The following is a 288,358-nucleotide window of genomic DNA, read 5'->3' on the forward strand; positions in this document are numbered from 1 at the left end:
TTCTACAGTGGACTCAGGAAGTAACTCAAGTAAATCATCATGCACATTTCTATCCAGGTAGTTTATTGCTCCTCTAAATCCCTTCTTAGGAGGCATCTTGAGCTATCCTCTTTAAAACTTAAAAGCTCACAAAGATGATGGCAGTTTTACTTACTTGAATTCTGTCTCAATTTTCCTTTGAATTCCTGCAAAATTTCAGCGAACAGATAACTTGACAATTTCTTATCAACCTTGGCACGCTTTTCTCTCAGTAATAGCTTCTGCACAGGAATGGCTTCAAATCTTTTCTCGCGTGAAATGAAACTGATGCAATCTCTCTGTATTATACTCTATTTTTTCTCACAGACGAAGCTTTCTTGTCTAATTAATACAGAGAGTGGCACTACATTTTTAATTTAAAACTGCGCCATTGATCTTCAAAGATCCTACGATCATGCGGTACAAAGAGAACAACTAGGAGTTACACTTGCCATGTCAGTCATATTACCCAATGAGAGCTTGCCATGTACATAATTCTTTCTTTTGATGGTGCTTACCTTTAAACCCACTGACGACGGAGAACACATGTCAGCATGTCGCTACTTCGTTATGCATAAAGAACAAGCACCTTTCCATAACGAGGCGGCGACAACCGTTGATCGGATCAAGAAATGATCGAAAGATACGCTACAGGGCTTCTTAAGAAAGAAGGCGGTGGGCCCATCTCGCTATGTCGCTATAATTATCTTCCTTGCAACTCTTCATAACGAGATAGCAAGCTCCGTTGATTCACTTCAAACTGACGTTCCAGATTTCTTGTACATTTAGTCAGGTAAGCATTAATGAGAATCGGATCTCTGCACAGCTAGCACATGTCAAATTTTATCAGTCACCTGTCATTACACGTCATCATAGATCTTGCCGATCTTTTACCACTTTACGGGCCCTCGCTAACTCGCTAACGGTGAAGAACCTCAATTTTCCGATAGCGAGGTAGCGAGCTTCGGCACTTTAAAGGATTCCGTGCCGGAAAAAGCAAGGGGGTACCCGGTAATGACTTTTGTTTAATTAAAACTGATTCTGACAACAGTATTTACGACAGGTCATGCCACCTGGTGTAATTATGACACAAGCAAGATGCAATGTCATCATTTTAAGATTTTCACGTGGCCTCGCTACTTCGCTAATGGTGAAGTGCCTGAATTTTCCGATAGCGAGGTGGCGGTACTTTCGAAAAAATATCAACATTCCGGCTCTGATGTCAGATATTCTAGTGGGTCCTTTTCCCCCTTTTTACGGTGAATTGCTAAGTGTACCTGCACAATAAAGCAATTAAATAGCAAATCTTCGATCGCCGCACGTTCACTTCATGGTCCCACCGCTTTAAAAAACTTGGCACTCGCTATCTCGCTATACTTAATGAGCATCCAACTTTCAATAGCAAGATAACGCCAGCGGTAGATCTAATCAGATCTGACGGTTGGGACAAACAGTAAGAAAGGTAACCCAGGAGAGAGGAAAAGGAATACGGAAGCATATTCGCTTCTTTTGAATTTTGAAAATTTTCGCGCTCGACCTTTCATAAATAGAGATGAATGTAAGGCTTACAAGGCGGATATTTCTCACAGATGGTTTATCCAAAACCTTATACTTCATTTAGACATAGATCACCTGACCTTTCTATGGTTTAACTAAAAAAATTTTACTGCAGAAAAAGTCAGACCAACAAGTAGTATGGTCATCTTGCCTTCCACTATCTTCAGCAACTTTTCTCAAAAAACATGGTCAAAGGTCTACCTATAGTCAACTTTTCTAAGGGTGAATATTCAACATGTTTAGTGGATATGCATCTAGAGGAGAAGTTTGATAAAGGGAAGTCTTCAAGAGCAACAATTTTTCTCCAGTTGGTTCACATGGTTTTAGCAGGTCCTTTTGTAGTGACATCAGTTAGCCAAGACTGCTACATCCTTACTTTTATTGATGACTTTTCATGCTACACATGGGTTTCTTCATCACAAGAATGAAGTGGTTGATAAGCTCGAAGCCTTCAAGAGTCATGTTGAATAGAAATCAATGAAAACCATCAAGGTTATTTGGATGGATAATGAAAGAAGATATGTGGATACAAGACTTAAAATTTTTTGCAAACTTGAGGGTATTGATCTTTAGAATCCACCAACATTTAGTTTGCACAAGATAGATGTTGTAGCATTGAGGATACAAACTCTTAAGTTCATGGTAAGTTGCATGATACAAGCCAAGTCTCTTGATCCTACACTTAAAGTCAAAGAAATAAGTAGTGTCACTCACATACTTAACATTCTTCTCATTATGTCTTAGATGGGAAGACTCATTTTGAGGCATGGTGCAGCAAAAAACTAGTTGTGAAACACTTCAGAGTCATTGGTTGTCCAACATGGGCAAACATATCGTCTAGGGAATGTAAAGTATCACCACCATGGCCTTGTACTTTTATTGAATATGAAGAGAGTGTTAAGGGATATATACTTATGGATCCTAAGACTCATGAAATTTTTGTAGAGAGGAATGTTCACTTTGAGGAAAGTTCAACCAGCTTATCCTCTATTCCTCTCTGCACTTCATATATTGTAGAAACTAATAGTGACACTAGTGATAGTGATTCAATAGACTCAGATTTGTGGGATCCTATCAAAAATTTTGGTGAGAGGTCACAACATTAGCACATTCCACATGCATACATTGCCATAGTGATAGGTCCAACATAATAGGGTACACCTTGTCTTCTAGCTCCAGCAAGAGAGGAAGACTACATAGAAAATATTTTAGGTTTTTTTGTGGAGTCATACATGCCAAATTTGGGAGACATCATTGATGATATACATCTTCTCTTGGATGATGATGATCCTTCTTCAGTTGTTATGAGGGCTCACTCTAACCCTCTTATCCATTCTCTACATGATTAGACCTCACAGGTTGATATGACCATGGATCCTTATGAACAGTAGTTGTAGGAGGTCTCCTTATCATTTGAGGAGATAGTTTGTTCTTTGGGGCAAGTTCTACATCCATCCTTGCTAGATCTGTACTCATTCTTTTCAACATTCTTGGAAGGGGAAACTATTAGCATTGACATAGGGATAATTGAGTAGGTTTTAGAGGCACCATTCATCATCTAGATTCTTTCTACACACATGGGAAGCATCTCACTTGTACCTTTTCCATTGTTTCTTCCAAAGAAGAGGAACATTATTCAGTACTCATGGACCAACTTCTACCTTGGACTAGTTATTGCTGATAAACACTCTTCATTTATGGGGGGGGACTATCTTGTCCCTCTCCTTCTTCTCTCTTATGGGGGGGACATTTTCCTCTTATGGGTTTTTGTTCTTCTCATACTTCTCTTTTGTATATACTTAATGTATTTTGTAATAGGGGGGTCTTGATTATTCCATCCATCCATGCATCTTGTCTCTTCATCTCTCTTTTTGAGGGAGGGTTTTTCCTATGAGGTTTTCCCTCTTTCTTCATTTTATGAGAGATTGCATTGCATTATGTACATGGGTACCTAACATGGCCCAGTAGCCAAGACCCATCTTACATTTCATCCTAGCTTTCATAAGCTTAAGTGCATTCCCCTAAGTTGCACTTAAGTGGGGGTATTGGTGTAAATAATTGCTCACTATTTACACTTACTTAAGTTTACTTGGGTCAATGCATTTTATTATTATTATGCATTATTTTATTATTTCTTAGGTGAGACACTTAGGATTTTGCACACTCTTATGAGTTGTCATGTTGACAACACTAGAGTAAGCAACTCTAATTCAACACATGGTGTCGACAACACTAGAGTTTACATAATTAACTGAGTTTTCATGTAGAGAACATAGTTATTCACACTCCTATTATAGCACATGGTGTCTACAACATAATTTTGCATGCTACACCTTTGTAGTCTTATCCTCTCATCATTGCACTTACTCTTGTGCTTAATGTAGGATAACCCACACTTGGTGGACATATGTTTAGTTGTATGACATATCATGTTGCTGACTCATAGGAATTCTAGAAGCATTGTAGAGGCCTTTATATATAGGTACTCCTAGTGTACTTTCACATTGAACTAAATACATATCAATATTATGATCATACTCTTTTGGCCTATTGTTGTGCTTGTGTTTGAGTTCCTTGATTTTGGGTGAATTTTTCCCTAATGCAAATTCTTACAATATTATCACTATTATGTGACATAGAGAACTACTAAGCATACTATCATTGTGCCCTTATAGAAGAGCCTACCCATTGGCATGTCATGTGTACTTACCAAAATTGATGTTAATGAAGATGAATGTACCCTTGACTTGTGCACTTTCATTAAATGTATACACTTTTGATCTTTTTGTTTAGAAAAAGGTGTATGCAACCATTCTAAAAATCAATTCATGCACTTTTGTTTAGATTTAATTTTTTTGAAAATGCTTTCAAAAAATAGAACGCTTTTAATTTTATTTTATTTTTGAAAAAATAAGAATTTATCACCTTGATTTTCATGTTTGGGTTGTATGACTTGGGTGGAAATTTGTTTTTATCTCTCTAGTCAACTGCATCCAAATTTGACATATTTTGTATGGAAATAAGGGTTTTTGGGCACTATGAATCCAACAGTGATGTATGTTTGTGTTCAAAGTGCACTAGAAAATAGGTAACCCACTATAGCATAAAAATTCAAATAAACTTAAGATCCATTCGAGAAAACCCCCATTACTCCAAAATCTTCAAAAAGAATAGAACAAGCTATGACAAGTCAATGCTTTGACACCATGTAGTAGTTTTCAATCCAACTTCATGAAGCCAAGATCACCTACATGCAAAATAACTTGTCATCGAGAAGAATGGAATAATAAAGAAAGGGTTTGGGCTCTAAAAGTGTCCAATATTATATTATTAGATCAAACAAATGAATAAAGTACACATTGATCAATCCTAATATAGGATATCTAGTAACCTAAAATAAGAAACCCTAAAAAGAAATTATTTACTAATTAATATAATTATTAATTTTTACTAATGCACAAAGTGATAGCTAAAGAGAGAACTAAATGTAACTTAATGATCAAGTCAAGATGACTTAATAATTAAGTTATTACTTTATTCTAACAAAATTAACCTCCAAAAATTCCTACCTAATTTGGCTTAGTTTTTGGGAACACTTAGGTCTAGCATATGCCAAAACCTTCTTCATACTACATTTGAAAAATGAGTTCACTACTAGTGTTTACCTAACCAACTAGAGTAGATGGAGTATATAGTTTTATCCTATGATAAATGGTTTGAAAGATTCACCTTTAAGAAACTTTTAAGTAAGCAATATTAAAAAAATTGTATCAATCTAGATCAGATCACCAAATAGAATCTATGTGGAATATCCTAGAATTGATATGCATGATTGTAGGCCTTCCCAAAATGATCATCTTTTTACTTCAAAATTCTCTAATACCCTTTATGAGGTCCAAGAATTACCCTTCAAAAATTGGTGCTCAATTTGGCCTAATGCACCTTTGGAATGCCTAGGTCTGACATATGCTAGAACATTCTTGATGCTACATAGGTGAAATAAGGTTTCTAATAGGATTTACCTATCCAACTAGAGTCTTTAGAGTAGACATTTTGGCTGCATAATGGATGGTTTAAAAGATGCACAATCCAAATTGAGTGGTGCATCTTACAGTTAAGAAACAATGTAATGCTTGGGCATTTTACATTAGTGATACTAATAACTTTTCAAACATGACCAATGTGACTTAGATGAAATATAAAGATTATTCTTATACTAGGTTTAGCTTATTTGACCATTTTTAAAAAAATATAATGAAATCTATATTGGAATTGAGATCTATATTGCAATTTAGATCTGTTAAACTTGAAATATAATGTATGAAAATGATATGGCCATATCACAATTTTTTAAAACTAAGTCAAATATGTGCATTCTTACATGTTTTTCATCATTATAGAAGCTTGATTATACACACAAAATTGCATAAAAATACATCATACATGATTGGTAAAACTATTTTTTCCAAATAAATACATCAATGTTATCAAATGTCTTAGATACATCATTACAGAAAATATTAGATGCACAACTATATATCAAAAATCCTATATTTCCACTTCTTAATGTATATTCTTAATGAATTGTACTTGAATGTTGGAAATATAATAGGGAAATTAATATGTTGAGACAGGGTGGAGGGGGGGTGGGGGTGAATCAAAATCTTCAACACTTTTACCAATTCAAACATAAACCATTTTCATACATAATTCACCATGCACGTGTATGCCTTAGCATTGAACTTTTGCATGCAACATCATATATCAATATGTAATATAAAATCTAACAGTTGATAACATGAATAAAACATGTAAGCAATAAATCAACACATGACACAAATATTTGGTAACACATAAACCCTCCAAGATGATGGTAAAATTGCGGTGGGGATGGCATGCACAAAATCTTCACTACTACAACAATAAAGTGTGCCTGTTAGGGATACATAGTTCAATCACTTCTAATGATCTACCCTATGAGGGGTCTACCATATTAAGGGCTTACAAGACTTTTTCAACCTACCTTTATTAGAGAATTTTAACTACACAATTAAGTGAGCACTTTGTTTGGAGATTTACATAAGCCTGTTAGGACCACTCTATCAAGAGATTTACCATGAGACACTTGTTAAAATGAATTAGTTCCTTGATCCTTTAGTATGCACTCTAAACATTGATGAAATATCACCTCTATACAATCTGATATCACCTCTCTATGATAGATATACTTTATGTCCTCTCTACACTACTCGGTCGCCTTACTACTCCTTAATACTTAACTACACTGAATTCACCTTCAACTTTGCATCCAAACTTCTAAAGTTCACAACCACAAGAATTAGGTCTTAAAACCTCCTTAAATAGATATCTAATGAAGCTTCTAGATCATGATCAATGATTTAAATTTGTCCTTTTTTCCGCATATTCCTTCTTATTTTATAATTAGTTGATCTCCTTTAATAGGGGATGATCCTCAATTACATGTGTAATTGACTCCTTGATTAACTCATCAATATTAAGAGCACCCCTCCATCTTGAAAATAATGGTTTACATCAATATTTCTATCATTCCAAACATTTATACAAAAATATATTACTTGACACATATACGATTGTAATGCTCAGGGCATACTAGTTCTTCATGTTGCCCCTTGGCTTATGCTATTCTCAAATTCTACTATTTTTCTTAGCCTATGTATCACACATCTTATGTGTAAGCTCCTAAAAAAAGTGGAAACAACTAATTATATACATCTTCTCCTTTACATAACTCAGCCTATATATAGTGACGTGGTCCTAGTAGTAACTGACCAACTCTATCTTGTACATGATTAAGTTTTTTTCAATAACAAACAATACTAGATTTCCTTTAGGATAAATAATCTCCCCTTTTGGTATCAGTGGTAAAAATACATTGTCATGATCAAAACTTGACATTCTAAAACTTCAAACTATGTACTCCCCCTTAGGATGTACACCATACCTATAGCTTGGTCTACACATATATGTACTACTATATTTGTATTTTTGAAATCTTTTTCAAAACTATTTATTTAACACATCTAAGCATCAAACTAACTGATACATTATTACTCCAAATATATATACCAAAGTTTAAAATAAAAATTTGATAGCATACATACATGATCATAAAAAATTTATATACACATACACTTTCTTACTTGATCATGCATCATTCTCGTCCCCTTGCTTTTATCACTTGTGACTCAAATGGATTTTTAATTGGGGTTCTAGTAAGATCCTAAATGCCTTTAGAAATGGATGGTACAATCTAATAATGATTAACATTGTGTTGTCCCAATTAGCCTTTAAAGTGTGAAGTACTTATTTTTCTATTTCAACCTTGGCCACTAGATTCACCATATTATCTGTGATTGAGAGGTGTTAGTTCTTCACAAGATCCTTAGTAGTTTGTATGTGCATTTTCATTACTTCATGAGGTAGAAACCTTACTTGAATTTCATTCACTTCATTTCTTATATAGTACTCTTCCTATAATTTTTTTTGACTACCTCTCTTGTAATAATTTGAATTGTGAGTAATAAACTGAGCTAGAGTTGGGATCCATGTTCAACTCTTTGCTATCTTTATGTAAGTTTGCATCTATCTTATCCATTATGTCCCTTATAGACTTGCAACAAGATGGAATATCATCACAAAACTTTTCAAATAATCTACTTGCATTTGTGGCTAACTATTCTAGCTTAATGACAAGAGTGGAAAGCTCAACTTGCTTGATCACTATGTAATACCCATCCCTTTTTGCTATCATTGTGTATTCTTTCTCAAGCTCTATTTGAATATCCTATGAACATGATAACCCTTAGTTGATATTTGAATACAAATAATTCAATATATAAATGTAATTATTTTCTTAATGATACCATATGATGTGTCTAAGTTAAATGATGATTATTATATCTTCATGATGGTGAGTTGTTATAGTGAAATTTGATGTTATTTGTATTCATGATATATTTATGATACTTACCACATAAATTTTTGTGTATGGTGTGTATATTTGTTTTATATTTCTGTATGACACATCTAATATGGATAGGGGAGGGAGTCATAGTCACCTACTATTCAAGATCTACATGATGTACCACTCCCCACCATTTTCTATTTAGCTTAAATATATACACTTGTACATGTTCATCTTTTATGTAGGTTGTAGGTATCAGGCATCAACTTCCCTAAATTTCCAGGATGAGCACACCCGATCTTAATAACTCAATAGTAAAAATCGTAAGTTAATGATCAAATCCAATCCCAACCATACCCTAAATACTTTTCTTGTACAGAGGACTCCTAACTAACTGTCTACCCTTTTTAAATCCATGAGTCTTTCTATGCATATGTTGTTTGACTTTCACTTGAGTTAGTTTTTCTTATGCATTTCATGTGGTTTGACTCTATGATTTACTTGGTGGGATTTTTATTTATGTTTTTTAGATTAATCAATGGCATTTGAAATATTACACATTATTTGATTTAAAAAGAAAAATATTAGAGATAAAACCCTAAAGGAGTTAGGGCTCTATATTAGAGGTTTTCAGGTCATTATTTTACATGAGTTTTTTTGAGAGCAAATTTTTGGTATTTTGAGAAAAACAAATTTTGGAAGCTTTGAAGGGTTTGGTTTAGTAAGGATTTCAATAGGTTTTCATATTGTTAGCATTATTGTGAGGTAGGGTTACTCATAAAACTATATTGCATTTGAAAAGATTTGTATACTTTGTGTCTTCCTAGGTGCTTGCATAATGCTTATTTATTTATTGTGTTACTTTTTGGATAAAGAATTATGTTGTAGATTTTGAAAATAAAAATTTGTTGATGAAGAAAACTTGACTAAGGAAAAACTGTAAAAAAAATCTAGAAAATTTATTATGAGTGTATTCTTTTAAAACCCTTTTTAATATAGGAAAAAATCAATTATAAAAAATTGGAAGAAAACAACAAATCGAATAGGTATGGTTTCAACTTTAAATTTTACGTTAGAACCATGTGATTATCATGGTGTTCCTAAATAAAGATAAATATTCTTCTTATATCTAAAATAATTTAGTTACAAAATTTATTGGAAAAAAAAAATTGAGAGGAAATCATGTTGTAACTAAACTTACACATGCATGTGAAATCGAATATACTAAAGATACAAAACTATGTATATTATGCTTCCATTATTTCAAAGATCAAAGGCATGTGAAAATATTAATTGTGTTTGTTTTTATTCTATAAAAATAAAATAAAAATTTTAGATTTTTGAAAAATGTATTATTTATTAAATCCAAAAATAAAATAAATATTACACATTTATTTGTAAAGTGGATGTTAGTATTAATGATATCCTAAGCCTAGTTAAACTCTTAGTTGCATATACATGATTATTGATTTTATGAGATAAGTTATAATTAATTGAATTATATATATTTTTCATCTTTTTTTAAATATTATTTATTTCAAATGTTTTGTTATTACTATATGTTGAGATTAATTATTATTATCTGTTAAGGTCAAGTGTATTTGAACCCAAGACCTCCCATACGAGAGGCTCACAAGTTATCATTGTGTTATAAGCTCTTGCCTCTTTTTAAAAAAAAAAAATTATTATTAAGTGTTTAGCTCAAGTAGACTCGAACCCAACATCTACATAAGAGGCTCACAAGTTATCATTGTCATATAGGCTATATTTATATTTTCAAGTTTGAGTTATATCTAATTGTTTATGAATTAAAGGAAAAGTAAATACTAATATTAGAGTGAAATTACAATTAAATCAATATTTTAAAAATAAAATTAATATTAATATTTAATCTAACAATGTGAGTCATTAATGATTTAAGATTATTGAAATTATTAATAGGATAATGTTGCATGATATTTTATATGTACAAAGAGACTTGACATTTAAATACTTACTAATTCAATTCAGTATATAAATAAAATAATTTATATAAATATGTATGTTCTTACTTTATTGCTAAATGCATCTTTCTGGCCCAAACTAAACAATAGAAAATGATAGAATTAAATCATATAGTTAAAACTATGTGTCTCTTTGTATTTTGTTTAAAGGCTTGTGAAATTTATTTTATTATGGTTTTATGTGAATTGTGTAGTGTTTAGCTGGCCAACTAGGATGTGCATCAGAGGCTTCTTTTCTTGAGAATTCTTTTATAAAAATTATTTGATTGAATGTCATGGTGTATTCTATGATTCAAATTGATATTTGTTTGATGAGTATTTATGATGACTTGTGTTTTGAGAAAAAACTATTATTTAAGGTTTCTTGTTATAGTTTATCGAATTTTATCACTATGGTTTTTGTGGTATGGGACACAATTATGGTTTTTGAGCTTTGGTAAGGTTGTCTAGGTGCATTTCTGTGGGAGTGGCTTGCAATGGGGGCTAGGGCACTATTAGTATTAACCTCAGATAGAAATAATAGTTACATGAAAATATAACCAATATTAGAAAAATAAAAGATCGCATAGAAGAGAACACAAGACACCAATATTTAATGTGGTTCACCCAATCCCTAGGCTATGTCCACTAACAATAAGTCCAATATTATTATTATCCAATGATTAAAAATATAAGGCTAGACCCTTCTTCTACTACATGCTCTACAAAACCTAGGTAGGTGGACCTATAGATTCTTTATATGGTACTAGTATTCAAAGCATACACTGAATCTAAAAAAAAGTAGATAACACCCTTATATCTTCTATATTTATGCAAAAATAATAGACAAAAAATAGCAAATAACATGACCTAAGAAATTGATAAGCTAAATGAGGGCATCCTTTCAGCTCTTAAAAGGAAATGGAAATCGATGATTATGATTTTGATTTTAGCAAATTGCCAAAATATTCCATAGTAAGAACAAGTTGATCCTATAGCTGATCAATGCCTTATCTATTGGGAAATTCCACAAATCACATAAATACATCCCTCAAAGTCATTGACATGTCCCATACAATAGGACTTCCTGATCTATCTATTCACCATGTGAATCAGACATCTACATCTTTCTAAATCTCATACTCGACATATTGCTTCATGAGATCTACAATCCTATGATGATAAATCAAGCATTTGCATGACTCCTCAAGTCATAAAAAAAATAAATTGGCATATACAACCAACAAATTTCAACTAAGTTTCATAATCTTTGTTTACAAAACACAAAAGATCACAAACAACATGAATGGGAGACAAGATATTAGAATGAAGATTAATTTGTTGCATTTTCATTCACTTCTTTGAAAAAAGTACAATAAGATGCATGAAATTGAAATGTAAAACTACCTAATAGATCAGAAATATCTATATTCTTATTTCTTTTTGTTGATTACAAGGGAAATTGTTGAAGAATGTGGTGGAATCATAGCTCTGGATCTGACAATGTGGTCTCATAGACAAATTGGAACCAACACGTACAATGAATAAGAAAGAAAAAGATCTAGGAAAGGAATGAAATTTTGGATCTAATCTAGAAGTGACATGTGTCCACTTGAATCTTCATTCCCTATTGTTGTAAAACATCTTTCCTCTTTCTATAACTAAAATATGATATGGTTTTCATCATTATTCTCTAAAAACCTTGGAATAATCTCTCCTAAATGATGAAAACCCATGTGTTACCAAAATATTTGAAATTCATCTAAAATGCTAATAATACCTTGATTCAACTAACTTGGAGGTAACAAAATTTGCCCTTAACTACATTCATACTGCCTCTTATGTTCATTCAGTTCACCATTTCTCTAGAAATCAAATTTGAACTATGCCAACTGAATGAAATTGACAAATCAATTCTTGAGACTAATCCTTGAATTACTCAAACTAGTGGCTTCCTATGCAAAAAAAAAAAAAAAAAACACTAAAAATGTCCTTCTCTCCTAGTTCTGGCGATATATAATATTGCTATATTATCACATTGGAAATGTCCAAAATCTCAATTTTAAAATCAAGCTCCCATCATGGCTTTCTGGTCTACACTTGATATTTAAAAAATTAAAATCTTTCAAAAAATTAAACTTTAGAATAAAAAGCGTTTTGATTTAAAAATCAACTATACACCCAGAAAGTTGAAATTTTATAATAAAATATTATTTTTAATGCCCGTATATTTACCTCCAAAATCTAATTTGAGTCAAACTAGTTTGACCATTTGTGCCACATGGTAGCATGCCATTGGTCAATTTCTGCCATGTAACCTACCTTCTAGGTGCCACATGGCACACTTTGATTGGTTCATTAGTCACCTGACATGCTACCATATGTCATCATTTCATTGGCCCTCTTGACTACCCCATCATCACCACATCATCCTCTATATGGCACCTATAACATCACTACCACATGGTATCTTACTATTGGTTGGATCATTATACCTACCACATCATCGCCAAGCGAGGTCCACTACCACGTATTGGCTAGGAACTTGTCTACATGCATAGCTAGTAATAGCCACATTGCATGCAAGAATGTGCCTTTGTGATGTTGGTGTTTTAGAACTACTAAGAACCAAAATGCTTAATACCAAGATGACAATACTCACACAATCTAAAGACTAGCCAATTCTTATTAGCAATTGTATGTGCAAAACCATTTGGGCCCAACTTCAACAAAACCATAGGTGGTTTTCTACTCTTCTGGCTCTACAAAACTAGGGTGGGTATACCCAGGGATGATAGAAGACTAGGAAAATTGTATGAGAATTATTTTAGTTTCATTTTTATTCTCATCTCAAATCCTCAAATACATACACAATTCTTGATAACTTGATAAACACATCCCATATAACAGATATGGCCAAAAGTTCTTCTATAGATCTGTAGGTGTTCTCAGCAATAGTGGCTAATTGAAGCTAAAACATTCAATACAAACAAGTATTGGCCAAGTTTTAAGATCTACAGGAAATAAAAGTAAAATTGATTTAATTCTGCATTTTTGACAAACATTTGTGACATATTTCTCTTTCAGGTGGATCAAATTTGATCAGTGCCTAATCCATTGGGGTTCAGAGTCTATAGAAAATTCTTAGATCTAATTTGTTGCCATAAAATTTTTTTATCAGCAGTTCTTATCAGAAATCATCATTAAAAATCCTTTCCACTACTATAGTAGCCTTATCAAATTCATCAAAGCTTTTACTTAATCCATTGAACTAATAGCAGTGATGAACAGATATACAACCTAATTGAATTGCATTCAATTGCACAAGTTGTTACTCATTCAACATCAAGATAACCAAGTAATCAAAAGGAGACAAAGTTCAGTAAGAACTAATATGGGGACAACTCAAAATTTGTATTCATTTTCCTTGAAAATTGTATACAATTTACAGTAAACTCATCATGACCTTCAAAAAGAAACACACATCATTCTATATTCATGTATTCTCAAGATCTGACAGAGAAAATATACCATGAATTTTCTCAAAATAATGGACCAAAAATAGACTAAGTATCACTTAGAAAAATAGAATTCAGACCCTTTCTCTAGCCCTAGGATCTCACTTATATAGTATGAGATGCGACAAGCTTTAGGCTAAGAGAAAATGATAGGTGTCCTTTAAAAGGAATATTTACATAAACCTATCATAAAATGACAAAAATGTGGGTAACAGAAGATATCCAAATCAAAACATTCTTTTAGGTGGGTCAGCTTCTATCACATGTTCTAGTGTTGCTGAGTTGGCTATTGATCTGATCCTTCTTTGTATGCAATTGCCAAATTAGCCAACAATGAAGTTTTTTTTGACAATGGAACATTAATCTCCACCTATGGGTCTTCACCACCTTTATCCTATATGGTAGGAACAACATCCCTTTCTTTAGTTGTATCAGCATCTTGTGGTCTCGGGTCTACAGCTAAAAGTGACAGATTATTCTTGTCTTCTTTTTCCAGTTGGGCCTGAGTAGTGATGTTGTCAATAATTTGGATTTCCTCACCTTGCACTTCATCACTATCATTTTCACCTTCATCAAACTATTCACCAAGAGCCACTTCTACCATCTACTTCTCAAATAATGTGTGATCAGGCCAATTGAATTGCAAAATATCCCTCTATCTTTCCAGCACATATTCTACTTCATTATTAATAGCAATGAATTCTAGTTTTAAAGAATCAAAGAATATTTGGGCCTTCACCATTTCTTCTATTGTGGCAGCCCACCATGCATGCCCTATTTCATTAATGACCTAATTCATTCTTAAACAGAATAAATCATCAAGTTCCTTTGCCCATTCATCTTTTCTTTTCAAATTATTCTTTTTATCTAGGGCATGAGGAAACAAACTAAATTTTTGGCCCTTGTACTTGTTCAAGTAGCCTACTATTATTTTTTGCAAATGAATCCTTTTATTATCAAAATCAGCAAGATCAGAAACAATATCAAATGGTTTTTCAATTTTATCAAAAGAATCATCTATAACAGAGAAACAAAAAAATGTTATTTCTTTCTCCCTTCTTATCCATTTATTCACAATAGGCATTAGAGCCTCATCATTGGCTTTCAAATCCTCCTAGATACTGATAAACCTAGCTAGCTGATCATAAATTAGCAGCCATTCAACTTTGTCCCCCAAATATGTGAGAGATTTTCTTAGTTTATCTTCATATTGGATTCCAATTCTATATGTAAGGCCCACAGTTTACCTTTTTCTTCTTCAAAATCCTTAGTAGTGTAGTACTATGGCTTTTGGGGTGTATCTGGTATTTCTATGAGGGGGGTGGATTTGAAGGGTTCAACTGGGGGGTTAGGGTATGTTATTCTTGGTCTAGTGGATTTTCCCAATAGCTTGTTTTCAAGCTCAATTCTCTTTTTCACCTCTTTTTTGTAGGCATCCACCACTATTTCATACTTGCTTTGCAACTCAGTAATTTCCTATTCTTCCCTTTTTGTAGTAGCCAAGGAAAATTGAGAATAATCCACATTCATGTGGGCTACCTATACATGTGAAGTATCAACAACTCTCCTCACAATGATACTTCCTGTTAGTCTTGAATCATTAGGCTATGCTGGAGTAGCCCTAGATCCTCTTCTTAATGACCACATAACAAGAGCAGCTTGGTCATTATTGAATGCAGTTCCCAAGAACACCTTTTTATCTGGATCTTGCAATCCCAAATTATTTGACACAGAAATAAAAATCAAGGCATCAACAATGTCCCAATTGGGCAATAATAAAATATTTTCAGCCTTTACCATTTGTCTCCCCTCTTTAGGGGTTATATTCTAGAACTCTTGTATCATTTGTTCCTTTATTTGATCCTAAATGGAGGCTTCATCCATTTTTGGATGTTCTACTTTCATATTTTTACATCTTTCCTCAAAAATGTGCATGTTTTCTCTCTAGGAAAATTGTTGAAAAACCCTAGACCTTACAAAGATGTCATCGAACAAAAATTGATGACTGGCTTGTTCTAAAATAGGGTATAATTCCCTTCCACTAAAATCTGATATAGTTAACTCAAAACTTAGCACGGGAGGCTCCTGGGGGTTCCCTTCATCAATCTCTACTTGGGTAACAAAGACTCCCCCTTGTGATCCAATTTCTTCAATTTTCTCATCAGTGAGCTACTCCTCAAATCTCATAGGGGTTTGGGAAGGTGAGTAAATTTCATGATGTGGTTGCTCTTCCCTTATTATCTTTCTTCTCTTAGGAGATAGTTCAGGTGGCCTTTCTTCAAAAACAACACTAGTAGATTCAACTATCTATTTTTCTTTATTCACAATGGGCCTTTGATCCTGAATGATAGTATATCCTGACCTCTTTTGCACAATTAATGGTCTTGCCCCTATATTGGGAGTGAAACCCAATCTTCTCATCATTTCCCTAGCTTTATCTGGAAAAGAATCAATGAAATGTTGCTTCTTCTCATTCATTACCTCCATTATTTTGGGGAATGTACTCATAAGCTTATTTATTCTATCTATAGTAGTCATAGCATTACTAAGAGGGTTGTAATCTTTATCAAAACAATTAATAAAATTCAAAACTTTTGAATATACTCTCCATTTTTCTTTCTTGGTCCTATAGATAGTACTCATTCCTTATTACATCTTCAAGGAAATAAAAATCATGCTGAACTAGATGAAGCTTGATTCTATGCCTAAGAGAAGAATTAAAGAAATCTTCTACATCACAAAAATGAGAGTGAGATACTGCCATTTTATACTAATCCAAAAATTTGTAGAGGAAGACCCACCCTTCCTTGGTTATTACAAACTAGTGGGCTACTGTGTAAGTGGGAAAAATTGATCTTGTTCCCATTTTGTGTAAAAAGGCTTCTTCCACTCCTCCCAACTGCCACAAAAATTTAGCCACTCTTACTTTTAAGGGCACTTGGTAAGGTAGTACATGGGGTGTCCCTCTGAATTCGTAAACTTTGATGACAGTTGAAACTGAATATGGGATGACATCTCCCCAATTATGTGAAACTTTCAGACTATGGGGTTTTTCCATAGGCCTAACAAGGTGCATTAGTGCCTTAGGAATTTTGGGATTGTCACTCAATATGAGGCATCTTAGTTTGGAGGCAAAGTGCCTATCAAATCTAACAAAACTAGCATTTTCTACCTCTCCATTCATATCTGCACTCCATAATTCAACTGGAAATGCTTCCCCCTCTTGTTCTTTGTTCAAAACCATTTCTTTACCAAAGTATGTAGCCCCCTTAAATAGAAACATGTGCATTAATAGGGAATATTGGCCCAAAACCTTTTCAACCTTACCCTTTGCAATCCCCACCAATCCACTATGAATCTCATCAGCCTAATAAGAAGCAAAATCAAAAATTATTTCCACACCGAATGAGGAGATTTGAATGATCATATACATAAAACTCACAGGGATAAAATCTTCTTCATCCTCTCCAAAAACTCTACGCAGGGTCCTATATATCTCTACTGCCTTGGCATTGAAGCATGATTTCTTAAAAGGTTCTTTAGAGGATGATGTTATTGCTAGTACGGTTCCAATTCTACCAATGTGGGCCTTCATTGCACCTTGTCTAACTACATCCTTCTTTGACATATATTCCTTTTCTAATTTTGTGAAATCAATGGGCACATGATACCTAGTGAGAGTTCCCAAACAAAAAACTCTCTAATCTCTTTTGGACTAATGGTGATTAGAATTTCACCATCTACTCTTCTCACTACCCTAGTGGCTTGATCATAACTCTTCACCATGGCCTCAAGGAGGTCATAATCAATAAACACACTGGGAACAACTAGCTTTCCTAGGTCAAAATTCCATATATTGGCATGTGGGGCATACAGTTTCCTTTCTGTAAACCATTTCTTGAACAAATTCAAATCAATTTGCAAAGCTTGAGCATCTTGGACCCAATTACCCTTGTCATACAATCCATCAGCTATCCTCAACCTAGGGTTTAATGAGGTCAACCTTTTAACTTGCACTGTCTTTATAGTAGACTTAGGCAGCAACTCAAGCAAGTCATCATGTACATTTCTATCCAAATAATTTACTTGACCTAAAAATCCCTTCTTTGGAGGCATTTTTTATTATGCTTTATAGAACTAAAACACCTACAGAGATTAAAGTAGATTTACTTACTTGAATTTCATCCCCGTTTCCCTCTTTATTCCTATAGATTTTTTCCACAAACAAATTGCTTCACAAACCTGCCAAACTCTAGCATGATTTTCTTCAATAATTGCTCCTGTTCAAGAATAGCTCAAAATCTTTTCTCGCGTAAGGTGAAACTGGTGAAATATTCTGTATTATACTCTATTTTTCCTAATATATAAAGCTTTCATGTCTAATTAATACACAAAGTGGCACCATATTTTTCATTTAAATCTACACCATCAATCTTTTAAAAATCCTACAATCATGGGATATGGAGAAAGACAACTAGGCGTTGCACTTGACAAGTTGGTCAATCGATCCAATGAAAATTACCCATGTATATAGCTCTTTCTTTGATAGCACTTCTGTCTAGACCCACTGGTGACTGAGGACATGTGTCAATAGGTTGCTACTTCGCTATACATAAAGAACAGGCACCTTGCCATAGTGAAGCAGTGATAGCCATCGATCTGATCTTGATCTTGTAGATGATATGTTACTGTATTGCTTAGAAAGATATTGATGGGCCCTCATTCACTACCTCACTATATGTATCCCTCTAGCAACTTTTCATGGCAAGATAGTGATGGCCATTGATCTTATATTAAATCAAAGGTGGAGAAACTACACAAAGTTTCCTAAAAGGTGGTGGGCCCCATACTCGCTATGTTGCATAGCTTAAACAACTTGCAACTTTTCAAAGTGAGATACCACTTTATTCTAACGATCAGGATCTCTTGTACACTAAATCAATGGGGCATGGGTCTAGAGTATTGATGAGGTATGAAATTCTACACCACTGGCACCCCACAAGACTTTACTTCAGTCCTAGTCATCATCCCATGTTACTAGAGGTCCCACCAGCTATTGATTTCATGGTGCCTTGCTACTTCACTAATGGCAAGATGCTATAATTTTCTAATAGCAAGGTAGCAAGCTCAGACAACTTTAATAAATCTTGGCGCCATAAAATAGAAGTACCCATCAGATCGTTATTGCTCCTACCAACTGCTTTTGACAACAGTCATTATTATTGGTCATGCCACCTAGACAACTCATGGGTACCAATAAATTTTGAGGCCATAGGCTCTTTAATTTTATGGTGCCTCACTACTTCACTAATGGCAAGATGACCAAGATTTTTGATAGTGAGGTAGTGAAGCATCGAAAAGATACTCATTCCAATGCTGACTTCTGACTGTTTCTAACTGGGTCCCTCTTCTAGCTTTGACAGTACTTGCAAGGTGTAAGTGACTGAGAAATTGGCCAAAAAACAATTCTTTGACTGTCATATCTTCATTTTGCGGTCCCATCTTATAACTTTCTAGCACTCGCTACCTTGCTATACATAAAGAGTGCCCATGTTTTCATAGCGAGGAAATGACAATAGTGGATCTATTTAGATCGGACGACTGGGGAATTTGAGAGGAAAAGTAGCTCGGAGGCGCGGAGGATAAAAGACAACAGAATATTTTCCCTATTTGAAAATTCAAATATTTTGTGCCTAACCACTTAAGAATGGAGTGAAACATATGGTTTTTACAAAAAAATTTAAAGGCTTAATAGAAGGATGACTTACCTAGGAACCCTACTCACAATTAAAGGAGAGAATCTAAATTTTGTATTCTTGGGAAAAGGATTTCTATTACATGAAAATTTAGACCAACATTGGCTCTGTCTGGGGACATTGAATTCTCTGAATTCAAATGAGGGCTCAAAATTTCTAGGAGAAGTAGACCACACACAGACTCCCAACAGATCAACCACTTACTAAGAGAACAACACTCACAGGGAAAACTATGCACATGAAACTACACACAGACAAAAGGATTTACAAATATGTACAAGAAAACCCTAAACTACTATTCGTGGAAAAAATAAGTATTTTTAAAGAAAAATACCTCTTCAAGAATTGTCCATGAATTGACAGTTCAAGAATATTGTTTGAGAGATCTTTTAGTACATAGGAATCCTCACCCCAAGTAGTTTCAATCAAATAAGAGCCTAACTAGATAGGATCAAATTTGCCATGTTTTCCTTTATCCTCAATTCTAGCATTCCACATTAAGATTAGATCTCCATCTTCAAACTTTCTACTTACCGTTCTTCTATCATAGAGTGTCTTAACTTGTAATTACAACTTTTGGTTCTTAAGAGATGCTTCTCTTCTAGTTTCTGTCAGTCCTACCAGTTCATCCATCATTTCTTGCATTTCATTTGTAGTATCTTCATCATAGAATTGAATGTAATTGTAGAGTCCTATCAATTTTTTATGAGTCATTCATGCTTGAATTTCATACACCATATCAAATGGAGCTACATGAATGGCTTTCTTCACAGTTACCCTTTCAGCCCATATTGCTAATTATAACTTGGAATCCCATGCCTTTTAGTTATCATCCAAGGTTCTCCTAATAACCTTCAATAGGCTCTTATTTATGGATTCAGCTTGTCCATTCCCTTGTGGATGATAAGGAGAAGATGATGACCTTGTTATTCCATATTTATCACAAAATTTAATGAATACCTCAAACCTAAAGCACATTGCATTGTCTGTTACAATTTTTTGAGTGCAACCAAATTTGGAGATAATATTATTTAGTAGGAAGTTATTGACAACTTTACTTGTTGCATTTCTTGTTTGGATAGCCTCTACCCATTTAGTAAAGTAGTCAGTAGCCACTAGTATCCAAGAATAGCTAGTGCTAGACTTGGGGGAAATCTCTCTTATGAAATCCATACCCCACTATTGAAAAGGTGCTTGAACCTCCACTGGCTTCAATGGAGTATTTCCTGAGAACTTTAGTTTTCTAGCAAACCTCTGACAAGGGTCACATTTTCTAATCATAATTTGAGTATCCTTGAAAAGGGAAGGCCACCAAAATCTAGCCCTCATCACCTTATGTGCAATGGTCTTGGCCATATAGTGTCCTCCACACACTCCAGCATGCATTTCCTCCAAGACTTCTTTTGCATTTTCTTGATCAACACACTTCAACAACACTCCCTTGAAATTTCTCCACCATAAACTACCTTGGACAATTATGTATCTGATGGCTTGCAATTTAGTACTCCTCTTTTCATTTTCAGGCAAATGGGGAGGAGCTTCCATGTGTTGCAAGTAATATATAACATTGGTGTACCAATCACAATGATCCATGTCACATAAGTTTGGTTTGAGGTCATTGACCACCACATTTATTTGATTGGAATCCAAATTAGATTCAGCCATGAGTTTAGCCAAATCTTTACCTCTTACCAACTTAGTTATCTATATTTCAATATTGAATTCCTAGATCCTATTGATCCATCTACACCTTCTACCTGATACTTCCTGTTGAGAGAATATATCCTTCATAGCTGCACTGGGTACAAAGGCAATGAAAATAGTACCTACTAGGTAGAATCTAAAAGCCTTTATAGCCTTTACCAAATCATATGCCTATTTTTCATTTATCTCATATTTTAATTCAGCAAGCTGCAGTGACTTACTGAAAAAGACAATGGGCTGTTCATATCCTTCTTCATTTTTCTGCAACAAGACTGCAACTACAGTGTGAAAGGATGCAAAAGAAAAAATATGCATAGGCTTTGAATAATTTGGAGTTCTCAATACTGGAGCATTTTTTATTTTATTTTTAATAACCTTGAATGCTTGTGAAGGCTTACCATTCCAATCTATAGTGGCTCCCTTCTTGAGCATCTTTGAGATAGGTCTACCGATTTCAGCAAAATTGGTAACAAACCTTCTAAGAAAATTGACTTAGCCAAAGAAGGATTGAATTCCTTTTACATTTTTTGGCTTGGGGACTTTATCAATAGCTACTACTCTCTTAGGGTCTATTTTCACCCCATCCTTGGACACTATATGTCCTAGTAATTTGCCTTCTGTGACCTCGAATGTGCATTTCTTTGGATTCAAGGATACTCCATATTCCAGAGCTTTGATAAAGATTTTTTCCAAATGTTTGCAGTGATCCTTAGCCTTCTTAGAATATGCTATAAGATCATCCTAGTATACAACCATAAATTTGTCAATATAATCATGAAATGCCATATCCACAACTCTTTGGAAAGAAGCTCCTGCATTAATTAGGCCAACTGGAATCCTTACATATATATATGTTCCCCATGGGGTTGTGAAGGTTGTCTTGAATTGTTCACTTTCCTTTACCAAAACTTGATTTATCTAGAGAAACCATCCATCATTGACATTAGCTTAGAACCAGTCACTTGGTACAACATGGCTTCCATATTGGGTAATCCATAATTGTCCTTCAAAGATGCAATGTTCAGATTCTTGAAATCCACGCATAATCTTATATCTCCATTTTTCTTTCTGATAGATACCAAATTTGAAACCCAAGTGGGATGCCTAATTGGTTTAATTATCCCCCAATCTCTTAGTTTCATCAACTCTTCTTGCATTTTGGGAGCTAGGGTAGGGTTTACTAGTCTTTGTTTCTATCTGAAAGGTTTTACATTGTCTTTTAATGGTATGACATGCTAGAAAAAATCTTCCCTATAAGCCTTAAGGTTATCATATGACCATGCAGAAACATGTCTATACTTCCTAAGCAAGTCAATCAATGTTCTTCTAATTTTAGCATGTATCTTTTGACCAATATAAACCTTTTTGGGAGCTTCATTAGTACCCAAGTTTATCTCTTCTAATTCCTAAGGCTTAGGGTCCTTAACTCCTAGTTTTACTCTATCTTGGTTATCAAAAATATTTTCCAAGACAACTAACCCCTTAGGCACCTTATTAGTTTTCAATTGCATAATCTCCTAGCCAAAAATAGTTTCCTTGCCATCTATGGTTTCAATTAGTTCACTGCAATCCATTTCCTGACCATGGTACTTGTCTTCATTTAACAAAAAAATTGTAATATCTTTTTCATCTTCAAAGACTTGCCAATTTTCAATGTTATCAAGTATGGAAGGTCTATTTTGTACCTCAATTTGAGATATTCCTACAAATAATATCTCCTTAGGCTTGATTGCTACATTTTCTAACAAATTAGCCATCTTATTTTGAGTCCTATCTCTCCATGAGATACCAAATGCATCAAAAGATTCTATCTAATCCCAAACTACATTTCTATACTTCTTTAATCTCTTATTCTTGGATGCATAAGTTTCTTTTATCTAGGAGATGACTAATTCAGAATCCCCTATGACATGTAACTTCTTAATCCCATGATGTGTGGCAACTTTCAATCCTAGCAACAATGCCTCATATTTTGCAATATTATTTGTGCAAGAAAACTTCAAAGTGAATGAATATCTGAAAGTATTTTTCTTAGGGGAAACAAAAACTACACTTTCCCCTACACCCTCTTTTGAACTTGCCCCATCAAAAAATATTGTCCATAACACTAGTGAGTTAGTGCAACACTCAACTTCATGTTCAATGATAGCAGGTAAATTTTGAACTTCTTGAATAATCAATTTAGCTCTGAAAGCATTGACACCAATGTCCAAGAAACAGGTGGAGTCTCTATCAATTTCTTTCCCTAAAATGTGACTAACCCTAGGCTCTCTATTTACCTTGACCACTTTATCCCCTATGTGGAAAGTAGCATAAGTCAAATCACATTCCAGGCTTCCCCCTATGGTAGCACTCCATTTTCTGGAGAGTAACATTCCACAGTGTGGAGGTATATCCACTACAAGGATAGATATGGTTAACTCTACTTTAGGATATGCAACTAATTCGAATGGTAAAGCATTTATGGTGCCTATGATTGGGACTTCCCTAGCATCCATTCCTCTACATCTACCCTCCTTGGTATCCACTTTTAACCCTAAGGCTTCCATTACTTTAAAAGGCATTATCATGTTAGAAGCCCCTGAGTCTATCATATAATTTTTTAGGGTCTTCCCCTTTATGATTAAACTGAGGAAAAAAGGGTCAATATCTTCTATAAATGCCACTAAGGAATCATCTTAAAACATTTGGGGAATCTGAGATATGATACCACTCTCCTCTATTACTAATGGGCTTTGTTGGGAAATAGTTTGTCCTACAACAATATTATTGTTTCCTATCCCTCCCAACCATGATAAAGCCTTACTCTTATGTTCTTCAATTCTAAGAAGTTCAGACAAAGGTACTTTTATAGTTATTTGGGATAACATAGATATCATATCAATAGGTTCAACAATAGTGGGTTTTACAAGAGTACCTGGAGTTGAAGTCTTTTGAATAGTAGGCATGACTATTTTCTTGATAGTATCAGGTTCTAATTTCTTGGGTTGCACAACTGCTTTTGCTTCATTTATTTGAAATTGAACCTTCTTTTTTGGTTCCCACTTATTTCCCTTGTTTTCATTGATCTAAGACACATCAATATTGACTTTCTTATTTTGATCATTCATCTTATGGGTGATATCTTTGATGAATACACTGGATGGCTTTCCTGCATCATTATTTACTATTCTATTTCTCAAATTATAGTTACCATGGACCTAAGAAATCATTTCTACTATGATTTTGTCAATCTCTTCTTTGGAGGGCATTCTTAAGCTTGTGTGACCTACATCAAAAGATGTAACACATACTTTATCTATATCATAGCCTTCATCATCTGAAAGAACTTGCTGATGATGTAAATGATAAGCAATTCTCTGACTGGTAATATCATTTTCAGATTCCTCAGAATCCCTTCTTTGACTTGAAAATTGCTTCTTTGGAGGCATCTTTGATCATGCTTTATAGAACTGAAACACATATAGAGATTACAACAGATTTACTTACTTGAATTCCATCCCCATTTCCCTCTATATTCCTATAGATTTTTTCCATGAACAAATTGCTTCACAAACCCACCAAACTCTAGCACAATTTTCTTCAATAATTTCTCTTGCTCAGGAATAGCTCAAAATATTTGCTTGCATAAGGTGAAACTAGTGAAATCTTCTGTATTATACTCTATTTCTCCTAATATATGAAGCTTTCATGTCTAATTAATACACAAAGTGGCACCATATTCTACATTTAAATCTGTGTCGTTGATCTTTTAAAAATCCTATGATAATGGGATATGGAGAAAGACAACTAGGCATTGCACTTGACAAGTTGGTCAATTGATCCAATGAAAATTACACACGTATATAGCTCTTTCCTTGATGGCACTTCTGTCTAGACCCACTGGGGACTGAGGAGACATGTTAGCAGGTGGCTACTTCACTATACATAAAGAATGGGCACCTTGCCATAGTGAAGAAGCGACAACCATCGATCTGATCTTGATCTTGCAGATGATATGTTACTGTACTACTTAGAAAGATAGTGATGAGCCCTCATTCGCCACCTCACTATACATATCCCTCTACCAAATTTTCATGGCGAGACAACAATGGCCATTGATATGAGATTAAATCAAAGGTGGAGAAACTGCACAAAGTTTAATTTTCCAAAGCAAGAGAGTGATGACTGTTGATTTTTCTTTTTTCTGACGATCAGGATCTCTCATACACTTGATCAATGGGGCATGGGTCCAAAGTATTGATGACGTATGAAATTTTGCACTGTTGGCACTCCATAAGACTTTACTTCAGTCCTAATCCTCATCCCAAGTTACTAGAGGTCCCACCAACTATTGATTTTACGGTGCTTCGCTACTTTGCTAATGACAAGATGCTAGAATTTTTTGATAGTGAGGTAGTGAGCTCTGGAAACTTTAATAAATCTTAGCACCATAAAATACAAGGACCCATCATATCATTATTGCTCCTACCAACTGCTTCTGACAAAAATAGTTATTACTGGTCATGCCACCTGGACAACTCATGGATACCGATAAATTTTGAGGCCATCGGCTCTTTAATTTTATGGTGCCTCGCTACTTCGCTAATAGTGAGATGACCAAGATTTCTAATAGCAAGGTAGCAAAGTATCAAAAAGATACTCATTCTAGCATCGACTTCTGACTGTTTCTAACTAGGTCCCTCTTTCGGCTCTGACAGTACTTGTAAGGTGTACATGACTAAGAAATTGGCCAGAAAATAATTCTCCCACTACCATGTCTTCATTTTGCAGTCCCATCTTATAACTTTTTGGCACTCGCTACATCGCTATACATAAAGAGTGCCCATGTTTTCATAGTGAGGAAATGACAAAAGTGGATCTATTTAGATCAAACGACTGGGGAATTTGAGAGGAAAAGTAGCTTGGGGGCACGAAGGATAAAAGACACTAGAATATTCATCCTATTTGAAAATTAAAATATTTCGCACTTGACCACTTAAGAATGGAGTGAAACATAGGGTTTTCACAAAAACTTTCAAAGGCTTAATAGAAGGATGACTTAGCTAGGAACCCTACTCAGAATTAAAGGAGAAAATCTAAATTTTCTATTCTTGGACAAAGGATTTCTATCATGCAAAAATTTAGACCACCATGTGACACATGTCCTACTATGCCATGTTGGCACCTTGATTTATGTGCTAAGCTAGAGTCTTTTGCCACATGTCATTCCATGACTCATCCTTGTAGCTACCACTTGTCTCTCACTAGTTTCTTCATACAAGTCTAGTCATCATTCCATGTCAGCATTTTCTATAGAAATTTTTTCTTGATCATAATCAAACTGGTTGGGGTCCACCATGAGCTTTCTTTTTATGGCTTTCAAAAGCTAGTTTCTTTTAAGACACTATACTATATGAGGTTTGGAGAAAGAAGTCTTTTCAGGTTGATGGAGGCATTTTTAGTGGTATACATTTCTCTTAAAACATTGATCAACAACTCAATCAACACCCTTGTTAGATAAAATAGTTCTATTCAATTGGGATCATTTGAAAGTTTCGTCAGCCTACTATGTGCTCATTAAAATGACTTCATGGAATCTTTGTGTTTAACTATGCTCTCTGTGCATTGAGAATAGGAGGTTTCTAAACACTTGAATGGAGGGTGTTCATTCCATTCCCCTACAAATACTTGGTGTCTCTTTGGTATGGTACCTACAACTAGCACAAGACAATAAAGACACCCATGCTACTCACACATTTGTCATTAGCTGCTAATTTCTAACTCATGGATCAGTAGCATCCACTTCATCCCATACCTTCTCCTTTTGACTGGCCATGAGCTCCCTCAATGGCTCTCACTCATCCTATATATCACCTTTAAAGAAACAAAGAAAGACCTCTACTTTCAATTCAAACTTCTACATAAGGATGGGCACAACAACAATCATGTTAAGGAAAGAATAGACTAGGTAAGCTCATGGTAATGCATTTTCCTTCACAAAATATGGTGCATCAATGGAGAAGAAGGAGAAGAGGATGAGTTAGTCAGAAGCCTTGACAAAGAATTCTACTAGCTATGAAATAAATATGAGGAAACCAATGGAGGATGGGAGGCCAGATCTTGAAATTGGAACTTTAAAGACAAGGGGTATTGTTAGCAAGAAGATCTCCAAAAGCTATACCTATTTACTATTTTCAAAACACAATCTTTTGCCCCTTTTGAATGCATTTAAAAACATTGTGGCATATTATCTCTGTTGGGAAATATTTTCTAACAACTTCTCTAACTTTTGTGTTGGATGAAAACTTCCTATCTTCATCGTGGGATTCTACCTAAGGCAATAGAGGGTTACATTTCATTGTTTTGCAGCCCCCATGCTATGAATAATTCTTAAATTTTATAAGCACATTCTTTGGTTTTCTTTTTTCCTTAACTAACAATTATTGTGTGACTCATCTACTACATGAGATGCCTCTACTTTGTTCATATTTCCTTTCTATTTGTCAATTTCACATGGCCCAAAATCAATGGTAGAGCCTTGACTTAGGATGACTTCAACATCTTGATCATTACTGAGTCTATAAACTAAAGTGTCACCATGTATGACTTCTTATTGCTTCCTTCATGAAAACACCACCAAAATTTAGCAGGGAATCTAGCATCCTCTCTAAACTTTTGTCATCAACTATCTTCTTAATATATTTTTATTTCTTAGGAGAATGTGCAAGTAAGGGAGTGGGTTCAATCTCTCTCTCTCTCTCTCTCTCTCTCTCTCTCTCTCTCTCTCTCTCTCTCATTTTCCTCTATAGATGAACAAACCATTGTGCTTTATCTTTCACCTTTAAATTGAAAAGCATTCATGTTATTTCTCATCATCTATGAAAAAAAACCCTCTGTGTCATGTTGGACATCATCTTCTATATGATCAAACCCCTTTTTTGTCACTACTTTAAATCCCTTGTATAAATGTTCAATCCTCTCAATAACCATACTAAAGTTGTTACCAAGAGGATGAAGGTCACTATTTTATAATTTTAAATCCCCACATTTCTTATTAGACTAATTTAAATGGTCGGGCCCTAGAATGGGTCCAACTTAAAAATATTTTTTTTCAATCAAGTGACCTTCAAACTGATCCATTGACCATCCAATAATGATTTAAAATTAAAATTGACCATTGAATAAAAATTTGAAACTCATTTCCACCTCTTTCTATAAATTGTCAACTTTGTGCCAAGTGGTCTTCTAATTGGCTTTAAAAATTGACAAAAAACATCTAACTTGGCTTTGAAAATAGACACACTGATTCTCTGTTCCACATTCTTGCACCATATCAAATCTCTTTTCATGAAGAAATCTTAGTCAAAATATATTGACCATCAAAGTTGCCTTCTCATAACTACCTACAACAAACAAGTCAGAAAACCATAAAATACATTTGGTTTTGGCTTCAAAAATAAGTCAAACGGACACTTGGGGGTATGAAAACTGGGGGATTGGTTCACTATCACAAGGACCATATAAATTTTGGATTTGTGCTCATGATGAAAAACTAGGTGCATTTGGAAAGTGGTCAAAGTGAGCTACTTAGATTCATAGAACTAGGAACAATGGGAGAAAAGTGATTTTTGCAAATGGAATGAACTTGGGAAAGTGTGTAGATGGATTTGTCAAGACTTGCAAATTGGAACACTTAAGTATTTTTAGAGTAGAACACAATAGTACAATCCATTTGACCTTACCTCTCATGGATTTTGAGTTATGGCATCCTGAACTAAGGTACCGACAAATTTGCACTTCTTGACACCAATAAAACTTTATAAATTGCAAATATAATCGCACTCAAAAACTGATCAAATAGATTGTTCATAAGCTCAAATTTAAAACATAATAAGTATCTAAAATCTATAATGTAATGAAAAAGGAATTATCTCATTTTGGTCAACTAGGTCAAAGTTATAACAAGTCAAACAGGGCCTCCTAGAATTTTGAACAATTTGCATCGGCATGACAATAGTAAGAAACAAACTTTGAGGGATTCAAAACCTAGACAAAACATGTTAAAATGACTCAAAATCTGAAACATGATTTCTTTGGCATGCATAATAAAAATTCCCAAAGCACTAAGTCATGAAACATTACAAGGTGTGAGATATTAAAATGCAAACTAGGCCTCTTGTCACTATTTGACACTTAGGCAAAAATGTAGATTCAAACATTGCTCAAAATGAAACTTCACAGAATGACTCAGAATGATAGTTTATCTTCATGAGATGAATGGTTATGCTAAATCCAAGGTGTTAGAAACATTAGACACCTCTTAGGCCTCAAACAGATAGTCAGGTACACATGCATTAAATGTTTTTTAAGGGGCTCAAAAGCTTGGAATGGTACTCAAATCAAGAAGGCAATTTTGAGTCCCAATAGCGGCTCTATCTAGGATGCATGTCCCTTATAGGCATGAAAAGGATCTAGATCTTTGGAAGAATCAAACTGCACACTTGATAGAAAAACTTCTCTCGAATAACTTTATTGAAAGCAAAAACAACTGCTCCTAAACTACACAAACAATGGCCCCAGGCCACTGAACTTCAACAAAACTTCTTACCTCGATCATATATCTAATTTTCATTTGCACTTTCATGAGGTGAGCTAGAAAAATATCTTCTATTAGTTTCACCAATCAAATTAGCATCTTGAATCAAATCACTTGGCAAAATGAAAAAACTTCCTTCATTCCCATAGTGCATATATAAATCAGCATTAACTTCTACATCATGCTCACTATGAAAATACAAATCAGCATGCTCATGTAAACTAGAATCAATCTAATAATTGTCATCTACATATGACTATTGCATGCTATAAATTGGAAAAATGAATTATTCATATTCTACTTTGTTCAAAAAGTTGCATGTGTCAAAATTTTGCAACTTACCTTGTGTATCAGGGTTTGAGGAGCATGTGAAATCTGATTGTTGCCTACTTGCAGTCATGTTACTCATCAAATCAGACTTATCTTTTGCTAAAACCTATTCACATTCAAACAACTAATTAGTCACCAAGCATGAAAACTTATCCTAAAAATGCTCATATAAACTATGTTGATCACAATTATTTTATTCATGTAACAAACTATCAGAATGAACCTTGAACTTATCACTAAAAGGCTTATTAGAACATTAAAAAAATCCATATTTGGATTGAGAACTTTCATTTTTATTCCTCTTCATCACATGAAACATCAAAATGGATTGCAACACTATCATCAACATGAGAAAAATCTAAAATTGTGTGAAATTTTCCTTCACTGACATCCTCTACATCTAACAATTTGGCATGTGCAAAGACATTTGAGGTACTATCATATACACTTCAAAAATCTAACAAAGTTTTTCTAGATTCTATATTTCTTTCCACATCAAATTTTGGGGAAGTAACTTTACTAAATGAAAAAATATTATGAGGGAGAATATGAGCATCCATACAAACACTTACATGTTTTTCAGAATCACGAGCCAACAAAGCTAAATTTTAATTAGTGCTCAAGAAGACTACCTCACAAATTTTCCACTAGCCGTGATTATCATCCAAATGATATGAAGAACTTACGACAGAAAAATAATTAGTATAACAATCTAGAACATCAAAATTGTTACAATATTCATTCTCATCATAGCAAGAACTACCTCTTCTACTATTATATAATTCCTGAACTTCATATTCACTATAACAAGGTTCATTTTCACTTTCATATCCATCTTCCTCATGTTGACTACAATCATCTAATTGATTGGCACTTGAATCCTTATGTTCACACTTGAAAGATAGATTACTAATATATGCAGATTCATTATATTGATTACTACCTTGACTTTCAACACACCCATTATTATCATTAGAAGATATAACATGAACTCTATAATTATCACTTTCCATCTCCTTAATGAATCTTTCAACTTGCATAAACTCTTGTAACCTCAAATGTGTTGGCCAGTCAACTAAATTAGGAATAAAGACATCTAGGAAAACAATATGCCAAGAAGATTCCTTAGGTTTTAAATAAAAATGCAACTCCATGAGTGTTGATTTGAATTTTACATAAATCTAATAATATCTTAGACCTTGAACACTTCCTGCCATGTTTCTTATGAAAGTAACAATCTGATAATGAAGTTCTTTTCTTATTTCCACAATATCTTCAAGCACATCTTCATGACTTGGTAAAATAGCTTCAGATCTAAGATTTGATTCCATCTTAAAATAAAATTTCTACCTCTTTCTTCTAGTGTTGAAAATCATTGAAATGAGGCAACCAATACTAACACTTGAGATTCCATGAAAATGAAGCTCATGAAAAGCTAAATACCTTAGGTGCTAATGCAAGACTTTGATCTGCTAATTTGACATGGGTGCATACTAAAAATCCTTCACACCATTAATAAAACTTTGTAGATCCACCACCTCCTTTCAAGAGGAAAAAGAAATCATTATTGTGATTTACTTTTTAACACTTCACTTTCTTATAACAACATATGCAAACAATGCTCTAAAACTTATCAAGAACTTAAACTTCCTTTTCAAGAGACTATCAGAAGCTTTAGATCTATCCATACAACTTGAAAGTCCTTCAAAATATTACAATGAGATCAACTAGGAACAAACTGGTACAAATATTTAGAGTCACCACTCATGATTGTGAGGAATAAAACATAATTCATCACTTGACAAATTTGAACCAAATTTTGAGATGTAGGAGAAATGAAAATCATCAAACCCCTCCTATAGATTTACAAACTTCAAAAGAGAACACACAATTTGTGTTCATTCTTGACTCTAATTTTACAACAACACTTTGAAAAAATAAAATTGGCTGAATTAATTGATGATGAACACTAGTAACAATACAATTTGCACTCAATCCTCAAAGATGCTACTACAAATTGATGAAACTTCACTAGAGTGCATAACTTGGAGTAATAAAATGGAAAGAACATCAGAAAACTTATTGTTGTTACTTTTTCCATGCACTTTTTTTGTTGTATTGAATTTTCTTTTTTAAAATTTTTAAAGTTTGTCTATCATTTAGATTCAATACATTCCCCATCAAAGTCACCATTTTGTTGATGTTTTAAAACATCCCAGTTTCAAATTACCTTGATGAGAAATAATACATCTAGGGGTAGCTACTTCCCATCCTAACATATCCTTTTAGGAAATAGGCCAACTATAAGGCTAGACCCTTCTTCTACTTCAAGCTCTATAAAACCTAGGCAACTAGACCTATAGATTCTTTATATGGTACTAGTATTCAAAGCATACACCGAATCTAAAATAGAGAAGATAAACCTTTATATCCTTTATACTTATGAAAATATCATAGACATGAAATAGCTAATAACATGACCTAAGAAATTGATAAGCTAAGTGAGGGTATCCTTTTAGCTCTCAAATGGAAAGGGAAAGGGATTATTATGATTTTAGTTTTAGAAAATCCCCAAAATATTCCATAGTAAGAACAAGTTGATCCTGTAGCTAATCAATGTCTTATCTATTGGGAAGTTCCATGAATCACACACATACATCCCTGAAATTCATTGACATATCCCATAAATCAAGACTTCTTAATCTATCCATTAACCTTGTGAATCAAACATTTGCATCTTTTTGAATCTCATACTTGACCTATCCCTTCATGAAATTTGCAATCCTATGATGATAAATCAAGCATTTACATTAATTCCTGAGTCATTAAAAAAATCAACATATACAACCAAGAGATTGTTAGCATGAATGTTGATGCTATGGGGGAGCATTGTAGAATATTGATATGATGTATTCATGATTGTGTTTTTCATTGATAAAAACATAGTAATAAGTTTGCAAAAGACTAATAGAGCATTAGACTATGATTTTCTTATTGAGAATGTTATATTACCTATCTGATGATGTGCAATTACTAGCACATACTACAGTATGTATTTGTGACAAGGGTAAGTGTGTAGAACCTAAATCGATAGTGTACAAAAGATATGATTGATTCACAAAGAACCATATGAAAATAGAGCATTAAGAAAGCAATTCCTATTGTATGATTGCTAGATTTCATTACCATTATAGTGAATGGTTGCATAGTGAGCTAGAGATAGTATATTGATTATTTATGATGTCAGAGAGTACGCATGTATGGAAGTCACATGTGTGAAAGTTTGTGTATGACTCTAAGCTGAAAAAATTAATTAAATGTGTATTTCATTTAACTAACATGTGGAAAACTAAATTAAGGATTTATTATTGAGCATGGTATAAAAAAAATATGTTTTCCATGTTTTATATATAGTGAGAAGAGAAGACTTGCAAGTTATTGAGCAACAAAGTGATACAAAAGTAGAGTGACCTACCTATATGTGTAACTGGCCTTAAGGGTTATTTTTACTAAGTTTAGAGTTCCAGATATAATTACATGATCTGAAGGTGAAGGATGATGTAGAGCCTCACCTTGGAAAACTGAGGACATTGATCACTCAACTAAGTTACATCAAGGGGCACATACACCCTTTAGGATCAAACTAAAACCAAACTCGACACTTGACTAATTGGTTCTCTACATGCATATTTAAAATGAGAACTTGTGACATGAACTTCATGGATGATTAAAAACTCCTGCAGACTATTAACAAACTGATTTTTTCAATACCTAGTGAAAACTAGAATGCAATAGGAACTTTCTTAACCTCTTGTCGCAACAATTTTCTACACCAAACTTAATGAAATCTGACCCAAATCTTCTGCAATGTATTTGAAATACATGGACAAAAATCACCACTGTCCAATGAAAAAATTGAATACCAAAACAAATACAGGTTGTTTCCCCATCAACTCTAAACTATATTTAAATTCACACCACCTTTTCTTCATGCGTGGATTTTAGAACTTGGGCTTAATAAAGACTAATCAAATTTCTCTACATTGGAATCAAAATACAAGGGCAACTCGGTTCCTTTCAAAATAAAATTGGATGGTTTCAAATTAATTTTTGATCAACCATAAATTATCTCATAACAATCATGCAATTAAACATGCTGATGAATGCATGAACACATTCACCCGATCTAAAATTTGGATTTCATGTAGTTGCATGTCTCACTAAAAAAGGTAATAGAAAATAACAAAAAGAATACATGTATTATATACATACTCTTCTGCAATCTCATAACCAATCGCAAAGAGTTTAATAAATCTCCATCAGCAAAAATGACTCTCAAAACCACATTTACAATATCAAAAGTTGATTCCTTTATAATGGAATTCAAAAATCCTACAGTTTTGAATGAATTCAAGATAAACAAATTACATATGATTTGCAAACATTGGAACACTCGTGAGTATATAGAATATCAACTTTCAAAACTGGAAAGAAAAAGTAAAAATCACACTTCACACTAAAAATCTAGAAACACAAAAACATGAAACTTTCTATTCCCTTCCGTATTCCCTCCTTTTTACAAAAAACTAGCTTTTCTCTTAAAAATTGACTTTTTCTCCCTATCGAGCAAGAAGATGAAACATCTTCTTTCCCAAAACAAGAATGGGAATCTAAAACGTCATTTTACAAATCAATACTAGGCAATCATTTCATCACTCATGAATATTCCTAAAATTGCTGCCAACATCCTATCACTTTCCAGAACTTGGTTTGCTTAATTATTTAAACACTAAAAAAATCTGACTAAAACTGTAAACTAACATAACTGAAAACAAACATACATTGTCCCAAGTGGCTATAATTGTAGAGCTTATGTAATTACTTTTCCACTTATGCCACCACATCATAGGATTTTATTGAAAACATTAAAATTTAAAACACACACAAAATATGATATTAACTTCTTGTCACATTTTCCACCATGTTATTTCCTGTACCATTTTTATGATTTGCCACTGCAACATACTCCCCTATAGAATGAATCTCAAGTCCTCTTGAGATGAGATGTTGTAGTAATGAATCATGCTTGCTGATTTGTTTCTCATCCATCCAAATATCTTCTATTGTAGGTTTGTTCTTACATTTAACTAAATACTAAATATCATGCCTCCTTTGAGTCTTCTTAGAAACACCTGCAAAAGGAAATATTAGAAAAGAAAAACATTTCTTCATCTTTACTTTAGGCTTATATTCATCTTCTAGTTGTAATCCTACATTTTCTTGTCCTTGAATCCCTTGTATTTGTCTTTCCTTCTTCATTTTAATCTTTGGTTTGTCTCTATTTTGTAACATACAAACTATTTTTTGTTGATCATTCCTTTCCAATAACAACTTTATCTCATGTAACACTTCCACTACTGCATACATTTGTGACTCCAGAAAATACACTTTTCAATGAAATTCCCCTATCTTATCCTCATAAACATACCATGTCTCCATACATAGAGAATACCCAAATACTTGATCCTTTTCATAACCCATAACCAACTTTTCTATAGTCTCTTCTCTTGGAACCAAATCATATTTCTCAATCAAAATTTCTTTAGCCTTGTCATAAACATAATTAGAATTTATTACCTTGTCATAAACATATTTAGAATTTGTTACCTTGTTATAGACATATTCAGCCTCATCTTCTTTTTCCATAACATCATTAGATATCTCTTCCTTGGAAACTTCTTCATTCCAAGTCTCCATACTACCACCATTCCTTTGCCATTCTCCCATGAGTACCTTTCATAGGAGTACCTTCTAGTATTGTACTCTTCTCTATTTTCAAAGGACATATTACTATTTCAACCACAAATTGTTTGCACTCAAATCCAATAGGACTTGTCTCATTACTACTCTCATCAATAGTTACTTGCTGCACTTCTTCTTTCTACACTTCATGTTCTTTCACTTCCAAAGGAAAACTTACGTCTATCATTGTTGAGAATTCTATCCCAACTTCACATACATCTACACAATTTATGGCTACCTTCTCTACAATTTCATTAGCCTCCACCAAAACTTCTTTTACTTCCTCTTTCCGCATTTTATTTTCTTCCAACTTAGCTTCATTCTCTTCAAGTTTCCTTGTCAAACTTTCTATCTCCTCTTGTATCTTGCTCATCTCTTCTCTTTATTTTATCATTTCTTCTTCTCTTTTATTCTTTTTCTCCTTCCTTAGCTGTGGGTCCTTTCTCTATTGATACGTTCTAAATAGGTACAACCTTTCTATTAAAGTTGCATTCCCTTGCTCCATTATGTCTCACCTAGGATTTTCTTTTTTCTAGTCTCTTGGACTTCTTCTCAAATTCTTCTCTCAACTTGTTATAACTACACAAACACACACAACCACTTTTTTCCAAACTTTTTGCTAAGCTCTAATACCAAAAATGATGTAGAGCCTCACCTTGGGAAACTTAAGAGGACATTAATCACTCAACTAAGTTACATTAAGGGGCACATACACACTCCAGGATCAAACTAAAACCAAACTTGACACTTGACTAAATGGATCTCTGCATACATATTTAAAATGAGAACTTCTGACATGAACTTCATGGATGATTAAAAACTCTTGTAGACTATTAACAAACTAATTTTTTCAAGAATGTGATAGGAACTTTCTCAACCTCTTGTCGCAACATTTTTCTACACCAAACTTAATGAAATCTAACCCAAATCTTCTACAATGTATTTGAAATACATGGACAAAAATCACCACCATCCAATGAAAAAACTGAATACCAAAACAAATACAAGTTCTTTCCCCATCAACTCTAAACTATATTTAAATTCACACCACCTTTTCTTCATGCGTGGATTTTAGAACTTGGGCTTAATAAAGACTGATAAGATTTCTCTACATTGGAATCAAAATACAAGGGCAACTTGGTTCCTTTCAAAAATAAAATTGGATGGTTCCAAACTAATTTTTCATCAACCATAAATTATCTCATAACAATCACATGATTAAACATGCTAGTGAATAGATGAACACATTCACCCGATCTAAAATTTGGATTTCATGCAACTACATGTCTCGCTAAAAAAGGTAATAGAAAATAACAAAAAGAAAACATGTATTATGTACATACTCTTCTGCGATCTCATAACCAATAGCAGAGAGTTTAATAAATCTCCATCAGCAAAAATGACTCTCAAAACCACATTTACAATATCACAAGTCGATTCCTCTATAATGGAATTCAAAAATCCTATAGTTTTGAATGAATTCAAGATAAATGAATTACATACGATTTGCAAACATTAGAAAACTCGTGAGTATACAGAATATCAACTTTCAAAATTGGAAAGAAAAAGTAAAAATCACACTTCACACTAAAAATGTAGAAACACAAAAACATGAAACCTTCTATTCCCTTTTGTATTCCCTCCTTTTTACAAAAAACTAGCTTTTCTCTTAAAAAATGACTTTTTCTCCCTATCAAGTAGGAAGATGAAATGTCTTCTTCCCCAAAACAAGAATGGGAATCTAAAACATCATTTTACAAATCAATACTAGGCAGTCATTTCAGCACTCATGAATATTCCTAAAATTACCACTAACTTCCTATCACTTTCTAGAACTTGGTTTGCTTAATTATTTAAACACTCAAAAACTCTAACTAAAACTGCAAACTAACATAACTGAAAAGAAACATACATTGTCCTAGGTGGATATAATTATAGAGCTTATGTAATTGCTATTCCATTTATGACACCACATCATAGGATTTTATTGAAAACATTAAAATTTAAAACACACACAAAATATGACATTAACTTCTTGTCACATTTTCCACCATGTTACTTCCTGTAGCATTTTTCTAATCTGCCACTATAGCAAGGGAGTCTTACCTACTAGATAGAGGAAGAATTGAAAGCTTGTTACACATCTATTATTCTGAAAGAAATAGTATTGAGGTCAATTGGATAGTGGGTTCATTGATCTGATCCTAAAGCTAGTTAGACAATGGGTTCATCTGCCTTCCACAACTCCTAATAGTGTTGGAATCTCCAAATAGGGACTCTTAGTACTAACTGTTATAATAGACTCCTAATAGGGTCCATCCTCTAATAAGGAATATTCATATTAGTACATCATTTTGCTAGCATCATTCCTAGTGGGGTTTTCCCTGTAATCAAGGGTTTCCTTAGCCCAGATATCCAGTGTAATTGTTTAAGTGCATCTCTTTATGGTTGTTGTTTAATTTGGTTAAATGGTCAAGATTATTTAAGAGGATAAATGTTTTAAACTATCATATAATTGATTCAACCCCCACCCTCCCACCCCCCCCAGTTATATTGGTGGACTAATTTTTCTAACAATTAGTATAAGAGTATTAGGTCCTTGAAGAAAACTTTGACATCTTTGGGAGATCCATGGTGAACATGTTCAGAAAGGAAAGTCCAAAATTTGATGGCACAAATCATGATAGCTGGAATGATAAAATTAAGACTCATATTTTGTGCATGGTTCGAGGATATTGGCTTGTAACCAAGGCATCCAAAAACATTGCAGAAGAAGACAATCTTGAAAGCTATACCGAGGAACAAAGGGAAGTATTTATGTGCAACATAAGGGCAAGAGAAGCAATATTGTCAGATCTACTTGAAAGTGAGTATATCCATGTAAGAAAACTCGAAACATCTCATGAAATTTGGAAAACCTTAGAAGCTAGTTATGAGGGTGATATACATAGAATTAGATTACAAAATTTTTATTTCACATTCCAAGATGCTAGAATGATGGAAGATGAATCTATAAGAAGCTATATTGGAAAAATATTTGAGATTGCTACAAAAATCACATCTCTTGGTGGAAAGAAATCTCATAATGAAGTAATATGGAAGATCTTGAAAAGTCTAACACCACCTTTCAAGACAATAACATAGATGATTCAGGTGATGATACCCTGCACTACTAATTTCACCAAAGAAACATTGCTTGGTAGATTGGAACCTAAAGAATTTGATCTCAAACAATTTGGAGAATTAGAAAAGTGCATTTAGTGCATTAAATATTAAACTTGGTCTACCAAGGAACACAAAAGTGCAAAGAGACATTGCTAGCAGCAGCAAGTCTATTAAGGAAAAGATCCAGGAAGGAGTGGCTCTTCTTGTGGAAAGAGAAAATGATGGTAAGAATATCTTTAAATATTGGACATGTAATGATTATGGTCATTATGCATCTAAGTGTCCTAAAAGAGAAAGAAAGTATAAGAGAAGATTCAAATCTAAAAGAATTAAAACAATTTTATATGCTAATGAAGAAGAAGGAGAAGAATCCAATCAAAAAAAAAGTGAAGATGAATTAGGATTCATAGCTATAAAGGATGATGATCTTGATAGAGAGATCAGAAAAGAAAGTATGCTGATTTCACAAGTTGAAAGGAAAGATTAGATCATTGGTAGTGGTTGTTCACATCACATGACTAGTGATATCAGCAAATTTGTCAAATTTAGAAGCCATGATGGAGGAATTATTAGAGTAGGGAACAACACAACCTATCACATTATAGGAATTAGATCTATCACACTTGATGGTAAAATATTTAGTGATGATGTTTATTTCATAGATGGACTAAAAGATAACTTGTTAAGTGTTGGAAAACTTATTGACAAAGGCTACCAATTATAGTTTGGTAATGACACATGCATCATCAAGGACAAGAAAGGAAAATTTCTTGGTACTGACACAAAAACCAAAGGTAATGTGTTTTAGTTAAACACCAGTAAAATAACTTTTTTAGTAGATAAAGTTGATAAAAGTTGGTTATGGCATAGATGATTTTGTCACATAAACTTTGATAACATTGTGAGAGCTAGTGATACACTTGTTGTGAGGGATTTACTTAAGATCACTAAGCTCATTGATATTATTTGTAAGGAATATATCTTGGCTAAGTAGAAGAAAGTTTCATTTCTTAGCAAGTAGTTTGGTACTACGCATAAGCTAGAATTGGTTCATACAGATTTGAGTGGTCCTAGAAGAACAAGAGGATTCTATGGAGAGAGGTATTTTATGATTTTTGTTGATAATTTTACCAGAATGATGTGGGTAGCTTTTCTTAAAGAAAAATTGGAGGCATTTGAGAAATTCAGGATATTCAATAACAAAGTAGAGAATGAATCTAGAGTTAAATTCAAGAGCTTAAGATCTGATATAGGAGGAGAATTCACTTCTAAAGAATTCATTATCTACACTAAAGAACATTGAATCAGGAGATAGCTATCTTCACCTCATTCACTTGACTAGAATGAGATTTCTAAAAGAAGAAAAAAATCAATTACTAAAGCAGTAAGAGCTATGCTATTCAAGAATAATGTGCCAAAGACTTTTTGGAGAGAAGTAGTCAGTACAACAATATAGACACTAAACAAACTGGAAATTAGAAAAGGTATGGAGAAAACACCTTATGAGTAATGGTTTGGTTACTCACCATCAATTAAATATTTTAGAATATTTGGAAGAAAATGCTACATCAAAAGAGATGATGATATCGATGAGTTTGATCCAAGGAGCGATGAAGGTATATTTCTTGGCTATTCATTAAAAAGTAAAGCTACAAATGTTTCAACTATAGAACAAAAACTATAGTAGAGTGTGCAAATGTGAGAATAAATTAAAAATTTGGAACTAAAGTGAAGATGATGGATTACAACTCTAGTGAAGATAATTATTCTAGGATGACCAACAGATGCAATGAATTATTTCTCAAGACTAACAATGACTTGTAGAATAATGTGCAAACTGAAGAAGTAAGAGAAAAAAAACAATACTTGAAATATGAATTGAATCAAAAAATCCTACCCTAAATAAGAATAAGGTAAGAAATCATCCTCATTATCAGATAATAGGAAGTAAAGAAAAAGGAGTAATGACAAGAAGTAGAATCAATGAAGAACTATGCCTAATATATCAAGTAGAACCAAAGAGTACAGATGAAGCAATTAAGGATGATCATTGGACTAAAGAAATGGAGGAAGAATATAAGAAAATAAAAAATAAAATGACACATGGGAATCAATTCCTAGACCCAAGGACAAAAATGTGATTAGCACAAAATGGCTATTCAAAAATAAAATGAATGAAATAAAGCCTTCAAGGTTTTCCTACTAGAAGGTTTTCCTTTGATAGAAGAGAAGGATATGGTTTTTAGATTAAATAAAGCCTTTTATGGATTAAAGAAAAAACCTAGAACTTGGTATCCAAGGTTAGATAAATACCTAGCAAAACTTGGATTTACTAAAGGAACAGTAGATAGCAACTTATATTTGAAACAAATAGAAAATGGTTTGTTGACAATCGTTGCATTTGTTGATGATATCACTTTGGGAGGAAATGATGAAGCCAATAACAAATTCTTAGAAGATATGAAGAATGAATTTGAGATGAGAATGATAGAAGAAATGAAATTTTTCTTAGGATTGTAAATTGTTCAAAGCAAAGAAGGTATATTTATTTCTCAGACCAAGTATTTGAAAGATTTACTGAAAAGATTTGGACAAAAAAATTGTAAACTTGTTACAACTCCTATGTTAACTGGTCACAAGTTATCTAGCAAGGATGAGATACCTAATATTGAACAAAAGAAGTACAAATCTATGATTGGAGGATTGTAGTATCTGACTCACAATAGAGAAGATATAGCTAATGTGATTGGAATTGTGGCAAGATTTCAGGTTGATCCTAAAGAATATCACTATGTAGCTGTAAAAAGTGTTATATTGTGGTGACTGATTAGGAATGCACTATACATACTTTATAAATTTTTTGGGTCATGGCTAACGTTGTAGCTGACACATGATCGACATATGGCCAACATGTTGTAACCCTAAAATGACATAAAATACTTGTATTAAAGTGCTTAGGGTTAGGTAATTTCATTAAGTTGTGATGTGAAATTGGTTCTTGCAATGGTATTGAGCTATAAGGGAATACATATTTTAATCAGGTTTTAATCATTGGATCATAATAATATCAGACCTGTTTTGTGGTGGACGTAGCCTAGGGATTGGGTGAACCATGTTAAATCTTGGTGCCTTGTGTTCTTTTCTATGTGATCAATTATTTTCTATTATTGGTTATATTTGCATGTAATTGTTATTTTTTCTTGTGGTTTAATCCTAAGAAGTGGTATCATAGTAAGGTTTTCTTTTAGTTATCCTTTGCAAGAAAGTCTCATGGTTAAGTGGGAGTCTCATAGTTGAGTGGGAGTTATGGCAGACGAGAGTATGCTAAGGGTTGACAGGTTTAATGAGTAGAACTTCTAGTTATGGAAGATGCAAATGGAAGACTATCTTTATTAGAAAGATTTATTGAAGCCGTTGGAAGGCAAAGCTAAGAATTAGGGGTCTATGTCAAATGATGAATGAGATCTTTTAGATAGAAAGGCACTTGGAAGCATTTAGTTATGCCTGGCACCATCAGTGGCATTTAATATTACAAAAGTGAAGATGACAAAAGAGTTGATGAAAACCCTAGTGATACTGTATGAAAAGCCCTCTGCTTTAAATAAGGTATTTCTCATGAAGCATTTATCTAATATGAAAATGGCAAAAGGTGGATCTATTGCAAATCATTTAAATGATTTTAATACTAATACTAGTCAGTTATCTTCTATGGGTATCAATTTTGATGAAGAAATTAGGGCTTTATTGATTTTTTGTTCTTTCCCTAAAAATTGGAATGACTTAGTAATGGTTGAGTAATTAGGTTCCTAGATCTAGTACCCTAAAATGTGAAGATGTGATTGGTGTTGTTTTAAGTGAGGAAACTTGTAGGAAAACCTCAAGTGGGTCTACATCAGGAAGTGCTTTGAATGCACAAAGTAGGGGTAGAATGACTGAGAGAGGAAGCAACTCTAGAAATCATGGGAAATCAAGAGGAAAGTCAAAGGAGATAAGGTCTCAATTGAGAGGACCAAATGACTGCTGGTACTATGGGAAACTAGGTCATAAAAAGAAAGATTTTTGGAATTGAAAGAAAAATGAAGGAGATAAACTAAATGGAGACAAGGAGTAACATGTGGCAAGTAACAAATTTTAAGAGGATGATTTTCTTTTGTCTTTAGAAAGTGTTGATGATTCCTGGGTTGTAGATTCTAGTGCTTCATTTCATGCTACACCTCATAGAGGTTATTTCATTGATTATGTCCAAGGGGATTTTGGGCATGTTTATTTGGGGGATAATGAACCCTGTCAGATTGTTGGAAAGGAAAAAATTAAGATTAAGTTATAGAATGGGAATCATTGGCTACTACATGAGGTAAGACATGTTCCAAGGTTGAGTAGGAATTTAATTTCAGCATGAAAACTTGGTGATGAGGGTTGTGTAGTTACTTTTAATGATAAAAATTGGAAGGTTTTAAAAGGTTCCCTTGTAATAGAAAAAAGTGTGAAAGTAGACACCTTGTATCTTTGTACAAGTCATATTGTTCCTTCTACTTTAATTGTTTCAGAGAAAAATGAATGTTTAGGAACCACTGCTATAGTTAAGTAGGGAGAACAAATAGCTATTGTAGATTTTGATACATCACTGTGGCACAATAGATGCACATGAGTGAGAAAGGTATGAAAGTGCTTCATTCCAAGAGAGTTTTACTAGGTCTAAAATGTGTTGAAATGGATTTCTATGAAAGTTGTGTGTATGGAAAACAAAACAGAGTGAGTTTTGTGAAGATTGGGAAGGAAAACAAAAAGAAAAACTTAGATCTTGTGCATACAGATGTATGGGGATTAGCTCAAGTATCTTCCATTGGAGGCTCTCATTATTATGTTGCATTTATTAATGACACAACTAGAATAGAATGGGTTTATTTCCTTAGATAGAAATCTAATGTATTTCAAACTTTTAAGAAATGGAAATGCTTGTTTGAAAATGAGACTGGTAAGAAATTAAAATGTCTCAGATCTAATAATGGTGGTGAGTATTGTAGTCATGAATTTGAAGATTATTGTTCCACTAATCGTATTCATAGACAAAAAATTGTTCCAAGGACTCCATAGGAAAATGGAGTGGCTGAACACATGAATAGGACTATAATGGAGTATGCAAGGAGCATGAGGTTGCATGTTGGGTTGCCCTTATACATGTGAGTGGAGGCTTTCAATAATATTGTATATTTGATTAATAGAGTTCCCTCTACTCTTTTGGTTTGTGCTATTCTAGAGGAAGCATGGATTGGTAAGAAGGTGAGTTATTCTTTTCTCAAAACCTTTGGTTGTGAAGCTTTTGTTCACATAGATTCTAAAAATAGAACCAAGCTAGAAGCTAAGTCAAAGAAATGTGTATTTTTTGGATATGGAATTAATGAATTTGGTTACAGGCTTTGGGATTTTTAAAATCATAAATTTTTAAGAAGTAGGGATATCATATTCCATGAGAAAGTGTTGTACAAAGATCTATTGTAGCAACATGAGAAGAAAGAAGATGATTATGTAGTGTTGGATGATACTCCAAAAGCTGATATTCCAGCCATTCCTCATGATGTACAACAACTGCAACAACAAATACCACACACACTAGTGAATATTAGATGGTGAACAAGACAAATTAGACCTCTAGAGAGATTTTATCCCTCTTTGTATTATATTTTACTTACTGATGATGGTGAATCTAAAAGTTATGATGAAGCTATGTAGGTGGATACTAAGATTCAATGGGAGTCTACAATGAAAGATGAAATGGACTCTTTGTTGAAGAATAAGACATGAGATTTGTGCAAGTTTCTTGCAGGTAAAAAGGCTTTACAGAATAAGTGGGTTTACAAGTTAAAAGAAGAGGAAGGAGGTAAGAAAAGATTTAAAGCTAGGTTAGTTGTGAAAGGATTTGCATAGAAAAAAAGGCATTTATTTTGATGAGATATTTTCTCTTGTTGTTAAGATGACTTCTATCCATACTATTTTAAGTCTTGTGGCTACTGAAGATTTTTATTTAGAGTAGCTTGATGTTAAAATAGCCTTCCTTCATGGTGATTTGGATGAGGAAATATATATGGCTCAGCCATAGGGATTTGAGGTCAAAGGTAAGGAGAACTTAGTGTACAAATTGAAGAAAAGCTTATATGGCTTGAAGCAAGCACCTCGGCAATGGTATCTGAAATTTGATAGTTTTATGTATAAGCATGGTTATAGTAGGTGTCATTTAGATCATTGTGTCTATTTTAAGAGGTTGGATGATGATAGCTACATTATTTTATGTTTATATGTTGATAATATGCTTATTGCTGGGTCTAACATGGATCACATTAAGGGGCTGAAAAGCCAATTAGCACATGCATTTTCTATGAAAGATTTGAGGGCAGCAAAACAAATCCTTGGTATGAAGATTTGTAGAGATAGGAAGAATAGAACATTGACATCATCTCAGGCTGATTATGTGGAGAAGGTGTTGCAACATTTCTCTATGGAGACTGCTAAAGTTGTTAGCACACCTTTACCTAGTCATTTGAAGTTGACTAAGGAGATGTGTCCTAAGACATAGGAAGAGGAGGATAAGATGTCCAAGGTAACCTATGCTTCAGCTATAGGAAGCTTGATGTATGCTATGGTATGTACTAGGCTAGATATTACACATGCACTGGGAGTCATTAGTAGGTATATGAGTCATCCACGAATTGAGCATTGGAATGCAGTCAAATGGATTCTCAGATATTTGAGAGGAACATCTAATAAGTGTTTACACTTTGGGGGCTCTACTACTAATTTACAAGGCTATGTTGACTCAGATTTGGCAAAAAATATTGATACCAGGTGGAGTACTACAAGTTATGTCTTTACTATTGGTGGGGTAGCTGTGAGTTGGGTTTCTTGGTTACAAAAGGTTCATGCTTTATCCACTACATAGGCAAAGTATGTTGCTACTATAGAGGTAGACAAGGAGATGATATGGCTTCAGTTCTTCTTAGAATAATTGGGACACCCTCAGAGGGATAATTATTTTTTTATAGATAGTCAAAGTGCCATTCATATTGTAAAGAATTTAGCTCTACATTCTAAGACTAAACACATACAGTTGTGGTACCATTTCATTTAATCAGTTTTGGAGGATAGACAGTTAAAGTTGGAGAAGATACATACAAATGACAATGTAGAAGATATGTTGACAAAGGTAGTAATAAGGGAGAAGTTGAACTCCTCTTTAGCTTCAGTTGGTCTTCTAGACTGACCATGAATCAAAGAATAGCAGAGTCTAGGGTGGTTTGATCCAGTGGAAGCCCCATGTGGTAGCAGTATAGCTATAGGATCAATCTCCAAGTGGGAGATTGTTGTTTAGTGTGGAGCCTGATTAGTTCCCAAGTAGAGGATTGTTATATTGTGTTGACTGATTAAGAAAGTATTGTACATCATAAATTCTTTGAGGTTTGGGGCAGAACCCTGAAATTTTTTTTGGGTCATGCCTGACTTTGTAGTTCACATATGGCCAACATATGGATGACATGTTGTAACCCTAAAATGGCATAAAATAATTGTATAAAAGGGCTTAGGGTTAGGTATTTACATTAAGTTATCATGCAAAATTGGTTCTTGTGGCAGTATTGAGCTATAAGGGATTACAAATTGTAATTAGGTTGTAATCATTGGATTATAATAATATCAAACTTGTTGTTTGGTGGACATAGCCCAGGGATTGGGTAAACCATGTTAAATCTTGGTGCCTTGTGTTCTTTTCTATGTGATCTATTATTTTTTGTTATTGGTTATATTTGCATGTAATTATTATTTATCCATGTGGTTTAATCCTAACAAAAAGGATATTTAGATATCTAAAAGGGACATCTAATTATGGCATTTGGTATGACAGAAATAATGATTTTACCCTTTTCCCTTATAATAATGTTGATTGGGTTGGAGATATGGATGATAGAAAAAGCACTAGTGGAGGAGAATTCTTTCTTGGTGGAAGACTAGTTTCTTAGCTCAGTAAGAAACAAGATTGCACTTCACAAAGTATTGTATGGGTAGAATATGTTTGTAATGCCCCGCCAAGGGATCCAAAGAATTAACCTAAAACTTTACTAAGTTTGCCAAACATTTTTTTTTTTTAAACATGAAAGTAAAATCATTCATAACATTTGTGGAAGTAATAATTCAAATAAACATAACATACATAACAAGCTACATTCTTTAAAGATCCCTTAACATTGTATAACATATAAATTAACTATTCATCTAACATCACATCCTTAGCAATGATACATTCAATGTTTTTAAACAATATACAAGTGTCCTTTTAGTAATTACATTTTAGATTGGTCAATCATCCACTATACATGTCACAGGGTATGAAAAGCTTAAAAGAATAAACATTTGTGTAAATAAAGTACATCATCACCCAATATTAATCCATGGTGCAATTAAAGTAAATGAAATCATAAACAATAAATGATACATCAACATAGAAGATATAAACATCCATAATAAAAGATAACCATTTATTACAAACATAAATAACTAAGTGCACGGTTGCTCCCAACCAGTAATAGCATCATTAGATCATCATGGATCCTAACCATCCCTCTGTGCATAACATTCCAAATCATCAAAGAGATCATCGGTATTAATATAGTAGGAATGTCACTCTGAAATCATACTTCATCGTATATAGAAAGTAATCTAACATGCAAAATAAAGAATCATCTAACATATGCAACTCATCAATGTAAGAAAAATATCAGTAAATACATCCATCATACGATGTCTCAAACAGATCTCAAATGATAAGAGTGGATAAACACTACCACCCGACTGTGTGGAACCTAAGTGGTCCACTCCCACCGTGCTGAGGAGATAATCTCAAGTCCCAAACAAATTATCAAAATCACATAACATAAATCTCTATAAGTTTAGGAATCCTAAAAGTATACTAACTCAAAGATTCCAATCACAAAATCGACATCTAATTCCCAAAGGAACACAAAGACATGTAGGAACCTACTCTGCAAGTGGGAAAGTGTCATCACATATATCATGTACAAGTTCCATTGGTAGTTAGCTAAACTCCATGGGTCCATACTGATCCTGATGCGGCCACTAGTATCCTCTCATATTGATGAGGCATACTATGGAATAAAAGGTCGCAACCAAGCGTTCTCTCTACTCCCATCCTAGTCCGTACAAGAACTCGAGGCATGGGCGAGAACCAAAAAAATTATCTTTTTAGGCTCATTTAATCCCCATTTAGTGTGTAAATGTTATCACTTATTAAACAAACTTACAATGAGTTACCCTGGCAGCCACTTAGGGCCCCAGTCCCCATTGCAAGCCACTTCTCGATAATACAAGTAGATAACCTACCCTAAGCTCATGGAATCATAAAATCACCCCAGTCCTATACAAGCGACTGGAAAGAAAATCAAAAAGATAATACATACAAAGAATCACCAAATATCCATGATAAAAGCATCAAATATCCACAATAAGAATCATCAAATCTCCATGAGCATCTGAAAAGCATCCATAGATAATCATGACCACAATAGTTCTCTATTGGCAACTGAAGGCATCACTGATAATGAAAAGTATCCGTTGGTTCTCAATAACCAAAATATATCTCAAAATCATACTGATCAAAGACTCTAAAATGGTTGAGTCAAAACATGTCACAACATGACATCATCAAGAAATAAATCAACATTTCAGTCCCATCATGGTGATCGAAAAATATTCCAAGGATAACTGATCGATGACTCAAAAATGGTTAAGTGTCTTAGATACATAAGAATCTCAACTATAAGAATACAAACATCTCATAGAGCATTCCATCACATAACCATGGTTGGGTTTATAAAGATCGAGACCAAATAAGATCAACATGCCATCACATCTCATAACCCCCAAGCATCTGGTAACAACCTAAGATTGGTCAACACTAGTCAACCCAAAAACCCAAAACAAGAAGCATAGAGAATACACGATGCAAACACATGTTTTGGTTTTGCTATATTACATAGTTGAATTAAGTGTAGGGGTTTTAGTTTTCTATTTGCAAGTATACCTCAAGTGTCTAAGTTTAATCATTTGATCTACAAGTCAACCCATTTGTTTCCCCGATAGTATAATCCTTCCATTATTTAAAATAATATTCTAAGAATAACTTAAGGGTAACTACTTAACTCATTAAACTGATCATCATTAACCTTTAATTAACTTGTTCTCTTTATTTAACTATGATCCATATCCTAATTGATTAATTCTTCTTTAATGTTACTTCAACTTTTCAACATAATCAAAGGATCATTATTTATTAAATTTATAAGAAGGATAGTTACCAGTCCTTGAATAAGAAGATTATAACTTTATCAAAATGATCAATTAAATCAGTCAATTAACATAGGTACACAATCCATGATCTTTTATCATTCTAATAGTTCTCAATTAAATATTACTAAGTCTGACCATTAAAAAATCTAAAGTCATAATTCAAGTTGTTAGAGTAAGACTTATCAACTTCGATATCAATATTTTTTACAATCTCGTTAAAAGAATTATATCAATTAAATCTCTATTACATAACATAATTATTAATTAAATCCAATTAACTCTAGTTAATTGATTTAATTAATAATTACACAACTATACCATCAACCCAATGAATATCAGTTGGCTAATAACTAAAAGTCGGCCATAATCCAATACACAAATATTCATATTCATAATTCAATAATAATATCTTATTAATATTTAATAACAAGCTATATTAAAAATTTTATTAATAATCTTATAATAACCAAACTCATCACTCTTCAACAATGTTCCCATTAATACTTTAATAATAACAAGTTATAATAAAAACCCCAATATTAATATCCTCAAATAGTTTTCCCCTATGTATGTTGATTTAAAAATTCAATTAATTAATACTCCTCTGAATTATTAACCAATTCAAATTGATTAATATCATTTACAGAACTTCAATAATTAATTTTAATCCGGTTAATTAATAACTATTTAAACCATTTATACCATTATTTATTAATAGTTTGTTAGACACAACAAACATTAATAAATAATAAACTCATCAAGACTATAAATAATCAATCTAAAGAATACCTCCATGAACTTCATTAGTTAATATTTAACTAACCTTTAAGGTATATCAATAATTTATTTAATAATACATAACGTATTAATAATACCATAGTAATTCAAATTCCCATTACCAATAATCAATTTCTCTTCATAATTCATACCACTTAAATAATTAAATTAATCCTATATTATTAAACTATATTATCATAAAATAATTGATTATTATAAAGAATGACCTATTAATTCAAATCATTCATTTAACAATTATTGATTATTAATTATATATATATACATATATATATATATATATATACATACTTTTATATATATATATATATATATATATATATATATATATATATATATATATATATATAAAACAATTGTAAATAATGTTTTATTAACATCGAAATGCCAAAACTCGATTCATAACCCGCAATTTTAAAACAATTATAAATGTTGCAATACATATATAAGTAATTGCTGTCATTGTGCTACGTAGGTACCCTGCTACCGCAGGGCCTGTGGCAGCAGCAGGTACTATGTACCTACTGACGTTGCAATACCTGCGACGGCTGGCACTTTGCATAAGCAAAGCGCATGGGCATGGGATTTCGTGCCTTCAATGCGCATTATAAAAAAAATTCAAAAAAATGTTTTAAAATAATCGTATTTCGAATACAATTCTGCATTAATATTTATAACGTTTTCTATAAAACGCTTAACATGCACGATTCAAAATTTAAAGTGTTTTTTCTACTGCGGTTTATATATGCATATATATATATGTATGTATGTATATATGTATGTGTATATATATATATGTATATATATATATGTATATATATATATATGTATATATATATATATATATATATACAAACAGTTTATTATCGAATATTACTGTAATTTAATAATTATATATATTTATATATGCAGATTTTACATATTTAAAAAGGGGAACCTAAATATAAATTTTAAACCAAACCAAAAGGTTTTCTAATTCTTTAAATTAAGAATTTTCCCTTAAAATAATCATTCTCTAAATTTACCCATTAATTTTTAAAATAGGTTTGTCCAAATGCATCTAAAAATATATAATTTGATAGAAAGATTACATCTAACCATTCGAATTTTCAACCTAAAAATTCTATTTTAATTTCAAATCTTGTCTATCTAATTCACAATATAAATTCGAACCCAAACCCAATTCAGATCTAATTTTCTTTTCATGAATGGAAGCTAGGGTTTTCTATTTTTTTTACTCAACCAATTTAAATATCTAGATTCCAATTTATAGATTCAATCATAGAGAAGATTCAGAAACATATAACAGACACGATGAAGATAGGAAGAGAAAGAGTGCAAATAAATTATGTGATTATCACGAGTGCACCTGGACACTGATGCTAATTTTCCATCCCTTAGAAGTCCATAGAAAATTTCTTCCTTCTCCTCATTCACAATTCCTCCAAGATCCAAGCCAACTGGAATTCCCACGTGACTAGAAGTGCTTGAAGAAGCATAGGAGCATGTAGAAACATATGAGCATGTAGAATCATATGAGCTTCTCAAATGCATGTAAGCTTTGAAGCTTGTCCAAACACACTAGGATGGCCTCTATTTAAAGGCCTCTAGGATGCATCTAGAATGTCTCTAGAAACAACTAGAAGATAAGCATGAGTCTTCTCCAACCTTCTAGATAACTCATAAGGTTGTAGACACCATGTGCTCAAATAAAATGCTAACTCCTAAGTGTAGACAACATGTGCATACTTAGAGTGCAAACATCTGTGTTGTCTACATGACAACTCTCGAGAATTTGCAAACTCCTATGTGAGCAAACATTAAAATAATGCACATTAATTAATATAATATTTACTTTACTCTTTCCAATTTAATTAATTTATTATTTTTAAATCTCATGCACCAACTTTAATAACTCCACTTGTTTTATCTTAATATATTTATATTTTAATCACATGTACACATCATGCAATTTAGAATCTTTTAATAATTTTAATATCTTTTCCACTTTTACATTTATTTTTGAAACTTAATTGATAAATATTTATTTATTTAAATAAATATTATCACATTCCAACTTTGAAATTATAACTTTTATCTTCAAATTTAATTATTTTATTTAATTAATTTCCCAATTAATTAAATAAAATAAATATTAAAATATCATATTAATTTTTCATTAAATTAAACCATTAATTAAATCTTTTAATTAGGCTTAAGTAATAGAAAATACATCAAAGACTCATAAAATAAAATACGAAAATCCATCATAGCCAAAATACATACAAAATCAAACCAAGGGTTAATATCGCGAATTACGTTATCCAATGTATTCAGAGGGTACTCAACATAGATACTTTTCCTAATTTCCAATTAGGACAAATGGCTTAAAGGGTTGGGATTTGGACTTGAGAATTTATCTCCCCTCTCTTATCATTGAGATGATGTGATAGGGTACACTCATCTTGGCAATTCAGGAAAGTCGATACCCGGTACCTGCATCCTACATAACAATCATGCATGTACAAGCACAATATATACTAGACTATATAAGCAATGGCAGGAAGTGGTGCATCGTGTAGATCTTGACTAGCAGGTGACTACGACTCCCTTCCTTAACCACATCAGACACACCGTACAAAAGAAGAAACACACACACCATACACATGCAAGTATGGGGTAAGTATCCATAAGAAAAGACATGTGATAATAAACCATCAATCAATATAATCATCATCAATAACTGAAAGAAATGTAATAATCATCATGCATAAATGAAATGTAGAGTCTAAGTAATCTCATCACATATCAACTGAATCCATAGCACAATATCTGATAGTCTCAAAACAATGCTGCTAACCATCAACATAAAACTAGCCCTAAAATAGTTTGACAATGATAACAAAAATACCAACTAGGGTCAGGCACTACATCTGCCCCCCATTGAATTAAGCTTACTCCTAGAAGCCTACAAGAATGAAAAACTAAGATACTCATTGTGCGGGTCCCATTGAACCCTTTTTCCTGGTAGGGAAGTATGATTCCATTGAGAACACTACAATACACTTAGAACAATATGATTCTGGTTTAATGATAAACCAAAAACCATATCAATCCAACATTCATTCTTTTAACAACTACTAAAATAGATCCCCTAACATATTCCAAACAAGAGCAACTTAATGCTTGCAAAGATAATCAAGGGCATAATACCTTAAATCATAGATGAAAGATACATGTTTTGCAACAAAAATGAGTTTTCAATTTTTAGTTTTTCCCTCATTTAAGTTTTTAGTAGAATTTTCAGTTTTGAAAGCTAAGTGTTGAAGTATGAAAAATATGCAAGTAATAGTTTAAGTTGTGTTTTAGTTCACCTAGTTTCAATTTTTCAGTTTGAAAGAGATACACATGATAGTTCAAATTTTTTTGTTTTTGTTCAACTAGTTAAAAACTAGTGGCATTCCAATATACCTAGAGCTCTCAATGTTGAAACTCGAGCTCTGATACCAAATGTAATGCCCCGCTCGGATCCAAAGAATTAACTTAAAATTTCACTAAGTTTGCCAAACATTTTTTTTTTTTAAACATGAAAGTAAAATCATTCATAACATTCATAGAAGCAATAATTCAAATAAACATAACATACATAACAAGCTACATTCTTTAAAGATCCCTTAACGTTGTATCACATCTAAATTAACTATTCATCTAACATCACATCCTTAGCAATGATACATTCAATGTTCTTAAACAATATACAAGTGTCCTTTTAGTAATTACATTTTAGATTGGTCAATCATCCACTATACATATCATAGGGTATAAAAAGCATAAAAAAATAAACATCCGTGTAAATAAAGTACATCATCACCCAATATTAATCCATGGTGCAATTAAAGTAAATGAAACCATAAACAATACATGATACATCAACATAGAAGATATAAACATCCATTATAAAAGATAACCATATATTACAAACATAAATAACTAAGTGCACGGTTCCTCCCAACCATTAATAGCATCATTAGACCATCGTGGATCCTAGTCATTCCTCTGTGTGTAACATTCCAAATCATTAAAGAGATCATCGGTATTAATATAGTAGGAATGTCACTCCTAAATCATACTTCATCATATACAGAAAATAATCTAACATGCAAAGTAAAGAATCATCTAACATATGCAAATCATCAATGTAAGAAACATACCAGTAAATACATCCATCATAAGGTATACCATCTATCATAATGATCCAAGAACATAATGAAGATAAATACCAACCAAGAATGCTCTAGCAATGGTGTCTTGGATGGATCTCAAATGATAAGAGTGGATAAACACTACCACCTGACCGCGTGGAACCTAAGTGGTCCACTCCCACCCTGCTGAGGAGATAATCTCAAGTCCCAAATAGATTATCAAATTCACATAGCATAAATCTCTATAATTTTAGGAATCCTAAAAGTATACTAACTTAAAGGTTCCAATCACAAAACTGACATCTAATTCCCAGAGGCACACAAAGACATATAGAAACCTACTCTGCAAGCAGAAAAGTGTCATCGCATATATCATGTAAAAGTTACCCTAGCAGTTAGCTAAACTCCATGGGTCCATACTGATCCTCATATGGCCACTAGTATCCTCTCATATTGATGAGGCATAATATGGAATGCAAGGTTGCAACCAAGCATTCTCTCTACTCCCATCCTAGTCTATACAAGCACTCGAGGCATGGGCGAGAACCAAAACAATTATCTTTTTAGGTTCATTTAATCCCCATTTAGTGTGTAAATGTTATCACTTATTAACCAAACTTACAATGAGTTACCCTAGTAGCCACTTAGGGCCCCGTCCCCCATTGCAAGCCACTTCCCAACACTACAAGTTGATAACCTACCCTAAGCTCATGGAATCATAAAATCACCCCAATCCTATACAAGCGACTAGAAAGAAAATCCAAAAGATAATCCATACAAAGAATCATCAAATATCCATGATAAAAGCATCAAATATCCACAATAAGAATCATCAAATTTCCATGAGCATCTGAAAAGCATCCATAGATAATCATGACCACAATAGTTCTCTATTGGCAACTGAAGTCATCACTAATAATCAAAAGTATCCATTAGTTCTCAAAAATCAAAATATATCTCAAAATCATACTGATCGAAGACTCCAAAATGGTTGAGTCAAAACATGTCACAACATGATATCATCAAGAAATAAATCAACATTTCAGTCCCATCATGGTGACCGAAAAATATCCCAAGGAGAACTGATCGATGACTCAAAAATGGTTAAGTCAAGTGTCTCAGATACATAAGAATCTCAACTATAACAATACAAACATCTCATAGAGAATTCCATCACATAACCATGGTTGGGTTTATAAAGATTGAGACCAAATAAGATCAACATGCCATCACATCTCATATCCCCCAAGCCTCTAGTAACAACCTAAAACTAGTCAACACTAGTCAACCCAAAAACCCAAAAAAAGAAGCAGTAGAGAATACACGATGCAAACACATGTTTTGGTTTTGCTATATTACATAGTTGAATTAAGTGTAGGGGTTTTAATTTTCTATTTGTAAGTATACCTCAAGTGTCTAAGTTTAATCATTTGACCTACAAGTCAACCCATTTTTTTTTTCGATAGTATAATCCTTCCATTATTTAAAATAATATTCTAAAAATAACTTAAGGGTAAATACTTAACTCATTAAACTGATCATCATTGACCTTTAATTAACTTTTTCTCTTTATTTAACTATGATCCATATTCTAATTGATTAACTCTTCTTTAATGTTACTTCAACTTTTCAACATTATCAAAGGATCATTATTTATTAAATTTATAAGAGGGCCAGTTACCAGTCCTTGAATAAGAAGATTATAACTTTATCAAAATGATCAATTAAATCAATCAATTAACATAGGTACATAGTCCATGATCTTTTATCATTCTAATAGTTCTCAATTAAATATTACTAAGTCTCACCATTAAAATATCTAAAGTCATAATTCAAGTCGTTAGAGTAAGACTTATCAACTTCAATATCAAGATTTTTTACAATCTCGTTAAAAGAATTATATCAATTAAATCTCTATTACATAACATAATTATTAATTAAATCCAATTAACTCTAGTTAATTGATTTAATTAATAATTACACAACCATACCATCAACCCAATGAATATCAGTTGGCTAATAACTAAAAGTCAACCATAATCCAATACACAAATATTCATATTCATAATTCAATAATAATATCTTGTTAATATTTAATAACAAGCTATATTGGAAATCTTATTAATAATCCTATAATAACCAAATTCATCACTCTTCAACAATGTTCCCATTAATACTTTAATAATAACAAGTTATAATAAAAACCCCAATATTAATATCCTCAAATAGTTTTCCCCTATATATGTTGATTTAAAAATTCAATTAATTAATACTCCTCTAAATTATTAACCAATTCAAATTGATTAATATCATTTACAGAACTTCAATCATTAACTTTAATCTGGTTAATTAATAACTATTTAAACTATTTATACCATTATTTATTAATAGTTTGTTAGACCCAAGAAACATTAATAAATAATAAACTCATCAAGACTATAAATAATCGATCTAGAGAATCCCTCCATGAACTTCATTAGTTAATATTTAACTAACCTTTAAGGTATGTCAGTAATTTATTTAATAATACATAACGTATTAATAATACCATAGTAATTCAAATTCCCATTACCAATAATCAATTTCTTTTCATAATTCATACTACTTAAATAATTAAATTAATCCTATATTATTAAAATATATTATTATAAAATAATTTATTATTATAAAGAATGACCTATTAATTCAAATCATTCATTTAACAATGATTGATTATTAATAATATATATATATATATATAACAATTGTAAATAATGTTTTATTAACATCGAAATGCCAAAACTCGATTCATAACCCATAATTTTAAAACAATTATAAATGTTGTAATACATATAAAATTAACCGTTGTCATTGCAGTACGTAGGTACCCTGCTGTCAGAGGGCCTGCGGTAGCAGTAGGTACTATGTACCTACTGACGTCGCAGTACCTGCGACGGCAGGCACTTTGCATAAGGAAAGCACGTGGGCATGGGATTCCATCCCTCCACTACGCATTATAAAAAAAAATTTCAAAAAAATGTTTTAAAATAATTGTATTTTGAATACGATTCTACATTAATATTTATAACGTTTTCTATAAAACGTTTAACATGCACGATTCAAAATTTAAAGTGTTTTTTCTACTGCGATTTATATATGCATATATATATACATATATATATATATATGTGTGTATGTATATATATATATATATATATATATATATATATATACGCATATATATATATATATATATGTATATATATGCATATATGTATATATATATATGTATATATGTATATATGTATATATGTATGTATATATATGTATATATATGTATGTATATATATTTACATATATACATATATACATATATAAACAGTTTGTTATCAAATATTACTGCAATTTCATAATTATATATATATATATATATATGCAAATTTTACATATTTAAAAAGGAGAACCTAAATATAACTTTTAAACCAAACCAAAATTTTTTCTAATTCTTTAAATTAAGATTTTTTCCTTAAAATAATCATTCTCTAAATTTACCTATTAATTCTTAAAATAGGTTTGTCCAAATGCATCTAAAAATATATAATTTGATAGAAAGATTACATCTAACCATTCGAAATTTCAACCTAAAATTTCTATTTTAATTTCAAATCTTGTCTATATAATTCACAATATAAATTCGAACCCAAACCCGATTCAGATCTAATTTTCTTTTCATGAATGGAAGCTAGGGTTTTCTATTGTTTTCTTCTCAACCAATTTAAATATCTAGATTCCAATTTATAGATTTAATTATAGAGAAGATTCAAACACATATAATAGACACGATGAAGACAGAAAGAGAAAGAGTGAAAATAAATTATGTGATTATCATGAGTGCACCTGGACACTGATGCTAATTTTCCATCCCTCAGAAGTCCATAGAAAATCTCTTCATTCTCCTCATTCGCAATTCTTCCAAGATCCAAGCCAACTGGAATTCCCACATGACTAGAAGTGCTTGAAGAAGAATAGGAGCATGTAAAAACATATGAGGATGTAGAAGCATATGAGCTTCTCAAATGCATGTAAGCTTTGAAGCTTGTCCAAACACACTAGGATAGCCTCTATTTAAAGGCCTCTAGGATGCATCTAGAATGTCTCTAGAAACAACTAGAAGATAAGCATGAGTCTTCTCCAACCTTCTAGATAACTCATAAGGTTGTAGACACCATGTGCTCAAATAAAATGCTAACTCCTAAGTGTAGACAACATGTGCATACTTAGAGTGCAAACTTCTGTGTTGTCTACATGACAACTCTCGAGAATTTGCAAACTCCTATGTGAGAAAACATTAAAATAATGCACATTAATTAATATAATATTTACTTTACTCTTTCCAATTTAATTTATTTATTATTTTTAAATATCATCCACCAACTTTAATAGCTCCACTTGTTTTATCTTAATATATTTATATTTTAATCACAGGTACACATAATGCAATTTAGAATCTTTTAATAATTTTAATATCTTTTCCACTTTTACATTTATTTTCGAAACTTAAATGATAAATATTTATTTATTTAAATAAATATTATCACATTCCAACTTTGAAATTATAACTTTTATCTTCAAATTTAATTATTTTATTTAATTAATTTTTCAATTAATTAAATAAAATAAATATTAAAATATCATATTAATTTTCTATTAAATTAAACTATTAATTAAATCTTTTAATTAGGCTTAACTAATAGAAAATACATCAAAGACTCATAAAATAAAATACAAAAATCCATCATAGCCAAAATACATACAAAATCAAACCAAGGGTTAATATCGCGAATTACGTTATCCAACATATTCGGAGGGTACTCAACACAGATACTTGTCCTAATTGCCAATTAGGACAAATGGCTTAAAGGGTTGGGATTTGGACTTGAGAATTTATCTCCCCTCTCTTATCATTGAGATTATGTGATAGGGTACGCCCATCTTGGAAATTCAGGGAAGTCAATACCTGGTACCTACATCCTGCATAAAAACCATGCATGTACAAGCACAATATATACTAGACTAAATAGGCAATGGCAGGAAGTGGTGCATCGTGTAGATTCTGACTAGCAGGTGACTATGACTCCCTTCCTTAACCACATCAGACATGCCATACAAAAGAACAAACATGCACACCATACACATGGAAGTATGGGGTAAGTATCCATAAGAAAACACATGTGATAATAAACCATCAATCAATCTAATCATCATCAATAACTAAAAGCAATGTAATAATCATCATGCATATATGAAATGTAGAGTCTAAGTAATCTCATCACATATCAATTGAGTCCATAGCACAATATTTGATAATCTCAAAACACTGCTACTAACCATCAACATAAAACTAGCCCTAAAAGAGTTTGACAATGATAACAAAAATGCGAACTAGGGGTAGGCACTATAATGTTGCAGTAGAAAACAACTATAATAAAGTTATATGGATTCAGCAAATGATGAAGAACATTGGCGTTACATTCAAAGAACCTATTATCATTTACTATGATAGCACAAGTATAGTAAGCATGTCTAAGAATCTTGTTTTGCTTTCTAAAACTAAGCACATCTCTATAAAGTATCATGTGCTAAGAGAGAAAGTTTTAGAGAAAGAAATTAAACTAGAATATATTAATACTAAGGAATAAATTTTAGACATTTTCACAAAGGCCTTACCAAAGGACACATTTGAGTATCTAAGAGTTATGCTTGGGATCATGCCCCTACCTACTTTTGAATAGAAGATGCAAAAGTGCATCAGTCCATAGGTATGTAGCACTATTGTTAGACTATACTGAATGTTGATGCTTCCTCAATGTGGGAGTATTTATGATGAATAGAGTCAATAAGGGACTCTTGGTAATTGATAATTGGTAATTGGTAATTTGTATGCAATAGTTTCTTTAGAAACTTGAGTTGCTTATGGATTTATTTACAAAAGTTGTAAAGAAATAGACTAGCTTGTGATCATGCTAATAAAACATTGTATGTTTAAGAAACTGAACCATTTGTGTATAATCTTTGACATTGATGTTAATGGGGGAGAAAGCAACATGAAAAACATTCTATGTATATAAATTGAGATGAAAGTAGAACATGATGTTATTTTTGGAACTTAGATGTTTTTCATCTATATTTCCATCAATGCAAAAAGGGAAGATTATTAGCATGAATGTTGATGCTATGGGGGAGCATTATAGAACATTGATATGATATGTTCATGGTTGTGTTTGTCATTGATGACAACATAATAATAAGTTTGCAAAAGACTAATAGAGCATCAGACTATGATTTTTGTATTGATAACATTATATTACCTATCTAATGATGTACAATTACCAGTGCATACTATAGTATGTATTTGTGATAAGGGTAAGTGCACAGAACCAAAATCAATAGTGTATGAAAGATATGATTCATTCATAGAGAACCATATGAAAATAGAGTATTAAGAAATCAATTCCTATTGTATGATTGCTATAGTTCATTACCATTATAGTGAAGGGTTGTGCAGTGAACTAGAGATAGTATACTAACTATTAATGATATTAGAGAGTGCACATGCACAAAAGTCACACGTGTGAAAGTTTGTGTATAACTATGAGCCAACAACATTAATTAAATGTGTATTTCATATAATTAACATGTGAAAAGCTGGCTCAAGGGTTTATTATTGAGAATGGTATAAAGGAAAGATGTTTTTCATGTTTTACATATAGTGAGGAGAGAAGACTTGTGAATTATTAAGCACTAAAGTGATACAAAAGTAGAGTGACCTACCTATGCATGTAAGTGACCCTAAGGGTTATTGTTACTAAGTTTGGAGTTCTAGATCTAATGTAATGCCCCACCAAGGGATCCAAAGAATTAACCTAGAATTTCACTAAGATTGGTAGCATTTTTTTTTTAAAACATGAAATTAAATACCACATATAACTTATGCATAATAATGGAAGCAATAGCAATGTCCATCTGAAATTAAACATAACATACATAATAGATTACATTCTTTAAGATCCCTTAACGTTGAATTACATCTAAACAACTAACATTAATGAATCCATCTAGTACAACATCCACATGAAATAATAATGATAAGTCTAATGTTCACACATTACATTTCAAATGCTCAATCATCCACTGTACATGTCACAGGGTATGAAAAAGCTCAAAATAATATACATATGTGAAATAAGATACATCATCCTATTCTAATCCATGATACATCAAAGTAAAGATAATCAAATGATACATCATCATAGAAGATATACATCCATCATAAAGATCAAACATAATAAACTAAGTGCACGGTTCCTCCCAACCATAAATAGCATCATTAGACCATCGTGGATCCTAGCCATCCCTCTGTGTGTAACATTCTAAATCATCGAAGAGATCATCGGTATTAACATAGTAGGAATGTCACTCCTAACATATACTATATCATATGCAGAAAGTAATCTAACATGCAAATAAAAGAATAAGATAACATCATCTAACATATGCTAATCATTAATGAAAGGTTACATATCCACCATCATGAAGGATGCATCAGCCATGATGTCTCAATGAATCTCAAATGATAAGAGTGGAAAAACACTACCACCCAACCGCATGGTACCTAAGTGGTCCACTCCCACCATGCTGAGGAGATAATCTCAAGTCCCAAACTGGCTATCAAAAACCACATAGCATAAATCTCTACAAGTCTGAGAATCCTAAAAGTATACTAACTCAGTGGTTCTAGACACAAAATCTGACATCTAATCCTAGAGGCACACAATGACATGTAGGAACCTACTATGCAAGCGGGAAAGTGTCATCACATTTATCGCGTACAAGTTACCCTGGCAATTAGCTAAACTCCATGGGTCCATACTAATCTCATGCGGCCACTAGTATCCTCTCATACTGACAAGGCATACTATGGAATGCAAGGTTGCAACCATGCATTCTCACTACTCCCATCCTAGTCTATACAAGCACTCAAGGCATGGGTGAGAACCAAAACACTTATCTTTTTAGGTTCATTTAGTTAGTATTAGGTGTGAATGTTATCACTTATTAATCCAACTTACAATGAGTTACCCTGGTAGCCTCTTAGGGCCCCAACCCTCATTGCAAGCCACTTCCCGACACTACATGCAAATATCCTACCCTAAGCTCATGAAATCATAAATCTCAAAATCATGAAAGATAATCCATAAAATCATCAAATATGCATAAAAGTATCAAATCTCCATGAGCAAGCATCCATAGAAAGTCATGATCACAGCAACTCTCTATTGGCAACTGAAGTATCACTGATAATCAAAAGTATCCATTGGTTCTCAATAACCAAAATATATCTCAATCATACTGATCGAAGACTTCAAAATGGTTGAGTCAAGCATGTCACAACATGACATCATCAAGAATAAATCCACATTTCAGTCCCATCATGGTGACTAGAAAATAACCAAGGATAACTGATTGATGACCAAAAATGGTTAAGTCAAGTGTCTCATACATAAGAATCTCAACTATAACAATCAGTAATTACAACCAATACATAGAGCATTCCATCACATAATCATAGTTGGGTTTATAAAGATCAAGATCAAACATCATCATGACATCAGAATCATATAACCCCCCAAGCCTCTGGTAGACGTCCTATAATTGGTCAACATTAGTCAACCCAAAAACCCAAAACAATAGCATAAAGAATACACAATGCAAACACATGTTTTGGTTTTGCTAAATTTACAAACTTGAATTTAAATGTAAAGGTCTCAGTTTATGTTTTCCAATTTAAATATCAAGTGGAGAAATTTCACATTTTACTTAACCCATGTATTGTATTGACAGATAAAAGTTTCTCCCCAAAAACCGTTAGACTCAATTTTCTAAATGTTCTAAATGTCTTTTGTATACACATTTTACTGATAATGACCCCCATCATTTTCAAAATAATAATTGAAATTCTTTTCATATTCCTCTTTCCAAATTAAAAGATTAAATTGATCTTATATTGCTCAACATTTTAAAATAATTTGTTATTAAAGAATTACTATTTAAATTCCAATCATCTATCAATATATTAATTATTTATTATTAATAATGTTATATATATATATATATATATATATACATATACATATATAATTATTAATTTACAAAATAAACTATATAAAAAAAATTGAATTAATAAATCATATGATAACCGCACATTACACACGGCGAGTTTAATAACCACCGGTCACAACATATATATATATATATATATATATATATATATATATGTATGTATGTATGTATATGACTTGCGGTCGCAGGTACTCTGCAGTACCGCAGTCCACATAGGCATTGTTGTCGGTGGGGGTGGGGAAATAAGTCCCTCCCGCCCATTCCAAAATTTACTTATTATTATTTTTATATTGTGTTTCTTTAAAAACACTTCCCTCCAATGTAAATCACGATGCGTTTAACATTTGCTCACTGCGAAATATATGTCATTCGACTTTTAATTAAATATATATGTATATATACATATGTATGTATATATATATATAGAGTTTAATCAAATATCACAGCATATAGACACACACACACACACACACATATAAAATTGCATATATATATATATATATATATATATATATTCAGATTTAAAAATATAAACATATATATACACAATATACAAATTCCAATTCTCAAAATTTTCCTATAAACTTTTGATCTCAAAATTTACTCAATAGTTTATCTAATGGCTTGGCTACAATTTAATCCCTAGCCCCGTGTTCTTTTCTATGCATATAAGATTTTCAAATAAATTTAACTACCCATATTGAGAATGCATACAATAAAAATAAGAAAATCTTCAGAAAACATATGGAAGACACGAAGAAGACAGGGAATGCAAAAGTGGAAATAGCATAAGTAAAATCACAAGAATCTACCTGAATTTTGATGCTAATTCACTCTTCCTCAGAAAACCCGCAGAGCAAGCTCCTCCCTCCTTTAGAGTTCTCGAGTCCTCCAATGCTCCAATTGCTCTCCAACGCTATGTCTAAGCTTCTAGGAATGTCTGAATATAAAGAGCTCTCAGGAAACCTCTAGAATGCTTCTAGAAACAACTAGAAGGTGTCATCAACTAAGCATGGGTCTTTTCCAACCTTCTAGATGAGTCATAGGGTTGTAGACACCATGTGCTTAATTGATGCACTAACCCCTATGTTGTTGACATATGAGAAATGAAAAGGTGTGTTAATTCCCATGGAAACTTATAACTCCAATTTACTTTTTTATATAATTTCTATTTAAATATTTATAACTTTCATTTTAATTTTTTATAACTTTTATTATTATTATTTATTTATTACTTTATTATTATTTTATAATTATTATTAATTTTAATTTCTAATTTTCTTTTATTTAATTCCTTTTTCCTTAATTAATTCTCATTTAATTAATTATAAACAAAATATCAAATATCATGATATTTTATATTAATTTTCTCAAATAATTAATTAATTAAATCTATTTATTAAGACTTAATTAATAGAAAATTCATCATAGACCTCTAAGATAAAATATGAAAACCCATCATAGAGCAATTCACACAAAATTAGTCTAAAGGGCTAAAAATCATGAATTATGTCATTTGACACATTTGGTAGGTAAAATATCCAGATACTTGTCCTACCTCACTAGGACAATTGGCTTAAGGGTTTGGAATTTGGACTCGAGAATTTATCTCCCTTCTCTTATCATTGAGATAGTATAATAGGGTATGCTCATCCTGGCAATTCAGGGAAGTCGATACCCAGTACCTGCAACCTACAAAAAAAACATGCATGTACATACAATATATATAATGCTAAGCTAAACAGACAATGCCAGGAAGTGGTGCATTGTGTAGATCCCGACTAAGCAGGTGACAACATATATTGTCGAAGCACTGAAACATGGAAAACATCATGAGTGCGAGCTAGGCTGGGTGGTAGAGCAAGGCAGTAAGCAACTGGGCCAATCCTCTCTAGAATATCGAATGGTCCCACAAAGCGAGGTGCTAGCTTAGAACCCTTTCCATATCGAATTAGACTCTTTTGCGAATGCACTCTCAAGAAAACCTTATCACCCACAGCAAACTGCTTATCAGTCCTATCAGCATCGGCATACTTCTTTTGTCTATCTTGTGTCATAGTCAAGTGCTCACGGATACACACTACCTATTGCTCCATATCACGAAGCATCTCAGGACCCAATAGGATGTGATCCTCAAGGCTGTCCCAACTCAATGGTGTACGACAAGGACATCCATATAATGCCTAAAATGGTGCCATGCCAATAGAACTATGATACCCGTTGTTGTAAGCAAACTCCACTAGGTAGAGATAGTCCTCCCAATGTGTCTTCCTATCCATCACATACATCCATAACATATCCTCCAAAACCTGATTCACCCTCTCTGTCTGACCATCAGTCTCTAGATGATATGCCGAACTGAAGTTTAACTGCACTCCAAGCTCATGCTGCAGTGATGTCCAGAATGCGATGTGAATACAGGATCCCTGTCAGAAGTAATCTTTATAGGAATACCATGTAATCTCACAATGTCATGTATGAAGACATTAGCCATAGAAGCTACTGTGTAGGAAGACCTGATCGGTGAGAAATGTGCCACCTTAGTCAATCGATCAATGGTGACCATGATAGCATCATGACGATGAATAGTCATAGGTAATCCTACAATGAAATCCATGGAGATGATATCCCACTTCCAAGAAGGAATGAGATTTGGCTACAAAAGTCCAGCCAGGTGCTGATGTTTTGCCTTAACTCTCTGACACTCAAGGCACCTAGCCACAAAATCAGCAATGTCTCGCTTCATCCCTGACCAAAAAAACAAACATCTCAAATCAGCATGCATCTTCTTGACACCTGGATGTGCTGAGTAAGGTGTATGATGGGCTTCTGCTAGAATCAAGGTGCGAAGCTCATCCAGTAATAGCACATAAATCCTCCCCAAATGTCTTAAAAGACCATCTGATTCTTGAACATAACCTGCAAACCTACCCTCCAAAGGTCTTCCTGAATCAATCTCTCTGCACACTTCCTGATACCAAGAATCCATAGGAAGTGCCTGAAGAATCTGACTCCTCAAGTCCACACTAAGAGTCATCGATGATACCACATGTCTCCTGTGACTCATGGCATCCACCACCACATTCTCCTTACCCTAAATGTACTAAACCTCAAAATCATACTCGCATAGAAATTCCATCCATCATCTCTGGCGAGCATTCAAATTAGGCTGGGTGAAAATGTACTGAAGACTATGATGGTTGCTATGTAGCTCAAATCTGTGCCCCAACAAGAAATGTCTACACCTTGTCAAAGCATGAACTACTATTGCTAACTCAAGATCATGCATAGGATAGTTTAACTCATGATCCTTGATCTTGTGTGATTCATACGCAATCACTCTTCCATTTTGCATCAACATTGCCCCAATCCCTTCAAGAGAAGCATCTGTACACACCATGAGATCACCTTCTGGATCCGATACTGCTAAAATCGGTGCACTGGTCAAAAGCTCCTTGAGCTTTTGGAAAGCTTCCTCACATTTCTCTATCCATATGCACTTCTTTCCTTTCCTCTAAAAAGAAGTGATAGGATGTGCTATCCTAGAGAAATTTTGGACAAATCTGCGATAATAACTAGCTAAACCCATGAAACTACAAATCTCTGACACATTAGTCAGTGTCGACCAATCTATTATCGCTTGAATCTTTGTAAGATCCACTGAAATACCATCACCTAAAATGACATGCCCTAAATACTAAATCTCTGATTTGAAGAATTCACACTTAGCTGCATTGGCATAAAGTTGATTGTCTCTCAAACACTGCAATACCAACCACAAGTGTTCCTCATGCTCTTTCTGAGTCTTAGAATATATCAATATGCCATCAAGAAACACAAGTACAAACCTGTCTAGATAAGATCAGAATACACCATTCATCAAACTCATGAAAATCGATGGGGCATTAGTCAACCCAAAAGGTACCACTGTGAACTCATAATGCCCATACCACATTCGAAAAGCGGTCTTGTGAATATCAGCCTCCTTAATGCGAAGCTGATGGTATCTTGACTTAAGGTCAATCGTGGAGAATACTGTAGCTCCCTTGATCTAATCAAATAAGTCATCAATCCTAGGAAAAGGATACCTTTTCTTAATAGTCACCTTATTCAACTATCTATAATCAATACAAAGGCACAAAGAACCGTCTTTCTTCTTCACAAAGAGCACTAGAGCTCCCCATGGTGATACGCTAGGTTGAATGCTCCCTTTGGCCAGAAGTTCCTCTAGTTGAAGATGTAACTCACCTAATTCATGTGTAGTCATGCGATAAGGAGCTTTAGAGATAGGCTCTACTCTAGGAATCAGATCAATGCTAAAGTCAATGTCCCTCTTCGGAGGCATGCCCAGAATCTCACTTGGAAAAACATCAACGTACTCTTGTAAAATTGGGTGATCTAAAATCTTCCTTACAGCATCTTCCTCATCAAGATCATTTACCATAACAACAAATATCTGACATCCCTTATGAAAACTTCACTTCAATTGCATAGCAAAAATCATCCGCAGAGATATAGGCCTTGGTATCCCAACTATCTTCACATCATTCCCTTGGTCATCTTGGTACTTAATAATCTTCTTCCTGCAATCTATACTGGCTCTATGAGATCCAAGCCAGTCCATGCCTAAAACCACATCATAGGAACCAAGGGGTATGATTCAAAGATCCACTACAGTATCAAAGCTTCCTAAGCTAAGCCCACACTTATGAACTACAAAATCTATGGAGACCTTAATGCCTGAGGCTAGTTCCACTTGCCAACCATGATCTTGCTTCATCACATCCAGCTTACACTTAGAAACTATAGATGGTGAAATAAATGAATTTGTAGCTCCTGAATCAAACAATATTGAAAGAGATATACCTCGAATAGCACCTGTGGTCTCAACCACTGTTCCCTGATGATCTACCTAATGGTGATCAACTGCTGCAAAAAATCTATGGGCTCTACCTGCATCACCCACTGTAGGCTTTGAAACTGTAGGCCTAGGTCCTAAAAACTGAGGTGCTTGCTATGGACACTGAGCTGCATAATATCCAATCTGACCACATGAAAAACATTTTGTATTCCTACCAGATCCTCCACCCATAGGTGGTACATTTGATTGCTGATGACTATTCTTGCTAGCAAAAGACTGGCTACACTGAGTTGGCTGATTGGGCTGATTTTGTTTATTGTGTTGAGCATTGTGGTTGTTCTTGGAATTAGAACCTTTGCCACCACCTTGAGTCTGAGAATTTGATCCCTTCTAATGTTGTGTCTGCTAAGACTGTTGCTGATACTATTTCCCCTTAGAAAAAGAAGGCTTCCTATTACTGCCTGAATTGTAATTGCCTTTAGATCATGAAGCTTCTGACACTCCTACAAAACCTCCTTGACCAAGGTTCACACTTTTCTCAACAAGGATAGCTTGGCGTACCGCATCCTTGAGGGTTTTTTGGCTCAAATACCTTAACACCTCCAATTATATGGTTGTTCAAACCCCTAATAAAGTGTTGTGTCAACTGAGCTAAATTTTCACTGAATCTTGAAAAAGACATGAGCTCATAAAACTTACGCTCATACTCGGTCACTGACATAGTGTACTATCTAAGATTATGAAATTCATCTGCCCTTTGTTATTTCCATTCCTTTGGTAGGAATCGTTCATGAAAACTCTCTAAGAATAGTTCTCACATGACACTACTCATATCAATTCCTAGCTTCTTCTCCTCAATTGTCTACCAAGTGGCCCCAAAATTCTCTAAATTTGTGATCGCAAATCTTGCCTTAACATTGCTGTCAAAATCTTGCATGGCAAAAATCCTGTCGAGGGAAATAAGCCACTGCTTGGCCACATAACCATAACCTTGCCCATTGAAAGGCTTGACCTTGGATCTTGAAAGATCCTTCATCTGAGTGGACATAATGGATCTCTGACAATCCTTCCAAGGACTCTTAGATCTCAGACTATGCTCTTGTTCAGTCTGATGCACTTTGGGCTATTCTTGAAGAGCAGGTAAACATTCTAGAATAGTTTGCATCATCTATCTCAAACCAACCTCTTCAGACTCAGCTTGGTCCTCTCTACGGCTCTCTTCGTGCTGCCTACTAGTGTGCTCTTCCCTGCTCTCTACATGAGCTGATCCCTCGTGGGCAGACTCATGGACACTGATAGCTCTGCCACGACCACAACCTCTTCCACGACCTCTACCATGGCCTCTAATAGAAGACCTAGTCTCAGATACCATCCTACAATAGTACAAAGTACTATTACAATCACACGTTGCAATAGACTAAGTTAAATTCTATGTTTAGGTTTAAGTAAGATTTTCCTATTTTGAAACTAAGTGTTGAAGTATGAAAAATATACAAGTAACAGTTAAAGTTCTATTTTGGTTCACCTAGTTTCAAGTTTGAAAAAATACACTTAATAGTTTAAAGTTTTAGTTGTTCCAAAATATACCCAGAGCTCCCAATGTAGAAACTTGGGCTCTGATACCAAATGTAATGCCCCGCCAAGAGATCCAAATAATTAACCTATAATTTCACTAAGACTAGTAGCATTTTTTTTTTTTAACATGAAAGTAAATACCACATATAACTTATGCATAATAACGAAAGCAATAGCAATGTCCATCTGAAATTAAACATAACATACATAACAGATTACATTCTTTAAGATCCCTTAACATTGAATTACATCTAAAAAACTAACATTAATGAATCCATCTAGTACAACATCCACATGAAATAATAATGATAAGTCCAATGTTCACACATTACATTTCAAATGCTCAATCATCCACTGTACATGTCACAGGGTATGAAAAAGCTCAAAAGAATATACATATGTGAAATAAGATACATCATCCTATTCTAATCCATGATACATCAAAGTAAAGATAATCACATGATACACATGATATATCATCATAGAAGATATAAATCCATCATAAAGATCAAACATAATAAACTAAGTGCATAGTTTCTCCCAACCATAAATAGCATCATTAGACCATTGTGGATCCTAGCCATCCCTCCGTGCATAACATTCCAAATCATCGAAGAGATCATCGGTATTAACATAATAGGAATGTCACTCCTAACATATACTATATCATATGCAGAAAGTAATCTAACATGCAAATAAAAGCATAAGATAACATCATCTAACATATGCTAATCATCAATGAAAGGTTACATATCCACCATCATGAAGGATGCATTAGCCACGATGTCTCAATGAATCTCAAATGATAAGAGTGGAAAAACACTACCACCCGACTGCATGGTACCTAAGTGGTCTATATAATTTCTATTTAAATATTTATAACTTTCATTTTAATTTTTTATAACTTTTATTATTATTATTTATTTATTACTTTATTATTATTTTATAATTATTATTAATTTTAATTTCTAATTTTCTTTTATTTAATTCCTTTTTCCTCAATTAATTCTCATTTAATTAATTATAAACAAAATATCAAATATCATGATATTTTATATTAATTTTCTCAAATAATTAATTAATTAAATCTATTTATTAAGACTTAACTAATAGAAAATTCACCATAGACCTCCAAAATAAAATATGAAAAACCATCATAGAGAAATTCACACAAAATCATTCTAAAGGGTTAAAAATCACAAATTATGTCATCCGACACATTCGGTAGGTAAAATATCCAGATACTTGTCCTACCTCACTAGGAAAATTGGCTTAAGGGTTTGGGATTTGGACTTGAGAAGTTATCTCCCTTCTCTTATCATTGAGATAGTATAATAGGATACGCTCATCCTGGTAATTCAGGGAAGTTGATACCTGGTACCTGCAACCTGCAGAAAAAATATGCATGTACATACAATATATATAATGCTAAGCTAAATAGACAATGGCAGGAAGTGGTGCATCGTGTAGATCCCGACTAAGCAGGTGACTACGACTCCCTTCCTTAACCATATCAGAAATACCATACAATATGAAAACACACACACACCATACACATGCAAGTATGGGGTAAGTATCCATAATAAAACACATGAGATAATAAACCATCTAACTAATCATCAACAATAACTGAAAGCAATATAATGATCATCATGTATACATGAAATGTAAAGTCTAAATGATATCATCATGTAACCACTGAATCCATAACATAATGTCTGATAGTCTCAAAACAATACTACTAATCCATCAACATAAAACTAGTCCAACATAGTCTGATAATAATAGCAACAATTTCTGGAAAAGATGTGAATGAGGGTAGGTACTACATCTGATTGCATGATGTAAATTTCAAGGAGTCTGGCATACTGGAGACAAGAAGAAGTGAAAGCTTGTTACACATCTATTATTCTAAAAGGAATAGTACCAAGGTCAATTGGATAGTTGGTTCATTGATTTAATCATGAAGCTGGTTGGATGGTGGGTTTAGATACCTTCCACAACTCCTAATATGGTTGGAATCTCCTAAAGGGATTCAAAGTCTCCTAATAGGGACTCTTTGTACTAAATGCTGTAATAGACTCCTAATAGGGTCCATCTTCTAACAAGGAATATTCATATTAGTACATTATTTTGTGGGCATGATTCCTACTAGGGTTTTCCCTATAATCAAGGGTTTCCCTAGTCAACATATTTGGTGTAATTGTTTATGTGCATCTCTTTATGGTTGTTGTTTACTTTGGTTGAATGGTCAAGATTATTTAAGAGGATAAATGTTTTAAATTGTCATATAACTAATTCACCCTCCCCCCTCTTATTTATATTGGTGGACTATTGTTTCTAACATAGATTACAACTAAGTTTTATACTCTCTATTTACAAAGCAAAAAAGATCACAAACAACATGAATGGGAGACAAGATATCAGAATGAAGATTAACTTGATGCTGCATTTTCATTCATTTCTTTGAAATAAATACAATAAGATGCATGAAATTGAAATATAAAACTACCTAAGAGATTAGAACTATGTGTAATCTTATTTCTTGTTCATTACAAGGGAAATTGCTAAATAATGTGGTGGAATCATAGCTTTGGATCCCACAATGTGGTCTCACAAACAAGATGGAACCAACACCTACAATGAATGAGAAAGATAAAGATAGAGGAAATGAATGAAGTCCTAGATCTGATTTGAAAGTGACATGTTTCCACTTGAATCCTCATTCTGTGTTATTGTAAAACATCTCTCCTCTTTCTATAACTAAAATCTGATATGATTTTCATCATTATTCTATAAAAAACTTGGAAATATCTCTTCTAAATGATGAAAATCTTGTCTTACCAAAATATTTGAAATGCTGATAATATGTTCATTTGATTGACTTAGAGGTAACAAATTTTCCTCTAACTGCATTCATACTACCTCTTATGTTCATTCAATTCACCATTTTTCTAAAAATCAAATTTGAACTATCCCAATTGAATGAAACTAACAAATGGATTCTTTAGACTAGTCCTTGAATTACACAAACTAGTGGCTTCCTATGCAAAAAAACTCCAAAAATGGAAAGCTTATTCTCTACCAATTTTGGCAATACATAATATTGCTATATTGGCACATCAAAAATGCCTAGAATCTCATTTTGAAAATCAAGCTCCCATCATGGCTTTCTAGTCTACATTGATATTTCAAAAATTAAAATATTTCTAAAGATTAAACATTTGAATAAAAATCCATTTGATTTAAAAATCAACTGTACACCCAGAAAGTTGGAAAATAATAATAAAATATTACTTTTCATGCCCATATATTTCCCTCCAAAATCCAACTTGAGTCAAACTAGTTTAACCATCTATGCAAGTGGTAGCATGCTATTGGTTAGTTTCTACCACATGACCTACCACCTAGGTGCCCACGTGGCACCCTCTGATTGGTCTACTAGTAACTTGATACATTTCCATGTGTCATCATTTCATTGGCCCTCCTAATTGCCCCATCATTGCCATATCATCCTCTATATGGCACCTACCACATCACTATCATGTGGCATCTTACTAATGACTGAATCACTATACCTACCATGTCATTGCTGATCAAGGCCCACTACTACATGTTAGCTAGGTGCTTTCCTACATGCATAGTCAGCATGTGCCATGTCACATGTGGGAATGTACCTTTGCAACACATGTCCTATTATGAAACATTGCTACCTCAATTTCTATGCTAAGCTAGAGTCTTCTACCACATGTCATTCCATGACTCATCCTTGTGGGTGTCACTTTTCTCTCACCGGTTGGTTGATACAAGTCCAATTGTCATTTCACATCAGTATTTTCTATCAAAATTTGTTCTTGGTTGCAATCTAGTTGGTTGGGGTCCACCATGAGCTTGCTTTGTGTGGCTTACAAAAGCTAGTGTCATTTAAGACACTATAGTATATGAGTGTTGGAATATATAATACTCAAATTTTTGTTAGCACAGTGAAAATGGAACTAAATGTCTTGGCTTGTTTCTCAAAAACAAGGCCTTCTTAGGTTAATGGAGGCATTTTTAGCGGCACACATATCTCTTTAAAACATTGATCAATAACTCAGTCAACACCCTTATGAGCTAAAATAGTTCTATTCAATTGAGATCATTTGAAAATTTTGATTGTTTGTTGTGTGCTCATTAAAATGACTTCATTGTATCTTTTCATTTAACTACCCTATCTACACATTGAGAATAGGAGGCTACTAAACACTTGAAGGGATGTATTTTTCCCTTTACATTGCACATGCTTAGTGTCTCTTTGGTCTAGTACCTATGACTAGCACAAGACAATAAAGACACCCATGCTACTTATGCATTTATCATTTTTTGCTTATTTGTTAGTAGCCTCCACTTCATTCCATGCCTTCTCCTTCTAACTAGCCAAGAGCTCCCTCAATGGCTCTCACCCATCCTATCTAACACCTTCAAAGAAATAAATATGCACCTTTACTTTCAATTTAGACTTCTACGTAAGGATGGGCACAACAAAAATCATGCTCGAAAAAGAATAGACTAGGTGAGATCATGGCATTGCATTTTCCTTCACAAACTATGGTGCATCGCCATAGAGGAAAGAGAAGAGAATGAGCCAGTTAGAAGCCTTGACAAAACACTCTACTAGCTATGAAATGGATATGAGGAAAGCAATGAAAGAAGGGAGGTTGGATCCTAAAATTGGAACTTTAGAGACAAGAGTTATTTTACGCAAGAAGATCTCCAACTACTATACCTATTCACTATTTCCAAAACTCAATCTTTTGCCCCCTTTAAATACATCTAAAAACATTGTGGCATGTTATCTTTTTTGAGAAATATTTTCTAACTCCTCTACCTTTTGCATTGGATGACAACTCCCTATGAAATATCATGTCATTATGAAATCTTATTCAAAAGATATTGACCATGAAAGTCGCCTTTTCAGAGCTACTCATAAGCAAACAAGTCAGAAAACCATAAAATGCATTTGGTTTTGGCTTCAGAAGTAGGTCAAATGGATGCTTGGGGGCACAAAAATTGGGGGATTGGTTCACTATCACAAAGAAAAATATAAATCTAGGATTTGGATTCATGAAAAAAAATTGGGTGCATTTGGCAAGTGGTCAAAGTGGGCTACTCAGATTTGCAGAATTGGAACAATGGGAGAAAATTGATTTTTACAAATGGAATGAACCTGGGAAAGTGTGCAAAAGGATTCATCAAGATTTACAAACTAACACACTTAAAGTAGTTTTTAGAGTAGAACACAAAGGTTTAATCCATTTGATCTCACCTATCACAAACTCTAAGTTATGAAATTGCAAATAGGGGTACCGACAAGTTTGTACTTCTTGATACCAGTAAAACTTTATCAATTGCAAATGTAATACATTTGAAAATTGATCAAATAGATCTTTCATGAGCTCAAATTAGACACATAAGAAGTCTTTGACCTCTAGAATAAAATGAAAAAGGAAATATCTCATTTTGGTCAAGTGGGTCAAAGTTATAACAAGTCAAATAGGGCCTCCCAGAATTCTAAATAATTTGCATCATGACAATAGTAAACAACCAACTTTGAGGGACTCAAAACCTAGTCAAAATATGTCAAAATGACTTGAAATCTAGTAAAAAGGTTCTCTAATATGCATAATAAAAATTCTCAAGGTGGTGATTCATGATACATTATTGGGTGCAAGATATTCAAATGAAAACTAGGCCTCCTATCGTTGTTTGACACTTTGGCAAAAATGCAAATCTAGACATGGTTCAAAATGGAACTTCACAAAATGGCTTAGAATGGTAATTTATCTTCATGGAAAAAGTGGATATGCTGAATATAAGGTTTTAGAAACATTATACACCTCTTAGTCCTCAAATAGATAGCCAAGTACACATGCGTTAAGTGCACTTTAAGGGGCTCAAAAGCTTGGAATGGTACTCAAATTGGGAAGGCAATTTTGTGTCCCAACAACTACAACACCAACTATGTTGATACAAGTCTCTAAATTTTGACAAATAATGGTCAAAAGTGTCATAGATCTTGGTGAGGGTTTTGACCAAGCTATGTTGAAAGTTCAACCAATATGAAATTTCCCAAAAAAATAACACCAGGAGATAAATATCCAAAGTAATCATCAATGGCATCTAGGTGGGTGAGTAGTTTGGATATTTATCCTTAGATGTTACTTTGCTTTAATATGCATGGTTGTATATTTTGTTACTATATATAATTTATGAGCTTAAATTGTTGCAAATAAGGTATTACATGAGGTACTAATGCCTATAGTATATTAAGTGTTGACATCACATGGAAAAGTATTTTGTGATTTTAATGAGTAGAAAAAAGTGACAGATGCATTGTAGAGTTCATTCCTCACATTGTTCAAGCTATGCAACATATTTTTGTCTCTATCACCTTTGGCATTATATTAAAGAATGTTCAAGTGGAGTGTCATGTAGAGTTGGTCCCACCTAAGGTCTTGTAAACATCCAAATATAGTTTATAGCATATCTAGACCTGCCTAATTTGTAAATATGAATTTTGTTAAAGATTGCAAGCAAAATTAAAACTAGTTTCATTAAGGAGACTTCCTTCGAAATAAATTGCAAGTACATAATATAATGTCCCACATTATAACTAAAATTATCATAAGAAATATGAATAGGATACCAAACATCTACATGATTTTTCTTATGAAAAGGAAACTTGAATTTTTCATGTGTTATAATAGTAAGCAATGCCTCATAATATTATGTGCATCATATATTACCTAATAAGGGAGTAAGTCTTGAAGATATATCTAATATAATGAATCTTAATTTTGTGTGGAACTTTTAAGTGAGCAATAAAAGTGCAAACACATAAGATACTAGAACCTTTGCACACACAAAATCTTTTGCACTCATCTTTTCATCATTTTCAACCCATAACTTTCATTTTCATCAAATTTCACCACACATAAGATAGGGGTCAGTGCAAGAAGTTGGGTCTCACTTTTGGCAAAAAAGTGGAAGTGTTTTTCCTATTTTTAAAAAAATTTGTCAATTGATGTCAAAATTTGAGGTATTTAGAGATTGAATATTAAAAAACTCCAGAAATAAAATTTTTAGTGTTCGGAATCTGGTTTTTGAATATGTAATTTATTTGTGCACCCATATGATAGATTATTTTTTTGGTATGGATCTTTAAAAACCACTTTTTCAAAATGCCTATTTCAGGACCATACCATGCTCGTGTATAGACACCATAATTTGACACAAAAAAATGAATTTTTGCAAATCCTTTTAAAGAGAGTTACCTAATACACCTAAGATTGATGACAATATTTTTTCTTAATTTTTTATTGAATAATTTTTTTATTATTAATTATTAATTGGCTATAAAGGTAAATTTTAAAACCTCTCGTTTATGGACCACATAATTTGATCAAAATCTCACTTTTTTCAATTTTTTTTTTTTTTTAACATCAAAAGAATTGTATGTAGATTGATGACATATAAATTAATTTAAGAAAAATTATAAAATAAAAAAGTTATTAAAGTTTTAGTGAATGTCACTTTTTAACATTTAGGAGATAGTTTTGATTAATAAATAAAGGAAAAATAGAAAATAAACTAATAACACTATAAAATTTACATTTTTGAAATCAGAATAGTAAGACCTATAATTGGTTTTTGTCTCGTCAAAAAATTCAATAGGAATGACAATAAAAAAATTATGACAATACCAGAAATTGTCGATTAAATGCCTTAGAAAAAAAAAGGATCACAAAGGCATGGCTTGGTGGGACCAAGCCTATGCCATGCCTTTCCCTGAGGCAAAACACCATGCAAAAGTCGGAAGCCATACCAAATTCCTACTCATGTCTCACGAATCAGGCACCCAAGTTGTAATTCAAAAATTGGGTGCCCAATTGCTTTGAACTATTGTACCCGACTTTTTGAAAATCGGGTACTCAATTTTTTTAAAAATCGGGTACCCAATTTATAAACAGGTACCTAATTTTTAAGAATCGGGTGCCCAATTTTTAAGAAATTGGGTACCCATTTCTAATGTACCTGTTGGGTTCCAAAAGCTGCCCCACTGACCCAATTTCAATGATTGAAATGATTGAACAATAGTTTTTACCTACAACACCAAATTTTGTCATGCTTATTCTATTTTCTTGTCCTCTTATACAATTTGCAGGCTACTGATTTAAATTCAAAATTGGTACAAACATGGGATCAAAACAATGAAGAAAGAAGAAAGCAAGAGTTCTGACAGATGAGGAGATTGTAGCAAATAAAGAGAATGAAGCAAAAAATCAATGAGAGAGAAGATAGAGAATTAGAGACTTGAACAATGTTTCAAAGGAGAAAGACATTGAGGATACCACGATGGATGAAGAGGTCAAAGAAGAGAACCCAATACAAGAAAATTCAGGGCACATTCTAATCATGCATTAAATACAGGTGTGTCTCCAAACCCTCAAATTTTCTCTCATGATGAAATTGGTGATTTTTTAGAAGCAGGTTATGATTTAAACAATTTAGATTTTCTTCATGAGAAGAAATTGTCAAACAATCATGCACAAAACACTCCAATTGAAATGCCTGCCCCAAAACAAACATGTTAGGATGATAGTAAAGTGTTTGAACATAATTTTCATATTCCTAATGATGTGTTAGATAATCTTGAGGGATTGGTTTCATGGAGAAAAATTAGGACACATGCTAATAGATTGTATAGGCATTTTTTTTATAATAAGAAATTTGGGTTTCAATATCAGCTAATGTTGCAACTAATTAAAATGTCTAAAATGAAAAAAGTAATGAGAAGGTTGGGAATGTATGCAAAACCCAAGAATAAAAATGAGTCTTTAAAACAAGTTGTATCCACTGTTGCTAGTGCCTTTGATGTTATCAGAAAGAGAAGTCGATCTAAAGATAAGAATGCAGCACAATGAGCAATAACAATAGCTTTAGTTAACAAATCAACATCTAAAAAAAGATTGATTACCAACATAAGTGGATATCTTAATGTGAATCGTAAGACTTTAGAAAAAGCTTTAAAGAGAACAGTTAACTTTTAATGTGATCCAACAAATATTTTATGGACTTCTAGTGGTAGACTCCTGAGATGTGATATGAAACTTACTAGTGAAATCAAAAGTTTGATTGAAAATTATTGGCATGATAATACAAGAGTATCACCTAATTCAAGAGATGTTCTTAAATTGAGAATTGGGTCAAAAATATGTGATCCACATCCTAAACATCTTTTGGACATGACTCAAACTGAATTTTTTTAAAAATTTGTAGATGGTAAGGTATTAAATATTACCATTAGTCAAAGATCTTTTGAAAAGTGTAAACCATGGTATGTAAGGATTAACAAGAAAAGAATCACATGTTGTTGTAAAACTCATATTCAATTTCATTACCATTATGATGTATTTCAATCTATACATGGTACCATGCATAGTAAAGAAATTTTACAAGAATGTGGTATAAAAATACCACCTCAAACTATAAAAGATTTCATATAAGGTTTGTTTTGTAAGCCACCTAATGATCAATACTTTCTTTTCAATGCATGTCTTTCTAGTACATGTGATATGTGCAACAATATTTCTTTGTTAGATGAATGTTTGCATGAAAATTCTTTGACTACTTTTGGACAACAATTAGTTGAGGTAAAAAGATTCAAAACTATTGAATATCCATTTACGGATGGGAAGATTGGAAGAAGGTGTGATCTAGTTACAGATAAAGTTAGTTGTCATGCATTTATGGATGAGTTTAAGAGTGTGATCATACCAAAATATGTTAAACACTCTCAATATTCTAGATGGCTTGATGGACAATTTTGCATATGTAAGAATACATTTCCAATTGGTACTATACTTTTAGTTGTTGACTTTGTAGAGAACTACACGCTTGCACCACAAGAAGAGGTACAACCACAATATTACAATTCAGTGCAAGTAACAATTTATGTTCATATAGTTTATAAGCATGCACCTAATAGTACAGAGGAGGATCAAAAAATATTGAGAGAGTACCATTTTTATTTAAGTGATAATAAACTCCATTCATTTGAGTTTTTCCAATATTATTTCAAGGTCTTTTATGATAATTTAAAAGAGAGACAAATTTGAATGACACAACATTGGATATGGTAAGATAATTGTATAGGACAATTCAAGAATGCTAGAATGTTTAATTGGTTGAGTAGGACACATAAGCAAACTAACATCCAACATGTGTAGATTTTTTGTAAGGCTGGACATGGTAAAGGAGAACATGATGGTGCTGGTGCATGTGTGAAGAGAGCCTGTAGTAGAGAGAAATTAAAATTTGAGGAAAAAGATAAATTCAAAAATGCACATGAGATTGTCGAATGGTGTAACAAATATTTATACACAGGATCATGCAACACTCTACAATCAAATGTTTCCTATACCTAATTGAAGAAAATAATATCCCTTCAAGATATGATTGTGATACAATTAGTGGTTCAGCTAAATGGCATTCATTTAGGAGTTCAGATTCTAACACTTGGACTATATGGATTAGGGCGCTTGCTTGTTTTTGTCAATTTTGTCTTGCAGGTGAATGGGAAGAATATGAGAATACAGAATGGGTTGAAGATTGGTAACAAATATCATTAGCACCTACTGACACACATTTTGAAGATGATATAGTAAATGAAGGCTAGAATGTTACTTTTGCATCAGAAGACTATGATCGTATTTCAAACCTCATAGAACTTGGTATGCATAATTTAATTAGATTTTTTTGCGATCTCATGCTTCAATTTATATAATTTGCATATGTACACTCATGTGATTAAAGTGTTTCTATACTTTATCTTATCTTGTAGGACATGTTTGTGTTGTTATTGCACCTAGTGATAATGTTGAACAAACTGAGTATTGGCTAGCTAGATGTGTGGAACCTAAGAAAAAATGGACATGTCATCAAGTAGACGATGATGGTTTTGAGTATCCAATTGGGTTTTTTCTTGTAGCTGGCACCTGGCTACATAGATACCTAACAAGAAGAAATGGTTTGCCATCATTTGAAGACTACCAAACCGAAAATAAAATTTTACACTATTCTCATTTGGTTGTGGCAACAAATATCAAATTAGAAAGATACAAAGGGAGACCCGCCAATAAGGTATTATGGACAATTTCAATGGATGAGTATGAGACAATCATAGATGCATTGCAAAAGAGAGAGGATGCAGATGGTACATCGGGATGACTACATTTAAATCAAACACATGTAAGTTTTTTCATTATTGTATTATTTATATATATGTACTTATATAATTTAATTACATGTATTTTTGTGTTGTCAATACCAATTTAGAGAACTTATATACCTCTTATTCAGGTCTCAATTACAATTTATGCAAATTTAAATGTTAAAGTTGATCGAACATCAACATCTTGTGCAATTTTACATAGTAAGTACATACAAATTACACATATATATTTACATAGTACAGATACCTTGAATATTAATTTATGTGTTTATTAACATGCATGTTTTTGTTTTACATTTTTATTTTACAAGACCTCATTTGAAGAGATGTGTTCAATGAATTTTATGTTTCAAATGAGTTCATTGAACTATAAATATATCATTGACATTGTCTAACATATATTGTGAAATATGTTGTACAAACTAATTTAAAAATGAGAGTTTACTTCTATTTGAAAGTTAAAGGTATGTGCACTTGATAAATTATAAATTAATTGACAATTTAAGTAATGACCTATTTTGTTCTATTACTTTTACATTCAAGCATGTTTAAATTAATGTTTGTTTGAAGTTTCAAATTACTATTGATTGTAATATTAAAAATAAGTCACTTGTACATGATAATTTAAAGATCATTACTCATTGTATTGATTATATGTTAGATCATTACTCATTGTGTTCATTGTATTGATTATATCTTACATTACCAAACAACACATTAAGATCACTTATGATGTACATTGTTAGGTAAAATATCCATACATGTGTGTCTTAAGGGGACATGGGAATCCTAATAGGTCATGTTATGTCTGTTATAGGTTATGATAGGTATTCATATGTTTACTACCACATAATAGGTCTTATTAGGTCATAATGAGTCTTACATTACCAAACAACACATTAAGATCACTTATGATAGATTGTTAGGTACGTTATCAATACATTTTTTAATCTAGTAGGTCAATTTTATTTGTATGAATCTCAATGCATAAATTTGATGTGATTTTTATCCAATAATGCTCTATAGATAGTTAAAATTATTGTTCATCTTGCATATATACTTACAAAATGTGTCATATGTTCATGAATAAAATATGTCAGAATAAAGAAAATGGTTTGAATATACTTAAAACATGGTGAAACATAGTAATATATGTACTACATACACAAGAATGATAAAAAGTCATAAAAAAATAGTACATGGTCTAACATACATCATAACATGATCTATGAAGTGAAAAAATACATGGTCTAACATACAATTTTAACTATCCTAACACAAAGTGTATGCATCATAAATAATATATACATCATAAAAACACAATCTATAGGTGCCAACAAGACCTAATCTATATGATCGAATGTCCTCTTTGCTCCATGTGAAGAGGACTCAGATGGATCATCATGTGTAATATGAGTCATCTCATCATGTCAAACTCCCTGTGAGGTAGATGTATCACCCTGTGTAACATGAGGCACGTCTCATCATGTACATGCTTAATTGAAATGGGTCTCAAAATATAGCTTGCAAATAAATTAAATATTCACTATATAATAAAATAAATTATACCATATGAGATGGGTGTCCCTCAGTAACAAGAAGAGGCGCACTGTCAAAACTACCAAATGCAGCAGTGGTGAGGTCTTGTAATTTACAATACATACATTTTTTTAATTTGATTTTAGAGCATAATGAACTATACATTATGTACATAAATCACAATACTGACCTCAAATGACGATGTAGGTACCTCCATCTAGCTAAGTCCTATGCTCTCAGCAACACTCGTGGTGAGGTAGTCCTAAAATTATGGATACATAAACGTTTAGTCAAAATTAAATATACATGAATAATTACAAAGTACATAATTTGTACACTACATTTTTTATACACTATAAATTTAACATGTATATATAATGTATATATCATACCTAAGTGGTAGCCAATGTCACAGATGTGTCTATAGGTATGCTAGCACAATAATCATAAGATGGAGTCAAAAATAGACTATACCGAGGCTTGTATGGATGAGTATGATATCCATGCTCCTGTTAGTAAAATCAAAACACATAAAATATATATACATGTGAGTCAAAATTGTTCAGATTATAAATTAATAATAATGTACATACATAAAAATAATACAAATTATTTGTCTTTAGTCAAAAGTTCATACCACATGTATTTGAGGCTGTGCCTCAATTGTAACTAGAGTAGGACTTGTACTAACATCAATATGTGTAGATGTAGACAATCCCTACAAAATCAAATTAAAAAAACATATGAGCACATGTTAGTAAATTTGAATTTGAATGTACATTTTTATAGTGTAATTCAAAGTGCATACTGTATAAGGGACGCCAACGTCTGTAGGTCTCAAAAAAAGACTATACTGCCTCCTAGGAGGAACAGTATCATCCATTCTCTGTTATTTGAAAAGTACAAATTAATATAGTTAATACAATTACACATTTATGTAGAAAGTAAATAATTATGTGCACTTTATATTTATATTGAAATAAAAATTTTACCTGCTGCTCTTGACTCTCTCTAGGCTCTCCCTGCTGCATGAGGTCAACAAATGATGACATGTCTATCTCCTCACTACCATCACCACGAGCAGCGTATACATCATCATCAAAATCTGCACCCTCAGCATAATGGCCATCGTGTGCTACACTAGGATCGATCTAGGGGCATGTGCATATGTCTCCATAGCTAGTAAAAACATGTCCAAGTGGAGGAACATGTACCGCCTGCATCCACTACTATACTAAATTTCTCAAAAGGGCACTCAGATGGGTAAAAGAAGATGAAACTGCATGATGATGGTGAGGAGCACGCACAACAAGCACAAGAAGAGGTACAAGGGGCTCAGCTCACCTGTAGTTTCTCGTTCTATCACTCAGCTTTGCCCTAGGCCTATCCTAACGCATCCATCTACCAATCCCCTGAAATGTTTTCATATCAAAATAGTTGGGTTTCAAACCCAACTCAAACTCAACCCATAAATTCCTAAGGAAGTACATGGGCACCTCATGGTTAGCGTGTGGTGGATGGTCAAATACCATCCACCACCACTCCCAAAAATGTCCTGCTATGCGCGAATGTGTACACCACCTAATGGAAATGCAAGGCTTCATATCACTAATTGGTTCACCCATCTTAGGGTTTACAAAATAATGTTGAAATTTCCCTTTACCTATATGCAAGTTATAAACCTCTCTGTATGATAAGCCATCAAATTAGAAGGAATGCATGCTTTCCCTCCATGATCTAAATGAATCGATGTCTAAATCAAAATGATGGATGGAGTCAGCCACGCCTTGCATGCTATCTACAAGACGTAGTAGGTGAGGGGGGATGCCTCTCATGTCGGATAGCCTCTATATCACTCATGAGGTCATTGAGGTTACGCCTCATGGTCTTGCAGAGCTCATCTGCAATGGGTGGTGGAGGTGTGGGTGGAGGTGGAGGTGGAGGTGGAGATGGAGGGGGCAGAGGTGGGGGTGGCAGTGGGTCCATTAAATATAATCTGCATATATATTTAAACAACATAGAACATAAAACATGACAAAAATACATCACAACATAATACATGACAAAATTACTTTTTAATAAAATTTAAATCTAAAATTTATCAACTAGATCTATATAAATGTGCATATCTTTATTAAAATTATATCAATTAAATAAATAAAGTGAAACACTTAAGTCAAATTAAACTTTAAATACTAAATTCTTAAGTCTAATCATAAAATAATAGTCCAAAAAAATATATTTATGTTACTTCAAGGTTTCTTTTCTTAAAATAGGAGCCATCAAGCTAATTTTTCTTTCATGTACACTTATTTTGTGACAATGGGGGATTGTATGAACTCATTATGGATTATACATGTTCATGTCTCAGGATGAAACAAAGTTAAGATTATGACAAGGTTATTGTTTACAATTTTTTTATGTTAATAGTTTTCATGATGGTTAAGCTTAAGATCATTATAATGATTGCGATCCTTTAATGTTAGGGAACTTACCTAGGATTATGGTTTTAGTTAAAATTATATTTATCTGTTTTGGATATTTATTATGGTCCTATTGTTTATAGGATATATAATAGATGGCATTAAGATGAGATTTAAGGTTACAATTATCTAATGAAATCTTAGAGATAGAATTATGATTTGATTAAAAAATATTTATGATTGTAGTTTGAATCCTAACTATTATCCACTTTTTAATGCAAACTATAAGTGTAGATCATGTCAGGTAATGAACTAATACATGTGAACCCTATCCCTAACATATAATAATCCTAATTCTAATCATAATCCATAATTCATTACCTTATGAAGCTTTGGCTATCCATTTTATTGCCAGAGTAATCCCTTGGCTATCCACAAAATATTCCTAATAGATTTATATAGAAGACCAAATTGATTTAAATAAAATTAGCAGGAAGAAGAGAAACTTACACCCAATATTCAAGGAGAGAATCTTTTAACATACTTGAATTCTACCAACCAAAGTGAGATAATTAGAGTTCCAGTTGTTGAGTTTTTCGAAGATTTTCTTGTTGATATAGAGACACATTTCATTTATATGTTAGGGTTTACTACAAATGGAATCCCTAGGTACCTAACCCCTTAATTATGAAATCTCCATCCAATACCATATTTACTACACAAGGTAGGGGACTCAATATTTAGCCCCAATAAGATAGATGTAGAGACATAAATCTTACTACTCGATACAAAGAAAAGAGGTCCAATTTGATCATTAAATGACTCATGTTGAAATCTTCTAGCTTAAAAAGAATACAAATATATTATCAACAAACTATGTATGTTAGATACTTATTAATTATTTGGAGAGTAGATCCTCTAACTTTTAGAGAAAATTGGTTATCTCTAAGGAGATAATGTAATGAGTCAATGTTCAACAATAAAAGATAAAGAGGATGCAAGATGACACCCTTTCATAATTGATCTAGAGAGTCCTAAAAATTATGATCTAACCCCATTAATTTCTTTACTAAAACCCTGAAACCAATCATAAGAGAGGACACCATTTGACATTTAATATTAGATGGAGGGCTTGCAACATCATCATATTGAAACTCCATTCCACCCTTTTATAGACATTTTCATAATCAATTACTTGAGCATGCCTACACTCTATCCTAGAAATGTTTCTCAATCCAAAGTCTTCCAATAGGTATCAAGTTCTCCAATATGCATAAATATCCTTAACAAAACACTTTTGTGTAGGGTTAATGATCTTGGGTAGGATATCTTCTAGTCTAGAGGCTAAGACCTTGGCAATAATTTTTTTGTATGATATGTATTTAGGAGTTTCCTGTCTCTAATTTCTAATGAGATTCTTATCTCCCCTTGGGGATCAATTGATTACTTGACCTAGGGATTTTATGAGCCCTCCATTGATCACTTGATCAATTTTATGAGCCCTCCATTGATTACTTGACATAGGGATTTCTCATTACTAATTTTTTGGATGGAGGAGTTGATTTATGATAGAAATGGGTTTATCACTTGGAATAATGCATCTTCATTCTAGGAATGATGGTTCTCATTTTATCCCTATCTCTAAATCATTTTGAACTATCATCATCTTCTAACCAAAAAAATTGATAGTAAAATTAGGAAAAAGATGTTACTATATATATCACTAGGTGGTGGGTATTTCTTTTTATAGAATAAGGCAATATTTTGTTATGTGGCCTTCCATTCTATAAAGGTAATAAATATTTAGGCTACCCATACATGAAAATAGGAAACAAATAGGGGAATCTCCAGTCTCCAAAAAATACTTTTAGGAACTTCCAACCCAAGATAAATAGAAATTACTCCACCCTAACATAATTATCTAGTTAGGGATTGGGGTGTTAGAGTGCTTCAATACCCTCCTAATTGGATATTACATGATGAATACTCACTTAGGATATTAAGGTTTAGGCATCTAGTGGAAAGACAGGTTATTCACTTCTTTAGATATATTCTTAGGCATCCAAGGTTCTAGTCCAAGCTCCTACTCGCACTGATGTGGACACCTCCACCTCTTGATGGTCAAGGAGGGTTACTTAATTAGATGCCTAATTCATTTAAGTCTCTTCTAATTTTTTTATGATGTATCATTTTGAGACCTTGATATCAATGTTTAATTAGTTTTAGGATTAGGGTTCAATTTGGTTTGTACTATTTGATTAGGTTTACATGCTTAGGTTTCAATTAGGACAAGAGTTAATAAATTGAATTAAGTTTTAAAGTGCTAAATTTGGTTTTAGATATAGAATTATAGTTAGAGCTTTTAGATTAAAAACAACCATTAATTCAAAAAAGTTAGGTTTGAATTTTGTTTTAAAGTGTTCAATTTATTATTGAGTTCTAGTTTAGTGTGATTTGGTTTAGTATTAAGGTCAACGTTTAACTTGGTTCAATCTTCTAGGGTAATGGTTCAATTTGGTTAATGGTTGGGGAAAGGATTTTTAAGGTTAGATTCAAGGTTTCTACTCTTAAGTTGGGATATATAATTAGGTTTATGATCATGGTTTAATTCAATTTGGTTTATAAGTATAATATTAATTAGTTAAGGGCTAGTGTTACCTTTCAATCTTAGGGTTTGACATTTATAAAATTAATACTCAAGGTAAGATAGGAAAGTCATTTAATTATTTATATATTACCTGGTGTAGGTTTTAACAAATTAAGATTAAGGTTAAGATGATAGTAAGGGTTATGATTAGAGTTAAATTCAATACAAATTGACATTATAATTAATCCTAAATGATGCCCAGCCAAGGGATCCAAAGAACTAATCAAAATTTTTACTAAGCAAGCAATAACATACATACAATAATTTATATTTATAAAAAACATAAGAGATTGCATTCCTTAATGAGCACGTTTACATTTCATTTTTAAATAATTATAAACTACTAAAAGTAAAATAAATAATACATCCACATGAAAGAATATTGACTACTTCAGTTCAATCCATTTAAATAATTTATATACATTTGTTCCAAATGCCACTTGGCAAATTAATTCAAAATGCACAATCATCCACCGTACATGTCACAGGGTATGAAAGGCTAAAAGAATATACATTTATAAAATAGTTTACATCATCCATTTTCGATCCATGAAACAAAGTACAATACAATTTAAGTAAAATCATTTTAAATACTATAAGTTTTTTGTTTGGATCCCTTGGTGGGCTGTTATGTGATTAAGTACTTTATATTTGTTTAGGGTTTTATTTATATGGTTAGGTCGAGATTATAGTTTAAACAATGAATTTATGTCTAGGTTATAGTTAAAATAAGGTCGAGGTTATATGGTTTTAGGTTGAAGTTATATTTATTTGTAAAATTACATGTTTAAACAATGAATTTACATCTAATCTAATCATTCAACATTGTAATAAATACATAAATTAAATACATTTCAAAACATCTACAATGATAATTTTTTAAATAAACATTTACGAAACTATATTTTAATTAACAAATACAAAAATTTAAACATCTAAGTTCATTAACAATGTAAATTTACAATTTTACATACATATTAAAAGTGAAAAAACAATAAATTAACATACATATTAAATTGAAAATTGAAAAAAATAAAGTAAAATAGTATAAAACATATTAAAATACCTAGTGTATCGAAAACTAGTAGCAAGGGGATAGTCGATAGGGCTGAAAATTGGGCTCCCGTATGCATCTCTAATTGGGCTTCCATTTTTGAGGTCATGAAAATGACTTCAAAAATGCTAAAAACATGGTTATATAAAATTTTACAAATTAGGTACCCAATTTGTAAGCAATCGGGTACCCGATTTTTTAAAACTCAGGTACCTGATTTGTAAAAAGGCGGGCACCTGATATTTGAGCAACTTGGGCACCCGATCCGATTTTCAATATCGGGTACTTGATTTTTAAAATTTGGTTCGGGTGCTCAAAGCTTTATTTTAGAAATGAGTACCCGATTTTTAAAAAATTGGTTACCTATTTCTAAGAAGTACAATTCTGCAGATCTGACTTTCACGAGATTGCGACCCAACTTCTTGCAGTCACCCATAGTGTTATCAAGTGAGAAATGCAACATGATCATCATACATTACCATGCATAAGCAAGCATAACCCCACACAGGATACCTAGATAATTCAATAGTGTTATAGATGGACACATTTTGGCCACGTTATAGAATGTGAACTATCAAGAAGTCCAATTTACAAGGCTGCAGAATGTGGATAGTTTAGAAATGGATCATTACAATTTGTATTTCTTTTTCTATAACCATATTGTATTCTATTTACATCCATGTATATCTCACATTAAGAAAGGTTTTAGTGGACATTATACAGACATAAACAACAAAATTAGATGTGTTTTCATCTTTTGGTTCACAAGATCTTCATTCTTAGCTTCCAAACTCTATGAAAAGACTGTACCATATTCATTTATTGGTGAAAATGTTAAACATTGATTTTTTTTTTCTATTCTCTTTAGGGATTTGTGGTACCAAAATTAGCTCTTATTTAAATAATGGATCATATGATTAGTTTTCAGCACATCATGTGAAATTGGCTCTTAAGTCAACAATTATGATTATAGTAATTATAATTACAGTATTGAAGATTCTAGCTCACTTTATTAAGTGCTTGAAATGTGTTATTGGAATTCTTTAGAATAACTAAGATGGGGGTGAATCAGTTATCCAAGGTACATATGTACAAATAAAACTTTCACAGCTTAGTGAACTCGTATCCATAAAACATATTCATCATGCATGCATCCATTAGATCTTACAATCACTTAAACTTATAGGTTACCATCAAATCAACTTTTCATAAATATAAGCATGAAACATAATAGATTCAATAACACATTTGACACAATGATTTTATTTGGAAATCCAATTTTGGGAAAAACCACTAGTAACATGTTATTCATTCTCACTCTTCTGAAGTGATGCCTTGTAAAAGGCCAACCCTCTTGAAGGTTACAATACATATTGTTAAATGTGACTTGATTAGAGGATTTCAATCACCTTTTTATGAGTGAACCTTGTTAGATTACTTTAGATCATTCATTTAGAATGTCACCCAGTTAAAGGATTTACAGATGAATGTTAGGCCAACCTTAATCCAAAGGATTTACCCTAGACTGATACAATGATTAGAAAGTAACAGTATGGCTTGATATGGTAACAACTTAAAACTCACTTTGCAAATTATAGATATTTGTTTTGAATTCTCCATTCTACTTGGCTTTCACACACTTCAACTCTGATAGCTTGTTCACCCTTCAAGCATCCCTACCCTTAAGCCTTCTTACTTTTCTTGCCAATGGAAATCTCTTCTCTTTGGTCACTAAATGATGTAGTACCCTAGACTCCTAGTCTTCCTTAAGTTCTTGCACTTGACAACCTTTGCTTCTGACCAGCTATCTCTATAAATAGAAAATTAAGATATTTTCTTGTTCATCCTCTATCATCCATTTTATGGTTAGGTTGGATTAGGTAGGATTCAATGAATCTACCCATCTTTTTATTTTATTCCCTTCTAGAAAATTCTTCTTCAATTCTCTTTGAATTTATTGGTTTATCTTGAATTTTGTGCCACTAGTTCATCGAGATTATCTTCCACATGGTTCACACAATCCAAGAAATTAAACTTGTTAGATCAAATTCATCAAATTCATGATCTTTCTCATAATGCTGATGCTCGACATTAACTTCCTTCTAATGGTTGGCATATCCTATGTTTCTCAACATCCACTATCAAATCACTTGGCATGAACTAAAGTTTTCTAGTGCTCAATATCAACTAAAATTTACTTGGCATACACCAAAATTTGACTTTGCCCAGCTCCAACTGATTTTTTGCTTGGCTTACACTCACATTGCTCAGGACCTATTATGTAGATTGTTAATCTTGGCACACACAATTTGTTTAACATGTTCTTCTGAACTTAATTAGTGTATCCATCCTTTGCAACCTTAAGTAGATAATCAATGCACTATAATATCACTTTCTTAACTGATATTTGTACTCTTTTTCCATATCATATCTCAACCTTTCCTCTAGGTGTTATTGTTACCTCATTTGATCAAATACTCTTCATTAATCAAACAAATGATAGTACTCAAATCATCTAAGCAATTATCTTACCAATAAGTAGTAGGTTTGACATCAGTGACAAAACAATGATTGAAACATATTCTCATACTTGTATTAATTTGTTTTCAACAATCTCCATATTTGGCATTGATCTAAAACCAAACTTAATCACTACAACCAACAATAGTACCAAAAAGAAAATAATTCCTTGTATTTAAATCTCTCCCTCTATCAGCAACTTTCATCTTCTAAATAGGTTACAAAATTCTATTCTAATCAATAGACAATCAATCAACTCATCCTTATGACTCCCTTTGGATCACTTCTTATATCTCCCTTAGCACCATTTCCCTCTTACTAGGTAGATCTAATCATTTTTTGCTCTATAGTAATTAGTAGGTACTCTAGCTACCTCTAAGTAGATATTTCATGTTTCTCTCCCTTTCTCTCTTTCTACTTTTCTCCCTTTCTTTTCTCCCTTCATTTCTTCTTTTCTCCCTTTTTGACAAAAATTCCAAAGAGATCTCATCTTAATATGTAGATATGAACATTTTTTAGTTTCTCCCTCTATCACCTAGCTTGTGATTGATTTGTTGCTCCAGCTCTTTGATTACTTTAGGCAGCTCGTAAAGTAAGATTCATTGTATCAATGTGTAACATATGCCAATCATCTTGTTTAATGCAAGGCACTTCTCATGTTTCTTAAATAGCCTTGGATAGGGGTATCACCCCTAGTTCACCTCTTAGAAACTCATGAGAATCCTTAGGTAATTCTTTTTTGAAGATATTAGTTATTTTATCTTTTGTGTTTACATATTCCATCTTCACCTCTTTATCTTGAACTAATTCTCTCAAGTAATCATACATGATTATAATGTGCTTATTCTTTTTATGCATCACAAGATTATTTGATATATTTATAGCACTTGTATTATCACAATAAAGTATGATAGGTTCAGTGATTTCCTACTTCATATCTTTGAGTAGTTGTTTGGTCCATACAATGTGTGTACAATTTACTGCAGTAGCAACATATTTAGCTTTAGTAGTAGATTGAGATATGCAATTTTTTCTTGCTAGTCAATGTAAGCAACCTTTTTCCTAAGAAAAATTCTCCTCCACTAGTGCTCTTTTTGTTGTCAATATTTTCAACCCAATCAACATCACTATAGGCTCTCAATTCAATTTTTTCATTTTTCTTATAGTATAGACCAAAATGTTATGTTCCTTTCAGATGTCTCACTATTCTCTTAATAGAAATCAAATGATCCTCCCTAAGATTAGTAGAGAATCTTGAAACTATCCCAATAAATAATGCAATATCAAGTTTTTTGTGTACTACATATTATAATTTTCCAATCATAGACCTATACAATATTTGATTCACCTAATTTGAATTATCATTCTTTGACAATTTGTGTTCTATCACCATAGGTGTACTTACTAGCTTGGAATCTTATAATTCAAAAAAAAATAGTATCTCATTTACATATTTTTTTTGAGTGATGTATATACCATATTTCATCTGATGTACTTATAAACCCACAAAAAACTTGATCTCTCCAAACATAGACATCTAATATTCTTTCTTCATTTCATTTACAAAAGCTTTACATAAGGTATCTTGACCTCCAAATATGATATCATCAATAAAAATTTCATATAGTAAAATACATTTTCCTTTCTCTATCTTCAAGTACAAATTTCTATTATCATCAATCCTCTCAAATCCAATTTTCACAAGATAATTGTAAAGCCTTTCATACCATGCTCTTGGTGCTTTCTTCAAACCATATAAAGCTTTGTGTAGTCTACATACCATGTTTTTGTTGTTAGCATCAAAAAATCCTTTTGGCTATTCTATAAAAAACTCTTCTTCCAATATACCATTTAGAAATATAGATTTAACATCCATTTGATAAACTTTGAAACCTTTGTATGTAGAGTAAGCGAGCAGATTTCTTACTCCTTCGAATCTTGCAATAGGAGAGAATATTTCTCCATAGTATATCCCTTCTTCTTGTGCATATCATTTACAAAATATTCTTGCCCTTTTCCTTGTGACTTCACCATTTTCATTTAACTTTCTTTTATACACCCACTTGGTGCCAATCACATTATTTATCTTTTGGTCTAGGAACTAGAGTCCATGTCTTATTTTTCTCAATTTATTTAATTTATTCTTTCATGGATTTACTCCAGTCCAAATCTTTGAAGGTATACTTCACTATTTTTGGTTCATGCATGCTAAGAAAACATGTATCATTTCTCAACGTGTTCCTTGTTATCGGTCTTGCATCTTTATCTCCAATGATTTGTGCAATAGGGTGATGTCTTTTGACATACTTTGACAATCTTGGTTCTGCTCTATTTTCCTCATTTGGTCTCTCAACTTTTGAATCACTATGTATATCTCTATTAGGTAGTTCAACATCTCTTTCATTTACACTAATCTCAAAATCAAAATGTGCCTCAACTTCATTCTATAACTTGGCACCTGAATGTTGCTAAGTCTGTGAATGCAACTTAGCATTCATAGTATGTGACTTGGAACTCATTGAAACTTATTATTGATTTGCAACTTGATTTACAACACCTTAATCAATGGTAATACCTTCATAAATATATACAAATTTTTTTTATTCCTCTAATTCCTTCATAGGTTCAGCCTCATGTACTTCTGTATATTCATCAAATTTCACAATTTCACTTTCCACAACTTTTTTAGTGTTAGTATTTAAACACTAATAAGCTTTACTTCTTGTGGAATAACTAAGGAACATTTCCTTCTTCACTTTTTGCATCTAATTTACCATTCCTAAAATCCTTGAGAATATAACACTTGCTTCCAAATACCTTAAAATATTTTACATTGGGTGAGTATCCATACAATAGTTCAAAAGAATTTGAATGAGTACCTTTCTTGACTTGCACATGGTTCAAGATATAGATAGTTGTACTTACAACTTCTCTCCAATATTTCAAAGAAATATTTATCTCCATCATGAGTGTCCTAGCATATTCTATTATTGATTTGTACCTCCTTTTAGCAATTCCATTTTGTGGAGGGGTCCTATGAATAGAGGTCTATCATTACAAAATATCTCAAACTCATTTGATGTAAATTCTTCTCCTTTATTAGATCTCAAACATTTTAAAGTTTTACCTATTTCCTTCTCAACTCTTGCTAAGTGCCACTTAAACATTTGGAAAGCATCTAATTTCTATTTTAGAAACATAACTATTAGCATTCTAGAATAATCATCAATAGCATAATGTACTCATCTCCTTTATAGCTCTGCACATCAATTGGTCCACACAAGTCAGTATGAACAATCTCTAATATTCCTTTAGAGGTATGAGTCTTACTCTTAAAACTCTACTTTTTCATTTTGCCTAACTAAAATTGTTTGTAAATTATATTGTTAGGTTTCTTCAACTTAGGAAAACCTCTGACTCTTCTCATGTTAGCGATACTAACCAAGCTAACAAAATTAACATGACATAACTTTGTATGCAGGAAATGTGGGCCTCTATCTTCACCAACACTTCAACATGATCATTATCTGAGGGATCATCCTAGAATGAACATGGGATTATTCATCTGAAATAATTCTAAGAAGTCAATCTATTGCCTCCTAACTAGAATGATTATGCTATTAATCTAAGACAAGGAAGCTAGCAGCTATCTAGAAGGAAGGATTTTGTATAGCTAAATGAGATGCAATACTAAGCTAGATGGGATGCAAGTTTAATCTAGATGAGTACAATTAAACTAAATGAGATTACTATGCAAGAATAAAAAAGCTATGCATTTAAATGCTTGAGTGGTTAATTTAGCATATTTTTTTTGTAATTCAATTATTCCCCCTTCAAAATGAGGAATTGAGTGCTTCTTAAATATAATCCAAAAATTTGATCAATGGTCAAGATCAGGATAGTTGAGATCTAGAGAAGATTCAGTTAAAATAGAAAGTTTCCTTATGAAAAGGAAGTTAACTAATTTTCTTTTGAGTGGAATAAGGAGTAAATTGATTTCTTTCCTTTTCTAATTTTAGTTAAATAAGAGTTTCCATTTTTTAACTGAAGAGAAGATTTGGAGAATATATTTAATTTAATAAAATAGAATATAACCTCATAAATGGATATTCTTAATCAATTGAATAATTAAACTCAATAATTAAAATGAGGATATATCTTATTATATCAAATACATTTAATTCCTTAATATGTATTTTAGCAAAAGGGGTAATTTATATGTAACCAAAGTGTTAGGACTTATAATTAAATTAAATTGATTAATATGTTTACCTTTGCTAATTCAATCAGACTTATGAATTAAATGGAGTATGTAATTAAAATTAAGGATTTTTTGTATTTGACAATTAGGTCAAATAGCAACTATTAGAATTAAAATTTCCTAGTAAAATAGGACTTAGGATTGATTGAATAGAACAGAATTGGTTTAGCATGGCAATGTGCCAATTCTGGTGTATTACATTTGCCCCTCTTTAAATGAATGTGTGAGCAACATATTTATTCAAAGAAATCAACAGTCTGAGAATATAGACCAAGAAGTAAGATTGGTTTCAAGATTGATGACACAAAGACCAATTGATAAGCTTTTTAAGGTTATCTCTAGAATGAAGTTTAACCTTAGAGAATCCAAATAGAATACCTAGATATCAAAATTGATAAAAAATTTAAGGCTATCTCTAGAATGATGCTTAACCTTAAGGAATAAAGATAGAACACCTAGATGCTAAAATTGATAGAAAATAGATTGTCAAACTTCACATAATTGTTCCTAGAACAGACTCAATTCTTAGGAGTTGGGGTTTGACTATCTGGATACCTATCCATTAGAAGATAAAAATATTAATCATGATTCATAGAATTATCCCTAGAATGAGGTTTAATCCTCAAGATTCAGGCTTAGACTATCCCAATACCTGTCCACTAAATAGTGATTGAAAGTAAGAGCTTAGAATTATCTCCAAAATGAAGCTTAATTCTCAACAAGAGTTAGGATTATCTCCAGAAAAAAGCTTAATCCTAAAAAAGAAATGGAATTATTTTCAGAATAGAGCTTAATCCTCTAGATTCTAGATAGAACACTTGAATACTAGTCCATGAAAAAGATAACAAGGCCTATCATGAGTTGCAGTATCGCCCCCAAAATGAAGCTTGATCCTCAAGACTCAAGGTTAGAATGTCCTGATAGCTATCCATCAAGCTATGATATGGAACTGTTATAAGATTAATCAACTAATCAAAAGATGAGATAAATGACATATGATGTCAGATAAAGGGGAACAAGATGCCCTAAGTTATGAGAACATAAGAGTCATCTTGTGTTGAAGCCAATTTTGAAAGATTCAATTATGTAATCATCGAGCCCTCTTCAAAAGTGAAATTGAAAGATGACACACCAAAATAGTGAGGCAAAGAATTACATCAAAAAATACTAAAGAAATTTGAGATTCAAAAGAATATAGAAGAGATTTGAAGGATTTGAAGAAAAAGGAAGTCAATTTGAAGTGATTTCAAGGTCCAAAAGACAATAATTGACCAAAGTTGACCAAATTTGAATGGAGTTGACTTTTTCCAAAAAAAATTGAAATTTTGAAGAAAATGTGATTTGAAAATATTCCAAGATTCACAAAGTATCAGAAAAAAGGACTACAGAAATATTTAATCATGTTGATCCCAAAATATTAAAGTGTATTTTTGAGCTACTTAAGTGTGTCAGATTTTGAATTTGATCCCGAAAATGGGTTCAGAGCAGCCAAAGTAGCCAAGAATGTGATTAATCAATCATTTGTGTAGTCATGAAGAAACATGATACTTTGAAGAAACTAGCAACCTCTCATGCCGAAAGATGCAAGTAAAGTAGTGATAAACATGTGCTCTCATGTAAGTGGAGTATGCAATACAACCCTATGCTAGATGCAACCCTAGGTCTAGTTACCAAACTTCAAAAATTATCATCACTGAGAATTTAGCTAAATCTAATTCCCACTAACATTTAAATCATAGGGATATGAATATGACACATGTTCTTGTTTTTTTAGGATTAAATGTAAGTGTTTGAGGCACAAGAAGCCAAAATGACCAAAACATGTTTCCCTTTCAATGTAGCAAGCTGACGTAAGCATCAGAGAATAAATGCTAGGATGAAAAGAATTTTTCTTGCACATAGACACACCAAATACATGAGAGATCCTTCTTATGCTAGGTAATCAATATGTATTTTATCCATAACGAACCTTGCATTCATAACCTAAGATAGAAGTGTGCTAGGTATACTCATAGTGACCTATACATTCACTTAGTAGGGCAAGTATCAATAGTTACTATAGCATAGAGAATTCACTTAAACAAGAAAGGAAAAGAACCAACCTTACTGAGTTATCCATATAAAATGAGTTAGGGTACACATAGCCATCCAATAGAAGATGCAAGCTCTTATAGTGGACACCCCTTTTATGAAAATACTTTAGAGAATTGGAACTAGACTAACAAACAAAAAGCAAAGAAAATATCATCTTCCTAGTCCTCACTTCTCTAGCTGAAAGAGACATCATCAAGTTACTCAAAGAGACATACTAAATCAAAAGCAAAAAAAACAAAGAAATACTTAGCATATCCCAAAAAATTTATCATTTTGAGTTCATTTTTTTGTATTATAGGATTTATGTCAAGTGTCAATGTTCAAAACATGTGTAAAATAAATCTCTTCAGTAGAGTGACGATAGTAGAAAGATGTAGTTAGGACAATTGGTGATTGAAGTCAAAGAGGAATCTTTAGTGAGAAGAACCTTAGTAGGAAACTGAGTGACAATAGATGGACATAGTTAGAACAACTAGTGATTGACATGAGAGAGATCTTCCATGAGAGGAATCTCAATAGTGACACAAGCAATAGTTGGTAGTCATAGTTAGAACAACTAGTGATTGAGATGAGAGATCTTTCATGAGAGGAATCTCTAAAGTGACACGAGTGATAGTAGGAAGATGTAGTTAGAACAACTAGTGACTAATATAAGAGATCTTTCATGAGAGGAATCTCAAAAGTGATACAATCAACAATAGGAAGATGTAGTTAGAAAAATTGGTGACTGAAACTTAAGAGATTTTCTTCAAGAGGAGTCTTTGTAGTAACACAAGTGATAGTAGGCAGATGTAGTTAGAACAACTGGTGACTGAAGCTTTAAAAAACTTCTTTGAGAGGAATCTTTGTAGTGACATAAGTGATAGTAGATAGATGTGGTTAGAACAAGGTTGGTGACTAAATCTTAAGAGATTTTTTTCAAGAGGAATCTTTGTAGTGATACAAGAAATGGTAGCAAAAGGAATTAAAACAACTAGTGATAGAGGCTAATAAATTCATATGACACTACAAGGGTTGGCCCTAAGTTATGATAAGATTCAATCCAAGGATGCATGTGTAAAAGTAGAAAACTAAAGTAAGAAAGTAACTATACAAGAGCTAGAAGATGTGTGGCAAGATGTAGCATTGAAAACAAGAGATGCCTATTTATAAGGTTTTCACCTATGGCACCTTTTTTTTGTTTTTCAATTTTGTTTTAGTATTATCAAGGTTCCTATTTCTAGGTTTTCACCAAGGAAATGATTTTTTTAAGGACATTTTGCAATTTTTAGACTTTTTTTAGGACTTTTAAGTATATGCAAAGAGTCTTTGAAATTAGATCAGATATAGAACCACTTCAGATGGAGAGTGTTGATGGGCTCCTTGAGTGCCTCTTCCTTAGTGTAAGAAAGTTGGTAAGCACCAGATCCAAACACTATATTAACTATATATGAACCAAGCCAATTGGGTCCAAACTTCCCTATTTGTACCTATTCTTGCTGATTCTTAGGTTTTTCTCAAAAAAACATCACCCAGTTGGAATTCATGTGGCTTAACTTTCTTATTGTAGCTTATAGACATACACTATTTATAGGCTTGAAGATGATCGCATGCCACTTGTCAACATTAATCTAACAATTCTAGCCCTTGAAGTTGAGATATTATGTAGTCATCATCAGTATTGAGGCCCTTCATGGAGATTCTCAAAGTAGGAATCTCAACTTGAATTGGAAGCATAATATCTACTCCATACACCAAAGAAAAGGGCATTATACTCATTGGATTTCTAATACTCATTCAGTATGCACATAATGTTGAATTAATTTGATTGTACCACTCCCTTCTAGATTTGTTAGCTATGTGATGCAAGATATTAATAATATCTTTATTGGATGCTTCCACTTGACCATTACCCTGGGGGTAATAAATAGAAGACCAATGATGTGTGATTCTAAATTTTTTGCACAATTCTTTAAGATCCTTGTTTTTAAACTATCTTCCATTTTTATTAATGATGCAAGAAGGTACACAATACATACATACGATGTAATTCATAATGAATAGAGATATATTTTTTCCATTTTCTATAGAGAGAGGGACTGCCTCTACCCACTTAGTAAAGTAGTTTGTAGCTGTAATGATGAACTTGTGTCCATTTGAAGCAGATGGGTGACTCTAACCCACAATATCAAAGGCCCATTGTTGGAATGGCCATAGTGTGATAAATGGAATTAGGTCCCTAGCTAGAGCATCAATCAAATTTCCATGGACTTGGGATTGTTTCCAAGACTTGGCATAATTGATTACCTCTTGCTCCATCTTTGGCTAATAGTAACTAGCTCTAATAAATTTATGAGATAGTGTCAAGCCATTAGAGTGAGATCCACAAATGCCCTTGTACACATCAATTAATGCACATTTGGACTCATTAGTTTTTAGAAACCTAAGGAGTGTTCCATTGACACCTCTCCTAAATAAGTCATCAACAATAATAACATACCATGAAGCATTGTGGATAAGGTGACTTTTTCATTTTGGGTTAGATTGTTTGAAATTGTTTAGTTGCACAAGTAAGAATATATATGGTGGTAGCAAGATGAATCTTATCCTACAATACAATAGATTATCTAAGATTTAGGGGAATTATAGCCATGGTAGAGTAATATTTCCACCTAGATCTCATGTCAAAGATCATTCTCTAGCATTTGTAACATGGAAGCAAGAGTAGCCATTACAACAACCACTTTATTGTCTACCCAAGGAATTTGTTGAAAAGTGATATAAGAAAATTATTTCTTTAGGTCATCCACCATGCATTTATAAGGTATCAATTTCTCATCCTTCATCTAATACACATCATTGGCCTATTTGATTATGAGTTGTGAATCACCAAAGATATTTAATTCATCCACTCTCTAATGAACTGCAATATTCATGCCATTAATTAGGGCTTCATATTTTGCAATATTGTTTTTACAAGGAAACAAAATCATGAATAAGAGCCTAACATTAGATCCATGTTGTATGAATGAACCATCAAAGAATATCACCTAAGTTTGGTGTGTTAGCATGAGAATTGATTCATCAAGGAAGTTAATGTTGAGAGGAAGAAGACTTTGCATTTGTGCTTTTGCTAATTGATCAAAGATCACTTGTCCTTTGATAGCCTTTCTCTCAACATACTGAATGTAAAATTCACTTAATATTATGACCCATTTAGCTAACCTTCCCATTAGAGCTACCTTGCTGAGTAAGTATTTTATTGGATCAATTTCAGCAACTAGCTGTGTAGTATGAGCGAGCATGTAGTGTCTTTGCAGGAGGAAGTAAAGACAACTACCAAGCAAGCCTTCCCAATGATACTATAATTCATTTTATAAGAAATCAACATGTGACTTAGATAGTAGATAGCTCTTTCATTTTTATCATTATCTTCTTGAGCTAGCAAGATACCAAGAGATGACTCTATTACTGAGATGCAAAAAATAGGAGGCTTTCCATAGATAGAAGGCATCAAGATCGGTGGATTAGTAAGGTATTTCTTTATCTATGTTAGACTTTGATTGCAATATTGGCTCCAGTTATATTTCACACCTTTATGTAGAGTCTTGGTAAAAGGTTGTGACCTATCAGCATCCTATGAGATGAATCTGTGAATGGATTGAAGTCTTCCTTGTAAGCCCCTCATTTGACTAATATTGTGATGTGAGGCATGTCCATGATCACTTGATCTTTATTTGCATTTCCTAGATTTTACATCAAATGCACATTTCTTGAGGTTGAGTCTGAGACTAAATTTCACCATACAATCTAGGATGGGTCGCAAATCTTGAAAGTGAGTGTTGTGCCTTATGCTCTTAACCAAAGTATCATTGATATATTCCTCCATCATCTAATGCATCATATCATGGAAGATTGTAGTCACTAGCCTTTGATACATGGTAGCAGCACTTTTTAGACCAAATGGCATCACATTCCAATAGAAGGTCCCCATGTGCAAGTGAAAGTAGTCTTAATTTTGATCTGAATATAACTAGAAAATCCATCCATGAGTGTGTACATTTCATATCCTATTGTAATATCCACTATCATATCATGTTTGGGAGTGGAAAATCATCCTTTGAGCATGCTAAGTTTAGATCTTAGAAATCTATACAATCTCTGATAGATTTGTCATGTTTGGAGATTGAAACAATGTTGGAAAACCATTCGGCATAATCAATAGCACAGATGAAACTAGCTTTCAAAAGATTTTCCAATTAAACTTTGGTAAGTAATGCAACATGAGGATGCATTTTCCTAATTTTACATTTGACTAGTTTAACTCCTAATGCAATAGATAAATGGTGCATTGTGAGATCAAGATCCAAGCTTGGAATGTCTAGGTATGTCCATGCAAAATTTAACTTTTTCTCTAGGAAGAAGGCAATGAATTCCTCATTTTTTCTAGAGATAATGACTATTCAAGATGTATCGTGTGAGGTCTTTCCTCTATTCCCAAGTTGATCGATTGTGTTGGTTCTATCAACACTAATGGTCTTTCCTAAAAAATGACTAGGAAGTGTATCAAATAACTCATCCATAGGGACCTCAAAAAGGTTTTCACCTTTGGATATTGTTGGTCATTTTTTCCTTCCCACCAAAATTTTCATATTTGAATTCAAACATAGTAACGATCACATATTTAAAAATTCAAATAAAATGGAGATAAAATACCTTATACTAAAACCCTAGGTTATACTTTAATTCCTAAGTGACTGTGTGTTTTAATATTTTCATGAGCCCACAACATCCCCATCATTAGATCTTATCATGATCTATGATCATCACTATGTCACTTTACAGAGTTGCAAGGTAGTTATTTCATGTGACATAGTGATTCCTTGAAGCATGAATTTTGCTGGACCCCTTTCCTATTAGAGCATGTTGGCAATTTTGTGTTTTCTCATTAGTTGAGGTGATGTTTATACAAGGTGCAAGCTAGTTCCTTCAGTGCATTTTACTCATTGTTAGATCAAGGATCATCCACATTCATTGCTTTATCTCTTTGTATAGTTGTAAGGTAGTTATTTCATGTGAGATAGAAATGATTTGATATGTGGGTGTGGGTCCTATTTCATTCTTAGCTACAAGTGATGTCGATGGAGTATCAGATAAGTTGGCATGGTACCAACATTCCTATTGGTTGATGCATTGATAGGTTTGGTAAATTTTTGAGGTAGTCAAATGGTGGGAGATCAATGTCTCTTATTGTGGTACTATAGGAAAATGATCAATATTTAGCTATAGTGATATAGCGATGATTTTCCATATGTCTAAGTGAGCTTAGTTTGGCAGGCATAGTTAGGTTGACATTGTGGTTAAATCAATAATAGTGTAAGCCATCACAGTCAAGTTTTAAAGGGTTGTGTAGTTAGTTAATGATGTGGTCAAAACATGTAAAGACTCTATGAGGTGGCCAAAGGAAATAATATGATTCCTCCACATGGCTTGTTTGGGTTAGAAGACTTTGTTTGACTACTAACCTTGCTGATTTGTAACTAGCTAGAAGAAAGGAAAGATTGGGTTTTCTTGCATGATTTGATCTTTTTGATTGATCCCAACCACTCCAAGTTAATGATAGATTTTAAATGATGCAAAAGACACTCTTTCCACACTATGATCATCCATTTTGAGGAGTTTTGGCATTGATTTAAGCCATTTTTGTCACTTTAGGGTTTTCTCTAGTTAGGGTTTCCATCATTTTCTTTCCTTTGCAAGTGTACCAAATCAAATCTATTGTTGGGATCATCTTGATTATTCTTTGAGCACTTAATGATAGTGGTTGTAAAGTAACTTTAATTAGAAATATCTCAGTTATGCCTAAGGTTTAAAGGTAGATTTTGTAATCTTTGTAAGGCTTGATCTTTCTTTCTATGATTCTCTAGTATCACTTCTATGCATACCACTATAATTTTAAATGCCTCTAAGCCATTGTAATCCTCTACTAAGTCCCTTTTAGCCATTAACACACTATGCAAGTTCTCTTTGCCTTTGGTTAATATTTTTGTCTATATTTTGCAATTTGTATGATTGTATCTAATTTTGAAATTTGAATGATATTAAGTGAAGTCTCTTCCTATAGCATTATTTTGTTTCTTGATCTACATGTGGCTTTTGAATTAAGAAAAATATCAATCTATATTTTTTGATGTTATAACTAGTTAACTATACATTCAGGGGTAGAGATAGGGTCAAACACTCTATTTTGGTGCATCACCCCTTAGGTTAGAGTAGGTAGATTTTTTGATGCAAGGATGGAATGAAGAACTAGGTCCAAGGGCACACCCAACAATCCAAACCACCATGCAAGAGTTAACATAGCAGAAAACACAACACAAATACAACACCAAGGAGAGAGAACAAGATATTTTATTTATTCAACAAGTAATTAGTATACATGCCCAGCTATAAGGCCTTTTGGGTTACAACCAAATACAAAAATAAAACTTCTAGGTCCATGATCTAGCTTTAAATTTGCATTTCTAGACACATATGCCTTCCATTTCAACCCTCTAAGTTCTCCTTTAATCTAAGCCTAAGTGCTCTATTTATACTTTCCAAAATGGCTTATAGAAGATTCTAGAACATTACATAATAGAAAGGCTGACCTAAAGAAGATTCTATTACTAAATTCATGATCAAAATTAAATACACAAGTTGGCTCCCACTAAGAACCAAAAACATAGACAACTCGATACACACTAGATAAGTCGACACACACTAGAAAACTTGGCACACACTAGAAAGATGGCACTCAACATCAATTAGAAACTGACACTCGGCATCAATTGGAAACTTGCACTCAACATTAACTTGAAACTGGAACTCACCATCAACTAGAAATTGGCACTCAATATTAAATTCAAATTGGCACTTGACATTAACTAGAAACTAGTACTCAACAACAATTGGAAACTCACACTTAGCATCAACTAGAAACTAACACTTGGCATCAATTAGAAACTAGTACTCAACATCAACTAGAAATTGTTACTTAGCATCAACTAGTAGAATGAACAAAAAGTGCAGGATTACAAGAAAACCCAAGATGCTCCTGCATCAGACATTTAGGGTTGGAAGAAATGATTCTCTTGAATCATTGAGATTTCAAAACCTAAGCTAAATCCAAATTAGATTGAGAAATCCATATAGCATCTTCAATTGGTCTGTTCTTCCATTTCACCAAATACTCAGTAATCTTTTCCTCTTTTCCTCTTACCAACTCTTTGATCCAATACCTTTTCAAATTCTTCAATCTGCTTGTTAGGATAATCATCTAATACAAGAACTTCATCATCTAACTCATGATACTTATATAAATCAACAATATTGAATATAGGAGATATTTCCATGTCATTGGGTAACTCAACTTCATAAGCATTACCATTGTCAATCTTCTTCAAGATCTTACAAGGTCCAAATTTCTTAATCTTTGGCTTATTGTATGTTCCAATAGGAAATCTTCCTTTCTTTAAATGAACCATCACCTCATTACCAACTTCAAAATTATGATTTCTTCTAGACTTATGAGTATTCTCCTTATACTTCTAATTACTTCATTCCAACCTCAACTTCACTTCCTTATGCAAAGACTCCATAAAATCAGCAAATTCTTCTCCTACAGTGTTTCTCTTTTCTTCACTAGCAACATCTCTCAAATCTAATATACCTCTGGGCTGCATTCTAGTAACAATCTCAAAAGGTTGCATTCCAGTAATAATCTCAAAAGGCTGCATTCTGATATACCACTCTAGGTTACATTCTTGTAACAATCTCAAAAGGTATTTTTCCTATACTCCTATTCATAGAATTATTATATGCAAACTCAGTTTGTGCTAACACTATTTCTCAATTACTTGGCTTATCTCCCACTAAACATCTTAGTAAATTACCAAAGCTTTTATTTACAACATCTATCTATCTATCTGTCTATGACTGAAATGTAGAACTAAACTTTGACTCAGTACCCATCTTCTCCCACAAAGTCTTCCAAACATAACCAAAAAACTTACTATCTCTGTTAGAAATAATGTTTCTTGGTAATCCATGCAATCTCACAATTTCTTTAAAGAAAAGTTCAGCAACATGCTTAGCATCTAAAATCTTCTTACATAGTATGAAATGAGCCATCTTAGTAAATCTATCCACTACAACAAAAATGGAATCATACCCCTTCACTGTCTTAGGTAATCCAAGGAAAAAATCCATACTAATGTCACTCTAAGGTTTCTCAAGAACAGTAATAAGTGTATACAAACCAATATTTTGAATTACTCCTTCTACAATTTGACAAACTCCACAACTCTTAACAAATTTTTGAACATCCTTATACATTTGTGGCCAACAATACTTCTCTTTTAGCAAACTCAATGTCTTATCAATTCCAAAATGTCCAGCCAATCCACCACTATTCTTTTTCTTAATTAGATTTAACCTCATAGAACTTCTAAGAATACACAACTAAATATATTTGGACAACATACCTTCTTGAATGAAATACTCATCATACTTACTTATGTGATCTGTCAGATTTGGTGCTCTGCGCTCTTTCCATGCCTCTAAAAAGTTAGGTTCGGCATCATACAACTCTTTCATTTTATCAAAACCAAGAACTTCAACCTTCATTTTAGTCAAAAAAGAATGTCTTCTACTCAATGCATCAGCAACTCTATTAGTGACTCCACTCTTATGCTTAATTAAAAATGTGAAACTCTACAAGTACCCAACCCACTTCATATGTCTCTAATTTAATTTATGTTGACTTCCCAAGTATTGTAAAACTTTATGATTAGTATATAGCACAAACTCCTTAGGAATCAACTAATGTCTCCACTTCTTTAAGACTTGAACAATAGCATAAAACTCTTGATCATACACATAATACTTCCTTTTAGCATCATTCAAATTTTCATTAAAAAAAGCAATGGGCTTACCCTCTTGACTTAGTATATTTCCTATTGCATTACCACTTGCATCACATTCAACTTGAAATACTTTGTTTAAATTAGACAAAGCCAATACAAGTAATTTAGCAACCTTTTGTTTCAAAGTCTCAAAACTCTTATTAGTTCCATGTGTCCACTTGAATTCTTTTTTATCTCCCTTCATTATCTTAGTCATAGCATTACAAATAGAATTGAATTTCCTCATAAAGTTCTTATAAAAACTAGCCAAACTATGAAATGATCTTACCTCACCCACATTCTCAGGTGTAGGCCATTCCAAAATTTCTTTAACCTTCTCAAGATCCATCTTCAATCCATTAGCTGAAATCATAAATCCCAAATACACAATCTCCTCTTGTATAAAAGAACACTTTTTCAAATTAATCAACAACTTTTCCTCTTTCAACCTCTATAATACTTGCGTAATATGCTCAAGATGTTCTTCCTTAGTCTTACTAAATATCATAATATCATCCAAGTAAATAATCACAAACTTACCCAAGAATCTTTTCATAACTTCATTCATCAACCTCATGAAAGGACTAGGTGCATTAGTCAAACCAAGAGGCATAACCAACCATTCATACAAACCATCTTTTTTCTTGAAAGTGATCTTCCATTCATCACTTTCTCTTATTCTAATCTGATGATAGCCACTCTTCGAATCAATCTTGGTAAAATACTTTGCTCCACTCAAACAATCCATTATATCATCCATCCTCAATATAGGAAACCTATTTTTCATTAAGATCTTGTTAATAGCTCTAGAATTAGTACATATTCTCCATTCTCCATTTGTTCTAGGTGCTAATATAGTAGGTACAACACATGGACTCAAGCTTTTCAAACCTTTTTGCAACAACTCATTCACTTGTCTATTAAGTTCTTCATTCTCTATAGATGCCAATCTATATGGTGCTTTGTTTGGCTAACTAACTCTAGGAATCAGATCCATACAATGACATATGCTTCTTACTAGAGGTAAACCATCAGGAATATCATCATCAACAATATCTTTATATTCATTCAACAATTCTACAATTTCTAGTGTCATGCCAACTTTTTCTTCTTTTTTGTTACTACCAACACTTAGTCCTCTAGGAACTATAGCAAAACAAACTTGATTCTTCTTTACTTCCTTTTCAAATTGCTTTCCATTAACCATGCAAACTTTTATTACCTTACAACTTACCTCATCTAGACTTTCAATCAAAGGAAACAATGTTTATTTCTTCCCATTTACCAAAAGAGTATTTTAATTCAATATTCCATCATGTACAACATATCCATCATATTTCCAAGGTTTACCCAACAAAATATAACAATAACTCATGGGCATAATATCACAGAAAACTTCATCAAAGTAATGTCCAATTTTGAACTTCACAAGGTATTGCTCACTTACCAATATCTTATGCTCATCTTTGATCCACAAAACATTGTAGGGTTTAGGATGCTTCAGCCTATGCAACTGCAACTTTATAACTAGCTCTTATAATGCCAAATTTGTAGAACTTCCACTATCAGTGATCACTTTGCAGAATTTTCCAACCATCTTACATCTTATCTTGAAAAGATTTCTCCTTAAAATAGGTTCCTCATCAATTCCCTTATTACATAAGGTTCTTCTCACCATCATATTTTCTCTAGCCTCAGGCCCACTTGGTGAACCCACATCATCTCCTTGAATTACAACATTTATGTTACCTTGCCCATTTTTAGAGGATCTACATCTAAAAGATCTATGTCCCTCTTTACCACATGTAAAAAGATTACCATGAAATCCACCTCTAGAATAAGAATTATCTCTTCCTCAATAAGAATTAGTAACTCCTCAGTAAGAGTTACAACTTTTCCAATTAGTCTTACCTTTTTCATCATTCTTCCACTCAGATTTTCCTTTATCCTACAAAAAAATGTTAGATCTACCACCTTCACTATAAGATCTACCTTTTCCTCTTTGGAATCTTCCACCTCTACCTCTTTTCCTTTGTTCATGCTTCTTTGCTAAGATCTCCTTAGCTTTCAAGGCATATTGATCGATATGCTTCTTCAACACTTTCCAACTTCACAAAACTTATTTCATCTTGAATTTTAGATCTCAATCCATTTATGTACCTTGCAAGTTTCACAACATCATCATCCACATATCTAGATCTGATGTCCAATCTATAGAATTCCTTGCAATACTCTTTCATAGTCATATCTCTTGTCTCAAATTTTGCATCTTTCTCAAAAAGCTAACTTGGTAATCAGCAGGAGGGAATATGTTCTTTACCTTGTTCACCATCCTTGTCCAAGTTTTGATCTTCTCCTTTCCTCTCTTTTGTCTATCAATTTACAAATGTTCCCACCATAGTGATGCATGATCTTTCAACCTAGTGATTGCAATCTTTACCTTTCTATTATCAAGAGTGTTTTCATACTCAAAGAGCTTCTCCATGTTAGAGATCTAATCAAACAAAACATTGGTATCCAATTTTCCATCATATGGAACAACTTCTACAACAAGCTTTAAATTTGCACTCGACAACACTCACAATAATATTTCCTCATCTTGATCTTCTTCAAGTTTTGGATTATGGTTTGGTGTTGCTGCTTCATCATCACTTAAATCATCAAGATGTGCTCCTCTCCTTTGGGTTGTCTCTGTAGAATCTAATCTAGCTCCAATTTGTCTCAATTGATCTAATATAGCATTATCAACATTATTTCCTCTACCACAAACCATCTTTACAAATTAAGTTCCTACAAGATCGTAACCCTCTGCAAGTTATAGGTCAAATTCATAGATCTATCACCCTAGAACCAAATCCAAATTAGAGTTCTACACAATGAAATCACCACAAGGATGAACCTCAAGCTCTAATACCACTTGATGTAGGGATGGAAGGAATAACTAGGGCCAAGGGCATACCCAGCTATCCAAACCACCATGCAAGTGTTAACATAGTAGAAAAAACAACATAAATATAGCACCAAGGAGAGAGAACAAGATATTTTATTGATTCAACAAGTAATCAACATACATGCCTAGCTATAAGGCCTTTTAGGTCACAACTTGATACAAAAATACAACTTCCAAATCCACAATTTAGCTTTAAATTTGCATTTCCAAACACATATGCCTTCCCTTTCAACCCTCTAAGTTTCCCTTTAATCTAAGCCTAAGAACTCTATTTATACTTACTGAAATGTCTTACAGAGGATTCTAGAACATTACATAATAGAACGGTTGACCTAAACAAGATTCTATTATTAAATTCATGATCAAAATTAAATACACAAGTGGGCTCCCACTAAGAACCAAAAAAATAGACAACTCGACACACACTGGGTAAATCAACACACATTGGAAAGTTGGCACTTGGCATTAACTGGAAATTGGCACTTGGCATCATTTGGAAACTAGCTCTCAACATCAATTGGAAATTGGCACTTGGCATCCATTGGAAACTGGTGCTCAGCATCAACTATAAATTGGGCAACAACTAAAAATTAGCACTTGATAGCAACTGGAAATTGTCAATCAACACCAACTAGAAATTGGCACTCAACATCAACTAGAAATTGGCACTCGACATCCACTAGAAACTGGTACATAGAATCAACTAGAAACCAGTACTTGACATCAACTAGCAAAAGGAACAAAAAGTGCAGGATTACAAGGAAACTCAAGATGCTCCTACATCATTTTCTTTCATGCATTCCTTCTCCCTTTTCCTCTCCAAGTGTAGTTAGGATCACCCTAATAGAAAAGGAATTCAACCTTCTCTAGAGACTCAACCTCACAATTCAAGTCCCACTGCTTGGAGGTTGTCTCCATGTTTCACAAGGTTTTCCTTAGGTAAAAACTTTGGACAAGCCTATAAAAATTTATAAAAATAGTTTTTGGCATGCCTGGTGGGATGGTATTTAGAAGATTTCAAAGCCTACTAGTGTCAAAAGAGAATAATTTAAAGTTGATGTTGAGAAGATGGTGTTTCTCTCAGTATTCCAGGCCTTCAAGAGCCCCTTTTCCATAAGGTAGTTGATGACTCTACGCCTTCATATCTAGTTCCAGACCAAAGTTGTATGATTCATGCCCAAAGCTAAAACAAGGGCATCTTCTAGAGGTAAATTTTAGTATCAAGAGCTTTCATTTTAAAATCCTAGAAGAAGAAAGTCTAGATTGTCTCTATCACTAGTTAGGAGTATGAAGTACATACATACCCCTACAAGATCAATCTCCACTCCTCCTATTGTGAGATCTCAACCTAGAAATCTATTAGCTCATATTAATAGATTACTTGTTTATATGGTTAGAGCTCATGTTTTTTCCACCTTTAATGGTGGATGTCCACTTTTGTTAGCCCAAAGACATGACATACCAATAGATGTACTTAAAAGTATACCTAAATTCACTAGTGAAACTTCCATCTCTCCCTTAGAACATATTCAAGAGGTTGCAAATGTCTACAATATCCATGGTATTATAGAAGATGATGTGGTTGTTAGACTCTGAGGTTCATATTGAAAAGGAAAAGCCCTACAATAGTATAGGTGTCTATCACATGGTCCTATAATGAATTGGGATGGGTTAGGAGTAGGACTATGTAAACATTTTGAGGATAAAAGTGACTATTTGTCACTTTTAGAATAACTAATTACTATAAAAAGAGCCCCCCATGAATGTATAACTAATTTCAACTACAAATTTCAAAAGACATGGGACAAAATACCTACTTTAGTGAAACCTAACCCTAGAAATGCCTTTGTACATTACCTTAGAGCTTTTAATAGTGATATTGCCACTATAATCCAAACCATGGGAGGAGATATCTTACTTTATGCTTATGAAATAGTAATAAGGGCAAAAAGCATATTGATATAAGGGCATGATTGATTTAGGGGCTACTAGTTTAGTGATGCCCAAGTGTGTTGCCAATGCTTTAGAAATAAATTATGAGCCCATTGTTAGGCATATATTATAGTTGGATGGTAGTACTATCAAGACTATAGGTATCCTTATGGATTTTGGAATGGACCTACATGTATACCCTAGTTGTATAGTAAATCAAGATATATCAGTTATTTAGGTCAAGTCATAGTTTTCCATTTGCCTCTCAAGAGATTTCACTACTCAAATAGGTGGCTATATATCCTCTGATTGGTCATATATGTTTTCTAGAATGAGATATGGAACCAAGACTTCAATCAGAGTAGAGCCTCTATCCCTCCATTATATTGAACCCTACACCCCTAATCTCATCACTATTAATTGCACTATCCTAGAGATGGATTAGGATGACATAGTAAATGAGCCTACCACTTCTCTACTAGAGATACCTAATTTCCTCTTAGATGAATGAGCTAATGGATATCAATTTAATCCCATATCAAAAACCCTTGAGATAGGTCTTGGTACATACTATGTGTTAGAGAGGGATGCTCTTGTCCCTAACCTTATGAAGACCAAAAAAGATATGAGTGGGATATAGAGTATTTTTTTTGATGGATCATGAAATAAAAATTGATCGGGGGTGATTGTGATGTTAATTTATCCTACACAAGTAAGGTACTACTTTTCCTTTAGGCTCCAATTTAGTTGTACCAATAATGTGTCCTAGTATGAGTCCTTGATCCAGGGTCTTCTACTTGCTTAATAAAGAGAAATTCAAACATTGAGTGTATATAGAGATAGTGAGTTAGTGTTCAATCAGGTAAGAAACTAAAATATCACTTAAAATGGCTTGATTAAGTCTTTTAAGCATATAATATGGGATTTTCTTGAAGGCTTCAATGCATTTAATATTTAGAGCATCCTCAGGAAGAAGAATAGATATGCTAATAGAATTGTAGCCATTGGTGCATCTTATGATGTGTAAGGGAATCTTGAGGATGAGAAGAAGCAAAAAATTAGAGTGCTAGTTAGACCTACAATTCCTGACAACAACACCAATTAGCAAGTGTTTTAGTCTGATGCACAAATTGTAAGTTTCTTGCAAAATGAGGTAGAATTCTTAGAGAGAAACCAATCTAGGTTGCATGACCAATATGGAGATCAAATCATCAATCTTAGTTCCAAAAAGTTTCCTAAGGGTCTCATTACCTTAGAGAATGTCTTCAACATTGATGACCAAGAAAGAGATAGAGGCATGAACCTAGCTACTGACAAAGACAATTATAGACTAGTTGTGGTTGCTAATGGGAAAACCTTAAACATTTGAAAGGTATGTTATGAAATTGAGCAGGAAAATTTCATTCATCTATGTCAAGAATTTAATGACATATTTTCTTGGACATATGATGATTTAAAGGGTTTTGATCCAATTTTGTTTTAGCATACCATAGACTTAGTAGAAAATGTCAAACTACCAAGGAAAAATAGAGGCTAGTGAATCCCAAAATTGAACCCTTAATGAGAAAAGAGTTATCCAAGTTGATTGAGGATAATATAATTTTCCTTACCAAGCACTCATCATTGGTATCGAAATTTGTCCCTACTAGGAAGAAGAATGGAGAAATTAGATTATGTGTGGATTTTAGGGATCTTAACCAAGCTTTCCTTAAAGATTATCATCCCCTCCCTTCCATGGAACATATATTGTCCAAGGTCAGTGGTTCAGAGAGGTTCTCATTTCTTGATGGATTCTCTAGTTAGGATCAAGTACTGGTCAAAGAGTCTGATATATACAAGACTATAGTCACCACCAAATGGGGTACCTATGCTTATAGTAAAATGCTTTTTGGGATAACAAATGCAAGTACTACATTTCAAATGGTAATAGAGATGGCCTTCAAAAACATGATTGAAAGGTTTGCATTGGTTTACCTTGATGATATCACACTATATTCAAAGGATATAGCATATAATTTTGGTCATCTCAAACATTCATAAGGTGTAGAAATGTTGGGGTATCCCTTAACCCAAGCAAGTGTTTCTTTGCCATCAATCAAGGAAAATTATTAGGACACTATTGTCACAAAATTTGGTAGCCTTGTCCAAAGTTTTTACCTAAGGACAACCTTGTGAAACATGGAAACAACCTCCAAGCTATGGCACTTGAACTATGAGGTTAAGTCTCTAGAGAAGGTCAGCTTCCTTTACTATTAGGGTGCACCTAACTACACTTGGAGAGGGAAACGAAGAAGGAATGCATGAAAGAAAATCTATCTACTCTAACCTAAGGGGTGATGCACCAAAATAGAGTGTTTGACCAGAATACAGATTCAATTTTTTCTTAATTCAACAACCACATGTAGATTAGACAACAAAAGAATGCTATAGGAGGAGACTTCACTTAATATCATTCAAATGCCAAAAGTAAATACAATCATGTAAATTATAGAATATAGATTAAAAAAAATTAGCCAAAGGCAAAGAGAACTTGAATAGTGTGTTAATGGCTAAAAGAGACTCAATAGAGGATTAAAATGGACTAGAGCCATGAGAAACTATATTATTATACATAGAAGCATTACTAGATAATCAAAGAAAGATCAACCCTTACAAAGATTACAAAATTTTCCTTTATAGCTCAAGCATAACTGAGGTATTTCTAACTAAAGTTACTTTACAACCAATACCATTAAGTACTTAGAGATTAATCAAGATTATCCCAATAGTAGATTTGGTTTGGTACACTTGCAAAGGCATGAAAATCGTGGAAAACTTGACCAAAGAAAACCTTGAAGTGATGGAAACAGTGTTGATCAATGCTAAAATTCCTCAAAATGGATGATCAAATAGTGGGAAGAGTGTTCTTTGCATTTTTTAAAACCCAACATTAACTTAGAGTGGTTGGGATCAATCAGAAAGATTGGATTATGCAAGAAACCCTATCTTTTCTCATTTCTTGCTTATGAAATCAGCAAGGTTAGTAGGTCAACTTGGTCAAGTAACCACAAACCTCTACATGGATGAACTATATTTTTTATTTTGCCACCTCATGAAGTCTTTTTATATCTAATTGCATCATTAACTAAAAATTCCACCATTTAAAACTTAACTGTGACAACTTACAATATTTTCAATTTTAATTGTGATGGACCAACACAACTACACCTACCAAACTAGGCCCGTTAGGACACATGAAAAATCTTCACTATGTCACTATAGCTAAATATTAATCATTTTTTCCTAGAAACATAACAAGAGACATCAATCTTCCTCCATTTGATGGCCTCGAAGGTACACTAAACTTGTCAATGTACTGACCAATACAAACATGGTCTTTTGCCAACCTATCTGACACTAACCCACCACATCATGGCCCACAAAAGGAAAGGACCCACCTACCACATGTCAAGTTTTCACTATGTCACATGAAGTAACTACCCTAAAAATCTTCATAGTGATATAGTGACAACCATAGATGATCCTTGATCTAACAATGGGTAAAATACAGTAAAGGAACTAACCCACACCTTGCATAGTCATTACCTTAACCAATGAGAAACCAAAAAGCTACCATCTTACTTTAACAACTACCTGGCTACTCTAATAGGAAATGAGGTCCACCAAGCCATCACCATGTCACATGAAATAACTAGCTTGCAGCTCTGCATAGCAACATAGCCACGACCATAGGTCATGAAAGGATCTAACAATGAGCAAATTACAGGTCTGCAAAAATGTAACTTAATAAAACATAGAAATATTATGAAGTTTTTTATTTAATTTATTTTTTATTTCCATGGTATTCTTTAATATTAAAGGTGGGAAGTGATCATTTAACACTTGAATTCAAATGTGGCAATTTTGGCAGGAAGGTAAATTTGTCCAACAATTCTAGTGACTCAGGGAGGATGCAAGCCAGCTATGCATAGACCAATATCCTGCACATCTATTAGGCAAAAAAGTCATAGAAGCCATGAGAATATGCCTAGAAAAACCCTAAAATTGCAAAAAAAAATGCCTAGGAACCCCAAAAGTTCCTCTTTACAACTAAAACTAGGAACCAAAGTCCTCTACAACCTCTACCATAAACACATGTGCTTGTGCACTTCTTGAAAAAAAGGAAATTGTAAGAATTAAACTAACCTAATTATATACATGAAATACATTATCTTTTATTAGAGTTAGGACTTAAGATATATCCCATTAACTAGAATAGGAAAAATTTCACCATTAGGCCTTCTTAATTAAAAAGCATTGGCCTATTTGCAACTAATAAGCACATAGGAACCAATCCACAGTGAATCAAATTTTGAGTGCCTCCCTAGTTTTTCCCTATCTACATCCTACTTGAGCACAAGGTTACCCTCTCTAAAAAATCTAGCCTTAGCCTTGTTATCAAAGCTATTTTTCATCTATTGTTGATGTGCTCCTAGGGTCTACATGGCCTAGCTTCTTTTCTCTTCTAGCTCCATCAGCTCTACCATTCTTACTATCATAGCATCACTTTCCATTAGCTCCAACTGATGAGTCTATTCTAGAGATGGGAATTCTAATGAAATTGGAAGCCTTGTTCCCTGCCATATACCAACATAAAGGGTGGATTTCCAATTGCCCTCTTAGGTTTTATTCTATCAACCCATAGTGTTGTCTTCAACTTTTGATACCAACACCTTTGTTTATCCTCAATAATCCTTTTCATAATCCTCATTAGGTTTTTGTTAGATGACTCATCCAATCCATTTCCTTGAGGATAGTAGTTCAGGAATGTGCTTAAGTAGATATTATGATCAACTTCCCATGCACAAATCTAAGCTCCAACAAAAGATTTTGAATTATTTGAAATAATGGTTGAAAGGGCACCAAACCTGGTAATAATTATGTCAATGAATTCAATAACTGAAGATTCTAAGGAATCCTTCAATGCAACTATCTATATCCATCTAGTGAAGTAATCTATAGCAATAAGGATCCATTTGTAACTAGAGCCAGAAGGAGGATTGATGGGGCCTATGAAATCCAATCCCCATTGGGAAAAGGACCAGTCTACCTAAATGAGGTGAAGAGGGAGAGTTGCAAGCTTGTGTTTACTTGAAAAGAAAGCACATTTTTCACACTTCCTCACATACTTATCAAAATCATGGAACAAGGATGGCTAGTAGTAACTAGCTCTCATGATCTTCATTGCAATTTTCCTTTCTAAAAAGTGGCCACCACTAGGACCATCATGAATTTCTTTGATCACTCTTTCATCTTGGTCTATATCAATGAATCTCAATATGACTCCATTGAAGTCTCTCCTAAATAGGGTATGATCAACTATAGCATAGGGGATTGACTGTAATATGAACTACCTCCTTTTAGCCTTATTCAACCCTTGAGGATATCCATTTCCTATTAAGAAGGTTTTTATGTCATCTATCCAACTCCTTGGATTATCATTTGTTACTTCTTGCTATTCTATCAATACCATAGCAACTTCCTCATCTGACTCCTGAGATGGGATCATCTATATGCACAATCATTTCCCTCTTAGATCCATCCAAATCTCTTTTTAGTAATATCATTTCTTAAAAGAAAGTCCTTCACATTGGCATGGGGTACTAACAAATGGACCTTGTTATAAGATAGAAGGTGTCTAAATTTCTTTAAAACTCTTATGATTGTAAGCGCTTGCTTCTCTACATAACTATATTTTTCTTCATATTCCTTAAGCCATTCCCTAAAGAAAGAAATAGGTTGTTCTTCATTCTTATCATTTGTGTGAGAAAAGAGAGCGAAAATTCTTGGCTCACCACCTAAGGCATAAAGAATGAAATCCTTCATAAAATTTAGATTAATGAGAGTAGGGGCTGAGGATATGACTTCTTTGATCTCTTCAAAATTTACCTTCCCTTCCTTGGTCCATGTAAACAATGAATTCTTTTTAAGCATGGCTATAAGGGGTTTCACCATAGTCGCTAACTTATGGATAAATTTCCTCACAAAATTTATTCTACGAAGAAAAATTTACAAACCTTTCTTATGAGTAGGAAGGTGAAGAGCAAGAATTGTCTTTTTTTTTTCTAGATCAATCGTTAAACCATCCTTTGATAAAAAATTTCCTAATAATTTTCCTTAATTTTTGGAAAAGACACACTTTCTTGGGTTAAGGGTTACCCCAAAATCTCTACACCTTATGAACACTTGTCTAAGATGACCAAAATGATTTGATATATCCTTTGAATACACTATGATATCATCAAGGTAAACTAATACAAACCTTTCCATCATGTTTTTAAAGGTCATCTCTATTGCATTTTGAAATTTGGCACCTACATTTGTTAGCCCAAAAGTCATTTTACTATAAGCATAGGTCCCTCATTTGGTGGTGAATGCAGTCTTGTATCTATTAAACTATTTGACCAATGCTTGATTGTAACCAGAGAATCCATCAAGAAATGCGAACCTCTCTGAACCACTGGCCTTGGACAATATTTGTTCCATGGAGGGTAGGGGATGATGATCTTTAAGGGAAGCTTAGTTAAGATCCCTAAAATCCACACATAATCTAATTTCTTCATTCTTCTTCCTAATAGGGACAAGATTTGTAACTCATGATGAGTGCTTGATAGGGAAAATCATATTAGCCTCAATTAGCTTCGATAATTCTTTTCTCATTAAGGTTAAATTTTAGGATTCATTGGCCTTAGTTTTTTCCTTACTGGTTTGACATTTTCTACTAAGTCTATGATATGATAAAACAAACTAAGGTCAAAACTCTTTAAATCATCATATGTCCAAGCAAATATATCATCAAATTCTTGACACAGATGAATGAAATTTTCTTGCTCAATTTCAAAACACAGCTTTCCCATGTTTAAGGTTTTCCCATCAACAACCAAAACTAGTGTATAATCATCTTTTTCAATAGCTAGGTTCATGCCTCTGTCTCTTGCTTGGTCATTAGGGTTGAAGACACTCTCTAAGGTAATCAAACCCTTAGGCAACTTGTTGGAACTAAGATTGATGATTTGATCTCCATACTAGTCATGCAACCTATATTGGTTTCTCTCTAAGAATTCTACCTCATTCTACAAGAAACTTATAATTTGTGCATCAAATTCAAACACTTGCAAATTGGTGTTATTATCAAGAATTGTAGGTTTAACTACCACTCTAATTTTTTGCTTCTTCTCTCCCTCAAGGTTCCTTGGCACATCATAAGATGCACCAATGACTGAAATTTTATTAGTATATCTATTCTCCTTCCTAGGGATTCTCTAAATATTTAATGCATTAAAGCCTTCAAGAAAATCCCATACTCTATACTTTTAAGACTTAAGCAAGCCATTCTTAGTGATATATTGGTTTCTTACCTGATCAACCACTAACTCAATATCTCCATATACACTCAATATTTGGATTCTTATTTTTTGAGCAAGTAGAAGACCCTGAATCAAGCACTCATCCTCGGCCACATTATTGGTACAACTAAATTGGAGCCTAAAGGAGAGGTAGTATCTTACTTGTGTAGGAGAAATCAACATCACACCTACCCCTAATCCATCATTATTTCTTGATCCATCAAAAAACTTACTACATATGCCACTCATATATTTTGTGATCTTCACAAGGTTAGGGACTAGAGCATCCTTCTTTGAGAAATAGTATGTACCAAAACTTATCTCAAGAGTTTCTGATATGGGATCAAATTGATATGCATTAGCCCATTCATCAAAGAGAAAATCATGTATCTCTATTAGAGAAGTGGCAGACCCATTTACTATGCCATTCTCATCCATCTCTAAGATAGTGCAATTCATATTGATGAGATTATGAGTATAGGTTTCAATATGACAGAGGGCTAGGGGCTCATCTCTGATTGAAGCCTTGGTCCCATATCTTGTTTTGAAAAACATATATTACCAATTAGAGGATATGTAACCACCTATTTGGTTAGTGAAATCTCTTGAAAAGGAAAATGGAAAAGTGTGGCTTGACCTTAGCAAATGATATATCTTTAGTTATAGTATAACTAGGGCATACATGTAGGGCTAGTTCAGCATTCCTAAGGATCCCTATAATCTTGATAGTACTACCATCTAATTGTAATATATCCCTAACAATGGGCTCATATTTCATTTCAAAAACATCAACAACACACTTAGGCATCATTGAACTACTATTCCTTGAATCAATCATGCAATTGTGGACTAGCTTATCCCCTATAATTAGAGAAACATAAAATGGAGGAGGTATAACCTTTTTACTTGTTTCTATTTCTCTTGATGGTTGTATCAAACTTGTGGTGCTTCCTTCTCTTGATGGTTGATTCCTTGGGTCAATAATTTCTAATTCTTGCTACAATAGCCTCTTTTGCATGGGTATAGTACAAACAACATCCCACATAGAAATATTCACATTTGTCTTCTTCATCTACTCTACCACACTAAATAAAGCATTAGGTTCTTTGGTAGAAGCCTTAGGAGGTGTATGTGTAGGAGGTTGAGATGGAATTACTTGGGGGCCAATCACATCTCCCCTAGAATTACTTTATCTTTGTTGTTGAGGGGAATTGGCTTGATCATTCACCATTTGTATATAAGGTACTATATTTGATGTTGAAGCTTGATTAGGAGGAGGAGGGGTAGCATCTTCAACAACTCTTCTATTACTCCTATTTTTGTGAGTAATGGAGTCCTAGTTTACATTACAATGTTCCTCCACCTAATGATTCAGGAAGAAGAAATCACCTTGTCTTTGTATCTATAAGGTGGCTTTGGATTGGTTCTCATTATATGATTGTCCTACTGTAGGCTCTTGGGTGTTCAAAGCTCAATAGGATTCAGCTTTCTAACACACACAATAGGAATAGGAGTAATTGCAAGAGGGACAAAAATCTTGATCTTGAGCCATATTTTTTTGAGGGAATATGACCCTACTTTGATTTGCATTCGAGGTAGAAGCATGACTATTCTACCTATTCTAATCAAAAGAATTGTTCCAATAATTATGTTTAGGAGTTCTACCATTATTCAAAGTTTAATATTATAGTTGAGGAGCTATATTACCTTGATCTTGATGTCTCTCCAAAGTCACGACTTTTTTGGTCACTTTCTGCATCACAGAGAAGCTATCTTACAACTTCTTCTCTTAGCCTTGCAATCTTTTATCTATGTTCAACATCACAAACTATGTCATCTCATTGATTTCATCCATTCCATTTAAAGATGTGAAAGCTTGAGCTACTAAAGCAAGGGGTTGTGAGATAGAAGTTGTGGGAATAGAGGCTATTGTTGGTTGATGATTTGGGATATGAGGAAAGAAAGGCATAGGAAGCCTTGGAACTAACATTCCTCCTTGTATCAATATGTTTTGTGCCCTTATTTGTATTTCATAAACATAAAGTAAGGTATTTCCTCCCATGGTTTAGATTGTAGTGGAAATGTCACTATTAAAAGCTCTGAGGTAATGCAAGAAGGCATTACTAGGGGTAGGTTTCATTGATGTAGGTATTTTGTCCCATGTCTTTTAAAATATATAGTTAAACTTAGTCATACATTCATGGGGGGCTTTTTATAGTAGTTAGTTATTCTAAAAGTGACAAACAGTCACTTTTATCCTCAAAATGTTTAAATAGTCCTACTCCTAACCCATCCCAATCCATTATAGAACCATGTGCTAGACCCCTATACCATTGTAGGGCTTTTCCTTTTAAAGATGAAGCTAGGATTATAATGGCCACATAATCTTCTATAATACCATGGATAGTGCACACATTTACAACCTTTTGAATGTGTTCTAAGGGAGAGATGGAAGTTTCACTAATGAATTTAGGTATATTTTTATGTGTAGCTACTAGTCTGTCATGTCTTTGGGCCAACAAAAGAGGACTTACACCATTAAAGCTAGAAAATGCATGAGCTCTAGCCATATAAGCATGCAATCTATTAATATGATCTGATGGTGTTCTAGGTTTCAACATCTCACAATAGGAGTGGAGATTGATCTTTTAGGTGTATGTATTTCCTCTACACTCCTAATTGGTGATAGAGACAATCTAGACTTTCTTCTTCTAAGATTTGAAAATTAAATCCTTTGATACTAAAATTTACCTCTAGAAGATACCCTTGTTTTAGCATTGAGCATGAATCATAGCAACTTTGGTTTGGAACTAGATATGAAGGGTTTAGAGTCACCAAGTGATTTATGGAGAAGGGGGTTCTTGAAAGCATGGAATACTAAGAGAAACACTATTTTCTTAGTATCAACTTTAAATTATTCTATTTTTAAACTAGTAGGCTTTGAAATATTCTTAATATTGTCCCACTTGGCATGCCAAAAACTATTGTCACAAAATTTTGCACCATTGTCCAAAGTTTTTACCTAAGGAAAACCTTGTGAAACATGGAAAAAACCTCCAAGCTATGGGACTTGATGATCAAAATTGAACATGCATATTATATTAAATAATATTTTATTATTGCTAATGACTTTTCAATTTGGATTTGTCCATTCAACTTCTAATAAGAATATAGATGGAGTGACCTTTCAACTTCCATGAAGATGTATAAAGAGGCTCAAGTCAAATTCAAGGAGTAAGAATGATATGGAGAGACAACCCTTTTGCTGAGATTACCAATTTTTACTAGATCTTATATATGGAGTTCATGGGCATACATCTCAACCATGGGATTTCCCAACTCCTATAGAGTTCATGGACATACATCTCATTCACAAGATAGCCCAACTTTTATGAGCTTGGACACACAACTCCTCCAATGGTTTATCCAAATTTGATTGATTTGCAGGCATACATCTCACTTATGAGATTGTCCATAATTGTATGAAATTTGATTTAATATTATGAGTAAATTGAATGATTGATATTATTTATTATCTATTTACAATACCATTATTTCTTTGTTTGGTATTGTCCTTTGAATTGACAAAACAATTCAGATCAGTGGTATCAAAGCTTAAGATTTCAATGAAGAAGCCAAACACAAATTCATAGAAGCTAGAAGATATTTATTCATGTTCATCCCACCAAAGTTTTGATTCTAACTAGCTAGGATGGAATTAAAAGCATTTCTAAACCCAGTCAATCCATGGGCAGACCAAAAAATTGAAACCTTTCTATGAGTGAATGTGCGATCATTGGGATCCAAAGGCCTTGCCAAGGTAGTTGGTGTATATGAAGCTACATTCTTCTACTTTTGATTATTTGTAGCTCTATTATAGTGCATTTAATAGCCATCAATAATATTATTAGGCTCCTCCAATGCCTTCTTAGCACCTTCCATGGTCTTATATATAAAAAAGAGAAAGCCCCCTAGACTTCCTAGACTATTTATCAAACCTCAGTGGCCCTTCTTCAACCTTTCTATACTTTGAAAGAAAAAAAACTAAGTAGTTTCTCCACAGGCATATCAGTAGGAACTTTACTTACATAAATCTTGTATTTCATGGGATCATTAATTGAATACTATGACACGGGACCCATGAAAGCCATTTGACAAGTGGTCATCTAGCTCTCAATTTTCTTGCTCAGCTCCTTCAAAGCCCTATGTGTAGCATCCATATGTTTGAAGGTCATGAAAATATAGCTTTTTAGTTTCTCGATTGCCTTGTCCATTATAACTAAGCATTCCTTGAGTTTTCCATATTTAGAAAACACAAATTTTAGGGTTTTGGAGGTAGTGTTCCAGTCGAGGCTACAGATGAAGACTTCTAATGAACTAGATCCTTGTTAGTGATATTTCTAATTTTGGGAGGCCAACCCCTTATCAAACCCTAGGACATTCATGGGGCCTTTCCATCCACCCTTATTCTCTCTCCCACCACATAATTGGCTTCTCAAATACATCAAGAAGTTAGAAAGTTTTCCTATCAAACTAGTCTTAAAGTGGTGGTTTCATATGGAGGTACTCTAATATATCAATAGATCGATGAATTGGTAGAATCATTATTGATAGAATATCTGTATTCTATCTCAAAGATGATAAGACAATGGGGCCCATTACCTCATAAGAGGGGAGGAATTATCAAAATTGAACATGAATATTTTATTATATTATATTATATTATTGCTAATGAATTTTCAATTTGGATTTGTCCATTTGGGTTCTAATAAGAATATAGATGGAGTGACCTTTCAACTTCCATGAAGATCTATAAAGAGGCTCAAGTAAAATTCAAGGAGGGAGAATGAGATGGAGAGACAACTCATTTGCTAAGATTTCCAATTGTATTAGATCTTATATATGGAGTTCATGGGTAGACATCTCAACCATAGGATTTCCCATCTCCTATAGAGTTCATGAGCATACATGTCATTCACATGATAGCCCAACTTTTATGAGCTCAAACACACAACTCCTCTATGGGTTTGTCCAAATTTGATTGATTTGCAGGCATACATCTCACTTATGAGATTGTTCACAATAGTATAAAATTTTATTTAATCTCATGAGTAAATTGAATGCTTGAATTTAAAATATCATTATTTCTTTCTTTGGTATTGTCCTCTGAATTGACAAAATAATTCAGATCACTTGACCTATGAGGTTGAGTCTCTAAAGAAGGTTAGCTTCCTTTACTATTAGGGTGCACCTAACTACACTTGGAGAGGGAGAGGAAGAAGGAATGCATGAAAAAAAATATATCTACTCTAACCTAAGGGGTGATGCACCAAAATAGAGTGTTTGAACCTATCTCTACTCATGAATGCATAGTTAACCACTTATAACCTTAAAGAATACAAATTTAGATCTTGCTTGATTCAACAACCACATGTAGATCATACAACAAAAGAATGCTATAGGAAGAGACTTCACTTAATATCATTCAAATTCCAAAAGTAAATACAATCATGCAAATTTTAGAATATAGATAAAATAACATTAACTAGAGCTAAAGAGAACTTGTATAGTGTGTTAATGGCTAAAAGAGACTTAGAGAGGATTACAATGGCTCAAAGGCATGAAAAATTATAGTAGTACGCATAGAAGTGATACTAGAGAATTAGAGAAATATTAACCCTTACAAAATTTACAAAATCTATCTTTATAGCGCAAGGATAACTAGGATATTTCTAACTAAAGTTTCTTTACAACCACTACCATTAAGTTCTTAGAGAATAATCAAGATGATTCCAATAGTAAATTTGATTAGGTACACTTGTAGAGGCATGAAAATCATGGAAACACTAACTGGAGAAAACCTTGAAGTGATGGAAATGACACCATTCAATGCTAAAATTCCTAAAAATAGATGATTATATGGTGAGAAGGGTTCCATTTGCATCATTTAAAATCAAACATTAAGTTGGAGTGGTTGGGATCGATCAAAAATATTAGATCATGTAAGAAACCCTATCTTTCCTCATTTCTAGCTTATGAAATTAGCAAGTTTAGCATGTCAACCTAGTCAAGAAACTAGAAACCTCTATGTGGACCAACCATATTATTTCCTTTTTCCATATCATGGAGTCTTTGTGTTTCTAATCACATCATTAAATAATTGTGCCACCCATTAAAACTTTACTACGGAAACTTACAATATTGTTGATTTTAATCGTGATGTCAACCTAACTGTGCCTGCTAGGACACATGGAAAATCCTCACTATATCGCTATAGCTAAAGATCAATCATTTTCCCATAGCAACATAATGAGAGATGTCAATCTTCCTCCATCTAATAGCCTTGAAGGTACACCCAACCTGTTAGTACACCAGCCAATAGAAACATGATTTTTTGCCAACCTATCTAACACTAACCCATCGAACCATGGCCTATAAAAGGAAAGGACTAACCTACCACATGAAAAGTGCTTGCTATGTCACATGAAGTAACTACCTTGAAATTTTCTATAGTGACATAGTGATAACCATAGATGATCCTTAATCTGATGGCGAGTAAAATGTACTGAAGGAACTAGCCTACACCTTGCATAATCATTACCTTAACCAATGAGAAACCAAAAAACTACCATCATGCTCTCACAACTACCCAGCTTCTCTGATAGGAAAGGGGATCCACCTAGCCCTCCTTATGCTGTATGAAATAACTACCTTTCAACTTTGCATAGTGACATAGCAATCATCATAGATCATGAAAAGATTTGATGATGAGGAAATTGTGGGCCCGTAAAAATGTGACTTAACAAAAATTAGAAATATTATAAGGTTTTTTATTTAATTTACTTCATATTTACATGGCATTGTTTAATATTAAAGGTGGGAAGTGACCATTTAACATTTGAATTCAAATGTGGCAATTTTGGTGGGAAGGAAAATTTGGCCAATAGACACATTGTCTCAAAGGATGGTTTAGCCATTGATCTAGAAAGAACAAAGAAAATACTTTCTCTTTCCCTTCCTAGTCATAAGAAAGGTCTACAAAGTTTTATTGGTAGAATAAATTTTGTGAGGAGGTTTATCCCTAATTTAGCTACCATGGTAAAACCTCTTATAGTCATGCTTAAGAAGAATATTTTCTTTTCATGGACCAAGGAAGGGAAGGTGAGTTTTGGAGAGATCAAATTAGCCATAACCTTAGCTCCTACTCTCATCAATTTGAATTTTGAGAAGGACTTAATTCTTTACACCTTAGGATGTGAGTCAAGCATTTATATTGTCTTGACTCAAACAAATGATAAGAATTAAGAACAACCTATTCCCTTCTTTAGTGAAGGGGTTAAGGAATATGAAAATAAATATATTTATGTAGAGAAGCAAGCCCTTGCAGTAATAAGAGCTTTGAATAAATTCAAACACCTTTTGTCTTATAACAAGATTCATTTATTAGTACCCCATGCCAGTGTAAAGGACATTCTTTTAAGAAAATATTAGTGATAAGAGAGATGGGTGGATCACTAAGGTGATGGAATATGATGTGGACATCTAGTTTACCAAGTTAGTAAGAGGGAAAGGATTGTGCAAATAGATGATCTCATCTTAGGATTTAGATGAGGAAGCTTCCATCATATTACTAGAATAGAAAGAAGAAAGAAATGATAATCCAAGGAGATGGATAGATGACATTAAGACATTCTTAACAAGAAAAGGAAATCCTTAAGGGCTTGGTAAGGCTAGAAGGAGGTAGTTCAGATTATTGTCAATCCCCTATGCTATAATTGATGCCACCCTATATAGGAGAGACTTCAATGGAGTCCTATTGAGATGCATTGATACAAACCAAGCTAAAAGAGTGATCAAAGATCTTCATAATGGTCCTAACGGTGGCCACTTTTCAGCAAGGACAACTATAATGAAGATCATGGGAGATGGTTACTACTAGCCATCCTTGTTCCATGATTGTCACAACTATGTGAGGAAATGTGAAAAATGTGCTTTCCTTTTAGGTAAATAGAGGCTTGTAGCTCTTCCTCTTCACCTCATTCAAGTAGATCAGCTCTTTGCTCAATTAGGATTGGATTTCATAGGCTCCATCAATCCTCCTTCTAGCTTTGGTCACAAATGGATCCTAAAGGCTATAGATTACTTCACCAGATGGATAGAAGTAGTTTCATTAAAGGATGCCATAAAATCTTCAATTTTTGAATTCCTTGATGGAATTGTGATCAGGTTTGGTGCCCCTTCAACTATTATTAGGATAATGCAAAATCTTTTCTAGGAGTTCAGATTTGGGCATGGGCACTTGATCATAATATCTACTTGAGCACAACCTCAAACTACTATCCTCAAGGCAATGGATTGGTTGAGTCATCTAACAAAAATATAATTAGTATTATCAAAAGGACTATAGAGGATAACCAGAGGTGTTGATATCAAAAGTTGAAGATATCACTATGGGCTGATAGAATAACACCTAAGAGGGAAATTGGAAATTCACCCTTTATGTTGGTATATGGTAGGGAAGAAAGGCTTCCAATTTCATTAGAATTTTTTTCCCTAAATCTAGCTCATTAGGTGAGGCTAATTGAAAATGATGCTATTTCTATAAGAATGGTAGAGATGATGAAGCTAGAAGAGAAAAGAAACTAGGCCATGCAGACCATAGGAGCACATCAGTAATAGATGAAAAAGAGCTTTGATAAGAAGGCTAAAGTCAGAGTTTTTAGAGAAGGTGACCTTGTGCTCAAGTGGGATATAGATAGGGAAAAAATAGGGAGGCACTCAAAGTTTGATGCACTATGGACTGGTCCCTATGTGATTATCAGTTGTAAATAGGCCAATGCTTTTCAATTAAGAAGGCCTAATGGTGAAATTTTTCCTATTCTAATTAATGGGATATATCTTAAGTCCTAATTTTGATAAATATGAGCATTTGAAGTATATAATTAGGTTAGTTTCCTTCATGTGGTTTCCTATTTTTCAAAAAGTGCATGAGCACATGTGTTTTTATAGAGGTTGTAGAGGATTTTGGTTCCTAGTTTCAATTGCAGAGAGACAATTTTGATGTTCCTAGGCATGTTTTTTTCAATTTTAGGGTTTTGTTGGGTAGATTCTCATGGTTTCTATGACTTTTTTACCTAGTGTATGTACAAGCTACTTGTCTATGCATAGTTGGCTTGCACCCCCCTAAGTCACCAAATTCGTTTGTCATTTTTGCCTTCCCAAAAAAATTGCCATATTTGAATTCAAACATAGTAATGTTCACATATTTGAAAATTCAAATAAAATGGGGACAAAATACCTTATACTAAAACCTTAGGTTATACTTTAATTCCTAAATTAATACATACTTTAATATTTCCATAGGCTCGTAACTTCCTCATCATTAGATCTTCTCATGATCTATGGTTGTCGCTATGTCACTTTGCAGAGTTGTAAGGTAGTTATTTCATGTCACATAATCATGGCTCGAAGTGTGAATTTTAGTAGACCCCTTTCCTATCAAAGAACATTGGAAATTTTATTATTTCTAATTTGGTGAGGTGATGACTCTACAAGGTGTGGGCCAGTTCCTTCAGTGCATTTTACTCACTGTAAGATCAAGGATCATCCATTTTCATCACTTTGACACTTTACAAAGTCTATGATGCAGAGCCCACTATATTTACCTTCAAAGAAACTTATTTCAATTTATGGAATTAAAAATATTCTGGTACACCCTCAAGGAACAAAGAACATCTAAAAGATTTCAACAAAGAACCCTAACATTATACACCAATAAAGACAACATTTTCATTCACACAATCAGATTTCTATGTCTGATTACATTATTTGTAACTTTCATTCCTGAACTTTTCTTTCCAAATCCTTTGGTGATTTTTTTTTAAATTAGGAATAATAAAACATTTTAAAATATAATACTCATCCAATAAACCAATTACAAGTTATGGTCTTTTTATCAAGACCCATTTTCTCTGTCATAAACCAGAAGTAAAAACAGTAACCCTGTCTAGGGCATCAAATATATGTTACAAAAAAAATTCAAATAACACCAAACCATTTCCACAATATCAACTTGTGATTCTAGTTTCCAAATCTGTAAGAAATTTATTTTTTCTATTCATAAATCATTGTATAAGATCAAATCTTTGTCTGCAACACCATTGAAGGCATTTTAAAAAACTAGTTTTCACTAAAATCTTCATAACTTTCATAAATCTAAATGAAAATGATTCAAACTAATTGAAAATGAAATAAATTTCACATATATTTCCAAATAATATTATTATGGGTCCTGAGTCTCCAAAATGTGTCTATGCAACATGCTGCAATATGGTTGTATTCAGGGAATCTCAAATCTGCAAATACCCATTTTCACAAAAATGATCATAACTTATTCATTTCTTCATAAATTTGAACCAAAAAAAAATCATGAGAAGGAGGATTCATCATTACATCTATCTGTTACTATATTACATGGTTTCTAGGCTATACATGGCTATACAAGGCATTGGAACAACACTAAAACTAAAACACCAATCAAAACAACAACAATGGAATGCACAAAAAATGTATCAAAATATTTCCTCTTCTCAAAAATTGATTTGGTTCAACCATAAAATGGTATTTATATCTATTTGATATTTATAAACCTTCTTAAATACCTCCAAGACCAACCATATACCTTTTTACATCATTTTTGTATTATTAGTAACTTTCTCAATCTTGCATTTTACAACTTTGTATGCAACTTTTACATTTTTGACAAAATGGCTTCATACCCTTTACAACTTGACCCAAATAAAATATAAATGACTCAAATGGATTCAAATATCTCAAATAATAAATCTTAACTTTCTCATATTCTTTTACTTTAGGTGCTCCTACACCATACTCCCAACTTTGAAAAGTTTCCAAGTCTCTTGGAAACATGGAACCAATAACCTGCAAGAAAAAAATTAGACCAAAAATATTGACCTTCACCTTTGCTTGATACTAATCAATTGAGTTTTGGCCATGCTTTTTTTATTATACTTATTTCAATGTAGGTGATGAAGAAATAAAATTGGAGAGGACATAAATTTGTTCTTAATAGGTTCATATTCTCAAGAAAAAGAATTGAAAGACTAAAAGTGAAGATGAAGAGATCTTTGAAACCCTATTTCCAAGAGGACTTGGAAAAATTTCAAAGTTGGGGATTATGGTGTAGGATAACCTATTCATTAGATATTTCATGGATAAAATCATATTTTAAATTTTATTTAATATATTTTTAATGTTATGTAAGAAATTAAATACCATTTGGAGTTCATTCAAATTATTTTGTAAGGCTATAAAAGCCATTAAAATCACAGTGATCTATGAGGTCTTAAAAAATGTTAAGTATGCAAAACAACTCAAATATATCAAAATAGAGTGAAAATAGTTTAATTGGAGTCTTAAATTCATATTTATCATATTTCAATGGTTTAGGAAAAGTTTGAAGTCATTTGGATAATAATTGTAAAAGTTGTTCAAAAGTTGCCAAAATTGTAATAACAACTTTTACAACTTGGTGACAACTTTTTAAAAGTTTTTTTAAAGGTGTTAATGGGTAGTTTTTTGTTTTTTGGAGAGTTTAATATGATTTAAAATTATATATATTTGGTCTCCAAAATATGAAATTGTAAGTTGGAGAAGTTGGAGGAAGGATTTGGAATAGAAGAAAACTTATTTTGATGTTGTATATTTCAGTTTTCTGGTTATTTTTTCCTACAATTTCTCTGATGTTTTGGACTCATTTTGAATGGTAAAGATCCAAAACTTATATTTTCAGAAATTTATATGAGTTAGCTTTCATTTGGTTTTGTTTTGGCTTATTTTCATTATTTTTGGAAGAGGTTATGGCCGTTTTAGTGAAGACTAGTCAAATTCTGTCACAATATGAATAATTTTGAGAAAATTATAATAACTTTTATTTCCTTTCTTGTATTCGGATATAACTTGGAGAAAATAGTGGTAAATAACTATTATTAAGTCTAAAAACATGGATTTGTTTCATTCTTTCATTTATGGAAGTTACTAATAATTGATTAAGGGTTTTAAATTCTGCCCTAGTTGAGAAATTGTTCTTAAAAGATGCAACATTCTTGCATTCATTTGATTAGTTGGAAAAGAATATGAATGTGAATCCATATATATAATTATAGAGTTTTCTAGAAGGCCCATATAGCATACTTCTATTGCTCTCTCTACATAAGTTGCAAGGTAGTTATTTCATGTGACATAGTGATAAGTTGACACGTGGATATGGGTCGTGTTTCCTTTTGAGTTGCAAGTGATGTGAATAAGGTGTTAGATGAGTTGGTTGGTACCAAGATTCCTATTGGTTGATGCACTAATAGGTTTGTTAAATTTTTGAGCTCATTAGATGGTGGGAGATTAACATCTCTCATTATGTTACTATAGGAAAACGATTGATCTTTAGCTATAGTGACATAGAAACAATTTGTCCCATGTCTTGGTGGGCCTAGTTTGGCAAGTGCAGTTAGGTTGACATCACAGTTAAGTCAGCAATATTGTAATCCATCACCATCAAGTTGTATAGGGTGACAAGTCTAGTTAATGATGTGGTCAAAACACATGAATACTCCATGAGGTGGAAAAAATAAATAATATGATTGTTCCATATGGCTCATCATGGTTATAAGACTTTGTTTAAATGTCAACCTTGCTGATTTATAAGATAGAAGTGAGGAAAGATTGGGTTTTCTTGCAGAATCCAATTTTTTTGATCAATCCCAATCACTCCAAGTTAATTTTGGGTTTTAAACAATTTAATCCCAATCCCAATCAATTTTGGGTTTTCTTGCAAAATCCAATTTTTTTGATCAATCCCAGTCACTCTTCATACCATCTAATCATCCATTTTGAGAAGTTTTAGCATTGATTGACACTGCTTTTGTCACTTCAAGGTTTGCTCCAATCAGGGTTTCCATGATTTACATGCCTCTGCAAGTGTACTAAATCAAATTTACCATTGGGATCATCTTAATTATTCTCTGAGCACTTGATAGCAATGGTTGTAAAGTAACTTTAGTTAGAAATATCTTAGTTATGCCTAAGATATAAAGGTAGATTTTGTAATCTTTGTAAGGGTTGATCTTTCTCTGATTCTCTAGTATCGCTTCTACACACACTACTATAATTTTTCATGCCTCTGAGCCATTGTAATTCCTATGTTGAGTCTCTTTTAGCCATAAATACACTATGCAAGTTCTCTTTGCCTTTGGTTAATGACTTTGTCTATATTCTACAATTTGCATGATTGTATCTACTTTTGGAATTTGAATGATATTAAGTGAAGTCTCTTCCTATAGCATTCTTTTTTTGTCTAATCTACATGTGGTTGTTGAATTAAGAAAAATTTAAATCTATGTTCTTTGAGGTTATAACTAGTTAATTAAGCATTCATGGCTAGAGATAGGGTCAAACATTCTATTTTGGTGTGTCACCCTTTAGGTTAGAGTAGGTAGATTTTCATTCATGCATTCCTTCTCCCTTTTCCTCTCCAAGTGTTGTTAGGTGCACCCTAATAGTAAAGGAAGTTGGCCTTCTCTGAAGACTCAATCTCATAGTTCAAGTCCCACATTTTGGAGGTTATTTTCATGTTTCACAAGGTTGTCCTTAGGTAAAATGTTTAGACAAGGGTGCAAACTTTTGTGACCATACATACGTCTTTTATTTTTACTATTTCAGGTTCTGATACTGCAACAATGTGGTTTTCACCACTAGACCTTCTATTTCTTTTCTTTTCTATTATGTGACTAAGATATTTGATGTTATCTTCAGTTATGTTGACACTATGTTGTCTAGTTGAAGATGTTACAAGTTTGATAGTGTTTAAGTAGTAGGAAAGATCATAGTCATTTTGGAATGTAGGGACTTCACTAGATGCATTTGAATTCTAATCTATGAGCTCGAGATAGGTGAGTGAAAGAGATTTGGCAAGTTTGATGGTGTTTATAATATGGTCACCAAATTCTTGAATAAGAAATTCAAGATGTAGAGTAGTTTAGTTTGTAAGTGTGTTTGAATTCCTTTGAGTACTAATGTCATTAATTGAAGACTTTATGACACTAGTTGGGTGAGACTCATCTAGCCTAACCATAGTTGATTCACCAAAATTGATCTAATTTTCATAAACATGAACTTGATCTATATCATTTTCTATAGTTGCTTTTGAGAGAGACTCAAATTCATACTCTCAAGAATCTATACTACATGGGGACAAACTATAGAATTCCCCAACAGTTATAGGGACAAAGTCTCCTTCATCATCTAGATTTTTACAAAGTTTCTCAATGACTAAAACATGACTAGACACTCCTTATTCTTGTTGGATATGGGGAGAATTAGTAGCATTTTCATAAGAGTCACTATCACCATCCATAGTGTTGACACATGGTACAAATTCATCTAGTTCTGGGAAGAATTTAGCAAGATCAACAAGAATTGGATAAGGATAAGGATCCTCATCATCAATTCCATCCTCATGGTCATCTAACTCAACTTGTGACTCATGGTCAAATGAACTTTCAAGTTATGGTATATACTTGTTAATTCCTAGATGGAAGAGAATTTTCTTGAAGCCTAGACCAGATGTATCTTGAGATCTTCTAGCTATCACTTTGACAAGATCAATTAGACCATTTCTGTTGCATCCAATTGGACCATTCCCCTTATAGCCAAAACATTTCATGAGTTTAAGGCCTAGACCATACTTTCCTAGAGTAATTTCATGAGACTATTCCGTGAGGTCAATTGGAGTCTCCTCTTTGTATATCCATGCAAGAATGGCTCTAGTTTAATCTTCCTCCTCTAGAGGTACAATATCTTTAATAGAGGTACCAATGTATTTATTTTGAAGTGTTAGCACAAAAGGTCTCTTCACTTTAGATGGTCTACCATAATGATGGGGAGACTCAGGAAGAGATGTCAAAGACAAAACCAATTCTATGTGATATTCACCCATCCCAATTTCTTTCAACTTGAGTGACTACTTGATTTGTTTCAGCTTATCATCATGGTGATCTATAGATTCTCTATTAGTAGTTACAAAGCTCTTAGTAGATTTCAACATGTTACAGGTGTAGCTAGTATTTGCAGGGATAGTGACTTCAAAGCCATGATACATTGATGGTAAGTTGAAGGCATAGCTTGCATTTCATATACCTATGGTATTCCTAGCAGGATGTTGTATGCTAATGGAATATCAATGACTTGACTAGTAAGATCCCTTTCTATAGGACCAACTCAAAGAGGCAATAGAACAAGACCTAAATATTTGATCTTGACTTCCTCATATTCCTTGATGGTTATCTTATGAAAAGGGTTAATGGACTCTTTAAAATAGCCCAATTGTCTAAGAAGGGTAGCAAAGACAATATTTAAACTAGCTCCATTTTCAATGAGCACATGGTGGCCATGTTTCTGGTATATCATGACTTGAATATGTAGTGGTTGGTTATATAGATGACTCAGTAAATTGTCATCCTCCTTAAAGAAGGACCTATAGTAAGTTGAGTTTAGACGACCTACCATAGATTGGAACCTATAAAGGTCAAGATATTGAGGTACATTTGCCTTAGTGAGGGATTTTTCAAGGATCTTCGAATGAGCAAGTGAGATTTTGAGCAATGCAAAGTTAATGATTTGAGCATTTGTTCATTGTAATTTATCAAGGATACTATAGCTAGTAGCCACAGAAGATGTTATAACTTTTGTACCTCTACCAGATTGACTAGCAAGAGGTTTTTCTTTGTGTTTTTCTAACTTAGGAGTAGAAGGCATAGGTTCTTTGAGTACTATCTTGGCACAAGAATGCATAATAGCATTGGCACAAGATTATGATGGATTTTTGTTAGATGTGTTGGATGTAGCACCCCTTAAGACAAATGGTGTCTTAGGTTTAATGTTGTCTTGGTTTCCCTTAGTGGTGATGACATCACAATACTCATAATCCACAAGTTTAAACATGTTGATTACATTATCATCACTAGAGTACATATAGTTGACCTTTTTATGAGGTTTCTATTTTAAGTTTTCTCCTTTTCCATAAGACAAGACTGGTTCCTTGAAAGCCTTGTGATCTGACTTCTTATTATGTTCATTTGCAACAATGTCACCATCATAAATTAAGTCTTGAACTTTGTAATGTACGTTGATGCAATATTTGGTTTTGTGACCTTTTTTCTAATGGTATTAGTAAAATGTAGTTTCATTCCACCATGGGGGTTGTGGTTGTGGATCATAAGGACAAGAGTTATCCAATGGAGAAATGACCTTGTTTTGTAGCAAGGTCTTATAGACCACATCCAGAGGTTCACCAGGAGGTGCATATTCTCATTTTTGGCATGTAACCAAAGATGAGTTCTTTGGTTTGTTTCCAAATGCCTTATTGTTAGGAAAAGGTTTGTCAATGTTTTTAGATTCTTTGAGATTGTCTATAAGATTTAAAGCTTCTTTAGCAAGCTTAGGAGTAATGTTGTTAATGACTCCATCATGTATCACCTCTTAGTTCTTATTCACATACTTAGATTTATCCTTATTAGAGGTTGATCCTTGTTGGTGTCCTTTTGAAGGGTTATCTCACCCTTTTTGACCCTGAACTCCTCTATTCAGATAGCTTGTGTGACCATGTCTTCAAAGGTGCATGGACCTTGAAGTTAAGCTCTATACCCAAAGTCAGGTAAAAGATTATTCATTAAGATGTCAAGATCCTCCATTTCAAGGATCTTTAATGGATATTTGGTGTATAGTTGTCTCCACCTTTGGAGGAATATGAGGAAAGGTTCCCCAACCCTCTATTTAAGGTTAAACAAGTCACGTATGTTAATTGGATGTTGTATGTTGTGTGAGTAATATTGAACAAATAGGTTAACAATCTCATCAAATGTTTTGATACTAGTAGGTAATCATGAAAACCATTCCATGGCTTGACCACCTAGACTTCATGGGAATAGACACATGAGATATGTTTGATTATGCATAAATTCCATAGACAAAGCACCAAATTCCCACAAATGATCTTGGGGATCAAAAGTTTCAAATTATTTATCATACTTGGGTACCTTAACTCCTCTTGGAAAAGGAGGCACATCTATATGCTTATCAAAATGAAATGGACAAAGAGTGTCTAAGGTGTATTTTTGTAGGTTTTTCCTTATCACACATCATTTGGGCTAACTGTTCTTGCATGATCTCTAGCTAGTTTTGAAACTTAGACATTTCATTTTCCTCTTTAGGTGTAAGGATTTTTTTGACATTAAAGTGATGAGGTAGCCTGGCTCCCTCTTGAGCGAGTTTGAGAAAGCATTTCTCTTTCTCTTTGTTAAGAAAGATCTGCATGAGTTTTTGGAAGTGTTTATCCTTATGACATCTTTTGATGTGTTCAAAAATTATCCCTTTGTTTTTCTCATTCTCATTAGTGAAAGGTTCTTTATGTCTTTCATTCCTTTGGTGATCTTCTTCTCTACTATGTTCTTTGAGTTCTTTGTCTTGATCAGCCATGTTAGGAATGTAATAATTTTTAGTGTATGTTGGTTGAAAAGGTTGTCTGAATAAGAATTCAGCTATGTTGTTTGGAGATGTATGACCTTTTCTAGTTTTGGGATTCTCTTGATAGAAGAGATTCCTATTTTGTTGTAAGTTTATGGAAAATATTCTCTAAACACAAGGGATCTAACTGGCAAAGGAGATTGTGAAGACTCCTTACTAGATGTACTGGATACAAACCATGTATAAGCTAAGAAGTGGCTTTTTCCATGATTAGGACCCCTAGCTCTATCTCATGTAATTCCATGGAGATGAAACACATTTCCACTCCTTTTTGTAATAGTCATAGACAATGACAAAAACAAAAAGCCTAGACAAGGACCACACTAGAACATAGCCTCAAGGTGAGATAAGAGTGTTGTATACTTAGGTACAAGTTGCTTGAGTAATGGATAGAACAACCAAGATTTATGACTATCATGACACAAAGTATGAAAAACACAAAAGGACAGAATAGGATAACTGAGTGAGGAGACTAGTTCATGTGTAGATCGCAAGTTGACAACTAACCAAGAAGTCACTACTTGATATTGTTTAGAGATATAGAAGTGATAAAATGTTGTACACATAGATCAAACTTGTAGTTTTGATAACTCCAACATAAAAATTTAATATTTTTAGGACAAGATCCCTTGAGAGGATTCATAGGGAACTATGTGAGGAAGCATAGTGAACTAGGCAAAGTTTTAGAACAACAATTTTGGACTAGTTTTCTCATGAGAGGACTTGCACAAAGTTGTGCAAGGATTTAACAGTTTGACTAAAAGATAGGATTTTGGCATCAGTATACAATTTTTGGAAAAATATCACATGGAGATTTACAAAAATTTGCACAAGGAATTGCAAAATACCCCATGAGGAAGTGTTGACTAGGAGTTTTCTCATGCAAAAATTCACATAACTGGGTATGAGAAAAGAGACAAACTGGTAGTTTTTTTACTAAACTCAAAGAGATTTCCAATAGTTTCAATAGTTCTCAATAGAAGACTAATTTTTTTTTACAAGGTTTAGATAGATATCATCATATTTTTCAATTTTTGGACATGTCTTTGTTTACAAAGATAGTTGTTTTCAGACACAGGAAGCAAGCAGTAGTCATAAACAATCAAACCAATGACAAAGAAACTCTGAAAGATAGGGGAGTCTTGACCTTTTATTTCCTTGAAATATTTGGACAAGTTTAAAGTATCAAAAAAGATACTCTTTATCCCTATAACCAAAAATAGTAGAGGAAGAAAAATCTTTGTCTCACAACTTATGTGCATGCATTCACCTCACATGGTTGTGTCAGTCCACTAGAGGGCACCCATGTTTTTGGTGTATTCCAAGGACTCAATAACATATACACTAAATGAACACCCTTATGGTAGGGGACAAGCATGTATACCACCTTGCAACATCTAGGTATATGCCTATGGTGCGTATCTATAGGAGAAATTCTTCCCCCCCCTTACACAAAGATTATGCCCCTTTCAGAGGTGAATTAGGTAGAAACTAACTAAGAGGTTTTTACTTGGCTTCCATTCATATTAACCCCAAATGGCTTTATGAATGAAGTTGAGGCCAATAGCTCACACCACCATCTATAAGTGCACACACTCAACTAGCAAGACTTGGACTAGCACTACCCAGTGCAATATACAGAGCCTCTTCTTGATATGTGATATTGGAATAAAGAAGAGGCAATTAACATGGCTTTGGAGTCCTTTGATCAACAAAGCTTCTTTATTATAGTGATTTGGAATCTCCAAAAAAAGGAGTGTGCTCACTTGGGTTATTCCCAAAGGTTAGATTGCTCTAGTAGTCCCTCCAAAGGTTGACTTAGATTGGTGGTTTACATCTAAGAGTCCAAGTTTATGATTTCTCGCATGGGGAAAGAGCATACTACTCTACCTTGTCACCTTACCCAAACATCTAGAACATGTTCATCATCGAGTTAGCTTATCAATCCCAACTTGTCTTATTCTAAGACTTTGATCCCCTAAAAATAAATCATCATCTCTTCATCAAAGGCTTTTCTTGGGAGAACCATTAACTTTCTTGCCTCCCTCAAGTACCATCTTCCAAAGGTGTCTAGGTTTCTAATTTACTCTTTGGCATCACTTCCAAGTAGAAAAGAGTAAACTCCCTTATTCCTTTGTCTAGAGCCCTAAAAAATTCACAAGCCCTATTAAATATGTGTAAGAAAGCAATAAAAAATACACAACATTTTAGTGGGTTTGAATATATTCTTTGAAATGTGTATCTTTTACAAATGTCCTATAGTACAACTATTAGTATTGTTTTAAGGGTTTTTAATAAGGTGTCTTCAACAAGTGTCCCACAAACCACTATTAAGTTGTTGAAAATTAAAAACCAAAAATTAAAATGCTTTAGAGACAACCATTAGTTAAATAATGATGATAAAAATTAAATCTAAAAAAATACATTCTGCATTTACCAATGCCAAATTTTGTGTGAAATCCTACTCAAGCCCACGTGAGAAAATGGCATGTACTGCATGAGAAACTACACAATTACACACTTTTTCATGTGAGGAAGTGTAGTATAGGGAGAAAATTCTTAGTTTCTTTGTGCGAGAATGATATTTTTCACATGAGAGACTGGAGTACTATACAAACGATAGTGATAGAACATTAAAATGTGTAGGAAAAAAGGAACAGATGAGGCCAAAAACTTGATTTTCTTAGGCCCCACGGTGGGTGCTAGAAATGTATGTGGGAAATGTGGGCCTTTATCTTCATACACACTTGAACATGATCATTATTTTAGGGATCATCCTGGAATGGACATGGGGTTTTCCATCTGAAATAAATCCAATAGGTTGATCTATTGCCTCCTAACTAGAATGATTATGCTATTGCTCTTAGATCGAGAAGCTGGCAACTAGAGATCTAGAATGAAGGATTTAGTATCGCTAATTGGGATGCAATACTAAGCTAGAAGGGTTAATCTAGAAATAAGAAGAACAATTAATCTAAATGAGTGCATTTAAACTAAATGAGATTACTATGCAAGAATAATAAAGCTACGCATGTAAATGCTTGAGTGATTAATTCAGCATGAATTTGATGCAATTCAATTGTTCCCCCTTCAAAATGTGGAATTGAGGGGTTCTTAAATAGAATCTAAGAATTTTATTAGTGGTCAAGATCAAATAGAATGGATGGTTGAGATCTATATAAGATTTAGTGAGAATAGAAAGTTTCCTTATGAAAAGGAAGTTAACTGATTTTCTTTTGAGTGGAATAATGAGTTAACTAATTTATTTCCTTTTCTAATTTTTGTCAACTTAGAGTTTCCATTTCTGAACAAAAGAGAACATTTGGAGAATATATTTAATTTAATAAAATAGAATATGACCTCATAAATGGATATTCTTAATTAATTAAATAATTAAACTCAATAATTAAAATGAGGATATATCTTATTAAATGAAATACATTTAATTCCTTAATATGTATTTTAGAAAAAGGGGTAATTTTAATTTAGCCAAAGTGTTAGGACTTATAATTTAATTAAATTGATTAATAGGTTTACCTTTGCTAATTTGATTAGACTTAGGAATTAAATAGAGTATGCAATTAGTGCAAATTAAGGATTTTTTGCATTTGACACTTAGGTCAAATAGTGATTATCATAATCAAAATTGCCTAGTAAAATATGACTTAGGATTGATTGAATAGAATAGAATTGGTTTAGCATGGTAATGTGCCATTTTTGGGGTATTACAAACCTCTTATGCCATAACCACACATCAACAATTTCTACAACTAGACAAGTAGCATCCTCTGTATCAAGGTAGAATAGATTACCTTCACTTTGGTCACCTTTTCCAATTAATTTTCCATCAATATCATATATCTTAGAAATCTTACTCTAAAATTCAACCTTACAACCTGAACTATTTAATTGTGACACACTCAACAAATTATAGTTAAGTCCTTCAATATAATAAGAATTATCACATAAAATATTATATGTGAGTTTGATAGAACCTTTTCTTTTTATCAGGTAGGGTGCATTATTATCAAACCTTACACTATTTCCATCATAATAGTTCAAGGTAATGAACTTACTTTTATCTCCAGTCATGTGATGTGAACACCCATTGTCAATGATCCATCTATCATTCTTATGTACAAAAGAAATCAATGTAGTTGCCTCATTGAAATTAGAATCACCCTTCATTGCAAAATATACCAGTTCATCATCATGATTGTCAAATCCATCTTTAGTTTCTTCTTCAACAATATAAAAAAACTTCATGTCTTTGTCTTTGTATTCTTTGTTGTCTTCATCTCTTCTACTTTTGCACTTGTCTCCACCTCTCTAATTCTTCTTCCCTAGAAATCTAGCACCAATATGACCAACCTCATTGCAATTAAAACACATGATAGGTAACTTACCTTTGAATTTTCCTTTACCTCTATGAAATACCCTTGCTAGTAGTGCTTCAAGTTGATCTGCATCTTCCTCATCTATATCACTCTCACTAGAAACATATTTTACCTTTTTCTTCTTCTTCTCATTAGGTTCCTTCAATGATAGTTTGGCTTTGAAAGTAGATTCAACATTGTTATATTAGAAGTTATCAAAATTAGATAGCTCAAAACTAATGAGCCTACCTACTAGACCTTTAAGAGTTAGATTAGAACCTAGTACACATCTTAGTTCTTGTATTGCAGAAACTCTAACAACATAGATGGTAAGTAGTGTTCTCAAAACTTTTCTTAGTACAATCTCATCATCTATCTTATGAGTAGATCCTCTTATAGCATTAACAATATCCTTTATCCTAGAGTATTATTGAGAAAAATTCTCACCTTCTTGCATTTTCATATCATTAAACTTACCTCTAAGACTTTTAGGTTTGGCTCTTAGAACATTTGGATCACTTCCATAAATGGTGTGAAGAGAATCCCACATTTTCTTTTCACTATCACAACCCTTGATATCATTGAACTTAGCATAACTTAGGGTAGAGGCAATCTCCAACATTGTTTGTTTGTGTTCTTTCATCCTTTTCAAATCTTTAGCAGTTAGGGCTCCAACAAGATCAACATTCTCAATAGCTATGATAGATTTTGCATGATCTCCAAGAGCTCCTAGGTGTAGCTTCATCAAACTTTTCCATGTAGGAAAGTTATCTCTATTAATCTTGGGTACCTCTTCACATCTTGATCTTTTTCTTCTAGTACCTTCAAACTACTCTTAAGAAGATGGCTCTAATACCAATTGTAAGAATTCTTTAGAATAACTAAGATGGGGGTGAATTAGTTATCGATGGACCAAATATACAAATAGAACTTCTCATAGCTTATTGAATCCATATCCATAAAACATATTAATCTTGCATGCATTCATTAGATCATACAATCACTTAAACATGTAGGTTTTTGTCAATCAACTTTGCCAAAATATAAGCATGACACATAACAAATTCAATAACAACTTTGACAAAATGATTTTATGTGGAAACCCAATTTGGGAAATACCACTAGTAACATACTACTCATTCTCACTCTTCTAAAGTGATGCCTTATGAAAGGCCAACCCTATTAAAGGTTATAATGCACACTATTAAATGTGACTTAGTTAGAGGATATCAATCACCCTATTAGGAGTTAGCCTTATTAGAGGACTTTAGATCATTCACTTGGAATGTTACCTAGTTAGAGGATTTACAAATGACTATTAGGTCAACTTATATCCAAAGGATTTACCCTAGACCGATACAATTATTAGAAAGTAATAGTAAGGCTTGATCTAATAACAACTTACAACTCACTTTTTAGCTTAGAGATCTCAGTTTTTAGTCCTCCATTCTTCTTGACTTCCGCATGCATTAGCTTTGATAGCTTGTTCACCCTTCAAGCATGCATACCCTTAAGCCTTCTTTCTTTTCTTGTAAATAGAAATCTCTTCTCCTTGGTCACTAAATGTAGCAACACCCTAGACTCCTTGTCTTCCTTAGGTTCTTGCACTTGACAACCTTTTCTTCTGACCAACCATCTCTATAAATAGAAAATTAAGATATTTTTTCATTCATCCTCTATAGTCCATTTTAGGATTAGGTTGGATTAGGTAGGACTCAATGAATCAACCCATCTTTTCATTTTATTCCCTTCTACAAAATTCTTCTTCAATTCTCTTTGAATTTGCCTCAAAATGGTTAATCTTTATTTCTGTGCCACCAGCTCATGAATCCTATCTTCCACATGGTTCACACAATCCAAAAAATCAAACTTGATAGCTTAGATTCATCAAATTCATAATTTTGACACTTAGAATTAACTTGCTTCTAATGCTTAGTAGATACTGTGTTACTTGACATCCACTATCAAATCACTCCATAGGAAATAAAGTTTATTAGTGGTTAGCATCAACTAAATTTTACTCAACTTAAACTATATTACTCAGCATACATTGAAATTTGACTTTTCTTAGCTCCAACTAATTTTCTTCTCAGCTTACACTAACATTGCTTGGCACCTACTATGCAAATTATTAAGCTTGGTAGACTAAATTTGTTTAACTTGTTCTTCTAAACTTAATTAGTGTAACCATCCTTTGCAACCTTAAGTAGATCATTAATGCAATATAATATCACTATCTTAACTGATCTTTTTACACCTTTTCCATATCATAACTCAACCTTTCCACTGGATGCTATTGTTAACCTCATTTGATCAAATCCTCTTCATCAATCAAACAAATGATAGTACTCAAATCATCTAAGCAATTGTCTTACCAGCAAGTAGCATGTTTGACATCATTGACAAAGAAATGATTGAAATATATTCTCATACTTGTATCAATCTATTTTCAACATGTGCTTGACTCTACGAAAGTTGTAACATTGTAATAATTTTCAAGATTCTAGTTTCACTAAAGTGACATGGTTTTCTACTCCTTGGAAATATTCAATTTTCATAAATTTTCAATCTTGAGTGATATTTTATTCACATGGTGTTGAATTTTTCTTGTGATAATTTTTTTTTCCTAAGACAACTAAAAAAAATTGTAAACAACATGGGAAAGATCCAAGATACAATAGAATGTACCTTATTTTTTAAATGTTGATTGTGTTAGAGTGAGGTTGTCATTGCACCAAAAGATCAATCTCTCAATGCCTAATACAACCACTCAACTTATAGTACACATGAGGTAGTTAAGTCCTTGTCACAAATCTTGAGGAGAGTGTTGAAATTTTTTATAACAATCTCCACCTCAGTGTTACCCGAGGGTCTAAGGATTCAAACCTATGACTAAGATTTGATACCACTTATTTGAGTGTGGTTGTTGTTGCACCAAAATACTGATCTATCAATGCTCAATACAAGACTCAACTTATAGTACATAGGAGGTTCTTAAACCCTTGTCACAAACCTTGAGGGGAGTACTAAACATATTTATAATAGATTTCCAACCATATTACTTTTGAACTTTGAAAACCTAAAAAATATGAAAAAATTCTAATGTTGTACATAATGGGCTAGTTCAGAAGCAATTTGGATTACTTCCTCATACTTATGGAGGGAATATGCCACAGTAGTAGAAACTATGAGATAATTATGGTAGTGCTTAATATAAGTGAAACCAAAATATGAATACATTTATGTCGCCACTAATGCATACTAAATTGTTCAGCTTAAAACATGAATCCTAGAAAAATCATGTACGTATAGTGTTTGACCCCAAAAGGAAAAGGAAAAGGAAAAGAGTAGTATATGTGATAATTAATAAATCTAAATGTAGGTAAAGAAGGATAAACTAATAGAAATTGTATATACCCTAACCTTTTAAATAACTTATATAAGTTCATCATCTTTCTCTTATAGTTTTGAATGGCTTACAAGTCTTGAATGTATTCCAAGCTATTTTGTCCTTTAAAATATATTTTTTCTTTGTGAAGACATAAGATTTGTGAGGTTTATTAGGCTCAAAAAAATATTAGGAATACATTTTTGTTACATTTACCTCTTGCCTTCAAGAATCTTATGTGATTTCATCATCCTTATCTTGTAGTCTTGAATGTTTTTATCTTTCTTTGTGAAGACATAAGACTTGTGAGGCTTGTTGGGCTCAAGGATGTTTCTTTAACCTTATATCTTTTCCTCTAGCTTATTCGAGAGTTATAATTCTATTTTTTCTTTATCTTTGGAAGATAAAGGGGAAGAAGGCATTGAGAGCTATCCTTTACTAGCTTAGCAAATATTCAAGTGGGAATAAAAAAACCTTATCAAGACCTTTAATGATAGATAATTTATGGGATTTGATTGTGTGTGACTTTTTATCCCCACTATTTTGAATCACACTTTGTGAGCCATCATTAGGATGAGAAAAGCTGAAAGAAAAATCTGGATGATGGATCATAGAGTGTGATTCGAAATATTGATGTTAAAGATTCATGCACAATCAAATCCCAAAAATAATTTTTCATTATTTATGGATTGTGGAAATCTACTTGTAGAATTTCATATTTTTACATGTGGCAAACCTTGGCATATCAATTGGGATTATGGATTCCCATTAATATGTATGTGCATACATAAAATAAATTACAGTAAATATGAACACTATTAAAGTGAGGTGGATGATACCTAACCTCAACATAATGAACATGCGAGCAATGCTTAACTATTTGAAAATTTGACATTCTAAGACTATTAGTATGTCGGATTTGACTCACACATCTACAAAATGAAACTACATAGCCTATTAGATTGAGACAAACCTTATAAAATAGTAGTAGCTAAGAAGGATCACTTGCAAACATCTGCTAAATAGAGGGTCCTCTAACCACTATCATCATGATAACATTCAACCTAAACTCACAAAAACAAAAATTTAGCAAAATCCATTTCACTACATAATTTATATTTGGTACTCCATATATTTAAACATAGACATGATGACATATAGAATGGTGATATCCTCCCTCTACAATGCCCCCAATTATATAGATGGAATCTTCAAAAAATATTATAGCCCCATATTCCCAAGGTGAGGAAATTGAATCAATCTATTTAAATACATCATTCTAATAAAATTTAGAACTCAAAAATTTTCATTCATTTTTGTTCTTGATTAAGACTAAAACATGACAAAAGGATTCCCTTAGATAGATTTCATAAAACTCTATGACCTAGATGCATGTTAAGATTGAAAAGTTGTGAAAGACATTTATTTTGATCATGTCAAGTTATTTTACCATGACCCAAGAACTTTTGCGAGGATCAAACATCTCTAGAGTAAATAAAAGTGTTGCACTAGATCATAAACACCTATAGCATAACTACATTAGTCACACATTAGTATCAACATGTCTGCAAGGACAATATTTAGTATAGAGTACATAGCTTGTGATATAAATTTAATTTACCAAATTAACTTTAAACCATTTATGCTAAAGACATATAGTTTTTCATTTCATACAGCTACAAGAAAGCTTATGTGCTTCTTATTCATTTCTTCAAGTTGGACCTAGTGACCTTTACGAGGATCAAATCTCTCAATGGAGATGAAGGAAAAGAGATAAATTAGATTTAAATAATAAACAAGTGTTCCATCCAATATCTTCACTAGTATTTCCTATCATCTTTAACATAAAAACTTATGTACTTAGAGGTTTTTAGTGTTTCTTATGCCCTAATTGATTTAATAACCTAATTCTATTGATTTGGTATCCTGGTGGTTAAAAGGAATTGTTAACATATACTAATACTTTGTGTGATAAAATGGGAGTCCAAAGGAACTTATTTAACACTTCACCTAATCAAATGCACAAACCAATGAATTAATCCAAATTAGGCCAAGATAAGTTGACACATTCAAGAAGAGAATACTTACACAAAATAAAGCTAAACCATGCCAAAAAAATTGAGTGTTGGCCCTTCTAGATTTTTATTAGATAATTTTCTAATAGTGACACATTAAAAATGGACTTATGAGTAAAGATCTAGAACAAGTGATAGTGATTAAATAATGAAGGTAAGTTAGTCTGAGCTTCACTTGGTTTTAGGAATACTTTAATATTATGTACTTAACAAGGCCATCCATGTAAAGGTGGAAGCTCATCTAGCCTCACCCCCTCTCCCTAACATCAATCTAAATTCCACATTAACATCAAATTACACACTTCATTCATTCACTCATCCATTTATGAACTATAATTCTATCAACATAATCACATATCTTTCATTAATATGATATAACATTCATTAATATGCAACACTAATCAAGAATTCATTAACACATAACAATATTCATTAACATGACATATAATTCAATATTAATATGAAAAATTCATAGATAATTACTTAAAACATTGTTCTTTCTTATCCAACAAAGTTTATAAAACAAGGTTTATCAAAGAGCATTAACATCTTTTCTTTTTTGTATTTTTCTTAGATTTCTTAAGGAAGAGGCTGAGAGGAGCATCAATATCTTCCTCATTCTCCTCCTCTTGTGGCTATAGTTTCAAATTATGATGCTTCCTCATGTTTTGAGGAGCATTAAGTTGCTATAGTAAAGGGAGGTTTGTTGCAATAACAAGTAAATGGCTTAAATTCACATACATTTTTTTACTGTTACAAGTATTTCATTAACTAGTAAAATATAACATGCATTTTTATTTTACCTAGCAATGCCAAATCATGAACAATAACATTTTGATCTTCCACCACCTCAACATGTTGAACACTTCAAACATGCTCCACTCATTCACCATGATGGTCAACATGATCTAAAATATTTTTAAAAATGTTACATGACCAATTGCAATTAATGATGTTAAATTATATTAATAATTGTGTAATTTATTTCCAATAGAAAATTAATGTAGAACATAGATTGTTATTGCCAATGGAATACTAAGATTAGATAAAGAATTTAATAAAATAAACAAAGTTAACACTTATGAAAAGGCCTTCAATGAGAAACCAAGACAATAATAAAAGGATTATAAACCTCACTCCTTCAAGCAGCTCCTAGTTGAAGAGGATTTTTCCAAGTGATGGAGATGTATACCCAAGTGTGCCTCAAGCCTTCAATGGATAGTAAAAGGGAGTATAAGTGTGGATGGATTTTTCCATTATAAGGGTATTTTGGTAGTTTCTGGCTCTCAAAATAGCATCATCACATTAACATAGAACTAGATATGGATTGTGAGGGGAGAGGGTTTTGTTTATAGGCCAAAGATGTGAGGATGGAGTGTCAAGATGCAAAGATAAGGGATGACTAGGATTCAAGGAGAAGGAAGCACATGAATTGTGCTTTCTCAAATATATAACTATGTGACAAGTGTCACAAGGACAGAGGATGTGAGAAGGTGGAGAAAAGGGAGGGAAAGTTGAGGGAGAAAGGAGTTATGAGGGGGATGGTGTGTGTAAGAGGAATGTAAGATCATTTAAGAGATGTGTAAGAGGTCATTAAGTCTCTATAAGAGCCTTTAATGCATGTAGGTGGGGGGTTTGACCTTGGTTTGGCATAGGAGTTCTTAATCTAGGATTAAACTTTTGCACATGATTAGGGTAAGTATTAGACTTGGATTAGAGGGAAAATTAAGGTGCAAGTGGGTTAGGTACTCAAGTGGGTTTAATTAGTTGGCTAAGTGAGGTTAGCATATGTGAATGCGTTGGATTTAGCTCATGATAGGGATTTAGGAATAGTCAAGGGTTAGGGATTGATTTACTATATATATTATTTAATGCAAGGGGATGTGGGATTAAATTAAATAGGCATAGTGCAATTATTTAGTTTAATAGGAGAATAGGGATTTAATTAATAATTTAGACTTTGGATTGTCATTTAAATTTATCAATTAGACTGTAGTTAATTAAAATCAATTAAGTAACTAGGGGATGATAATAAATTAATTAAATATTAAATATTTAATTAATGATTCCTTAAGGGATGACTAAATATGATTACTTAAGTGATGTAATCAGATTTAGATGTCTACATTTTGCCCCTCTTTGACATAGTGTTGGGACAACACTATTTTGAAGAAGCTTGAAGATAGACAATATGAAGAAGATTTTTAAAGAAAAAAAGTTGCCCTAGTCTTGATAAGAAAGAGGAGAGACTATAATATGTGATTCCCCGTCAAGAAGGTTGTGGGGAGAGAAGATGAGACTTGAAGGCTTATGGAAAAGTAGGAGGACATAGATTGTTTAAGAGAGGGTGAATAGGGACTTAGACTTTCAATATGGGAGAACAAAACAAAGGAGAATCATGTGCACAAGAATAACCATGGGTTAAAAACTTAGGTTGGGATGGGGGCGAGAGATTGGATCTTTAAACTAAACTCAAGTGGGGTGATAATGGTGGGATGAAAGAGGTGTGGAAACTTTGGATACTTTTGGGACAGATAGAGTTGCTGGATCATGATTGTAGGATTGATTAGATTGGATGCTTGGATAGGATTTTTGATTTGATATTGTGGGATTCTAAAAAGTGGATAGTGTTTTGGTGGAGTGGAGGGAGATGGAATCTATTAAAGATTGAATGTGGAGATGCTCTGAAAGAGAGCACCACAATGTAGTCAATCACAAAGTTTTATATAGGAATATTGGAGACATGCCAAGGTTACAAACAAATTCAAGGCCTTTTTAGCAATATTACATAGGATTGATGACAAAAAATATGCAAGGATTTCCCCAACATCACATGTAAATCTCAAAGGAATTAGAGTGGAAATGATACTAGATAACCCACAGGAAAATGATATTTCCCAAGTACATAATCTAACTACAAGTGGTCATATGTTTGGAATAGGCAAGGGTCACATTTGACTGATACTCAAGCAAAACAAGAAAAAGACCTAATCAAGACCTTCCTCTTGAATTTCCCCATTGGCAACACACCATGATATAAAGGATCATGGTGACCTTAAGGAGGGAACAACCAAATTTCTTAGAAATATAATCAAGAACCAAAATTAAAATAATATTGAAAGAAATAGTAAATAAATAGAAAATAACCTTTTACCAAAGAGATTGGTAGGATAGAAGACACATAGATCAAGATCAGATGAGAGGAAAGTTATATCCTACAAGCATCTATTAGTGGTATCCATAGGGGTGATGTGATTGAGGAAAATTGAAACTTCTAGGACAATGCTTGGACAAAAAAGGATTTCATAGGAGGACTTCCTAAGATGCATAGCTAGGAGAACTACAGATTTTGATCAAACACAAATTGACATTAAGAGGTGAGAGATATACAATGGTATTAAGATAAGGATTAACTTTGGGGGATGTAAAACTAACTAACCATGGTATTTATAAGGATCACTATACAAAGCTCATTATGATAGGATAGTGGAATTGATCTGATATAGTATAATGTGAAAAAGTTTAGGATGAGGAGATAGCATGTGAAAAGATCAAGATGAGAATATAGTAGATGAAAACCTTAGGATGAGGTGATAGTAGGATGAGAAGCTCAAAATGAGGAGATAGTATGTGAAAAAATCAAGATGAGAAGATAGTAGATGAAAACCTTAGGATGAGGTGATAGTAGGACAAGAATCTTAGGATGAAAAGATAGAATATGGAAAGCTCAGGATGAGGTGATAGTAAGATGAAAAGATAGTGGATGGAATATATGATGGTGCCCCAATCAAGTTTTTAAAAAGCCAAGATGGATTAATGGTGGATAGGGTGATGTAGAGAATAGAAATATATTCCTTAAGATAAGGAGTAGGAAGGATGTATCCCAATGATGATGATTGCATTATGGCCAAGTCTTGTAAAAAGATTGGGAAAAAGCTTAAGAATGCAATTGGATGAGTTGAAATATGTGCAATGTGATGGTGCATTTAATGGTAGATTTCTAGGAGCATTAAGGATATGGTTGGATGAGATTGGGGTAGATGATGATAGCCTAGAGCTAGATACTAATGACAAGGGATGTACTAGGTGATGGAAAGATGAAGGAAATGTTGGAATGTGTAAGGATGGATGAAAATAGGAATGGTGGATAGGAGGATTTGGGTAAAGGAATCAGAAAAGATAGGGATTGGGAGAGAAATGGATTCACGGATATCTAGATAGAAAAGGACTAGAATGGGGAGATGGGAAGATGGGCACAACACGGTCTCTAAGGAATATAGTGCCCCTAGTTATTATATGTCATTAATGAGGTATTCTTTATTAGGGGTGTGATAGGATGGAAGATTGGTCAATAAGAGATAGCAAGGTAGATGGGAGCTAGGATGGGAAAGATGAATGAGCAAGGGAGATGGGGATAATTATGGTTGGTGGATGCAAAAAGAGGAGTTGGGTGGGTTATACGGAAGTAAGAATGGGCAGATAAAGGGTAGGTGCATACAAGTTGCAATCGGGAAATGGATATCTGAAAAGGTGACCAAAAGCATGCATCTAGTGGTGGCCTTTCATTTTTTATCATGATCCATAGGATGTGTGTATGGTGGGATGAGAAGAGTATGGTGGGTGTTGGAACCTACACCCAAGTGTGTAGAGAATTTGGATGGTGGGATTACACATGACACTTTTTTGCCAAGTTTTTATCATGGTACTTGTCAAAGGTGCTTGAATTGCCAAGTTTTTTCTAGCAGATGCTTTAATTTTCTTTACATCTTTTTTTCTTTTTAATGGATTTTTACTCCTAGATGTTGATAGGATGGGTAGAAGTTGGAAGATAATGGATGGGAAGACACAAGACTTGTGGGTAAATGGATGGGAAGATATAAGACTTGTGGGTAAATGGATGAGGAAAATGAAAAGATCATCATTGGCACACACCTTGAAAGGTGACGAAGAAGTAGGAAAGAAGGTTTTGAATGAGATTAAGGAGAAAATGGAGTAGGAGAATTATAAGGAGAAAAAGAAAAGTTGGAAGATGGAGGATTAGAAATGTAGGATAAGAAGCATAGGGACTAAAACTATTTTGAAGTGATAAAGGATGTGTATATGGAGATTTGGATAAAGTATGAATAGATGAGGCTTTTTGAGTAGTGGGAATGGATGTCAATTTAGATTTTTGTTTGAGATGAATTTCTTTTATGAGCATCCTAGATATCCACATGATTTTTGAATTTTTCATCTTGGGCTTTCATGGTCTTTTGACTTTTTCTTTCTTTTGGATCGAATATTTCTCTTTAGGAACAAGTATTTTAGAGGAGACATGTTGATACTTTGATTTGTGTGGATTTTTGGATTTATGCTTTTTAATATTGACATCCAATTTTCTTCTATTAGCCATGGTATGGGAACAAGAGCATGGAGGATATGGAGGGATTGTGGATGGAATAATAGAGGTTGAAGGTTGGAAGGGATTCAAGAATGAGTTCCTTTGACAATATAGCTTGTGGATTTAAGGGGATGGAGTGATGGATTTGAATACAGGATATGGATACATATAGTTGCCCAAAATTGATGGAGGGAATGAAGGATAAGGACCTAAAATAGATTGAAGCAAGGAAGGAGTAGGTCCTAGAATAGATGGAGGAGATAAAGGATTTGGATTAGGTATATAAGGACCCAAAATGGATGGAAAGGGTGGAGGATTTAGATAAGGGATATAACAACCCAAAATGGAGGGATGGAAAGAAGTAGTAGGATATGGGCCCAAAATAGATGTGGAATAAGATGGATGGTAATTTTAGGGTGGTGATGGAAGGACTTTGGACCATGAAGCATTAGAAGGGATACCAACATCTATAGATACTCTTTTTTTTTTTTCTCCATATGATCTTCAATATTTGAAGCACAAGATGTGAGTCCATTAGTAGCTGAAGAAGTTGAAGTTTTAGATATGATAGTTAGTTCTTCTCTTGTAGATATATCATCATGGATTATGGGAGATGTATGATAATGAAGTAGAGGATATGGAAGGATAGGATCTTGACTTGGAGAGATGAAGGAAAAAAGAAGATTTTGAAGTGGAGTGGTGGATGAAAGGGTAGGATCTTGATATGGAGGAGATGGTGACTACTCTTTGGATGTAGTGAATGGTAAAAGTATATAATGTAGGGGAATAAGTGGGATGGTGGGATCTTCTTTTGTGCCATGGGATATTTCAACATGCTTTTGGACAAGATCTTGACAAGATTGGATTGGAGTGGATGGTATGATAGGAGATGTATGGATGGTTTCTTTAAGTGAGGTAGATGGATGGGTGGGAGGTTATTCAATGGGGATGAGTTGATGGGGGAGGGACTTGTTAGGTTTATTATATGAGATTTGGATAATTCTAGGAGGAGGAAATGTGGATGGGAGGTAGGAGATGGAAAGGGATTGATAAGTGTGGTGGATAAAATAGGGATGATAGTGATGGGATGATGAAAGAGGAATGATGGGTGTGGGACATGAGTTTTCTTTTGGATTCCTTATAAAACTCCTTGGATATTCATGCATGGGATTGGGAAGAGTAAGAGAATTATGGTGATTCATTGTATAACTAGGATTGGTTGGAAGATTTAGAAAGGGGTTTGGAGGATATTGAGATGGTGGGTTTGGACTAGGGATGTAACTACTACCTTTTTTGGACAATTTTATAGACCTATAAATTGTATGGCATAACTTTCATAAAACTATTTATTTTGAAAATCTGATAGTTGAGAATGTGTGCAATTAGGATCTACCCCACATACTTTGAAATTAGCAAGATCCAATAGTTCAATAAATAGTTATGCTTCACGCACCAAGAGTGAATGTGACTATCATAAATTTAGTTTTTTTTGGAAAATTTTCTAGGCTTGTAAATAGTATGCCATAACTTTCATAAAAAATAATATTATTTTCACACTTTGACAATTGATAATGTGTACAATCAAGATCTACCCCACATACTCCAAAAGAAACAAGATCCAACAATTCAATAAATAGTTGTGCTCCACACACCAAGAGTGAATTTGACTATCATAATTTTAATAAACCCGGCAAAAAGATTAGTTTGAACCTTGCAACACACTCAAACAATAACAAACTTTAGATTTTTAGTATCTAAGGAAAGTAGATTGAAATAGATGAATGAATGACCCATTTTGATCTCCCACTAGGCATGCTAAAATGTAGAATCCAGATTGTTATTACCAATGGAATACTTAGATTAAACAAAGCATTCAACAAAACAAATAAAGTTAACACTTATGAAAATACCTTCAACAAGAAACCAAGACAATTAAAAAAGGAATGCAAACCTTACTTCTTAAAAAAGCTCCAAGTTGAAGAGGATTTTCCCAAGTGATCAAAATGTATGCTCAAGTGTACCTCAAGCATTCAATGGATAGTAAAAGGGAGTGTAAGTGTGGATGGATTTTTCCATTATTAGAGTATTTTGGTAGATTTTAGGCTCTCAAAATAGCATCATAGCATTAACATAGAAGTGGATAAGGATGGAGAGTAAAGATACAAAGATGAGGGATGGATAGGATGCAAGGAGAGGGAAGCACATGGATTGTGCTTTCTAAAATCCATAGCCTTGTGACAAGTGTCACAAGGAGAGAGGATGTGAGAAAGTGGAAAAAAAGGAGTGAAGTGGGGAAACAAAGGAGTTATGAGGGGGATTGTGTGTGTAAGAGAAATGTAAAAGCATTTAAGGGATGTGTAAGAGTTAATTAAGTCTCTATAAGATCCTTTAATGCATGTGAGTGTGGGGATTGACATTGGTTTGGTTTAGGAATTCTATACACATTATTATGGTGAGGATTAGGCTTGGATTAGAGGGAAAATTAGGGTGCAAGCAGGTTAGGTACTCAAGTGGGTTTAATTAGTTGGCTAAGTGAGATTAGCATGGGTGAATGGGTTGGATTTAGCTAATGATAGGGATTGATTTATTAAATGAATTATTTAATAAAAGTGGACGTGGGATTAAATAAAGTAGGCATAGTGCAATTATTTAATTTAATTGGAGAATATGGATTTATTTGATAATTTAGACTTTGGATTTTCATTTAAATTTATCAATTAGACTATAGTTAATTAAAATAAATTATTTAGTTAAGGGATGATAATGAATTAATTAAATATTACATAATTAATTAATGATGCCTTAGGAGATGACTAAATAAGATTACTTAAAATGATGTAATCAGATTTAGGTTTCTACAATTAATACGCATGTTGTGTAATGTCATGCACATTGTTATGAATATTTAATGTATAAAATAGAAATATTTAATTTATGTTGGAAATTAACACCAAACATGAAATTTGAACAATTTACTTGTGTCTCATTTGGTGCACCAAATTCTTTGGTATGACTTTTAGATTCTTGGCATAGGTGTATAGCCATGACTTAATAGCCTTCCTTCAAGGCAATTTTTTTGTCTTCATCTATGGGCTCTACATTGAATTCTATGCCCTTTATTTTTTGCTTAATATCATAAGTTTTGAATGTATGATTTGATTTAAAATAATTATTTTTAACCTTGTATTAAAAATTTGATATAAAATTCCATGGCTTCTACTTATGAGTCGAGTGAAGTTTCATATAGCCACTAGAACCAAGTTTGTATTGGCCAACCTTTTGTACTCTCACTTATGTAGCTTTTGATGTGTCTTGTAGTCTATAAAAAGTTTGAAACATGTTAGATTATATATTTTTAAAGATCACTAATTATCATGGAATACCTACTCTTTCCCTCTTTTGGTTTAATTCCTTTGCCATGTAGCCTTTTCTATTTTGCATCTTCTATTATTTCATTCCACTCCATCAGTGGAATCATAGGAGGATGCTTATACTTTGAGTTATCTTTTAGACCCATTATATATTGGTCTCTCATAGTCTTTATATGTTTGATGCTCTTTTAAGAAGTAGGGCTTTGTCCAAAAAAAAATCCAAAGAGGTCCTCTAAAGATGTAATGAGTTGATTTTTTAATTTAGGACCCTGTTCATTTCACCTTTTCTAAAAAAACAAAATTTTTAGATACATAACTTTAATATAGTAAAATAAATATAAGAAAAGAAAATAATTGTACCAATGATATGGAGCTGCATACCTTTTATGTATGGTGCGACCAAATAGCTTCAATTTCATTTCCTACAAAAACATCATGGGATTATCAGTCCAAAATGAATTATGTATAAGTAAACTACATTATAATGTAAATAATTACAATTTTAAAGCACCTAGAAGCTTTGGTACTTTTAATATAAACATATTTTTCTTGTTCAACAATAATGACCCCACAGACAAACCAATACTAGTAACATAGACTGATCCAAGAAATAGTTCGGCTTCAATACCAATGGTCTTTACTCTAGTATCATCTGTATCTGTATATATTAGTGTACAAAATAGGCCCATGAGTATAAAATGAACCCAACAAAAAAATTATCAATTCATGATTAGCACATAACAAAATACAGAAAAAAAAGGTTTTACTAGTTGCATTTGGTATAGAGGAAGATGTCTGCAAGTTCCTTATTATTGACATTGCAATTTGTAGTATTAGAGTGGTGATTGAAGGAGGCATCTGAACTTGATCATGAGCTGAAAATACATTTTTAGCAAAGATATTTGCAATGGATAAAGATCAAATGGGATACTAAAAGCATCCCAAAGATAAGTTGAATCAATAATGCATGCAAAGGTTAAATGAATGGTTTAAGGTTTAAGGATCAAGGATTATTTACATGAAGTTTGTGTGCTACAACCCTCACCATGTTAACCACATCTCACATGTGTCAAAAGTTCATGTAAGAAGAACACATCATATTTTAGATCATGATCCATAAGGTAGTATAAAATATAAACATCTATTAGACTTTTATTATTTCTTAAGATTAATTGTTGCTTACCTTCATACAATTGACTCTACATATTAGTTCATCTTTGAGTGCCTTTATCTCCTCAATTCCATTTTGATCCATGAAAATAGTAAGAATTTTTTTATTTTATTTATTTAGCCATGAAGTTGGGGTTAGTACTTAATGAGATGTCATCTAAAAATGCCACCTCAATTTCAAATCACAATTGATCTTGTATCAATTTTTCTTTTCTGTATCAATAAGTATCAAGTTGTGACATCAATATTAGTAAAATTTTATCAAAATAACTCCAAAGTAATAAAGAAAATAACATAATAATATGATATTTATTTCTATATAATTTTTATAATTACACTAATTAAGGTTTACCTTTTTTTGAAAAAGGTGTGTGAGGTACATCCCTGCTAGTGCTTTGTGGTGGACCCAAGTCACCTTGTGAAAAAGATTAGCAATTATTAGAAATTAGAAAAAAATTAAAGTAATAGACTTACCAAAAAAATATTTTAAAAATAGTAGATTTTACATTGGATTCAATATAAATAGACTTACCTACACATACTTTTTTTATATTACACAAGTTCCATCCAATTATTGTAATTGTAACAAGGTCCTACATATTCCATCAATTCAACAACTTTATTATAATGAACCTTTATGCCATCCATGGAAAATAATTCCAAACCATATAATGAAGATGGAGCTATGCAATATATCTTTTCATTAATATAAAATTTAGTGTTAACTAGAGGTAGTTCCTTGGGTACCCATTCTTTCTGAAGATGTGTGTACCTTAAGGGAACCTTCCTATCACCTTTCATCTCATTATCATAAGAACATGACCCCCCTCAACAAGGGAAATTTTTATTTTTTTATTCAATTTTCTTCTAATATTTTGACCTCTATTTTATCTCCCTATTTTAGTCCTACTAGATGTCTCACTTTTGTCTTCTATTCTGACATTTTCCTCACTTGAGGAAGACAAATCAGACAAATACCTATTTGGTGATACTTGCAATCCATTAAATGAGAGACATAGTAGGATCTATATATTTTTCTAACTAAAGAGAAGAAAAACAAGTAATAAATTTGATGTCTAACTAAAGTTGATGTGGTTAGTAAAGAGAAAACATACAAATAATAAATTATATCTATAGGGTCTATCGAATTATACATGTCAATCCATGTCACTGTGCATGATCCTAGTCAGAGGCATTAATTTTTTTGCATATGTAAATCATTTGTCTTAAGTTAGCTAAGAATTACATGATAAGTTCTAAATCTATAAATTATTTAGATGATGCAAAATTATGTGTATATGCTCCATGACATTAGAGTTCAACACATAATAACTTAATTATAAAAACATACAAGTCAAACAAATTTCTATGAATAAATTATTACCTCATACATGACATTAATCATACCTTGAAACACAATTCATTGAATATGTTATCGAGCATCCTATTCATCCATATCATCATCATGAATATCATCATCATCATCACCACCATCATTGTACTTATCACCTTGATCATCATCATCATTGTCATCATCACCATGACCAATATCACCATCATCTTCATCATCATATTCATCATCTTAATCACCATTATCATGACCATCATTACCTTGATCAACACCATCTTCATCACAATAATTATGATTTTCATCATCATCACCATCATTGGCATCACCAAAATAATCATCACTTCTTCTTCTTCATTGTGTAATAGTCATTCATGATCATCATTTACTCTATATTTTCATTCTTCAGTATCTTCTTCTTCCATCACATTATACTTTACTGGCCTTCCTCTTGGATCATGTCTAACAATAAATGAGAAACCTAGTTTATGTGGAATACTAAAATAAAAGACATGCTCACAATGGCTTGGAGAACATAGGGCTCATCTCCAACTGGCTCAAATGACCTTACATTAATCATTATAAATCCACTATCATGTTTAATAGTAGTCTTATTAAGATCATTCTGATTCATCCATAGCCCATATGATTCAACAACAAATAGAACTAATTTGAATGAATTAAAGTCATACTCAAGTATATCATCCAAAATGCCATAGTATTGATTTTTATATTGTTTTAGGTGTATGTTATTTCTAGATGAAATATTAGTGACCTCAAAGACTGCACTTATAATAGAATCAAAAGTTTTTCTTATGTCATCTAACTTTTTATGTAAAATTTATAGCCATGGTAGTACATAGCTTTTTTTTTTGATCTAAAATTATTCAAACATGCCAATATTATTTGCATCAGTCTATGAGTTGATATTAAACTTATGGGTCATGGTTAGTAGACTTATATGTACCTTTCTACTTCTTAAACCATATGCTAGATCAAGTACCATTGCCACAACATTGGAATCTCCATTATGATGAAATTATTTAACCAATGATGCAATACCATCTCATATTAATGAGCAACCATTTTCTTGAGATTATTAAATCGATATTGCCATCCAATCAAGATTGTTTGCAATATGTACAAATGTAGTGTATCACACTCACGACCAACTATAAAGAAAATAAATAGACTAATTAGAAACAACTTATATTGAATATTTATAAGGATTAATAAACTACAATTATATTGTATGATTACCTCTCACTTTTATCAATCTAATTTTCCCCATCAAGTACTCCTCTTTGAATTTAGCCATAGAGTTGGAATCCTAAATACGATCTACATGGATATTTGTTACAAAATTGGAAGGATATTCACAAATGTACACTATGGTCTTCTATACCATATATCCCTCCACCATAGAACTCTCAACACATGTTCTTTGACAAACCAAGCCCTTCATAAATTTAAAGTTCCTCTCAACCATTGGGTAAATGCACCAATATGGTGTACAAAAAAGTGGACACCCCCCTCCCCCCCCAAAAAGAAGAAAATTTTTCAATAACCTGATTAGGTTTTTAAAACTTAATCAAATTATATGAAATTTCAAAAAGTGGCTAGGCTTGGTTACCAAGCCTAGAAAAAATACATTAAAAAAAAAACTCGATCTAGTTTTGAAACCCAATCAATTTTTCTAGGACTAAAAATCTATTTATAGTTCACGATCAAGTTATGCAAAACTTGATCGAGTTATTCAAAACCCAATTAAGTTTGAAGAAATAAAAATAGGCTCCACTCTAGAAGCCATAAATTTCACATCTAGAATCTTATTTGGTCCTTTTGAAATGTTTTGGAAAGATATTGAAGAGATCTAAAAAATTATGCAGCTAAAATAGTATTAGGAAATCAATACTTTCTTTTCCATCCATTATAATCAATCATGGTCTAAAATAAGTAGTCATTATTTTCCAAACATGGGGCAAATAGGTAGGTAAGAGTATTATGATAGTTCTTATCTTTCTATCATCTCTCTCACTCCCTCTATCCCTTTCTCACACACAAAATCACTCACTCATTCACTCACTAACTCCTAATCTCTCTCTTACTAACTCTTAGCTTCTCTAATTCTCACACCAACTCCTAACCTCTCTCTCTCTCTCTCACACACACACACACACACACATACACACACACACATTCCCTTGTCTCTCTTAATCTCTCTATCCTCCCACCTCTCTCTCTCTCTCTCCATCTTATCTCTCCCTCCCTTTCTCTTCATATTTTTTACTCTCTCCCTCCTCTCTCTCTTAGGTTCTCTCATTCTCACACCAACTCCTAACCTCTCTCTCTCTCTCTCTCTTTCTCTCTCTCTCTCTCTCTCTCTCTCTCTCTCTCTCTCTCTCTCTCTCTCTCTCTCACTCACACACACACACACACACACTCCCTTGTCTCTCTTACTCTCTCTATCATCCCACCTCTCTCTCTCCATCTTATCTCTCCCTCCCTTTTTCTTTATATTTCTCTCTCTCTCTCTCTCTCTCTCTGAACCTCCTCTCTCCATCCTAACCCATTCTTTCCATATTTCTCACTCTCTCTATACATGTACAATCCTTTCTCACTCTTCATCCTATCTTGCTATCTCTTGCTCTATATCTCTCTCTATCTCTCTCTCACTCTCTTATCCTATCCCCTCTCTTTCTTCCTATCCCCTACACTCTATCTTTCCCTCTCCATCTCTCTCTATGACCCCTAATCCCTAACCCCCTCTCTCGCCCTAACCTCTAATCCCTAAAATGGAAACTTCATGTAGAGAGAGAGTAGGGGATAGGAAGAGGGAGAGGGGATAGGATGAGAGAGTCAAAAATATGGAGACAATGAGAGAGAGATGAAGTGATGGAGAGAGGTACATAGGAGAGAGATTAAGGAATAGGATAGAGAGAGATAAAGAGATGAATTGATTGAGATAGATACATAGGAGAGAGAGGGATTAGGGGATATGATGGAGAGAGAGAGAGAGGGCATAGGAAGAAGGAGATGGGATACAATAAAGATAGAGATGGAGAGAGTGAGAGAGAGAGATGAAGGGATGGAGAGAGAGAGAGAGAGAGAGAGAGAGAGAGAGAGAGAGAGAGAGAGAGAGAGAGAGAGAGAGATGGAGGGAGGGAGGGAGTTTAGCATTTAGTGTGAGAGAGGGGGGTGGCTTAGGGATTACTTGGTGAGAAAAAAGATGGAAGAGTAATAAGTAAGACACACACACAGATGTTATTATTTAGTTAAAGAATGTGAGAGGTTAGGAAAAGTAAGAGAAATATCTTAGGATTTATTTAGCTAGTGAGTAATTGTGGTCATGTATTTTTGAAAGAGAAAGAGAATTAAAATTATTTTAGCATTCGTATTTACCTATTAGTTATGCATTTGGAAAACAATGACTGCCCATTTTAGATTATGCTTAATTTAAATTGATGGAAACTAAAAATTTAATGAAATAGGATTGATTTTCATACGTCATTTTGTATATATCTTCAATATGCTTCCAACTCATTTTGAATGGAGTCAATCAGACTTTGTATGTGAAAGTTATGGCCTTTGGAGTAAAGCCTGCTTTTAGTTCCTCAAAACCCGATTGGGTTTTGAAGAAGTAAATTTTACTTCATCAAAATCGGATTGGGTTTTGAATAACCTAGTCAGATTTTGAATACAATTTTTTAGTTCATAACCTGATCAGTTTATTTGAATCCTAGAAACCTGATTAGCTTATGGCTTGGTGATAGCATAGGGAAATGACCCAAAGGCTTGGGAGACTATTTTTTGTCCAATTTTTTTTCTTTAGACATTTTTTCATCTTCTAAGATGAATTCCAATCTTTGCCTTCATCAAGTTTTCTAATGGTGAAGTGGGTATCTCTTAAATCACTACTGTAATCTTATATGTCTTCTTAGCTTTCTAACCATATAGTTTATTTATTTTTTTGGAGAACATTAACATTATACACATTAATTACTTTTACCAATGCCTTGACATTCCTCACAAACATATGTATACCATTTTTTCAATAATTTTTTATATACTTAACTAAATTCAAAATAAATTATATATTATTGTTCTACACTTGATTCCATACACTTTTTTAAAAAAAGTTTTCATTTTCAATTATTTTGATACAAATTATGCTCAACACATGAATAGGTACCAAAATTTTAGGATGTGATCAGTTCAATAATTCATGTAATAAAAAAATACTTATCAAAAAATTATAAAAATATAGATAACTTCTAGATATGACTCTTAACTATCATCCTACCAAATGGATATGCAAGATACTAAATATAACTCCATATTTTATGTTGCACACAAAACAACTATGTTATATTTTCTAAAAAATCAGTGACTATTTTTCATGTGTGTGGGGTTTGACCCACCTAATCTTATCCATTTTTTAGAAACTCTAGTAGTTTAGAAAGTAGATTTAGAGTGCTACAATTTATATGTTTCATACTGATGGGGACACAGCCCAAACACAGAATGGACACAACAAGAAAGGGAAAATTTTATTAACTTTGTAAATAAGCTAATACATTTAGTACAAAGAAAATAGACTTCAAAACATGCCCTATGGGCTTACAAATAGTATAAATCTAGAGATAATTTCTCCTTTCAGTACCTCCTCTCAAACTCCACTCCGAACTGCCTTTTACAATACCAAAAATGTTCTTAAATAGACCTCAGAGGATTAAGGATTATGAATACATTCTAGAAAGTGCTAGTAGGCATCCACTGACCAAATAGAAGGCTCTAGAAGTCGCATTAGAAGTTGGCACAAAATTAGAAGAATTTAGAAATAGTAACCGAACTTCCAAGAGGCATAACTTTTGAATCGTAGCTCCGATTGACGAACCGTTTACATTTTTGAAAAGCTATCAAAGTGCTCTATAGCCCTATGGACCATATTTTCTCATCCTCCATTTTTGGCCTTGTTCAAGGTCATTTAATGCCCCTAACCTAACTTTGAAGCATTCTTAGGATGTCTCTAGAAATTAAAAAACTGTAATAACTTTCAAACTGTGGGGCCTTTTGACCTGATTCTTTTTTTGGAATGCTCTAAATTATAATGACAATCATCCAACCAATTTACACCTTCTAGTTCACCAAAATGATGGCTCAATTACATACTCTAATTTTTTTTCCATTTACACATATCCCAAGGTGATTAAAAACTCTAACCCAGAACACTAATAGTAGAACTGTGAGAGTTGGAACCTTTATTTGACCCAAATGGGTGTCCAAAAATGAAAACACATGAAACAAAAACTAAGTCTAAGTAAATTTTTTTTGGGTGACAGAGGATCGCCCTTATACCTCTGGATGCTCCTGCATCAGACACCCAGGGTAGATTGAAAAGTGACCCTGTCACTTTATGAATGGTAGAGGAAATCCCAAATGGGAAACCTCAGCTGGTGATATCCAAGTTGAGTCCTCTATCGGCCATCCTTTCCACTTGATTAGATACTCTTCATAGTGCCTATTTCTAGTACTCCTGCCCACACGATGATCTAGAATGTCTTCTATCTCCTTCTTCTTAGAAGCAGGAATTGGGCATGGCTCTAACATCAGCTCCTCATCTACACCATCATCATGATATTCTGTTAAGTCTGCAATGTTGAAAATAGGAGAAATGTGAATTCCATCTGGCAACTCCACCTCATATGCATTTCCTGAGTCATGTTTCTTCAGAATTTTGCAGGGGCCAAATTTCTTCATTTTCAGCTTGTTGTAAGTACTGGCTAGAAATATTTATTGTCATAAGTGTACCATGACTAGATCCCCTACTTGGAATTCCTTATGTCTTCTCCTTTGATCAGCCCTAGCTTTATACTCTTGATTCATCTTGGTAATGTGTATCTAAACCTCCTCATGTAGATGCTTGATATGTTCAGCAAATTCTTCAGCTTTAGCACTTGTCCTCTCCCCTTGCTCTATCTTCCTCAATTCTAGTGCAGTCCTTGGGCTACTTCCATATACAATTTGGAATGGTGATCTACTAGTACTCCTATTTAAAAAGTTATTGTAAGCAAACTCCGCTTGTGGTAGAATCAAATCCCATCCCTTGGGCTTATCCCCAACTAAACATCTTAGCAAATTGCCCAGACTTATGTTTGTTTACCACTTCTGTTTGGCCGTCAGTCTGTGGGTGATGTGTGGAACTAAATTTCAAGTCTATTCTCAACTTCTTCCACAATGTTCTCTAGAAATACCCCACAAATTTGGTATCTCTGTCAGAAACTATACTCCTTGGGAGACCATGTAGTCTTACCACCTCTCTAAAAAACAAGTCTGCAATATGGACAACATCATGAGTTTTGTGGCATGGAATGAAATGTGCCATTTTGGAGAACCTATCAACCACCACAAATACTGAGTCAATACCGCTTTGTGTCCTCGTCAATCCAAGAACAAAATCCATACTTATGTCCTCCCATGGCTTTGATGGAATAGGCAATGGCTGATAAAGTCCAGTATTATGACTAAATCCCTTGGCAACTTGACAAATCTGACAACTCTGTACAAAATTCTTCACATCCTGTGAAATGTGAGGCCAAAAATAATGTTCTTTAAGAATGGAAATGGTCTTATCTTGACCAAAATGTCCAGCCATCCCTCCACTGTGTTTCTCCTTAATCTAATTTTCCCTCATGGAACTCCTTGGAATGCATAATTGACTGCCCCTGAATAACATACCATCTTGAAACAAATAGTCTAACCACTTAGTTCTATCTACAGCAACAGACTCCTTACAAGCTTTCCATGCTTTAGCAAAATTAGGATCCTCAGGGTACAAATTCTTGAGTTCATCAAACCCAACTACTTCAACCTAAATTACTATAAGCTACAACTGTCTCCTACTTAGTGCATCTACAACCTTGTTAGATTTTTCACTTCTATGCTTCAACACAAATGTATAGCTCTGCAAGAACTCTACACACTTCATATGCCTCTGATTTAATTTACTTTGGCTATTTAGGTACTATAATGCCTGGTGATCAGTATATAAAACAAATTCCTTTGGCAATAAATAATGCCTCCATTTCTTTAAGGCTTGAACTATTACATAGAACTCTTGATCATAAACAGAATACTTCTTTTTCACATCATTCAATTTTTCACTAAAATATGCAATAGGCTTACCTTCTTGACTCAATATAGCTCCAATAGCACTGCCACTAGCATCACAATCCACCTAGAACACCTTTCTGAAATTTGGAAGTGCCAACACGAGTTGTTCTGTCACCTTCTTCTTCAGCAATTCAAAACTTCTCACAGTTGCCGTAGTCTATTTGAACTCTTTTCTATCCCCTCTTATTTTGTCAGCTAGGGGTATGCATATGCCACTAAAATTATTAATCAACTTCTTATAAAAATTGACCAGACCATGAAATGATCTTACCTCAGTAGTAGACCTTGGAGTAGGCCATTCCAAGATGGTTTTTACCTTCTCTAGATCCATTTTGAGACCTTCAGGTGATATAACAAACCCCAAGTAGACTAATTCCATTTTAGCAAAGGTACACTTCTTCAGACTAATTAACAGTTTCTCTTCCCTTAACCTTTCAAGGACACTACAAATATGCAATAAATGTTCTTCCAAAGTCTTGCTATAAATTAAAATATCATCCAAATAGACAATAACAAATTTTCCTAAGAACTTCTTAAGTACCTCATTCATAAGCCGCATGAAGGTGCTTGGGGCATTCATCAATCCAAAGGGCATGACTAACCACTCATAAAGACCCTCCTTGGTCTTAAAGGCTATTTTCCACTCATCTCCTTCTTGAATCTATATCTAGTGATAACCACTCTTGAGATCTATCTTTGTGAAGTACTGAGCTCCACTCAAGCAGTCCATAAGATCATCCATTCTTGGCAAAGGAAACCGATACTTGATGGTTATCCTATTTATAGCTCAAGAGTCTGTACACATCCTTCACTCTCCATCCTTCTTTGGTGCTAGTACTGCAAGTACCACACATGGACTCAAGCTCTCCTGAATCAAGCCCTTCCTCAAAATCTCCTAAACCTATCTATTTAGCTCCTTAGTTTCAGTAGGAGTCATCCTGTGAGCAACCTTGTTAGGAAAACTAGCTCCTGGAATTAAATCTATCTGATGACTGATTTGTCTTACTGGTGGCAATCCTTATGGAACATTATCAAAGATGATATCTCCAAAATCACCTAGTAAATCTGAAACTTCAAGTGGTATTTCACTACTACCTTCTTTATCTTTCCTAGGGATCAAAGCGTAGCACATACGTTGATGTTTCATGCCATCTAAAAGCTTCCTTCCATCAACAAGACAAATCCTAGCACTGCTACATACCTTTTCACCTTCCTTTTCCATGGGCTTCAATTTGTGGCAAACTCCATCCTTTGTTAGAAAGTATGTGTTTGAATGACCATCATGTACTACATGCCTATCAAACTACCACAGTCTACCCAACAATAGATGGAAAACATCCATTGGAATAACATCACAGAGAACTTCATCATGGTAACTCCCAATTTTAAACTTCACTAAACATTGTTCGCTTACTAGGACCTTATGATCATCTTTCACCCAAGAAATCCGATAGGGCTGGGGGTGTTTCTCCTTTTTGAGCTTCAGCTTAGAGACCATCTCTTCTGATACCAAGTTATCAGTACTACCACCATCAATGATCACATCACAAAATTTATCCTCACACTTGCACCTAGTACAAAATAAACTCCTCCTTTGTCCTGGTTCAATCTCACCACTTAGTAGGACCCTTTCATTTACTAAAGTCTCTCCTCTTTCTGCATCCTTTGAATGTGATGATTGTTCATCCTCATCCACATGAGCAACCCTAGCTTTACCCTCAGCTCTCCTATCTATCCTTCCTTATCGTTGAGGGCATTCAAATACACGATGACCTTCTTCATTACAATGGAAATAGGTACTACTAAAGCCTCCTCTTCCTTGCCCACATCCTCTACCTCTTCCTCTTTGATTTCCAAAGTCTTGATCATGGGAGTGGTTAAAACCCTCATTCCTCTGGTTCTTGCTAGTACCCACATCTTCATTTTTCTTTTGGGTTTCATTTCAGCCTCCAAATGACCTACCACTACCCCTTCCTCCTTGACTGCACCCTTTTTGTCTCCCTTCAAACTTTTTATTTAGCTTCTCTTCAACTCGTAGGGCAAACTGGTATGCCTCTTCAATGCTAGTCATTCTTACCAGACTTAATTCCTCCTAGATGCTAGGTCGCAACCCATTGATATAATGAGAAACCTTCTCCTTATTTACTTCTACATGTCCCACTCTAATCAGAAGTCAGTAAAACTCCTCTATATATTCTTGGACTAATTTTCCTGCTTGCTTTAACCCATGCATCTTCTTAAACAAATCAAGCTCATAATCAATAGGAATGAATTGCTTCTTCAATTTGTCCACATTATGATCCCACTTTGTGATCTTCTCCTTTCCTTTACTATTTCTTTCCAATTGAACCTCTTGCCACCAGATTTTGGCATGGCCTTTTAGTTTGGCCTTTGTAAACTTAACCCTATCTAGATCCCTGATATCTTCATACTCAAAGTACTCTTCTAGTTCATTGATCCAATCGATCAACTCATCTGGTTTCAGATTTTCTTAAAATACACCCACATCAATTGTAGGTCTTTTCCCAAACTTAGTAATGGCCCTAAAAAGCCTTTCCTATGGCTGATTCAAAACTTCCCCATCAAATTCCCCTTCTGGTCCAATTTCTTCTTCTTCATTGTCATCCTCACTTTCGTCGCTTGCGAAAACATTTGTTCATCTATGGAGCTCCTCTTGCAAAACTTGTACCTACCTTTGGAGGGCTCTAACCTCCTCAAGATTAATAGCTCTAGCCCTTCTACCACACTCTCTTCATGGAGTAATCTTCTTAACTCAAACCCACAACCACACAATCCTAGTGCAAACTACCTCACAATCGGCGCTCTGTCTACACACCCAGGAAAACTTTTCTCTGATACCACTTGATGGGGACATAGCCCAAGCACAGAATGGACACAACAGGAAAGGGAAAATTTTATTAACTTTTTACATAAGCTAATACATTTAGTACATGGAAAATAGACTTCAAAATATGCCCTGTGAGCTTACAATAGTATAAATCTAGAGATAATTTCTCCTTTCATTACCTCCTCTCAAACTCCACTCTGAACTGCCTTTTACAATGCCAGAAATGTTCTTAAATAGACCCTGAAGGGTTAAGGATTAGGAATACATTATAGAAAGTTCTAGTAGGTATCCAACAACCAAATAGAAGGCTCTAGAAGTTGCATTAGAAGTTGGCACAAAATTAGAAGAATCCAGAAATGGTAATCGAACTTTCGGGAGGCATAACTTTTGAACTATAGCTCTGATTGACGAACCATTTAAATTTCTAGAAATCTCTCAAAGCACTCTATAGCCTTATGGATGAGCTTCACTCATCCCCCATTTTCAGCCCTATTCAAGGTCATTTAATGCCCCTAACCTAACTATGAAGCATTCTTAGGATGTCTCCAAAAACTAAAAAACTGTAATAACTTTCAAACCGTGGGGCCTTTTGACCTGATTCTTTTTTTGGAATGCTCTAAATTAAAATGAAAATAATTCAACCAATTTACACCTTCTAATTCACCAAAATGATAGCTCAATTACATACTCCTTTTTTTTGGCATTTACACATATCCCAAGGTGATTAAAAACTCTAACCCAAAACACTAATAGTGGAACTGTGAGAGTTGGAACCTTTATTTGATCCAAATGGGTGTCCAAAAATGAAAACACATGAAATAGAAACTATGTCTAAGTACTTTTTTTTTGGGTGACAAAGGATTGCCCTTATACCTCTAGATGCTCCTACATCGCATACATCTTGTCATTTTAAGTGGATGACCCTCAAATGTCTCGTTCAAGTTTAGGTTTACTTGATTTCAAAAAAAAGGCATCCACTTATACCCCCCTTTTTGTACACCATCTTGGTGCGCTCACCCCATCCACATTGATCAAGTTTGTACAAGTCCACACTATTAAATCTTCTCAACTTGATGTATGAGGTAGTGTTCTTGAGCATTGAAAAATTTGGAGGTAGAGACTTTTGCATTTCACACATAAATGGGGGAATTTTTCTCTTCCAATATTTTATATCCTTTTTATCAATTTCTTTAAATGGTAACCACCTAAAAGAGATTCAACTCACAAGAACATATAAATAAGATTTTATAAAAAATATACAATAAATTACATAAAAAGTAAAGTGAGTCATAAATATAATATATGTACAATAAATCTAAGAAATAACACTTCTAACTTCATGTATTTTCCAAGATCGTATATAACTTTTTAAACACTGTTGTCAAACTAGTGTGGGAGGGATAGAGGTAGGATGTATTGCAATAATTAAAAATGATCTTTTCAATATATTGTAAAATAATAAAATAAAAAATTACATGTAATTTTAGAAATATATTGTAAATAGAGAACATGACTTACCTTGATGAAGGTATTTCAATCATTTATTTTCAATCCTGGCCCAAAATCACCTTTCTTTGATACAACAGTGCTTATATTTGTAGCAAATCCTATGGGAAATTTTGTATTTTTATGACCTTTTTAAATGCATCACTTTACTGCTCTATTAATAATTAAGGAAGAGCACTCATATTTATGTGGTCTATATTATTATTTAATTTAATAAAATTCTAGCAATTTTTTTTGTCATGTCTTCCATCCAATATTTTCCATAGTGTCTCTATTACATTCTTTTCAATATGCATAGCACCAAATAATTGCATGATTGGGAGATCCTTGTAGTATGGTAATATATTAAATTACGTACGATAGCTTTTTATTCCTCTAGGAAGTTGGTCATTGATGCCTTGACAACCTTCACAAGCATCAATTACACCATTACTAATTAAAGACAATGTCAAAATATAAATTTTAAACAAAATTCATCAGATAAATATTACCTCAGCAATTTAGTCAATTGTATTCCAACTTACATAAATGAGGTGTCATTATTTTTGGCCTTGATGTTGTCATTTCTTTCCCATTGAAAAGATTTTTTTCAGTAATTCGATACTTATGATTATTGTGGAAAAAGTGCCCAAACTCATTGAACACATGCTTTTCTAAACTTCTTGAATGACGAGATTTCATCTTTGGACCACAAATTGGACATGAAAATTTGCCCTTTGTTTGGAGACCCAAAATATTATGTACAATTTGATCATTTACAATTGTCCTACAAAACTTAAATATACAACAATAATGTGTAAGCACTATAACATACCAAAAATATGTGACCTAAATAATATAACATATCACAAAAATGGGTTAGCCCAAAGGCATCATGTATTGTCCATAAAAGAATTGCATGGAATTGAAATTTTCTTTATCCTATTGGTCTAGAGATGTCATACATAGTGACCCCATTCCATAACTTTAACAACTCGTCAATAAGGGGCTCAATATACATGTTCATATCTTTAACTTGGTACTTACCTAGTAATTGAATGAACATAAACATTACATAATTATTATAACCATTTTGATGCGGTGTTTATAAATTAATTTAGATAACTATTAAATGAAAAAACTTGGTACAATCATTGAAAATATTATGTGCTCCCTGTTTATGGACATCCAAGGAGGAATGTTATTGTCAATAAAAAAAATAGGCTACACTGAGTAAATAGCTCTCATATCTCCAAATGGATTGTCACTACCTCCTACCAATGAAACTTTCAGATTATAAGGTTCTTCCTTAAAGTATGGCCATGTTTTTTTCTATTCCTTTAAATGTGGAACCATCTACATGCATTCACATAATGTCATCTTAAATTCTAGTGTGTGCATGGTAATCCATAAATTGTGCCAAGCTAGTGCACCTGAATAATCATTCAAGATGTGAAATAATGGGAATATATTGAAGAACCTTGTGAGGCACCCTTTTTGTTATTTGATCTAACTAATATCTACTAATATGACAATTAGGTAATTCTATTGCAAATTTATGTTGTTTATGCTATAGAATGTGATCATTGGGACACACATGTATTGTATGATACTTAATTGCAATTTGATTCATAATTGTTAATAATTCTTGGTACGAATGAGGTAGAATGTTTGATGGTGGTAAAAAAACTCACCTATCAACCTACAACAAAAAATATGATTTTTTAATATAATGAATAGTAATGGTATGCTAATATTGAAGATGAATAAAATGGCATACTTTAGCATACATGAAATTTCTACATTTGATAAACCATTAATAACCTTCAAGTTCACCAAAAGCACTATAGTAGAGAGAAGAATTATTTGGGAACCTTGGTATAGGGGCTTGTATGCCTTCTCAAGTATAGGTATATCAAGACCATCTTCTTCATCATTATCAAACATGCTAGTACCATCATCATGATCATCTTGATTAGTTGTGCCAATACCATCTTCTTCAATCATGTCCTCTAGCACATTATTAGCTACACCAATACCATCATCTTCAATTGCATTCTCTATCATATGATCATCTTCTTCCAAGGGAGTGTTATCCTCAACTTCGATATTGACACCTCCATGTTCCTCCAGTTGGAAATTCACATTCACCAATAGACAAAAATCATGCCCCCTTCAATGTGACCATGTTTCCTACAATGACTCTAGGTTTTTATGACTAGAATTATTCAAATATTTAAGCCCTTACATTTCCAAGGACAATTACATTCATCAAAGTTTCTTCAAAACAAAGACCACAATCTAGCAATTGTGTCATTATTTTATTCTGGGTTCATATTGTGAGGTGTGGTGTTTCTTTATAGGAATATATATGGGCTATAAATATACAAAATGTAAACATAAAAGCATTAGTATTATCTTGTATATAATCTAAAATAATAAAATATTACAATATTATACAAGATTTACAAATACATATACACAAATCATGCTCATAAGACTAGGCCAACCAATTTGCACATTCCTTTTGAAGTCATCTTTCCTAATATCTTTCTTTCACCACAATTTAGACTTAGTATTTTCATGTGATTAAGGATTTTCTCATTATATAATACCACACATATGTGCACATACATATGTACGCACGCACACGCATGTGCACACACACACATGTGCACGTGCATAAAGTATAATCAAATGAAAATTTATGGAACCAAATGTGATGAAACTTAAATTAAATGGTATATGAAGGGCTTCTTTCTTCCTAACTAGGTTTTGAAACATATGATGAGGTGGACTGACACTTTTACATTATAATTCTCAATATCAATGGGTGGTGGTAAAAGGTGTTACATTTTTTGCATCCTTAGCATTTCCATTTCATAGTTCATGGTTGTGTAATGAAAATCTTCTATTCAATAATTCATGTTTTATTTATCAAGAGTTCATAGTTTATGAAAAAAATTCTTTCATGGTTATGTAATGGAAAACTGTTCACTTTGGAGGGTCATTTGATTATTTCATTTTTTATAATACTTTTAAGTTTCTCTAAAATAAAATTTTCCCCAAGCTCCTATTCACTTGATATATAGATATGATCAAGACCACTTTTTATTGAAATAAGATACTCTATGGTTCTTAATATAAATTGGAGAAGAACAATTGAAAGTAGTTTAGAGGTTTTTTTAAGACTTTTCTTAGTCAAGTCCTTGGTTTGATGCTCCCATCTCTACAAAAAATAGATAACTAGATAAATAGATAACCTCTTACTTAATTCTTAATAGAATTTATAAGTGCATTTATCAATAGAACTTTATATATTCCCTCCCAAAGTTCTCCCATGGTGATTTGGTGCCTCACTATGATGATTTCTATTTGAAGTAGTTATTTATCTAGCTTCTTTTGTGTTTTAATGGTATCTATTTAATGTAAGTATGTTCTGTGTAGTCCAAATGAACTATTATTGTTGGTATCTCTAGTTTATTATTCACTCTAACTTGAAACATATCTATTTGTGGCTCAAGGTAGCAATGGTGCTAGCTGCTATTGCTTCCCATGTTAGAGCATCAATGTGTTGAATCCATTTATGCTTTAAATATGTGCTACAAAATTATTCATAATTCTATTCTATAATTTGATCAAAAGACAAATAAAATATCAAAATCCTCTCAAAAGTATGTCACAATTCTATGTATATTTCACCTTTGATCTTCATATACTATTCTCTCTTAATTGATTTGGAGTAGATATTATGTACTTGATTTGCTAATGTCTTTATCTTCTTACCCAATGATTCTATATCTCATATTACCTTATCTATTAAATAGTTTTTCCAAATGGTTCACTACTCAATCTAATATGCTCATATTTCTCCAGATGAGTCTCCCCATTTTATATTTGTTGATATAGATTTCTAACTAGTTTTTTGTGCATCGTGACTTAAAGACTGGTAGTGCTTCCTATCATTTTCTTTGGTTGTGTGATGATTTGGATGTTTGGGGTGTTGATCCATTAAGCTCTAATTTATTTGTAGATTTATCTATGTATGAGCATTAAGACTAATTATTGTAATTCTATTATAGAGTGTATATGGATTGCAGATTGCATACAATTTCTCATTTGGTATTCCAATATGATGCTTTTATGTTTGTTGCACATTATACCCACTGTTATGTTGACCACACATGTATCTATCCTTTTATTGGATTTTTAATCTTTTATGCTGAGTGGTTATTCAGATTACTTATTTAATGATTAACAGAACTTCCTGCTCTTGATTAACATAGACTAATTATGCTTCTAAAATATATTTAACTAATTTTCTAAAGAGATATATTATTTACTTCTTTGGAAAGAACTAGGAAAATAATTTTATGCTTGTTGTTTTATAAGACTCTAGACCTTAAGGTCTACAAATATGGTAAACTCAATGTGGAGAGATGAAATGAAGCACCTTCAATAGTGGATGTTGAGAAATTTATTTGGCTAGGGAATGTACTATTAGAATTCTTTTAGAATAACTAAGAGGGGGGGTGAATCAGTTATTCAAGGTCCAATAATGTCCAATACAAATTTTTAATAAAATGGGACTAAATCAGAAGTACTAGCCTTTTTACTTTCTTGTCAAATCCTTAATGGCATTTAATTGAAATTATCATGCATGCAATTAAACATTAAACAATCATGAAAAGTAAACATGCATCACCTCATAACACAAAGGATTTTGGTGACCCAGAAACTGTCTAGGAATAAGAAGGTAAAACTAGGGTGGGGATGACTCCCACAAAATTACTACATAATTGATTTCAACCACTTTTGATGGTTTGCCCTATTAAAGGCTTTACACACTGTCATATGTGACCCTATTAAAGGATTTATACACCCTATTAGGAGTGTTCCTTGTTAGAGGACTTAAGAACATTCAACTTAGAATGCCACCTTGTTAAAGGATTTACATAGAGCTGTTAGGCCCACCCAAGTCCATGGGATTTACAGTCACTTTCTCAAAAGAATCTTTTATCCCTCTCTAAGGATCTCCTATCCTTCTCTCAAGGATCTCTTATCCTTCTCCTGGGGATCTTCTATCCTTTTTTTGAGGCTTACCCACCTAGCTGTTAAGCTAACCTAGCAATGTAGGATTTCAATTTCTAATACAATGGTAAGAAAGTATTACAAAAGTTTTGACCTGATAAGAATTTTGGTTATCATCAAATCCTTGTAATTTATTCAACAAATCAAAGATTTTTTCTATTTGATGACATGGCAGCTAGATAGATATACACATGGTAGTGATATCTTCATTTCTTTCTATCCACTTCTGCACAAGAGGTCTAAATACAACTTCATCTCTCTTTAATTCATCCTTGATGGATGTAATTCTTTCCACTGAATCAAAAAATGATGACCACTCAATTCTATCTACTAAATACATTATACCCTTTCTTATTTTCTCCTCAAACTGATTATTTAGTTCTACATGCATTGCATATAACTTATTCTTTTCTTCTTCAAAATCCTCTGCAGTGTAGAACTATGGCCTTTTAGGGGTATCTAGTACCTCAATAATTGGAGTGGACTTGAAAGGCTCAATAGGTGGCCTAGGAGGATATACAATTCAGGGTCTACTAGTCTCTCCTATTTTTCTTTTCCCCAGTATCTTCTCCATTTGGGATACTTTGTTTTCCAATGACTTTATTTGCATACCCCTTTCCTCATATGCTTTCAAAACTTCTTCAAACCTAGCATTGAGTTGGGAAAATCTATCTTCTTCCTAGCTAGATACAATACTACCAAATTTTAGCATTTCTGAGGCCATTCCCATTATCTGCTTACTACTTACCTCACCAGCCTTGAAAACTGTCAATGCACCAGTATGCTTTGTAGTTGAAATTTCCTACATTCTAGTTTGGTCTCTTTTTTCAATTGACCAAATAACAAGGGCTTGGTGGTCATCACTAAATTTGACTCCTCTATGAGCCTGTAATACCTCTTCTTTAGTTTTAAATTGGACATCCTTTTGCTTCCTAATTGAATCAAAAACCATGGCATTCACTATATCCCATTCTGGCAAAATAAGAACTCTAGACTATCTAATTACTTGTCTACTGGCCTCAGGGGTAAATGAGAAAAATCATTCAAAAATTTAGACTTTACTTCCTCTTTAATAGCAGAATCTGATTTATCAGGTTGTTCTACCTTTATTTTTTCACAAGTCTTCTCAAAATTTCCTATATTTAGCCTCCACAAAAATTGTGCAAATGCTCTAGACTTCACAAAATTTTCATCATTAATAAACCTCTCAGAGGCTTTGGCAACTATAGGGTCAATCTCCTTACCTTGGTAATCAGCAACAATTAAATCCAAGGAAGGTGTAGGTGGTTCTTATTGGCTCCCAATTTAATAGAATTTGAACAACCAAGTATGCAAGGCAAGAATGCATCTATGGGAAGCTATCTCCAATAATGGACATAATTTACCAAGAACCTAGGCCAACTATAAGGCTATACTCCTTCTGCACTTCAGGCTTTGCAAAGCCTAGGTCGGTGGACCTATAGATTCTTTATATGGTACTAGTTATCAAAGCATACACTAAATCTAATGTAAAGTAGATAAAAACCCCTAAATCTTCTATACTTAACCAGGAATCACAAGCATGAAATAGCTAAGAACATAACTCATGAAACTGGCAAGCTAAGTGTAGGTTAACATTGAATAGCTTTCAACATAAAAGGGAAAATTAATTTAATATGTTGATATCAGCAAGACCCAGGTATGAGGAACAAAACCTAATGATCCTATCTTTGATCAGTGCCTTATCTATTGGGCAATTAAATGAATTATAACCATACATCTTCTGGAAATCTTAGACATATCTCTACATCAAGATCCCTAATCTATCCTTCACTTTGTGAACTGACATCTGCTATAGAGTGAATCTCATACTCAGAACATGCTATCATGAAATCTGCAAACCCTGTGACAAATATCAAGCAATTACATGGTTCTTTGTTCCATCAGTAAGACATTTTAATCACATACATTCCTAAATGAAATGCAATCTAATCTATGCTCTTTGATCACAAATTAGAAGCAATAATAGATCCATAATCAAGAGACAAGATTCAAATTGAACTTAAAACCTTTTATGTGCTTTATTTGTTTTCCTTGAAACCAAATACATGAAAGATATACAAAAATGACTCATGAAATCACCTAACAAGTAAGGACTATCTGCATAAAAACTCAAAATGGTGTTGAATACAATAGAAAAATGCTGGGTGTGTGGCTTTCATAGCCTAAGCAAAGTTCCAAGAATTGGAAAATAGAAAACCAACCAACAACCCCCTTTTTTTTAGAGAAGAAGAAAGAATAAATATGGAGAAGACAATTCCTAGACTTAATTTGCAATTGACAAGTGTCCCTTTAGAAATCCTTCACAAGAAGATCAAAAACCTCTTTCTAACTTCTCCTTCTAATTGAAAATCAAATCCCCGTCATTTCACCTCTCAAAGGCATCAAAATATCTTAGAAATTTGATAATGAAAGGATGTAACTAATTTTGGTCATCAATGAAGAAATCTATTCATTCCACTACCAATGCCTTGGAAAACACAAATTGACTTATAGCATGAACCAGTAAACACCTGTGCATAATTTGACTCCAGAAATGGAAAATTCAGCTCTTACCAATTTTGATGGTATATTGGAGCACCCATTTTACCTAGAAAATACCCCAGTTATGGCCCTCTGAAGATTGGCCCTCTATTCATGGCTTCCACATATATTTTGCAAAATTTAAACTTTTATAAAGTTTAAACTATATAGAGTTTCAAACTTTATTTAAATGACCTTGACACATGCATTTGAAGGAAAAATAATAATAAAACATTAAAATTTGAAAAGTCTCAAATTTCCCCTCATTTTCTACCCGGGTCAAACTTCCTTTGATCGAACTTGACATGTGTCATTTTTTGCTTGGATGCCTGCTCGTCACCATGTCATACTTGCTATGTCGCTTATACTAACTGGCATGCATCTCTCCTTTAGCGACATAGTGAGATCCACATGATCTGCCATGTGTCACAATCTCATGCATCTCTGAATTCAAACTCCTACGACCTCATCACGAGTCACTACTTGGCCGCCACTTGTCCTTCCATCATTCATTGATGGTACCACACATGGGACCTACGAGCTCATTATCTCCTCAATAATTTTTTGAATTTTTTGGCTAGTTGCTAGATGAAATTTCTTAGATTTTTTGACTAGTGACATAGCAACTAGCCAGATTATTGACATATTTGGTGACCTAGATTTGTTGACATCATCCTTTTGTCTACACATTTTTTCGGTCAAAATTGTATTGTTCTTTCCTTCAGCTAGCTAGGACCCACACTCATGGTTGAGGCTTCAAAAGTCTTTGTCTTTGAGACACTTTACTTTATGAGTGCAATGGTATTTAAATAGAAGAAAACTCTGTCGTCCCCCCAATGTGGGATAAAAGGTAGAGACCATCCCCTTCCTGCTATTTCATCTTTGCAAGATGTAGAGCGTTCTCTTCTATTCTAATGGCATGGGATTGTCTTCTTTGATGGGCGTGGAACTTGACAAGAAAGTCTCCTAGGCTGTTGATGCCCCTGCAAACTCCTCCTCTGCGACTTTGACTATTACGTTATTTTCATTTGAAAAACCCTTATCTTCTGATGTACTAAGTTCACATCTTCCATATGGTGCAGATGCTCTTAACTCACTTTTGAGAGCTTGTACATGTTGTTTCTCCCCGAGTTGGTGACTTTTAGCCTGAGAATCACTTGCATGCATTTCTGTAGGGAGCTTGTCTTCTTCAATGAAAAGCCTTTTAGAACACTCCAATTGTGCAAGTTGTGAGCCTAGCCAATGTAAATCTAGAGAGAGAAATGATGCCTCATATTCTATAGATGTGTTGTCATCCTTAACAATAAAATTGTCATTTTTGCCCCATGATAGGAAATTTTTCCGTCTAACATATAGCATTGAAGTTATACCTTTTGCATATGTTGGCATCACGACATCAAATCTACTTTGCTATTGAGCTTGTCAAATCAAGTATGCGTTCTGCACCCCTGCTTTTGACAAGTTCGCTCCTTTGTTGTGGTGGAACACCGTCGCCTCCTTCAGGATCTTCATAGAGGTCCCAATTTGTGGGAAGGCCTCGCAAGGGTTTTTCATTTTGGATTGAGAATTTTTTTGAAGTTGTGACTCTTTTTTCTTTTGCTCTTGAGAATTATGGGTATGTTTGGTGCTATGCTTGGAATTTTTAAGTTCAAAACCATGGGCTCTATTCTATGAATGCAAATTCCTACCAAAACATTGACCTCCCCTGCTTGGACATGAATAACTACTTAATTGGATGTGTGGAGACTTTTCTTATGTTGCTAGCTACTTTTCTTAACCATGTGTGTGTTCTTATTTTCTTTGACTACTGCAGCTTTGAATTTTAGTTGTCAACTTGTTCCTTGGCAATGAGAAGAACTTTCCCCTAATGCAGCTACATGGTCATTTTGCTTTGATGGGCTTGCAGGCCTAATGCATCTTGAAAAGATAAGTTAATGATGCCATCCTGTATCTGTTCTCCAAAATTGGTGCTTTCAACTCCAACTACCTTTCTTTTTTTTGGATCTAAGTATTTCTTTGAAAAAAGTGATAGTACAAAATGCACAAGATCTTGATCACAATCAGACTCTTTGGCTATCCTATTAATCTCTTTGTAAACTGAGCACCACCTTTTGTGCTGGGACAATGCCTTCTCTTCACATGTCTTACAATAAATTACTTTCTGACATGAATTGCATTTAGCTCCATCAAATTTTTTAGCCAAATCACAACAGTGAGAATGAAAAACTACTAAGTGATATTGTACATGTGGCATAAAGGCAACAACTCATTATGTGACAATCACCTCTCCTGCCTTGATACTTCTTTTCTATGACTATTGTAAGTGGCTTTCCTGTGAGTCTTGATGTTTCCCATTGAACATTTATGGCTTCATTCTTCATCAGTACAATATAATGTAATTCATTAATACTTGGAATTGTGAGAGAACCTAAAAGAATTTAATCTTCCATTAATCCCACATACACTGATGAAATTAGTCGGGCTTTAAAATAGGCCTGGTTAAAAAATTTCATTTCTAAACAACTGAATCCTCAAACTGATCTATTAACCATTTCACACTTATTAGAAACAAGTTCGATCACTGATTAATCAACTAGAAACAATTTTACCACTGATTTGTAAACTACCAATTTAATGTCAGGAGGTTCGTTGACTGCCTTTAAAAACTGACCCAAACAACTGACCAAGCTTTGAAACTCAGGATCTCTATTCTTTCTGACATGTTCAATAGGGCTTCTAGATCTCATTACATGATGACATCAGGTTCAAAAGATATTGACCTCCGAATTTTCCAACTTAAATTCACCAGCAGACAAACATGTTAGAAAACTGGAAAGTGTGTTTGGAAATGGCCTAGAAAATTGGACAAATGGGGACTTGGGGATCTGGAATCTAGGGCATGAGTACATTTTCATGAGAAGAATATGATTATACAATTTGGGCTCATGATGGATCACAGGGTAAATTTGGCGGAGGTGCAAAGTTGGCCACCTAGATTTGCAAGAGAGTGAACACTAGTAAAATATCATTTTTTGCGAATGGAATGACCTTGGTAAAGTGTGAAGATGAATTCATCAAGGCTTGGAAACTGACACACTTGTAGTATTTTTAGTATAAAACATAGGGGAACCAACCATTTGATCCTACCAATCATGGATCTCAAGTTATAATGTCACAAATAGGGGTTCCAATCAATTTGCAGTTACTGACACCAGTAAAAAGATAGAAATTACATTTGGAATCACATTTGAAAACTGATCAAATGGATTCATCAAGAGCTGAATCTTGAAACATAACAAGTCTTTGATGTCTATAATTCAATGCAAAAGGAATTTTTACATTTTGGTCAACTGGGTTAGAGTTATAACATGTCAAATAGGGCTTTCCAAAATTTAGAATTAATTGCAAAAGCATGAAAATGGTAACTAACCAAACCAATTCATAACCTAGCCAAACAAATTCAAAATGACTCAAAATATGGAACATAGGCTCTCAGGGATGGACACTAGACATTCCCAAAGAAGTGAGTCATGGCACATTTCTGGGTGCGAGATATTGAGTAGTAAACATAGCCTCCTGTCACTATTTAACAGTCAGGGTAAAAATGCGGATTCAACAATTGCTAAAAATAGGATCTTACAGAATAGCTCAGAATTACAATTTTTCTTCATGAAATGCTTAGACATGCTGAATATAGGGTGCTACAAAAATTAAACACCTTAGGGGGCTCAAACTGATAGTTGGGTACATAGGCATCAAAAAGCGTTTATATGACTTGATTTGACTCAAAATCATAAATGGATGCTTAAAATGCGAATGGTCAATTTTGAGCACCAAAAGTTCCTAAGGCTCTCCAATCTCCAAATTTGTGGAGGTAAAAATTGCATCTCCCTCTCCACCAATTTTCTTGAGCTGTTCTCTTAGAGATTTTTCATCATTAATTATGATTGGAGACTGGCTTGGGGAATATTGCTCCACTTGGGAAGAAGACCCTTGATCTAAATTCTGTCCTTTTGGAACACTAGATACAGGTGGGCTTTCTAGCCTTGGTCACTACTGAGGGGGAGCCTATTGCACATTTTGAACCATGACATAACCCAGGCCCTTCTCTACAATGTATACTGATTAGGAGACACCACATTTCTATTGTTTATTTTCTTTTGCACCTCTGCAGCCTTGTCTGGGCAAGCCTTGACATATCCATCCTTCTTCTCATTCATGGCTTGTATTATTGCATCAAAATTATTCATTAATTCCTACATCTTGGTTCCCTAATATTTATTTTCTTTCAATGGATCATAGTGGAGGTCAAAAGCATTAAAAAATTCTAGGGTCTTACTATATACTATCCATTTCTCCTTTCTTAATTTCTATTCTTGCAAAGTAAAAACATTTTAGATCACATCTTTCGGATAGTATACTTGTTGCACTATGTGGGAGGCTTTTATTCTCTCTCTTAAGAGATCATAGAATCCTTCAAGGTTAGTAAACTTGGCATGAGACTCTGCGATGTTATATCTATCTAGGAAAATATTCAAATGCTTCTGCCCTTTTCTTACAAAAACAAAGTCATGTGCTATAGTAACAATTGGAAAGAATGTACCTTTCTTAGGCAACTCCCTCTCATCTATATTTCCTATTTTTCATAACAACTTAGCTATTCCTACCTTCAAAGGCACATGAAATGGCAGCACATGAGGCTTTCCCAGGAAGCCATATACTCTTATCGCAGTTGAAACATTATAGGGAATAATGTCCCCGCAATTATGACTTACCAATAACCCTTTTGCATGGTCCTTGGGTTTGACCAATTCTAACACTATTTGTGGAATTCTAGGGCTATCTCCTCTCAAAAGAAATCTAAGCCTAGATGCAAAACATCTGTCAAATCTCACGTAACTGGCACCTATGGCTTCTGAAGTCATATCCACACTCCATAACTGCACTGGATTCCTCTCTCCATCCCTAGTTGCTTCCAGCTCCATACCCTTAGAGAAGAAGGTATATCCCTTGTACAAGAATACATGCATGAGAAATGAGTACCAACAGAATGGTTTGCTCACTTTTCCCCTTGCTATTCCCACCAAACCATTGTGAATCTCTTTTGCTAGAAAAGTGTCAAAATCCAGAATGGTACTCATTCCAAATTGAAGAGTTTGAGCCATTATGAGAACAATCAAGCCTGGGATCTTCTCAGATTCATCCATTCCAAGAATTTTATAAAGAGAAGTATATAATGACTGAGCCCTAGGGTTAAAATGTCTTTTCAATAATGGCCCGAGTGTGCTAGCAATAATCATAAGCAAAGTTCCAACTCTAGCAGCACCTACAATGGCCCTATCCTCAAGTACATTCTTTGTGCATCATATCTTGCTTGTAAATCATCCATATCGATGATTTCATGTACAACATGATTAGGGTTAAGGTTGAAAACTTCACTCAATAGCTTAGGGAAAACCCTAAAATGATTGACTCTAGAATGATTTTTTACCCATCCCGTAATAGGATCATATTTATTTGCCAGGTCATTCAACAGATCACTATTGAAGAAGACTGAAGGAACTATTAATTTTCCAATATCAAATTCCTAGACATTGCTCATGGGGGTATCTAAATTCTGTTCTAAAAACCATTTTTTAAACAATTGCAAACCTCCCATAGACACTTGTGTGTCTCTTACCCAGTTTGCCCTATCATAGAAACCCTTAGCCACAACTACCCTAGGGTTCTTAGGAATGAGTTCCCTCCCTTTAGTTATTTCATTTACTAACAAGGGAAATTACTCTAGGAAATCATCATGCACAGCCCTCTTTAAATGATCGGCTTGCCAAAAAAATTCATTTTGCGAAGGCATTTAAAAAACTTCACACTCTTATGATAGCAAATTCTTGATTTGTACAGGTTACAGATTACTTACCTGATAAATTAGCCCTTCTTTCTCTACAATTTTCTCTACAAATTTTCCAAAACCCTTGAAAAATTTTGTGCCCTTGCTCTGGAAATCTTTTTCGCTTTGAGAGAATCTACAACTGTGTGCTTCAATAATGGCAATTTTTCATATCATACCACAACATTGAGGTCGCATGAAGGAAACTTTGAGTCATATTAATTCCTATAACCATTAGTTTTGTGTTTTATTTCAAATTTGAATCTGACCCATTGATCTCTCAAGATCAGATGGCTTTATTTCAAAATAAAATTCCTTTTAAAAATCTCAAGCCCCAAGCCACCTGTCGAAAGGGCACATGCCCACATTACTTAAAATTTTTGCAACTTATTATTGTGGGTATGCATTATCCATTGATCTTTCCTAGATCAATGGCGGGTGAAAAATCCTTTTCTCTGATGGCCCACTCAACTAACTTAACCAATCAAAAATCATCATTCTACAATGTGTTTTGATAGATTTGATTGCGGCATTTAAACCTTTAGCGCCCATGACATCACAGCTTTCAACATGGCATGCCTATCACATTCGACCAATGAGTGCAATTACTTCATCTGACCTTTCTAGCCTGGCATGAATTAGCATTCCCTTATTGTCTTGGTCCCACTATGCCCACTTGCCCGCATTATTTAAATGTCATGCAAGCCCATATTGTGGGGAAGCGCTAACCCTAGATCTTATTCAGATCGACGGTGATCACAAGTTCTCTATGACTTCTGAGCAAGGTGGACCCATGATGTCATACTATTCCATGGATCACAATACCACTTGCCCACATTTCTTAAATTTCTTGCACCTTAGAATTGCGAGGAAGTGCCACTCATTGATCAAGGTGAGATCAACGATCAGATCTATTCACATTTGAACATAATCTGGTCAGTTGTACTGACCAATAGGAAACCTCCATATGAGTTCACACCTTCTAACAACATTCCATGCTAGTAGATCCCATATCTTCTTTGGAGTGATTAGGTACTTGACATTATCTTTTCCACGTGTCAAGCTGGCACATTCTCACTTTACTTATTGATCAAGCATTTCCTTATTGCAGGATTACGTCAGCCATTGATTTTCAAAAGATATGTGGTGACAATGATTATATCCTACAGAGCTTCTAAATTAAAAAATTAGACATCGGCTTGGACACGTGTCTGCAAGGCGCATTCCCACTTTTTTTAAACTTCTCTCAATTTATTTATGCAGAAAAGCATCCTTCATTGATCTAGACAGGATCGACGGTGTGAAATAAATCCTACATTTTATGCTCTTACAATCCACTTGGGCCAATGAGGTGACTGCTTTTGTTAGGAATAACTTGTCTCAACCTTGGATAATTCCTATTCTTATTATTTTTTTTGTAATATGTATTTCTTGCAAATAATTTTGATGTGTCGACATCTTGAATTGTGTATAAGGAGATCTTTGCTAAAATGATTATGACAGATTCCTATGACATATAAGAGCTATCTTGGGAAGGTTCAATGATAGGTGAAGACATGTGACAACTAATAAATTCGAGTTACCTTTGGGAGTAGCCCTAAAGTGAAGTGCTTGTTATAAGCATTTTTAGGGTTGTGAAGAGGTGGTATGCGAGAAAGTGTATTGCTGGTACTGTGAGTTGCTACTGGAGTCTTCTATTGTTGTTTTTGAACTTGCATTGCAAGTGTATTGTAACCTTGTGTTGAAGATAATACAATGTGCAGGTTCTGGAGGGGTGGGATTGTTTTACTGAAAGGTTTTTCCCCACCAGAAAATCTTTGTGTTATGTGTTTCTTTCTCTATCTATTTTCTTTATGCTTGGTTTTCTGAAATATTATTGTTTACATGATATTGAATCTATAAGTGTAAAAATTTTTAATAGGATTTGCACCATACTTCTCTTAAGAGATTAGTGTAGGAAGCTATTTCCACACCTGAGTTTCCTTACAAGTGGTATTAAAGCCTGATCAACTGTTGATCCTAGTTGTTGGGTAGGGTTTTTTGAGCTAATCTCAAGTTGAGTGGGAGTCTTGTGCAGAGCATCTTGAATCTTATTTGTAGATTGAGATGGTGAGTTCATCATATGGAAGAATGGAGGTGGAGAAATTTAATGGCACTAATTTTGAGTTGTGGAAACTCAAGATGGAAGACATGTTGGAAGATTGTGACCTATGGGAAGTGACTTCAAATGCTACAAGACCAGCAACTGTAGCTAAGGTAGATTGGGATATCAAAGACCATAAAGCTAAGGGTCTCATAAGACTCTATTTAACCGATGCAATTTTTCTGAATGTTCTAGATGAGAAAATCGCATATAGTTTGTGGGAAAGACTTGGGGCCATGTATCAGGCCAAATCTTTTGTGAACAAGTTGTTCTTGAGGAAGAAGTTGTACTCTCTATGAATGGAGGAATGTGGATCCTTAACGGATCATTTAAATGCATTTAATCTATTGGCTGCACAGTTGACATCAGCTGGTGTCAAGTTAGAGGACGAGGATCATTGCTACACACTTTTGTGTTCTTTACCAGATTTATGGGACCATCTTGTGATGGCCCTCAAAAGCACATTAGTCACTTTCAAAATGGATGATGTGGTGGCTTTTCTACTATCAAAAGAGATGCAAATAAAGGCTTCTATTTTGGAAAAAGAAGCCCTTGCTGTTCATGGGAGATCCATGGAAATAGGGAAGAAAAATGATAATAAGTCTAATAATAAGGGTAGATCCAAATCCTGTGGGAAGTCAAAGACTTCCAATAAGTCCAAGGAAAATTTTTGGTACTATCATAAACCTAGGCACTTCTGTAAAGATTGTAAAGAGCCAAAGAAGAAGAAGAAAGGTTCTAATTCAGCTTCAGAAAGATCTCAAGAAGATGGCGATGCATTCATCATAGCTTTGGAAGCCCATGCATCTAATGATGTGTGGTTGGTTGACTTGAGTGCATCTTTTCACATGACCTCTCATCGAAATTGGTTCTCAAAATATGAAGAGTTTGATGGTGGAAAGGTGTACTTGGGTGATGATTTTTACCTAAAGATAGTTGGATGCGGAAGGCTCACTATCAAATTTCCTAATGGATGAGTAAAGGGAATCAATAGAGTTATGCACATTCTAAGTTTGGCATGAAACCTATTATCTGTAAGTATGCTAAATGATGTAGGTGTGCAAGTTGTTTTTTTGAAAGAAGGATGCAAGATGATGAGAGGATCGATAGTGCTTGCAAGGGGTACTAGGAGAGGTACCTTATTTCAGCTAGATGCAAGTATTCCTCTATGTAATAGTTCTTCATCCTCACCATCTGAATGAGAAGTGAAGAATACTATGGTGATTGGTTCCAATGGCAATGCAAACACTTTGGAAGGTAAGCTTCCTGTAGAAAAGACAATCTTGTGGCATTTGAGATTTGGTCACATTGGTGAAAAGGGTCTCAGAACCCTGAAAAATAAAAATCTTGTTGAGGGGTTAAATGATTGCAATCTCAAGTTCCATTTATGTGAACACTATGTCTATGGTAAACAAAATTGTGTTCAATTTTACTCTAGTTCTCACAAATCTTCTGATGTTTTGGATCTTATTCATTCTGATGTATTTGGTCCTGTAAAAGTTCCTTCAATCTCCAAGTCTTTATTTTTTGTATCTTTCATAGATGATTATAGTAGAAGGACATGGATTTATTCCCTTAAAAGTAAGACACAAGTCTTTAGTCAATTCAAGGAATTTAAAGCCCTTTTAGAGAATCAGACTAGTAAGAAGATTAAGTGTGTGAGAACTGACAATGGTGGTGAGTTTTTCTCAGCAGAGTTTGAACAATTTTGTAAAGAACAAGGTATTAAGAGGCATAAGACAACTCTTTGTACCACACAAAAAAATGGAGTTGCAGAGAGAATGAACAAGACACTAATGGAGAAGGCTAGGAGTATGCTTCGTGGAGCTGGTTTAGAACAAAGGTTTTGGGCTGAAGCTATGGCCACTGCTTGCTATCTAGTTAACAGATTTCCTAATTCAGCACTTGTTGGTAAGACAACCATGGAGGTGTGGTCTAGTAACAAGCCTTCAATTATTCATCTTCATGTTTTTGGTTTTGAAGCTTATGCACATGTTCCAAAGGAGAAAAGATCTAAGTTGGAAAAAAAAGCTATTAAATTTATTTTCATTGGGTACAGTGTTGGTGTGAAAGGATACAAGCTTTGGGATCTTGTGATGAGTAAGGTGTTGTATAGTAGAAATGTTAGTTTTAGAGAGCTAACAGCTTCTCCTATTGTGCTACAGCCAAATGAAAAGGAAAAGGGAAAAGATGTTGTTTAGTTGCCTCCTACCCTTGAGAAGACTGAACAGAGAGACCATGTTGGGTCTAATGATGAGGAGAGCTCTAGCAGTTCTGATAGTTTAGAAGAAGAGAAAGAACAACCTCAACTGAAACCCTTGAGGAGATCCACAAGAGAAAGAAAGCAACTAGAAAGGTTTGGTTATTCTATGTTAGATTCTAGTTATGCTTTTTCTTTGATTACTAACATTGATGAGCCTATATCTGTGAAAGAGGCTTTGGGCATGGAAGATGCAAGTTCTTGGAATGAGGCTATGGATGATGAGATGGCTTCATTAGAGAAAAAAAAAACATGGTACCTTGTACCTTTTCCTAAAGGGAGAAAATCTATTGGCTATAAATGGGTGTTCAAGAAGAAATTTTGTGCAGATGGCAGTGTTGAAAGGTACAAAACTAGATTGGTTGCAAAGGGGTATTCATAGGTAGAGGGAATATATTATGGTGAAATATTCTCTCCTATTGCAAAGTTGAAATCCATTAGATTTCTATTATCTCTTGCTACATCATATGATTTAGAGATAGAATAGATGGATGCAAAGACAACTTTCCTTCATGGTGATTTGGAGGAAGAGATTTATATGTCACAGCCTGAGCACTACATTGTTAAAGGTAAAGAATCCTTTGTTTGTAGATTAAAAAAAATCTCTATATGGTTTGAAGCAATCTCCTAGGATGTGGTACCTTAAGTTTGATGCCTTTGTGTTGTCAATTGGATTTGTAAGATCAAAATCAAATCATTGTGTTTATTTCAGAGTTGAAAATGATCACCTTCTTATTGTTCCATCATATGTTGATGATATGTTGCTATTTGGGAAGGGTAAGGGTATGATTCCTGATTTTAAATCTCAATTGTTAGCATAGTTTGAGATGAAAGATCTTGGGGTAGCTAGGTACATCTTGGGTATGGAAATTAGTAGAGACAAGTCTAAAAAAAAACTTTGGTTGAGTCAAAGTAAGTATGTGAAGTCTGCGTTGGACAGGTTCAGCATGGTAGATTGTAGACCACTATGTGTTCCTATTTCTATGGGAACAAAGTTATCTATAGATGATTTTCCAAAATCTCCTAGTGAGATGGAGGACATGAGTAGAGTACCTTATGCTAGTGTAGTTGGTAGTCTTATGTATGCTATGGTCTATACTAGACAGGTACATTGGGATGTAGTTAAGCAAGTATTCAAATATTTGAGGGGTACATTAGATTACTCCATATGTTATAATGCTAACTCTTCTAGATTTCCACATTCAGTTTGTATTTGTGGGTTTGTTGATTTAGATTGGGTAGGTGATATTGACTGCAGGAGATCCACTAGTGCTTATGTGTTCACTATGTTTGGTGGTGCTATCAGTTGGATGAGCGAGAGACAACCTGTGGTTTCTTTATCCAATATAGAAGTTGAGTACATGGCTGCTACTCATGCTTGTAAGGAAGCCATTTGGCTTAAGAGATTTTGTTTTGATGTTGGTGTTGATGCAGAATAGATTACTATTTGGTGTGACAGTCAGAGCGCTATTTGCCTTGCAAAGAATCCAACTTTCCATGCTAGAACAAAGCACATTGATGTGTAGTTTCACTTTGTGAGAGATATGGTGGAATATGGAAAGGTAAATTTGGAGAAGGTAGATACTGTGAAGAATGTTGTAGATGTATTAACAAAACCAATGGGCACTGAGAAGTTTAGATGGTGTTCGGAGTCTATGGGCCTTTTGGCCTATAGTGGTTAGTTCTTGTTATGTTCCTATTGCTCTTATAAGGTGTTTGACAAGTGGGAGAATGTTAGGAATAAGGTGTCTCAACCTTGGATAATTCCTATTCTTATTATTTGTTTTGTAATATGTATTTCTTGCAAATAATGTTAATGTGTTGGCATCTTGAATTGTGTATAAGGAGATCATTGCTAAAACGGTTATGACTGATTCCTATGACACGTAAGAGCTATGTCAGGAAGATTCAATGATAGGTGAAGACATTGGAAACTAATAAATTTGAGTTACCTTTGGGAGTAACCCTAAAGTGAAGTGCATGTTATAAGCATTTTTAGGGTTGTGAAGAGGTGGTATGCGAGAAAGTGTATTGTTGGTATTGTGAGTTGCTACTAGAGTCTTCTATTGTTGCTGTTGAACTTGCATTGCAAGTGTATTGTAACCTTGTGTTGAAGATAATACATTGTGTAGGTTCTGGAGGGGTGGGGTTGTTTTATCGAAAGGTTTTTCCCCACCGGATAATCTTTGTGTTATGTGTTTCTTTCTCTATCTATTTTCTTTATGCTTGGTTTGCTGAAATATTGTTGTTTACATGATATTGAATCTGTAAGTGTAAAAGATTTAAATAGGATTTGCACCATACTTCTCTTAAAAGATTAGTGTAGGAAGCTATTTTCACACTTGAGTTTCCTTATAGCTTTCAATCCATGTGTTCTGACTCCTCTGATGATTGTATTAATTTTTAAAATTTTCTATGCCCACATCATGAGTATTTCTATCTAAGCACAAGTGACAAAACACATGGTATGACCCTATGTTCCAGTTGGAAATAATCTAGACTAACAAGGTTACTGAGAGGGGAGGGGTGAATGAATAACCCTAAAACTTTAATTCAATTCTATATAATAACATATTCACCATTCATCCATCTAATCTATTGTATACATGAAAACATTTGTAACACATGAACACAATGATTTGGTGACCTAGAAACCTTCCAATTAGAAAGTAAAAATGGGGTGGGGATGATGCCCACAAAACTTCAATACTATAGTATAAAGTTGGTTGATTAAGGCTTAAAATGATCACTTCTGATGATCTGCCCTGTTAGGAGCAAGTAGGATTGCTAGATCCACCTTGTAAAAGGATTTACAAACATACAATGAAGCATGCACTCTGTTAGGAGATTTACAAAAGATTGCTAAGTCTACCCTGTTAAAGGATTTACAAATTGGTTCACCTATTAGGATGAAGTAGTGGATTTGGTTACAACTGATTGCTGATAAGATCCCTTGTGCTCTGATCACTTGATGTGATGGATATAGCTTTTTTGCATCAATTATTGACCTTACTGTATTCCTTTGCTCTGCTGGTGATTCACTTTTCCTCTTCTCAAAATATTACAATATAACACCAATGATGATCAATATTTCATTATTTCAAATGATATATATCATTCCAATATTTACACTAGCAAGGTTGGCCAATCACAAGTGAACAAACATTATTGAGTCGGCTAGATAGTAGAAAACTTGAGTTCCTCAAACTGACTCGGTGACCTTCTGATACTCGGCATCCACTACAATACACTGCATTTTCATGCACTCAATAAGAGTAGAAGCATGGTCCATACTAATCATTCTAAGTAGCTTGGAACTCGGTAACCATTGGTGACTCGATGAATATTGTGTCACTTGGTAAAAACCGAATCCATTGATAACCTTCTTCACTTGGTAAACATTGATTCCTTCATTTACCTTGTTTACTTGATAAACACTAATTCCTTCATTTACCTTGTTTACTCGGTAAACACTGATTCCTTCGTTTACCTTTTTTACACGGTAAATGCTGATTTCTTTGATTGCCTTGATCACTCAGTAAACAATAAGTTCTTTGTTTAGCTTGATCACTTGGTAAACACTAAGTTCTACTAATGACTCGGAGAGCACTAACTGCTTGGTAAACACTGTGAAGCTCAGTAACCACTAACTGCTTGGAGAACACTATTCTGCTTGGTAACCATTATGAACTTGGTAAATACTATTGAACTACCCATATGCTCAGTTTCCAAAGGAATGCTCGGTATCAACTGTAGACTAAGTGATGAGCTCAGTAATCATTCAGAATTGAATAAGTGTTACAACTAATGACAAATATATCATAATTCCAACAATCTCCCCCTTTGGCATTAGTGACAAAAACACTTATGAGCTAAAACTTATATACAATATCTGACATACTGATGACTGATTCTACTGAATATACATGACTTCCTTACATATAACTCCCCCATACAATATACACAAGGTATTTACATGAGTTATATGACTTTTATTCACAATATCTCTTTGTGCCTTTGTACATTTATCTCACCAATATTTCTTCTTGAGTATCTCTTTCCCCCCCTTTTTGACAATAATTCCAAAGAATAAAATAATGTATTTACATAGAGACTCCAAAATGTGAGATAAACTCTAAATGTACTTGGAGAATGAGTTGCAGAGTCTTATCCTAGTTCTCTTGCAAGATTTTACATGTGGATAGAGCTATTTGAACTTCTGCAGAGAGTTCAATCACATGGTCTGGAATGGAGAAATTGTTGCCATGGATTAATTTTTTTGAATGGGCAATGTACTTCTTCATTTTGTCCATGATGGGAAGGATCATATTCTAAATATCTAACAATGTAGATCGAATCCTTGACTCTTTTCTCAACAATTCTGCTTGCTTCTCTGACAAAAATTTGATCCTGAGGTGATGAGATGAGGTTGAACTAGGGTCAAGCTTTAGGTGTTGTGCGCTTGCCTTTAGATCCTCATCTATCTTATTCAATTTCTCTCTTATTTCCTTAGTATACTTGGTAACATCACAAAGCTTAGCAAAAAGAGATGTTACATTATTAAAAGAAATTTCAATGTTGGCCAAAATTGTGGTTAATTCAACCTATTTTATTGTTATATGCTGAGCAATGTGCTCAAGCACCTTATTATCAAACTTCTTTTCTGCCTTCTCTATCATCTTTTCTTGACCGGAGGTATCCTCATTGAATTTATTGACTGCCTCTTCTAACTGTAGAAAAATGTGTTGAGAAGTATCAACATCAACACCTATAGCCTTAGTAATTATTTTTTTCACTTCATCAATAATTTTAAACTCTCTATCTCTCTCATTCCTTAGTTATTTCTACTTTGTCTTTAGTTCTATGCATTGATTGAGCAATCTTAGTTCATCAACTGAAGCAGTATCTGTATCTATCTTGGGAATGAAAATTTTAGTATCCAGGTCTACATCCTCATCAATTGTCTTGCTTGTAAGCAGAGGTTTTAATAGAGTCTTTGGTTTTTCTGCTGTACTAACATCTTTGTCTTTGAAAATAGAGACAATGGTTGATGAGGTTGGACTGGCTATCAAAACTAGAATAGGACCAACTAAAGGAAGACTGAGAGAGGCGCTAAATGTATCCAAAATTGATATACTTCCTAGAATTGATGTGCATACCAGAATATTTACAATTGAAGAGCTTATTGGTGCAAAAATTAGTGCTAATGTAGCTGAAGTTGACAAAATTGGAGAGCAAACTGGAAAACTTACTGTACATACTATAGGAGGAATTGATACTTCTGATGTAGTGACTAGTGCAGTGGATGACTTGGTAACTAAAGAATTTTCCTATAGCTCGGTAGATGAAGTGCTTGGCACTTGCATTGGGAATACCTAGAGTTGGGAGGAGATTGGTGAAGATTGAGCAATTGATGTGGCAGTAGTGCTCACAATCTCACTAGTGGAACCTGTCTCTATAGTAACAGATTTTGGTGGAGAGTGAGGAAGGAATGCAATAACTACTGCTGCAATTTTCACCCGATCATCTTCCTCCTTATCTACCTCTTCAGCTTCTTCCTCCTTGTCTTCTTCCTCTTTATTTTCCATCAGTGCATGCAGTTCTCCTGGTGAGACTGTGATGGATGGAGTGCTATCAAGCTCATCATCATTGTTGTTGTCATCATCTTTAATTTCTACTAGGTCTTCACTAGGCTTATGTATATGATAGATATTTTTCCACATGTTTGTAGCATCATTTACAACATGTTCAATGTCTTTAATCAAAATCAAACAGGTGTGGAATCTGATCATCATTTTACCTTCATGGCTTTTCATTTTAGTTTTTACTTCTACTCCAGTGAGACTTGGTTGAAGATTCTTCAGGGATTGCTCATAAATATCTTTTACCATTTGGGTGGCTAACTCCCACCTCATTTGTAATCTCTCCAGTAGTTCTTTTGATATTTGAGGGGCAATCTGGTCTGGGGAGTATTTCCATTTACCCATCTTACTGAGTACCAGCTCCTCAATCTGCATTTTCTTAGCATTAGTTCTAGTTTCAAATTTCAATGCTTTAAAATTTGTGATGCTAGCTCCTTCCTCCAATTATTTGAGCCTTTTCTCGAATGAGGGTGCAAGCCTAACTAGTATAGGCTCCTTCTTACCTTTCCTAGTTCTTCTAGAAAACACTATAGTAGGCTTCTTCTTAGGTTTGGTAATGATTAACTTACCTTTCTTCTTTAGTTATTCTTCTGCAGATTCTTCTCCTCCTTCTTCTTCTCCTCCTTCTTCTTCTTCACCTTCTTCATCTTCACCTTTTCCCTCGGTGAGCATAAGAGGACTGGTAGAATTTTTTAATTCGGCTATTTTCCTCTTGCCCTTGCTTATGGCCTGTGGTAGCTTGATTTCAAGCTCAATTCTAGCCTTAGGTTCATCATAGGTTCCAAAATTTTTTTGCCTTGGGTCTACTGGCTCATTTACTAGTGCTTCTATGATATCTCTAGTTTCATCAATATTTACCTCACAGGGAAGAGGTTTCACCCATGCAACTCAGGGTCTGACTGCCTGAATGTATACCTTGTCATAGTCAACCATGAAGCATACATCATCCTTATAATCTTCAACAAGCATTGGAGGAATTCTGAATTTGTTATTCATTCTTTCCTTGAAGTCTTCAAAATAATTATCCATAATACTATCAAAATTTTCACCCATTTCTGCTACAAATTCATTTATTTGATACAAAACCGGAATATCTTTTCTCCATACAACTGTACCTTTTGAAGGGAAAAACTTTTGTACATAGAAAAATAAAAAAACTAACAAAGAACCAAATTTACAAGAGTTGGTTTTTGAGGTCCTTATACTTTCCATGTTCTTATTAAGTTGTTTCAACAGCACATCTGCTAGGTCAAACTCCATGTTTTTCTTCACGACCTCATAGGCTAAGTCTATAGCCTCACAGGGCATGCTATTCAATCTGCTGGAACTATACACCTTATATGCAATTAAATAAATTCCAAATCTTAGCTCTGCATCAGATACATTGTTAGGTTGCAATCCTCTGCCATCCCATTTAGCTAGGGTTAACTTATGAAGTTCATCCCGACTTAGGGTTTTAGTGGTTTTGGATTTGCTTAACATAGATAAATCCGTGATCTTATGAATCATCTTCTTTGTTATTAGGACGGGTTTCTCTAACCACATTTGACCATTATGCACATGGATTAAAATCTATCTTATCCATTTCATTTGAAATTTCCTTGGCAAGTGTGGGATATGGGTCAAACCTTTGGTTTCCAGATGTTTGAACTCGAGTTTGAGGGTTCCATCCATGCATAACTCGGCTAGGGAATTATCCATATCTAGTGTCCCTATTTCTTGAATAGTGCATTTGAAATGAGTACGAATGTCATTTATAAGTAGTACCTTTGGTGGAATTTGCGATTGGGCTCCATGCGGATCGAGTGATTTAGCTATGGCGAGAACAAGCTTGAAGCTAGGTGCTTTCCATTCTACTCCCTTCACAAGCATTTCAAAGCCTCTCTTTGCCTTGCTATTGCTGGTGCTTGCAAATTCCATTGTTTCTCAATGAGTGAATGATTTTGTTAAACAAATTCTTCACTGGAAAATCACTTCAAATCACTTGAACTCACTTTCGTGCTCTTGGAGATCTCTTCGCTCTATATATTCTAAATTCATGGTGAAAAATGAGATCAAATTCTACCTTTTTGATAAAAAATTTTGCCATTAATGCTCAGGTACAAAGGTAGCTAAGATGACCTAGGGTTTGTTAGATAGTCACCGACTTACTCGATAAACCTTGCAACTCGGTGAACAAACAAACTTTTCATATTCTCGACCTAGCTTGGTTAAGCCTAAAACCAACCTTGCTCAGTAGATGCACCATAGTGAACTATGTCTTACATCTAAAATACTGATTTTTCTTTTGCACTCCTTTATTCTGGAACTGCTTAGGATATTGCTTGAAGATGTAGTCCTTGATCCCCTTTTGGTGAGTCTAATTAGAAGTGGAGTCACCCACTTCTTGAGAGACATAGCCATTATTTGAATTTTCTGGCTTGGTAGATTTTGGAATCCACTGTTGTCTCATCTATTTTTGAATGTTGTCAGCTCTGGCTTTCTTTTCATCTTCAATTCTTCCTATATTCATGCAATTCTTGGATATATGACCAAGTTTGGTACATGTATAACATCTTATAGTAGTATCTTTTTTCTTAGGTGATGCCTTGCACAGTTTATTCCAATGTGTCCATATTCTCCACAATAGTGACATCTGCACAAAGTACTGTAGTCCCAACCAAATATTGCTTTGATAATCTGTTCTGCTAGATTGAATGCTTTGGATCTACATTCAAATGCCTTATGACCTTGTTTCTTGCATTTGTGACATTTGCCCTCAAACTTTGGTTTCTCTTTGCATTCATTTTCTTTGTGACCATGTTGATTGCAATTGTAGCATTTACCATTGAATTTTCCTTTACCATTGCTCCAACATCTGTTAGATGTATGACCTAACTTACCATAGTGATTGCAAGTAGGTCTTTGATTCTTTTGGGTACCCTGTTTGGAAGATTCACCTTCTTCATTGTATCCAAGGCTTGCTTTACCTTTTTGTCTATGAAAATTTTGCTCATTTTGCAGATTCAATTGATCCATATCTGCTTGAGATTTTATCATCCTTTCATTGACTTGTTTTTCAACATTTAAGTCATTTTTCAAACTTTCATTGATTTGTCTTTCAGATCTCAGATCACTTTGTAAGCTTGCATTGATTTGTCTTTCAGTGATTAAATCATTTTTCAAACTTTCATTCTCAGATCTTAGATTCATAATTTCTTCATTTGCATCAGATAGTTGCCCTACAAGATCTTCATGCTGAAGGGATTGATTATTTCTTACCTATAAGTCTTCATTTGCCTTGTTTCTCTGTTCCAAAACTTCACATAGCCTGATAGATTGGATTTCTTGTTCTCTTTTGAGCTTTCTTACTTCTTCTTGCAAAGAACCATTCTTTGCTAGGAGTTCCTTGATTGCTTCATTAGCTTCATTTGAACTGCTTGACGGTAAAAGGTCTTCAATCCTTTCTTCAATATATTGATGATCATTCATTTGTCTTGCAAGTTTCTTCTTTTTAGAGATTGAGAAAGATGCTCCTTTGCTTCATTGAGTTGAGTCATGGCCATTTCCAGATCTAGCTTTTCATTCTCAATAGATTTGTCAAGTCTGAATATCTCCATTGTCCTTGATCTTTGCTCAAGTTGTCAAACTTTATCCTGAGAACCACAAGGCTCTTATACCAATTGTTGGAAATAATCTAGACTAACAAGGTTACTGAGAGGGGACGGGTGAATCAGTAACCCTAAAAATTTAATTCAATTATGTATAATAACACATTCACCATTCATCCATCTAATCTACTATATGCATGAAAACATTTATAACACATGAACACACTAATTTGGTGACCTAGAAACCTTCCAATTAGAATGTAAAATTGGGGTGGGGATGATGTCGACAAAACTTTAATACTACAGTATAAATTTGGCCAGTTAAGGCTTACAATGATCACTTCTGATGATCTATCGTGTTAGGAGCAAGTGGGATTGTTAGATCCACCTGTTAGACGATTTACAAACATATAATGAAGTATGCACTCTGTTAGGAGATTTACAAAAGAATGCTAATTCTACCCTTTTAAAGGATTTACAAATTGGTTCACCTGTTAGGATGAAGCAGTGGATCTGGTTACAACTGATTGTTGATAAGATCCCTTGTTCTCTAATCACCTAATGTGATGGATATAGCTTTTCTGCATCAATTGTTGACCTTATTGTATTCCTCTATTCTATTGGTGATTTGCTTTTCCTCTTCTCAAAATATTGCAATATAACACCAATGATGATCAATATTTCATTATTTCAAATGATATATATCATTCCAATATTTACACTGGCAAGGTCGGCCAATCACAAGTGAACAAACATTATTGAGTCGGCCAGATAGTAGAAAACTCGGGTTTCTCAAACTGACTCGGTGACCTTCTGATACTTGGCATCCACTACAATACACTGCATTATCATGCACTTGGTAAGAGTAGAGGCACGGTCCATACTAATCATTCTAAGTATCTTGGAACTCAATAACCATTGGTGACTCAATGAATATTGTGTCACTTGGTAAAAACTAAATCCATTGATAACCTTCTTCACTTGGTAAACATTGATTCCCTCATTTACCTTGTTTACTCAGTAAACACTAATTCCTTCATTTACCTTGTTTACTCGATAAACATTGATTCCTTCATTTACCTTGTTTACATGGTAAACACTGATTTCTTTGATTGCCTTGATCACTCGATAAACACTAAGGTCTTTGTTTACCTTGATCACTCAGTAAACACTAAGTTCTACTATTGACTTGGTGAGCACTGACCGTTTGGTAAACACTACGAAGCTCAGTAACCACTAACTGCTTGGAGAACACTATTCTGCTCAGTAACCATTATGAACTCGGTAATTACTATTGAACTACCCATATCCTCAGTTTCCAAAGGAATTCTCAATATCAACTGTAGACTGAGTGATGAGCTCAGTAATCATTCAGAATCGAATAAGTGTTGTAACTAATGAAAAATATATCATAATTCCAATAGTTCCTTCATAATTTTTCCCCACCTTGACATGCATCACAAAGGTGCATACCCACATTATTTAAATGTCGAGCAAGTCCATATTGCAAGATTTCACTATCCCTTGATCCTTGAAAGATCTATGGCTGATGAGACTTTACTCCATCTGGCGAAAAAATTTCCTCAATGGCATGTCTGGCAGTACATGTCAGCAATCAGCTTTACAATGTGGCACATCGCAACATATAGTTAAAACTTCTTGACCCCACATTTCCACACATCAATAAACTACTTGCCTACATTATTTATCTCTTATGCATCTTCAAAATATGGGCATGTGTTGGCATTTAATCTTTGACAGATCAATGGTTATAAAATTGGGCAGTTTGAATACCACGTTGGCTACAGTAATGAATGAAGTACCTCCACCCATTCTAACTCATCTAACACACACCATGGAGGGCATCATTTTGAGAATGGCGGGCCCATCTTATCAGACTGTGCCACTTGTCTAATTTTCACTTCCCCACATTATTTATCTGATGAGCATCTCCTTGTTGCAGGAAAGTGTTACCCCTTGATTTAAAAGAAATCAATGGTTGATGCTTCCTGGTGATAAATGCATATTCTCTATTGGTAATTTAGCCAATGACATCACAGGAAATCTAGAACATGCACAAAAAGAACTGACAAAGCTGTAAAAGTTTTTGACAATTTATGACTCCTTTTATGGTTCACTAGAAACTTAGAAAGGTGAGGGCTACGTGTCATCAAGTCGCATGCTTGCATTATTTAAATACCTTGCATCTTGAAATTGTGGGCATGTGCTACCCGTTGATCTGAACAATATCAACGATTATAAAGACTTTGTGTCATCAGAGGTATTTTCTAATAAAATGATTAAGCAATTTGTAGACTAAGCATGGGCACGTAAGGTTAAACAAACATATAATGAATTCATGCTTGTGCAAGCCCTTCCTTATGTGAAAAGATATACCAAAAGTTATTTTTCTAAGAATATTTCTTGAAGGTTTTAAAACTAGTGCAATCTAAAGATTTGAAAAATACAAGGAACAAAACCATAACTTTCAAAATTTCAAGACTCAAATGATTTTTTAGTAAATATTTCTATAATTTTTGCATTGTGAAAAATTAGACCAACAGTAGCAACTCAACATCATTGGTTTACTGATGCTTGGCATTAACTGGATTTGGATTGCTCAGCATCCTCTATAGTTTTTGCTTTACTCAGCACCTAAATCTTTCCTGTATTACTCAGCTTCTACTATTTTCTTGAATCACTTAGCTTCTATTTACTCCATAGTGCTCAGCTCCTATTGGATCCTGAGTTACTCGACACATGTTGAATTCTATATAGCTCAGCATATGAACATCTCTGTTACGCAGCATACAAAATTTTCTAGATCACTTCAAACCTAAATGATTCTTGATTTTCTCAGAATCCACTACCTTTTTCTAATGCTCAGTACCTAAAGGATTGCTTGACACTCATAGATGAACTTAGTCAGTGTTTGCAAATGGTTTAGTCAATCCTTTCATTTTTTAGTGTCCATTCCCTATGTCTTAAAGTATGTCATTAATACATGATTTCATCATTGTCTTAGCTAATCCTTATACTTCACTACAACATCATAACTTCAACCTTTCTCTAGGTGTTCTAGTTACATCTTGTTGATTAACTCCTCCTTGTCAATCAACTAAGTGATAGTATTTGGATCGCTTAAGCAATTGGCATTCCTGTAGTTAGCAAGTTTGACATCAATGACAAAACAATGATTGAAAGCATTCTTTACCAATTCCATCATTCTTCATTCAAAGATCTTTTCAATCATTTCCAACAATCTCCTTCTTTGGCATTGATGGCAAACCAAACTGATCAATTGATAAACTTAGTTAGCACCAAAATTATATACCAAACAAAAAACGTGTTGTCATTACATATCTTCATTTTTGTATCATGTCTCCCTCTTTTTCTAATACAAAATGAATCCTTTGTTCTGCTTCTCGCTCTTGACTATTGCATCCTTGCTCTGTATTCTTGATCCTTCCTAGCTACTTTCTGATTAGTTTCTTATCTCTTTTGAATCTCCCTCTTTCATATCTCTTTTTTGGTCTACTACTAATCTCATACATTCTCATACATCTCCCTCTTACCTTTTATTGATCAGTTTCTCATAAATCTCCTTCTTTGACATAAATACCAAAGGTGTAGCATCTTCAACATGCTTGGTGTAAGCTTTGCATCTTATGTCTTTTTCCTCTATCACCATGCTTGTGACTGATCTGGAATTTGTATTCATGTTTTTTTCCTCTACATCATTCTTCTAATATTTCAATGATCTACTCTTGTTGATGTAGGGAAACTTCTCTGTTTCTTTAGACTACTTGAGTTAGGGGCTTTACCCCCAACTTGCCTCTAAGATATTCATAATTATCCTTGGGCAATGGTTTGGTAAAGATATCTGCAATTTGTTCCTTTGTGTGAATGTACTCCATCTTCACTTGTTTGTCTTCCACCAATTCTCTGACATAGTGATACTTGATTGCAATATGCTTGGTTTTTGCATGCATTATTGGATTCTTGGATATGTTTATAGCACTTGTATTATCATAATATAGTATCATAGGTTTGGTTACATCTTCTTTCATTCCTTTTATTAGATGTTTGAGCCACACAATGTTTGTGCAATTGATTGCTACTACCACATACTCTACTTTTGCAGTGGACTGAGATGTGCATGTTTATTTCTTGCTAGTACAAGTAACGAGCCTTTTACCTAAGAATAATGCTCCTCCACTTGTACTTTTCTTGTCATCAATGTTGCCTCCCCAATCTACATATGTGTATGCATTGATCTCAAACTTCTCATTCTTTTTGTAGTATAGGCCAAAATCATCAGTTCCTTTGAGATACCTCATTATCCTTTTTACTGCCATAAGATGATTTTCACTAGGATTAGCACAGAATCTAGCCACTATTTTAACTACTAATGCTATGTTTGGTCTACTATGTACAACATATTGTAGTTTTCCAATCATGGACCTATACATTATTTGATTGACCTCAGCTGATTCATCATTTTTGGATAGCTTATGTCTTGTTGCCATTAGGGTGCTCATAGGTTTGGAGGCTTCCAATCCAAACGTCTTGAGTTTCTCTTTGATGTACTTTGATTATGTCATGAATATACCATGTTTTAGTTGATGTACTTGCAATCCAACAAAGAACTTGATATCTCCAAACATAGACATCTCAAACTCATATTTCATTTTGTTAGCAAATATTTTGCAAAGTGCTTCCTTTCCTCCAAAAATTATGTCATCCACAAAGATTTCAGATACAAGGATATCCTTACCTTCTTCTAATTTGATGTACATGTTGCTATTATCATCAGTTCTTTCAAATCCTATTTGCATTAGATACTTGTGAAGTCTCTCATACCAAGCTCTAGGGGCTTGCTTTAATCCATATAGAGCCTTATGCAATTTGAATACCTTATTTTTTTTATTTTCATCAACAAATCCTCCTAGTTATACCATTTAGAAATGCAAACTTAACATCCATTTGATAGACTTTAAATCCTTTGAAGGCTACATATGCCAATAAGGTCCTTACTCCTTCCATTTTGGCAATTGGAGAAAAAGTTTGTCCATAGTCTAGTCCTTCTTCTTGTGCATACCCTTTATAGACTAGTCTTGCCTTGTTCCTTGTGATTTCACCATTCTCATCTAACTTGTTTCTAAACACCCACTTTGTTCTAATTACATTCTTGTCAATTGGTCTTGAGACTAAGGTCCATGTCTTGTTCTTTTCAATTTTTTCTATTTCTTCTTTCATAGCATTGTACCCATCATCATCTTTTATGGCTTCACTTACTATTTTTGGTTCCATTTTTCTAAGTAGACATGTCTCACTTCTGAGTCTATTCCTTGTCATTGGTCCTACCTCTTTGTTTCCAATAATTTGATCCGTAGGATGATTTCTTCTTACATACTTTGCCAATACTATTTCTTTCCTTGTTCACATGTTTTCTATTTCAGAATCTAAATCTTCATGTGTATTTTCATCAGATATTTCTTCATTTCCTTCATGTTGACAATTCTCAAAATTTAAATGAACATTCTCTATCTATAGCTCGGCTTCTGAATGTGTCTATTGCTCAATATTCATTGTTTGTGACTTGACAAATAATAGATTTTGTTGATGATTGTCATTCTGAGTTGCAACTTCACCATTATTAGGTATACCTTCATAAAAGTATACAAAGGTCTTGTATTCTTCTTCTTTCTTGGTGTTCTCAACACTTCTAACTTCTGCAAGCTCATCAAATTTCACAATTGTGATTTCTACTACTTTGCTAGTGTTAACATTCAAGAACTTATAAGCTTTGCTTCTAGTAGAATAACTAAGAGATGTGTCTTCCTCACTCTTTGCATCAAACTTTCCATTTCTAGAGACTTTATATATATATATATATATATATATATATATATATATATATATATATATATATATATATATATATATATATATATATATATATATATATATATATATATATATATATATATATATATATATATATATATATATATATATATATATATATATATATCATTTGCATCTAAATATTTTGAAATTTTTTACATTAGGAGAATGCCTATACCATAATTCAAAAGGTGTTACATTTGTAACTTTCTTGACTTGAACTCTATTGACTGTGTAGACTGCAACACTTATAGCTTCTCTCTAGTAATTGAGTGCAACATTTTTCTCCATCATTAATGTCCTAGCGCAATCAATGACTGATCTATTCCTTCTTTCTGCTATACCATTTTGAGGTGGAGTCCTAGGTGCTGATTTCCACCTTTTGATTCCTCTTTCATTGCATAATTCTTCAAATTCTCTTAATGTGAATTCACCTCCTCTATCAGATCTAAGACATTTTAGGCTCTTCCCAGTCTCTTTCTCAACTCTGGCCAAGTACCATTTAAACATTTGGAATGCATCTGATTTTTGTTTTAGGAACATGACTGTCATCATCCTTGAATAGTCATCCACAAATAGCATTATGTATTTGTCACCTTTGTAGCTTTGCAGTTCAATAGGACCACACAAGTTAGTATGAACTAGCTCTAATACTTCATTAGAAGTATAGGCCTTGCTTTTGAAATTTGACTTGGTCATCTTCCCTAGTTGGTATTGTTTGCAAATGGTGTTATCAGGCTTCTTCAACTTTGGTAGACCTCTGACTTCCTTCATTTTGTTAATTCTTATTAGATTGTCAAAATTTACATGACATAGTCTCTTGTGCCATAACCATACATCATCATTTTGAACAATGAGATAAGAAGTATCTTCCATGTCTAGGTAGAAAAAATTACTCCTAGTCTAGTCACTTTTTCCTATTAGACTTCCTTGAGAATCATAGATCTTAGCAACTCCATTTTCAAATTCAACCTTACATCCTATGTTGCCTAACTGTGAGACACTTAACAAGTTATAATTTAGGCTTTCAACATAGTATGCATTGTCACATGATATCTTTTTAGTAAGCTTGATACTACCTTTCCCTTTGATCTGACATGGTGCATTATTACCCAATCTAACACTATTTCCTTCATATTGAATAAAGGTAATGAACTTACTTTTATCTCATTTCATGTGATGAGAGCATCCACTATCTATGATCCATTTGTTATTCATGTTCATGTAGGTTACTAGGGTAGTTGCTTCATCTTCATCTAATTCATCTTTCATAGCCACATAGACTACTTCATCATCATTCTTGCCAGAGTCTTCTTCAAAAATGTAGAATCTTTTGCCTTTACCTCTTTAGTCCCTATCGTCCTCTTTCTTGTTCTTGAGGTTGCCTCCATCCTTGTAATTTTTCTTTTGTGTGCATCTGGCTACAATGTGACCAACTTCATTATAATTAAAAATTATGATTGGCAGCTTACATTTGAATTTGCCTCTTCCTCTGTGAAATCTTCTTGCTAGTAATGCCTCCAATTGGTCTATGTCATCTTCATTAGTGCTGATGTCACTAGATACATACTTTCCTTTTCCACTCTTTTTCTTTGTTTGCACCTCCTCATTGTCTTTTATTGTCATCTTGGCTTTGAATGTAGATTCAAAGTTTTCTAGCTTGTAGTTGTCAAAGTTGGATAGCTCAAAGACAGTGAGTCTTCCAATTATTCCTTCAAATGACAATGTGTTTCCTGGTACACACCTTAGCTCTTGGATGGCTGATACTCCTATAGCATAGATAGGAAGCAAAGTTCTCAATTATTTGCTACATACTATTTCTTCTTATAAATGTCCTTCTAGGCTTCTTGTGGCACTTACCACTTCTTTCATTCTTGCATTGTATTGAGTAGCATTCTCTCCTTCTTCCATTTTCATGTCATCAAATTTTCCTCTTAGGCTCTCTCTTTTGGCTCTCTTGACATTATCATCTCCTCCATAGATTTTTGGATAATGTTTTCCAGATCTGATGTGCAGTACCACATTCTTTGATGTCATCATACTCAGCATAGCTTAATGCTGAAGCAATCTCTAACATCGCTTGATTTTTCTCCTTCTTCTTGTTCATTTCTTTTGCAGTGAGGGGTCCTGCAAGGTCTACATGATCAGCTATAATTGAGGTTTGTGCATAGTCACCTATTGATCCAAGGTGCAACTTCATCAGACTTTTCCATGCAAGAAAGTTGTCTTTGTTTAGCTTGGGAACTTCTCTCTTGGACATCTTGATCTTCCTATTGCTAGTACCTTGAAACAAATCAGCAGTGGTCTTTGATACCAATTTTTAGAATTCTTTTAAAATAACTGAGAGCGGGGGTGAATCAATTATTCAAGGTCCAATAATGTCGAATACAATTTTTTTAATAAAATGAGAGTGAATCATAAGTACTAGCCTTTTTACTTTCTTGTCAAATCCTTAATGGTATATAATTGAATTTATCATGCATGTAATTAAACATTAAACAATCATGAAAATTAAACATGCATCACCTCATAACACAAAGTATCTTGGTGACCCAAAAATCCTCTAGGAATAAGAACGTAAAACTCAAGTGGGGATGACACCCACAAAATTACTATGCAATTGATTTCAACCACTTCTAATGGTTTTCCCTATTAAAGGCCTGCCCTGTTAAAGGCTTTACACATTATCAAATGTGACCCTATTAAAGGATTTCTAGACCCTATTAGGAGTGTGCCCTATTAGAGGACCTAATAATATTCAACTTAGAATGCCACCTTGTTAAAGGATTTACATAAAGCTGTTAGGCCCACCCAAGTCCATGGGATTTACAGTCACCTTCTCAAAAGAATATTTTATCCCTCTCTAAGGATCTCCTATCCTTCTCCTGAGGATCTCTTATCCTTCTTCTGGGGATCTTCTATCCTTTTCTTGAGGCTTATCCACCTAGTTGTTAAGCTAACCTAGCAATGTAGGATTTTAATGTCTAATACAATGGTAAGAAAGTATTAGAAAGGTTTTGACCTGATAAAGATTGCAACTCTAACCTTGCAGATTTTAGATCACTCTTCAATTCTTTTCCTTGCTTGGCTTTTCTTCCTTGTAGTGCTAACATCTTGTTCACCCTTCAAGATATATCTCCTTGAGTTCTTCCACTTGTTATGCCAATGCACTTTATGGTCACTTGATCAACTTAGAGTCTTGATGCTCTGTGCTTACTCCTCACTGTGTCCTCTTCTTGACATTTCACACTAACCTTCTCTTGGCTTCTTCACATGACCACACTTATGACCAACTCACTCACTCTCTTAATCTCTAACTTGTAACTCCTTATAAAGAAGTTTTTTTCTTCATTTTCTACTCAAGTCTTCCCACTTATCAATTTGAATTGATTTTCAAAATTATTTTCCCTCCAAATTGTTTCTTCTAGAAAATTCTTTAGTATTTGCCTTGAATTAGTTTGCATGGTTTACATAAAATTCTATGACATCTATTCATCATCCTTATCATCCAATTGATTCAAAAAATTCAATGTAACAAACTTATTGTTATTGATCTATCAATTCTTTTGACTTAACAAATAATGCAACAACTTGGCATCATTGGTTTATTGATGCTTAACATTAACTAGGTCTAGATTGCTCAACATCCTCTGTAGTTTCTACTTTACTCAGAACCTAAAGCTTTCCTCTATTGCTCGACTTCTACTATTTTCTTGAATCACTTGGCTTCTATTTACTCTGTAGTGAATGGTTCCTATTGGATCCAGAGTTACTCAACACATGTTGAATTTTGTATAGCTCAGCATATGAACATCTCTGTTACTCGGTATATGCAATTTTCTAGATCACCTAGTACCTAAATGATTCTTTATTTTCTTTGCATCCACTAGTTTTTTCTAATGCTCGGCACCTAAAGGATTTCTCGGCACTCACAGATGAACTTAGTTAGTGTTTGCAAATGGTTTAGTCAATCCTTGCATTTTGTAGTGTCCATTCCCTATGTCTTAAAGTATGTCATTAATACATTATTTCATCATTGTCTTAGCTAATCCTTATACTTCATTACAACATCATAACTTCAACCTTTCTCTAGGTGTTCTAGTTACATCTTGTTGATTAACTCCTCCTTGTCAATTAACTAAGTGATAGTATTTGGATCACTTAAGCAATTGTCATTCCTGTAGTTAGCAAGTTTGACATCAATGAAAAAATAATGATTGAAAGCATTCTTTACCAATTCTATCATTCTTCATTCAAAGATCTTTTCAATTATTTCCAACATGTACTATTGAACAATAATGAACTTGGTTGGCACCAATAAAGAGAGGCCTTTACAAAAGCAACACTAGTTGTATATTCATATTTATTAACAATGTTTTTGTAAAACCTCTATAGATTCTTGCTAACTAACTTGACCTACCATCCTAGTGGAATGAGGGATTTTCTAACCAATAGAAAGCTTGATCATTGATCAGAGTGACATGCTTGTACAAATAGATTTTGAAAGCATTCACCAAGAGGTGGGCAATTCAAAGGCATTACTTTCTCCCACAGAAACAGCATAGGTGTGGAGGATATTTTGAATATGTTTTATGGGATTCCTTTACTCATAAATATTTCTTTCTAATGGTTAGAAGAATCCTCCAAAGTTAATTCTGTCAAGGAATTCCTCAAAGAATCCATAGCAACTAGTGAAGCCACTGAACACGATTTAACACTCTTTAAACCATTAGAAGTATGTTGGCATTCACTTTATAGATAATGATTTTTCTTTTTTGGATTTAACATCCACATCCATGTACTACTCAATGAATGGTCCATGTATGCTTTTTCCCACCTAATACAGCTACCTTGAAAACTCAGAAAGATGGAGATGATGTCAAGTTACTCCAAAAATAAGATAAATGTATGGAAATAATACTCATCTTTGTATTGTCTCTATACTATTAGAAATCCTAATTGATAAAATAAGATTATTCAACTTCATACATCTTACTAAATAGGGACTATTATAGTTGTCTTACAACACATGCTAATATCATGAAATAATAAAACAACACATAAATACTTGATTCTAAAAATCAACAAAGACATACAACCTTAATATTCATCTTTCAAATGACAAATTTCATGAGATGAAACTTATTACTAATAGGGAGAGGATATATAAGCATGAGGTCTAATAGATGAGATGTTAGTCAGCTTATTAGGGTCCCACACTTAGCCACATCATCCCTAGTATGTGTTAGTGACCCACAAGTAATATAAATATAATCTAGATTCAAAATTATATAAAGCCAAAAAATGAATAACTTTGCATAAATATTAGTTTTTAATACATGTGTACAAAAAACCATTCAATTTCTTTCACTCCAAACAATCAACCTATCCACATTACTAACATGTTCTAAAGAACTCTTTATTAGGCCATTCAATACAAAAACCCAAAATATGTCAACCCAAACTATAAACATATTCAATCCAATACAACAATCTATCTACATGTAAATAAGGCTCATCATCTCAACTAAAAATAAGACATTTTCATGTAGAAGTTCATTAACCCAAAATAATTTGACAATTGGTTGTTTAATCCAAGTACTAAAACCATTAGTGCCTACTAAGACATAACCAACTTAAAACATTTGGAATGACCCTATCTCATCATTCTAACCACACTATTTCTTCATTTTACCTCAAGTTCACATCTTGTGGTCACTTCAATATTAAACCACATGCATTAACAAATAAAATTGGATAAGGTCAAAAATGAACATGAAAAGGGAATTCAATTATGAAATTAAAGCAATAATTAATGAATTCTTACAAGTAAATCTAGAAATGCAAAATTCAAATTGATATATAAGCATACCAAAAGTAAAGATGCAACAAAAAGCTTCAAATGTACAATTAGACATGAAAAAATGTGTTCGTCCAATTCAAGTCATTTGACACCCATTAAAGGTAGATTAGCCCTCAAACAAGATTATTCTTATCTATTGAGCTAGTTAAAACTTTAGTGACAAATTTAAATGATGATAAATTGTTTAGAAAACAAAACTAAATTTGTTATTAAAATTTTGAATAACCTTGAGAGTAGCTTTAAAGAAATAATATAAAATATTGACCACATGTGACATTGAGATCAAAGAACATGAAGTGCATTATTGGAACCTTCAAATCATGTTGAAATTTTTGATTGAACATCACAACCCTGCATGAAAGTAGAGGCAAGGAGTGATCCATTGATTCAAGTGCTCAAATGAATGTACTCTCAGGCTTACACAAGATGAATATACTAAAAGTATATTGGAAGCTTTCAAACTAGTGAAACCCATAAATGTATATGATGCCCAACTCTTCAACCTTTTTCAATCAGTTAGTCCTTGTTGGTGAAAGGAAGCCACTTAATGGAATTTGGGTGTTTATTAAAAGTCATGGAATAATCTCCTATACATAGATTTAATAGTTCTTATTAGCACTTTTGTTGCACATGCAATAAATGGTGGAGACTAGATTTGGAATGGGATTTGAGCATTTTGCAAAACACAAATAAGGGCATAAGAATTATTTTGATTAATTTCTTTAAAGAAATATGATTTTGTGCACCGTCATAGCCATAGACATTTACAAAAAATAGGTCAATGTGAGGCATGTGGAAAATGGAGGAAGCATTGGTTGAGGGAATCAAACAAGTCAGGATGCCCTAATTGATCTCTACAAATGTATTTTTGTGATCTAGTGGAAAAAAAACTTATGCAATCTCTATGAATGGTTACTTGTGTATTTGGGTGAAAAGAAATATTGTGATAGTTGAATGAACACACTAACCTAAAATTTCTCCTATGCACCTAGACCACATCCAAATTACCTCTTTTGGTGAAAGAAGAAAGTGATGCCACCTTTTTTTTCATTTTTTGTTTATGAATCTAATTTTATCAAAATTTTGAACAAATTGGGAAACCCTAATTTGGTCAAAATTTTGACCAACTCAAGCATAAAAAAAAAAAAAAATGTATTCAGTAAGCCAATTAAGGGCTTGGTCAAAATAAAAGGTTGAAATTTGACCCATAATTTACTAGTGTTTGTGTGCCCTTGAGGTAGAATCGACCATTAGGATTCCTTTCCTAGGATCATTTTATAGTTTGACTACTCATATGTGGATCATTCATTATCTTTCTATATAGTGGGAGTGGCAGGCTGACTAGGTAGGGAGGTAGTGGCTTCTTACCATTTGCCCCCCCCCCCCTTAGATTATTAGTTGTTAGGTGTTCATGGATGTAGTTATATAATTATCATTCTTATTCCTATATTGGAGACTTCTATTGAGTTGACATATATGTGTTATCATGTATCTTATATTTTGATGTGTTTGTATTTATTCTCACATACCTTGTGACATGTACATTGGATATTGTTGATTAGATATATTTTATTGCATTAGTTATATTTTCATATGAGATAATGTATCTACTATTACTTTATGATTAGAAATATTATACTTGAGACTTAAACTAATTAATAAAACTTCTTAAATGTGACTCAACATGAAGGAATCCTTGAGGAATGAAATCTATATGATATTTTCTTATATGTACTTAATGTGTATGTGTGTATTGCTTCTATATTGTTTTTTATTAGAAAAATAAGTTCTACAAGGATCCTGAAACCAAAAAGTTAATACATATCAAAAGGCTGATAATAAGCAACAAAAGCCCAACCACAATCCATACATATCAAAAGGTAAATAATAAGTACAAAAGCCTAGCCATAGCACTATGGCCAACCAAAAGGCCAGAACAAAAAATAAGAAAAAAGCCAGAAAACCAAAAACTATAGAAACCAAATAGACCAAAAGATAGGAAATGAAAAACCTTTGTTACTCCTCTGTCTTTCTTTCCAGCTCCTACATCATTTTCGCTACTTCATTAGTCCTTTGGATCTCCTCAGCAATATGCTCCTACTTCTTCTAACTTGTCTGATCCAAGTTGTCAAAGGTAATGTTCGTAGTGATGTCCTCATCCATCCTATCTTTGGCTCTATCCTTTTCCTCATTATCCTCTAGGAAGCCCTAGCTTTCAACTTTCTAGCAAGAGAAGAGATATTTTCATTAAGAAAAGTCAAAATTGAAATCATTTGGTTTGCCAAATTATTATTATAATTTTCTAGATTTTGAATTCTTTTTTCTACCAATCTGAGGCCATTCCCCTAATCTATCAAATTTCCATGTTCTAACTTCTTCCCTTGGTTTTCCAATTGATTCACTCTTTCTTTGACCTCCTCCAATTCATGGTAGAGCCATTTAATTGACCTAAAATTGTCTATAATACTATTTTTAGCATTATTTATCAAATTCATGACAATTTCCCTTGCATTATTAGTAATAGTTGTTAGATTAAATAATTATTATTTATGCTTTACTTAAATTTACTTAGGTTAATGCATTTATTTATTAGTTTTAGTTTTGGATTTTTTGACAACATGGGAGTTTGTTCCCATCTAAGTCATACTTATCTTCTCACCTTGATCAAGGATATCCCAACTTTTGTGGATGTATGCTTAGTTGTCAACCTTATCTCTTAGAGCATTTTGGCTTGTTCTACAAGCTTCCTAGAGGCCTTTATAAATAGGCTCTCCTATTGTAATTTCATATATTTTTTTATCAATATTGTACAGCAACTTCATTTTCACATTCTTGCAATATCTTCTCTCTCAATCCATTTAGTTTCTCCAAACTCCACCCTTCCTTCTTTGGTTTCTCTTTAGTAGGTTATTTGTATGCAGGTGATCTTGGCATAGTGTGAAGTTTTTTTTCATCAACTTCTACAATAGCCACCAATGTCAAATCAATGAGTTCCTCCATCTGGAGTTTTCCCTCTTTACCTTCAAGGATTTGAGGGTTCATGGTTTCTCTCACTATTCCCATTCTTTATGTTCTGACATTGAAATTTTCCTAGGCAAAGAGCCTATCCTTTATAACTACCTCTCCACTCTCATCCTCTATCTTCTCCTTGTCATGTTCCTAAGGAGGGGAAATTAGAGAAAGATGAATGGCTATGATCTCCAGCCTAGGATCCGTTTTCCCCACTAGGGGCACATCCTCCTCCTTAGACCTCCTCTATTCTTAGCTATCGGCTCCTCCCTCTTAACATCCTCCTTCTCCTTATTCTCTTCACCAGTATCCATCTCATCCCCTTCCTCATTATACTCCTCATCTCCTTGTCCAGCAATTTTAAACCCAATCCCCCTAGGACTTTTCCTGCATGGGGTTTTAGTTGAAAAAGGTGATTTCTTCTCAAAAGCCTTAACCTTCTTTCCAGACAAAGGGTTTGCATCTTCATCCTCCAAAATTATACTCTAAACATCATCTGTGTTAGATGAGAAGTTTCAACTCCCCATCCCCTCAGATGCAACAACTTCTTGGGTGGGGGTTTAACTTTGAGATTGAGCCTTGAAATGCTCATAAACCATAAGTAGAAAACCCTCATGCAAGGCTAGATTTGAAGTAGGTTTTTTCTTGCGGATAGAAATATTTTTATGCATAGAAGTATATAAATAGAAAGTAAAAGAGACCTTAATCCCATAACAAAAATGATTGAGCAGAACAAAATGCTTTGTCCTAACTCTATCAAATCTCATGTCTAAAGATATATACTCAATAATAGCCCTCAAAGAATACCTCCATAGTTTCTTTATTAAATCCATCTCATAGTATGTTTTTCTCTTGACCAGTTCCTTCTTTTCTTCTGTATTTTTTGCAGAATCTTTTACAGCATTTGTAGACACCTTCTTATCTCTATAAAACTTCAATCGTTCATCCAAAATTTTAGTTGTATGAGCAATGATGTCCATAGTCACCTGATACAAAACCCCATCAATTTTAACCCTTCCATCTTTCCATGAATTTACCATAAGGCCAATAATTGTCAGGTCACAACCATGGAGCTTGGCTATATAATTGGCAATTCCTCCCTTTTCTAACTTCTCCCACACTTTAGTTCTTTTCTTCCATTTTTTGGCCTTGCCTACTCGTTCTTTTCAGTTTCTTTTGCCCACCATCTCTATAATCTCAGCACTAACTATTCTCATAAACTCCTTCCTCTAAAACCCTTTCTCAACCCTCTAATACTTTGATGAAAACCACTTTGATTTTTGTGGCTTTGTCTTTCAATACCACTAAAATGGTATATACAAAAATTGACCCATAAAATGTGTTGATTTGACACTGATAACATCATTTGCCTGTTCTATTAGTATTTACCATGGTTACATTTCCTTACACCCATATTCACATTCATATCCATAATTACCTTTTGATGTCCCCCATACCTCCTTGGATTTTTTCCACTTCAATTATGCTTTTTGTACCTACTAGAACATTCCCACTAGTATTCTAAATCATCACCATGTCACTCTTTACTACCTCATTGGCTAACCAATCAGCCACCAAAACCACTTTAGCAAAAATATCATAACTTTGATATTGTTTAAACTTTTAAAAAAATGTTCCGTAAACATTATAACATAGTAAGTTAATTTCTCTTGGGTTTTCAAGTGAGGTGTTACATGGTATCTCATTGTATCTCACTAGATACTTTCTCCATCACTCTATTGTCATATGTCCTCTCTACTCTTTGCATCAACTTCTCATGACAATAAATGTTAGAATAATTAACTTTCAACATAATTTTGACCATCTAATAAAGAATTGAAGAATTTTCATCCAAATCATCATCAATAATAGTATCAAGAAAGTTATCTTTGATATTAGACAGTACTTTCCTCTTTTGATGTTCTCCTCTCAACTTGACCTGCTTAGCCTTCCTTGCAAATAGTTCACTTAATACCATCATCTTCCCCTCACTCAAGTTAGATTTATACCAATATAGAATAACCATTCCTTCATCTAGAATGCAAGTTTTACCTCTTATAGCTTGAGGTGAATTTTTCAGCTTCTTCTTTAGTTTCTTACTCTTGGAATCTAGTGTACTAGAGCTTGGCATAGTCAGTTGCAAGCCTTGAGTTTGAACTTCAAAATAAAACTTCTATGACGTAGTAGTCACCTCTTCTTTCTTTGATTCATATCCTAACTCCTTCTCTTATGTACTCACATATGTACCCATATATTGTACAAACTCATCTTATTTGTTCTCTCCTTTATCAGTTTGAAGCTCACTAGTGGAGGTCAGCTATCATGCCTCCTTCATTCCCTCAATCTGAGCTCTTGAGGTACTTGGTCTTACACCTAAAGTAGACTAATCTACTTGATCATCATTTCTTTTATCTTTTTTCTTATTTCCATATTTTCTCTTAGTTGCTTCATTTTTCTGTGTCGACACTTGTGTGATTTATCATATATTGATTGACACACTCTACTTCTCAACATCACCAACTTGTACATTACCTTGGCTAGCAATTGGACTTAATGTAGTAATAGGAATATATGAATGTTCAACTAGTTAATTAGTCACTTGTGTATCAATATTTGGGTAATTATTTACTTTCACTAACACATGATTAGAGTCCATCAACTTCTCATGAGTTGGCAACTGTATAGACTCTCTCTGAACTAGACCTACACAATTTTGCACTAGATTAGTCATGACATCTTTATTTCTAACAAGACTAGTTTCATGCTTATTATCAATAATCATATTCTTTATATGTCCTCCACTTAGCTACACAAAATTTTTTGAATGTATCAACAAAGTTATCTTGGCCATCATCAATGTCTTTGGTGTTTTCTAGTTCCACATTTACATGTTCATCCTTTTCTTCCTTATTATTTTGTTCATCATTAGACATCCGACCATAAATCTTTTTCTAGATTAATATTTTTTCCTCAAAAATGTTTTTTATTTTATTTTTTAGAATCAAGAATGCTCTCCTCTTAGGTACAAACCTATTAGTATAGTCTCTTAAAGCTAAAAAAATATGACACTTATCGAATTATTACATAACCAAAGCCAATGTTGCTTCTCTTATTTATCTTTCAATGGTTAATGCAAATCTCTAATTTCCATCAATCTTTTTGTACAATTCCTCAGGAATCATTTTTCCTAACTCTATAGGTGTATATGTAAAATTTACCATCATATCAATTCCTTTTATACTTTTTCCTTATCCTACTTACTCAATATATCATGTTTTATATAATAAAAACCATATAATCCTACAATACTCCTAATATTTTCACATACCTCATCAATGTTTTGGAGATTTTTGTGTGTATCCACTCAGACTGAACTTAATTCATCTAGCTCAGTCATTTCTACTTTATCTTCCTCATCATCCTTATTGATTACCATCATTCTCCTTAGTTTCTTCCTAGGTTTACATAGCTTAGCTTCCTCAATGATTTTCTTTCTCTTTAACAAGATCTTCACTTAAGCATGCTTGATTATCTTCACAAAACCTTTCTTTTGACAGTTAAAATAGGGGTTGCCCTTGTTATTTTTCTTGTAATCCTTGGTGGTGTAGTTGTAGGTTTTGTTACAACTTTCTTAAGGATTTTCTTCACATTAGGCTTAGCAACAATAATTTTCTTGCCCCTTTTAGCTTGTATCTCAGCAACCACTATCTCCTTTCCTTTTTCTTCCGTGTTTTATTCTTCATCATCATCACTACTTGTTCTATCCTCTCCTTTTACTTTTGTAATCTACAAAGGCATTGCTTACTTGCCTCCTTCCCCTGGAACATTCTTTAAATTGTCAATCATATCTTTCCTCTTGTTATTCAACTTAGGTGCATTAATTTGAACAACAATGTTTAATTTTGTTGTCTCATACCTATCGAATGACTCAACATTCTTATCAACTTCCTCTTCCAATAGAGTTGTGATATTTGTAGGTACTCCATCATTATTAACCTCATAAGGAAAAAGTCCCAACAATGCAATCCTAGATATAAATACTTGTGCATAGGTAAAATTAGTGTCTAAAAAGCATCATCATAGTATTTGTCTAATAGGGATTGTGTATACTAGACCTAGTCTTCATTTTCCTCTTCAAATATTCAAAATAACGATCCATAACAGTTTCAAAATTATCACACATAAAACCAATAAAATCATTAATCTGCTGGGTAACTAGCTTTTTCTTATCCTATATAACATCATCAATGGTGGGAAACATATTTTTACAGTAAAATAAAATCCAACAATCAAAGAACCAATTTTTCATATTGTTCTTTTCTTTCCTTACACTTTACAAATTCTCAACTAGTTGTGTAAACTAGAGGTCTGCTAGGTGATAGTTGTGATTCTTCTTGACTAATCTTCCAGCCCAAGTCTATTGCAACAAATAGCATTCTATCAGGTTGTCTTAATTGATAAAAATTTTGGGTGATGACTCTGATGGAAAATTCAATCTTTGCATCCTCAATGCTAGATATTGGCATTCCTCTTTTTCCATTTAACCAGTGTGTTGGACTCAATTGCTTCTCTCCCTTGATAGTGAATGGTCTTAACCCTATCCATAATAGGGTAAACTATAGCATGATGAATAATTTTCTTTGTTATTTTTATAGTTCCATTCTCTAACCTAATGGGACTCAAAATTGCTTTCCCAATTTGAGTACCATTACAAGCTTTTGACCCTTCTTAGCACATTTAATGCATGTGTACTCAACTGTCCTTTTGAGTCCTAATTGGTGTTTAATGTTTGTAATGCATTTCATTTAGCATATCCACTCATTCCATGAAGATAAAGTACCATTCTAAGTCATTATATGAATTTTTTCTTTTGAGTAATGCCTAAATTTGCATTTTTGCTTAAGTGTCAAACAGCGACATCAAGCATAGTTTACATTTGAATGTCTTGCAACTAATAATGTTTCATGACTTGCTGCTTCATAAATTTTTAACATGAATATCAAAGAACCTATGTTCATATTTTAAGTCATTTTAACATGTTTTAATTAAGTTTAGAATCCCCCAAATTTAGTTATTTATGATTGTCATGCTAATGCAAATCGTCCAAAATTCTGGGAGGCCCTATTTGACTTGTTATAACTTTGACCCAATTGACCAAAATGGGATAATTCCTTTTGCAATTTGTAAAGTTTTACTGATGTCATAAAGTACAAATTGATCAGTACCCCTATTTGGGATGTTTTAACTCTGAATTTGTGATAGGTGAGATCAAATGGGTGGTACCATTGTGTTCTACTCTAAAAAAATGTGCTAGTTTGTAAGTCTTGATGAATTGATCTGCACACTTTCCCATGTCAATTCCATTTGTAAAAATCACTTTTCTACCAATGTTCCCAATCATGAAAATATAAGTAGCATACTTCACATGCTTGTTAAATGTGCTTTGTTATTTGTCATGAACCCAAATAATTGATTTATACTACCCTCTTGATAGTGAAAAAGTGCCCCAATTTTCATGACCTCAAATGTCAATTTGCCCTATTTTCAAAACCAAACTAAATGTGGTTTATGGTTTTATGACATGTTTGCTTGCACGAAGTTCTAAGAAGGAAACTTTGACAATCAATATATTTTGGACTAGATGTCTTCATGGCATGAGATCTAATAGGGTAAGAGAATGTGGAATAGAGAATCAACTTGTCAATTTTCAGGGCCCATTCAGTTTTTAAAGTTAGTCAAAGGACCCCTTGGCACAAAATTGACAAGTTGTAGAAAGAGATTAACTAAGTTTTAAATGGTGATTCAATGACCCAAATTGAATCTAGTCAATTTGATGAATTTGATTAGGATTAGGTGATTTCTTGATCAGTTCAAAAGGTCAGTCATTTGAAAACAAAAAAAAATAGCTAGACCCACTTTGGGGCCTAACTAATCTCATCAAATTTGTTGAGATATGGAATGGATTGAATGTGTCAACATGGTTACGATTGATTATATATCCCAATGTGTACAATTTTTTCTTTAAACTAGAAAGGATTTGTGATTCTTAAACACATTAGCAAATATAGGATGAAAATAAACTTGGCATAAAGGCCTCAAGGTTCACACTTATTGAGAACCATTTCAATTTTGAATTTTCTAACGTAAAGTAAGTTTGAAATTTTTTGGGAGAATTCTTATTATTAAGGCTTGAATTATTGTAGATTTCTTATCCAACTAATCCAAAGGAAAAATTGACTAATTAAAGGGACTCCACCTCAAAGGGGTAATTTCTTGATGGAGGAAATAGAGAGTTGTTTCAATATGGTGAATAAAAAAATCTTTAAAATGTTGCTATGCCATTGACTACAAAGGAAAAAGGAATCATCAAGATTTCTCCATATTTTTTAAGGATGGAATTGTTTGATTTCCCCATCTTATACAATGCAAAGGGATCCTATGCAAATATATGACCAAAAGTGAATACTAGCATGGTGTGATTGTGTTCTTTGGTAAATGTTGCAGGGATGCCACACAAGCCTCATATCTTATATATGTTCACCACAACTTGTAATAAGTGACCAAAAACCTATAAGTCAAACATTTAGATTGGATTCTTACTCCCTTATCAAGCTGGTAGCTCCTTGTCCATAGGTTCTAGATTTAGAGGATCATGCTTGTAGATATCCAAGATAGCCCAAAGAGGATTTGCATGATTCATAGTAGATAGGATAGAGGATCAATGTGTTTTCACTGGCTAAATTCTTTAAGTTTAGATTTATTTTTGTCTTCATTAGAAAGTTGATATTGTAAGTCAGAAGGTGGAGAAGATCACAAGGGAGAGTTGGATCAAAGCATCTATGGAAAACATCTTCCTTCCTTTAGGCTGAAGACTCAAAGGAACAAAAGTGGATGTCAAATAGCTCAACATGGAGGAGAGCATGGGCCATGACATGGAGAGGAGTGTTATAAGGCATGATTTGGACTACAATCCAAGATGGTGGAAGAGATACCCCATCTACATGTTGCATAGGTAAAAGAGCCTCATGTGGGTAGCATAAGAAAGAATTGAGGAAGGTGCAACCCATATAGAAGTCTTAAATAGTGGTAGAGAAGGAGGAAGCATCCCTTAAGAAAATGCAATCTGATCACAAGGAAAATGGTCGAAAGATTGTGATAGAGAAATGTTACTTTATGTGCATGAAGCATGTACTTAGGGTGAATATTAGGATGAACAATTGAAGATAATCTAGTATGACTTAGATGACAACAAGCTAATTTTTTTGGAAGTTTCCTCTATTGTAGAACACATTGTAGATCTTACAAAAGTGCTAGTAGAGTCTTCCAATGAAGGTAAAGCTTTAACAATGGATGATGACTCCATATTGCTACAAAAAAATTTGAATTGTATACCATAAATCATACTTTGTTAGAAAGAGAATTGTAGCTTCAGCATATCTAGGAGAAATTAGTGGAAGATCTAAGGAAATGGGAGCAATCAAAAGTTGAACTCGGGTCTGTGAAAGAATGTCTCAAGAAAAAGGAAAAAGAACTCTCAAAGGCTCATATGAGGAGACCCAAGGAACTAAATACAAAAGGCAACTAGGAAATTTCTCTGTGTAAAGTTTTTAAGACCCCTCTTCAGTGTACAAAACATGCCATCTAAGTGATCACAGAGTTCAGCTTCGAAATATTTTTCAAAGAAAATTGTCTTAGATACTCACTAGTTGCATATGATAAACCATCTTTCTTAGCGGTGTTCTATCATAATGTACATTTGAGTTGTGAATAGATATTGTAAGATGTGTGGTTTTCATTTTCAAAATGGAGGAGTATGTTTTGCATTTTATCCCATATTCATAAAATAAGAGTACCTTTTATTCTTTAAAAGCCTTTCCACTCATATTGTATAATGTCTTTAGGATGTGGGCTTTTGGAAAGCCACAAGACTCACATAGTGGGCCCCATCTAGAAGAGAAGACTAAGAAATTTTGAACAAACATGTGGCCCAAGGTTGATGAAGCCTTTTGTAAATCCTCTATCAAGGTGGTAGTTCTATTGAATTATCGCAAGAACTCTAACAAGGCCACTCCTAATAGGGTGATTATGATGTAATGGACTCACCTCAATACCATAAACTCATAATAGAAACAAAGAAACAATAGCAAATACGAAAAAAAAAATGGACTTTTTATTATCGCCGCGATTGCAAAATTATAGAATTCTCAATTACAATATGTTAACCCAAATGGGTGCCTTCATTACTATAATCTACAAGACAATGTTGTGAACTCTCACCCAAAGCTCCCCTAGACAATGTTCACTCCTTTCTTAAATAGACAATTTTATGCCACCTGGGAAGGTTGTAGATGCTCAAACTTAATACCTAGGGCTGAAAGACCCTAAAAATACACATAGAGTTAGCCAAATATATCTTTGACAAGTTATTTTAGAAATTTTGGTAGCCCAACTTCTAAAGACCATAAGTCACAAACTGTTGCTTTGATTGGCTATTGTAACCACTTTTTAGAAATGCCAGCTCCTAATCTACAGGCTTGAAATCATGCTAATGGCCTTATATAGAGTTTTTAGACCTCACCTGGGCACTCTAAGGCCTCCAATAGGGAAGCTAAAGACTTTTCTACAAATATTTCCACCCAAAATCTGCAATAACTTATCTAATACTTAAGTTGGAGCAATGAAATTTTTATGGTAGCCTTATATCTCTAAAATGAACCTTTGTATAGAAAATGAGAACATTTTTGAGCTCATATGAAAAACTTACTAAAAAGAGAAAGTTCTCATAAATAGTTACCACTCTGTCTGCTAGTCCTTATTAAAATAGAAAAGGCTGAAAATAAAATATTCTTGGGTGATGCAAGATTGCCTTTATACCCAAGATGCTCCTGCATCATACACCTGGGGTAATTTGAGAAGTGACCTTGTAATGTCTCAAGTGTTTAGAGGAAAACCAAAATGGTTAACCTCCTCCTTTCCTAGCCATGATGAATCCTCAACTAGTCTCTCTTTCCATTTGACCAGATATTCCTCATAAGTTTTGTTTCTGGTACTTTTTCTAACATGATTGTCTAGTATCTCCTCAATCTCCTTGGTAGCTAAACTAGTTGTTGGAATGCTCCACTATGCTTCTACAACTTCATCTCCATCACCTCCTTCATAATACTCTATCAAATCTAAAATATTAAATACTAGTGAAATATTCAATTTCGTAGGCAAATTCACTTCATATGCAGTTCCAAAATCATGACTCTTCACTATCTTGCATGGTCCAAACTTCCTCATCTTCAACTTATTATATGTACCCACTGGAAAATGCTCCTTTCTCAAATGAGCCATGACTTCATGTCCAATTTAAAATTCCTTATATCTCCTTTTCACATCTACCTTAGTCTTATACTGTGTATTCATCTTTATGATGTGCTTCCTTACCTCCTCATGTATGTTCTTCAAATGTTCAGCAAAATATTCTACTTCAGCACTACTTATCTCTCCTTTATTCAACTTCCTCAATTTAGAAACATTTCTAGGACTACTCCCTTATACAATCTGGAATGGTAATTTACCAGTACTTATATTAATAGAATTATTATATGCAAATACCACATGTGGTAAAATCATATCCCATCCTTTTGGTTTATCTCCAACCAAGCATCTCAGCAAGTTTGCCAGACTACAATTCACAACTTCTTTCTGTCCATTAGTCTGTGGATGATGTGATGAACTAAACCTCAAATCTATATTCAACTTCTTCCACAATGTATGCTAGAAATACCCCAAAACTTTGGTATCTCAATCTAAAACTATACTCTTTGGCAGACCATGTAATCTCACCACTTCTTTGAAAAACAACTCTACTACATGAATAGCATCACTAGTCTTCTTGCAAGGAATAAAATGTTCCATCTTTGAAAACTTCTCAAATACTACAAAAATAGAATCATTCCCATGCTGGGTCCTCAATAATCCAAGAAAAAAATCCATGCTGACATCCTCCCACGGCTTCTCTAGTACAAGTAATGGCTGATACAACCCTATATTCTACTTCACTCCTTTTTCCATCTAACATACTTTGCAACTTTGTACAAACTTCCTCACGTCTCGCTATAACTATAGCTACTAACAATTTTCAGCAACCAAAGCTATAGTTTTATCTCTACCAAAATGTCTAGCCAATCATCTACTATGCTTCTTGTTGATGAGGTTCTCTCTCATTGAACTTCTTGGAATGCACAACTGGCTTCCTTTGAACAACATATTATCTTGGATAATAAAATCCAACTACTTTGTCCTATCAAGTTTAATAGGTTTAGTACAAGCCTTCCATGCTTCACCAAAATCAAGATCATCTGGATACAATGTACTAAGTTCCTTGAACCCAACCACCTCTATCTACATATCTATTAGCAAAAGTTGTCTTCTACCAAGAGCATCTAAAACTTTGTTAGATTTCCCACTTTTGTGTTTAAAATAAATGTGTAACTCTACAAAAACTCAACCCACTTTAAATGCCTTTGGTTCAATTTTTGCTTAACTATTCAAATATTGCAAAGCTTGATGATTAGTATACAAAACAAACTTCTTAGGAAGAAAATAGTGTCTCCACTTCTTCAATGTCTGAACTATAGCATAAAGGTCCTAATCATAAATAGAATAATTTCTTTTTGCATCATTCAACTTCTCACAAAATAAGTAATTGGTCTACCTTCTTGACTCAAAATAGCTCCTATTGCAATACCACTAGCATCATAGCCTACTTGAAACACTTTGTTAAAATTAGCAAGTGCTAAAATAGGTTGCTTAGAAACTTTCTGTTTCAATAGATTGAAACTCTTATCTACTCCTATAGTCCACTTAAACTCTCTCCTATCTCCTCCCATTATTTCAGTCAAGGGTCCATAAATAAAACTAAAAATTCTTATGAAATTTCTATGAAATGTAGCTAGTCCATGAAAATATATTACCTCTATTGCACTCCTTGGAATAGGCCATTCAAGGATAGCCTTCACTTTCTCTAGGTCCATTTTTAGACCTTCTCCTAAGACTACAAATCCTAGGTACACCAACTCTTTCTTTACAAAGCCACACTTCTTTAGGTTTATCAGCAACTTTTCTTCCCTCAACTTATCAAACACCTTGCAAATATGAATCAAATGGTGCTCCAATATCTTACTAAAGATCAATATATCATCTAGGTAAACAATGACAAACTTACTCAAAAACCTCATTAGTACCTCATTCATGAGCCTCATGAAAGTGCTCAATGCATTGGTTTTCCCAAAAGGCATGAATAACCACTCATATAGTCCTTCTCTTGTCTTCAAAGCAATCTTCCACTCATCACCTTCTCTGATATGAATCTGATGGTACCTACTTTTCATATCTATCTTTGTGAAATACTGAGCTCCACTCAAATAGTCCATAATATCATCCATCCTTGGGAAAGGAAATCTATACTTGATGGTGATCTTGTTAATAGCATGAGAATATATGCACATCCTCCATTCTAAATTCTTCTTTGGTGCTAAGAATACTGGTATAGCACATGGACTTGGACTCTCTCAAATCAACCCCTTCTGCAACAACTCATGAACTTTCCTGTTCAACTCTTCACTTTTTTGGTTGTATCATTCTATGCACTACCTTGTTTGGAAAACTATCTCCTAGAACCAAATCCATTTGGTAACTAATCTTCCTCATTGGGGGAAATCCATTAAGTACATCATCTAATAAAATATTGGAAAAATCTTCCAACATATTTGCAACTTCTGCAGGTACCTCCTCTATTTCTTCTTTACTATCTTTAGGAATTATTGCAAAACACATATGCTCATGTTTCATATCTTTAAGAAAATATTTTCCATTAACAAAACATATTCTAGTAGCACTACATACCTTTTCTTCATTATTCTTCAATAGCTTCAACTTATGTTTCACTCCATCCTTAGTTAGAGTGTAGGTATTTTCTCACCCATCATGTACAACAAGCCTATTAAACTTCCATGGCCTACCTAACAACATATAACATATGTCCATAGGTATGATATCACATAGTACCTCATCCTAGTAGTTCCAAATCTTGAACTTCACTGAGCACTACTCATTGACCATAACCTTATGGTCATCTTGGACCCAAGCAATATGGTACGGATGCGGGTGTTTCTATCTCTTCATCTTCATCTTTATGACCATCATTTTTGACACTAGACTTTTAGTGCTTCCACTATCAATGATCACATCACAACACTTATCTTCATATATGTACCTTGTTCAAAACAAACTCCTTCTTTGATCAGGTTCATTCTCTCCACTTAGTAGGACTCTTCTATTAACTAGGACTTTTCCTCTTTCAGTATCTTCAAAATGTGAGGATCTAGCATCTTCATCAACATGTACAACTCTCACCTAACCTTCTATTCTTTGATTTATCCTTCCTTGGTACTATGTACATTCAAATGCTCTATGCCCTTCTTCTCTGTAGTGAAAACATTTTCCATGGAAGCCTCCTCTTCTAGATCCTTGTCCTTTGCCTCTTCCTCTCTATTGTTCTAATCATGGAAACAATTGAGATTATTTCCCCTTTGGTTCTGGTTGCTACTTCCAGCCTCATCCTTATTCTTCTAATCATCATTATGTCCTCCATAAGATCGTCAACTAGATCTTCCACCATGACCTCTTCCACTATTCTTATTGTCAAACTTCTTGCTTAGTTTCTCCTCAACTCTTAGGGAAAATTGGTATGCCTCCTCAATACTGCTTATTCAAACTAGACTTAGCTCATCCTAAATGGTTGGCCTTAACCCATTAAGACAATGAGTGACTTTCTCCTTATCAGCTTTTGCAAAGCTGGTTCTAATGAGAACTCAGTAGAACTCTTCTGTATACTCTTGAACAATTTTTTTTGCTTGCTTCATTCCTTGCATTTTCTTTAATAGATCAAGCTCATAATCCATAGGAATGAATTGTCACTTCATTTTAGCTATCATCTGATCCCATCTAGTGATTTTTTCCTTTCCATTTCTATTTCACTTCAACTAAACCTCTTGCCACTATATCTTTGCATGTCCCTTCAGTTTTGGCTTTGCAAACTTAACCTTATCCAGATCCTCAATATCTTTATACTCAAAGTACTCCTCTAGTTCATTGATCCAATCGATTAGCTCTTCTAGATTAAGATTTCTTGAAAATGTGGGAACCTCAAAATTAGGTCTTTTCTAATCTTGGAGATGCCCTAAAAAGCCTCTCTTCTTCTAGATTTAGAACTGTGTTGACTTCAGCATTTTCTTTTACTTCATCCTCATCCTCGCTTCCATCTCTTATAAAAAGATTAATTCTCTTCACATTTGTTCTTTCAATGCTTTTATTTGCCTTTGGAGGGCTCAAAAACCCTTAGGTGTAACACCTACAGCTCATCTACCATGCTCTCTTTGTGAAGGCATTTTCACATTTTCACTAAAACCCTAGTGCAAACTGCCTCACAATTGATGATCTATCTACACACTCATCCCAAACCATAGTCCTGGTGCAAATTGCCTCATAATCAGTGATCTATCCATGCACTCAAGAACTCTAGCTCTAATACTACTTGATGTAAGGGACTCCCCTTAATACCATAAACTCATAATAGAAAAAAAGAAACAATAGAAAATGCAAGAACAAACTATGAAATTTTTATTATCACCTTAATTGTAAAATTACAGAATTCTCAATTACAATATGCTAACCCAAATGGACACCTACATTATAGTCATCTGGAAGATAGTGTTGTGAACTATCACCCAGTGCTCCCCTAGACAATGTTCAAGCCTTTCTTAAATAGGTAGTTTTATTATGCCACCTAGGAAGGTTCTAGATGCTCAAACTTAATACCTAGGGCCGACAGACCCTAACAATACACATAGAATCAACCAAACACATCTTTGACAAATTATTTTAGAAATTTTGGTGGCCCCACTTCTAAAGGCCATATCTCATGAATCGTTGCTCTGATTGGCTATTATAACCACTTTTTAGAAATGTCAACTCTTGATCTACTTGCTCAAAACTGTGCTAGCACCCTTCCATTGAGTTTTCAGACCTCATTTGGGCACTCTAACGCCTCCAATGGTGAGCCTGAAGATTTTTCTGGAAATTTTTCCACCAAAAATTTGTAATAACTTCTTTGATACATAAGCTAGAGCAATGAGATTTTTATGGTAGCCTTATATCTCTAAAATGAACCTACTATAGAAAATGAGAACATTTCAAGCTCATATGACAAACTTACTAATAATAGCAAGTTCCCATAAATAGTAACCACCCTATCTACTAGTCCTTATTAAAATAGAAAAGGCTAAAAATAAAATATTTTCGAGTGATACAAGATTTCCCTTACACCCAGGATGCTCCTGCATCATGTTAAATCCTTTAACAGGGTCACACCTAACAGTGCATTTTGTAATGTTTTACAAAGTTGACTCCTAATAGGGCTCACTTTAGAAGAGTGAAAATAGTAACTATTTGCAATTGGTGATTTTTCCCAAATTGGGTTTCCACATTAAATTCTGGTGTCATACATGTCCATGTTATTTTCTTTTATATGTTTGCAACTCAGTTAAAGTAATAGTGATCACAGACAACATCTAAAAGTTTATAAGTTAAGCATTTACCTAGCTAATTTAGTTATTATTGAGTTACAACATTTTATGTGTGTTTAATGAGCTTTAGCAGTATTCAATTTTTAGTTTGCATTTATGTACTTACATATAAGGGATCTAGGAATTATGTAGTAACTGATTCACCCCTCCCCTCTTAGCTACTACTCTTATATTTCCAACAATCAGTATCAAAGCTTTTGGTGCTTGCAAAAATGATTTCGAGGACTTAAGCTAAAGATTAGGATGTCTTATAAAAGAGAGATTCTCAAGCTGAACAAAGACAATTTTGGAGCATGGAAAGGACTTATGAGGCTACATCTAGCTACCATCAGTGATTTAGGTTGCAGATATGTTGATGTTGAATACAAAACTCCCACTAGAACATTATCAGTTAAAGATATTTTTGAAAAGAAGAATCATAATATCATGATGACTGATATTGCATCTACTCTTAGTTATGCCAAATTTGATGAGGTAAAGGATTGCAAAACTATTCATGCAATGTGGACCAAACTAAAGGATATCTATGGAGGATATGATAATGTAAGAAGAACCAAAGCAAAAAGTATTAGAGGACAATTTGACTAAATGAAAATTATAGAAGATGAAAACATTGCAAAATATGTAGAAAAAATCAAGGCTAGTGTAAGTGCAATCAAAGCATCTAGAGGAGACATTAAGCAGGAAACTATTGTGAGTAAAGTGCTCAAATCTATTCTTCCTATTTATGCAATTAGAGTGTCTACTATTCAAGAAATGAGATGTGATTTAAATAACAAACTAGGCTTGGATGCTCTAGTAGGAAGACTAATAGCTTTTGAACTAGACAACTATGATAACTATATTCCTACTTCAAAAAATAGTCAATCAAGAAGTGAAGAAGAAGGAACATCAAAAGAAAATTTAGACAGTTATCTTGAAGTTGTTGAAGCCCTACTTGCAAGGATGTATTCCAAAGGAAGAGGAAAGTACAAAGGTAAACTATCTTTGAACTACTTTTCTTGTGAAGAAGTTGGTCACATTGTTTCTAGGTGTCCAAATAAGGAAATCAAGGATGAAAAGAAAAGAAATACACATAAAGGCAAGAAGGACTCCAAGAATTACAAGAACTACAAGGACAAAGGTAAGAAATCTTGTTTTATAGCTAAAGATTCTGATGACAGTGAAGATGAAATGGTATATATTGATGTGAAAGATGAAGCTGATGATGAAGGAGATAAGATGTCACTTATCTCTCATGTTAACAAAAATTATGTATGGAGTATTGATAGTGGTTGTTCACATCATATGACTAGAGACAAAATAAAATTTGAGCACATAGAATACTATGATGGAGGTAGTGGGAGATTTGGAAAGAATGAACCTTGAACATAAAAGGAAAAGGATGTATTATGTGACAATGTTTATTGGGTTGAAGGACTAAAGCATAATCTACTAAGTGTGGTACAATTGAATAACATTGGATTCAAGGTAGAATTCATGAATGGACAGGCTAAACTTCTGGATAGAAAAGGAAATTTGGCTAGACCTAGAAAGCAAACAAAAGGTAATATATTTTATCTTAATCTCAGTGATTGTTCATATTTTATTGCTCAAGTAGAAGAAAGCTAGTTATGGCACAAAAGGCTATGTCATGTGAACTTTGGTAATCTTGTTAAGATAAGAAAACATAGAAGAGTAAGAGGTATTCCTAGTTTGAAGAAGCTTGACATGGGTTTATACAAGAATTTCCAAATTGGTAAGATGGGAAAGACTAGCTTCAAAAGAAAAAACTATCAGTCAGAAGAAGTCTTGGAAATTGTTCATATAGATTTATGTGGACCTATTGGAATAAAAAGCTATAGTGGAGAAAAAATTTTCATTCTTTTTGTTGATGACTATCCTAGAATGATGACAGTACTGTATCTAAAAGAAAAATTATAAGCTTTTCAAAAATTCAAGTGGTATTTGGCAAGAGTAGAAAAGGAAATTGGAATGAGGTTGAAATGCTTAAGATCAAATAGAGGTGGTGAATTCATCTCCAATGAAATCAATAATTTTTGCATTGAAAGAGGAATCAAAAAATAAGTATCAACCCCTGGTACACCACAGAAGAATGGTATAGCTAAAAGAAGAAATAAATCTATCATGGATTGTGCAAGAATCCTAATGATTGAAAGGAAGGTTGCTCTCAAATATTGGAAGGAAGCTATCAGCACTATAGTTCATACCTTGAACAAAGTACAGTTGAAGAAAGATTCAAACAAAACACCTTATCATCTATGGTATGGCTACAAACCTAATGTAAGTTACTTGAAAGTATTTGGGAGCAAATGTTATATATTAAAAGAATCTAAAAAAGAAAAATTTGATGTAAAAGGTGATGAAGGCATATTTATAGGATACTCCTATAGAAGTAAAGCATACAGATGTTTGAATTTGTCTACTCATAAAATTATAGAAATTGCACATGTTAGAATTGATGAGTTTGCAAAAAAGAGTGAAGAAGAAAGCAACAAGGAACCAAAATATTACAAAATGTTTTTTTGCTATGAACTTGATACCCTACCAAATCTATCTGAAAGAAAGGAAGCTTCATCTCTCGAGTCCCCAAAATCCACAAATTTTTTCGAGTTGCAAATAGTGCAACCTAAGTTATAGCTTGAAGGACTCAAGTTACAATCAGAGGCTAAAGAGCTAGTTCAAACTGAGTCTGATGGACCTGAGTTATAGACAGAAGGACCCGAGCTTGAAACTGAAACTCAAGATGAAGATGGTGGAACTCATTCAAAGACTAAAGAGCCTATGTTAGCAAGATATATCAGAAGGCATCATGAACCTGATCAAATCATTGGAGACAAAATAGATGGAACAATGACAAGAAGCAAATTAAATGGTACATGTTTACTTGCTGAATTTGAACCTAGAAGTGTTAGAGATGCTCTAGAAAATAAAAGTTGGATCGAAGGAATGAATGAAGAGATAGAATAAATAGAAAAGAACAAAACTTGGACTCTTGTTCCTAGACTCAAGGATAAAAATATAATTGGTACAAAGTGGGTATCCAAAAATAAGTTGAATGAAGATGACAAATTTTCAAGAAACAAAGCAAGATTATTGTACAAAGGATATTCTCAAGAAGAAGGTATTGACTATGGTGAGACTTTTGCTCTTGTGGTAAGACTAGAAGTTGTTATAACTTTACTAGCATATGTAGCACATAGAGGATTTAAAGTATATCAAATGGATGTCAAATTCACATTCTTGAATGGAATTCCTGATGAAGAAGTCTAAATTGAACAACTAGAAAGTTTTGTAGATCCTAGCAAAAGTGAAATGGTTTGCAAGTTACATAAAGCATTATGTCTCAAGAAAGCTCCCAGAGCTTGGTATGAAAGACTTCATAATTACTTGGTATAGATTGGCTTTCAAAGGAAAAATCATAATAGTAGTTTGTATATCAAGGAAGGACTAGACAAGAAGATTATTTTGCTAGAAATATTTGTTGATGATACTCTATTTATAGGAAATGATGATTTATGCCAAAATTTTTTGAAAAAAATGAGTAAATAATTTGAGATGTCCATGTTTGGTCAGATAAAATTCTTTGTTGGATTGTAGGTATAGCAAAAAAAAAAGGTATTTATATCATTCAATCTAAGTATATCAAGGAGATACTGAATGGAAGATTCAAGACTAGGTGGAACCCCTATGTCTACTAGACATAAGCTCTCTAAAAATGATGATTCTAAAGAAGTAGATTAGACCACATATAGATCAATGATTGGAAAATTGTAGTATGTAGTACACACAAGACCTAATATTGCTCTAGCGGTTAGAATAGTGGCAAGATTCTCAAAAAATATAAGAGAAAACCATATGATGAAAATCAAAAGAATTATGAGATATCTAAAAGGTACTAAAGTCTATGGTTTATGATACAAACTTGGAGGCAATCTAGACTTAAAAGTGTTTATTGATGTTGATTGGGCATGAATTCTTGATGACAAAAAAAGAACTAGTGGAGGAGCATTCTTCCTTGCTAAAGGATTGGTATCTTGGACAAGTAAGAAACAAAATTGTACATCTCAATCCATAGCAGAGGCAGAATATGTGGTAGCAATAGTCAATTGTTCTAAAAAAATTTAGTTCAAATATCTACTAGAAGGTATGAAGGTAGAAATCAAAGATCTAGTACTCATATGTTGTGATAACACCAATGCAATCAATATATCAAAGAATCCAGTAATGCATTCTAAAACAAAGAATATTGCTATAAAATATCACTTCTTAAGAGAAATAGTGTAGGACTAAGAAGTTAGATTGGAATATGTGAATGGAAAAGAATAGATTGTAGACATATTCACCAAGCCACTACCTAAGGATATATTTTTGTATCTAAGACGTAAGCTAGGGGTCATTCCCCTATCTAAAATTGAATAAATGAAGTTTAGTGATGCATCAACCAGAACCTATTGAAGATCAATTAGTTGGTGTGGGATTACCAAAGGGCATATTGCAAATCAATTAGTACTTAAGGTACATTGATATTTATAGAATTATTATCTTTGGCATGTGTTGTCAAAGAGGGAGAAGTTTATTGTCATACCTATCAGAAATTTTTGGAACTAGAATAAAGTAAGGAACCAAAGAGGGGGAAGTTTTTCAAATAAGAAGTTTGTTGAAAGAGGGAGAAAGTTCTGAATGAACTTGGTAGTAGTTGTTATAGATAGAATCTAGGGTAAAAAGAACAAACCTGTGTCACCCTTTTATAAAGGAAAAGGCTAATAAAATTATAACTGTTCATCTTCAATGACATAAAACTTGTAGTATTATTTCAAATTTGAAAATGAAGTAAACAAATGAAATGTGTAGAAATGAATGAAGTTTAAGATTATGATTTTTAATAACTATTTGGAATAAGAATAGATATATTTTTCTAATTTTTAAAGTCAATTTTGTACTTGCTAAAAAATGCTAAAGATTAGGGGTCTAGTTCCCACCACAAAACTATATGGAAATAAACTTATTTCCCTTCAATCTTAGACTATATTATAGATAACACATATAGCTAGAATAATCAAATATAAAAATTAGTTTTATACCTATATTTTATCTTTTATAACAATTCAAATTTCAACTCACCTGAAATCAATATTTTTCATCTCCCACTATAGTTTTTGAAACAAATCTATTATAACTAGAAAAATAATTATACATTCTTGAAGAGGACTCTTTCCTCTAGAATGTTATGTGTTTTTTAATTTTTTTTTTAATATGATTTACTATTTTTTACTTTCTCAAAATTGACATCTTCTTGAGTGTTAAATATGTACTTGTAGAATTTTTTAATTACAATATACTATATCTAATTAAAACGCTATAAACTCTACATGAGAATATTCTTGACTTTGAGCTTTATAAAATGGTGTTTATATGTTTTTAAAAACATATCATAAAAAATAGTAAGAGTTATTAAAATGTTAGTTTTCTAAAATAATTTTATTTCTTTAGTAATTGGATACAAACTAGTATAAAACATTCATTTAATAGACATTTCCAATTGGAAAAGTGTGAGACCATATATAACTTAGCTAGAATGAATTTTTCTAGATCATGTGTTTAAATAAAATTGATTTTTAGATTAAAAATACTCAAATTTAGTCATTCTAATAAGTCAGCCTAAAAGGTGACAACTTTGTACTTTTACCCTCCAGTGAAAGGAAGAGCTCATATTGATAGAGGGAGTTCTCAAGTCTAAATCTAAAATTTCATTGTGCTATCACATGTTATATTTCCATCAATGCCAAATAGGGAGATTTTTGGATACAACTGATTAATTGTGTATTTCCTTTGATGTTACAAAAATGTCATAATCATTATCAATTAATATATGGCAAGCTCACTCAAGCAATGAAGATAGTTTTTTGTGCCTACTAAGCATTCCTTTGTTTGCCTAGTTTAGAAGGCAATGTCTACCAAGTTCCCTTAAGTATCAAAGGAAATAATGTAGAAAGTGAGTGTTAACTGAGCTTTCTTGGTTAATGAAGGAAAGTTGGATTGAACCAATACTAACAAGGCTCACTTGGTTATCAAAGGATTTTCACAAGTTTTCAACATTAACAGAGCTTCTATTGGTTAACAAAGGAAATCATTTCTAAGTTAGTTTCTACCAAGCAAGGTTAGTTAATGAAGGATTTTCTTATTTTGCCATAATAAGCTTAATTGAGTTATCTATTGATTCTAGCTAACTAAGGTGATGAATATTAATTATTCTAAGTTGTATTTGAGCCAACTTGACAAAGTGGAAGATATAAGTATAAGGTCAAGTTTTGATTTCAAATAGTGTGTGAGAAAAAGCATGAGGATATTATTGAAGATTTAATGATGAGAAGAGGAAGAAAATTTGAAGGATAAGTAGAATATTCTTGTGGAGTAGAAAAACTATATTTGATCAGGAAGGATCAAGTACAAGCCAAAATAGAGATTTGTAATTAGAAAATCAATTGCATTCAAATTAGGTCATCTCATTGTTACTCTCTAACCATTGTAGTAGTGATCTAAATCTCTTAACAGAGTTGGCTTAATAGCTATTTGAAAATCCTCTAACAAGGTGGTAGTTCTATTGAATTATCTCAAGACCTCTAACAAGGCCACTCCTAATAGGGTGATTAAATACTTTTAACAAGGTCACATCTAATAGTGTGTTTTGTAACATTTAACAGGGTTGGATCCTAATAGGGTTGTATGTATCCCTTATTTTCATGTCTACAATGCTACCAATTTTGTAGTTATAGTATCTCCTCACATCTTGCACCATTATTACATTTGGTTGGACCATGGATAATGTGCTAGAGGGTTTTTTTTTATAGGCTATGTCAAAAATGGCTTTAAACATAGGCTATTTAACTTCATTACTAACAAGCTAAACATTTAAAACTTCTTTCCCTTCAACATTTTTCAAACTAGATGCCATCTTGTCAAACTAGGGTTTATAAAAATTAAAAGCTACATAGCTAAACTTTTGATGAATACCTTGGAAATCTATCAAACTGACATGAAATCACTGCCAAAATCTCTGCAAATGCTTTGAAAGGGTTTCTAAATTGCCTTCTATTCTACTTGCTCTTTCTCAAATTTGAAATGATGAAAAAATTCACTCAAATTGATCATATACCCTTCAAAAATCTTGCATTTAATGTTCAGTGCTTACATAGTTGTAAGCTCAGCATCAACCAATTTTGGGTTCATTCAGCATCCATTGATGTTTCCATTACTCAGCAACTACTACAAGCTTGGCATCAACTAGCCAGACTGCTAGCTCAGCATCTCCTTACATTCCACTCTACATTTAATGTGTCCATGTTATTTTGTTTTATATGTTTGAAACTTAAAGTAATACTAATCATAGACAACATCTAAAAATTTTATATGTTAAGAATTTACCAAGCTAATTTAGTTATACTAAGTTACATCATTTTATGTGTTTTTACCAAGCTTCAACAGTATTCAGTTTTCAGTTTACATTTCTATACTGACATCTAAGGGATCTAGGATTTATTTTAATAGTTACTAATTCACCCCTCCCCTCTCAATTACTTCTCTTATATTTCGAACAAATTTTTTATGTATTTGATAGGGTTGATGGTTACTTGAGAAGGATATTTCATGAGAATGGGATCTTTGTGAACACCGATGTCTGATTTACGAAGTGATAAGATAGATCGAATATATTGATGTATGGAATATGTCACTAGTATCATAGATGTATGTGTGTGATTTTTGGAAATTTTCAATATATAAGGCACTGACTAGCTACAAGATCAACTTGTTCTTATTATTGCATATTAGGAGATTTTCTAAAATCAAACTTATAATCAGATATTTCCCATTTTGTTTAATAGATGAAAGGATGCACTGACTTAGCTTATCAATTGCTTAGGTCATGTCATTAGCTATTTCATGTCTATGATCTTTCCATAAGTATAGAAGATATAAGGTCTTTTATCTACTTTGTTTATATTTAGTCTATGCTTTCAATACAGGTACCATATGAAGAATCTATAGGTATACCCACCTAGGTTTTGTAGAGCCTAAAGTAAAAGAAGGGTCTAGCCTTATAGTTGGCCTGGTGTCTAAAAAGATATATTGTAGATGGGAATTAGTTGCCCCTAGATGTATTATGTTCTCATCGAGGTAATTTGAAACTATCACATTTCAAAATAGCAACACAACCACAATTACATATCATGCACACAACTCAAAATAACTTTGACCCAATCAACCTTAAAATTTCATGGAAAGTTTTGGGCATGTGCTAACCCTTTCTTGACAGTAATCCTATGCTTGTCTTTCACTCTTCCATTCTCACACAATTTATCATATGCATTCCTTAATTCAAAATCTCCTACTTCGCCTATCTTACACATATAACATGCTCCTATATCACGATGTTAGAGTAATTAGATATTTCCTAATTAACTCTAGTTTCTTAAGCTAAAATTTGGGCATATAATAACTAATTATTTTATTAATTATTATTATGCAACCTAGGTTAGACCTTTTTAGGGTTTCAATCTCTTTTTTAAGGATGATCTCTCATTATAAAAATTCATTGAGATTCATTCACTTTTGATTATAGCAATCTACTTTTTTGCTCATCAAGAATGTCTCATCTATGGATCTAGCAACTTCTGCCTCCATATCCTTTTGCTTTTCTCTTTTGCAATAGGTTTTTGCATGCAAGTTATTCTTGGGAGTTGTGAGGTTGATCTTTCATGAACTTAACATGGTATCAGAGCTCCAGATCTTCATACCCATGTTTTATTCGTTAGAGATGTGCCATCAATTTTTAGATCTAAGCTTTTAGAGGATTTTTTAGGCACTTTGAGCTCAAATGAACATCATCATTGATCTTATAGCACTCAAAAACCCCCATTTCCATATAAAATATGTCTAGTTTCGACATTATTAAAATCTAAGACAAAAAAATTTTGCACCTAGGCTATTTTGAGCTAGACACATAAACCAAGACATCAATACTTTAATTTTATTTATCAAAATATTTTTAGGTATACATTAGTGGAGGATCCCACATCAAAAATCTTTTATGATTGCAAAACCCACCAAAATTTTGTGTTGCAATTTGACGTGTGAAGGTTAATAAATGGTGTTTGGGGATCATGTTTACGGTTCATGCATAGTTCTCTACAAAGGGGTGGTCTTTTAATTGTTCATAGTACCAATTAAGAGTGAGTTCACACATATAATTATGCCACCAATCACATGAATGTTAATCCACTTTATTTTTCTTAGAGGTGTGAGTTTCCAAAAAGGCCCCATGATATTGACCCATACAGGCCCTACACATCATTTTTTGGAGCCAACTCCAAAAAAACATCATCATACTTTTATTCTCTTCTCATTCCACTTTTATTTGGTTTTATTTTAGCACACTATGCATTGGTGAAGCACTTTCCTTAGCAAGTTTACCACATGCGTCGAGCCTATCTTGGGCCATCTACACATGCATAGAATTTTGAGCACCTAGCCTTGTAGTCTTCGCTCTGCATGGTTTTAGTTTGGAATCTTTGAAGAACTCTTTCATTGTTGGTTCTTATGTGTGCCTTGCGTACATTTTTCATTGCATTTTTTGAACTTTTGGGCAATATGATTTCTAGGTGATCCCTTTGACAGTGGCCACATCACCCATAAATTTGGTGTAATTGTTGCGGAGCACATGCTCATTATGGGGATTAGTGCAACCATTGTTTGGGTAGTGATTTGGGCTTATCTTTAATTGTGAGTTCCCCTTAAATGGTCTCCATGATTGCCAATCTGGGTAGATGAACAATGATTTCTCTGCATAGCAAGTTCTTTGGCCTTATTTTCAGTCTTGATTAACTATAGACTCTAACTCAACATGGCTTATTTTTGGAAGGGCATGAGTTTTGTGGGCCTTGTGTAGCCCATGCCAAATTAACTCCCTCTTAGACATGTGCATGCAAAGTTATTAGAATGGTGTGTGGTGGATTCCTGTTTCTCCTTGGGTGATTTCTCCTTTGGGTGGTATTCCATTTTGGAGGGAGCAACAACATTGGTGATTGGAGTGGATCTCCCTTGGAACCCCAACATGTGGCTCAAGTGCCAGTGGTTTTGTGGTATGGTCATTTAACAATTCTACATTTTTTGACATTGACATTTTTCAAAATTTTGAGCAAATGTTTCTTAGGCACTCATACCCCTCATACTCCCTGTCAGTGCCTAATTTAATGATATAATGTGCAGTCCTCTCCTCTATCTTTGTATGACTTTGGGGGAATCCTTACTAGAGGGGTACATGCATTAACACTATAAAAAATTTATGAGTGATTTGGAAGATTTCCTTATCACAATTGTGATTTTTGGTTGATTGGGTGTTCCTTTTGAGTGTAGCACTAGGAGACCCACCATAATTATCCACACCTTTTTGGAATTGGTTCCACCATCAATGCCTCCATTATTGGTGATTGCACTTGCTACAGAAAGCATTAGAGTATTTCCACATGTTTTTGGTTTGATCTAATGCTTTGTATGAAATTTCTTTTGGAGATTGGAGGGCACTAGATTGTGCCACCTCACCACCCTTTCTTCTTGGATGGTTCAATTTTTTGTTGGTGATTATTGTCACTAAGTCAACACTACTCCATCCATGATTGATGGTATTTCTTTTTGTGCATGGAATTTTCCATCCTTGGCTAAACATTCATTTTGGGAAGCATTATTTTCTTGGCCATCAGTTTCTAATCCAGCACTAGCTCTTTTACTGGTGATACTAATTTTTTGCAATCTTTGTCTTGTTTCTAGTGGTTGGAATTTTTATCCAGCAAGGGTCATTTTATACCATTTGTTTGCGTTGACGGTCATTTGACCATCAAATTTTTTCTTGTTACTCGCTCATGTTAGCACTACATCAACATATACTATCACCTCTTTGGCCTCTATTTGGACCTACCTTTGCATATTTTCTCATATCTTGGGCATACAAACTCCATTTTTTGAGAACAAGATATTGCCAGAAAGCTAGTTCTGAGCCTATCATAGTGGTATAGTTAGTTTTTGGTTTTGATGCTTTTTTGATGGCCTTTTTTGCTATCAAAGTTAGGAGTTTAGTTTTTTACTCTAGGAGACATATCTTGAGTATATAATCTCTAATTTGGGAATTCTTTATATCATTGGAAATGTCTTCCCGAGTTCTTTCTAGTGATACTCATTGTTTCTCTAGATTTTTGCTCCAAAAAATTCTATTTAGTCTTTTCTATTTTTGCATTCTGATGGATATCTTGGTTTTTTAAGGTCTAGGTATCAATTTTGTTGCTTCAGATGATTCATCATGACTTCTAATATCTATTTTATTAGTCTTATCTCTCTTATGGTCTACTTAGACATCATTTGTATGCATTCTTGCAAAGACACTAAGATAAAGTGCCATATTGCATTTGTACTTTCATTTTAGTTGTTTTGACTTATTTTTCCTTCTAATTCGAGTAGTATCATCTGAGGATACTCATGTAGATTACTATTTTCTTGGGATTCATTATGTCTTATGCCTTATTGTACATGCACTACTCTAGTTAAAGTGTCATGGGGGTTGATGTTTTGCCTTTATTTTCCATCTTCCTTTCTCTAGTGAGTGCCCCTTCTGTGACATTAGCCTCATGAAGTGTTTGAGATTGATCTCCTTTGTACATACATATGTACTCTTTGTGTATCTTGATCATGGTTCCTTGACTTGTAGTTCTTTTGGCCCACTTTTCTAGTTGCTTGTCACCCACGCTTCTCTACATTGGGGGGGTTCTTCTATTATTTCTAATGCTTCCTTGGTTTGATTGATCAGCTCTTTAGGCTTCATCTATATCTTTGATTTTAGTTGTTTTCCTTTGTGCACCTCCTAATTCAATGTAGATTATAGTCTTCTCTACCTAGTCAAATTCTATTTTAGTGGAGGTTCTTCAAATTAGTAGTTACTTTTGAAAATTTTTTATAGTTTCTGCATGCTTCAGTGATGCTCTTCATGGTCATCTTTTGTTCCTATCTTCTTGGACATTCCTTAGTTTGGAGGCTTCTTCAGTCCTTCACTAGTTTCTTTTAACTTTTCTTCCATCTCTTTTTGGAGTAGGGTTTTTCCCATGTGGAATTCTCTATTTCTCCTATTTTTAGAGATTTGGTTGTGCTTGGGTACCTCATTAGGCCTTGTTGCTAGAATCCAATTTTCTTTCTATAGTAGTTTCTAGGTTTTAAGCTACTCCCTAATTTTATCTTAAGGGGGGGTGTTTATAATTAGATATTTCCTAATTAACTCTAGTTGTTTAAGCTAAACTTTAGGCATATAATAATTAATTATTCTATTAATTATAATTATGCAACCTAGGTTAGACCCTTTTAGGGTTTCAATCTCCATTATAAGGATGATCTCTCATTGTGAAAATTCATTGCGATTCATTCACTTTTGATTATAGTAATTTCTCTTTTTTCTCATCAAGAATGTCTTATCTATGGATCTAGAAATTCTAGCCTTTATAGCTTTTCCTTCTCTCTTTCTATGATAGGTGTTTGCATCCAAGTGATTCTTGGGAGTTATGGGGTTGATCTTTCATCAACTTGAACACATGAATCATTATAACTCTTGGTGGAATTGATGATAGGGGACCTCAAGAATTACCATTCATCACTATTTCAGGATATACTCTAAATTTAGGCAGGGAACATGCATTGTTTCTAACTAGATGGTCATTACTAACCTCTAATTCCATCTTCTTCTCAGATATTGATGCACTTGATGTCATTTCTTCAATTTAGGGTTTGATCAAAATCTTCTACATATCTTGACCTCACTACAAATATACACAACTCACTTTCATAAATGAAGGCACACACCAAATTTATCACAAATCTTTCTCAAATGCTCTTAGATGCTTGAACTATATGTGCTCTCTAGAAACTCAAATTTTGTATGATCAAAATGTCTTAAATAATTTACTATATAGCTTGAAATTTCAAGTTTGGGGCCTCATCAATGCTTTGTACATATAGTGAGTGAGTTATAGTTGTCTTAGCTATCTTTGTAAAACTTGATCAATGATACAACTTGGTTATAACTAACATTTTGTCTTGGTCCAAAGTGACACTCTATCATCATTAACTCTTTAAGTAGTACCAAAATATATTACCCAAATCAAATCTCAAATCTATCCTTATGCATCTAATATCATGTTGATTTGGACCTTTATCCAAACAATCTTAGGAACTAATGTATGATATAGCAATTTTAAATCTAGTTTCATACATACCTCTTTACTTATTTTGAGGTGGGGGAATCACCTAATCCATTGGATTGGTTGATCACAAGGTCACCATTTGAACTATTTCCTTTATCAATTTTCTTTCTCTAGGTTTCATTCATCTAATTTCTCACTTCTTCAATATTGACCTTTACATTATCATTATTTTCTTCATTGTTTGATATGTGTGCTTGGTTCATGCAATATCTACTTAAGTGACTAACCTTCTAACAATTAATACATACTAGTCCAAAATTTCTCCAACTTCATAATCTTCCTTTAAGATGTATCCTTACATAATTCATTGCAATGTGTCCATACTTTCTACAAACTTGAAAATTGACCCAAGTATTGTAATCGCAATTTATAGTAGTTCCTTTCCTAGTTGTTTTTTCTTGACCTTTAGATGTACAAATATTCTTTTCTTTAGATTTTTAATCTTGTTCTTTATGACCACAATTTTGACATGTGTAACAATAGCCTTCAAATCTAGATGTATCTTGTGTCTTATTGGTCTTTGGTCTACATTCATGTGTTTGATGTTAATTCTTGTTACAATTGAAACAATTATCATTGTATTTAGGTTTAGTAGTTGACTTGCAATTTTTTCTCCTATAAATATTTTGTGTATGTCTTGGTTTTCCACAATGATAGCATGTAGGCTTCTTGTTCTTAATGTTCTTTTTTTCTCTATGCCTTGATGACCCTACGTGCTCAATTGATGACATAATATTGGTATAACTTAGTCCAATAGTGTCATAAGGTCTTCTTTGTGCTTACAATTATTCATCAAGTAGTCTTATGGATTCCTTAAGTTTGTTCATTATTTCAATAATTTCCTTCTCATCTCTAAATTTAGATCTTAGTTGATTGTTCTCAGATCTCATATTTTCAATATGTTCTACCTTCCTAGAAATCTTATGATTTGGCACTTTAAAACTAATTGACCATGTCAAATTGATTGTGAGTCAAACTATGCACCATGTCTTCTTCAATCTTTTTATTTAGTTTAGTTACTTCAAATTTCCTTACCAACTATTGTATTCTCTTTCCAGTGCTCTTACATCCTCATTTAGGATTTTCTTCTTCTCCAATAGATATATTATTAATACATTAGTTTCAATGGATCTACCTTCATCATATAGGTCTTCAATACTTTCTTCTTTGTATTGTGTGTCATTTTGTTGAATTTCCATCTCCTTTCTTCTCTTTATTAATTTTTTCAATTCTTCTTATATTTTCAATCTATTCTACCTTCCTATCAAGCTTATGATTTGGCACTTTAAAACTAATTTACTATGTCAAATTGATTGTGAGTCAAACTATGTATCTTGTCTTCTTCAACCTTTTTATTTAGTTTAGTTACTTCACATTGCCTTACCAACTATCGTATTCTCTTTCCAATTCTCTTACATCCTCATCCAAGATGTTATTCTTCTCCAATAGATCTATTATTACTACATTAGTTTCAATGGATCTAACTTCATCGTATAGGTCTTCAATACTTTCTTCTTTGTATTGTGTGTCATTTTGTTGAATTGCCATCTCCTTTCTTCTCTTTATTAATTTCTTCAATTCTTCCTTTGCAGCCTTGACTTGCTCAAATGTAAGCTACAAATCAATCTTTTGACTCTCAATAACCTTTCCCAACTTAGAGGCTTCCATCTCCAAGATCTTTGAATCTCAAGTGGTTAGAATTCGATTTAGAGAACTAAGTTCTGGTACCAATTGTTGGAAATCTAATAGGGAAAGTAAGATGCTAAGAGGGAGGGATTTAAAATCTTCAACACTTTTACCAACTAAAACATAAACCATGTTCATACATAACTCACCACACACATCTCTGCCTTAACTTTGAACTTTTTCATGCAACATCATATATCAACATGCAATATTAGATCTAATATCTAATAATATGAATTAAAAATATAAGAAATAAATCAACACATGACAAAAGGATTTGGTAACACAAAAACCCTCAAAGGTGAAGCTAAAATTATGGTGGGGATAACACCCACAAAATCTTCACTACTACAGTAATAAAGTATTCATGTTAGGGTTATAAAGTTTGATCACTTCTAATCATCTACCCTATGAGGGATCTTTCTCGTTATGATCTTACAAGACTTATCTAGTCTATCTTAATTAAATTATTTTAACTACACAATTAAGTAAGTGCTTTGTTAGGAGATTTACATAGGCTTACTAGTACCACTTTGTTAAGAGATTTTCCCTGAGACACCTATTAAAATGAATAAGTAGCTTGATCCTTTAGTACGTACTCTAAATTTTGATGACAAATTACCTCTATAAAATCTAATACAACCTCTCTATGATAGATATACTTTATCTCATCTCTACACTACTCGATCTCATTACTACTCCTTATTACTTAACTGCACTAAATTCACCTTCAACTTTGCATCCAAACTTCTAACTTGCAATCACAGGAATTAGGTCTAGAACCCTTCTTAAATAGCTACCTATTGAAGCTTATATATCATGATCAATGATATAGATTCATCCTTTTTTCTGCATAGTCCTTCTAATTTTATGATTGGTTGATCTCTTTGTTGAAAATAATTGATCAATTGTATATTGTCTTTGATGTTACACAAAATGCCATGTATTTACTAGTTACTGTCTGTCAAGCTCACTCAAGATATGAAGATAGTTTTTTGTGTCTATCAAGAATTCCAAAACAAATCAACTTTGTAGGAAGATAGTGTCTACTCAGTTCACTCGGGCACCAAAGAGAAGTTCACTAAAGTTCAGGGTTAACTAAGCTCACTTAGTTAATAAAGGAAAGTTGGCATGGAACCAGTGTCAATCAAGCTCAATTGGTTAGCAAAGGAAGTTTACAAAGTTGTAATGTGAACTGAATTCACTTGGTTAACATAGGAAAATCATTTTAGAGTTAGTGTCTACCAATTTGGGTTGGCTAATGAAGGATTTTCTTAAATCAACATATTTAGTATAATAAATTTATTTGTTAAGTCTAGCTGACTTAAGGGATGAATATTAAATATTTGTAAGTATATTCAAAATATATAAATATAAGTTCAAGTTAAGGATTTAATTGCAAAGAAGCATGGGATTGAAAAGATAAATCAAGGATGTGAAATGGAAGGATAGTAGACTATCCCAAGTTGATCGAGCTATAAAGTTTTATCTCATCAAGTGGATCAAGTATTCAAGATAGAATAGAGATTTCAAATCACCGATATAATTACATCATCAATTAGGTCATATCATTGCTACTCTCTAATAATTGTAGTAGTGTATCAAATCTCTTAACAGAGTTAAATTAATAGCTATTTGCCAAATCCTCTAATAAGGTGGTATTTCTAGATTGAAGTATCTAAAGACCTCTAACAAGGCCACTCCTAAAGGGGTGATTAAATTATTTAATAGGGTCACACCTAACCATGTGTTTTGTAACCTTTAATAGGGCTGGATCCTAATAGGGCTCACTTTAGAAGAGTGAAAAATAGTAACTAGTTGCAATTGGTGGTTTTTTCCAAATTGGATTTCTAAGTCAAATTCTAGTGTCACTTGTGTTCATGTTATTTCTTTTATGTGTATGCAATTAAGTTAATTAAGGTTAATCACACTTAATATCTTGAGATATGCATGATCATTATATACTGAGTTATAATTGATATTTTAGTACTTTCCGAGTGACAATAAATTAGTAGTGTTAACTGAGTGCCTGTGTGTTAACTGAGTTACAGTAGTAATACAATTTCACCAAAAGTTAAATTTTGATTTGTATTGAGATCTAAGGGATCTAGATTTTTTTTTTTGGTAATTGATTCACCCCTCCCCTCTTAGTTACTCCTCTTATATTTTCAACACTCTTTCATAGGGATTGATGATCTTCAATTACATGCTTAATTGATGGGGACACAACCCAACAACAGAATAGACACAATAGAAAGGGGGAATTATATTAACTGAGAAAATAAGCTCGTACAAATAGTGCAGAGAAAATAAACTTCAAAACATGCCCTACGGGCTTACAATAGCATAAATCTGGAGAATATTTCTCCTTTTAGCACCTCCTCTCAAGCTCCAATCCGAACTGCCTTTTACAATGCCAAAAATCTCCTTAAATAGACCCCGGAGGGTTAAGGACTAGGAGTACATTCTAGAAAGTGCTAGTAGGCATCCACCGACAAAATAGAAGGTTCCAGAAGCTGCGTTAGAAGTCCGTGCAAATCTAGAAGAATCCAAAAATGGTAGCCGAACTTTCGGGAGGCATAACTTTTGAACCGTAGCTCCGATTGACGAACCGTTTACATTTTCGGAAAGCTCTCGAAGCGCTCTATAGCCCTATGGAAAAGCTTTGCTCATCCCCCATTTTTTGACCCTTTTCAAGGTCATTTAATGCCCCAAACCTGACTTTGAAGCATTCTTAGGAGGTCTCCAAAACTCAAAAAACTGCAATAACTTTCAAACCGTGGGGCCTTTTGACCTGATTCTTTTTCTGGAATGCTCTAAATCTCAATTACATTCATCTGGCCAAGTCACACCTTCTAGGTCACCAAAATGATGGCCAAATTACATGCTCCTATTTTTTTGGGATTTTCAAATGCACTGATAGTTGAACTATGAGAGTTGGAACCTTTATTTGAGCCAAATGGGTATCCAAAAATGTAAAGACATGAAACAGAAACTAAGTCTAAGTACATTTTTTGGGTGACACAGGATTGCCCTTACACTCTGGATGCTCCTGCATCAGACACCCAGGGTAGATTGAAAAGTGACCCTGTCACTTTATGGATGGTAGAGGAAATCCCAAATGGGAAACCTCAGCTGCTGAAATCCAAGTTGAGTCCTCGATCGGTCGTCCTTTCCATTTGACCAAATACTCTTCATACTACTTATTTCTGGTACTCCTACCCACACGATGATCTAGAATGTCTTCTATCTCCTCCTTCTTAGAAGCAGGAATTGGACATGGCTCTAAAACCAGCTCTTCATTTGCACCATCATCATGATACTCTGTTAAATCTGCAATGTTGAAAATGGGAGAAATGTGAATACCATCTGGCAGCTCCACCTCATATGCATTTCCTGAGTTATGTTTCTTCAAAATTTTGCAGGGGCCAAATTTATTCATTTTCAGCTTGTTGTAAGTACCAACTGGAAATCTTTCTTTTTGTAAGTGCACCATGACTAGATCCCCTACTTGGAATTCCTTATGTCTTCTCCTTGCATCAGCCCTAGCTTTATACTCTTGATTCATTTTGATAATGTGTGCTTGAACCTCCTCATGTAGACGCTTGATGTGTTCAGCAAATTCCTTAGCTTCAGCACTTGTTCTCTCCCCTTGTTCTATCTTCCTCAATTCTGGTGCAGTCCTTGGGCTATTTCCATATACAATTTGAAATGGTGATTTTCCAGTACTCCTATTTACAGAGTTATTATAAGCAAACTCTGCCTGTGGTAGAATCAAATCCCATCCCTTGGGCTTATCTCCAACTAAACATCTCAGCAAATTGCCCAGACTTCTATTTACCACTTCTGTTTGGCCATCAGTCTGTGGGTGATGCGTGGAACTAAATTTCAAGTCTGTTCTCAACTTCTTCCACAATGTCCTCAAGAAATACCCCACAAATTTAGTATCTTGGTCAGAAACTATACTCCTTGGAACACCATGTAGTCTTACCACCTCTTTGAAAAACAAGTCTGCAATATGGACAGCATCATGAGTTTTGTGGCATGGAATGAAATGTGCCATTTTGGAGAACCTATCAACCACCACGAATACTGAGTCATTACCCCTTTGTGTCCTTGGCAATCCAAGAACAAAATCCATACTTATGTCCTCCCATGGCCTTGATGGAACAGGCAATGGCTGATATAGGCCAGTATTGTGACTAAACCCCTTGGCAACTTGACAAACCTGGCAACTCTGTACAAACTTCTTCACATCCTGTGTAATTTGAGGCCAAAAATAATGTTCTCTAAGAATGGCAATGGTCTTATCTCGACCAAAATGTCCTGCCATCCCTCCACTGTGTTTCTCCTTAATCAGATTTTCCCTGATGGAACTCCTTGGAATGCACAATTGACTACCTTTGAATAACATGCCATCCTGAATCAAATAGTCTAACCACTTGGTTCTATCTACAGCAACAGGTTCTTTACAAGCTTTCCATGCCTCAGCAAAATCAGGATCCTCGGGGTACAAATTCTTGAGTTCATCAAACCCAACTACTTCAACCTGCATTGTTGTAAGCAACAACTGTCTCCTACTTAATGCATCTACAACCCTGTTAGATTTTCCACTTCTATGCTTCAACACAAATGTATAACTTTGCAAGAATTCTACCCACTTCATATGCCTCTGATTCAATTTACCTTGGCTATTTAGGTACTGTAATGCCTGATGATTAGTATACAAAACAAATTCCTTTGGCAATAAATAATGCCTCCATTTCTTTAAGGCCTGAACTATTGCATAGAACTCTTGATCATAAACAGAATACTTCTTCTTTGCATCATTCAATTTTTCACTAAAATATGCAATAGGCTTACCTTCTTGGCTTAATACAGCCCCAATAGCGCTACCACTAGCATCACAATCCACCTGGAATACTTTTCTAAAATTAGGAAGTGCCAACACAGGCTGTTCAGTCACCTTCTTCTTCGGCAATTCAAAACTTCTTGCAACTGCTATAGTCCATTTGAACTCTTTTCTATCCCCTCTTATTGTATCAATTAGAGGTGCACATATGCCACTAAAATTCTTAATAATCTTCCTATAAAAACTAACCAGACCATGAAATGATCTTACCTCAGTAGCAGACCTTGGAGTAGGCCATTCCAAGATGGCTTTTACCTTTTCTGGATCCATTTTGAGACCTTTAGGTGATATAACAAATCCCAAATAGACTAACTCCCTTTTTGCAAAGACACACTTCTTTAGATTAATTAATAGTTTCTCTTCCCTTAGCCTTTCAAGGACACTACGAATATGCAGTAAATGTTCTTCCAAAGTCTTGCTGAAAATTAAAATATCATCCAAATAGACAATAACAAATTTTCCCAAGAACTTCTTAAGTACCTCATTCATGAGCTGCATGAAGGTGCTTGGGGAGTTCGGCAATCCAAAGGGCATGACTAACCACTCATAAAGACCCTCCTTGGTCTTGAAGGCTATTTTCCACTCATCTCCTTCTCGAATCCATATCTGATGATAGCCACTCTTCAGATCTATCTTTGTGAAGTACTGAGCTCCACTCAAGCAGTCCATAAGATCATCCATCCTTGGTAAAGGAAATCGGTACTTGATGGTTATCCTATTTATAGCTCGAGAATCTGTACACATCCTCCACTCTCCATCCTTCTTTGGTGCAAGTACTACAGGTACTGCACATGGACTTGGGCTCTCTCGAATCAAGCCCTTCCTCAATAGCTCCTGAACCTGTCTATTTAGCTCCTTTGTTTCAATAGGAGTCATCCTGTGAGCAGCCTTGTTAGGCAAACTAGCTCCTGGAATCAGATCTATTTGATGACTAATTTGCCTTACTAGTGGCAATCCATCTGGAAGATTATCAGAGATAATATCTCCAAATTCTCCTAGTAATTCTGAAACTTCAAATGGTATTTCACTACTACCTTCTTTATCTTTCCTAAGAATCAAAGCATAGCACATACGCTGATGTTTCATGCCATCTAAAAACTTCCTTCCTTCAACAAGACAAATCCTAGCACTGCTACATACCTTTTCACCTTCCTTTTTCATGGGGTTCAATTTGTGGTGAACTCCATCCTTTGTCAGAGAGTATGTGTTTGCATGTCCATCATGTATTGCATGCTTATCAAACTGCCATGGTCTACCCAACAATAGATGGCAAACATCCATCGAAATAACATCACAGAGAACTTCATCATGGTAACTCCCAATTTTGAATTTTACTAAACATTGTTCACTTACCAAGACCTTATGATCATCTTTTACCCAAGAAATCCGATAGGGCTGGGGATGTTTCTCCCTCTTGAGCTTCAGCTTAAAGACCATCTCTTCTGATACCAAGTTATTAGTGCTACCACCATCAATGATCAAATCACAACATTTATCCTCACACTTGCATCTGGTACAAAACAAACTCCTCCGTTGTCCTGGTTCATTTTCACCACTTAGTAGGACTCTTTCATTTACCAAGGTCTCTCCTCTTTCTACATCCTCTGAATGTGATGATTGTGCATCCTCATCCACATGAGCAACCCTAGCTTGGCCCTCAGCTCTCCTATCTGTCCTTCCTTTTCATTGAGGGCATTCAAAGGCACGATGACCTTCTTCATTGCAATGGAAACAGGTACCACAGAAGCCTCCTCTTCCTTGTCCATGTCCTCTACCTCTTCCTCTTTGATTTCCAAAGTCTTGATCACGGGAGCGGTTGAAACCCTCATTCCTCTGGTTCTTGCTAGTACCCTCATCTTCATTTTTCTTTTGAGTTTCATTGCGGCCTCTAGATGATCTACTGCTTCCCCTTCCTCCTTGACCGTGCCCTCTTTGTCTTCCTTCAAACCTTTTACTCAACTTCTCTTCAACTCGTAGGGAAAACTGGTATGCTTCTTCAACGCTGGTCATTCTTACCAAACTTAATTCCTCTTGGATGCTAGGTCGTAACCCAGTGATATAACAAGCAACCTTCTCCTTATTTGCTTCTGCATGCCCCGCTCTAATCAGGAGTTGGTAAAACTCCTCTGTATATTCTTGGATTGATCTTCCTGCTTGCTTTAACCCATGCATCTTCTTAAACAGATCAAGCTTGTAGTCCACAAGAATGAACTGCTTCTTCAATTTTTCCACCATGCGATCCCATCTTGTGATCTTCTCCTTTCCTCTTCTAAGTTTTTCCAGTTGAACCTCTTGCCACCAGATTTTGGCATGGCCTTTCAGTTTGGCCTTTGCAAACTTAACCCTATCTAGGTCCCTTATATCCTCATACTCAAAGTATTCTTCCAGTTCATTGATCCAATTGATCAACTCATCTGGTTTCAAATTTCCTGAAAATATACCCACTTCAATTGTAGGTCTTTTCCCAAACCTAGTAATGGCCCTAAAAAGCCTTTCCTCTATAGGATTCATAACTTCCCCGTCAACTTCCATTACTTCCTCTTCATTGTCATCCTCACTATTGTCATCTACGGCAATATTTTCTCCTCTACGAGGCTCCTCTTGCAATGCTTGTACCTGTCTCTGGAGGGCTCTAATCTCCTTAGGATCAATAGCTCTAGCCCTTCTACCACGCTCTCTTCATGGAGGCATCTTCTAACTCAAACCCACAACCACACAGTCCTGGTGCAAACTGCATCACAGTCGGCGCTCTGTCTACACACTCAGGAAAACCCGCTCTGATACCACTTGATGGGGACACAACCCAACAACATAATAGACACAATAGAAAGGGGGAATTATATTAACTGAGAAAATAAGCTAGTACAAATAGTGCAGAGAAAATAAACTTCAAAACATGCCCTACAGGCTTACAATAGCATAAATCTGGAGAATATTTCTCCTTTTAGCACCTCCTCTCAAGCTCCAATCCGAACTGCCTTTTACAATGCCAAAAATCTCCTTAAATAGACCCCGGAGGGTTAAGGACTAGGAGTACATTCTAGAAAGTGCTAGTAGGCATCCACCGACAAAATAGAAGGTTCCAGAAGCTGCGTTAGAAGTCAGTGCAAATCTAGAAGAATCCAGAAACGGTAGCCGAACTTTCGGGAGGCATTACTTTTGAACCGTAGCTCCGATTGACAAACTATTTACATTTTCGGAAAGCTCTCAAAGCGCTCTATAGCCCTATGGACAAGCTTTCATTGTCCCCCATTTTTTGACCCTTTTCGAGGTCATTTAATGCCCCAAACTTGACTTTGAAGCATTCTTAGGAGGTCTCCAAAACCCGAAAAACTGTAATAACTTTCAAACCGTGGGGCCTTTTGACCTGATTCTTTTTCTGGAATGCTCTAAATCTCAATTACATTCATCTGGCCAAGTCACACCTTCTAGGTCACCAAAATGATGGCCAAATTGCATGCTCCTATTTTTTTCGAGATTTTCAAATGCACTGATAGTTGAACTATGAGAGTAGGAACCTTTATTTGAGCCAAATGGGTATCCAAAAATGTAAAGACATGAAATAGAAACTAAGTCTAAGTACACTTTTTGGGTGACACGGGATTGCCCTTACACTCTGGATGCTCCTGCATCATTAATTTACTCCTTAATTAACTCCTGGATCCTAATAACATGCTTCCATCTTAGAAAAATGGTTTACATCAATATTTGTGTCATTCCAAATATTTATACAAAACTATGTTACTCGACACATATACCTTTCTGATGATCGGCCCATACTAGTTTTTCATGATGTCCCTCGACTCATACTATTCTTAGCTTCTACTATTTTTCTTGGCCTCTATATCACTCAGCTCATGTGTTTCCTCCTAAACAACTTAAAAACTAAATTAATACTCAGAAATACTTGGTTTGTTTAGCAATAACTACGATTGACATATCAGTCAAGTTTGTTATTAGTGACAAACACTTGTTCAGATTGTATATGGTTACTAAGCTCATTGTACCATTTTTAGTTGTTGCCAAGTATTTTAGTTGCTACTGAGTCCTTTGGACAAATCCCAATGGTTACCAAGAAGATTTAGTTAATGTGAAATCTAGCAGTGTAAATCATGCATTTCACTTGATGCCAAGTTTATCAATGGTTACCGAGCATTACAGTGCTTATCAAGCTTGTAGTTCATTTGATGCAAATCCAGTGTTACCAAAGCGATTCTATGTTAACCAAATGATTTATTTTATACCAAGATCAAGATGATAGTGTTTAGCAAGTATTGATATGGTAAACAAGCAATTCAATTTAAGCCAAGTTGCACAGTATCTACCGATTCACTAGTGTAGACCAAGTTCAAGACTACTTAGAAGTGATTAGTATGAACTGAGCTTCTATGTCTACTGAGTGCATGACAATGCCAAGAAATGACAATGGATGTCATGTATCAAAACCTTACCAATTAAATCTTCAAAAATTGAGTGTCTTCATATGGATCGACCTTGTAATATTTGTGGTAACTCGTATTGTGGCTATCTTTTTAATTTGTATAATTGGATTGATATATATGTGTAATGCATTGTATCATATCCTATATATGCATGCGTGAGAAAATATGAAGATGTGAAAGGGAATTAATCAGAGAAAAGAAAGAGTTAATTATCAAAGGCTACAACAGTATAACGAGAAGCAAAGGAATATCTATCACAACAAGGTGATTAGTACTTAAAGGAATCTCATTAAACAACCCTAGTTGCAAATCAGAGATCTACTACTACTTCATCCTAATAGGTGATCCAGTTAAATCCTTTAACAAGGTAGACCTAACAGTCTTTCGTAAATCTCTTTACTAAGTGCATACTTAATTTTATGTTTGTAAATCCTTTCACAAGGTGGACCTACCAATCCTTATTGCTCCTAATAGGGAAAATCATCAAAACTGATCAATGTAAGCTTTAACAAGCTAACTTTATACTATAGTACTAAAGTTGCGGGTATCGTCCCTACCCCAATTTTACTTTCTATTTGGAAGGTTTCTGGGTCACCAAATCTTTGTGTCTAAGTGTTATGAATGCTTTCATGTTTTTAGTTTCTTATGCATGCAATTAGATTAGAATTTATATGATGGATTAAATGCTAATTGAATGGTTGGATTAAAGGTTGAAATTGTTGAAGTTTAAAAGTTACTAAATCACCCCTCCCCTCTTACTAACTTAGCATAGTCTTGAATATTTGCAAAAATTGGTATCAAAGCTTTGTGGTTCTTAGGGGAAAGTTTAACAGCTTGGGAAAAGATCAAGACCATGGAGATATTCAGACTTGAAAAAGTTATTGACAATGAAAAGTTGGATTTAGAAATGGTCATTGTCCAACTCAAGAAAGCAAAGGAGCAACTCTCTCACACCCTGAAAAGAAGAAAGGAACTTGCAATTCAAATGAATGATCATCTCTACATTAAAGAAAGAATTGAAGACTTTCACCCTTCAAGTAGCTCAGATGAAGCCAATGAAGCAATCAAAGAACTCCTAGAGAAGAATGGTTCCCTATAAGAAGAAGTAAGAAAGCTAAGAAGAGAACAATAAATTCAGTCGATAAGGTTATGTGAAGTCTTAGAAAAAAGAAACAAGTTAAAAGAAGAGATAGATGGAAGGAACAATGAAATCCAAAACCAATCCCTTCAGCAAGTAGACCTTATTGATTAGCTCTCCAATGCAAATGAAGAAATCATGAGCCTAAGATTTGAAAATGAAAGAATGAGGAATGATCTAAATTCTAAAAGGAAGATCAATGAAGGAATGAGAAATAATCTAAAATTTGAAAGACAAATCAATGAAAGATTGATGAATGATCTAAACTCTGAGAAGAAAATCAATGAAAGAATGATGAAATCTCAAGTAGAAATGAATCAATTGAATGAGAAAAATATCTATAGGGAAAAAGAAAAACCAACAATTGGATATACAAAAGAAGGAGAATCATCCAAGTAATGATCTCAAAAGAACCAAAGACCTACTTGCAATCACTATGGTAAGATAGATCATACATTAAATAAGTGCTAGAGTAATGAAAAAGAAAAATTTAATAGAAAATGCTACAATTGCAATCATCATGGTCATAAGGCTAATGAATGCAAAGAGAAACCAAGATTTGAAGACAAATATCACAAATGCAAGAAACATGGACACAAGTCATTAGAATGCAAAATCAAGGTATTGAATCCAATAGAGAAAATTATGAAACCAATATTTGGATGGGACTACAACACTTCTTGTAGATGTCATTACTATGGAGAATTTGGACACATTGGTATGAATTGTGTTAAACATCATATGAGGAAAAGAGACACTACTAAAAGATGTTTCATTTGTACATAACTTGGTCATCTTGCCAAGAACTACATGAATATTGGTATAATTGAAGATGAGAAGAAGGAAAAAACTTATGACATCTGAAAATAGATGAGATAGTAATGGTTCCTAAGTCTACCAAGGATACAAGTTTGAGTAATGATCAAGTCACTCAAGAATTGGGTGACACTACCATTTCTAATTAAGTTCTCAAGGGAGAAATGGAACTAAGCTATCAAAGATGACATCCAAATCAGTTCCAATTGAAACATGACAAAGATCCAAATCTATATTTAGGATATAAAGGGATCACTGAGTGAGATTGGTATTAGTTATTACTGGGTTACCTTTTCTATCGAGTGAGGTTAGGTCATAGAGTCTACTGAGCAAGGTTGGGAGTGATAAATATGTTCATGGTTACTAAGTCACAAAGACTTCATTGAGTGTTTAGTGCCAAGTAGTGGATGACACTCTATCAATATATCTACTTTTGTACTAAGCATTAATGGAAAAATTTCAAAAAAAGGCATGAAATCAAAGTCATTTCTTACCATGAAATTTTGAGTGAAATTTTAGTGTGAAAAAAGCTATTTGAGAAAAAAATTAGTGAAAGTCTTTCAAATTCTCTCAATCTAATGAGTGAAAATGGCATCCAATAGTAGCAAGGTTAAGTGAGGATCTGACATGTTGGTTCATGGAGTTGAGTGGAAGGTGCCAGATTTCAAGCTCACTCTTACGGTTGCCAAAACCCTAGATCCAAGAGATGGACAATCCCAAATTCCTCCAAAGGTACTTCTTATCAATGGTATTCACACTTATTTCAAATAATTTATTCAAGAGATTGCTACACTAGAAATGGATGATGCCCTAGGTCAACTATGTGTGAATAGGTGTCCTAAAAACCAAGCATCAACATCTAGAAACCAAAGGGTTGACACACATCCCTCAGATGCCCCATGAATTTCAAATCAAATGGATTAGGTTTATCCTCAGTCAGGCACATAATGGGTAGCTATGGTTAGAACAACTAATTATAATAACTAAGAAGATAATTCATCAAATCACTAGCCTCCCAATGCTAGCCAAAGCCAAAATGACAAAAACCCAAGGTCATGCAAAACTAGAAAAGAAAACCCTACCTGAATGGGATGGTAGAGGAATGAAAATTAGAAGTATCACTAATGTAGAATTCAAGTTTGGAATTCACATTATTGCACACAAGATATACAGTTCAAGTAGACTAAACGGTGTGTCATGTGAAGCCATGGATTTGGCATACAAGGTGGTTATGAATAATTGATCATACAACCTTGCCAACCTATTGCTAAGACAATTCAAAAAGAACATGGAAAGCATAATAACATCAAAGAACAACCCATGTAAGTTTAGTTCCTTGTTAACTTTTCTATTATTTTATGTACAAAAATTCTTTCCCTCTAAAGGTATTGTAGTTTGGAAAAAATATGTGCATGTGCTCTATCAAATCAATGAGTATATTGTCGAGATGGGTGAAAACTACAATAAGTTCATGGACAATTATTTTGATGTATTCAAATATAAAATAAACAATAGGTTCAAAGTTCCCAAGAAACTAGTTGAGGACTATAAAGATGATATATGTTTCATGGTGGATAGTGACAAGGTTTATATTCAGGTAGCTAAGCCTAGAATTGTGTGGGTAAAATCTCTTGGTTATGAGGTCAACATTGATGAAGCAAAGGATATCATTAAAGCTCTTATCAATGAACCAGTCGATCCTAAGGCTACATACTTTGGAATGTATGATGAAGCAAAGGCCAGGACTGAACTTGAAATAAAGCTCCCTTAAGAAGTCAACAAAGGGAAAAGAAGGATTGCAAAACTAAAATCAAGTTCACCTCTTTTCTTAGTTGAGAGAAAAGGTGAGGATGAGAAAGGTGAAGAAGCAGAGGATGAGGAAGAATTTGAGGAAGAAGAACCATTAAAGAAGAAAGGAAAGGTGATCATTACCAAGCCAGCAAAGCCATCCATTGTACTATTCACTAGGAGGTCAAGAAAGAAAGCTGACAAAGAAGGAGGAGACATCATATTCAGGAAACCTCCACCCACCTTCTAGGAAAAATTAAAGAAATTGGAAGTAGGAGTAGGCATAAAGAATTTCAAATCATTAAAATATGAGATTAGGATAGTAGAGGAGTAGAAGCAGATTGAAGACCTAATATTGAATAAAATGGGTAAGTGGAAATACTCACTAGATCAGCTTGCTTCTCAAGTTCCTAGTGAGTTATTGGAAAAGATAAAGCCAAGATGGGATTTTACTATGCAAACTATCAAGGACATATATGGGAAAACTTTGAGGTAGCTATCACCGAGCATATCAGATGCTAAGGTAAAAGAGTCATTGAAGAAAAATGAAGAAAATTTGACTCTAAAGTTTAATACTTGTCTAGTTTTGATTAAGGACATTGAGCATGTTGTTAGAAATGCAAAAAACACTTGGAAGAATATTTATTTGTTACATAAACCAAGTGATTTTTTAGTCAATATCAAAGATGATGATGATGAAGAAGATAAGGAGAAAGATGAAGAAGAGAATAATGAAGAAGTAACTCACTTTGACAATAAGAGAATGAAGAGGATCAAGGACAAGAGTCTATTGAGGAAGAAAAGGAAGATGATGAGGAGACTAACCCAATAAAGATAGTTGTAGCATTCATTGCCTCACTTCCTCACTCTCCAAGTAAGCCAATATCAAGTGTGGAGATAGCTTTAGCAAGTTTAATTGTGACCACTAGTGACATCTCAAATGTCCAATCACTCTTTGCCCCTACTCAACTCAGCACATCACTAACAGAAAAGACTTCCACTTCATCTGCCAAACTATAAATTCCTCCATCTACCAATTTGAGTACTTTAGTTTTGACTTATTCAATTTTGAGAAAATTAATTTTGGCTTCTTCAAGTATTTCTTCTAAGTATTCCTTTAGTTAGTACAGTATCAATATTACTGCAAGCCCTAGTATCTCTATTATTGTTTCTATTCCTAGTACAAAAGCAATAAGTGTAAGGATAGTTGAGCCCAAGGTTCAACCGAGTACAAAATTTTTGGGGAAAGGAAAGGAGATAGAGGAAGATATTTATTTACATGAGGAAATAGTAATCCCCAATTAGGATATTTACAAGCTTACTCCAAACCAAATGTAGACATTTGGTGAAATCCTCTAGAAGAAGGCTAAACAACAAAGGCTAAGAGAGGAGAGAGATAAAGAGTAAAAGATAATTGAAGATGCTAATAAAATTTTGGTAGAGGTCATAGGAATTGAGATTGATTCTTCTCAACCTATCTTGTATCAGCTAGCAGAAGTAGTCCAAAAATTTAATGAAGACATTGATAGAAAAGATAAGTTGGTGTAGAAGGCTAAAATGAAGTTTGACAATAAAGTGTAGGAGAACATTACTCAGTAGATAGCCATACATCATGTAGAGCTTTCTATAATTTTGGGAAATTTAGAAACATCTTGTTCAAATGTGTCATTACTTTATGGGAAACTAGGTGATGTTTCTAAGTTTACAAAGGAAATAAAGGATAAATTATCCAAAATAGATGAAGATCTAAAGGCTAATGCTCAATAGCTACAACTTGACCCTAGTTCAAGCTTTGCACACTTCAAGAGAATAATATTTTTGTTAGATATGAAATAAAAATTGCTAAGGGAAGAAGCAAGGATTAGATGCACATTGATTGACATACAGAACATGATCCTTTCCAACATGGATGCTCTACAAAAACATATTACATATTCAAAAACTCTAATCCATGACAATAGCTTCTCTATTGTGGACCATATGATAGAATTTTTAGTAGAGGTACAAATTTCACTTCATACATGTAAGTTCCTATAGGAAAATTGGGATAAAACCTAGGCAATCATTCTCAAGGTACATTCTAAATTTTTATCTCATTTTGGTGTTTCTGTGTAAATAAAATAGAATAAATTTTTGGCATTACTATCAAAAAGGGGGAGATAGACACATAGTATGAGGAGAAATATGCTATGGGGGAGAACTTGCAATAAGTAAGAAATAAATAGAAAGACATGTTGTATATAGCAAGAAGATGTAAAGTATACTATATATACCTTACAAAATCAATTTTGAAAAATCCCAAAAAATAGTATACTCTACAGAGCCAGTATCACGTGGTGATGGATATAAGGTATTCAATTTTGGCCAATAAATATTTTTGTCACTAATGCTAAAGGGGGAGATTGTTGACATATCAGTCAAGTTTTTTATTAGTGACACACACTTATTCAAATTGTATATAGGTATCAAGCTCATTGTACTATTTTCAATTATTGCCAAGCATTTCAATTGCTACTAAGTCCTTTGGACAAATCATAGTGGTTACCAAGAAAATTTAGTTAATGTGAAGTCCAGTATCATAAATTGTTCATTTTAGTTGATGCTAAGTTTATCAGTGGTTATTGAGTAGTACAGTTCTTATCGAGCTCACAATTCATGTGATGTCAATCTATTGTTAACTAAGCCATTCTATATTAACCAAATGATTCAATTTATACTAAGTTCAAGGTGATAGTGTTTACCAAGTATTGACATGGTAAACAAGTGATTTAGTTTAAACCAAGTTACACAATATCTACTAAGTCACCAGTGTAGATCAAGTTCAAGACTACTTAGAAGTGATCAATATGGACCTAGATTCTACATCTATCAAGTGCATGAAGATGTTGATCAATGATAGTGAATGTCATGTATCAGAACCTACCCGAGTCAATCTTTAGAACCCAAGTATCTTCATATAGGCTAACTTTGCAATATTTTTGGTAACTTGTATTATGGCCAACTTTATAATTTTTATAATTGGATTGATATATATGTAATGCATTGTATCATATCCAATATATGCATGTGTGTGAAAATATGAAGATGTAAATGTGACTTAATCAGAGAAATGTAGGAGTGAATTACAAAGGCTACAATAGTCTAAGGAGTAGCAAATTCATATCTATCACAACAAGCTGATCAGTACTTAAAGGAATCTCATTAAGCAAGACAAGTTGCAAATCAAAGATCTACTACTACTTCATCCTAATAGGTGATCTAGTTAAATCAGTTAACAAGGTTGACCTAACAGTCTTTCATAAATCTTTTTACTGAGTGCATACTTAGTTGTATGTTTCTAAATCCTTTCACAAGGTGGACCTAGTACTCCTTATTTCTCCTAATAGGGAAGATCATCAAAAGTGATCAATGTAAGATTTAATATGCTAACTTTATACTAAAATACTAAAGTTGTCAGTATCATCCCCATCCTAGTTTTACTTTCTATTTGGAAGGTTTCTCGGCCACCAAACCTTTGTGTCTAAGTGTTATGAATGCTTTCATATTTTCAATTTCTTATGCATGCAATTAGATCAGAATTTATATCATGGATTAAATGATAATTGAATGGTTGGATTAAAGGCTAAAATTGTTGAATTTTTAGAAGTTACTGATTCACCCCTCCCCTCTTAGTAACTTAGCATAGTCTTGAATATTTCCAACAAACTACTACCTAGAAACAAATGATTATATACATCTTCTTCTTTACATATCTCCTCCTATATAGGGTGGCTCAATTGTAGTGATGACTAACCTACTCTACTTTGTAAGTGACTAAGTCTTTTTCAATACTAGATTTCCTTTAGGGTGAACAATAGCATCTAAATGTTGATCCCAACATTTTGAAGGAACAAGAAATGTCAATAATTAAAATAAGAATTTTATACCCATTGAAAAAAATATTATGAATGTATAAGTAGGCAATGCATAGTGAAGTTTACTTCTCTCTCCTCCTACTCTCTCCCCTTTCTCCTCTATTTCTCTGGCACTCTCTTACCCCTCCTCTTTCTCCCCCTTCCCCTCCCTCCTACTCTATCCTTCTCTCTATCTTACTCTCCCCCCTCCAATTTTCTTTATCTCTCTCTACCTCCCATTCTATCTTCATCTCCCTCCCTCCTAGGTACTCTCTTTGTCTCCCCCCCCCCCCCCTCTCTCACCCACCCCTTCTCTCTTTCTACCCACTCCTCTCTCTCTCTCTCTCTCTCTCTCTCTCTCTCTCTCTCTCTCTCTCTCTCTCTCTCTCTCTCTCTCTCTCTCACACACACACACACACACACACACACACACACATTCTATGCTAATTTTATAAAGTTTAGAATTAGTTAAGCCAAACAGACACAAGAGTTTTTATTTATATTGTAGAAAAAATTCATAATTAGTTATCTAGTTAGAAAAAAATTACATAAGAATATCTGTCACATCTATAAATGAGTCTTCTAGTTATATCTAGAATCTTGTGAAAAATTATCACTGTATTGTGGTTGAGGTGGCCATACATATACATACATTTTTATCTTTTTCCTAAAATTTACATACTACTACATTGAAATCTAAAATATTCAACTATTAGATTTTTTTTATTTTTTATTTTAGAAAAGGGCTAGTAGTTCATAAACTCCATTCAATTTCCTACCAATTCTCTTCTTACTAATTTTTGACATAAGGTTATTAACATGTTCAACTTTTTACGTCAAGTCAAGCAACCCTTATTTTCTAATTTTGTATTGCTACTTAAAGTCATAACTTGGTATACCATGATCTTGCATATACATTGTGAGGAACTTTTACTCTTATTCAAAAGGATATATATAGTAGGCCTTAAAACTGAACAAACTAAAAAATTATGTCAATGAAAAGTGTCAATCATTCTAATATCACTCTATACCTTAGAGATACTTTAATCTTTATGATTTTGTTTTTATGTATCATACGACTTTAGTTGCTTCATGTCAGTTTCCATTACATATATTATGCTTTAAGCTTCTATGTGTATGGTTAGTTTTGTATGTTTTGTGTTTTATGTCTCATACTTAGATAGATTCTCATATATTTGTAATTTTTGTTTTATTTCATCCTTAGGGTTTCTATCTCATTCTAGGATAGTCTTGGTGCATTCTTAAAGGGTTCCAAAGACTTTGATAGATTGCTTGGAGTAGGAATCTTCCTCCCCTTTATGAGCATAAAATGAAGAGTTGGATTTCTAAAATTGTAGAGGTCATTCAACATAGCACAGGAGGTCCCACACTTGTTGAACTTCCCATGAGGTTGTTAGTTCCAATATTTTTTTTGTTGTCAATAGTCCTAAATGATGCACCTAGTGACAACAAACTTTCACAATAAGTAGAAGAAGTATCTTCTACAATTTTTTGTGGCTTTTAAAAGTCAAGTCTTAAATACCTGGTGATATGCACACATTCTTTAGGGATAGGTCTTGAGGATATTGGTAGTATTTCCCAACATCAACCCTTTTATTTCCCATATGCATTGAGATAGAGAGGTGTTAATGCTAATAATATGTTCCCTTCTTCTTCACAAAGATCCATGCCTCCTACCTTCCTACTAATAATACCCTACTAGGTTTATGCATGAAAATGCAAGCCTCTGTTTAACACACACACTTCAACGTGGTCATTACCTACAAGTCATCCTAAAATGAACATTGAATTGTTCATCCAAAATGCTCGACAGTGTGACCTGTTACCTCCTATCTAAAGAGATTTTGCATGTTTAATATCCTCAGAAATGAGGCTTAGGAAACCAAACCCTCTAAGAATGAAGGATTTGAGATGCAATTAATCTATATGAATATGTAAAGTAATCTAGAATGAGATATGCATTTTAATCTAAGAACATGTAAAGAAAATTAGACTAAATGTATGCATATTAAAATCTAAATGAAATTAAGCTAAGAAAATAAAAGTGTATGAGAATAGTAATAAGCTTATATGAGTGTAGAATGTAACAAAAATTTGATATCGATTCAATTCAACCTCTATAATGAGGAATTATAAGTTCCTTAAATAGAATTCCTAGAATCTATCAATGGGTGAGATCAACTCAGATCAATGGTTAGGATTGAAGAAAAGATTTAGTTAAAATGGAAACTTCCTTGTGCAGGTGAAGTGAACTATTTCTGATCTGAGTGTGATGAGCAGTTAACTAAACTTGCCATGGGTGTGAGATCAAGTTAACTAGATTGATTCCAATTTGAGAGAGAGTTAACTCATAGTTTCCATTTAGAACTGAAGAGTAGAATTAGGAAAGATTTTTAATTTAATAAAATGAGATATGACCTCATAAATACCTTTTCTATTTAATTAAATAATCACATTCAATTAATTAAAAATAGGCATATTTATTAAATTAAATAAATTTAATTCCTTAGTATATTAGCCTTAGGGTATAATTTAATTTAATTAAAGTATAAATACTTAATAATTAAATTAAATATTAATCAATAGGTTTTGATGTGACTAACATCAATAAATACTATAGGAATTGAATAATGAGCATGATGAATTCATATTAGGGTTTTCTACATTTCACAATTAATTCAAGTAGTGACAATCATAATGAGAATTTCCTATTAGAATAGGTCTTAGGATTGGTCAGAATAGACCAGAATTGGTATAATGGCAATGAGCTTATTTTGGGGTATTACATTTTTCCCCTCTTTGAATGAATTTGCAAGAAGCACATTTGATTCAAAGAAAATTAGAAAGCAAGATGTGAAGATCAAGAGATAAGATTGGTTACAAAGGTTATGATACAAAGACCAATTGATAAGCTTTTAAGGACCGTCTCTAGAATAGAGCTTAATCCCAAGGAATCCAACTAGAATACCTAGATACCCAAAATTGATAAGCATTTTAAAGGTTTCCTTCAAAAAAAAATTTAACCTTTAAGGATCCAAAAAGAACATCTAGATACTCGAGATTGATAGCATTTAAAAGATCATCTCCAGAATGGAGCTTAACCTTTAAGGATCTAGATAGAACACCTAGATACCTAAGAGTGATAAGCATTTAAAAGATTATCTCCAGAACAGAGCTTAACCTTTAAGGATCCAAACAAAATGTCTAGATACCTAAGATCAATGGAATTTAAAAGATTGTCTCTAGAATGGAGCTTAATCTTTAAGGATCCAGATAGAACACCTAGATACTTGAGAGCAATAGAAGATAATAAAATCAAATTATGAGACATAGAATCATCCCTAGAACAAGGCTTGATCCTTAGGAGTCAAGATTTAGATTGTCTTGGTACCCATAATCGACTAATGACCAAATGAAATAGATGAAAAAGATGCCAAAAAGAGGGAAACAAGATGCCCCTAGTGGTGTCATAAGATGGACAAAAGGTGCCCTGAGCAATAAGGATTCAATGATGTAATCATCCTGCCTGCTCGAGGGCAAAATCAAAAGATGACACACTAGAAATATGATATAAGGAAGAAATCCAAGATTCTATAGAATGGAGAAGAGATCAGAATGATCAAAAGAAAATTTAAAATTGATTTACAATAATTTGAAGGTCCAAAAGATCGAGTTTTGACCAAAAGTTGACCAATTTTAACTTGGGTTGATTATTTCAAAAATGGATTTTGAAAATATGAAGGATTTGAAGTTGAAATAATTCCAAGAATCAGAAAATATCATAAAATTTTGTACTGCACAAGTGTTCAATCACGTCGGTCCCCAAAATTTTAAAACACATTTTTATGGCACATACGTGTGTTAGATTTTGAGTTCAACCTCGAAAATGGATTCAGAATGGTCAAATTAGCCATGGGGGTATTTTGCGCAAATTGAAGCACTTTGAAAAATTAGGTCAATAGCTATATAAGGGCCTAAGCGGTCATTTTCAAATCATTTCTGCATTTTGTCCTTTGTGAATTGTAGCTCTGAGATGAAGATGGTAGTGAATGTGCAAGATCATTGTTTTGAGTGCTCCTGATAACACAGTCGGTCGGTAGACTATGGACCTCTAGTGAGTCATCGATATCCTAGCTTTGTATTTTCATTTCTTATGTAGTTCAAGGTCATTTATTGCATTTTTTTGCATGTTTTAAAAATTGGTCAATCATTCTTTGTGTGAGACTATCCTTTCTCACGTGAAGACAATCTCTTCTTGCACAAAGAAATGCCCCTCTAGTGATTTTTCAAGCATGACGGTCGAAGTGATCGTGTAGGAGGCACCCACTTCTCACATAGAGAACAAGAATTTCCTCTCGATCTCTGTGCACTACATATTCATTTCTCATGTCAAGATTTGATTCCTCTTGTGAGAAAGTGTCTTCTTGCATAAAAACATGCCAACTTGCATGAGATCTTGTGATGTCACACGAAATCCAATTACAACAATTTGCAATTCTTTCAATTTTTTGCATTTTAATCTTAAAATTTGTAGTTGTATATGCCCTAAAATGGTTGCCTAGACTATCGTCCCCCATTATTCAATTTATCAATTTATCAAATTTCTTGAATCAATGGTTTGCAATATTTTATTAAATCAATTCAAATCAATTTCCTTGATCAAATTTGATTATTTTATTAATAACGTTGGTCATTTTATCCTAAGTCTTATTTAATTAAAAGAAAATCTCCTCTTTTAATTAAATAAAATAAGTCCCTATTTAATTAAAAGGAAACCTCTCTTTTAATTAAATAATTCATCCACATTTAATTAATTAAGAGAAAAACCCCTCTTTTAATTTAATTAAATATCTCCTATTTAATTAAAAGAACTTGCTCCCTTTTAATTAAATAAAAATCCCACTTAAATATCTCTTGTTGATGAAAGAGAAATAAAATAAATTCTTTTATTTAATTTCTACACTTAAATGCACATATTTCTAAGTGGGACTTATCTTTTCACTTTCTTCTCAACCACTCCTCTTTTCTCATTAGTGGAATTTCGTCTCACGTGGATCAAACTCTATTATCCCATATTGGTTGTGAGAAGCCTCTCACCTCCATAATTTCCTTTATAAGGGAGAGCCCTCTCCTCATTTTAAGGACGGATGATGTTATTGTTATGCTGCAGGTTTGGAGAGCAATTTTTGAAGGAGTTTTTGAATGCTAAAGCTTTTTGTGGAGAACTTCTATCTTCTTGTCTCATTTTCTCTTGCACCCATGGCTTTCATCATGGGCTTTTATCATTGCATTTGCATGTTAGTTTAGAGTCATATTTGCTTTCATAAGATTAGATCTTGCTTTCATAGATTAGATTTTGCATTGTTATCATATAGATTAGTTTTCATCTCCATTTGCATGCATTTTGGATCTTTGAATCTCTCATTTCATGGTGTACTTGCATGGGCATGAACTAGGTCAAACTGAGGGCCTCCATTGTAAAATCCTTGCACTCCATGACTAGAGAGCTATGAGTCACCATTTGAGACCTCATTCTTGAGTAATCTTGAATATAATGATTCATAGAAGTGTGCTCACATTTTAGGCATACAATAGTTGTGTCTTCATCATTCTATCATATTGACTGAGTATTGATTGTTTTCTTTTCATTGGTGATTGTGTATGCAGGAGAACTTTGACGATGTCTCATTTAAATCCCACTATCCACCATATGGAGCTTTGTTGTGGAGTCTCAATGATGCTGATAGGACACATATCGCTCAATTGGGCCTATCCTTACTATGCTAGATCCTAGTAGTGCTAGTGAATCATGGCCTGCTTACTGCCTTGGTTGAGTGTTTCCATTCAAAGACAAACACCTTCCATGTGCCAATGGGAGAGATGATGATCACCTTGAAGGACATCTATTGGATAGTATAGATCCCATTCCATGGGGTGAGGGTATTATACAATGTGGTGCCCCGAGCAGGCACAGAGGCAATATCTTCCATCTTTGGGAGACAACTGGCGAGCGAATGAGCCATCACCTGGGATGAGTTGTTACACATTTATGGGTCAACACATAGATTGCCAGAAGTATTAGCAATCTTTCTTAGCTATTTTCTAATGCTAGATAGGGGACAACATGGATTGGAGTGTAGTTGGGGAGTTATGCTACAGAGGATGCTAGATTCTCCTGAGATATTTTGATGGAATCAGTGCATGCTTGATCACATGTTTCATGAGATGCATGAGATAGTATTCCATGGGAAGAAGACTATGCTTGCTGAGGTATATGTGCTATAGATCTGGGCCTGGGAGAATTTACCAATGTGTAGACCCATTCATGAGGATGCTCATGAGCTGATAGAGCCATACATTTGTAGATATTGAGGACACATTACCCAGGCTACCCTGGGTAAGACTAAGCACTAGAGGAGTCATCTTGATGACCTAGTCTCCATCATATGGTGGCCCTAGAAAGAGATAGAGGATTGGGATGATGCTCCTAGGGGGCTAGCCTAGATGTTCTTCTCATGACCATTATTGGGTAGGACGTCACAAATTATTGATAGGTTCATTATTTCACAAGTGTGTCAATAGTATGGTCATCCATAGGATATCTTATAGGAGTACTATGCCTATGCTAGACTGGTGAGGGACATAGAGTAGGGATGACCACCATGACTAGATTCAAGAAAATCCATGATAGATGTGCACAACTTGGTTGCAAAACAGTGGGACTATCTCCGAGAGATAATAGATGCAAGGGTGATGCCTGCATATCAGGCTCATTTGATTAGTCACCCATTTCCAAGGTTCATAGATCCTTTGGGGAGAGCAGTGCTAGTTCCTCAATAGGCACCAGCATAGTAGCAGTAGGCTCCCCTATCACAACAACTATAGGATCCACTACCAGAGGTGTGGTAGAGGGTGAGGCAGGTAGAGATCCTTGCATGACAGATGAGATTAGATCCAGGGGCTGGAGGTAGCGGGGCATAACACAGTCAATTACAGAGGCTGAGGACTAAGGAGTAGACACCATAATAGAAAGCACCACCGTAGTAGCTAGCACCTCAGATACTAGATGAGGATATTCTTGATCAGCCTACTACTAGGACATAGGACATAGTGTGATGCTATCAAGAGTGGATTTGTTAAGCCTCATGATAGTTGGGAGATTTGCAGATTTTGGTAGCTATCAAAGATGCATAGCTTGTAGAGTGAGATCAAGAGATCAATCAATTGAGAGAGAGAGAGTTTAGACTATTGAGCAGAGGGAAAGGATGTTGCAGGATGAGGTGCAGCCTATTATTATGTAGCATACTCCATAGTGGTGCCTAATGAGGCTCTGTAGGTTCAGCGGTTCTCTCAGTATGCTCATGAGTCTAGGGGTGCATGACCTCCTGCCAAAGCTAACATGCCACCATCTCCTCCTCCACCTGCTCCTCCTAGTGATGAGGGCATAGGATAGAGTTAGATGCTATGTTCTTGATTCTTGATTTTGATGTTTGGCTATGTATCAATTGGTGTGCCAGCACCATTTTGTACCATTTAATCGATAGTGCTCGAGTAGTGCCTTTTTTTGTACTAACACACATTTTTTGATATATATATATATGAGATTTTGAGCCAAGTATGACTGTGTACACATCATTTTCTATGTCCATTTCACCTTGATGTAATTTGATGATTATGAGTTGCATGTGTTATGTGTTATGGATGCATATGTATTTTGATGTGTTATGATGTGATTATGTGAGTAGATAGTATGAGTATATGGATGTAATGCATATGGAAATGAAATGACATCTTATGGAGAGTTGCATGTTTTTCTTCACAGTGATGGGTATTCCTATCGAGGATAATTTGGATGTGCTTGAAGAGACCCCCAATCCCCCATCATGAAGAATAGAGACATAATTGAAATTGAATCCTGTACTTATGCTAGTGGACTATATAATGCAAGACTATATTAAATTCAACCCTAGATATGGTTATCCAACCTTGATGATTTATTAGCATTAGACATAAATGAAGCTTATATATCCTACAACTACCACTCACTTTGCAATCATGGAAATATGAATAGGACATACGTCATGGTTGTGTTGGGGTTAAATGTAAGCATTCGAGGCACAAGAAGCTAGAATGACCAAAAAAATTGTTCCTTTTAATATAGCAAGTTAACATAAGCATCAAAGCATAAATGCTAGGATGACCAAAATGTTGCTTGCATGATAGGCACGCCATACACATGAGAGATCCATCTCATCCTCAGTATTCAATAAGTATTATATCTGCAATGACCCTTGCATTCATAACCTAAGATAGAAATGTGCTAGGTATACTCATAGTGACCCATATATTCACTTAATAGGATGAGTATCAATCTATACTATAGCATGAAGAGTTCACTCCAATAGACAAGGAGAAGTACCAATGTTATTGATGTACTTTTATAAAAGGAGTTGAGGTACACCCAGCCATCCAATGTGAGATGGAGGCTCTTATAGTGGACACCCCTCTCATAGGAATATGTCAACTAATTTGAACTAAACCACAAACAAAAAGAAAAGAAAAGATCATGCCCCCAGTCATTACTTCTCTAATCAGAAATGCCATCATCAAGTTTCTCAAAGGGACATGATAAAGCTAAAACAAAGCAAACAAAGAAAAAGCTCAACATATCTAAACAACTATGGCATTTTGAATTCATTATTTTTCACGGGATCGATGTCAAGTGTCAGTGTCCAAAATATGTTTGAAAGAAATATCTTTAGTAGAGTGACAACAGTAGGCAGATGCAGTCAGAATGACTAGTGACTAAGGTCAAAGAGGAAACTTCAATGTGAAGAACCTAGGAGGACTGAGCGATAGTAGACAGACATAGCCAGGATGACTGGTGACTAATACAAGAGAGATCTTCCATAAAGGAATCTAGAGATGTGACCTAAGCAATAGTAGGTAGACACAACTATAAAAATTGGTGACTATTGCAAAAGAGATTTGATGAGGCAAATCTTGAGAATGAGTGACATTGGCAATAGTAGGTAGACATAGTGAGGACCACTAGTGACTGTCACAAAGGAGATTCTATGAGGAGAATCTCAAAAAGAGTGGCATTGGCAATAGTAGGCAGATCCACTAGTGACTATCGCAAAGGAGATTCTATGAGGAGAATCTCAAAAAGAGTGACATTAAAGGGGAATGCCCCCTAGCTGTGACAAGACTCAATCCATGGATACATGAGTGAAAGCAAGAAACCAAAGTAGGAAAGTGGAAGCATGAAAGTGACTGTACAGAATAGCTAGAAGATGTGCTACAAGATGGAGCATTGGGAATAAGAGGTGCTTGTTTACTAGGTTTTTGCCTTCTTGGCAAGATTTTCCTTTTTTTGCTACCATGATGCATGTTTCCAAGTTTTCATCAATGACACATTTTTTTCTTTTTCAATTTTTTTGTATTTTTCTTTTTTTGAATTTTTTTAATATTTTTTATTTTTATGATTTTTTTTTTTATTACCAAGGTGCCTGTTGCTAGGTTTTCACTAGCGTAACACTTTTTTTCAGGACTTTTTCCCATTTTTAGATTTTTTTCAAGACATATAGATATGTACGAAGAGCTATTAAGATCAAATCAACTATAAAAATTGCTTTAGGTGGAGAGTGTTGACAGGTTCCATGAGCACTTCTCCCTCGGTTGTGGAAAGATGATAGGCACCAGATCCATATACTGTAGTGATGATGTAAGGACCGAGCTAGTTTAGTTCAAACTTTCCTTTTTGGACTCACTCTTGTTGATTCTTAGGGTTCTCTCTTAGGACGAGATCACCCAGCTAGAATTTTCATGGCCTAACTTTTTTATTGTAGCTTCTTGACATTCGTTGTTGATATGCTTGCAAATGATCATAGGCCTTGCCGATGCTCATCCAATAACACTAGCTCTTGGAGCTAAACTATCCTATAATCTTTATTAGTAATAAGGCCCTTCATAGAGATTCTCAAGGTAGGAATCTTGACCTCTATTGGGAGCACAACATCTTCTCCATACACCAAAGCAAAGGGCATCATACCTGTTGGAGTTCATATACTTGTCCTATATGCTCACAAAGCTGGATTAATTTAAAGGTGCCAGTCTCTCCTAGATTTACTGATTGTGTGATGGAGGATCTTAAGGATTGCCTTATTAGAAGCTTTAGCCTAGCCATTACCCTGAGGGTAATAGATGGAAGATCAATGTTCTGTGATTCCAAATCTCTTGCATAATTCCTTGAGGTCTTTGTTTTCAAATTGTCCCCCATTGTTAGTAATGATTGAGGATGGTACACCATACCTATAGATGATATAATTTGTGATAAAAAGAGCTACAATTTTTCCATTAGTTATTGTAAGAGGTATTGCCTCTACTCACTTTTTGAAGTAGTCTATAGCTATGATAATGAAATTATGTCCATTACAAGAGGTTGGGTGAATCTGTCCCACCAAGTCGAAGGCCCATTGTTGAAATGGCCATGTTGTAGTAGAGGGAATCAACTCTCTAGCTAGAGCATGGATCAGATTCCTATGTAGCTAGCACTGCTTGCAGGATCTAGAACACTTGATAGCTTCTTGCTCTATTTTAGGCCAATAGTAACCAGCTCTAAGGAGTTTGCAAGCTAGTGTTAGGCCATTGGAGTGAGATTCACAAATGCCCTCATGAACATCAATTAGTGCACATTTGGACTCTTTGGGTTCTAAACACATAAGGAGTGTTCCATTGAGACCCCTCCTATATAGATCATTAGCAATAATGACATAATGCAAAGCATTATAGATTAGGTAACATTTCTCATTCTAGATCAGACCTTCCAAAATGGTTTGATTGCGGAGATAGGAATAAATGTGATGGTAGAAAGATGATTCTTGTCCAATAATAGAATAGATTATCCTAGAATCAGGGGTTTCATAGGCTGGGTAGTGTAACGCTTCCACCAAGAATTCATGTTGGAGGTCATTTTCAGGCCTCTGTAGTAGGGAGGCCAAAGTAGCCATGGCATCAACCACTTTATTATCTACTCATGGAACTTGTTGGAAGGTGATGTGTGCAAAATGCTTCTTTAATTCATCAACCATGTGCTTGTAAGGAATTAGTTTCTCATCCTTTGTTTGTTACACATCATTAACCTAGTTGATGACAAGCTGAGAGTCACCAAAGATGTCTAACTGATCCACTCTCCATTTGGCTATAATTTTCATGTCATTGATCAAAGCCTTGTATTCAGCAATGTTGTTTGTACAAGGAAACAAAATCTTGTATGCTTTGGGCAATGAGTATCTCTATGGTGTAATGAAGAGTAATCCAACACCTAATCTTTCTTGTGTGAAGGACCCATAGAACAACATAACCCATGTGTGGTGTGTGAGTCTCAAAATCAACTCATCTAGGAAATCAATGTTCATTGGTAGGAGACTCTGTATGGGTGCATCGGCTAGCTGATCCGTAATTCCTATCCCTTGATAGCCTTGTGTTCAATATATTGGATGTTAAACTCACTGAGTATCATAACCCATTTAGCCAATCTTCCTGTGAGAGCTACCTTATCGAGCAAGTACTTTACTAGATCTATTTTAGCCACAAGTCACATAGTGTGGGCAAGCATGTAGTGTCTCAACTTCTGAGAAGCAAAGACAACTACTAAGCAAGCTTTCTCAATAATGCTATAATTCTTCTCATAAGACATCAATGTCTGGCTCAAGTAATAAATAGCCCTTTCTTTGTTGTCATTGTCTTCCTAAGCCAATAGGATTCCCAAAAATGTTTTAGTTGCTGAAATGTATAAAAGAAAAGACTTCCCATGGATGGGAGGCATTAGGATTGGTGGATTGACAAGATATTGTTTTATCTGTGTTAAGCTTTGCTCACAATCTTGGCTCCAATTAAATTTTACACTCTTATGTAAGGTCTTTGTGAAGGGTTGTGATATGTCCGCCAATTGTGAGATAAACCTACAAATAGATTGGAGCCTTCCCTATAGTCCTCTCATTTGATTAATGTTCTAAGGTGATGACATGTCCATTATTGCTTGTACTTTCTTTGGATCTACCTCAATTCCTTTTGCAAAAATGATATATATATTGGAATAAAAGGTAGAGTAACTAACAGGGGAAGTGAATTAGTTACTTACAAAAATTAATCCACAAATCCCTTAGATGTCTTAAATATCTAGTTACTACTGATACTCGATAAACATAACAAAAAAGTTGTAACTTAGTAAATTAAACTATTACTTATCCTCAAGCAAACATGCATGCAATTGAAAACAAAATGAGCACAAGAGACACCAGATTTAACATGGAAACCCAATATGGGAAAAACCACCAAGTAACTAGTCACCAATTTTTCACTCTTTTGAAGTGAGCCCTGTTAGGAGCCAACCCGATTAAAGGTTAAAATACATACTATTAGGTGTGACCCTATTAGAAGATTTAATCACCATGTTGGTAGTGGCCTTGCTAGAGGTCTTTAGAATAATTCAATTGAACTATCACCTTGTTAGAGGATTTACAAAATGGTTGTTAAACCAACTCTATTACAAGATTTGAAATCACTATTACAATGGTTAGAAAGAAACAATGAATAGACCAAAACAAGATGCAACTGAATTTGCTGGCTGCAGGTCTCTGTTCAGCATCATTAGATCCTCCTTGATCAAATATGGCTCTGCTACTCCTCAATGATCTTTAATCATCCTTCAAATTTGCTTCCACAATAATTAGTCTTCATATCACATTAATCCCACACACACTTCCACTTCACACTTAGAATTTGCAGCTTGACCTCTTAATTATACCATTTAGATTGTCAAGTCAGCCCATTTACATCTTACATTTACCAATAAACCATACATTATTCAGCTACAGATATTACTCTAAACAAATAAATGTTATTTCATAAAATAATGAAATATTTTACTAGTCGACCCTACTCGGTAAATACTGCTTTCAGAAATTTCCTAAGTTAACCTTCTTGACTCGGTTAATATTGCAATTTCTAGAAAATCCTTTGGCTGCCAAGTTTACTCAGTAAGAACTAAATTCCTTCATGAGAGCTCGGTAAGAACTACTCCTGCCACATTTCCTTTGATGACTGAGTGAGCTCGATAAGAACTGTTTCTGCCACATTTCTTTTGATGATCGAGTTAGCTCAGTAATAACTATTTACTTAGTAGATACTACATGTTTTCTTTACTAATGTTTTGGGCTTGGTAGATTATGTCCTTTGTCTTGCTGACCTTCTAAGCTCGATAGACACTGTCCTTTGCCTTGTTGATCTTCTAAGCTCAGTAGACTCTATCTTTTTCCTTGCCAACCTTTTGAGCTCGGTAGACACTATCCTTTGCCTTGCTGACCTTGTGAACCCAGTAGACTCTATCTGATGACTGATATGACATTTGTGTGACATCAAAGACAACACACAATTGAACAATTGTATCCAACAATCTCCCTCTTTGAAATTGATGGCAACACAACATGTCATAGCAGAATGAAATTTGAAAATAAGTCTTTTAGAGATATAATACTTTACTTTCTATAGCAAACTCCCTCTTTCATAATAATCTCTCCCTCTTACACAAACTCTTATTATTTTGAAAATTTTAGAAAGATATGACAGTATATTCTCCCTCTTTGAAAACATATGCCAAAGACAACTAAAAATAGATGAATAGCATTGTACTTGATGTATTGATTCATATGCAATGTCTTCAATTGTTTGCTACATCAACTGATAGTTCTTCAATTCTATTTTTCTTGATGCATCACTGGAACTACATTTTAATGAGCTTCAGATAGGGTAATGGCCCCTAACTTACCTCTTAGACAAGAATGCATCCTTAGGTAAAGGCTTTGTGAATATGTCAGAAATCTATTCCTTTATATGGACATATTCCAATCTTATTTCCTTTTCTTGTACCAATTCTCTAACAAAGTGATACTTTATGGCAATATGCTTAGTTTTTGAATGCATCACTGGATTCTTGGAGATATTAATTGCACTTGTGTTATCACAAAACATAACAATAGGTTCTTTGATTTCTTGCTTCATACCTTCCAATAATTGTTTAAACCACACAATGTTTGAGCAATTTACTGCTGCCACAAGGTATTCAACCTCTGTTGTGGATTGAGATGTACAATTCTACTTTTTGCTTGTCCAAGAAACCAACCTTTTTCCAAGAAAGAAAGGTCCTCCACTTGTGCTCTTTCTATCATCAATATTTCCTACCCAATCTGGATTAGTGAACACCTTTAAATCTAGTATTCCTCCAAGTTTATACCATAATCCATATTCGTTAGTTCCTTTTAAGTATCTTATGATCCTTTTGATTTCCATCATCTAATTTTCTTTTGGTTTTGCTAAGAATCTTGCTACAATTCCTACTACAAGGGCAATCTCTAGTCTTGTGTGCACTACATATTGCAACTTTCCAATCATGGATCTATATAATGTCTGATCCACTTCCTTTGATTCATCATCCTTGGTCAGTTTTAATCTAGTACACATAGGAGTCCCAACTAGTTTGTAGTCTTCTATACGAAACTTTTTTAGTATCTCCTTGATGTATTTAGATTGTGTAATGTAGATGCCACTCTTATTCTATTGAATTTGAAGACCAACAAAGAATTTGATTTCACTAAACATTGACATTTCAAATTCTTTATTCATTTGTTCTAAAAATTCTTTGCAAAGATCATCATTTCCTATGAACAAAGTATAATCTACAAATATTTCTGCCAAAATAATCTTATTATTTGGTCCTTCCTTTATGTACAAACTACTGTTGTCATTAGTTCTTTGAAAACCAATCTGAATAAGATAGTTATGCAATATTTCATACCATTCTCTAGGGGCTTGTTTCAGACCATATAATTATTTATGCAATTTGCAAACCATTTCCTTCTTGTCCAAATCAATAAAACCTTCAAGTTGTTCAATGTAAACCTCTTTATCCAATATGCCATTGAGAAATGCTGACTTGACATCCATCTAATAAACTTTGAATCCTTTGAATGTAGCACATGCAAGTAAGGTTTTGACAACTTCCAATCTTGCAATAGGAGAAAAAGTTTCTCCATAGTCTACACCTTCTTCTTGAGAGTATCCTTTGCATACCAATCTAGCTTTGTTCCTTGATACCTTACCATCTTTATTTAGTTTGTTTTCGAATACTCATTTTGTTCCAATCACATTTTTGTCTTTGGGTCTAGGTACAATAGTCCATGTTTTATTTTTCTCTATTTGTTCTATCTCTTCATTCATAGCTTCAATCCAACTTTCATTGTCTAGCGCATCTTTGACATTTCTAAATTCAAAATCAGCAAGTAAACAAGTGTCTTTCAACTAACTTATTGTCATTGTTCCTTTTGATTTATCTCAAATGATCTAATCTGGTGCATGATGCCTTCTAAAAAACTTGGCTAACACACGCTCCTTGCCTTTTAAATGACTTGCACTATTATCCTTCTATGTTTCAAGTTATGGTTCTAATTCTTGTTGCTCGAGCTCAGTAGATGCTAACTAAGTAGCTTCTATTTGCAACTCGAGTTCTTGTAGCTCAGTAGGTACTGACTTGGTTTGAACTTCTTGTGACTCAGTTAATGAAGACTCTAGAGTTGAGAATTCTTAATTAATAGATGTACCTGGCATTGTATCAGTATCAATGTAAACAAATCTTCTGTAGTCTTTAGGTTCCTTTTTTCTTTCTTCTATTGTTCTTTCTACAAACTCATCAACTTTCACATGTGCACTTTCTATGACTTTGTGAGTAGATAAGTTCAAACATCTATATGCTTTGCTTTTGCAAAAGTATCCCAAAAATATTCCTTCATCACATTTTACATCAAATTTACCTTTTCAAGATTCTTTCAAAATGCAACATTTGCTTCCAAATACTTTTAGATAACTTACATTGGGTTTGTAGCCATACCACAACTCATAGGATGTTTTGAATGAGTCATTTTTCAGCTATACTCTATTCAAGGTATGAACTATAGTGCTAATAGCTGCCTTCTAGTATTTGATAGTAACACCTTTCTCAATCATTAAAGTTCTTGCACAATCCATGATAGATCTATTCCTTCTTTCTACTATTCCATTTTGTTCTAGAGTTCTAGGTGCTGAAACCTATCTTTTGATTCCCCTTTCAATGCAAAAGTTATTGAACTCATGTGAAATGAATTCACCACCTCTGTTAGATCTTAAGAATTTTAGTCTTTTTCCTATTTCTTTTTCTACTCTAGCCAAATACCATTTGAACTTTTCAAATGCTTGTAATTTCTCTTTGAGGTCATCATTCTTGAATAATCATCAACAAATAGAATAAAGAATTTTTCACCAGTATAACTTTCAATGCCAATAGGTTCACACAAATTAGTATGCACAATTTCTAGAACTTCTTCAATCTGATAGTTTTTACTTTTAAAACTAGTCTTTTCCATTTTATCAATTTGACAATTCTTGCATAGACCAACCTCAGGTTTCTTTATGTTAGGAATACCTCTTACTTTCCTGAATTTACTAATCTTTATCAAGTTTTCAAAGTTTACATGACATGACCTCTTATGCCATAACCAACTTTCTTCAATTTGAGCAATGAAACATGAACATTCACCAAGTTCAAGATAAAATAAGTTACCTTTTTTTTGAGTGCCTAATCCAATCACCTTTCTTTTGCTATTCTGCAATCTTACTTTTCCATGCATAAATTCTACTTTGAATCCATTATTGAGTAGCTATGCCACACTCAAAAAATTATTCTTTATTCCTTCTACCCAATATGAATTATCACATACAAGTTCCTTGGTTAGTGGGATTCTTCCTTTTCCTCTTATACAACAAGGTTCATTGTTACCAAATCTTACACTGCCACCATCATAGTCTTCAAAGTATTCAAACTTGGTTTTATCACCAATCATGTGATGAGAACAACCACTATCTATGATCCATGTATCTTTTTTGCTCATATGAAAAATAAGTGTCATTTCCTCATCATTATCAGACTCATCTTTCACAGCAATGTAGATAATTCCATATTCTTCTTCATCATCAAAATCATTAGAATCTTTAGCCATAAAACATGTTTTCTTACCTTTATTCTTGAATGATTTGAAGTCTTTCTTGCCATTGTAATTGTGACCTTTCTTCTCATCTTTGTTTTTCTTATTTTGGCATCTAGCTACAATATGTCCAATTTTTTCACAAGAAAAGCAGATTAGAGGAACCTTACCTTTGTATTTCCCTTTGCCTCTTGAATATTTTCTTGCTAGTAGAGCTTCAACCACTTCAAGATCACTATCTAAACTTTTTTTTTATTCTTCATTACTATCTAATTTTGGATCCTTCATCTTTTTCCCTCTTTCTTTGAGTGATAGCTTGGCTTCAAATGCTGATTCAATGTTCTTGGAAGCTGGAACATAATTGTCATAGTTGTCTAGCTCAAATGTAGTCAATCTTCTAACTATGGCCTCTAAATTTATTTTATGATTTTCCTCGCATCTTCTTTCTTGAATTGCAGAGACTCTGATTGCATAAATGGGAATTAGAGTTCTAAGAACTGTACTTATAATTGTCTTCTCATTGATGTATCCTCCAGATGCTTTGATTGCACTAACACATGCTTTGACTCTTTCAACATACTTTGCAATGTTTTCATCCTCTCTCATCCTCATTTGATCAAATTATCCTCTCAAACTTTCTACTTTGGCTCTTCTTACATTATCATCTCCTCCATAGATATTTTTCAACTTTTTCCACATTTCAAAGGCAGTTTTGCAATCCTTGATGTCATCAAATTCTTCATAACTTAGCGTAGATTCTATATCTATCATTATGTTGTTGTGATTCTTTTTTTTTAGAAATATCATTGACAGATAATTTACCAGAAGGTTCTTCATATTTTTCATCAAGGTACTTCAGCTCTATATCACCAATAGAAGCCAGATGAAGCCTCATCAATCCTTGCCATACTAAGAAATTGTCCCTGTTAAGTCTTGGAATTTCCCTTTTATAAGACATTATGATCTTTAGCTTAGATCTTTGAAATCTTTTCCTATAAGCACCAAAAGCTCTGATACTAATTGTTGGAATAAAAGGTACAGTAACTGAGAGGGGGGGGGGGGGGGGGTGTGGGGTGAATTAGTTACTTACAAATATTAATCCACAGATCCCTTAGATGTCTTAAAGATCTAGTTATTGTTGATACTCGGTAAACATAACAAAAATGTTGTAACTTGATAAATTAAACTGTTACTTATCTTCAAGAAAACATTCATGCAATTGAAACCAAAATGAACACAAGAGACACCAGATTTAACATAGAAACCCAATATGGGAAAAACCACCAAGTAACTAGTCACCAATTTTTCACTCTTTTGAAGTGAGCCCTATTAGGAGTCAACCCTATTAAAGGTTACAATACACACTGTTAGGTGTGACCCTTTTAGAGGATTTAATCACCTTGTTAGTAGTGGCCTTGCTAGAGATCTTTAGAACAATTCAACTGAGCTGTCACCTTGTTAGAGGGTTTACAAAATGGCTGTTAAACCAAATCTGTTAAGAGATTTGAAATCACTGCTACATGGTTAGAAAGAAACAATGAATTAACCTAAACAAGATGAAACTAAATTTGTTGGCTACAGGTCTCTATTTAGCATCATTAGATCCTCCTTGATCAAATATGGCTCTGCTGCTCCTCAATGATCTTTGATCATCCTTCAAATTTTCTTCCACAATAATTAGTCTTCATATCACATTAATTCCACACACACTTAGAATTTGCAACTTGACCTCTTAATTATAACATTTAGATTGTCAAGTCAGCCCATTTACATGTTACATTTACCAATAAACCATACATCAGTTGGCTACAAATATTACTCCAAACAAATAAAATTTATTTTATAAAATAATGAAATCCTTTACTGGCTGACCCTACTTGATAAATACTACTTCCAAAAAATTTCTAAGTTAACCTTCTTGACTCGATTAATATTGCAATTTTTGTAAAATCTTTTGGCTACCAAGTTTACTCAATAAGAACTAAATTCCTGCATGAGAGCTTGGTAAGAACTGCTTCGGCCACATTTCCTTTGATGACCAAGTGAGCTTGGTAAGAACTATTTTTGCCACATTTCCTTTGATGACCAAGTTAGCTCAATAAGAACTGTTTACTCGGTAGATACTACAAGTTTTCTTTACTAACATTCTAGGCTCGGTAGATTCTATCATTTTCCTTGCTGACCTTCTGAGCTTGATAGACACTATCCTTTGCCTTGTTGACCTTCTAAGCTTGGTAGACTCTATCCTTTGCCTTGTTGACCTTGTGAGCTTGGTAGACACTATCCTTTTCCTTGCTGACCTTCTGAGCTTAGTAGACTCTATCCGATGACTAATATGACATTTGTGTGACATCAAATACAACATACAATTGAACAATTGTATCCAATAGTATCCTAGCAACTTTCTTGATGTGACACCAAATGTGCATTTCTTAGGATTGAGTTGAAGACTAAATTTTTTCATACAATCTAGGATGGGCCCCAAATCTTGTAGATGAGTATTGCATTTAGCACTTTTGACCAAGGTATCATCAGTGTAGTCTTCCATGGTCCTATGCATCATATCATGGAAAATTGTAGTAATAGCCCACTAATATGTAGCATGAGCATTCTTCAAGCCAAATGGCATTATATTCCAACAAAAGGTTCCCCATGCACATGTGAAAGCTAATTTCTCCTGGTCTTCTAGTGTAATTTTTATCTGATTGTATCTAGAAAAACCATCCATAAGTGAGTACATCTCATAGCCAACCATCATGTCCATAATCATATCAATATTACAAAGCAGAAAGTCATCTTTAGGACATGCCAAGTTAAGATCATGGAAGTCAGTACAAACCCTGATAAATTTATCATGCTTGAAAATTGGAAAAATATTGGATATCCATTCGGCATAATCAATTGTATGGATGAAAATAGATTTTAGTTGTTTTTACAGTTCTTCTTTGATGAGTAATGCAATGTGAGGATGTATTTTTCAAAGCTTTTGTTTGATTGGTTTGATACCTAGTGCTATGGACAAGTGATGAATGGTAAGATTGGGATCCAGTCTTAGCATGTCAGAGTATGTCCAAGAAAAATTTATTTTATTTTCTTTGAAAAAGGCAATGAATTCTTCCTTTTCTTTAGGTGACAGTGAATGTACCAGATGTATCATATGAGGATGTTCTTCTGTGCCTAGGTTAATTGGCTACATTGACTCTATCAACACTGATGATCTCTCCTAAAAGTGATTGGGAAGTGCATCAAATATCTCATCTGTGGGCACCTCAGAGAGGTTTTCACCCTTCGGTACATCTTTTGTTTTTACTTTGTTGGATTTCGATACTACCACAATGTGGTTTTCACCATCAGACCTTTTGCACTTTTTCTTTTTAATTGTATGACTGAGATATTTGATGTCAGCCTTAGTCATGTTGACACTCTACTCTTTGGTGGAAGATGTTATAGGTTCAATAGCGTTTAGGTAATAGGCAAGAGCCTAGTCATTCTGGAATGTGGGGACTTTGCTAGATGCATTAGGGTTCCAGTCTATAAGCTCAAGATGTGTGAGAGAGAGTGGTCCCTAGTTCAATTGCATTCATATTATAGTCATTAAGATCTTGGACTAGCAATTCAAGACCTACAATGCCCTCATCCACAAATGTGTTCAAATGCCTCTGAGTATGAACATCAACAATTGACAACTCTAGGACACTAGTTGGATCAGACCCATGTGACCTAACCCTAGACATTTCACCCACTTTGATTTGGTTTTCATAGACATGGACTTGGTCAATGTATTTATCAGTAGTCATTTCTGAAAGAGAGTCAAACTCATATTCCTTGGAATCAATGCTACATGGTAAGAGACTATAGAACTCCCCAACAATGATAGGGACATACTTGCCTTCATTCTTTGGGTTCTTACACAAATACTCAATATGTAATGACTGACTAGATTCTCCATTTTTTGAATGATATTTGAATTGCTCAATATTGTCCTCAAAAGAGTCACTAGTATCATCCACAATGCTAACACATGGCAAAAAGTCATCTGGCTCAGCAAAGAATTTAGTAAGATCATGAGGAATAGGATGAGGATAGGAATCCTCATCACCAGATTCTTCCTCTTGAGTATTTGACTTAGCTTGTGACTTGTTTCTAGATGAACTCTCAGGTGTTGGTATGAATTTATTTGATCCCAAATGGAAAGGAAACTTCTTAAATCCTAGGCCAATTGTATCACTATTGCTTCAAGCTATTTCTTTGATAGGATCAATTAGACCATTTTTATTGCACCCAATAGGGCTAGTTCCCTTGTAACCAAAATGCTTCATAAGCCTAAGACTAGGCCCATATTTCTCAAGAGTGATTTCTTGAGCTTACTCTGTTAAGTCTATTGGAGCCTCTTCTCTATAAAACCATGCTACAATGGCCCTATTTTCACTTTCATCCTCTAAGGGCACTATAGTCTTAACAAAAGTGTCATTATACTTGGTCTGAGGTGTCAGTATGAATGGCTTCTTTGTCTCTGAGGGTCTCCAATAATGATGAGGAGATTCTATAAGAGATGTCAATGATAGCACTAGTTCAATATGATACTCTCCCATGCCAATTTCTTTCAGTTTGAATGACTACTCAATTTTTTTCAGCTTATTGTCATGATAGTTAGTGGATTCACAGCTAGCAGGGATGAAAGTTTCAGCAGCCTTGAGCATATTGCAGGTATAGCTAGTAGTGGCAGGAATAGCAATTTTAGAGCCATGAAATTTGAACTTGATGCATTGGTGTTATGTGGATGGCACATCACACATCTCATGTATCCATGGTCATCCTAATAGAATTTTGTAAGCCAAGGGAATGTCAAGCACGTGATAGGTGACATCCCTTTCTATAGGACCGACGCAAATGGGTAAAACCACAAGACCTAGAGAATTTTGTTCCACTTTGTCATATGCTTTAATAGTGATCTTATGTCAAGGATCAATAGAATCCTCAAAATAATTCAATTTTCTAAGGAGAGAAGTAGAGACAATATTTAGCCTAGTTTCATTATCGATGAGTACCTGATGAACATGTATCTAATGGATCATAACCTCAATGTGTAGCAGTTGATTGTATGGGTGACTTAGCGAGTTATCATCCTCCTTAGAGAAGGTCATAAGATAAGGCAAGGTTAGGTGACCTACCATGGATTGAAATCACTCAAGATCAAGATCTTGAGGAACATTTGCCTCAGTGAGGGCTTTGCCTAGAATCTACCTATGAGCAGGCGAGATTTTAAGTAGCTCAAAGATGGAAATCTGAGCATTAGTTCATTTCAATTGATGAGAACACTATAGCTGGTAGTTGTTGAATTTGTTGTGAGTTTTGTACCTTTGCCAGTAGCTAGGGTTTTTTCTTTGTGTTGTTCAAGATCAGAAGTAGAAGTCATAGGGCCTTTGAGCACCAACTTGGTGTGAGAGTGAGTGACAACATTATCATAGTGTTGCGAGGGTGTATTATCCATTGTGTTGGGAGTAGGGCCCTTTCAAGACAAATGGTGTCTTGGGTTTATCATTATTTTGTTTTCCCTTAATGGTAATAATGTCATAATATTCAGAATCCATAGGTTCAACAATGTTGATCACATTGTCATCATTGGAATATGCATAGTTGACCTTGTTGTTGAGTTGTGGTTTCAAAGTCTCTCCTTTTTCATAGGTTGGGAAAGGCTCTTTGAACACCTTGTGATCTAAGTTTTTGTTATGTCCATCTACCACAAGATTGCCAACATCAATCATGTCCTAGGCTTTATGGTGCAAGTTTATGCAGTTGCTAGTTTTGTGTCCCTTATTTTGGTGATACTCACAAAATGAGGTTTCATTCCACCATGGTGGATGTGGTTGTGGATCATAGGGATGAGGATTGTCCATTGGTGAAATAAGCTTATGTTGTAGCAATGTTTTGTAAACCACATCCAAAGGTTCTCCCAAGGGTGTATATTCTCACTTGAGGCGTGTGGCCCATGAGTTTCTTGGTTTGTTCCTAGATCTCTTGTTGTCAGGAGGAGGTTTCTCAGTGTTTTTGGCCGCTTTGAGGCCATCTAAGAGATTAAATGACACTTTAGTAGGTTTGAAGGTGACATTGTCAACAACTCCATCATGTACAATTTCTTGGTTCTTGTTGACATGTTTGGTTTTATCCCTGTTAGAAGTGGAAACTTGTTTTATGTCCCTCTGAAGAGTGAGCTCACCTTTCTTGATCATAAATTCCTTGATACGGATAGCTTGTGTGATCATGTCTTCAAAGGTACACGAACCTTGAAGTTGGACTCTATATATATCTGGACTTAGGTAGGAGGTTATCAATGAAAATGTCAAGCTTCTCCATTTCTAGAATTTTGTGGGAATACTTAGTGTACAGTTGTCTCCATCATTGGAGGAATGTGAGAAAAGCTCCTCCAACTTTCTACTTAAGGTTGCATAAATCTTGAATGTTGACAAGATGTTGAATGTTATGAGAATATTAATGAACAAATAAGTTGGCAATTTCATCAAATGTCTTAATATCGGGACGTAAATGTGAAAGCCACTCTAAAGCCTAAACACCTAGGCTTCCAGGGAATAAATGCATGAGGTATGTTTGATTATGTATAAACTCCAAAGACAAAGCACCAAATTCTTGCAAGTGATCTTGGGGATCAGTGGTACCAAAGCACTTGTCATACTTGGGTAGCTCTACGACTCATGGAAAGGTGGCATGTTAACACTTTTTTCAAATGGAAATGGACAAAGAGCATCCAATTTGTAAGTTTTTGTGTGTTTCTCTTTCTCATGTATCATCTGAGCCAATTGTTCTTTCATAATTTTCAATTGCTTTTGGATTTTAGAAGTCTCAGTTTCTTCTTCAGGCATGATAATAGTTTCCACATTGAAATGAGAGGGCAAATTTTCTCCCTCTTGAGCAAGTTTGAGAAAATACTTTTCTTTCTCTTCATTGAGTAGGATTCCCATGACCTTTTAAAATTTTTTGTCTCTTCAACATTTTGCTATGTGTTCAGGGAGTATTTCCACCTCTTCCTATTCCTCATTGGTGTCATGGTCTTTCTCTTTCTCTTTTTCATTCCTAGGTGGTTCTTAATGTCTATCATGACTACCATGTTCAAGTTCACGATTAGTCATTGTAGGAACATGTTCAATTTCAATGTGTTGTGTTTCGAAAGGTTCTTTGAAAAAAGAGTCAGACATCATGTTTGGGGATACAGGACCTCTACTTGTCTCAGTATCCTCTTGATACAAAGGATTCCTAATTTGTTGCAAGTTTATGGAAAATGTTTGTTGAACTCAAGGTGACCTAATAGGTGAGGCAGATCGTGAAGATGCCTCACTAGATGAATTAGATGTAAACTATGTAACAAATGGTAAGTGACCTCTTCTATGATTATGACCCCTAGCATGACCTCACTTAAGTCTAAGAGGATAAAACATGTTGCCACTCCTTGTTGTGACAGTCATAGACAAGGACAAAAGGCAAGAACTTGGACAAGGACTACACTAAGACTGAGTCTCAATAGGATAAGACAAGAATATTGTATACTAAGGCATGAGTAGTCTAATTTAAAGGCTAGAATAGTCCAAGGTTATGACTAACATAACACAAAGTATGACAAGCACTAAGGAATTAGAATCCAAAAAACTAAAGGACAAGACTAGTCAAAGTGCAAATCACAAATCTTTAGTTTAAGCTAAATGTCACTATTTGGGACTGTGTACAAATAGAGAAAGGACAACTCAATGTAGGAATAAAACTAAATAGAGATCAAAAATTGGTCAAATAGGCTGATTTGACAATTGTAGAGCAAGGTCTCATAGGAAGATTATCTACGAGCTGCATGAGAAACTTTTTTGGGTTATGCAAAGACTTAGAGTAGCAATTTAAATTTGCACAAACACTTTCTTCAGCTCATGTGAAGAAGTTACAAGATAGAAAATACAGTTGGAAAGATTTCATGGGGGCATACAAAAGATCTCATGCAAAGAGTTGAGCAAACTTGCATGAAAAGATGAATTCTCATGCAAGAAAATGCAAATCTATGCGAAAAAATCAGGACCAGTTTGACAATAGCATTGGATTTCGAAGAAATTTCTTGACTATTTAGATAGATTGACAAGCTAGTTGGATTGACTTTTTGAATAGATAGAAAGGTTAACTCTAAAAAAAATTTAAGCAAGTGTTTTAGTTGTAATTAGGCAAAGTGTTTGAACCAGGCAGTGGGAGATAATTAGTAGTCAAATACAATCCAACTAAGGGCAAAGCAACTCAGAGGAACAAGGGATTCTTGACTCTTAGTTTTTTTGAGGAAGTTTAGACATGTTGAAGTCTCGATAACAAGCATTCTTTATCCCTAAAAATAAAAAATGGTAGAGAAAGCAAAACCTTTGTCCCACATCTTATGTGCATGTGTGTACCTCACACATCTGTGTCACCCCCTAGAGGGTGCTCGTGTTTTTGGTATATTCAAAGGACTCAATAGTATATGCTGAACAAGCACCCTTGTGGTAGGGGACAAGCATGTATACCACCTTCAAAAATCCAACAACATGCCTATGGTGAGTTCTACACGAGAGATTCTTCCCCCTCATTACACAAAGATTATGCCTCCTTTCGAAGGTGAACCGAGTGGCTTCTAACTAAAGGTTTTTACTTGGCTTCTATTTGTATTAATTGCTAGTGGCTCCACAAGTGGAGTTAAGAATAGTATCCCACACCAAAATCTAAAAGTGCACATACTTGCTTAACAAGACTGGTGTTGGTGTCAGCTAGTGCAACAGACAGAGCTTCCCCTTGATATGTGATATCAAGAATCAAGGAAAAGAAATTAATTTGGCTTTGGAGTCTTTCGCTCTACAAAGCATCTTGATTATAGTGAATTGGAATCTCTAGTGAAAGGAGTGTGCTCACTTGGGTCATTCCCAAAGGTTGGATCACTCCGATAGGCCCTCTAAAGGATTGACTTGGACTAGTGATTCAAAGGTAAGGGTCAAAGTTTTTTATTTCCCTCAAGTGGAAAGAGCATACTCCTCTACCTTACATTCTCATCCAAACACACAAAAAAAGTTAATTGACCAACTTAGCTTGATCAATCCAAACTTTTCCTTCTTCAAGATTCTAATTCCCTAAAAGGAAACTATCATCTCTTCATAGAAAAGAACCCATACTAGAGAACCACTAAGTTGCTTGTCTTTTTCAGAATGTCATCTTTTAGAAGTGTCTAGGTTTCTCATTCACCCTTAGTCATGACCTCTAAGTGGTGAAGAGCATAATCCCCTATTATTATATCTTGCACCCTAGGAAGTTCACAAGCCCCTAATTAATCTATGTTTTAAAAGAAATAAATAAGACACGCTATTTTGTGGGTTTTAAAAGTGGTCTTCATCAAACATATCTTCGGCAATCATCCTACAAACAAGGGTTAGTTTTTGTTTGAGTGTATTTTATAACGAATCTTTGTCAAAATGTCCAACAAACAAAAGTTAAGCTATGGAAGATTAGAAAAACATAACAACATAGATTCCAAGAAAAGCACATTGGCAAAATTGAACGAATAGGATGCTAAAAAATGTTGAAATTGAGCTTGCTATTGCAAATCTTCATGCAAAATATTTTGCAGAGTCACACAAAATCTTGCATGGGTCATGTGAAATATTTCTCCAAGTCATGCAAGAAAATAATGTTCTACATGAAGACTTGCACAGTTGGGCACTTTTTCGTGCGATAAGTTATAAAACTTCGTGCGAGAATGGAAGGTCTCTCATGAAGATTCAAATACTAGTATGAAATAGTACAGAAAAAATAGTAAAATAACATCAAAAAATGCAAATGAGGCCAGAGAAATGTATGCATGAAAAATGTATGTCCTCTACCCTACAGTGGGTGTCAGAAATGTATGTGTGAAAAATGTATGCATGAAAATGTGGGCCTCTATTTAACACACACAATTCAACATGGTCATTACCTGCGAAGTCATCCTAAAATGAACATTGAATTGTTCATCCAAAATGCTCGATAGCATGACCTATTGCCTCGTATCTAAAGGGATTTTTCCTATTTAATATCCTTGTAGATGAGGCTTAGGCAACCAAACCCTCTAAGAATGAAGGATTTGAGATGCAGCTAATCTATATGAATATGCAAAGTAATCTAGAATGAGATATGCATCTTAATCTAAGAACATGTAAATAAAATTAGACTAATTGTATGCATATTAAGATCTAAATGAAATTAAGCTAAGAAAATGAAAGTGTATGAGAATAGTAATAAGCTTATATGAGTTTAGACTGCAGCAAGAATTTGATATCGATTCAATTCAACCTTTGTAATGAGGAATTATGAGTTCCTTAAATAGAATTCCTAGAATCTATCAATGGGGGAGATCAACTCATATCAACGGTTAGGATTGAAGGAAAGATTCGGTTAAAATGGAAACTTCCTTGTGCAGGTGAAGTGAACTGTTTATGATTTGAGTGTGATGAGCAGTTAACTAAACTTGTCATGGGTGTGAGATCAAGTTAACTAGATTGATTCCAATTCGAGAGAGAGTTCACATATAGTTTCCATTTAGAACTGAACAGTAGAATTACGAAAGATTTTTAATTTAATAAAATGAGATATGACCTCATAAATACCTTTTCTATTTTAATTAAATAATCACATTCAATTAATTAAAAATAGGCATATTTATTAAATTAAATAAATTTAATTTCTTAGTACATTAGCCTTAGGGTATAATTTAATTTAATTAAACTATAAATACTTAATAATTAAATTAAATATTAATCAATAGGTTTTGATGTGACTAACATGAATAAATACTATAGGAATTAAATAATGAGCATGATGAATGCAGATTAGGGTTTTTTGTATCTGACAATTAAGTCAAATAGGGACAATCAAAATGAGAATTGCCTATTAGAATAGGTCTTAGGATTAGTTAGAATAGACCAGAATTGGTATAATGGAAATGAGCCAATTTTGGGGTATTACACTAGGTGCACTGATAGCCTCACTCCATATACCTACACCCAACTATGAGAAAATCATATCATCCCACTCATACATCTACCAGTTGTAGGAGGTTCACATAAACTCTTATCAATGTGCTTTCCCTCCCACCTGTAACCTAAATGTGGGAAATCTTGAAAGTATTAGTTGTTGGGATATATTAGCTAACCTTCATAAAGAACTAAGAGCTATAAAGGAAGAGCAAGAGCATAATCATATATGAGAGAGGTTAATTATCAACCAAGCACATAATGCAACAATAAGTTGATATCCTAAGAATGCAACAAGAGAAGTTTCGATGCAGGAGTATCTTTGGTATAAGAGGAATCTTGGATCAACCAAAAATATTTCAGTTTAGTTGTTTCAATAAGGGTTGCCTTAATGTAGATTTGTTTTTTTTAGAGGCTTGCTACTTAGTAAGTCACTCATATGAGCTCTGAATGTCCTAATTTTAAAGGTACTAGATATTCATCTTAGATATATTAGCCTATTTATTGAGGCTTAGTTCCATATGATGCATATTCATGGATTTATTGTGGACTTTTGGTTTGCAATTTTGGTACATAAACTTTAGGCTCACCATTGGAAACCTAAAATTTTATAGATGAGGCCCAAAAACTCGACAGATGGGTCCTTTCACCAATCTGAGCCTATAGATCAGAAGTTGGGGTTTCTAAAAAGTGGTTATAATAGCCAATTAGAGAAATAGTTTGAGAGTTATGGTCATCCAAAGTTGGGCCAACTAAAATGTCCAAAATAAATGTCAAAAATACATTTGGTTGACTTTATATGTATTGTTAGGGTCTATTGGCCCTAAGTATTAGGTTTGAGCATTTAGAACCTTCCTAGGTGGCATAAAATTGCCTATTTAAGAAATTCCCAAACATTATCTAGGATAGATTTGGGTGATAGTGTTGAACTTATGGTCAAATCATTTGTAAATTAATGACTTAACATTTAATCAGTTGTTTACATTATTGCCAATCTCCATATGTAGAAAGAAGAGTCTCTCAAACTTCACAATATCTACCAAGCATCTCAAATAGATTAAACTGTAAGCCATATTTCATAGTTGCTACTGAGCTAGTCACTCAAATTATAGTGTTACCCAAGCTAATAAATTTTTACTAAGCTACAATTTGTTAACAAAGTGAATGAAGGTAGTGTTGACAAAACCATTAAGTTTCAATTGAGTCTACTAATTTCTGTAGTATTCACCAAGTCAACCAATCATAACTGAGTTTCTACTACTCCAGAGTGATCAATATGGATCAAGCATCAATGTCAAAGGAATTTTAGAGTTGGTTGAGTTAATAGTGTTGCCAAGTGTCAAAATATCTATTATAGGGAACCTCCTTAATTTTGGTTTTTGGAGTGATTATAATTTAATTAAGTTTGTGTGTGTGTGTGTGTGTGTGTGTGTGTGTGTGTGTGTGTGTGTGTGTGTGTGTGTGTGTGTGTGTGTACATTTAATAAGCTCCAAGAGTCCTTGGAGTGCAACTAATCCAAATGCAGGAGCCAAGGTTCTCACTAGGTCCTAGGTTGCTGAAAAGTTTCTCATTGAGCCAAAAGTTGCTCAATATGTAAAATATGATTAAGGATGGGTAAATAAGGTCTTATTTTTCCTAAATAGGTCCTAGGTATCTTATTTAGGGTCCTAGAATTGTCCTAGGTTGACCCATTTGGCCAAAAATCCTAAGGAGCAAAAATTGCTCAAAAGTTGCTTAAGCAACTTTTACAATTTTTGAAAAAAACTTGTAAATGGAAGTTTTGAGGTTTTAACTACAAATTATCAAGTATATGAGCATGTAAGATCATATTTTTAAAGGTTGGAATGTTTACCAATAGATTATGCACGTGTGCAACTACTGTATAGACAGTTTCCTAAGTTTTTCATTACTTAATGGTGTTGTACAAATCTGTATGGATTGGTATAGGAGATCAAGTTTATGAGTTTTGTAGACTATTCTTTCCTAGTTCTTCTTCATATTAAAACTTGTGTTGAATTCATCAAGTTTGCAAGTTATAGAACTTTCTTGTTGGCTAGCCTAAGAACCACCTTCATAGGGTTGTTTGAACAAAAATAGCTCTATCCTAATCACCCACGATGGAAAATTCATGAAACCTAGTAGGGTGATAGGTTAGATAGTGTACATAGTTTTTTGGTTT

The 288,358-nt window shown here is 33.8% G+C and overlaps 1 pseudogene; it reads right to left on the reverse strand.

Moving 5' to 3' along the window:
- Nucleotides 1-50,874: 50,874 nt before the first annotated feature.
- On the reverse strand, nt 50,875-212,445 carry LOC149531892 (uncharacterized; annotated as a pseudogene).
- Nucleotides 212,446-288,358: the final 75,913 nt, after the last annotated feature.

Source organism: Cupressus sempervirens, chromosome 11 (genome assembly GCF_028749045.1).
Source record: "Cupressus sempervirens isolate cs-2001-9-10 chromosome 11, ASM2874904v1, whole genome shotgun sequence".
Taxonomy (NCBI): Eukaryota; Viridiplantae; Streptophyta; class Pinopsida; order Cupressales; family Cupressaceae; genus Cupressus; species Cupressus sempervirens.